Raw genomic sequence first — 279,901 nt, forward strand, 5'->3', positions numbered from 1 at the left:
TCGAACAAGATCACAATGTCATCTGCGAATTCCAGACAATCTACCCGTACTCCTTTATTCTTACAGCCTAACCGTATTCCACCCAGTCCTTTCATTCCTTGTCGCCACTCTCTGATCACCTTAAAGAGCAAAGGAGAGAGTCCGTCTCCCCGTCTCACCCCGGTTTTGATCTTAAAGGCCTCAGACAGCTTTCCTCTGAACTTGACCTTGGATGTTGTGTTGCTTAGAGTCTGTTTAACCAGTTCACTGGATTTTCTATCCAAACTCATCTCCCCTAAAATTTGGAACAGTGTGTGTCTGTCTGCAGAGTCATAGGCTTTCTTGAAGTCTATGAAAGTAAGCACAAAGTTTTTGCTCCTGTGTTTTTGATAAGCGATTATCAGTTTTAGATTCAGGATCTGTTCTGCGCATGATCTCTCCTTTGGCTTTGTGGATTTTGTTGTTCTTCCACTCTATTCAGCAGTAGTTTTTTAGAATACCTTATAGGTCACGAGTATTAAAGAAATTCCTCTGTAGTTCCCAGGTTCCGTATTATCGCCTTAGGATGTGTTAGTGCCGATGTCCAATTGTTTTATTATTGGTACTCGTAAGAACGAAATATTTTACCGCAGTCAGTCGCTAAGTATATGGACCTAATCATGACTTTTATAGTGGCAACTTAATTTTCGCAAGAGGTTTTTATTCTGACCCCTTAATGCGGCAGTTCATCCGAGTCAGATTATAAAACTCACATACGTTTATGATGATCTGTAGCGCTCTGGGTTAGACGCAAAATAAGTACAAATATAATTAAAAAAAAAATGGTTCAAATGGCTCTGAGCACTATGGGACTCAACTGCTGAGGTCATTAGTCCCCTAGAACTTAGAACTAGGTAAACCTAACTAACCTAAGGACATCACAAACATCCATGCCCGAGGCAGGATTCGAACCTGCGACCGTAGCGGTCTTGCGGTTCCAGACTGCAGCGCCTTTAACCGCACGGCCACTTCGGCCGGCTATAATTTCAACCCTTTTTAAAAAATAAACAGGAACAAACAATTAACACTCGGCATTTTTACCGCAATAGGTGGCCACATAAAAAAAGGGTCAGGGAAAAGAACCATGTAAGTCACATTTCTTAGAAATTTGGTTATTACTGCAGCTCAATTCACACTGACCATACACATGCATTGAGAAGCTAAAACTGAATGAAAAAAAAGTAAGAAACCAGCAGGTCCAGAGATGTTGGCATTCAAAGTTTCACTGCAAAGGGAAAGAACGAGGTAAGTCAGTTTCTCAGGGGAAACAAATAGGCAAGTGAGTAGTGACTCATCCGGCCACGAGACCGCACAGCAAACATAATTATGATGTAACATCTCTCCCCTCCCCCCAATATCGGGTGATTCAAAAAGAAGGAACAGATATCAGTTATTTATTACAGACAAACTGTACAATACAGAAACACAGTGTGCATTTCACTGGACAGAGGAAGATTCAAAGTTTTGACACAGCTGTTGGTTGTAACTACGTGACGGCTACACCAGAAGAGAAATCATTTTGGGTGTTGGGATTTGCGCGAAGTCAACCCATTGTTAAAGTGCAACGTGCATCCCGCCTTCGATTTAACAAGAAGCCAATTCTGCACAAGCAGGTGCATGACTGCCATACAAAATTCTTGGAAGTTGGTCGCATATACGAAGGGAAGAGCGCTGGTTGGCCATGCATATCTGATGAAAACATCGAGCATATCCGACATGCGTTCATACGTTCACACGGAGCTCTCGAAAGTCCACAAGACGGTCGGGCCAGGAACTTCAACTTCCTCCAACAACGGTGTGCCGTGTTGTGAAACGTCGCCTGCGTGTGAAGCCTTATATGTTGCTGGTTTCCAGTAATTGGACGCCGGTGACCATAACAGGAGGTAAGAATTTTTCATTTGAATTCTCCAGGATATAGCAGAGGACACTTTTTCCGAGCGACTCATCTTTTCCGACGAATCGACGTTTTATCTATCGGGTGAAGCCCCCCAAACGCCGTAATCTAAGAATTTGGGGTTCACGAAATCCAGGCATCGTCGAACATAGAAGACCCAACGAAACGGAATGTGTTTTGTGCCGTTTCTGTTCATAAAGATTATGGACCTTACCAGGAAAATGTGACAGGGATGTCATACCTGGACAATGTACATGCTACAACATTTGTTGTTTCCTCAACTTCACCAAGATTTCAATGATTTCATTTTTGCGCGTTAGTGCTCCCCGCCTCACTTTTACCTTTAGTTGCGGTATTATCTTTACAACACCCTTTCAGAAGGTTGGATTGGAAGAGGGGACATCAAGATCTTGTTCATTGCTTTCGGCCTCCCAGATCACATCTTGCAACTTTTTTCTATGGGGGCTAAGAAAAGACAGAGTCTTTGTCCCACTTGTGACAGCTTCTCTTCAAGAGCTGACAAATCGAATGGTTGAAGCTATCGATTCAGTAAAAAGGGACCCGTTGATTCGTGTGTGGAATGAAATGGACCACCGTTTGCTCGTGTTGTATATGGTATAGTGTCTGTGTGAACATAAAACTTTGAAGCTTCCTCTGTCCAGTGGCATGCGCAATGAGTTTTTATATTTCATAGTTTATCTGCAGTAAACAATTGAAATCTGTTCTTCTTTCTCTGTATTAACATTTGTGTCGATCCTCATGTTTTTGCATGGGTAGTGTACCATGACTGACATTAGTAATTATGGTTTTAAGAACAGATGTTTGTGTCAGTGATCACAACGGAAAGAAACGGAAGGAAAGTGGACAGATGTTAAATATGAAACCAAACCGTTGGCCCTTTGTAATTGTAAGCGATGACTGCTACAGCATCATGAGTGAACGTGAGAGGAAAAATATATAACACGTTCAACGATTTAAAATCACATGATGAACAGAATTCATATTAGGGTTGTTTACAGTTATGCCTGTGACACTTGGAAGGCCACGGTAGAAAGAGTACGTCGCTAATTTTCGATGATAGCTAGGTTTAGAGAGTTCACATTGGTCGAATACTGGAGGTTGTTCAAGACATTGAGGTTTGTGCGAAAGAGTTTCGAGCAGAGCATGGAATCACCAAAAAGGAAGCTTTATTATCTGCAGAAAAATCCACAGAAAAGCGGATGTGTGCCTTTGGATAAAGAGGGTAAGCATTCTGCAAAATACATGCAACTCTGTAAGACCACCACGACCATGACTGAGAATCTAATAAGAAGCTTCAAGGATCGTCAGAGCCACTACTGCCTCAGAAACTCGAGGAACACCTACTTGCCTGAAAATCTAAAAATGAAGAAACTATGCAATTTTTTAATGAAATTCCTAGCACTTTTAAGCGTTATGGCACATACCGAATGATTTTCATCCCAAATTCAATATTTCGTTTGGATATCCTCTTGCAGAACTTGTGCTGAGTGCAGCATTAAAAGCAGAAAGGAAAACCTTAACAACTGAGAAATATAAGACGCACATTGTTTAGTTAGCGACTGTGAACGTTCTTCATAAGAAAAACGTTTTACTATTTCGAAAGCAGTGCCAAATTGGAGCCATGGAAAAACAAAAAGAAGGTAGCCGTTTGCCTAGACTTCCGTAAAAAAAAAAGCATACCTGCCAAATGTGGCACCCAACGACGTTTACCTTAAGCGTCAACTTTCGATGAACTCGTTCAAAATCCTTTTCTATGTTTATTCTGAAAGCATTACGAAAAAGGGCTCACATGAAGTGGCGTCTATCCTTTAGCACTTCTTCACTCACGCCTTAGATGAGGATATTGGAGGGCTTTACATTTTTTGAGGTGATGCTGGTGTTCAAAATAAGAACTTCACCGTGTTCCGCTTCATTCATTACGTAATTCTCAATTAAGTTAGTGATCTGAAGGGGATCAAAATTACATTGTCTGTGCGTTGCCATTCGTTCTAATGGTGCGATAAAATCGTTTATGGAATGGAAAGCCACTTAAGAAAACACCTGAAGCTTTCATGAAAGTAATCGAAGTATCCTGAGGTTAAGCCACCTCCTTTCACTGTCGTCAGTGTTAATAAAGGAATAGTGTTGCACTGGAAAGCACTGTTGAACCCAAAGTACGCTGCAAAACGCCCCTTTGGAACTCAGGGTACTACATATATCATCTGAATCCAGCCACCGCCGTGCGCTGAAATATCAAACAACTTATCACAGTGGAATGCAAACTGGCATTATAACGGCACCACGACAATGTCACCAAAGGAATGACCTGCTTGGTCTGCTGACACCTGCTTATAATTCTTTCTTCTTCAGAATTCCTCGCTTGTCTACTACGCTTTGCAGTTATGTTCTGTTCGCTGTAATCTCGCTTGAACAATTCCGTTCTTGATTCTGTAACTCCCTCTAATTTCCATGCTGAAAAAAGAAATTGCAAAGTCTGGCGAAATTTTGCCGTCCTTATGCTGAGAATTTCTCCAAACAACTACCTTATTGCTAAATATACGTGATATAAGTACTATTTCTGCATTATCACAACCAGAAATTCGTGTAGTCGTGATTATTATGGAATTGTCGGATCTGTTTCTCTTGACTTGCCGGTTTCTTTCCCCTTGAAGAATGACATTTGACCGCATTTTGGGAAATTACTCCATTCTGGGAACACATTAGATGCCAATGACGCTGTTTCCACATTATATGCACCCAAGATGTTTAATTTATGAAATCAAAATTACTGTATGTACTTATATATTGATGAGATCACAGTTCGAACATTAAAGTTTTTTTTTTTTTTTTAATTTCATAAAAACTGACTTACCTGGTTTTTCCCTTGACCCTACAAATAGCTGACAGAGTCACAGTGTGTTACCATTGTTCATTCTACAAGTTGCATTACAGAAACGATACGTCTTTGTTCACTAGTGTCTATTCAAGCCATTGTCAACTTAGTATATTATAGATGTGCTAGGAGAAGGAGAGTTAAAAGCGCCCTATATATCTTTGGGAAAACTTTCTCACCCCAGAACGATTGCCCCCCCGCGTCTTCAATAATAGAAACACACTCCTGCCACTGAGACCTGCTTGACGTAATCAGCATCGATTGACGACCTCCCGCATAGAATAACGCGGCGGATTCTGCCGCTCGATAAAACCCGAGTTCAAATCACTAGATGTTCACTGGAGAAGTGTACCGAAAATGTTCTTAGAACATGGAGAAGAACATAGCAAAGCGAATACATTGGATCATGGAGTAAATATATCCGCATTGCATTACTATTGTTAAGAACCTGTCTACGGTGCTAAAAAAAGTACCATTTTTGTACTCAAAATATACAAGACCCTATAACACGCACACATAAGAAGTGTCCTCAGAAAGTAACATAATTTTGTAATTTCTTGTGTTGTGCTAGACCGATTCGCGCGTTTTTTAGTTGCTGTTTTCTAAACTTTTATGTAAAGTAGCCGTACAGTGTTAGCGACATTGGATATTTAATCTGTCAGCAATCAAAAAGTTACATGTGGTTTGGTAGTATCGGTGATTATTTATTTGGTATAATGTTGGGTCAGGGAATACAATTTTGCTATAAAAATAGAATTAAGTGCAGCAAAGCTTTGGAAGCATTAAATGTTACTTTTTGTGAGTCTACTATGAGTAAAACAAGGGCCTACGAGTGATATAAGCGTATCTCAGTAGGGCATGAAGTCACTGAGGACAACGATCACCCTGGACATCTTCGCCCATCATCAACCGATGAAATAATGGAAAAAGTGAAAGAAATGATGGTGAAAGATCGCCGAATCGGAGCTAGACAAGTCACTTATTATGTTGACAAATTCGTTCGGATGTTTCGATATGAAACATGTGACAACAAAATTTGTATGAAAGTTTTTGAATTTCGAACATAAACGGTGATGAATGCAAGTTTCTCAGGAGTCACCATGCACTGTGCACCCTTTAGATACCACTAAATCGTAGGAGATATAGTGTATGAAGAGGCTATAACAGCACTGCAGTATGTAGGTGAAAAGCAACACTGGATAATGTAGCTCACTCTCGTAATACTACAATAAGTTGTACTGTCTTGCCTATACTCAACGATGTAATCTGTGTGACTTAAATTAATCGTCTGTACGAACACAACGACTCCACGTAAGATTTTATCTTCAGCTTCTCACGCTATAAATCACACTACAGCTCGCTACGACATCACGATGTACAAAAGGATGGATATAACAACACTTTTCGTGGTATAATGGGGTCAGTGGTAGCTATCTGGATATACGCGGCGTCTATCAGGGTTCACTAGGCTCGAAAGATAAACTAACACCAAAGCTAGTATCAATCACCAGGAAAATACTAGATGCGAGAGTTTACGGGGAGTAGGAATGATATATTTACTTTACCCATAACAGCAACCGGGTCTAGTTTAGCAGGGGATACAACTCGTCAGCTTTGACCAATGACGTCAGAATTGGCCAGAGAGCATGTATTACAAAGATGAACGAGCTGAGAAGAATGTTCAGAAACAAAGGAATGCAAGAGAGAAAAACTGTACTTCACATATGTAAGGGCCAGTAGCATTTTCACGTTAACGATATCGCGTGTATGTTTCTTAGTATTTCTCCGCAAAATACAATGGAAAGAAATGAATGAAATATATTACTAGCAAAGAATACATCACGTTACAAGTATGTCAGATGAAACTAATGCTCCGTCTTCTCAGTGGAAGCGTTCTGGATAGCCAAGCCCAATAGAAATCTCGACAATTACAGTCAAATGTGAAAGTTCGGCTGACAGTTGCATTCGATTTTAAAGGTTTATTGCACTGTGAGCTCTTACAAAATAATCTGAAGTTTAATAAGAAGTACTATGTCCAGGCACTTCGAAAAAAAGGTCGCACTTGTGGCGAAACAATTCATGATTTCTTATGAAGATAATGCACCTGCTCTCATTTCGTTACTTGTTCGTGAATTTATGGCCTAAATAAGGTACTTTAACGATGGCCCAGCCTCTATATTCACCAGACATGGCTCGATGTAACTTTTTATATGCACCCAGAAATAAGTCTTGAGGGACTGTCGTTCTAAAGCAGAGACCAGATTAAAACCGATGCACTGAGAGGCCAAAATTCTATCCCAAAAAACGAGTTCAAGAAGCTCTTCGCGGACTGGAAAGACAACTGGCCAAGTGTATATGAGGGATGTTCAAAAGAAAAGATACAAAACAACACTGTCGATATAATTGAAGTCTTTATTCAAAAGTAATCACCAGAAGCCTGGGCACAACTTTTTTTTTGTGTGAAATCTTGTGGGACTTAACTGCTAAGGTCATCAGTCCCTAAGCTTACACACTACTTAACCTAAATTATCCTAAGGACAAACACACACACCCATGCGCGAGGGAGGACTCGAACGTCCGCCGGGACCAGCCGCACAGTGCATGACTGCCGCGCACGAGACCGCTCGGCTAATCCCGCGCGGCCCTGGGCACAACTCTCCCACTGTTCCATAAGCCGAATGTTTCCCTGGTCCCAGAATTCCTGTGGCTATAACGGTAGCCAGTCCTCCGATGGGACTTTCAGTTCGTCGTCCGAGTTGAGACGCTTCCCTTTCAGATGTTTTTTAAGAGGACCATACACATGGAATCGCATGGCGACATGTCCATGGAGAAGGATGCATGCTCAAGCTGCTCCCACTTTGTGTGACCTTGCAGACCTGTGGATGTGTATTATTCGTTGAGCATAATCAATCCCTCCGTGAGCAGCCCAGACTGTTTGCTCTTGACAAACTTACGTAGGTTACGGAGTGTCTCACAGCACGTGTCAATGTTAACGGTCTTTCCGTGCTCGAGGAATTCGATGAGTTTCGGACCTCGGACGTCGAAAAAGACGGTGAGCATCATTTCGCCTGCTGGGGGCACAGCTTTGAATTTTGTTAGTGGGTGCTGAGAAATGCCATCAACCATTCAGGACACTACATACAATAATGTCTCCCTCCGTTATCCCAAAGGGAGATATGCAAATTTTAACCAGTTTGACTGTTATGACGTTTCGTACATTTTCATTTTAAGACTCCTTATAATATCTAATCGGGACAATTTTTAAGGGAGCAGCATTGAGGTAGTTCAATAAAACAAAAACAAAAACAAAAAATCACGATGTTTTTTCAACACACCTTGTAAGCTAACACATCTGGAATGTATACTCTGACGCAAATATTTTAACAGTGAACGACAAGGCTGAACTTACCGCTGATTACGAGGATTATTAAGGATGGAACACAATCTCGGATTCGATAAAGATAGAGCAGGAAACGGGCCATGGCTAGAGACATGCGGACATCCGATAACATTCGAAGTAACAATTTCTTTGTAGATAGGTGCGCCATGTATGCTGAGGTGACGATAGTCGTGGCATAGCGATATGCACTACCGTGTACACAATATATAAAAAGGCAATGCATTGTCGGAGCTGTCATTTGTACTCAGGGACTCATATAAAAATGTTTCCGACGTGATCCTGGCCTCACGACGGGAATTAACAGAGTTTGAACGCGGGATAGTAGTCGGTGCTAGATGAGTGGGACATTCCATTCGGAAATCGTTAGGGAATTCAATATTGCGAGATCCACAGTGTCAAGAATGTGCTGAGAGTACCAAATTTCAGGCCTTACCTCTCACCATAGACAACGCAGTGGCCGACGGGCTTCACTAACGACCGAGACCAGCTCTGTTTGTCTATAGTTGTCAATGCTAACAGACAGGCAACACGTCATGAAATAATCGCAGAAATTAATTAGGGTTGTACGACGAACGTATCCGTTAGGACAGTGGGGCGAAATTTAGCGTTAATGGGCTGCGTGAGCAGACGACCAACATGAGTGCCTATGACAGCAGCACGACACCGCCTGCTGCGCCTCTCCTGGGCTCGCGACCATGTCAGTTGGACCGTAGACAACTGGAAAACTGTGGCCTGGTCAGATGAGTCGCGATTTCATTTGATAAGAGCTGGGGGTAGGTTTCGAATACGGTGCGGTTTCCACGATACCATGGACCCAGGTTGTCAACAAGGCACTGTGCAAGCTGTTGGTGGCTCCATAATGATGTGGGCTGTGTTTACATGGACTGGGCTGCTTCCTCTGGGCCAACTCAACTGATCATTGACTGTAAGTGGTTATGTTCGGCTATTTGGAGACCATTTGCTGGCATTCCCAAACATGGCATGGAATTTTTATGGGCGACAATGGACCATGTAATCGCGCCACCATTGTTCACGATTGGTTTGAAGAACATTCTGGACTATTCCAGCAATGATTTGTTCACCCATATTGCCTGACATAAACCCCATTGTGCATTTAAGGGGTATAAATAAGAGATCAGTTCACGCACAAAATCCTGCACACCTAACACTTTCGCCATTGTGGAAGGCTATAGAGGCACGATGGCTCAGTTTTTCTGCATGGAACTTCCAACGACTTGCTGAGTCCATGCTGCACCGAGACGCTTTACTATGCTGGGTAAAAGGAGGTCCGATATGATATCAGGAAGCGTCCCATGACTTTCGTCACCTCAGCTTACATGTCTGTGGAGATCCACAGTAACAATTACTTTGTGGTTGAAAGTTAAAAGATAATGTAGATATTACGATTGTCGTCTATTTGGATTATATACAATGTACATTAATAATTATTATTGTTTTAAGTAAGAGAGAAAATACGAAAATGCAATAAATGTAGGAGACAAAATGAAACGTGGACGTCTAGAAAATGAGATTAACAGCAAGCGCAAACTGGAAAATAATTTTGAGACTGTAGAAGTATGCATGGTGAAGTGGCCTAAAACTGCAGCAGCACAGAAAACAGCCCAGAGCTGTAAAGAGGTCACAGCCGCAGTTAGTCTCCTGAACAACGTCCTCGCCGATATTGCAGTTCAGCAGATACCAACACTTCTGTTCTGCCGCGCTCGATGGCCAACGGGCTGGGCGTGGAACAGCTTTCAGGAAGCTGCGGCAGTTACAACAGCCGTGCCGGCCGTGATGGCCGAGCGATTCTAGGCGCTCCAGTCCGGAACCGCGCTGCTGCTACGGTCGCAGGTTCGAATCCTGCCTCGGGCATGGGTGTGTGGGATGTCCTTAGGTTTAAGTAGTTCTAAGTCTAGGGAACTGATGACCTCAGATGTTGAGTCCCATAGTGCTCAGAGCCATTTCTGAATAACAGCCGGACCCCATCATTGGCCTGCACTCCAGAAGCTTCCAGGACACACGTCTCTTTAACTCGACGCTGGGCCTCAGTATTTAAATACCCAGGTCCAGCCTGCCGTCATCGGCTGGGCCCTATTAGGTCGTACAGCCTATGTCAGTTCTCGCTGTGCTTATGACGCAACTATATTTGTCATTCCAAACCATCTAGCAGCGGCCTCCATTTGACTGCCTGAGCCTAGAACTGCCGCTGCCTCCATGATCCAGACTGATAGATTGATCCGCAAATTCCGGACAGCCCAGCAATGGGCGCCGCCCGTCGCCACTCACTAGTCTGGAGTTCCTTGTTCATAGCGCAGGTAGTTCTGCCAGGCTTAACTCCCTAGCACTGGCTACCACCTAGTTCGTCGCCGCCCCCCGTCTACTGTCTGCCTACTGCAGATGCACTGACCTGCGTTCATGTGTGGTTGTTAATAAGGACACAGTGAGGTGACAAAAATCATGGGATACCTCCTAATATCGTGTCGGACCTCCTTTTGTCTGGTGTAATGCAGCAACGTGACGTGGCATGGACTCAACATGTCGTTGGAAGTTCTCTGCAGAGCCATCCTGCCTCTACAGCCGTCCATAATTGCGAAACTATTGCCGGTGCAGCATTTTGTACATGAACTGGCCTCTTGAATATGTTCCATAAATGTTCGATAGGATTCATGTCGGGCCATCTGGGTGGCCAAATCATTCGCTCGAACTGTCCAGAATGTTCTTCAAACGAATCGCGAAAAACTGTAGCAAGGTGACATGGTGTATTGTCATCCATAAAAATTCCATAGTTGTTCAGGAACATGAAATCCATGAATGTCTACAAATGGCTTCCATCTAGCCGAACATAACCATTTGCTGTCAATGATCAGTTCAGTTGGGCCAGAGAACTCAGTCCATTCCATGTAAACACAGCTCACACCAGTTTGGAGCCACCACCAGCTTGCACAGTGCCTTGTTAACGACTTCGCGAAGTCTGCACTACAATCAAATTCTACCATCAGCTCTTACCAACTGACATCGGGACTTGTCTCAGCAGGCCACAGTTTTCAGTAGTATAGAGCCCAACCTACAGTGAAGAGCCAAAGAAACTGGTACACCTGCCTAATATCGTATAGGGCCCAAGTGAGCACACAGAAGTGCCGTAACATGACATGGCATGGACTCGACTAATGTCTGAAGTAGTGCTGGTGGGAACTGACACCATGAATCCTACAGAGCTGTCCATAAATATGTAAAAGTAAGAGGGGCTGGTGATCTCTCCTGTACAGCAAGATGGAACCCATCCCAGTTATGCTAAATAATGTTCATGTCTGGGGAGTTTGGTGGCCAGCGATAGAGTTTAAACTCAGAAGAATGTTCCTGGAGTCACTTCGTAGCATTTCTGGACGTGTGGGGTGTTGCATTGTCCTGCTGGAATTGCCCAAGTCCGTCGGAATGCACAATGGATATGAATGGATGCAGGTGATCAGACAAGATGCATATATACGTGTCACCTGTCAGAGTGGTATCTAGAACTATGAGGGGTCTCATATCACTCCAACTGCACACACCCCACACCATTACAGAGCCTCCACCAGCTTGAACAGTCCCCTGCTGACATGCACGGTCCTTAGATTCATGAGTTTGTCTCCATACCCGTACACGTCCATCCGCTCGATACAATTTGAAACGAGACTCGTCCGACCAAGCAACATGTTTCCAGTGATCAAGAGTCCAGTGTCGGTATTGACAGGCCCAGACGAGGCGTAAGGCTTTGTGTCGTGTAGTCACCAAAGGTACACGAGTGGACCTTCGCGTCCGAAAGCCGATAACGATGATGTTCCGTTGAATGGTTCGCACTCTGACACTCGTTGATGGTCCAGCATTGAAATCTGCAGCAATTGCGGAAGAGTTGCTCTTCTGTCATGTTGAACGACTCTCTTGACTTGTCGTTCGTCCCATTCTTGGAGGATCTTTCTCCAGCCGCAGCGATGACGCAGATTTGATGCTTTACCGAATTCTTGATATCCACGGTACACTCGTGAAATGGTCGTACCGAAAAATCGCCACTTGTGTCCCATCACTCGTGCGGCGACTGTAACACCACCTTCAAACTCACTTAAATCTTGATAACCTGTCGTTATAGCAGCAGTAACCGATCTAACAAATGCGCCAGTTATTTGTCTTACATAGGCGCTACCGACTGCAGCACCCTATTCTGCCTGTTTACATATCTCTGTATTTGAATACGGTTCCCTATACCTGTTTCTTTGGCGTTTCATTATCCTAACGGATACGTTCGTGTACGTTACACATCGATTTCTGTAGTTATTTCACACAGCGTTGCTTGTCTGTTAGTCCTGGCAACTCTATGCAAACGCCGCTGCTCTCAGTCGTTGAATGAAGCCCGTCGGACACTACGTTGTCTATGGCGACAGGTAATGCCTGAAATCTGGTTTTCTCGGCGCACTCTTGACACTATGGATCACGGAAAATTGAATTCCCTAACGATTTCCGAAATGGAATGTCCCATGCGTCCAGATGTAACTACCGTTCCGCGTTAAATGTCCGTAACCACGTGGAACACGTTTTTACATGACTCACCTGAGTACAAATGACGGCTCCGCCAATGCTCTGGTCTTTTATCCTTGTGTACGCGGTACTACTGGCATATGTGTATATGCATATCGCTATCCCATGACTTTCGTCACCCTAGTGTATTTGGTAACAGATTGACTGCCTGTACTGTCGGCACCTCCACCCACCTCCAGCAGAGAACCGTTCGCCCACACCTTCCAGCAGTAACAACCCAATACAATGGTTATAGGAAAGATAGATGTAGCGAATCGTAAAATGAAAGACACTTTGGAGAAAAGAGAAACAGCTATGTGAATAACAACAGCTCGGATGACAAGCATGTGCTGCTTGAAGAAGGGAAGGCTGGGTGGCAGAAAGAATATGCAAATGATCTGTATAAGAGAAATAAGCCTGAAGACAATATTGTAGAATGGGAAGAGGTAACTGATGAAGATGGGAGATACGGTACCGTGAGAAGAATTTGAAAGAGAAACGGAGGATCTAAACCGAGAAAAGGTCCATGTAGTAGACGCTATTCGCTCAGAATTATTGAGTTTCTTGCGAAGAAGTTTCTTGCAAGACTACTCCACCTGATGTGCAAGATATGTGAGAGAGGAGAAATACGCTGAGACTGCCGGCCGGAGTGGCCGTGCGGTTCTAGGCGCTACAGTCTGGAGCCGAGCGACCGCTACGGTCGGAGGTTCGAATCCTGCCTCGGGCATGGATGTGTGTGCTGTCCTTAGGTTAGTTAGGTTTAATTAGTTCTAAGTTCTAGGCGACTGATGACCTCAGAAGTTAAGTCGCATAGTGCTCAAAGCCATTTGAACGCTGAGACTTGGAGAAGCATAGAGTAACTCCAAATCCAAAGAAGGCAGGTCCTAAGAGATATTCGTATTATCTAACAATCTGATTAATGCCATTGTTGCAAAATACTAATATGAGTTTTTTACAGAAGAATGGAAAATATGGTGGACGCTGACATCAGGGAGATCAGTTTGGATTCCAGAGAAATATAGAAACGTGTGAGGCAGTACTGACCTTACAAATTATTATATGTGTAGCGGCACCACAGTTTAAGATAGAGAAGTTAGATTTGGTGCAATATTTCGGAGCGCACAAATTACAGCCAGGTGCAGGCTGAATTGCAATAAGTTACGCTGACTAGCAGTTGTGAAGTGGAATGGAGGCTACAGGGGCCATCGAACCGCTGAAAAGCGTAAACGTAGCGGTTCGCATGTCGCAAGCTATAGGCAGAAGGGGTCCACTGGCGCAACCGGAATGTGGGGTGCACGTGACTCGGAGCGATGCGTTAGCGAAACAGAGGCACGCAGCCGAGTATAAATAGGTGTGGTTTTCTAACGAGATTCATTCAAGTGTGGCAGCTCTCCTGGACGGCAGCGCGTGTCACACTGCCGGGCTACACGCAGCAACAGATGGGGCGACAGCGTCCCAGTCCACGGCGGGTCGTTGGTTCGACCCTCCAAGGCCGACATGGGGTCCGCAGCCAGCCAGGACGGGCCACTCTTCGGGTCGCTACCGCGGACAGTCGTGTCGGCTCCCGACACACGCCAGAGACTTAACAAGGCGAGGGCCGCAGGTTCGGACGCCGGAATGGGAGCGGTCATTGCCGCCGCATTCCCAGCTAAGCCAGCCGAGGAAGAAGCAGCAGCGCGGCTGGCCTGTGGCTCCCGGCGGAGCAGTGTGGAGTCAATGTGGATGGTGGCCGCTGAGTCGGCTGCTAGCACAGCCATCCTGACGTAATTCTCTGCAGCTGGCGTACAAGGCCGGCTCGACACAGAGTGTAGCACAGGCCGCTGGGGTGCTACCTCAGCAATGCGGGGCATGTGACATGGACCAAGGTCAACGAAGCTCTGTAGTGGAAAAAATAAATCATTTGAAAAACTCGGACGAGTTTTAATACGGCACCTCCTGGCACCCATCCAATAAATATAAGTTAAAGAAAGGCAAACGTATCTTTCTTAGATTTGTAGATTTAGGGATAGGTTTTGGCCATATTGATTGGCATTCATTCTTTGCAATTCTGAAGGTGGTAGGGATAAAAAACAGGGAGCGAAAGTTTATACTGTGATGTGCGCTTTGCTTCTGTTGAGCTGTGTCACTATTAACGACTGTGCCAGTATAGTTTTCTGAAAGTACTGCACAAATAAATTAACTTCAATTAAATAATTCTTATTTATTATATCTCACAAAATACCATGACATGAACTCTGGTACACAAATATCCCATACAGATAGGAATGTATCCCATGATAAATTTGACAAATTATGACTTCCAGTAGTAATGCCCTCCAGAGACTAACTTCGTACTGGCAGCATGGGTGCTGTAATTGTTCCACTAACAAGTCTGTTTACTAATACGATGTATTCCTGTGTGGCATATCTCAATACTCTACTGCACTTGCTGGCAACTTTGTAACTGTGATGGTCGAGTGTAGAACGCAACTGTTGACAGTAGAATGCAACTCTCAAAATGAAACTGCGACCTGCTCTGAAGTCCTCGGGTCGCAAGTTACAACACTATGGGGGGATGACTACATTGTATCCACGTTATTGGAGGTCGCTGCTGGCGGTAACAAGCTCACCACCCATTTGTTCTCCTGGCAGGATTGACGTCATCGTCATCAACTGAGATATTTACAGTTTCTCAGGTGCAGCGAACAAACCCATAATTTACATCTTGAATGATAGCAGTAGTAGTAAATTGCCAGTAACTTTTACACAGAATAATTACGGAGGAGCAGTGAACCAGACAACTTCCTCATAGAACGTATCATAGGACGACAGGAGAAAGAGATGCTTGTTAAATGTTAAGGATTACCTTCATCGCATAACAGTTGGGTGGCTTGCGCCGATTTACGATATGATGCACAAACGTCAAACAGCACAGCAGCATAGCATGCATGAGAGGAAACACGTCAGTAGAAGTAGTGATATTTTCTATAATCTGCCAATATAACTTTATATTCCTACATATAACTTCTGTGGACCTGGAACTAAGGTCGAGAAACGACTTGCACATGGTGACAAGGGGATCAGTTTTTTGGACGATACGTGCAGATGTCACGATAATGGATGCACAGCAAATAAGTATCTCCCAGGACGTCATACCGCAGATGGTATAATCAACCAAGCCAAGGAAATACGTTCAAGAAGGTATATCGACACAGGTCAGCGTATCGTCACACTTTTAGTAGATAAAGTAACGCATGAAAAACTTAAATTGGGTATGAGCTTAAACTTCAATCAGGTTTTGAACGGCGCTCATCGCCCACTGAAGAATAAGAAGAGGAAGGATAAGTCAGGGTCTTTAAAAAGTGCATTCAGTTATCATTAGCTACAGCTAAGAAAGCCTCAAAAACAAAACTGATTAAAATATCTAGAGTCTTATCACTGCCGAGCACATCAGGTGAATTCCCTCCCTTCTTAATTCCAGCACTGGCAGGGCTTTCAGCAGTTGGTTCCCTGGCCGGAGGTGTGGCAGCTACCACCAGAACAGTGATAAATGCGGAAAACAAACAGCATCAACTTGAGGAGGCCAAAAGGCATGATAGATTCATGGAATCTTTGGCTGTTGGGAAAGGACTATGTTTAAAACCCCGCAGGAAAGGGCCTGAAGTAGTCATAAAAAAAGGAAAACGATACTAGCTATACCATCCAACAGACCATTTACAAATGTCGATCTGCTGAAATTAGTCAAAAGGTACTCTATGACAAGAATTCGTGGAGTGTTCATGCAAAATACACTTCCCGAGTGTATGTGGAAATCTAATGAAAGACAAAATCTAAATTTAGACATTGTGGGAGTACCTGGAATTTACTGGGTGGCGTATGTTAGAAGAAGAACCCAAAGTAATGTTTACTACTTCAACCCTTTTGGTAATTCAAGACCTCCAGAAGAATTACGCATTTACTTTGCCGATAACCATACATTTTAAAACTTCCATTGCTGCTAAAAGTTCGAGACGTACCTCTGCAGACACATATGTCTCATTTTCACCCTCACAGCTACAAGGAAGATACAAAAACAGTAATCACATCACCAATTTTCAGATGAGCTTGAGAAATGATGACATACACGTTGACTTAAATGGACGAATGTTGATACTAAGCACGAATTACTTCCCCTCAACCAAACTAGGCAAATGAGGTTGGAGATTTGTGCGATAGGCTTAGAAACGTACAACCCAATTTCAAATATCACTGCATCAAACTGTAGCCTACATCTAGGAAGTACTAAAGTCCTGCAAGTACATCATGGCGCATACAACATTGATGGATTAAACGGATGTTTAAAAAAAGGCAGTACTAGGTTTCCAGTTATGCATGAACATCATCACACTGAAAACTGAAATAAGGACGACCGAGCACGTAATAGATTTTAAAAGGAAAGTTCAGTTGAATTGTTACTAGGTTTCTCACGGGATCAAATTCTGCAAAAGGAGAAAAAGATTTTACGAATCATTTCATTCAGTCGATATACTACCGGTTAGCACACTTCAAGTCAAGTGCAATGCTGCAACGAATTCATTTCTCAATGAGGGACTGATTCATAGCGTCTACGGGTTCTTCCCTATAGTAGGTCCAGGATATACACTCCTGGAAATTGAAATAAGAACACCGTGAATTCACTGTCCCAGGAAGGGGAAACTTTATTGACACATTCCTGGGGTCAGATACATCACATGATCACACTGACAGAACCACAGGCACATAGACACAGGCAACAGAGCATGCACAATGTCGGCACTAGTACAGTGTATATCCACCTTTCGCAGCAATGCAGGCTGCTATTCTCCCATGGAGACGATCGTAGAGATGCTGGATGTAGTCCTGTGGAACGGCTTGCCATGCCATTTCCACCTGGCGCCTCAGTTGGACCAGCGTTCGTGCTGGACGTGCAGACCGCGTGAGACGACGCTTCATCCAGTCCCAAACATGCTCAATGGGGGACAGATCCGGAGATCTTGCTGGCCAGGGTAGTTGACTTACACCTTCTAGAGCACGTTGGGTGGCACGGGATACATGCGGACGTGCATTGTCATGTTGGAACAGCAAGTTCCCTTGCCGGTCTAGGAATGGTAGAACGATGGGTTCGATGACGGTTTGGATGTACCGTGCACTATTCAGTGTCCCCTCGACGATCACCAGTGGTGTACGGCCAGTGTAGGACATCGCTCCCCACACCATGATGCCGGGTGTTGGCCCTGTGGGCCTCGATCGTATGCAGTCCTGATTGTGGCGCTCACCAGCACGGCACCAAACACGCATACGACCATCATTGGCACCAAGGCAGAAGCGACTCTCATCGCTGAAGACGACACGTCTCCATTCGTCCCTCCATTCACGTCTGTCGCGACACCACTGGAGGCGGGCTGCACGATGTTGGGGCGTGAGCGGAAGACGGCCTAACGGTGTGCGGGACCGTAGCCCAGCTTCATGGAGACGGTTGCGAATGGTCCTCGCCGATACCCCAGGAGCAACAGTGTCCCTAATTTGCTGGGAAGTGGCGGTGCGGTCCCCTACGGCACTGCGTAGGATCCTACGGTCTTGGCGTGCATCCGTGCGTCGCTGCGGTCCGGTCCCAGGTCGACGGGCACGTGCACCTTCCGCCGACCACTGGCGACAACATCGATGTACTGTGGAGACCTCACGCCCCACGTGTTGAGCAATTCGGCGGTACGTCCACCCGGCCTCCCGCATGCCCACTATACGCCCTCGCTCAAAGTCCGTCAACTGCACATACGGTTCACGTCCACGCTGTCGCGGCATGCTACCAGTGTTAAAGACTGCGATGGAGCTCCGTATGCCACGGCAAACTGGCTGACACTGACGGCGGCGGTGCACAAATGCTGCGCAGCTAGCGCCATTCGACGGCCAACACCGCGGTTCCTGGTGTGTCCGCTGTGCCGTGCGTGTGATCATTGCTTGTACAGCCCTCTCGCAGTGTCCGGAGCAAGTATGGTGGGTCTGACACACCGGTGTCAATGTGTTCTTTTTTCCATTTCCAGGAGTGTAGAAATGTGGAGACATCAAGTGACGCTATTTACCTCCCAGTGACGGTTCAGACCTCAGACCATCTTGAGCTGAGTGTGTATCAGAGCGACCCTCTCATCGATTTTTACTGTGAAGAGACCATGATGCGCCTTAATTTGAAGAAGGATGGATGTGCGATATCAAAACTACGCATAACAACCAGTAGCACTTAACAAACGAAATGCAGCGTGTTAACACCAAAAAACTGTCCATTACTTACATCATTAGGTTTGAAATGGCACAAGAACAATGTCATTACTTAACAAAGCCACTCCTGGCGAGTATGATGAACGAATTATCCGTCAAGGCTACTTCTCACACAAACCTTTTGCATCAGCAACATTCGAGAACAGTGATGAGTTCCGCATTGTGACCCAACACCAGGATGCTTTGACAATGTCACGTGGAACTTTATATACTCGGAAGATAAATTCACAATAAGGCTGGGACTCCCATAGCAGCATCTTATCTTACACGTAACACGTTCACATTCTTGTTTCAGGAAATACGATACAAGCTGAATGGTACAGAAAATGACTGATGTGGGAATGCACCTTAAAAACATACATTTCAGCGTCAAAATCGGATTTGGACAGGTTAAAAAATGCAGGGTGGTTTGTAGATGAAACACCATCAGCTAGTAAGTACAAACGATGTACAGTATGCATACCTCCCAAAATGCTTATGGGATACTTTGAGGGTATGAGGAAGATTCTAGTTCATATGAACTTATACTAGTAAGAAGAGTAACAGACGGTAATGCATATACCCACGATGTCAATGGAGACGATATCAGTACTGTGCTCAAGAAAATAACTGGGAAGGTGCCTCATCTCTGTAACTAAGGAGGAATGCTTGAAACTTTTAAAAATACTTGGATATGGGACTCAGATGCCTCTAAATTTCAAATCATGGGAGCTGTTTGAATATCCTCTTTTACTTACAAACTCATCCCGTCAATCATGGACCGTTAAGACATCAGTCCAGTTAGGAACACATCGATTTATCATTCGATTTCTCGTTCTCCCAACAATACTTAAATCCCGAATTTTATTCATATGACAACTTACAGTAAGATTGGTCTAATTATATGAACACCTGCTTTTTGATATGTACACTAGGTTCTGTCTTCCACACTATGAGAGCGAAGAGAATGAGGGATGCCTGCTCAGTTCAAAGGAATTTCAGGAGCTAGCTACAATCGTCGTTATAGACTGCTCCAAACAGAATGAATTGGTGAAGGGTGCTCCTACTAACATCCAAATTGGAAGCCTCTAAAAGCTTCCCAGAAAACATAGCAGCATTTGCATTAATATTACACGATCAGATCATCAATTACAGCCCACTCAGCGGAATTGTGCGGAGATTTGTATAAATTAACAGGTGTAGCATAACAACTAAACCATTTCATGATACCACCTTCAATGCAAGGCTTTCTTGACGAATATGGGCATCCTGTATTTAAAGACGTTGTATTTCTCGCCTTTGCGAACAAAGGGCGAGCTATCACAACATTTTCAACAACAGTTGCTCAAAGTAAATCTTTCAAAAAGATCAGTTGCCTCAAAGCGCTTAAAATTGTATCATACTTGAGCCGATATTATCGTGGCATCAACTGGGATGAAGACAAAATTATTTTGGAAGATCTAGTGACATTACTTCAAGGTTTAGAACGCACAGACTCGATTGGTTACAAGAAAGATAATGAAATATTTTTATGGATACATGATATTGACAAGAACCCCTCTGTTAGAGATCTACAATGATATGGATGTCATCGATTGCATCGCCTTAAGCTAAAGAAGAACAATTGTTATATGTTTGCAATGGATAATGTAAAAGTGCTCTTTAACTGGATTATAAATAATTATTTTAAAACTAGCTCTCATATCTTCTTATTTCACGCACATCCTTCCCCATTTGGAGCTGTTGTGGCTTACGCCCATTTCTGGTGAAAACTACAGGCCTTATTTTACTCCCACCGCCTCTCCAACACCAACCAAAAGTACATAATATGGCTCAGAAGGTGTACTTTCTCCTCAATCTGCTTCCAGAATATATTAGCGTCGTGTGTGCTTCTCTCTGGTAGCAGATTTCACCATCATCATGATGTCAGCCAGCAGAAGCAGCAGCCGCATCGCCATCAGTGTAGCAGCAGCAGCAGCCGAAACCGTCCTCATTTTGAGGGGGTTGTTTGTGGTGAGAACAGTGTCTGGTCGGACCTCTTTCGTGAAGAGGTGCTTGCTGCTTTAGTGTGGATGAAAATCTTGAATCTAAGTATCATTTCTATGTATGAGTGTGAGCGTCTGTCTGTATTTCCGACACTTATAAACTGTTATGTTTTTGTTTTAGGGCTAATAATTGATGCCAGTATAAGGGTCTCCCTATGATTATAGCTGATGGTGGTATGCCTGCTTCCTCTTTCTCTCCCTATACATATGGGAGTGTCTGTGTTTTCCACACATTTTACTTGATCACTATCGTACCTGCTGTCTTAGAGTCACAATGTGCAAGTTGCCGCATCATTGTCGACATCTGAAGGTTGGCATGACAACAACATTCCGTCACAGAGTGTTGATGATGATGACAATTCAGAACTGTTATGTAAGTATCTTTTTTACTTGTTTGTTTGTGTGTGTGTCTATAATTTTCTTTTCTGGTAATTGCCGGCCGCTGTGGCCGAGCGGTTCTAGGTGCTTCAGCCCGGAACCGCGCTGCTGCTACAGTCGCAGGTTCGAGTCCTGTGTTGTATTGTTTCACAGAAACGCTCAATGCAACTGATGCGTATCAGGTATTACCATTGCCTGTAACAGCCCCCATGAGATAACCTCCAGTTCCTGGTAATAATGAGCTCTTAAGGGACTGGAGCAGAGGCTCCATGGGAAACATGCAACCATAAGTCGTTTGGACGAGGCAAAATTCCTAAGTAAGTATCTGTATGTGTATATAAATTTTCAGGTATTCCAAAATTGCTTGACTGGGAAATTTAAATTTGTGGTAAGTTCCTATGGGACCAAACTGCTGAAGTCATCGGTTCCTGGGCTGCACACTACTTAATCTAACTTACGCTAAGGTCAATACACACACCCATGCCCGACGGAGGACTTGAACCTCCGACAGAGGGGGTGGGGGGGAGACGGATCTAACAGTGGCAAGCACCCCAGACCGCGCGGCTACTCTGCGCAGCTGATTGGGAACATGTGTAAATTTTTTTCTGATACTTATAGACAGTTGTTTTGTGATTTTTCAGAACTGCTCAATGACTTGGAGCTGCCGTCCCTGTCACTGGCATTGTCAGCGTCTCCATCACCACTGCCACGAGCAGCAGCCCTGAACACACGCAAACAGTCGGGCCCCGACCAGTGCTGCTCACGCCTATGCCGGCAGCTGGACTGTTGTGAGCAGCTGCACCAGCACCAACAGCTGGCCGTCATGAGAAGCAGCACCACCGTCACTGACACATGAGCCGTCAGGATGGGCTGATTGGGTTTCCATAGTAACAGTAACGATCAGCTATCGGCTAGTCGCGGCTCCTTTGCCCATTTTGACAGCGTCAATGAGGATGTTTAGGTGTGTCGCAGAGAATTATCATTTTCAGTGATTTGAGGTGCCCTTGGAGACAGGGTCTTGTTTACTCGTGGCAGTAACATGGTCAGGTGCCAAGATCCAAATTTTTTCGTAAATAGGTATCTGCCTGTTCTGGAAATGGAACTATTCAAGATGTTAAAGGATCTGCGGTATCCCAGCATTTAGCACTTTGCTATGCTGTGAGTTCACTCTTCCACATAAGGAGGATATTGAAGAACATAGTCATACGTAAGTGAGGTAATAATGGTGGTATGTCATAGGCTACTCAGTTGCTAAATGGTTTGATGATTTTACCCTAAAGGTGACAGAGGCCCAGGCCTCTCATTTCCAACAAAGAGAGTCAGGTAAATCTCTCCATACGGTTCTGTATTTGGACGTTCACTTACACGTGTGTGATCCAATATGTGGACGGTTTTGTAAACCCTCGTCGCCAGTTTTGTAAAGGCATCGTCGCTATTGCTGTGGAGGCAGAGTTGCCACTGTTATCATGATAGACCGAGTTTTTGAGTTCGTGAAACGGCTTCTGGAGCAGTACACCGCTAAGACAATTTCTCCTTGCCACTGTCACACGGCTATGCCCCGGGATCAGGTAACAGGATAGGAGAACAAAGGTTCTACAACAATCTAACAAATTAATAACAAAGTCACACAAATGAATTAAAAGGTTAAGCGTAAATAATCGTAGTCAAATTTCACACTACATAGCAAATGCAATTTACAACAAATGTCTGTTTACTTCTAAGTGAGCTCTAAACGACTTTCCCTGTCTAAGTCAGCCCTGGAAATGATATGTAACCAAGTGGGCGAGAGCTGCTCTTCTATCTTCCGAGTAGGCTTCTATCCGTTGTCGTCGGGCCATTAGTGGATTGTTTTCGGCCGGCAATTGGCCGAGGCGAAGTCAGTATCTTCATCCTCAGCGCCGCCCATGGCCCTGGTGGCAAATCCCTATGGCACTGGCACCGGGTCGCACTTTTGCGCCTGTTGTGTTCTTTCCCTGGCTATGTCTTGTTCGGACGACACAGCAGAGGATCCTCACATACCCGCCTTCCAAAGGATACAGTGATAAAAAAAGCTTTGTTAATATCCAAAATATCGACCAGTACTGTTTTCTTTAAGAAACACAAAAATTGTCCAGAACAGTATCATGTGAATATTAGTGGATGTTATAAACATGATGGTATTAAATGCCCCACGAGCCCTCAGGACGTCGGTAGATTGGAGAGGCATTAATAATATCAATATTTATATATGTATTTGGAGAGCGAGAGAGAGCGAGAGAGAGAGAGAGAGAGAGAGAGAGAGAGAGAGAGAGAGAGATTGATTTTTGATTGAGATTTTTACTTTAAGTCGTAACTGGTACCTGAATTTTGATTGCTGAAGTTATTGATCTTTAAGGTTTAAAATACGACTCTGTTAGTTACTTGGTCGTATTGTGGATAGCTTTGAGCCAAAGTTTTCGTAGCTTTTCATACCTAAGGGACCACTGTTGTAAGTAAATAAGGTCAAACAGCAATCTGCTTTTTGTGAGAAAAGGAGATTGCTTAGCACACAAATTTCCTTCAAACTACACGTCCTGCTGCATCAAAATTAGTCTGTGGCGTTCAGCACCATACTATTGATCCAATTACTGTAATTAAGAAATTCTGAGAGATTGTCACTTATTGAATGGAATCTATAGAGAATGCATTTCTTTTCTTGTATTTTAGTGTACTTTTTACACTTACAATTCTGTCGATTGATGGACGGCAACGACAATAAAGTTCACCTCCTTTTCCAAAAACAAGATATTTCTATTCTTCACTTCCAGAAAATTTGTATACGTAAATGTATGGCAATTCTTACCACATACTTCACTCGGTTTTATCACTAAAATATCAATTTTCGTTAAATGTATCAATACGTTCTGAGCGACGGCCTAGCAACACATCCTCTTTCCACAAGATATCTACGTCTACATCTACATTTATACTCCGCAAGCCACCCAACGGTGTGTGGCGGAGGCCACTTTATGTGCCACTGTCATTACCTCCCTTTTCTGTTCCAGTCGCGTATGGTTCGCGGGAAGAACGACTGTCTGAAAGCCTCCGTACGCGCTCGAATCTCTCTAGTTTTACATTCGTGATCTCCTCGGGAGGTATAAGTAGGGGGAAGCAATATATTCGATAGCTCATCCAGAAACGCACCCTCTCGAAACCTGGCGAGCAAGCTACACCGCGATGCAGAGCGCCTCTCTTGCAGTCTGCCACTAGAGTTTGCTAAACATCTCCGTAATGCTATCGCGGTTACCAAATAACCCTGTGACGAAACGCGCCGCTCTTCTTTGGATTTTCTCTATCTCCTCCGTCAACCCGATCTGGTACGGATCCCACACTGATGAGCAATACTCAAGTATAGGTCGAACGAGTGTTTTGTAAGCCACCTCCTTTGTTGATGGACTACATTCTCTAAGGACTCTCCCAATGAATCTCAACCTGGTACCCGCCTTACCAACAATTAATTTTATATGATCATTCCACTTCAAATCATTCCGTACGCATACTCCCAGATATTTTACAGAAGTAACTGCTACCAGTGTTTGTTCCCCTATCGTATAATCATACAATAAAGGATCCTTCTTTCTATGTATTCGCAATACATTACATTTGTCTATGTTAAGGGTCAGTTGCCACTTCCTGCACCAAGTGCCTATCCGCTGCAGATCTTCCTGCATTTCGCTACAATTTTCTAATGCTGCAACTTCTCTGTATACTACAGCATCATCCACGAAAAGCCGCATGGAACTTCCGACACTATCTACTAGGTCATTTATATATATTGTGAAAAGCAATGGTCCCATAACACTCCCCCGTGGCACGCCAGAGGTTACTTTAACGTCTGTAGACGTCTCTCCATTGATAACAACATGCTGTGTTCTGTTTGCTAAAAACTCTTCAATCCAGCCACACAGCTGGTCTGATATTCCGTAGGCTCTTACTTTGTTTATCAGGCGACAGTGCGGAACTGTGTCGAACGCCTTCCGGAAGTCAAGGAAAATTGCATCTACCTGGGAGCCTGTATCTAATATTTTCTGTGTCTCACGAACAAATAAAGCAAGTTGGGTCTCACACGATCGCTGTTTCCGGAATCCATGTTGATTCCTACAGAGTAGATTCTGGGTTTCCAAAAACGACATGATACGCGACCAAAAAACGTGTTCTAAAATTCTACAACAGATCGACGTCAGAGATATAGGTCAATAGTTTTGCACATCTGCTCGACTACCCTTCTTGAAGACTGGGACTACCTGTGCTCTTTTCCAATCATTTGGAACCTTCCGTTCCTCTAGAGACTTGCGGTACACGACTGTTAGAAGGGGGGCAAGTTCTCTCGCGTACTCTGTGTAGAATCGAATTGGTATCCCGTCAGGTTCAGTGGACTTTCCTCTGTTGAGTGATTCCAGTTGCTTTTCTATTCCTTGGACACTTATTTCGATGCCAGCCATTTTTTCGTTTGTGCGAGGATTTAGAGAAGGAACTGCAGCGCGGTCTTCCTCTGTGAAACAGCTTTGGAAAAAGGTGTTTAGTATTTCAGCTTTACGCGTGTCATCCTCTGTTTCAATGCCATCATCATCCCAGAGTGTCTGGATATGCTGTTTCGAGCCACTTACTGATTTAACGTAAGACCAGAACTTCCTAGGATTAACAGTCTTTTGTTTAATAAAATCAATTGCCTTTTTTTTTTTTTTTTTTTTTTTTTTTTTAGTCCATACTCAAAGATTCTCTAACACTGTCGTTGCGGGGATTGCGCGCTAAAGGGTTTCTTGTTGTCCAGCTGCACTTCACTTCACTTCAGGTACTTTTTGAATCACATTTACATTTACATTTACTGAGCTTCTCAGAATAAAATCAGACACAAGTTAGTTAAAAGAAAGCAGTGAGGCACACATCACATTATAACTTCTAGCTTGTAAAAGAAATTATAAAAAACATAAAAATTGTCCAAGTCAGTATCATGTGAATAATAGTGGATGTTATAAACATGATGGTATTAAATTCCCCACAAGCCCTCAGGACGTCGGTAGATTGGAGAGGCAGAATCCCCATATATCTATTCATGATGTTTGGTTTGTGGGACGCTCAAGTGCGCAGTCATCAGCGCCCGTACAAATTCCCCATCTTTTTCATAGTCCAATTTCTTACACAGTCCAATCTAGTCACTGTCACGAATGATGATGATGAAATGACGAGGACAGCACAAACACCTGTCCCCGGGCAGAGAAAATCCCCAACCCGGCCGGGAATCGATGCCGGTGCCCTATGATGCAGAGGCAGCAATGCTAGCCACTAGACCACAAGCTGCCGACATATATCTATTCATGTACAAATACTGAGGGAATGCAAATCAGATGATGGCGTTCTTGCACAAATGGTCCTTGGACTCTTTTTAGAAGTCCCTGATCGGTGTATGAAACATGCAAATCTGTTGTTAATCTCGGAGGGTGCGCGCCAACATTACTGCTGGATCAAAAGCAGGTACTGCCTTATATCCGCCAAAAGTCAAGGCATAAGGATACATGACATTTTTGCTCAATAACCTGAAATCGTTTGCTACAAGTGAGAGCATACATAGCATCAGGTAGAGTGCTCTACTAAGGGCCCAGTACATCTTGTAATTCCGACTGAGGAGAATAAAATCTGAAAGTTTAAGAATTTTCTCCACAAGAAGCGAGCACCATTTACCGTATACGCAACTTTGAATGTCATCTCACTCCTGTGGCGGTCTGTAAGGCGATTATACTGCCCATCATACCACTCTCACATAACGACACGTACGTTTTGCAGTTGCATGTCAAGTGCTGTGCTTGTACACTTCAAGTCTTAAACATTTTGCTTCATATGTTGAGGATAAACCTGCAGATTGTATGCTCTCTATAACTTTGGAAACTTGGAAGGAAAGTTGGTGATATTTATGACATCATTCCTGTGACCAAAATGCAAGAGAATAAATTCCTATACAAGAATGCAATTGATTGTTATATTTGTGACCAGCCTTTACAGAAAGATACAGAGACACCTCCTAGAGATCACTGCATCCTAATGGACAAATTCGTAGAGCTGCAGACAATGCATGCAACTTGAACTGTCAACTTGCAGGACACATACCCATTTTCATCCACAAATTTAAGTGGGTACGATGCTCACTTACTAGTTGAATCCTTGGTTGATTACAGAACGAGCAGAGGTCAGGTTAGTGTCCTATCAGGTATCACCATGAGAAAAAATTTCGTTTTCGAAGAGAATCGCCAAGAAAATTACGCTGAGGTTTCTTGACTCACTGAGATTCATGCAGGTACCACTATAGGAACTTGCTAAAACAATGCATTAGGTGGCTTCAGCTCTCATTCGAGCTGAATTTCCCAAGGATGTTTACTTTCAGCTAATAACTAAGAAGAGGGTTTTCCCATCTGAATATCTGGGTTCTTGGGAGAAAATGAATGAAACTACACTGCCCAACATAACCGCATTCTCCAGCAAACTTTTAGGCACTGCAGTATCAGATATGGAGTATGGGTGTGTGGCAAACGTATGGCAGGAATTCGACATACCTAATTTGACAGAATATCCAAAGAACACAGATGTACTCTTACTTGTCAATATTTTTGAACGATTCTGGAGTGTATGCATGGGTATATACAAGCTGGATCCTGCCTACTACTACACCACACCAGTGCTTCCGTGGGATACTATGTTCAGAAGTACAGGTGTCCACATTGAATTCTTGACCGATGTTGACATGTGTCCCTTAGCATCCCAAGGCAAATAATCCATGAATGCATGAACAGTTCAATGCATTTGGTGATTCAGGTTACATCACGTACTTAGATGTAAATAATTTATAGAGATAAGCCATGCAACAAACTCTACCTGTTGAAGGGTTTTGGTGACGGTCTGATAAGAAATGCACCAGACTGGGTAAATAAATCAAACATGTGTGAACAAATTCTGAAATGGGGTATGTTTTAGAGATAGATTTCGTGTACCCTATGCATAATGAGCACAGCGATGTGCCGCTGTGTCCATAGCACCAAGTCCTGGAGAATGGCTCCCACCCCAAGCTGATGACACAGCTGCAGGAGAAAACTAATTGAATAATACATTATTGTAATCTCCACCAATGTCTCAGGTTGGGTTTGCAACTAGATAGACATCTGTGCTATTTCCTTCAAGCAACATCCCTACCTGATGGAATACATTGACTAAACATTGAAAAGAGGGCTTTCATGATGTTTACATTTGAGAAAGACTTTTTTTACAAACTTATGAACAATCCAATTTTTCGGGCAAAACTATGCAAAACGTCAAAGAACATCGTGAAATTCATTTAATTACCCACTGGAAGGGACGTTTTGGCGCAGCAGGTTATTTCATGAGGATAAGTTTTCAACAGGCCACAATCTTCAACAAAGATTTCGTTGGTCTGGAGATAGCTATGGTTTTGATAGAGTTCACGAAACCTGCTTATGTGGGTAAGTGTTTATTAGACCCAATCAAACCCCACGTGTACTTGTTCCATTATAACTTTGCAAAAACTCATTTCACAAACCCAAAGTTACTTGTACAGGTACCGACAGCTTCATCTATTTGGTGATGAGTTGTGATTTGTATGAAGTAATAAGATGCCACCCCGATGTGTCAACACTTCTGGATATGTATCTGATAGCTGGCTGGAGTGGCTGTGCGGTTCTAGGCGCTACAGTCTGGAACCGAGCGACCGCTACGGTCGCAGGTTCGAGTCCTGCCTCGGACATGGATGTGTGTGATGTCCTGAGGTTGGTTAGGTTTAATTAGTTCTAAGTTCTAGGCGACTGATGGCCTCAGAAGTTAAGTCGCATAGTGCTCAGAGCCATTTGAACCATTTTTTTGTATCTGATAATCCTAACAGCATAACATCAGCCAGCAGGAGTGCTAGTTCTGCAAGGTTCGCTGGAGAGCTTCTGTAAAGTTTGGAAGGTAGGAGACGAGGTACTGGCAGGAGTGAAGCTGTGAGGATGGGCCGTGAGTTGTGCTTGGGTAGCTCAGTTGGTAGAGCACTTGCCCGCGAAAGGCAAAGATCCCGAGTTCGAGTCTCGGTCCGGCACACAGTTTTAATCTGCCAGGAAGTTTCATATCAGAGTACACTCCGCTGCAGAGTGAAAATCTCGTTCTGGTAACCTCCCTTAGGCTGTGGCTAAGCCATGTATCCGCAATATCCTTTCTTTCACGAGTGCTAGTTCTGCAAGATTCGCAGGAGAGCTTCTGTAAAATTTGGAAGGTAGGAGACGAGGTATAGGCAGAAGGAAAGCTGTGAGGACGGGGCGTGAGTCGCGCTTGAGTAGCTCAGTTGGTAGATCACTTGCGCGCGAAATGCAAAGGTCCCGAGTTCTAGTCTCGGTCCGGCACACAGTTTTTATCTGCCAGGAAGTTTCATGATGCTACTACTTTTAATGACCTCTTTCTTTATTTGAAGGTTTCTATGATGGTGAGTGTAGAAAGTTCGTATTTAAAGATGTTGCATATACTGAAGATACTGGAATAATAGAGACATTCTTAGCAAACATCGGATCACTAAGGTCGTTCAAGGACGTGAAGTGCGCTAAAACACAGAATAGTGCAAATTGGGTAACACATTTCTACCATGGAATTCACTAGGATGATCCAGGCGTACCCTATAAGGATATGGCGTCGTCACTTCGATTATTCGACCATCATCCACGTCAAAGGGAAGGAGAAGATGTCATGGACGCATCAAATCTTCAAGTTTGCTGCTATTCAAGACTTGGAATTCTATGGGTGCCCTCTTCTCGATCAATGCAAGAAGAAGAAGATGTGTGAAAATAGTGTTGCTGTTGTGTCTTATTATGAAAACGTAAAATTACTTTGTGAAATAAATGAATTTTTACCTCAAAACATGTGTATGATTTCTCTTCACTCTGTTCCCGTTTTCATAGTATACAGTTTCATCCAGATACCATGTCTGTGTTTATCCTAGATACAGTTTTAGATTTGCTCGCTACACGTTTTCGGAAGTGGATGCCGTCATGTGTCTCCTACTCCCATAACACAATATGTGCTGCCTGACAGGCGTAATCTATGCAGTCATTCTATATATTTTGTTATTCTCTGCCTTACACTTCACCTCCTTAATAGACTCATCTTCAGAAAAACTAATGTCATTTGTGTCCTGCACAGCCTTTATATATACATACATAATGCAATAGGTGATAGGTTATTTTTTGTAATTAACAACAAATATTATGGAAAAGAATTTTTTCATTTATTCGGTTCACACAGGTTCAATTCAGTTCTTGAGATTACAATTCAGTTTTTGAGGTACAATATAGTTCTTGAGGTACAATTTGACTCTGCTATTCCAATGCAGACACACTTTTAACTTACACACTACAATAGTAACACTGGTTAAGAAATTATTTTTTTCTCAGTAGCACTGGATGAGAATGTTCACAATTTTTCCAGATATATAAATCTACACTAAAAACTAATGCGTAGATAGTTTTTTTACTGCTACAACTAAATTCCACTGTCCCTGTGGCATAGCCTTCACAATAATTTTGATGGATTGTGTACACTTAGAAACTAATTTCCACTGCCTCTTTGCAAAGCATTTTATAATATAATTCTGATGGACTGTATTAACTTAAAAAAACTAATCTGACTTGAATGGCTAGTAGCAGATGGAAACTTAAAAACTGTTCTATTTACAAGACACACATGGTGTATATATATATATATATATATATATATATATATATATATATATATATATATATATATATATATATATAAAAATGAATAAATAAAAGTACAAATATTTCTTGTTTACGCTTTTGTAATACATACATATATACATTTTTCCTTTATCTTTTATCCTAAATAAATAAATATTTATACCATACACAATTACTTACACCAAGATAAAAGGCCATACTGCTACTCTGCAGACACTCTCTCTCTCTGTCCCTCTCTCAGTCACTCATTCTCTCCCTCTCACTTATGGTTCAAATGGCTCTGAGCACTATGCGACTAAACTTCTGATGTCATCAGTCCCCTAGAACTCAGAACTACTTAAACCTAACTAACCTAAGGACATCACACACATCCATGCCCGAGGCAGGATTCGAACCTGCGACCATAGCAGTTGCTCGGCTCCAGATTGTAGAGCCCAGAACCGCACGGCCACTCCGGCCGGTGCCCCTCTCACTTAATCTGAGTCCTCTACCCCTTCCCTCGCTACAAGTGAGTAGTGTGACTATGGGAGGGTTTCATCACAAATTATGCTTTTATCATAAAGAGGTGACAGGCCGATTTTAGACTGCAGCACAGTGTACAGTTCACGTCCTCTTCGATCCAGTCCTCGTTTGCCATACCATGTGCGGCAGCTGTGATGCACCAAAGCAAACACTGCTCTACAGGCACCGCAAATAGTCTTCGACAAAGAGGGTTCTTGATGCCATACAATGGATACCCTTAGCCCGCCTCTTGGTGGCCCCTTCCTATGAGCAATATACATACATTTTTGATCACACACTTACAAACTGCACAATTGGAATCCCTTTCACTTTGTCTTTCACTATGCCAATAACCTTCTCGTTCTGTGGGACAATATGGTAAGGATTATCGGTCATGTATGAGGGTGTGTGGAACTCATTACTGTGATACATCATTACTTCATATGTGTTGCAGTTCTTCACCCAATAGATGAAGCTATCTTTATCCGTATAAAATAATTGAAGATCTGCAAAATGAGTTTCCACAAATTCATAATGAAAGCAGTATATGTGGAGTTTTGATAGGTCTAGTATGCATGTCCCCACATAAGTAGATTTCGTAACCTTTACTGCAGTCTTCTCCATCTCCATAGCAACAAAGCTCTCATTGAATATGGTGACCTGCTTAATCTTTGATATGGCAATGCCTTTTCTTATGCCATAACCCTCATCCCATTTGTTCTAATCAAAATTTTATGTTGTTCCCTCAAATTCTCCATTGTTTTGCCAAAAATTGAATTATTCATTAATTTATGAAAATATTTCTCAAAGTCAAAGTCAGGCAAGCTCTCTGTCTTGTATTCAAATCTGTATACTCCCTCAACCAGGGATACTTCTGAAGGAGATAGCCTGGGTGATTCTAAGCAGGCCCTCCCCAAGTTCAGACGCTGCTGGAAATTATGATAACAAATAATGTATATCCACTTATTTCCCAGCATTGTTATCAGTTTTGGGGTGGAGTCTCCTCGTAGAACTAATTGCTCTGGACACAGTCGCAGATTGGTGTGCGCATCATGCAAACTAATAGGGTATGTGAGTTCTGCCTCCACCACATACCCAACATCAGAATCAGTCATCTTACCCCCATCATTTTTTCAACTAATCCCTTGTAATTGTCTTCAGGCAACCATTGAAACTCACGAATCGGCAGTGATTGTTGCATGACATACCTGTATAAGTTACTTACATCCAAGTACATTACATCACTCAAATCAAGGAATGTGTTGAACCTGTCAGCCATCCATGGGTTATTTGACTTGGCATGCCTATAGACACATTGGCAAAGTCTCCCTCAGATCGCTTGCTCAAAGAGAACAAGCATGTCAGCATCGGTCAATAATGGGATGCTGCACTTCGTTTTCTTGAGCATAGCATCTCAAGACAACCTAGGTGCCATGTAACCAAAGGCAGGATCCAGAGAATATGTGGTCATGCTTTGACTCCGGAATTTCTCAAAAACGTGTGCAAGTAAGCACACGTCTGTGTCCATGTAAAGCCATGTGTACTCTCCTAAAGTAGAAGTGTTAAATTCCCCCGAGACATTCATGACATGTTCAAGCTCTGCATCCTTTATGGAACCGCCTGTAAGGTTGCTGGAGAATACAGTTATGTTGGGTAGCCTAGTTTCGTTGAGTTTCGAGGTACTATCCTCATACTCATATGGGAAAACCCCCTTCCTAGTCACAATTTGAGACTTTTTCTCATCGAAAATGCAGCTCGAGTGAAATGCATATCCCCCCGAAGTAGAGTTTCAACGAGTTTTTCGAGTGGCACCTGCATGAAACATAGAGTGTCATGGAAGCGGAGCGTAATTCTTGGCATCATTCACTTGGAGAATGAAATGTATTTCTCAGTGCTCTCAGGTAGGACACTGACATGATTTTTCTCCCAACCGAAATCGGCCGAGTGCTTAACAAGAAAGTGAGCGTCATACCCATTTAAATTATGGAAGAGAACAGATATGTGCCTTGGTAACTGGTACTTCACATTGCACATATTGTGAGCTGTGCCACAGATCTTCCCCGCAAGACGACAGTGGCTCCTACAAGGAGTTTCCACTTTTCTATCTAACGGTAGCCTACAAATATGACAGTCAACCACATTATTGTACAAATCTTCATTCTCCTTCGATTTGGTCATGGGAACGTTGTTACTGTTAAGTTTATCAACCTCGTGTGAAAGATTTTCAAGTTCAGTGAGCAGGCAAACCGCCAGATTATCCCCAACATGAGATTTGTTGTGGTTAAGACTTTAATCACAGGAAGATACAATGTGGTACTCTGTCTCATATGGTACATGTATTTCTATAAAGGTGGTGTGTGAGGCTGTTCGGTCACCTTCACAGTGGGTCACAGGAGCGAGGAGGCATTAGAAGTAGGCATACACAACAAATGGGCATCGCTTCTGGTGGTGAGCTTTTTTAAACTTTATGAATTTGTCTTCCTCAGTAGGCATAACGAGATATACCAGGTCCTTGGAAGTGTAACCTACTAGATGCTCTGCTAATAAATTGTCTGAGGAAAACTAATTCAGGCACCTTAAGCAAATATGCTTTTTATGTTCATGTTTACTCAACTGAGAGGAGTTGGTACATCCCTTTGATCAAAAGATAATGATAATTCTCACCTTCAGAGAAGAGCAGCATATTTACATGTATTTTACGCTAACCAAAAAATTTAGAGAAACGAAGGGGACGACGACAGTACACCTGTCTAGCTCATCTGGCTTGCTTTTCTTCTCCAGGCCACATACATGAACCGATATTTCAGTTCAAATGGTTAAAATGGCTCTGAGCACTATGGGACTTAACATCTGAGGTCATCAGTCCCCTAGAACTTAGAACTATTTAAACCTAACTAACCTAAGGACATCACACACATCCATGCCCGAGGCAGGATTCGAACCTACGACCGTAGCGGTCGCGCGGTTCCAGACTGAAGTGCCTAGAACCGCTCGGCCACCATCGGCCGGCGATATTTCAGTATTATGAGCCTCAAATTTTGGTATGTCATGGATCTTGATGACCATGGAAAACAAGTCTGATCCTTCGTATTTTCGACATTAGTGCACGTCCTCTTATCAGCTATATCTTTAGGTAGCTTGGTATAGCTGGACTCTCCATTTACCGGATCAAGGATATGTGTGAGGTTGTCCATATGTGGTATTCGGCTGAGTGCTTTAGCTGACACTCTTACTTCCATCTTGGAAAACCAGTCCGTTATAGCACTCAAGGGGGATTCACGAAACCACCCAGTGAGATGTGCCTCGCGTTATCACGCCATTTCCTCCCCAAAATAACGAAGAATTGTCTCTTCAGTGCCAGAATCAACTTTGGGATTGTGTGACAGTTTGACACAGAGTACTGCACTGCATTTAATGGCGGGATACAATGGATCATTGTCTTCCTTGAGGAGCTCCATTTCCACGACAGGAAGGCACGCCCTTAGAAACCCGATAGGACTGCAGTGTCATCCTGCATTTGGATGCTGTGTGATTCGAGTACGGGATACATTTCCTCATTCAAGATATATTCTGGCGCTGGACAGCCTTTAGCAAAAACAGTGATGGAACTATTGACACTTTCTGATGGAAAGTGGCTTCACCTCTGCATGGATAATTATTAGAACAGTGTAGAACTTGCGCCGGCTGGAGTGACCGTGCGGTTCTAGGCGCTTCAGTCTAGAACCGCTACGGTCGCAGGTTCGAATCCTGCCTCGGGCATGGATGTGTGTGACGTCCTTAGGTAAGTTAAGTTTAAGTAGTTCTAAGTCTAGGGGACTGATGACCTCAGATGTTAAGTCCCATGGTGCTCAGAGCCATTTTGTTGTTGTTGTAGAACTTGCAGAGAAGTTACTTGAAAAGAAAATTCGAGTTTGTGGAACGATACGGCAAAACAGAGGATTTCCGGAAAATTAAAGCGCGCAAAAGTCAATGTGTTTGAAGCTTGTCATCAACGGAAAGGTGACAAGCGGCCAGCGACAAGCCAAGTAATTCGACGTAGCGCTGCCGGCGCCAAGCGAATAAATTTGTACTAGACGCGTGGACCGCAAAGTGTTATGAATATCCTCGCGTTTTCCTTGTTGCACTATCGACTGTGATGTTGATTGCAAAACACCAACCCATATTGGTGATGTCCTTCCAACCCTTCCATCTGCAGGAGTGCTGTTGATTATCACATAGCACAAGAGGCCTGTACTAAAAAAAAAAAAAATAATAAAAAAAAAATAAAAAAAAAAGTTCAAATGTCTGTGAAATCTTATGGGACTTAACTGCTAAGGTCATCAGTCCCCAAGCCTACACACGACTTAACCTAAATTATCCTAAGGACAAACACGCACACCCATGCCCGAGGGAGGACTCGAACCTCTGCTGGCACCAGCCACACAGTCCATGACTGCAGCACCTTAGACCACTCGCGTACTTTTCCAACCACGTTTTTGAGAGAGTCTTGGCAGAATGTAGTACCTTCTGGAAGTGCTGACTGGAAGACTTAAACATTAGAAAATATCCTGGGACCGAGGAGAATCGAGACACTCAGCCAATGTGAGTGTGGGCATACCATAATATTTTCAGGGGGCTCTACACATATAAACGATAACTGCACTGCTTGTCTGAAATGTATATATGTTGCAGTGTAACGTTACTGTGGCTTACGTTCTGGCATGTGCAGAGGAAATGACTGTCCTGTTGTGAGAGTTGTAGAGATTCAACACATCGATAGCCGTAAGGGTATGAGAGAGATTTTATGTGGAAAATTATGTACTCTATACATATAGAAATTTCAGCATGAGATTCTTTCCAGAACCACAGACATCAAGAGGAGACATTTTCAGAACATCATTTAGTGTCAGGCTGCGGTAGCAATCGTAATATTTAATTGTAGTTACACTGATAATATATGCGCCTGGTTCCCAATATTCTTGTGTGTTTGGAGATGGCCATAGGAAGCATAGCAGTAAGCAAGCAGGTCAGGGCTGGAAACAGTATCTTAGCAGACATCTTTGTCCCGGGCTGGGGATTGCCCATGCTTTGTACACCAGTTCTGAGAGTCTGAGAAAGCTTCCAGTCTACTGTGGCTTATGATGGTTTGGGTTGCAGCTACACTGGATGGGCGAATAGTGTACTAATAGCTAGTCTGTGTTGAGTCGCCTATGGGATCGCATGTATTGCAATTATACTGTATGGAAATTTGAGAACATGCAATATGACAAGTGTTTGCACTGGGAGTACTGATAGCGTTTGAGGCCCTACCACTCAGGTCCTCCTGGGGTGGTGACCCTCCACAGCTGGCAGGCATCTCTCTGGGGACTGTGCGGCTGGACCCGGTGGAGGCTCGAGTCCTCCCTCGGGCATGGGTGTGTGTGTGTTTGTCCTTAGGATAATTTAGGTTAAGTAGATTGTAAGCTTAGGGACTGATGACCTTAGCAGTTAAGTCCCATACGATTTCACACACATCTCTCTGGCTGATACGCACTTCCGTGGCCGTGGTCATGAGCAGCGTTTGTGGCGGTAGTTTCCTCTCATCTCTGAGTGTTGGAGCTGTACTACAGCACCAGTGCACTGCACGTGTACGTCCGGAAGGTGAGTAAATGGGATGTAAGAGAATTTTCAACGATCTCAGGCATCTAGCCGTGAAAAGATCATGTTTCTCAATACATCACAGTGGTATTTGCTGTTGTTGCTATCCTGTCACACAGTAGACCCTTTACTTTCTCCTTCTGAATGTAGCTGAGAGAACCAGTCAACTTAGGAATTCTATAGTACTTTCAGAAAAGAAAATACGCATAGCCGACCTGTAGTCGTCGGGAACTCTATAACCGTGACAGTATATATTCACATCAAAATTTGAAATTCCAACTATCATTTCATACATCATCGTTTCCAATCCTGACATCAAATACTAATAGGTCTGGATTATTTAATGAAATTTCTTGTCAAAAACATAACACTGTTGTTTACGCACACAAACTGCTGTGCAGTTTCGACATTTTTTTATTTGGAATAGTTTTAAACTGTATGAAGCAAATTGTTTAAACGCCATATTAACAATTTAATTAATATTTCCTGTGACATGTGTTCTGAAGCAATATTTTGACATCTTCAAGATGTGATATTCCACACCAGATTTAACAACTCCTCAAACAGTTGGTGAAATGCACCACAAGAAAGAGTGCCAGGAAGGCTGGGGCAGTTTAGAGTCCATGGTGGAATGAAATATCCCATGCTAGTTCCAATGTCACCTGCAGAGCAAACTACAGGTCTCTCTCTCTCTCTCTCTCTCTCTCTCTCTCTCTCTCTCTCTCTCTCTCTTTGTGTGCAATGATCTTTTTTTAAAAGTGTATTTTGAATCAGCCTGCTACTAGCTACATGACATTGTCAATTTGTGCGTGTGAAATAGCTAATGAGTCTGCCTCATATCCCCTACATCACGCTCATTGGATCGGAAATTAATTATTTACTAACTTCAGCAGTATTTATTGATCGATCCCCTGCCAGCTATTTGTTTTGGAAGGAAGGTGTCTCTTGTATGACTGGTGTCTGACACACTGGTTCTTGCATACAGACCACTTGAGGTGGTGGAGGGACAGCGACAGGAATTTCTCAGGTATCAATATCAAAGGGTTGCCGCCAGCTGACGTCTTTGTTCAGGTTTTAGCGCAGTACTTTACGTAACTGTAGAGCTGCCGACGGCCGTCGTGGGCCCTGGGGTGTGCGGCTGGGGCAGCCTGCACAGGTGGCAAGGTGTTATAAAGTTTTTCAGGTATATTTAAGCTGTCTGTGACAGTGTAATTACTTGTTTCCTTATGCGATAGCAATGAAAAAAGCGCCGCAACTTTTTAAAAATTCCACAAACAGTGATCGATTTCCTGACAAATACTTTAAATAAATTAAATTGAATACACCATCTTGCATCCCATTAATTTTTTAAAATAAACAATATTCCACCCATCGTCTAAATTGTTTAAACAATGTTCCATACCATACAATCGATTAATCAATATTTCCAGAAGGGGGAGGGGGCAAGGAAAACTTAAGTATATCGATTTATTTAATTAATTATTAATTAGTCACTCAAATTATTAGAGTGGTTGTGGGGGGAGCCATTCGAAATACTTGAAACAGCTTGTGAATAAAAAAAGTGACACAATTGAGCTATTTACCACCAATTTTTTAAATCAAATTAATTAATTAATCAGTTTTATATCAGAAGTGGTGACAGGTTTCCAAGAGAGTGGGAGGAGGGGAGGTGTCACGGAAAACCACTTAACCAGACAATAGGTTAAGGATGTTTTATGATCAGGGGGTCATAACCCTCTTAGCAGAACAATAGGTTAAGGGTCTGTCAATCAAGAGAGAACAATATGTTTGTCCCTGAATATATACATGGCCCTGATGTAGGCAACCTGCACTGACAATCTGCACTGATGCTGCCGTTGCCCTACTACAAAGCGGGTGGTGTATTTCGGATTACTGGTAAAATATTGAGTATGTGCCATCAATCTACAAAGGGAACTGATTACAAAGCACTTATGCAACTGGTGGAGCCATACCAGATAGGACTAAGAGGAGATATTGAACGCATACAGAGAATGGCAGCACATATGGTCGCAGGTTTGTTTAATACATGAGAGAGTGTCACAGAGATACTGAAAGAACTGAACTGGAAGACTCTTGAAGATAGACGTAAACTATCCCAAGAAAACCTGTTAACAAAGTTTCAAGAACCAGCTTTAAATGATAAGTCTAGGAGTATACTACAACCTCCTATGTGTCGCTCACATAGGGACCGTGAAGATAAGATTAGAATAATTACTGCAAGCACAGAGACACTTGAACAATCATTCTTCCTGTGTTCCATACGTGAACGGAACAGGAAGAAACCCTAATAACTGATACAATGGGATGCACTCTCTTCCATGCACCTCATAGTGGTGTGAAGAGAATAGATGTAGATGCATACGACTTTGTCCCAAGGGCCAAGACAGTTGAATCACCAGTGTCCTATGGGACCTGTAAGTTACAAATGGAATGTGTGTTCTGAGAGGGATCTGCTTCTCCTACAAACCCCTCCTCTTCAGACGAATGTTTGAAAATACCTGATTGGTGATTGGCAGGAGAGAGTCCTACAGTTTGATGTTACATGTCTTATGACGAGAATATATTAGGGCGATTTTCTATACTAATGGGAATCTCCAAACATTTTACGAAAAAATACGGAAAACAGAACGGATTCTTCTTAGATCTTTTCTGTTTCCCCTACTTCCTCAAAATGAGCTTGTGGATGTTTTATAATATCTATTTCTGACTTTTGTTTGTGTATAAACTTTTACACCTTATTTTCTGTTTACTATAGAGGACAGCATTTTCTACATGGACTATCAGAAATTTATTTGTTCAACACAATGGCGATTTCACCTCATTCTGTCATTTTCAACTTGGCTCTCGTTGAAAGGGCGTCAACGTATCGTTCCTTCTAAGAGGACACTATCCCTGTGTCATTCATGTTGAAAAATTCTCTGTGAATGTGATTTATATAAAAGAACGTAGCACTTCATGTAGTAATTGCTATCCATTATACGTATTCGATATAAAGTGTTACGTTCTTTTATATAAATGACAAGGACTCCTGCATTATTGTACGCATTGAATACATAAACATGAATGACGCAAGGACAGTGCGCTCTTAAAAGGGACAATACACTGACCCACTTAAAAGTAAGCTATCACTCAAAAACCAAACTTTCCACATTTTTTTCTTTACTTCAACTGTGAAACCTTGCTTCCTGCCAAATTTAATGATTGTAGGTCAAAGGGAAACATCCTAAAGGTTTTGATGAGTCATTTTACGAATATAAAAATACGGGACATACACTATGTGATCAAAAGTATTCGGACACCTGGCTGAATTTGACTTACAAGTTCGTGCCTCCCTCCATCGACAATGCTGGAATTCAATATGGTGTTGTCCCAGCCTTAACCTTGATGACGGCTTCCACTCTGGCAGGCATACATCCAATGAGGTGCTGGAAGGTTTCTTGGGGAATGACAGCCCATTCTTCACGGTTTGGTACACTGAGGAGAGGTATCGATGTCTGTCGGTGAGGACTGTCACGAAGTCGGCGTTCCAAAACATCCCAAAGTGTTCTACGGGATTCAGGTCAGGACTCTGTGCAGACCAGTCCATTACAGGGATGTTATTGTCGTGTAACCACTCCGCCGAAGGCTGTGCATTATGAACAGGTACTCAATCGTGTTGAAAGATGCAATCGCCAACCCCGAATTGCTCTTCAACAGTGGGCAGCAAGAAGGCGCTTAAAACATCAATGTAGGCCACTAATGTGACAGTGCCGTGCAAAACAACAAGGGGTGCAAGCCCCCTCCATGAAAAACACGACCACATCATAACACCACCGCCTCCAAATTTTGCTGTTGGCACTACACATGCTGGCACACCCAGCCATCGGATCGCCACATTGTGTACCATGATTCGTCACTCCACACAATGTCTTTCCAATGTTTACGCTCCTTACACCAAGCCGCATCGTGTGGCATTTACCGCCGTGTTGTGAGGCTTATGAGCAGCCGCTTGACCATGAAATCCAAGTTTTTTCACCTCCCGCCTAACTGTCATAGTAATTGCAGCGGATCCTGACGCAGTTTGGAATTCATGTTTGATGATCTGTTGATGTCTGCCCATTTCAAATTACGACTCTCATCAACTGTCGGCGGTCTCTGTCAGTCAACAGACGAAGTCGGCCTGTTCGCATTTGTTCTGTACGTGTCCCTTCAAAATGGTTCAAATGGCTCTGACCACTATGGAACTGAACATCTGAGGTTATCAGTCCCCTAGAACTTAGAACTACTTAAACCTAACTACCGTAAGGACATCACACACATCCATGTCCGAGGCAGGATTCGAACCTGCGACCGTAGCGGTCACGCCGTTCCAGAGTGAAGCGCCTAGAACCACTCGGCGGCACAGGCCGGCACGTGTCCCCTCACGTTTCCACTTCACTATCACATCGGAAACAGTGCGCCTAGGGATGTTTAGGAGTGTGCAAATCTCGCGTACAGATGTGTTACACAAGTGACACCCAATCACCTGACCACGTTCGAAGTCCGTGACTTCCGCGGTGAACCCCATTCTGCTCTCTCACGATGACTAATGACTACTGAGGTCGCTGATATCGAGCAGGTGGCAGCACAATGAAACTAACAGGAAAAACGTATGTTTTGGGGGGTCTCCGGATATTTTTGATCACATAGTGTACATGGGAGTATCTTTTGACTGCACTGACTTAGAAGGTTACGTTTTTTTTACAGCACCAAGAGACCTTAGGCCTTAGTATGTGAGATAAAATTCAACTTGAAACGTCCCCCCGTTCCTGAGAAAAAGGGGTCTTATCAGATGGACAGACCAACCAGCAGTCGGACAACAAATGAGAAACTTCCTGACAGATTAAAACTGTGTGCCGGACCGAGATTCGAACTAGGGACCTTTGCCTTTCGCGGGCAAGTGCTCTACCATCTGAGCTACCCAAGCACGACTCACACCCCGTCCTCACAGCTTTACTTCTGCCAGTACCTCGTCTCCTACCTTCCAAACTTTACAGAAGCTCTCCTGTGAACCTGGCAGAAGTAAAGCTGTGAGGACGGGGTGTGAGTCGTGCTTGGGTAGCTCAGATGGCAGAGCACTTGCCCGCGAAAGGCAAAGGTCCCGAGTTCGAGCCTCGGTCCGCCACACAGTTTCAATCTGTCAGGAAGTTTCATATCAGCGCACACTCCGCTGCAGAGTGAAAATCTCATTCTGGACAACAAATGACATTATAAATATTTTTTCGTGTTCTTTAGTCATAAATTAACGAGTTTTGGATTTTTTTTCCTTTACATGTACTATTAAATTTTGCTTCTTGACAAATTTCATGGTTCTAGGTCAAATGAAAGTACCATATAGGTTTTGGTGAGTGAGTTTGCGAGTATCAAAATATGTGACATAAATGGCCGTATGTTTTTATTGTATGGACTTAAAATCTTAACTTTTTGACGCAGCCAAGTGACCATAGATCTTAGTATATGGTGCTGCATTTCAACTTGGCACGTCCACCCGTTCCTAAAGAATAGAGTTTTTAACATTCGGGCAGACAGAGACACAGACAGACGGACAACAAAGTGATCCGTTTTTATCGCCTGAAGTAGGAAACCATAAAAATGGCATAATTAATCGAAATCGCGATCGTGGTGGACAAGTAAATTTTTAATAGGGGTCGCAGAAATTGCTGACCTTTCTTTTATACCTTGTTTTTAACAAACCTTTGCATCTTACATATACGTGATCTACTATTGTATACGCCAAATAAGATAAAATAAAATGTCCCCTTGGGCTATGGACCAATGTACGGTAGGGATGACCATTATCGCTGAAACAATCTATTTTTGGTTATATCGTTTTTTATGTTAATTTAATGTGACTGTTAAAACCACACAAAATAACCAGTTTCTCAAATACCTGATTTTCGGGGTTTTTATTCCTATTATTTCCTGTATCGTAGAAATCGAACGGAGATTAAAAACTTTTGACTCAGTTTCAAGATATATAGAATTGAAATATTAAATTAAGTAGGCAAATAAAAGAAAATTTAATCCGCCATTGTTCGCTGCTTTTCTCGAAAATTGATAAGTGGTTGATTATTACATAAAATCACCCGTATTCTTCTAGTTACTCCAGTTTTTTGAAACTACTCAAAAATCATCTTGTAATCGGATATCATACCACTGTTTGGGATTATTTCATAGATTTGGCACACAAATTTTTAATTTTTTAAAGCAGTTGAAGCGTTGTACTTTATTACTACGTCACTCCACAAAAATATCGGTGCCATTCTGCAATACAACGCATGTCCAGCGGCGGCAGGAGAGTGCTGTGTAGACCAGGCGAAGACGTTTCGCTCGTTGCACGTACGCGCGTTACCTTAAGCCACGGTTCACGGCAACAGGGGCACTATTGTCTCAGCAATACTCTACCAATTTTCACGCCATGTGTTTGTTGCTCTTTTCTGCCGCTATTGTTATTAAAGTAGCATTTATCACTAGGACTGTGCAAATGATACTCGTCTTTGAACGGGCTCGAGATTTTTTCCAACAATCACGTAACATTTTACTCGCGCGGCTCGAGTGCATGGAAGGATGCGCAAGAAACTACGAACTAGTCACAAAAATAAGCTTATTTGACAATTTCATGGAACAGTGAAGAAAACAGCATTAAATTCTACCAGTGGACAAACTCCTACAATGTTTGAACCAATTTATAATAAGAATTCTCATACAGTGCTGGTATGTATGGACATATAATTACAAACATTTATGCTGCTTTTTAAGACAAAGACAAAAATGTTGTTCAAATGGCTCTGAGCACTATGGGACTCAACATCTGAGGTCATCAGTCCCCTAAAACTTAGAACTACTTAAACCTAACTAACCTAAGGGCATCACACACTTCCATGTCCGAGGCAGGATTCGAACCTGCGACAGCAGCAGTCGCGCGGTTCCAGACTGAAGCGCCTAGAACCGCTCGGCCACACCGGCCGGCAAAAATGTTGTCCTCCAAAAAAACGTTACTTGACTAAACCCAGTATAATATTTTATTTGTTTATGAGAAGCGGCAACGATTTACCAAGTTGGTCCCAAATAAGCAATTCAGCCCCTGCTCACATATTATAATTAAAGATAAAAACGTTACCGTATTTTAGTCTGTTTGAGAACAAGACGGCAACATGGAGATAAAGCAATGAAGACAATTTATCAAGAATTACATGGCGAACAAATGAAATATATCGTGATAAAGTAACTAATTTTATCGCGAGAATGAATTACAGCGGCAAGATCCGTCATGGAGATCGTAGCGTCAGACGTCGCTCGATCGAACAACAAGCTGCTGCACAATTGGACAGAATCACGATTCAACTTTTTATTTATTTATTTATTTATTTATTAGTTGCTGGTTTTACGTCTGACCTGCACCGTTGAAGATATTCCAGTCCGTGTTTCCGTTATTTTTGTTATTAAAATCCTGAGTACATTAAAAAAGATGAAACAGGTAGTTGTGACAGCACCAGCAAGTCACTAGATCGTAGGCCGATCGAAAGATCGAATAGAGCCCGAGATTTCCCAAACTGTGACGTAAACTGTTCGAATCGCGTTCAAACACATCCCTACTGATCGCTTTTACCATTTTCTATAAACTTAATATTTCAAACCAATACACATTTTAGGTGTAAAAATTGTTTTTTTAAATAGTTTATATATAAACAAAAAATCTAGCGCTACTGTCATGACTAGTAGTTAAGTTAGCAATAAATAAATAAATAAAAAGCACCTTTACAGCCGAGCCAAAACAAATACCGGTTCCGCAAGTCACACCAATACTGAAGAAAGGTAGCAGGAGTAATGCTCTAAGTTACAGGCCCGCATCATTGACGTCGATATGTAGCAGGATTGTGGAGCATTTATTGGGTTCGAACATTATGAATTACCTCGAAGGGACCGGGCTATTGACGCACAGTCAACAAGGATTTAGAAAACATCGTTCTTGTGAAACACAACTAGCTCTGTAAACACAGGAAGTGTTGAGTGCTGTTGACAGGGGATTTCAGATTGATTCCAGAAGGCTTTTGACAATGTGCCACACAAGTGGCTTCTAGTGAAACTGCGTGGTTTTGGAATATCGTCTCAATTACGTGACTGGATTCGTGATTTCTTGTCGGAGACGTCACAGTTCGTAGTAATTGGCGGAAAGTAATCGAATAAAATAGAAGTTATTTCTGGCGTTGCCCAAGGTAGTGTTACAGGCGCTCTGCTGTTCCTTATCCATATAAACTACTCAGGAGACAATCTGAGCCCGCCGCGGTGGTCTAGCGCTTCTAGGCGCTCAGTCCGGAACCGCGCGACTGCTACGGTCGCAGGTTCGAATCCTGCCTCGGGCATGGATGTGTGTGATGTCCTTAGGTTAGTTAGGTTTAAGTAGTTCTAAGTTCTAGGGGACTGATGACCATAGATGTTAAGTCCCATAGTGCTCAGAACCATTTGAACCATTTAGACAATCTGAGGAGGCGTCTTAGGTTGTATGCAGATGGTGCTGTCGTTTATCGTCTAGTAAAGTCGTTAGTAGATCAAGATAAACAGCAAAACGATTTAGAAAAGATATCTGTACGGTGTGAAAATTGGCAATTGACCCTAAGTAATGAGAAGTGTGAGGTCATCCCCAAGAGAGTTAAAAGGAATCCGTTAAACTTCGGATACACGATAAATCAGTCAAATGTAAAGGTCATAAATTCAACTAAATAACTAGCCATTACAGTAAGGAACAACTTAAATCTGAAAGAACACACAGAAAATGTTGTGGGGAAGGCAAACCAAAGACTGCGCTTTATTGTCAGAATACTTAGAAAATGAAACAGATCTACTGAAGAGACTGCCTGTACTACGCTTGTCCGTCCTCTTTCGGAGTACTGCTGCCTGGTGTGAGATACTTACCAGCTATGATTAACGGAATACATCGAGAAAGTTCGAAGAAGAGCATCAGGCTTTGTATTATCGCGAAGTACGGGATAGAGTGTCGCTCACATGATACAGGATTTGGGGTGGACATCAATTTTAATAAACATTTTTGGAACAGCGATCAAAAAAATTTAAAAAAACTTTTCTTTTTAAAATTCAGTCTTGATCGCACCACGTATGCTACAAAATATTACTATGATCGTTTCCCCCCATGTAGGTCGGCGTCAACAAAATATTTTCGCATTCGGAGGAGAAAATTGATGATTGAAATTTCGTGAGAAGACTACGCCGCAACGAAAAAGTCTTTAAAAAAATTTTTCTTTTAAAAATTCAGTCTTGATCGCACCACGTATGCTACAAAATATTACTATGATCGTTTCCCCGTATGTAGGTCGGCGTCAACAAAATATTTTCGCATTCGGAGGAGAAAATTGATGATTGAAATTTCGTGACAAGACTACGCCGCAACGAAAGTCTTTAAAACATTTTTCTTTTTAAAATTCAGTCTTGATCGGACCACGTATGTTACAAGAACATGGGTGACCGGTTTCGGTCATATCACATGTCCATCATCAGACCTGTAATTTAGAAAGTAATAGAAACCTTTTCTATTACTTTCTAAACTAAATTACAGGCATCAATTTTCTCCTCCGAATGCGAAAATATTTTGTTGACGCCGACCGACATAGGGGGAAACGATCATAGTAATAAAATAAGGGAAATCAGAGCTCGCACGAAGAGATACAGGTCTTCGAGATTGGAATAACAGAAAATTATTGTGAAGGTAGTTCGATTAACCCACTGCCAGGCACTTAAGCGCGATTTGCGCAGTATCCAGTTAGATGTAGATGTAGCAGGTATTCGGAACTAAAATACCGATATCCGTTTTGAACGGTCGGTTTTTGACATCCCTAATGTACGGGTCGGCCGGAGGAAGCGAGTCCCCGCGTGCGGCCGGCCCGCATATAGGTCGGGCGTACGCCAGCGGCTGGGCGTGTAGCCGTACATAGCCACAGCGGGCAGCCGGCAGCCGGGCGGCGTACCGGGGAGTATCGATCGCGCGGGCGCGTCGCCCGGGAGGACGCAGCGCCCGCCACGCCCACGTGCCGGCGCCGCGCTGCAGCCGTGACATTCGTTCCGGACAGGCGGCGCTGCGCCCTGGGCCTCTGCCTGCGTGGGTGGGTGGGGGCTGCGGGAGACGCCCACCTGTTCCTCTCGCATGGACCCGGCCGACCCAAACACTACCGCCGGTCACTTTGGTCAACCGGCGGAGGGGGTTTAGCATTTAGATCGCCTCCCAGCAAGACCTAACCGCAGGCGAGAATCCAAGGTTCGGTTCTGGGCTCCATCTCTCTCTCTCTCTCTCTCTCTCTCATACACACACACACACACACACACACACACACACGACGTGCCACAAGCGCCTTCGATTTTAATATTGACAACAATAAAATACGTAAAATCTTACAACGTAACACAGATTATTGATGGGAAAAACCGATCAGTTAAGGGGGGTAGGACGTCAAACGGGCCGTCTTGGAGCAGGAGAGACACCACAGCACATTTTAATTTCCACTGTCTATAGTTTTACGAATAAATTCATAAAACTACGTCAACATGACCAGGAAGGATTCAGGATTCACAATCATAGCAGTGGAAGTTAAAAAAAAATTACAATATAATTTTTTTACATGTTAAAGTTCATCATTTTTTCACTTCTATTGGCTGCGTTTATTGCAATAGGTACAAGTTTCTTCGTAAGTAAGAGAGATTCTTCGATGAATTTTGCACAGCATACAAACCATACTTACAGGTGTATGAAACTCTAGAAATTATTCAATTTATAAAAAAAAATGAATGTGCTGTTACATTTTAAACTTCATGATTAGAAAAAACTCAAATTTTATAGTTAATTATCTCAATTTTTATCACAGTTTTTAATAGACTTCGAAAATTCTAGAGTTTCATACACCTGTAAGTATGGTTTGTATGCTGTGCAAAATTCATCGAAGAATCTCCCTTACTTGTGAAGAAAAGTGTACCTATAGCAACAAACGCCGACAATGGTAAGTGAAAAAAAGGTGAAATTCAAATGTAAAAAAATAAATTGTTTTCTTATATTTTTGAACTTCCACCACTATAAGTGTAAATCTTGAATCCTTCCTGGTCATTCTGACAAAGTTTTATGAATTTATTTTTAAAAGTATAGACAGTGGAAATTAAAAATTCCTGTGGTGTCTCTCCTGCTCTAAGTCGTCCCGTTTGACGTCCTACCCCCCTTAAAACCGATACCGGTATTTTAGTTCTGAATAACCGGTATTTTTCGGTATTTGTTTGGCCTCACGTGTTTATTATTATTTACTAACAACCGGGTAAGAGACCGAAATGTCAATTAGCCACAGCAGCAGTGCTAAAATTTTTGTTTTTACATATACCTTTCTTTAAAAAACGACTAATTTCATTCGTAAAATTTTCATCGCTTTGAAATATTGCGTTGTAACAGACAATGGGATAAGCTATCAGTGCTATTTTAAAAACAATGCCGACAGAAAGGAACAACTAACACGTGGCACAAGAATTGGTACAGCTTTGCTGAGACATTACTGGCACTGTTAACAATGTTGCGAGGCGTATTAGATGGTACGCATGTAGAGTGAGGCCAAAAAGTCTTCGTCTAGTTGTAATTTTTTTAAGAAACTATATATTGTCACGTGAAAGGAAGGGAACATAAAATGCAAACATCCAGTCATATGTAACGAACCTTGGTAAGTCACTTTTATTGATGGGCAAGGAAATAAATACATCCATAGCGATAACAAATTTGACAAAATGGAGAATTTATTCAAGGGCTACTTCAAAAAGTATTCGTCCACTCATATTGTTACAATCTGAAAATATGATTTCAATTGCAAAAACTAACATTTAGTGTGGTTTCCCTTTGCAGCCATTACTGCTTGTACTCGTCTGGGCATCGGCTCGACCAAGTTTGCCGTCAGAGAGGGTGGAATTTTGTCCCATTGAAGTGCTTGTTTTAGGTCTCTCTTGTCAGGAATGTGTCTTCTTCTGATGCTGTCTTCCAGTACTGTCCAAAGGTGTTCAATAGTATTAATGTCGAGGGTCTGAGGAGCGGTGTTGTTTTGGGTTGTACAGGGGCCACAACCTTGTATTTAGTGCCATATGCTTTGGGCCGTTATCTTGTTTAAAAATGTAATTTCCTTGCAGATCTACTTTTTCGGCGCTAGAATTCATATTGTCCTTTAAAATGTTGATATACATATGGCGATCCATTGTACCTTCTATGAAATGTAATTTTCCAACACCTGCAGCACTCATGCAGCCCCACACCATCAGGGAGCCAACACTGTGTTTAACCGTTGGCACAAGTTTGAGTGGCAGCATCTCCGCATTCTTCTTACGCCACACCATTCGCCTGCATTCCGACCCGAATACGTTCTATGATACCCATACGTTTTGAAGGTATTTCTGATTGTGTTGGCACATACCTTCTTTCCCCTAGACTCTAACTCCCCAGCCAACTTAGGAGCGCTGATTTTAGGTTTCTTCTTCATTTCCCTATTGATAAATCTCACGCCTGCAACAGTTAAAGTGCGAGTGCGTCCGGTACGAGGTTGGTTTCTTAATGATTTTGTTGCGCAAAATCGATCTATTATCAACTGAACCGTCGATCTAAGTCTACCGACTACTTTAGCAACTTCGCAAGAAGATTTGCACTCATTATGTAAACGCAGAATAAGTTTCCCTTCGATCAGCGTCGTCTCACTACCCTTACGGCCCAAGGCGCTAATTGCAGTGTATCGGCTCCATTCAGAACCACAACAGGCGATAGAGTGGGGCCGGGCGCGGTTGACTCTATTGTGTGCCGTGGATCAGCGTTATAGTTTAATCACTGCGCGCAGAATTTCGGCATGTCCAGATGGTGGACGAATACTTTATGAAGTAGCTCTTGTATTACGTTTTCTATTTCGTTAACCTTGCTGTCGATCTGGATGTGTTTCTTTCCTTGCTTTTCAACAAAAATGACTTACCGAGGTACTTCTTACATGGCTGGCTCTTTAGATTTTGTAAACGTGTCTTTTCATGTTACACAAACTTTGTTTTCTGAAAAATATGCAGCTAGACGAATACTTTTTGGGCTCACTGTACGTACAACCAGTGTGCAAGATTTGCCCCATTTGGTCAGTATGGTAGTTTCTCGCTGTCGTCGTTCGACACCAGTTGCATTACAGAATTGCACCATCCCTAGTCTGGAAGCATTTTACGAAGTGCGATAGTAATGAAGTACAATGCTCCATTTGCTTTAAAAGACTAAAAACGGTCGTAGCCACAACAAACTTGCGACTTCTTATGAGGAGAAAACTTTACACTTAACAATTCATTCATAATTTACGATAAACACAGAAAGTAGTTGATATACTTCCTATGTCTACATAATATGTCTTTACCTGCTCTTGTAGCTCCTGAAAACAGACAAATTAACACGAAAAATAGAGTACTTCAACGTCAGTTTTCATCCGTTACCAAATACCGCCTGATCTTAATCGCTTAAACAATGGCTGAAGCCATAACGGATAGATCATGTTTGTACGTGATTGTCCGGCAGCACTTTTTGCCTGTGATGTCATCGCACAAATGGACCTGCTTAGCTTTGCGCCTTTTCTGTTTGTTGTGCCTTTGCCCCGCATCCGCGCAGTGTCGGCATGGTGATGAACGGTTTTTCGCACGGTTAATTTAAGGAGTGGCCAGATGGCTCCGTTACGCACCCCCACCCCCCTGTCCTTCTGCCGAGGAAGGAATGTGTAAGTCCCAACCGTATCCGTGTAGTGTTATTCATGGTGGTAGTGTTAGAAAGTTTTCTAAATATCTGCGAAAGGTGTTAAGTGATGCGGTATTTGGGTACCAACCGGGCATTCACCAAGTTGGATGTGGGAATCCGCTCGAAAACTTACGTCCAGGCTGGCCGGGATACCGACCCTCGTGGATAATCTGGAGGGTCGACTCGATCCGAGGCCGCCGCACCTTCCCCAACACGGAGACGGCGCTTTAACACACTGTTATCAGGACGGCTTCGTCATAGCTTTGTGTAAATTCATGAATTGCTGCAGTATAGAAACTCGTTTAGCAATGACACTGATTAGGTGTCATTTTCAAGAGCTTACAGAGTCCCACTGCGTCCAGAAGTCAGACAATAAAAATATTCACCACAAATGGTTCAAATGGCTCTGAGCACTATGGGACTTAACTTCTGAGGTCATCAGTCCCCTAGAACTTAGAACTACTTAAACCTAACTAACCTAAGTACATCACACACATCCATGCCCGAGGCAGGATTCGAACCTGCGACCGTAGCGGTCGCGCGGTTCCACACTGTAACGCCTAGAATCGCTCGGCCACCCCGGCCGGCTATTCACCACAAATAGGCGAAAATCGCTATTATACTGAAAATTACAAAAGAATAAACGATGATGTCTCATATGACTCGAATATGTGCTCGGAATTATAGAAAACGCAAAGTCACAGGGAAGTTCGCGTTTAAAGGAATGCAAAAGGCCTAAAACGTCCAGAGCGAATGCGAGAGCCACGGCAGCGTCGGAATTGAAATGACAAACCGGTGCAAAGCGATCACGTTGCTGAACCATCGGGCGTAACACCGCCCTGTATTACATCGATCCCACTGACGCGCATGTCATGTATGCCTGTGATCTGCTTCAGACCGTTGTCTGTTTCATGGAAGATGCTACTGCCGGTCATGCTGACCTCTCGATGATGATACTACGCACACCGCTATACATCCCTGGATATACTTGTTCAACTTCACGAGTCCATAGAACCTTGCTGCATGCGATCAGCTTGTGATTTATCTACTCTGAACCGCCGTACTAATCTGTATAAACAATGCAGCAAAGAGATGGCAAATTAGTTTACTTATTAATACGAGACACTTATTACAATCTTATCCCGACGTACTCACGAAAAATCCACGTCACACACAGACGATTTTGTTTATGTCAGTGAATATACACTGACTTCGTATAATGTCAAAGAAATTGTAATTCAGAGAAATATTTCATCTGAAAAATATTCGTCCGAGGTCCGAAAATGTGAAAAGTACATGCGTCATTCAACTGATTACGAACTGTAACAGTAACAATATCTTGTAACTTTGACAGTGTCATTATTTATCCAGTATAAAACGGAAGTGTGTGTTCGCCATTATTATTTTTATTTCAGATATGGATGCAGACTATGGCTATGCGAGCGTATAAATGGAGTCTATTTCAGCTCTTTCCGTTCTTGAAGTCTGCCTTCTTACTACGTATATTGTTTTCTTCATAGTGCAGGTTCTCTCACCCTTTATCTTCCCCCTTAGACCCGTATTACGCTCTAAAAGGACTTTGTCAAAAATGTTTTGTAAAAGAGGGTTTATGAAATCTTTCGCGGTGTACCAGAGTACTTAATTACACATTCTATAAAATTTAGAGCATTGTCCTAGCTTTTATAAAAGATTTGTCAAAGTACGAGGGCGTGCTGAAGAGTAATGACTCCGAATTTTTAATGTGAAATCTCTTAAAGCCTTTTAATTAAAACAGATGTTATTAAGGTTTTACATCTATATTCTTCATGTCTATGTATTTGCAGCCCTGTACCGCTACAGGGTTCTGAATTGTAGCGTATAACATGACGGTGTGCAACATAACTATGTCGTTGCCGGAGAAGCAGCGTGCTATAATCAATTTTCGAATTCGAAAGAGTTCGTCCTCACATGGAACACACTCCAGCAAGGCAATGCCAGATCTCACGCGGGCGCTGCAACAATCCGACGCCTTCGGTTCACTGCCATCGATCATCCGCCAGGTATCTCTTGGGGTAAATGTGTTCGCCGGCGAGTGCGTATGTTGAGAAATAAGTATGTAGAAACGGACAATAAAGATATAGAATGTTGAAAACGTTTTGTTTTATTTAAAAATCTTTAAGAGTACTCACATAAAAATCGGAGGCATTATTTTCAGCACGTCCTCGAAGACTGACAATTTCGTGAAACAAATGTTTCTTGCATCGGCTGTTTCTCATGCCCATTTTACTTTCATTTTGTGTACTACGATGTTTTCGCTGTGTAGTCATTCTCGGGTTTATGGTTTAACCTGTTAACTACTTACGTTTTGGGTTACAGTCATATAATTTCATGGGAAATCCGTGGTTCGTCGGACTTGAGAGCAATAGGCATGATATTCTGGTAAATATTACAGTAATAGTAGCAAACAGTAAAGCCGTTAACAAGAGTGGCGGAGCACTAAACTATGTACAGGGAACTTATCCCTTTCCAGAACCTTATCAGGGCTGTGGATCCTGTTGCAACAGAATTACCTTGACAATATACTATGAATCTTACTCTCTGTGGTTTGTCCGCTATACCTTTGGCTCACGAATTGCGTCGGATTTGTTGTTGACAGGTTTGGTCAGCCTGTGAAGATGCGCCTTTACCTGGCTGGTATGTTATTGATCGGACCGCAAACCCGCCCACGTGGGCAAATCTTGAAACAAGCACTAGGAAGGTATCCTGTGGTAAACGTAGCTCGGATTGTAGAATTCTTTGCCATTTTAGAGGCTTAGTTTTCGTGCTAGTTTGCTTTCCGAACGTTAGCTGCTAAATGTGAAAATTGACATGTGTAAAACTGTAACCGCTTTTGCTACAATGAATTTTTTCTTGCCACGCCACCCCCCTCCCCTTTAGCAGGTAGGGTGCGACAGCGACAGTTGCTGTTTTTTCACAAGCACCTGTTACATATCTCTCTCTCTCTCTCTCTCTCTCTCTCTCTCTCTCTCTCTCTCTCTCTCCCTTCCTTTCTTCCCCATAGCTTAGATACGGATGAACGAAAAACTGATATGACTTATGAAGAAATGTTTCCCGCTCATCAGAGATTTTTGTTATTATTACTGATCGAGTAAGCTACCAACAGGTGACTTAGTTTTTTTTCTGGCTTTCAATATCACAAGCGAAGCACAACGGGATGCTCCATTTACAAGAATGCTATTTTCTGCCACGGAACATACGCACTAGATCCACCTTAATAAGTCCCAGCAATTACTGTTTATTTTTTAATTCCGACAGCAAGGAACACCTACAAATTGATTTTGTCCCCTTCCAGCCAGTATTGATTCGTAAGGACTACACAAAAGGGCTCCTCCCATTCTTACGATGGGTAAATTAGCATGAAATTACTGCGTCATATCGATTAACTATTCTCTTTTATTTGTTTCTTATGTTTACGGAGCGTTTTGTAGTGTACGGAGGCAGCGCTACGACACCATAGTCAACATGAAGTATTACCGGCGTCATTTATTATTTTCGTTTTTTATACAAGCCATGGAGCTGCAAGTTTGCAAATCAACATAGAATCGGAATTTGTAGTGCTGCAGCCACATTTCATGGTATCGGCACAGTGCGTGATTTGTGTTGACGCTTTGTCAAATGCTGAAGACTGGGATTAATTCTTATATTTATGGAGGCAAATTATGTATCTCTCATTTTATTAACATGCCCACTGCCTTCTGGTTCAAATGTGTTTCGCCGTCGGGAAATTCCTAGCTATATTATGGCCTTTTAGTGAGTTATGAATATGCTAATTCGCCGGCCGCTGAGGCCGAACGGTTCTAAGCGCTTCAGTCTGGAACCGCGCGACCACTACGGTTGCAGGTTCGAATCCTGCCTCGGGCATGGATGTGTGTGAAGTCCTTAGGTTAATTAGGTTTAAGTAGTTCTAAGTCTAGGGGACTGATGACCTCAGATGTTAAGTCCCATAGTGCTCAGAGCCATTTGAACATGTTAATTTGTATCTAAGCAACGTCCCTGCAGGCTCTCCTGGAAGGGCATTACTAGGTTGCTTATGTACTTGTACATAAATGTTATCAACAATAAAATGCCATTATCAACACCGACTGCAAAGTATCATATGGTCATTTATCCAAGCACTCTATAACACAGACAGGGATTTATTTTTCAGTATCTAGCCTGTCACTGTCAATTTGTGTGTGTGTAGAGTATCTAAACAGCAGATATCTCTTTAAGACTGAAAGGTACAGGTCTCCAAATTTCAGAATAGGTCATCTACTAACCAGGGTTACACCTACAGACCAAGCAAATCTTAACATTTGAATTCAAAGAGACTGCGAAAAAAGGATTATTGTTGTGAATGGTGGAACTACTCAGTTTCCAATCTCATCTGAATTCATTCCCACATATGTAATTCACCTGGACCTTTTCTAAACCAAAAGCAACCTACCTTAATGTCCACCATTTCAGAGATAGTCAGCTCCACACTTCAGCCTGTCAGATTCATAAATAAACAATACTTTCACTTTAGCATTTGGCATCCTTTACATGTGAAATGGTCTTTCCAGTTGTGATGTATGGATGTGAGACCTGGACCATTAGAAAGGCTGAACGGCGAAGAATCGACTCCTTCGAATTGTGGTGTTGGAGGAAACTTCTTAGAGTTCCATGGAGTGCAAAGAGAACCAACAGATCAATTTTGGAGCAAATTAAACCAGATTTCTCCCTGGAAGGTCTAATCTTAAAACAAAAGCTGACCTACTTTGGACACACAATGCGAAGGCATGCCTCGCTGGAAAAAACATTAATGCTGGGGAAGATTGAAGGAACTAGAAGAAGAGGACGTCAGAGGATGAGATGGATCGATGGCATCACAGAAGCAATGTGTTCCAACCTGGAAGGTCTACGGGAGAAAGTGCAAGACAGGAAAAAGTGGCGTGATTTGGTTCATGGGGTCACGAAGAGTCGGAACCGACTAAACGAATAGAGGGAGACATGTGAAATATCCTTCATGCACAGCCTTGGTCTCTATGATTAACATATCCATTCAAATACTGTGTTGGCATATGAAAACATTGCTACATGTTCTCACAGTTAGTCTGTAAGACTCATTTACAAACAGATCCTTGAAAATATGACTCAATTAAAAAGTTAGAAAAAAAGGAGTTTAATGAGAAAAAGGATGTCGTCTCTCACCACATACAATTTTATGAAACTGCTCTGAAATAAGACCACTGAAACCAGTTTTTCTTCCATTTAACCCCAATAAAGAATGTTGAAGATTAGATGGGTAGATTGTAGAAATAATGAAACGGTCCAAGTCAAATAGGGGAGAAAGGAATTTCTGACAGATTGACTAACAGTAGAGGACACATCTTGAGCTATCAAGGAATCATTAATTTGTAATGGAGAGTAGTGTGTGGGGTAAAAATTGTACAGGAAACCAAGGCTCGACTACAGTAATAAAATATAAAATGCACACACAGTATAAATCATAACAATTTCCTTCCTTTTTCAATAAAATTCATGCTTGTGTTCACCTCCCACCACCACACACTACCATTCAGACTGTACCCACCTGTAAGGAATACCAAATAGAAAGCTGAAGTATTGACTCAAATTAGTGTGGCTGGCTGATTTCTTACTAAAATATTTGATGAGCCAGCTAATATGAAAACACACCAGAACCTTCTCATTGGAAATTTAGCAGCACAGTTCATGCAAGGTTAAATGTCATAACACATTAATCTCATTCTCTATTAAAATCGTTTGCAGATCAAATAAACTAGTGTCTGCCATCTTGTCTGCATGCACAATAAATGTGGCATACTGACATCTGAGACAAGCATTGCATGCTGGAAGGCTCTCTGAACAGAGCATTAAGCCTTTTGCAACCACACTGTGTCTACTGCATCCTACATTCTGAATTGGTGATCCTCCGATGCCTCAGAATGTATCCTATCAACCATTCCCTTCTTTTAGTAAAGCTGCGAACAAATTTCTTGTCACCCAAATTCTATTCAGTACCTCCTCATTAATTATGTGATCCCCCCCACCTAATCTTTAGCATTATTCTGTAGCACCACATTTCAAAAGCTTCTATTCTCTTCTTATCTAAACCATTAACCATCCATGTTTCATTTCAATACACGGCTCTAGAAAGCTTCAGGAAAGACTACTTAACACTTAGTCTCTGTATGTCCATCTTTTCAGATATCGTTGTGAGACTTGGCTGTTCAATACAGGATGTCAAATTAAACACCTCTCAGCCAACTAGTTTCCAAACTTATTTATTTGGCTACCAGTTTTGGCTATTTACTACACCATCTTCAGGCCCCTGACCAACGTGTAGGATCGGCAGTTAATGGTTGAAGATATCGCTATACCAAGTATAAATCTAATAATACCAGTATTGCTGGCCCCTGTTTTGATCAGAACTGAGGTGGAATCTTCCAATATGTTGGTCAGAGGCCTGAAGATGGTGTAGCAAATCGCCAAAACTGATAGCCAAATAAAATGAGTTTGGAAACTAGACAGCTGAAAGGCATTTAATTTGACATCCTTTTAACTCTGAAGTCTCTATTCAATGTTAATACATTTCTCTTCTTTAGAAATACTTTCCTTGCCACTGTCAGTCTACATTTAATATCATCTCTATGACACCCATAAATTATTTTGCTGCCCAAAAAGTCTGATGTATATCACCTGTATCTTAATCTTGCACACCAGATGGAAGAGTTTTTATTTGACTGGCTCTCCCACGGCACTCAGTAGATCTGATGGAATGTTGTCAGTTCTCAGGGACTTGTTTAGACTTGGATCTCTCAGCACTCTATCAAATTCTTCTCAAAGTATCAATCTCCCATCTCATTTTCATCTACATTCTCTTCCATTTTTACAATATTGCCTTCACGTTCATCTCCCGTGTACAGACCCTCTACATACTCCTTCCACCTTTAAGCTTTCCCTTCTTTGCTTAGGACCGGTTTTACATTTGAGCTCTTAATATTCATACCACTGCTTCCCCAAAGGCCTCTTTAACTTTCCTGCAGATAGTATCTATCTTTCCTCTAGCTCATTGGTACCAGGTGACCAACCCTACCTTACTTATTTCTTTGAACATTGAGAAGGGCATCGTGCAGGCTCTAGACCAGAGATAGTCAACCTGGTTTACTGTCCACTAGTGAGCATTCCAGCTGTCAAGGTGGGCGGTAGGTGTTTTAAAAATATTTTCATAAATTTTGACGTAAAGAATGTGATAAAGAATTATTATTATAAAAAGTCTGTTCAAAAAATGCCGCAATGTTGTCCACAAAATTTTTCTGTGTTTATCATTTACTTATCGTGCATGGTCTCCTTCGAAATACTCTCCTCCACAATTGATACAGCGCTCCCAGCACCGTTTACACTTCCGGGCACAGTCTTGGTACGCCTCTTGTCTGGAGAGTATGGGGGATGAGGCAGTACACTAATTTCATTTTTTGTGCAACAGTCATGCAGCAACAGGGATGAATGTGCAGGTACATTATCGTGATGTATGAGCCATGAGTTGTCTGACACATTTCAGGCCATTTCCTTCCCATATTTTCTCGCAGGCATTGCAACATACCCCAATAGTACCATCGCTTAACAGCCTGTCTCTGTGGCATGAATTCATGATGAACTAATCCTTCAGAGTCAAAGAAAACTATCAGCATGGCTCTGACATTTGACCTGAAGAGCTTTTTTGTCTTGTAGAATCTTTCCCGACCCATTGTAGAGATTGAACCTTGGTCTCAACATCATAACCATAGACCCATGTCTCACCACCAGTTGTTATTCTCTTAAGGAACACCTCATTCTCATTTGTGTGATTCAAAAGCTCTTAGAAGATTGTGAGGTGAAGGTCTTTCCGGTCTTGACTCTTGAGCCGTGGGACAAACTTGGCGGCAACATGACCCATTTCAAGAAAATGTGTAAGGATTTCATGACATGATCCAACTGGAATGTTACATCATTCTGCAATCTCTTTGACAGTCAGTCCTTGATTGGCAAACACAATTTCGTTGACATTACTGTCATGAGCATCATCAGTAGACATCAAAGGGAGTCCTGAACAAGTGTCATCTTTAACATCTATCCAGCCATTTTAACCTGTGCAAACCATTCGTAACACAGAATAAGGCTTAAGCACTCATCACTGCAGACTACCTAAATCATTTAGTGTGTGTCTGTGAAGTTTTTTTGAATTTTACACAAAATTTAATGCAGAGGTATTGCTCTGCTAACTCTGCTATTTCGAAGTTCACAAACTGTGCGACAACGTTGTACTCAATACAACACTGCACAATAACTAACAGACATACAATAATGAAACTTTCCGCAGTTACACATTAAACACAGGTGTGTGTAGGGATGCAAACCACACTTCTCTCCAATACACCACTGGTGTAAAATCACAAATGTCTGGAATTTTTCCTACAGACATCGTATGTTGTATCTTGTTGTAACTATGCTTTATAAATTTTGTAAAGTGACTTTTCCCTACATTGTAACTCATCATTACCAGTGGCGTAGCTTGGTTGTAAAGATTGGGTTGGTTGGTTTGGGGGAAGAGACCAAACAGCGAGGTCATCGGTCTCATCGGGTTAGGGAAGGACGGAGAAGGAAGTCGGCCGTGCCCTTTCAAAGGAACCATCCCGGCATTTGCCTGGATGATTTAGGGAAATCACGGAAAACCTAAATCAGGATGGCAGGACGCAGGATTGAACCGTCATCCTCCCGAATGCGAGTCCAGTGTGCTAGCCACTGTGCCACCTCGCTCGGTGTAAAGGTTGGGGAGACTCTACAGTTATTATAGGGAGACAAAATAGTACAATAAACAATAATTTAAACAAATGAAACAAAATGTATCAAATAAAACTACTACTACTACTACTACTACCACTACCACTACCACCACTACCACTACCACTACCACCGCCACTAATAATAATAATATTAATAATAATAATAATAATAATAATAACTAATTTGTTCAAGAAAGGATGACAAATTTCTAGAACTCCAGCAGCAAGAGAAGAAGCATTCATATTTTCTTGTACACAAGTGCAATGCGCCTGTCTTTGCTTTACACGAATAAGTCTAACTCGGTGTACAAAGATCTGATCACTGGATAGCTCTCCAAGTAGTGTCCTTTCTATTGCTAACGTGCTCAAACACGACGACCGGGTGTTGGATATTGAAGTCCTTAAATAATTCTTCACTCATTTAAGAGTACTCATGCTTCGTTCTATGCTTGCTATAATTGCGGGTAGGGTCAAAACCAAAAGCAGGAACTTTATTGTTTCTTCATAAACAGAGTTTAAATCATCGTTGACAATGTACTTTAAGAGGATTCTTGGAGATAAAGTGTTTTTTCTCATCAGCGTATATGTTACTCAGTTCATGCTCAGGTTGTTCTTGTTCGTAAAAAGGATACTGTTCTAATAACTGAAGCAGTTTCAACTTTGGGAATTCTTTTTGATAGTTTGGGAAACACTTTTTGTTCAGAAGTTCAACAAACTGAATTTGGGATGCTCTCTTTAAATCTTCTTTCCATCTGAACAATTTGCAAATCCATTATCTCGTAAGTTAATGCCCTGAGAGGTGTCGTTTGACTGTCACAGAATGATAAGTTGCCATTCAAACAGAAGCTGCATTTAATGCATTCATCAACGAATGTTTTCATTCTTAATTGTCATAAGTTTCTAAAAACAGTTCTTATTTCGTCATGGCAAGCAATTATACTGACAGATTTTGACTGAAGAACATTAAAGAGATGATCGACATAAACAAAGCACCCTCAGTAGATGCAAAGCAAGTAGACAAATGTAGGATCATCCATTCATCGTTTCATTCCCGCAGCACAGCTCAAAGATTCTGGGTCCCATTGAGAGTCTGTATCATCAATTATATAATTAAAAGCACCACATAACTCTGAGAAGTGACTAGATATTGTTGAAACTGCTCTGGAACGAAAGTTTCAGCGAGTGCTGCTCGCGTCTGGCAGTTTAAATCCTTTCTCAGTTAGCAATACAGTTCATTTTGATGATTTGATGAAAAACGAATGGAATGTAGTATTTTCACTTACAAACATGCGTACTTGTCATATGATTTTGGAGGCATGTAACAGTACCAAATTCAGGTGGTGTGCTTAATAATGAATAAACAGCGCATGGAGACAGAACTGCTTCACCAATTGCTGTAGTCTTCTTTCTCTGCCCTCCATTACTGAAGCGCCATCATCTGTTTGACTAACCACTTTTCCTTCCACATTCCATTCTTTCAATACTGCATGAATAATGTTTGGAAAACCTACAGCAGTTTAATCTCAAGAAACATCGTAAAATCCAATGAATCTTTCCTCAATTTTGTCTGCAATACAGTATCTGAATATTATAATCATTTGACTCTTGCATGCCGTGTCTAATGTTTCATCATCCTGAATCGAAATGAAATTGCAGTTCGGAATTTCAGATTTTATTTTCTCATTAACTGCCAAAGTTATCATTTCTATTACATCATTCTGTATATCTGGAGAAGTTCCTTTGAAGGTTGATGATGACAGATGGTCTCTGATTAACTGCTCTCCTTCAGCTAGTAAATCCAACAATTCCAGATAGTTACCGTAGTTGCTAGAGGATTTGTCTTCTCGATGGCCACAAAAGGCTAGTTCTTGTTTACAAATAAATACAATTGCCTGAATAAGACGAGCCAATACTCTCCTGTCGGATACAACTTGTTCATTTTTTTATTGCCGTCAGACGAGCGGCTTCAGAAAGGGCGTACTCAAGTCTCCTTTTGCCCAATAACTGAAATGATTCTTTGTTCTGCGGGTGATGTTTTGATATCTGATGCTTTTGTGCTTTCCTGTGAAAGTTCTTTATTGTACAAATGCCCTCACTGCACCATTCCTTTTCACCACCGAACAGAAGACATGTATAACAATATAATCTGTTATTAACTAGATTCGCAGTCAGCCAAGTATACTTTTCGTACCAGGCTGTCTGAAAAGTGCGTTTTTGTTTGGCTTCACTTAAACTACTTTGAGTATAGGAATAGGTCGTTTGTCCATCAATTTGCACTTTTATCGTTCGTTAATGTAGAAAAAGGTGTTTTTAATAAAAATTCTAAAAGGTGTTCAGATGCTGGCTCACTCATGTTGGCGACACAATGAAAATATGTGCTAAAATCACACAAGAATGACTATGAACAAAAACCGCGTGACTGTTCACTTCCGTGTTAAAAGCCAGCATAGAAGCGACTAGTCTCGATACCTGCTAGCAAGTGCAGCGCACCAGCCTTCGTGGAAGAGGGAAAGTGGAGGGGAGCCGTGAAAGCCACTAAAGCGCAGGCGCACACAGCCAGGTAAGGGAAGGGAGGCAGAGACTGGGAGCAGTCGAGTCTCAAGCAGGCAGATACACATATACTCAGGGTGCGGCGTGGGCTACAAAAACTGATGTCTTCACACATTTAGAGCTCTTAGCAGAAAGTTATTTATATTTTTGTTATGAATTACTATTGCATCTTTTTTAAGCAGGAATACAGGGGAGACTGAGAGTCTCCCCTCACGCTAAGCCTCTGATAATTACTGAGTAATTAGTAAACAGAAAATTTTACTGCTAACATGGATGCAAAAGTCCTGTAAAAAAGGATGACTACCTCTGCTCTAGACTATTCTGTCTGCTCAGAACAAACTGTCTCCTCTGCAGTGGCACCCTCATGACTGTATGTAACTCTGTATAAAATATCATTTAATTGGTTAAATGTGTCTAAAAGACTTATTAATGGAAACATGTGGAGTATCTAAGAAAGCCCGCCCCCACTCCCCCCTTAAAGTCAAATGTAAATACTGTGGTACAATTACATGACACATTTAAAATCTCAACATTTTACAGTTAAGATATTCTCAGGAGTGCAGTCCCTCTTGTATTTTACTAAATACTGGACAGATAAAACATCTACTCAACAACTGACAGCAGGAGAACAACACTTATATACAGTTTTAAATTTGCATGCTTTCAGAGCCAGTGGCTCCTTCTAGCAGAAGGGTTGAAGGGGAAGGAAGACGGATGAAGAAAAAAGCCTCACAACGTTAAGCGAATGAGGATAGTTTGGAAATGCCACCCAAAACCCAAGGTCAGGCTTTCCTGCACATCCTGTCTGATAAGCCTCCCCTGGTCCGTGGTTCTGCGTAACTTCTCAAAACTGTGCCCCATTTGCTAAACTTTGTCAGTCCTTTTCATTTCTCTTCCTTCCACTCAACCATTGTCAGAAGAAGGGGACACTGACTCCAAAAGCTTGCAAATCTCCTTAACCTTATACGGGGGTGTTCTCCTGCTGTTGCTTGGTGAATAGATTTTTTTATCTATCCAGTCACATTACAGTTTAAAAATTGAGAATAGATTATTATTGTTGAAATGTTACTTAACACAAAAGAATTCTTGGCGTCTTTAGTAACTGAGATGCTGGGCACCTCTGAAGCTGGGACAGGGTTGGTATTTTCCCCACACCAAGTATTACAACCTCATGCTTTGTGTAGATCCCACTTGACTGTATTGTTCTCAGGTGATTTCCAAAAATCAGTTACATGTGAAGGAAAGCAACTGTTTGGTATGTTGCTGATCCTGGAACAATAGAGTACTTGTCATGCTGAGGGTGCGAAGCAGTCACTTCTCATCCATTTGTGGTTCCTTTTGGAGGATCAGATGTATCATGGCCAGTTCATAGCCTTCACAAATGTAGATCCATTTTATATGAGCCTTTTATATATGCAGCTTTGTCAACATCCACTGCTTGTAGCATATCAGTCTGTAAATCAGACTCCAACCAACCATGACACACATACGCTGGTGACAACAATGTTCAATTGATTGCAGCATATGTGTAATTTTAAAAATATAATGTATGTGAAAGATAGTACAGGCACATAAATGGCACTGTCTATCCACATCTGTATCAATTTTCTTTCCCTTCAGCAATTTGTTAATCACCAGAAGACTGATGCTGTTTGAATTACAGTGTTCACCTAGTAGGTCTTCTTAGATAATTTTTTAATGAATTTTCTCCAGTTACTGGTACAATTACAACAGACTTTTAATGTTTTGTACTTTGCAAAAATGAAATGAAATGATCATGTAGCATTATTGGTTGGGAAACTCCAACTGGGATTGTTCAGCCACCTGGTACAAGTTTAATGCCACATCAGTGAACTGTGTGTTGAAGATAAAATGATGATGAGAACAACACAACACCCAGTCCCTGAGTGAATAAAGTCTCCCACCCGGCTGGCAATTGAACCCAGTCCTCCAACATGGCAGTCAGCCATGCTGACCTCTCAGCTACGAAATGGCTCTGAGCACTATGGGACGTAACATCCGAGGTCATCAGTCCCCTAGAACTTAGAACAACTTAAACCTAACTAACCTAAGGACATCACACACATCCATGCCTGAAGCAGGATTCGAACCTGTGACCGTAGTGGTCGCGCGGTTCTAGACTGAAGTGCCTAGAACTGCTTGGCTACACTGGCTGGCTCTCAGCTACGAAAGTAGACATTTTACAGAAATGGAACAGTCAATGTCTTACCAGTGATGATCAGTGCATATTGTATAAGGAAAAAAAATACAGAAGACTAAAATACAAATACAGAAAACTTAAAGTATTACAATAAAGTAATTTTGTGCAATCTCCAGCATTGCTAGTGCTCCTTACGGTACAGATGCTTAAACATGTAGAAAACTGTCATTAAAATGTTGTGTAGATTCTAGTGTGTCAGGATATAGAGGATGAAGAAAAAGCTAACAAAGTTTCGTGGAACATGCAAACCAATAGCTGAGAACAGTAGGCCCTAAGCAGCGATTTTGTGCAGCCCAAAAGTGTGGTAGATTCCACATGTATGTTCTCAGCAAGTCTGGATTCAGTAGTGTTCTCTGGTCCCAAATTATTAAGCAATGCATTATGTACAGTATTAACTTTCTGATGTCTTTTTCTGTCTCTGTTGTACTCGTTTCTGTGCAGTACAGTGGCAGCTACATCTCTACTGCTATTATAAAATGCATATGCTTAGATTGTCAGGAAGAAAAAAGCACAAACAAATGTGAATCATGAAAAGGATTATTCATAATAAAATATTTCATTAAGTTACCAACTTAACAAGCAGCTCCAAGCATCAAAATATGTGTGCCAAATTGAACAGCAAACAGCACTCAGCAGGCAAGCAGTTTTGTCACTGGAGTTTAAACACAAATAATCAATCGCACCACGCAAGTCTCATGACAGAAATAATTTACCATGGCAGCAACAGCAACTTTACCTACCATGATTACTTCAATTGACAAAATAAAAGTATGCACATGAGTACTGTATCAATCTTGGAGCGGGTCAATGGTACATGAGAAAACATAAGAGAGAGAGGCCAGTACAGTGGCCACCACATTCTCCTGACTTCACTCCTATGGCTTTCTTGTAATAATAGTGTGGTGTACAAAACATCGATGGACAGTCCAGAATGGATGAAATTTTCACCAACATCTGTAGCATCAAAACTTTCATGGACACCTAGTGTGAAAATGGAGCATCTGTGACATTGAGTCACACAAAATGTATCTTTCATTTCCTCTAACTACTCTAAACTTTTGTGTGTATCGATTTTTACAGACCGTCTGTACAACACCATTGTGTGGCAAAGTGCCTGGGAGATCAGTTGACTGGAATGGCTAATGTATTGCAAAAAAGGTTATGCAATGAACATCAATGAAAATGAAACAAGGGTAATAGAGTGTAATCAAATCAGGTGATGGTGAGGGAATTTGACTACGAAACGAGGCACTAAAATAGAGAAATGAATTTAGCTGTTCAGCATAAAAATTGACAATGGTTCAGTAAAGAGCTTACAAAATGCAGACTGGCAATCGAAACAAAAGTGTTGGACAAAGAGAAATTCTAATAGAAATATTGTTACAAAACATTTTGTGAAGTTATCTGTCTAGAGTGTTGCCTTGTATGGAACTGAAATACATGAGGCGTGTTTTTTTATGTATGATCCGTTTGAACGTAAGTACACAACTAAAGGTTATTTCAAAAAAGTAAATTTATTTTCAGAAAGTGCATACTTCACTCTATTTTTTGACACAGGTGCCAAGTTTGTTGAAACACATATCATACCTCTCAACCAATTTTAAAATACTCTCTTCATAAAAACTTGCCACCTGTTCTGATAACAGAAAGTTCACTGCCGTTTCCACGTCATCGTCATTGTAACGGTTATCACTGAGGTGTTGTTTGAGATGGAGAAACAGATGGTAATCGCTCGGCGCAAGATCAGGACTGTAGGGTGGGTGGTCTAAAACTTCCCAGCCAAAACTGTCCAATAAATCATGGGTCTGACCTGCAGTTTGAGGTCTTGCATTGTCATGGAGAAGGACAATTCCCTTTATCAGCATGACACGTCTTTTGCTTTGAATCGCTCTGCGTAGCTTTCTCAGTGTTTGGCAGTATGCTTGTGCATCGCTAGTGGTTCCTGGTTCCTTGTTGCATGAAGTCGACCAGCAAAACACCATGCCTATCCCAAAACACTGACGCCATGATTTTGTGCTGGTACAGAGTCTGTTTGGCCTTCACCTTTACAGGCGAGCGCGTGTGTCTCCATTCCATGTCTGTTGCTTCGATTCGGGCATGATATGCGAAACCCATGTTTCGTCTCCAGTTACGATCTGACCCAAGAAGCCATCACCTTCTTTGTGATAACGAGTCAAGAACTTCATCACACACTCAAATCTTTGGTTTCTGTGGTCCTCTGTTAGGAGTTTCACGACGCAATGGGAGCACAGTTTCCTAAACTTTAGGTGTTCGGAAACAATGTTGTAAAGCACTGATCTCGACATGTCAGGAAATTCTTTTGAGAGACCTGGTATTGTGAAGCACCTGTTCTCATGAATCCTCGCTTCAACTGAAGCCACCAAATCGTCTGTAATCAAAGAAGGGTGACCAGAGCAGTCCTCATCATGGACGTTGTCATGGCCAACTTTGAATTCTCGTACCCACTTATGCACTTTGCTTTCACTCATAACAGTATCACCGTACATTTCACAAATCTCACACGTGGCAGGCGAGTGGACAGTCTTAAACATTTTGAAGCACAGAACAGAACCATACAGGTTAGCTACAGAGCTGAAATTGAGCACAGTTGTTCCCGAGGCATGCCGGTACACAGCGCAGGCGCTCGTTGTGGTATACGCACGAACTACTAGTGTCTACTACAAAACGGACCTTACTTAAAACACACACCTCGTAGATAATAAACAGGACAGACAAGTAAAATCAGAAGCTTTTGAAATGTAGTGTCCAAGGAGAATAATAAAGACTAGAGGGATACATCAAGTAACTAACAGAGGTTTTGCATTTTATGTCAAAGCGGTAGGTGGAACAAAACAAAATGTCCAGACACTCTGTGACCAAAATGGTACTGAAACAGAGGATGACAGACTAAAGGCCAAAATACTAAATGTCTTTTTCCAAAGCTGTTTCACAGAGGAAGACTGCACTGTAGTTCCTTCTCTAGATTGTCGTACAGATGACAAAATGGTAGACATCGAAATAGACAACAGAGGGATAGAGATACAATTAAAATCGCTCAAAAGAGGAAAGGCCGCTGGACCTGATGGGATACCAGTTCGATTTTACACAGAGTACGCGAAGGAACTTGCCCCCCTTCTTGCAGCGGTGTAACGCAGGTCTCTAGAAGAGAGTAGCGTTCTAAAGGATTGGAAAAGGGCACAGGTAATCCCCGTTTTCAAGGAGGGACATCGAACAGATGTGCAGAACTATAGACCTTATATCTCTAATGTCTATCAGTTGTAGAATTTTGGAACACGTATTATCTTCGAGTATAATGACTTTTCTGGAGACTAGAAACCTACTCTGTAGGTTTCGAAAAAGACGATCGTGTGAAACTCAACTCGCGCTATTCATCCACGAGACTCAGAGGGCCATAGACACGGATTCACAGGTAGATGCGTGTTTCTTGACTCCCGCAAGGCGTTCGATACAGTTCCCCACAGTCGTTTAATGAACAAAGTAAGAGCATATGGACTATCAGACCAATTGTGTGATTGGATTGAAGAGTTCCTAGATAACAGAACGCAGCATGTCATTCTCAATGGAGAGAAGTCTTCCGAAGTAAGAGTGATTTCAGGTGTGCCGCAGGGGAGTGTCATAGGACTGTTGCTATTCACAATATACATAAATGACCTAGGGGATGACATAGGAAGTTCACTGAGGCTTTTTTGCAGATGATGCTGTGGTTTATCGAGAGGTTGTAACAATGGAAAATTGTACTGAAATGCAGTAGGATCTGCAGCGAATAGACGCATGGCGCAGGGAATGGCAATTGAATCTCAATGTAGACAAGTGTAATGTGCTGCGAATACATAGAAAGATAGTTCCCTTATCATTTAGCTACAAAATAGCAGGTCAGCAACTGGAAGCAGTTAATTCCATAAATTATCTGGGAGTACGCATTAGGAGTGATTTAAAATGGAATGATCATATAAAGTTGATCGTCGGTAAAGCAGATGCCAGACAGATTCATTGGAAAAATCCTAAGGAAATGCAATCTGAAAACAAAGGAAGCAGGTTACAGTACGCTTGTTCGCCCACTGCTTGAATGCTGCTCAGCAGTGTGGGATCCGTACCAGATAGGGTTGATAGAAGAGATAGAGAAGATCCAACGGAGAGCAGCGCGCTTCGTTACAGGATCATTTAGTAATCGCGAAAGCATTACGGAGATGATAGATAAACTCCAGTGGAAGACTCTGCAGGAGAGACGCTGAGTAGCTCGGTACGGGCTTTTGTTAAAGTTTCGAGAACATACCTTCACCGAAGAGTCAAGCAGTATATTGCTCCCTCCTACGTATATCTCGCGAAGAGACCACGAGGATAAAATCAGAGAGATTAGAGCCCACACAGAAGCATACCGAAAATCCTTCTTTCCACGAGCAATACGTGACTGGAATAGGGTGGAGAACCAATAGAGGTACTCAGGGTACCCTCCGCCACACGCCATCAGGTGGCTTGCGGAGTATGGATGTAGATGTAGATGTAGATGTAGAATTGGCAAGAAGGAAGCTTCATGATGCAACTTCACTAAAAGGTGAAATAAGTTGACAGGATATTCATTAGACGTCAAGTAATAGCTGATTTGGTAATGGGAAGGTGTCATGGGAAGTTGTCCAGGTGTGTGTGTGTGTGTGTGTGTGTGTGTGTGTGTGTGTGTGTGTGTGTGCGTGCGTGTGTGCGTGCGTGTGCGTGTGCGTGTGCGTGTGCGTGTGGGAGAGAGGAGGGTTGGTTGCAGTAGTTATGCAGATATGAAAAGACTTGCACGGGACAAACTTAAAGACTAGTGTAGAGAGCTGTATCAAACCCATTTTCAGACTGAAGATTACAGTAACATCTATGTCACAGTAAATATTAGAACAAAATATTAAGTGCTAGAAAAATAAGGAACAACAAATACATAGGCTCAACAGGGGCACTGTAACTGATATTGCAGTGAAGTATTCATTTGGTTCTGTAGCTGACACAGATTATCACTTTTGCCAAAATCCTCGTGATTATACACCGAGGGTCACCATACTCAGTTTAAAGGGCCTAAATATCTCCGTTATCAGTCCACCATTTCACTGGAAATTCACATAATGCAATATAAGAAAGAGAGAACTGTCAGGTCCAGAGTATGTGACTTTGTTGTCAAGATTGGAAATGTGCATAACAATAGTTTAAAATAGATAATTAGAAATGAGACAAAACTGAGGCAGCTAAAAACTACAATTGTTCACTGAAGGATACCCCATGAAGGGTCACCAGAGTCAGAATGATTACACTGAGGTGACAAAAGTCATGAGATGCCTCATAATATCACATCAGACCACTTTTTGCCTGGCGTAGCACAGCAACTCTAAGTTGTTAGAAGTCCCTACAGAAATACTGAGCCATGCTGCATCTAAAGCCATCCATAAATACTAAAGTGTTGCACATGAAGGAGTTTTTGCATGAACTGACCTCTTAATTATGTCCCATAAATGTTCTATAGGATTCATGTAAGATGATCTGTGTGGCCAAATCATTCACTCGCAATGTCCAGCATGTGCTTCAAATCATTCATGTACAACGGTGGCCTGGTGACGCATTGTCATCCATAAAATTCCACTGTCATTTGGGAATATGAAGTCCATTAATGGCTGCAAATAGCCGAACATAACCACGATCCAGTCCGTTCATGTAAACACAGCCCACACCATTAAGGAGCCACCAGCAATTTGCACAATACCTTTGTGGCAGCTTGCGTACATGGCTTCAAGGGGTCTGAGGCCACACTCTGACCCTACCATCAGCTCTTACCAAATGAAACTGTGATTCATCTGACCATGACACAGTTTTCCAGTCATCTAGGGTTAAACCGATATGCTCATGAGCCCAGTAGAGTTACTGCAGCTGATGTCATGCAGTTAGCTGAAGCATTCGTGTCATCTGCTGCAACAGCCCATTAACACCAAATTCCACCACTCAGTCCTAACACACACATTTTTTGTACATCCCATGCTGATTTCCAACGTTATTTCACACAGTGTTGCTTCTCCGTTGACACTGACAAATGCCGCTGCTCTTGGTTGTTTAGTAAAGGCTACTGGCCACTGCATTGTCCATAGTGAGAAGTAATGCCTGAAATTTAGTGTTCACAGTACACTCTTGACCACTGTGGATGTCGCAATATTGAATTCCTAAACCATTTCCGAAATGGAATGTCCCATGCATCTAGCGCCAAATAACAGTTGGCATTCAGAGTCTGTTAATTCCCTTCGTGTGGCCATAGTCACGTCTGAAACCTTTTTATGTGAATCACCCGAGTACAAATGACTGCTCTGCCAATGCACTGCCCTTTAATATCTTGTGTATGTAATACTACCACCACCTTTATCGTGCATATCACTACCCCACGACTTGTCACTACAGTGTAAAATGGCATGAGAAATGAAGACCACTCAGAGTAGAGAGCTAATTAGGCTAAAGCGCTGGATGAATAAAATACATATGTAAAGATTTTAAAATGCCTGACAATGCAGAGGCGGACGGTAGCTTGAGGCAAACTGGGGCACATGCCGCTCCACATATACCCTTGACACCAAATGTTGAGGTGTATTATATTTTGTTATAAAATCTGGTTTCCCCTCAGGAAACCAGACTTTGTTAACTGCTATCCCAATGTCCCTAATTATCTGGGGTAGGGAGGCATGCAGGTTGATGGCTTTTGTCTCTCTTCAGCCAACAAGGCACACATTGTGAGAATATGGGCTACCATGGGATGGTTAGTGCAACTGCACTGATACAGTTTTCTTGATGTAAAAGGAACTTGTGGTTAAGTCTGGTGTGGCAGATATGTAGCTGTCAGAATACAATGGCTTTTGAGAGGCTTGGACAGAAGTATACCATGCCTTGGTGGTTCCCTTAATTGTCCTCTACTTGTTGAGGATTGTGCTGACCTGCCATTCCATATCACAGGTTTCAAATTTTGATCCCACAGTTGCAATTTTAGGGCTGTTCTCAGCCTGTGCCCATTACTCTGAGTTCAATTTTGACTCCTGTGGTAGCTTCTTTGGCTAATTGGTCAGCAAGTTCATTTCCTGGAACACCTGCATGGCTCAGTATCCAGATGAATGTCAAAACCCCTCTGGCATCTGTCATATGAAGAGCACGGAACCAACAGAGAAGGAAAATGTGAATGGATAATACACTCACAATGAATGAAAAATTTAATTTCTAAAAAAGTTAACTTTTATTTTCCATAGTGAATTGGAATATATCACAAATCACAGTAATGTTGGAAATATTGCCGCATAATATATGTAAATACTATGTATAAATATTTAATATACTATAAAATAACATACATACACACACAGCAACACTATTATCCTACTAATGAAGTCACTAGTTCTGCTACATCTTCACTAGTTGATCTTACTGTCAGCTGCATTGTGACACCTTCAGCAAGTGCTAATTTCGCTCGGACCAGCATATCATGACCTCCGCGAAACACCCCTGTACAGGAAATAGAAAGGATTCAAGTTGGTTATATGAGTAAAAATACTACTGGTATGAAAACAAATGTATACATTCACTGGCACGTAAGGCTGAAGATGGAATCCAAGTTTCTTAATTCAACAAAGGGAATTCTTCAAGAATGGTGTCGCTTACACTTTTCTTTCTCACTGAAACTTGTCCTTTCTATATCAATCACATTAGCACTTAAAAAACTGCTTTTGATGCCAAATAATTCTAAATCTTACACCTTCTTTTCAACGCCTTTCATCCCAATGACTTCAGGCCACTAGTTGATCTTATATAAAACAGAATCTTATTTAAATAATACTGTGTTTTGGCAATAATTAAAACCAGCTTAAATTTTCTTGCATAGTTCTTTAGTTGCCATCTCACTTTATTTAAAAAGAAACTTTATACTATGTTAAACACCCATTTCCTGAGTTCTTGTAATTCGAGACTCGTAGCATTTCCATGATTGCAGACTAGAATTTAAAAATGCCAAATTTTTTTTTGAAGAACTCTTCCTGTAGCTGTTAGGTTTTATCACCTATTCTTAATCATAATTTCTGAAAGAATAATCTGATCTGTTGCTCTGCCATCCAAGATAGATTCTACCTCTTTATTCTTCAGTGGACTGTGGTTCTGGTTTTACTTTTTTTAAATTAATTTTAGTCTGGTTTGATTTGCTTGCAAGTTGTTTAAGCCCCCACTGCAGCTTGCTGCTTCGTCCGCAGCTTTCTACAATTGATACGAAGCCAGGATAGATTTTTCTCATCTATCTTAAATGGGTTGTTGAATGAGATTCCTAAAATTAAATTACATATTGTTCTACCAGTTTTATCAAGAGCTGAAAGTTTAGGAAAAAAAAACTTACAAATACATTCTCTATTCAATTTCCTCAGGCACTCCCATTCTTATTTTGCTTTTGTTCCTGATATCTTCATGCCATAAATTTTCATATTCAACATGCAAGAAATAATTATGCTAAACTCATAAAAATTAGAGATGTATGTGCTACTGTACACTACACACTTTACCTGCCAGAAACAATGTGTGTGCCGACTTTCCTTCAGGTACTCTGTCTGACCTCTCAGCTGGCTGCATGCCAAGGAAGTTGATAATGGATTTTACAGCCTCTTCCAGTGTATTCATGCTTGATAGTGCATAAATATCCTCCATTTCACAATATGCTTCTGCTGCTTCATCCCACGAAGCACCAAAATTTACTTTGCTAACCTTCTGGATTTGGTCACTGAGAGTTACTTCAACATCCTCCAACTGCAAACACAATTGCAAGAATGAGAATTGAGAAAATAAAATAACTCAGTTATTCTACCTATGAACAACAAATTTATTTAACAAGTTGACTGCCATGAGACCAGTGGCAGCGTAAGCAGACCCACTTGCTGTGCCCGCGCCACAGCCCCTTGGCAGTCAACGTTTTAGATTCCTGTCTTATTATGAAAAAGTGAATGAGTATTTCAATATTCAGGTTGTGGTCTTCAGTCCAGAGACTGGTTTCAAGCAGCTTTCCATGCTACTCTATCCTGTGCAAGCTTCTTCATCTCCGAGCAACTACTGCAACCTACATCCTGAATCTGCTTAGTGTATTCGTCTCTTGGTCCCCCTATATGATTTTTACCCTCCATGCTTCCCTCCAATACTAAATTGGTGATCCCTTGATGCCTCAGAATATGCCCTACCAGCTGATCCCTTCTTCTAGTCAAGTTGTGCCAGAAATTTCTCTTCTCTCCAATTCTATTCAATACCTCCTCCTAGTTATGTGATCTACCCCTCTACTCTTCAGCATTCTTCTGCAGCACCATATTTTGAAAGCTTCTATTCTCTTCTTGTCTAAACTATTTATCGTCCATGCTTCACTTGCATACATAGCTACACTGCATAAAAATACTTTCAGAAACAACTTCCTGACACTTAAATCTATACTCGATGTTAACAAATTTCTCTTCTTGAGAAACATTTTCCTTGCCATTGCCAGTCTACATTTTATATCCTCTCTACTTCGACCATTATCAGTTATTTTGCTCCCCAAATAGCAAAACTCCTTTACTACTTTAAGTGTCTCATTTCCTAATCTAATTCCCGCAGCATCACCCAATTTAATCCGATTACATTCCATTATCCTCGTTTTGCTTTTGTTGATGTTCATCTTATACCCTCCTTTCAAGACACTGTCCATTCCGTTTAACAGCTCTTCCAGGTCCTTTGCTGTCTCTGGGAGAATTACAATGTCATTGGCAAACCTCAGTTTTCATTCCTTCTCCATGAATTTTAATTCATACTCCAAATTTTTCTTTTGTTTTCTTTACTGCTTGCTCAATATACAGATTGAATAACAGTGGGGATAGGCTACAACCCTGTCTCACTCCCTTCCCAGCCACTGCTTCCCTTTCATGTCCCTCGACTCTTTATACCTGCCATCTGGTTTCCGTACAAATTGTAAATAGCCTTTCAATCCCTGTATTTTATCCCTGCCACTTTCAGCATTTGAAAGAGAGTATTCCACTCAATGTTGTCAAAAGCTTTCTACAAATGTACAAATGCTAGAAACGTAGGTTTGCCTTTCCTTAATCTATTTTATAAGGTAAGTTGTAGGGTGAGTATTGCTTAGCATGTTCCAAGATTTCTACGGAATCCAAACTGATATTCCCCAAGGTTGGCTTGTACCAGTTTTTCCATTTTTCTGTAAAGAATTCGTGTTAGTATTTTGCAGCCATGACTTATTAAACTGATAGGTTGGTAATTTTCACACCTGTCGACACCTGCTTTCTTTGGGATTGGAATTATTTATTCTTCTTGAAGCCTAAGGGTATTTGTATTTCAATGCAGTAAGTTAAATAACATAAATAAGACAATTTTATAATTCTCAACTTATATCAGAAACTCAACAAATACCCAAAATATTACGGATTTTGTTCTAAAAGAAAAAACCACCAGAAATAATAAAAACTGGGAAAGGAAGATTAGATTTTAATGTCTCTCTTACCATGAAGTTATTAGTTAAAGGCTCAAAGACTGACACGACGAAAGAGTAGCAAAATGGGTGTGACATCTTCAAAGCAGACATCTTAGCTGTTGCCTTAATTCGCAGAAACTTTGGTAAACCTAGATTTATTGTCCAGACAGGGTTTGAACCCAGTTTCTCTTATGAAGCAGTCTAGTGGCTTAGTCATTATGCCACCAGCTCTACATCTGCATCTATTCTCCGCAAACCATCTGACTGTGTGGCAGAAGGTACTTCTGGCACCATTACAGAATCCCACCATTCCCTGTTCCATTCACAAATAGTGCAAGGGAAAATTGATTCGTGGTGAACCTCCACATTACCTGTAATTTCTCGAATTTTCTCATTGTTGTCATTTTAGGAGTTGTATGTGGGAGGAAGTAATTTTTGACAGACTTTTCCCAGAACATACTCTTTCATAATTTCAAGAACAAACCTCTCCACGATGCCCAACATGTCCCTCGTAGCATCTGCCACTAGAGTTTGTCGAGTGTCTCCATAATGTTTTCATGCCAACTAACAGATGAAGCAATGAAAAATGCTGCTCTTCATTGGATCTTGTCTCAGTCTTCGATCAAACCTTATTGCTAGTATTAGTAATTTATTTGTCTAAGGAGGATTCTACAATCCCTTTCCACCTTCAATTTACATATAATACAATTTGTCAAGGTAATATAAAGAAGAACATATGTCACATACGTAGACATATAAATATATGATTGAATATAATAGAGGGAAACATTCCACATGGGAAAAATATATCTAAAAACACAGATAATGTGACTTACCGAACGAAAGTGTCTGTGTATGTGCGGATGGATATGTGTGTGTGTGTGTGCGCGCGAGTGTATACCTGTCCTTTTTTCCTTTTTTCCCCCCTAAGGTAAGTCTTTCCACTCCTGGGATTGGAATGACTCCTTGCCCTCTCCCTTAAAACCCACATCCTTTCGTCTTTCCCTCTCCTTCCCTCTTTCCTGATGAGGCAACAGTTTGTTGCGAAAGCTTGAATTTTGTGTGTATGTTTGTGCTTGTCTATCGACCTGCCAGCACTTTCGTTCGGTAAGTCACATCATCTGTGTTTTTAGACATATAAATATATATACACATGTTAATAACTTGAACGCTCAGTATTAATATTCCACAATAATATTTATTTAATAATTCATTATGAACCAGCTTTCAGCTTCTTAGTAATCAGATAGCCCACACAACTCCAGCGATAATTCATAACTTTACAATGATGTGCAAAATTTTATAACTATATCGATACAAAACACAAGCGCAATGTAATACCTAAAGAGGCTCTGAACAAATAAATCTGATATTACAGTAAATTCAAAAGTTAAAGCTGTATGAATGTATAAGCCAAATATGTTGTACAGGTGAATAACAGAACAGGCTACAAGTCGTATGGACAACCTGTCAATGTGATGAACAGGCCAAAAAAGGAGGAGGAGGAGGAGGAGAAAGAAGTCTATGTAATGTGGGTGCGGAACGGTTACAACAAGCCTATTATCCAATGGTGAGAGAAACAATAACTGTCTGCTGATACCTTAGTAAGGTTGAGTAATGTGAACTGCATTCAGTCATTAAGGGCCAGGTCAGGATTCTTTGATTGGTGTTTATTAATGACCAGAGTGTCAAATGTTAGTTTTCTGCTATTAGTTCCTCTATCGCGAACATGTTTCACATCATATGAATGACATTCATTCAGAGCATATTCAGCAAAGGTGTAATCTTTCTTTTTCAGTTCCCAGCATCTTTCATAATCAGTCAATCTAGTAGTTATAGTGCTACCTGGCTGACCTACATATAACTTGCCACACAGGTTGCAGGAAATTCTATAAATTCTGAAGGTGGAATCTTACCTTTACAGTTGAACAGAAGGTGGACAACAGTATTCCTAGAACCAAAAGCTGGAGTATGTTCCCTTCCACCTTTGCTAAACATGCTCTGAAAGAATGTCATTCATACGATGTGGAATGTGATGTTCTCCGTAGAGGAACTGAAGGCAGAAAACTAACGTAATTCAAAAGTCCGGCCATTAATAAACATCAATCAAAGAACACTGACCTGGCCCTTAACGACCAAATATTGTTATATTACCTACCCTTACTAAAGTAACAGCAGCCAGTTATTTCCCTCACCACTAGATAATAAGCTTGTTATAGCTGTTCCACATCAACATTACACAGAATTCTCTCCCCCCCCCCCCCCCTCCAACCCCTTTTTCAGTTTCTTGTTGTTGTTGTTGTTGTTGTTGTTGTAGTCTTCAGTCCTGAGACTGGTTTGATGCAGCTCTCCATGCTACCCTATCCTCTGCAAGTTTCTTCATCTCCCAGTACCTACTGCAACCTACATCCTTCTGAATCTCCTTAGTGTATTCATCTCTTGGTCTCCCTCTACGATTTTTACCCTCCACGCTGCCCTCCAATGCTAAATTTGTGGACCCTTGATGCCTCAGAACATGTCCTACCAACCGGTCCCTTCTTCTCGTCAAGCTGTGCCTCAAACTCCTCTTCTCCCCAATTCTATTCAATACCTCCTCATTAGTTATGTGATCTACCCATCTAATCTTCAGCATTCTTCTGTAGCACCACATTTTGAAAGCTTCTATTCTCCTCCTGTCCGAACTATTTATCGTCCATGTTTCACTTCCATACATGGCTACAATCCATACAAATACTTTCAGAAACGACTTTCTGACACAAATTTATACTCCATGTTAACAAATTTCTCTTCTTCAGAAACGATTTCCTTGCCATTGCCAGTCTACATTTTATATCTTCTCTACTTCGACCATCATCAGTTATTTTGCGCCCCAAATAGCAAAACTCCTTTACTACGTTAAGTGTCTCATTTCCTAATCTAATTCCCTCAGCATCACCCGACTTAATTCAACTACATTCCATTATCCTCGTTTTGCTTTTGTTGATGTTCATCTTATACCCTCCTTTCAAGAGCCTGTCCATTCCGTTCAACTGTTCTTCCAAGTCTTTTGCTGTCTCTGACAGAATTACAATGTCATCGGCGAACCTCAAAGTTTTTATTTCTTTTCCATGGATTTTAATACCTACTCAGAATTTTTCTTTTGTTTCCTTTACTGCTTGCTCAATATACAGATTGAATAACATCGGGGATAGGCTACAACTCTGTCTCACTCCCTTCCCAACCACTGCTTCCCTTTCATGCCCCTCGACTCTTATAACTGCTATCTGGTTTCTGTACAAATTGTAAATAGCCTTTTGTTCCCTGTATTTTACCCCTGCCACCTTTAGAATTTGGAAGAGAGTATTCCAGTCAACATTGTCAAAAGCTTTCCCTAAGTCTACAAGTGCTAGAAACATAGGTTTGCCTTTCCTTAATCTTTCTTCTAAGATAAGTCGTAAGGTCAGTATTGCCTCACGTGTTCTAACATTTCTACGGAATCCAAACTGATCTTCCCCGATGTCGGCTTCTACCAGTTTTTCCACTCGTCTGTAAAGAATTCGCGTTAGTATTTTGCAGCTGCGACTTATTAAACTGATAGTTCGGTAATTTTCACATCTGTCAACACCTGCTTTCTTTGGGATTGGAATTATTATATTCTTCTTGACATCTGAGGGTATTTCGCCTGTCTCATACATCTTGCACACCAGATGGTAGAGTTTTGTCAGGGCTGGCTCTCCCAAGGCTGTCAGTAGTTCTAATGGAATGTTGTCTACTCCCGGGGCCTTGTTTCGACTCAGGTCTTTCAGTGCTCTGTCAAACTCTTACGCAGTATCATATCTCCCATTTCATCTTCATCTACATCCTCTTCAATTTCCATAATATTGTCCTCAAGAACATTGCCCCTGTATAGACCCTCTATATACTCCTTCCACCTTTCTACTTTTCCTTCTTTGCTTAGAACTGGGTTTCCATCTGAGCTCTTGATATTCATGCAAGTGGTTCTCATTTCGCCAAAGGTCTCTTTAATTTTCATGTAGGCAGTATCTATCTTACCCCTAGTGAGATAAGCCTGTACATCCTTACATTTGTCCTCTAGCCATCCCTGCTTAGCCATTTTGCACTTCCTGTCGATCTCATTTTTGAGACGTTTGTATTCCTTTTTGCCTGCTTCATTTAGTGCATTTTTATATTTTCTCCTTTCATCAATTAAATTCAATATTTCTTCTGTTACCCAAGGATTTCTACCAACCCTCGTCTTTTACCTACTTGATCCACTGCTGCCTTCACTATTTCATTCCTCAAAGCTACCCATTCTTCTTCTACTGTATTTCTTTCCCCCATTCCTGTCAATTGTTCCCTTATGCTCTCCCTGAAACTCTGTACAACCTCTGGTTCTTTCAGTTTATCCAGGTCCCATCTCCTTAAATCCCCACCTTTTTGCAGTTTCTTCAATTTTAATCTGCAGTTCATAACCAATAGATTGTGGTCAGAGTCCACATCTGCCCCTGGAAATGTCTTACAATTTAAAACCGGGTTCCTAAATCTCTGTCTTACCATTATATAATCTATCTGATACCTTTTAGTATCTCCGGGATTCTTCAATGTATACAACCTTCTTTTATTCAACACATTCACCAATCTGTCGATGTGACATAGTAGCCTGCGCCATTACTCTCACTTGTACAACATATGTGGCTTATCTATTGATATGGTTTTAATATTTGAATATAGTATAAGATTTATTTGTTGAGAGTCTGTTTAGGTATGATATACTTATTTTTTTCTATTGATATAGTCATAAATGTCACATATCTCTGTACAGCTATATGTCACTGAATTTGTGTGGACTATCTGTTTAGTATCAAGTTATCTTACAATGGCCTCAGAAGCCAAAAGCCAGTTCATAACCACCTATTAAATAGATATTATTGTGGAACATTAATAATGTGTATTCAAGTTGTTAATATGCGTATATTCCTCCAAGAAATGACAGAATATTTCACAAATATATATACATGTGCTTAAATAGGGGAGGGCAGGTGATTAACCATGAACTTGTTAAAGGAAATGTTTCAATATTTGCCTGAATTGATTTGGGGAAGCCACATAAAACCTAAACCAGGCTGATCAGACAGAGAATGTTTGAACATTAGAATGTAATCCTTTTGAAATGTAGTGCCACAATATTCTAGCCCTGTTTTTCTGCTTCAAAAAATTTGAAGTTTTACAAGAGTAACATGATAGTTTATATTACTGAAAAAACTGCCAATATTTCTAAAAAAACCGCCAATATTTCCAAAAACCACAAAAATTGGCAAAAAATAACCTTGAATTTAATAAAAAATCAAATCAAATTTGGCAATGACAGCAGCAAAAAATAAAACTGAATTTTATTGAAAAATCCACTGAATTTGGTGAAGAGCACTGAAACTGGCAAAAAATAAACCGGATTCAATGAAAAATATCAAATTTGATAAAAACAACACAACTGGCAAAAAAAACAGTACAAACATTGGGGAAAATAACACCAAAATACGAAAAAAATAACATGGAAAAGTAGAAAAAAGTATCACTGAAATAGGGAAAAAATAAACCAGATTAAGAAAAAAAATTATCGAGTTTAGCAGAATATGTAGCAACATTGGAAAAAACTAACACCAAATTTGGCAAAATCATCATATTTGCAAAAAATTATACTGAATTTGGCAAAAAATAACACCAAATTAGGCCATAAAATAAATGATTTTTTCCTGTCTCTACCGGTTCACCACTGTCCAAAAAATGGACTGCTGGAACACGCACCACATTAAAAACGCGGCTGCAGTACACCTGCTCGACACCCGCCCTAATATACACAAGAACAGCCCCATTGCCTGCTGCATATCTTAATGTCGACAGCAAGTTTCACATTTGACCCATTAAGGCTTGTTGAGACTGCATCATGCTTTACTAGCTAGAGCAAATGTAGTAGAGTATGTGGAACAATGTCATGCTTCACCTTATGTGTATTCACGTGAACACCTGTGGGCCCAAGTGCAGAAAAAATGGCAATTTGTGCACTGTAAAAGAGGGAAAAAATGGTGAAACATCAAGGTCAATATCTACATCTACGTGGATACTCTGCAAATCACATTTAAGTGCCTGGCAGAGTGTTTATCGAACCACCTTCACAATAATTCTCTATTATTCCAATCTCGTAAAGTCACGGAAAAAATGAACACCTTTATCCTTCTGTGCGAGGTCTGATTTCCCTTTATTATTATGGTAATCATTTCTCCCTTTATATGTCAACATCAACAAAATATGTTAGCATCCGAAGGAGAAAGTTGGTGATTGAAATTTCATGAGACATTCCGCCACGATGACGAACACATTTGTTTTAATGACTTCCAACCCAAATACTGTATCACTTCAGTGACACTCTCTCTCCTATTTCACGACAATACAAAACATGCTGCCCTCCTCTGAACTTTCTTGATGTACTCTGTCAATCCTATCTGCTAAGGATCCCACACCGTGCAACAGTATTCTAAAACAGGACGGACAAGCATAGCGTAGGCAGTTTCTCTAGCAGGTCTGTTACATTTTCTAAGTGTGCTGCCAATAAAATTCAGTCTTTGGTTAACCTTCCCCACAACATTTTCTATGTGTTCGTTCCTATTTAAGTTGTTCGCAATTGTAATTCCTAAGCATTTAGTTGAATGTAAGGTCTTTAGATTTGACTCATTTATTGTGTAACTGAAGTTTAACAGATTCCTTCATGCATTCATATGGATGACTTCACACTTTTTGTTATTTTGGGTCAATTGCCAAATTTTGCGCCATACAGATTTCTTTTCTAAATCATTTTGCAATTTGTTTTGATCTTCTTATGACTTTACTAGTCGATAAATGACAGTGTCATCCGCAAACAACCTATGACAGCTGTTCAGATTGACTCCCAAGTCATTTATATAGATAAGGAACAGCAAATATCCTTTAACACTATCTTGGGGAACGCCAGATTAAGGTGTTTGGACCTTCTTAAAATAAACAGTTCTTGAACACTGTGACATCTAGCAATAGAGTTATGAGTTCTGTAGTCCAGTTGCCATGGCCACACAATACCATACCAAAAAAGGGAGACAGGGACTATTTTGGTACAGACCTAGGATGTTAAGAGTTGCTCAAACTAACCACTATTAATAATATGAAATGAAGTAGTTAGGATATACTGCTGAAATATGGTTACCTTTAAGGTGTAACAGTAATCTAGCTTTATAAAATATTGAATGGAGAACTTCCTGTCAAATTTATTTCTTGGGGAACAACACATTATCAAACTTAGCTAATCAACTATAATGAAAATAGCACTTTCTGAGTCTTGCCCCCTCTTGTATTAATTTCTGGGGGCACTCACGCAGTCAGTGATCACTAAGCTATAACCATGTCATCTCAACATTCAGTCAATAGCACAAAAACATTCTGTGCTGCACTACCCTGATATACAGTCACCCATACTGAACAGCTACTGAGTATGGACACTGCAATATTGCCACTTGTTCGTGTAATTTCAACCCACCATAGTCTCTGTGAGTTTACTGATGTGTATTATTACAATGTGAAGTTTGATATAAAAGCTGATCCTCTTCAAAAAGGACAGTGAAAAGAAATGTGCATAAACTAGGAAATCTATTTCAATGGTGTTGTGTAAAGTTACTTAAAGTCAACTTATGAGTCATCCATTCAGCTGGGTCAGTAAATTTGCAACTGGAGATTCGTGACACTGGAAACAGAGAAACGACAGTTTTGATTAATGAAGAGTGACTAAACTGGAAACAGATTTTGAAATAGATGATTCAGAGTTTACTGATGAAGACCGTGCAGTTGAAGACAACAAATTGAGTAATGTTAGTGGTAAATGGCTGAGGATTGTATTTACTGGCCAGGACAAATAAAGTTTTAATAGTGGGTATCTTACAAAAAGAATATTTTGGAAATACAAAATTTATTTCACATATATTTGTTCAGGAAATAATTTGATTGAAACTAAGGGAAATTCTGTACAGCTTTTGGATGACAACTGCATCTACCCCAGGCAAATTAGTAAGAAAATCAGCAAATGGAGTTCAATGATAAGAAACAGAAAAGTTCCCCTTTGTAGGAGGGGTGCGTCCCCCTTTTTTCCCGTCCAGAGGTAGATTTGTACCATATTTTTAATTTACATGCAAAAAGGCTCATTTTTCAAACAGAGCTCTGATTAGTAAATACACTCCTGGAAATTGAAATAAGAACACCGTGAATTCATTGTCCCAGGAAGGGGAAACTTTATTGACACATTCCTGGGGTCAGATACATCACATGATCACACTGACAGAACCACAGGCACATAGACACAGGCAACAGAGCATGCACAATGTCGGCACTAGTACAGTGTATATCCACCTTTCGCAGCAATGCAGGCTGCTATTCTCCCATGGAGACGATCGTAGAGATGCTGGATGTAGTCCTGTGGAACGGCTTGCCATGCCATTTCCACCTGGCGCCTCAGTTGGACCAGCGTTCGTGCTGGACGTGCAGACCGCGAGAGACGACGCTTCATCCAGTCCCAAACATGCTCAATGGGGGACAGATCCGGACATCTTGCTGGCCAGGGTAGTTGACTTACACCTTCTAGAGCACGTTGGGTGGCACGGGATACATGCGGACGTGCATTGTCCTGTTGGAACAGCAAGTTCCCTTGCCGGTCTAGGAATGGTAGAACGATGGGTTCGATGACGGTTTGGATGTACCGTGCACTATTCAGTGTCCCCTCGACGATCACCAGTGGTGTACGGCCAGTGTAGGAGATCGCTCCCCACACCATGATGCCGGGTGTGCCTCGGTCGTATGCAGTCCTGATTGTGGCGCTCACCTGCACGGCGCCAAACACGCATACGACCATCATTGGCACCAAGGCAGAAGCAACTCTCATCGCTGAAGACGACACGTCTCCATTCGTCCCTCCATTCACGCCTGTCGCGACACCACTGGAGGCGGGCTGCACGATGTTGGGGCGTGAGCGGAAGACGGCCTAACGGTGTGCGGGACCGTAGCCCAGCTTCATGGAGACGGTTGCGAATGGTCCTCGCCGATACCCCAGGAGCAACAGTGTCCCTAATTTGCTGGGAAGTGGCGGTGCGGTCCCCTACGGCACTGCGTAGGATCCTACGGTCTTGGCGTGCATCCGTGCGTCGCTGCGGTCCGGTCCCAGGTCGACGGGCACGTGCACCTTCCGCCGACCACTGGCGACAACATCGATGTACTGTGAGGACCTCACGCCCCACGTGTTGAGCAATTCGGCGGTACGTCCACCCGGCCTCCCGCATGCCCACTATACGCCCTCGCTCAAAGTCCGTCAACTGCACATACGGTTCACGTCCACGCTGTCGCGGCATGCTACCAGTGTTAAAGACTGCGATGGAGCTCCGTATGCCACGGCAAACTGGCTGACACTGACGGCGGCGGTGCACAAATGCTGCGCAGCTAGCGCCATTCGACGGCCAACACCGCGGTTCCTGGTGTGTCCGCTGTGCCGTGCGTGTAATCATTGCTTGCACAGCCCTCTCGCAGTGTCCGGAGCAAGTATGGTGGGTCTGACACACCGGTGTCAATGTGTTCTTTTTTCCATTTCCAGGAGTGTATATTCCTTGCAAAATTGTACACGAAAAAGATCTTGTGCATCTTTTCATTTATACGAATGGTATTTGAGGTATAAGAAGTGGTACAGAATTCTATAAACGTGATGGTTTGCACTTTTCGTTTCTTAGCAAAGTATTTAAATAAAAAGCGTAAATAAGTGTACATTTTGTAGCCTATATATTCTACTTTATGATATTTTTTTTTGCGATCAGTGTTGTTGAAATCAGGAGTATGTGCCAACAATGAAAACATCAAGTTCCCCTTCCCATTCACTTAGCGATCCCCTACCACTATTGTCAATGCCATTTCTTCCTACCCACTGTCCAGTTCCATTGAGTTAATGTTGTGAACTGTCAAAGTAGTGTCAGAGAGTTGTTTCTGTGATAGTATTCATCAGTTTGTGGTTTTATGAAGTGCTTCTCCTTAGTCTCATTTCTTTTGTCTGAACTGAGGAAGCAATACTGCTGGACCCTACTATCTGTTTTATTTGTGGTAAATCTGTTTCAGAAGAAGAGACATCAATAGTGACGAAGGGCTTGGAAACTCTGATACACGTCAGCAAGGAATGGAAGGATTGGCTCATAATCCTCTACAGAACGCTGGACTGACTGAAGTGCATAAGGTATGTCGACCTGAATTAGTAGTATAAAAAAAATGGCTCTGAGCACTATGGGACTCAACTGCTGTGGTCATAAGTCCCCTAGAACTGAGAACTACTTAAACCTAACTAACCTAAGGACAGCACACAACACCCAGCCATCACGAGGCAGAGAAAATCCCTGACCCCGCCGGGAATCGAACCCGGGAACCCGGGCGTGGGAAGCGAGAACGCTACCGCACGACCACGAGATGCGGGCTAGTAGTATAAGGAAACTAACCAACCAGAATATTGCACAAGCAGATGATAAAAGTTCGAGATCCTCTTACTCTTATTCATTCCGTTTCAAAAAAGACTGTTTCATACGCGCTGAAACATGTGACACAGAAGCGGAAACAAAAAAAACCACTCCACAAATGCTGTGGAGTGTTTGATGTTTGCTCTTTAACTGTGAAATATATGTTGCTTGAGAAAGCAGAGAAATACAATGATTATTTTGGTAGAAAGGCTGCTGAATGCATCAAGAGTGTTATGTATTTAGTAGCTGCAAAAGCCAATTATCATCAAGATTGCTATGCTAAATTAATGTCGAACCCATCCTCTGTCTGAAAAAGAGGCCACCCTCAAGATACCAAGTTTGATGCTGCTTTTCAAGAATTATATAAATTTAGATAGTTCAGAGGAACGTCAAATTTTACTGTTCCATGTTTGGCAGAAAGTTAATGAATGTCTCCCAGAAGGAGAGACAATGACTATAAAAACTCTGAAAAATAAACTGACTGAACACTTCGGTGATGGGGTCTTGTTTGCCACAATGCCAAAAAATCCCCTAGTTGTATGTTTTCGTGGCAGGGGCCACAAACTATTGAATCAATGGTACAATGAACTACCTGTTAGTGAAAAAGATGAGAGAAAGAGAATAGTAGAAGCAGCAGCAGCAGCAGCTATCATCCGTGAAGATGTAAGAATGACTCCTTACAGTATTGCTGATTATCCAGATATCAATGACTTGACAGAGAATGCTGAAGTTATGGTTGCTGAAACTTTACATGAATTTGTGAAGGGTGTGGTTTTGTCAAAGCAGAAAGGTAGTAAACAGTTCCCTTTAAAAAAATGTACAGCTATATCCCATGCGATTGTGTCAGCTACCAGTACTTTTTCATTTATCTCCCCACTGCAACCTGGTGTATCTCGAATATGGGTTTGTGCTTTTCATATAGCACTATGGCTTTATTTGCGGCTTCTGCCGTTCAGTTCTGGAAACCAAATTTTCCAAATGATTTGTTCACACAGTTCGTTTTTGATACTGCTGACTTCAATATAGCAACAATGATAGGCAAAGGTACATTCCATGCTATGGATGGAATCAAACGTGTGACTCCAGGGAGAGCAACAGAACATCAGAAAGTAACTAAACACTCTGTCATGCGGAGCTTGACTGAAACACGAGGCGCCCAAAAAATTAATCTGCTAACATTCTGAAGGCAGAATAGAATTGGAATTAAAGAAATTGTTCTGCAAAATGTCTACTCAGAACAATCATTCACTAAAGCAACAGCGCCTACAAAGCACGATTTTACTTTGACAATGGGAAAGGTTTTATGGCTTTCTATTTCTGCATGGCTATGTTTTATGGAGAGAATCACAACTGGAGAACCTTATACATAATCAAATGTATTAGTGCTTCCACTCATCAACAACCTCCCCACAGATTATAGCACTATTTTAACTGCAGGTTGGCGCAGTGGTTAGCACACTGTACTTGCATTCGGGAGGACGATGGTTCAAACCTGTCTCCGGCCATACTGATTTAGGTTTTCTGCGATTTCCCTAAATTGTTTCACGCAAATGCCGGGATGGTTCCTTTGAAAGGGCATGGCCTATTTCCTTCCCAATACTTGCCCCATCTCAGCTTGTGCTCCTTCTCTAATGACCTCATTGTTGATGGGACGTTAAACACTTATCTCCTCCTCCTCCTCCTCAATTGCCATCATGGAGAATAAGACCACAAAGCAAACATGTATTGTGACGTCTGATCAACCACTGTACATGAAAGCTAAAGATATAGTTGCAGTGGAGGCTAATGGAGGGAATGAGCTGTTCACTAGCGCAGTTATTCGATTAGGAGGCTTTCACTTGATAATATTTTTCCTGGGAGCAATAGGATTCTTAATTAGAGACAGTGGACTCTCTCAACTTTTGGAGACTTTATATGCTGCAGCTTCTGTTCCCCATATACTTTCTGGTCGTATACACAAGGGCAATTCAAGCTTACTCTGCAGTCATGTGTGCTCTTTCCACCATAATACTGAAGGAAATGGCAGTCATTGAGGAGGAGAAGCAACATATTGAAGACTGTATTTCTGAAAGAGTGGAAATGGCGCATCTTTCAGTGATTTGGAAACAGATCAAGTGATTGAAAAGTTGAAAAACAAATTTGCCAACACAATGGATTCTATTAGGCGAAGAGGGAAAACTTCCCAATTGTGGATACAATACATTCAGCTTGTCATCTTGGCATTGCATTTCATCCAAGCAGAGCATATGGGGAATTGGGAGCTCCATACTTTCTCTATGCTAAGGTGTGTCATTTGCACCTCCAGGACATGGATAAATTGAAAGAAACTATGAAACCCATGAAGTTCGACAAATTCTCCAAGGACAGTTTCTTCATGGTTCGAAACTCTGGTAAGTACTGGTGTGGAGTATGGAGTGACATGACAATAGAACAAACGCTTATGAAAAACCTGAAGAGTGTTGGAGGTGTTTCACACCGAAGAGATTTCAGCGATAGTGTGTTGAACCAACAGATTTGCAGTATACCAATAGCCAATCACTAATGTGAAGCTATGGAACAGTTCTGCAATTTACATTCGGTTACGAGTGATCAGAGTGTTGAACTGAGGAGTGGGAGAATTCACAGAAGATTTCAACTGTGGTTGCAACAACACACTCCATTTGCTTATAAGGAGCAATTGTATCCATTAGCATCTGAATTGGTAGCTTCTCTGGAAGTAAACTGCAACAAAGGTGTGTGTGTTGGTGAAGAAGCTCTTTGAAGAATAGTTACTGTATCGTCAAAATTTGGTTCTCTGAAGCTTAAGCGATGCAGCATGGTTAGGACAACATGTGTGTCAATTGTTAGGATTAAAAACAAATATAACTGAAGTAGATACAAATCAAGTTATTTTAGAGAATACTGTGCATGTTTCATTCACCTGATGATTTAAAGGATTGCTTCCCATACGAATTGTCGAGTGTACCAATGTCTCTGTTGGACTGATGAGGAAAACAAAAAGTTGTCATTGTGCAATCTTTTTGATCAAGTACCTAAAAGGAATATTGACAATAATGAATTGAAGTTCATTGCTATAGATGCAGGGTTTCTTATCCTCCACATCGTGTGGCCCGAGAATGGAACTTTTGGTGACATTTATAAAACCTTAACAGCCCATATTCAGAGACATTATAAAGATGCTGCTGCTGTTGTATTTGACGGATATTCAGAAAGCTCTCTGAACCCAAAGACTACTGAATGACAAAGGTGAATGATGGAATGGATCTCATGAGAAATTTTCTTTGATGACGAAACATTATGCGTTGAATTACAGTTTGCCTTACTTAATAACCTCAGCAATAAGGAAATGTTTATTACACAGCTTGTGCAAAAACTAGACAGTTTTGGTATTGAAACCGGATTGTGGATGACGATGCAGATGTTGAAACTGTTGCAAAAGCAATAAATGCCTAAAAATTTTACCAGCAAGTGATTATAGTGGGTCAAGATGTAGATCATCTTGTGCTACTTGTCGATCTCGTTCCAAATGACACAGACATAATTCTAATGGAGGAAGGTAAAGAAAGGTAGCATCAGGACAAGGTGTTACACTTCCAAAGATATACGTAACTCCTCACTCATTCATGAATGCTAGAATTCAATACTGTTTCTTTAAGTAGTAAGTGGTTGTGACAGCACATTCGACCGGTATCCCCAACTTCATAATATTCCACAGATATTTAACGCTCCTGTTTGCTCTCCTGATACCACTGCAAAAGCAGGAGAGATATTTATACTCTCTCTCTACACAAAAACAGTCCTGATGAAACTTAAATGCCATCGATTTAAATGTTTGTACTTGTGGGTCAGGCAAACAACGCTGTCATACTCTCTCATTTGCCACCCACTACTGATGCAGGACACCTCCAGTCTCACCGAATTTACCTACAAGTCCAGCTATGGCTGGGGAACAACTTGGGCTGGAGGCAATCAAACTCATCCCTCTCCCCGATTCACATGAAACAACCACCTTCTCCAGAGAGAATACTGCTACTGATTTCATGCGGCTGCACTCAAGGCTGTGAAAGAAAGTGCAGATGTGTGAAGACTGACCTACATTGCACAAAAGTGTGCAAAAACTGTAGTGGACAAAGCTGCACTAATGTGCCTCACAGAGATTAGACAGATGAGTTGGATGATGGTTTTATGAATTTATTTGTTTGATAGATATTGTGGTATTTTCAATGTCTAAATGCTGTAATAGGACTGTAAATATATTACAACAAAAGTAATTTTTGATTAGTTTTACAGTAATTCTTAATTTTCATGAAAAATGACTTTCATTCCAATAATTAAAGTTGCATACTTCTAACGTAAACTACTATAAAGCAAAATTGTTCTGTATAGAAAGAAGTCTGTTTCAAAAGAAATTTCACTTTCTTTCCTACAAACTTTAGCACTCAAACTAATTACCTTGCTTAAACATGCACCTGACCTCCTCCAAGTAGAATTTCACCAGAAATATTTTCTGTCATATACATAACTTCGTTAAATGAACGGTTTTCTGTGAAGTTTGGAAGAAGGAAAATAAATTAAATTAAGGGGTTGGGGAGGGGGAAACTACCCCAATAGGGGAGGAAACTTTTTTGTTTTTTACTACTTCATTCCCTAAGAGTGTTTTCCCAAAGTTTCAAAACTTTATAAATTTTTCCCCTCATTTTTCCTAATTTTCCTGGACTAATCAGTTCAGAGGGCAGGTAAGATGGTGGAAAGCTATCCATCCCTGCCACTCCTTTAAGTACAGATGATGTTCTGTAGCTGTTGATAACATGTTTATTGAAATCAAATGCCTTTTTTCTTTTTTTAAGTCATTAGTCTTCTAACCATTGCGATGTGGCCTATCAAGAATTTCTCTCTTGCGCTAACCTCTTCATCTCAGAGTAGTGCTGTGCCCTGAAATAGTTTGGTGTGAAAACAATAAATTTTTAAATTTTAATTCCAGTTGCGGCCAGGTAGCAAAGGCCCCGTTGTGGAACGTGCTAACCAAGTAAGCCACTGTGCAGTATTATCGACATCACACCAAAACATTTCTGCCAGACAAGGTTGCTACACTGGTCACAGCCGAGGTGCATAGAATCGTGAACATCACAACACAGTGAGACCATGAGTTAAGTAACATTTTGTAACTAAGAGTACTTGTATGCTTCCAAGGAACTCACACATTGCAAATTTAGCCCAGCCTAGCAACCTGTACTCAGGATGTGCAAGCTTGGAAAAGCTGACACAGCAAGTCTATGGCAAACCTACTACTTCCTCAGGCAGGACTATGTCAGAAATGTAGCTGTAAGCCTGGCTCAAGTCATTTAGCCATGCAGTCATTCTGTCGGTGTCTTGAACCAGAGAGAATGACAGGGTTTTGAGTTTCTGAGAAGCCACAGCTACCATTGGATGACGAAGATTAGCTGGAGACCTGTCCACTGATAGCTCATCAAGTTAAGGCAAGAAGTGTACCTACCATACCCATGGTGTGTCAGCTGCACGACTTTGAGAAATCTCACTGATGTGGGGAACAGATGCCTGGCCAGCCTCTGCCACTCTGAGGGACTATGGCCGACGGACTGCAAGCTGTTTACAATCTGGCTTGGAGGCGCACCTTCATGGCCTCCTAACCACTTAGGTATCATTGGCCAACATCCCGGTCTACCGCTGTGGGGCGACCAGGACACTGCCGCTTGGCATCAGGAAACTATCGCAACCAAGTGCACGACATGGGGACAATAAGTGTGTGTGGCGGCAACTAGCTGACACTACTTCAGAGGGCTTGGATGGGCCACACTTGTCTTCATCTGCTGGCGACCCACAGAGCACCATGGCAGCTGTGGCCTGTGACCCAAGACAATGGACGCAGCCAGCGTGATCGGGATGTCAGCGCATTCCATAATGCGCTTTGTTTGCTAGCATGCAGTGTGGAGCTGAGGTGGGCTGGAGTGTTTTATAAAGCTGCTTGAATGAACAACTGTCAATACTATGACTTTTTAACTGAATGTTCTGGCATTAATCTGTGCTTACCATTTTTCTCGCACATCCTCATGCACAGCAGCCCAGAATAGACCAGGCCATCACAGTAGATTCGCACCCTATATCCTTTATAATTTGTTGGATTTATTCCAACCTCCTCCTTTCTTTACAGTTTTGGCCTCCACAGCTCCACTAGTATTATGGAAGTTATTTTCTGATGCCTTGGCAAATGTCAACGTTTTCTTTTCTCTGCCACTTCTGCTGAGAACCACCACATTACTTATCAGTAATCGCACTTTTCAACGTTTTTCCTACATCATATCCTAAATTTTTTTTTTTTTCATCTACATCTATACTCCGCGAGCCACCTTATGGTGTGTGGCGGAGGGTACTTATTGTACCACTATCTGATCCCCCCTTCCCTGTTCCATTCACGAATTGTGCGTGGGAAGAACGACTGCTTGTAAGTCTCCGTATTTGCTCTAATTTCTCGGATCTTTTCGTTGTGATCATTACGCGAGATATATGTGGGCGGTAGTAATATGTTGCCCATCTCTTCCCGGAATGTGCTCTCTCGTAATTTTGATAATAAACCTCTCCGTATTGCGTAACGCCTTTCTTGAAGTGTCCGCCACTGGAGCTTGTTCAGCATCTCCGTAACGCTCTCGCGCTGACTAAATGTCCCCATGACGAATCGCACTGCTTTTCGCTGGATCATGTCTATCTCTTCTATTAATCCAACTTGGTAAGGGTCCCATACTGATGAGCAATACTCAAGAATCGGACGAACAAGCGTTTTGTAAGCTACTTCTTTCGTCGATGAGTCACATTTTCTTAGAATTCTTCCTATGAATCTCAACCTGGCGCCTGCTTTTCCCACTATTTGTTTTATGTGATCATTCCACTTCAGATCGCTCCGGATAGTAACTCCTAAGTATTTTACGGTCGTTACCGCTTCCAATGATTTACCACCTATGGCATAATCGTACTGGAATGGATTTCTGCCCCTATGTATGCGCATTATATTACATTTATCTACGTTTAGGGAAAGCTGCCAGCTGTCGCACCATGCATTAATCCTCTGCAGGTCCTCCTGGACTACGTACGAGTCTTCTGATGTTGCTACTTTCTTGTAGACAACCGTGTCATCTGCAAATAGCCTCACGGAGCTACCGATGTTGTCAACTAAGTCATTTATGTATATTGTAAGCAATAAAGGTCCTATCACGCTTCCCTGCGGTACTCCCGAAATTACCTCTACATCTGCAGATTTTGAACCGTTAAGAATGACATGTTGTGTTCTTTCTTCTAGGAAATCCTGAATCCAATCACAAACCTGGCCCGATATTCCGTAAGCTCGTATTTTTTTCACTAAACGTAAGTGCGAAACCGTATCAAATGCCTTCTTTGATTCCCTTCTGCTCTGATTTCCCCACAGTCTATGCTTCATTACCATACATGCTGTGCTCCATACACACATCCACACAGTTTTATTTCTCAGTCCTATGTTTGCTACTTGTATACTTCTTTTGGCCAGGAATACCATCTTCACCAGTGATAGTCTGCTTTTTATGTTGCTTGGTGTCTTGTGTTATTTTGCTTCCTCGTTTCCAAGGTAGCAGAATACCTTCCTTTCTTGTACTTCCTGGTCCCCAATTTTTATGGTAAATCACTCAATAATCTCATTTTTGCCACTCTTTATTATTTTTATCATTCTTCAGCTTACTCTCAATCCATTTTCTATGCTCTGAAGACTGTAAATTCAATTCAGTATGACCCGTAATTCTTCCAACTTTCACTGAGGGTAATAGTGACGTTAGAAAATCTTACCATTGATGTCTTTTCACCCTGAATTTTAATCCCAATCTTGAACCTTTCTTCAATTACCATCATTGCTCCTCAATATAGACAAGATTACATCCCTATCATACACCCTTTTTAATGCAAGCACTTGATTCTTGGTCTTCCATTCTTATTGTTCTTTGTTGATACTTACACACAAAGTATTACTCTTCTTTCCCTACAGCTTATAACAATTTCTCAGAATTTCAAACATCTTGCACAATTTTACACTGTTGTACACTTTTTTTAGGCCAACAAATCCTGTGAATGTTCTTGACTTTGCTTAAATAATGCTTCCATTAACAAGCGCAATGTCAAAACTGCTTTGTCTCATACTGTTACCTTCCCAAAAACCAAACTGATCGTTACCTAACACAGCCTCAATTTTATTTTCCATTCTTATGTATATTATTCTTGTGATACAATCATTAATAATATTGTAGTTTTGTTCAGACACTGGCTGAGAATCATTCTCAAGTGTGCAGGGAGTTTATGCAAAGGATAGCACAAACATATAATATAACATATAAATTCAGTTGAAATGCTCATTGTGTACTGGAACAAAAACTGCACTGCCAATGATGTATTCCATCTGAATTTATACAGTTTTTTGGCAAATTTTGTACTCAAAACAGCATTTTTTCCAATGTTTCCACTTTCAAAATGCAACCTTTAGCAATGACTAATCAACCTGGTGAATTTCCTACACCGTTTATGAAATGTGATACACCCAGAAAAAATGAAAACATTCCTTCATGCCCCTTAAGCTACCCATTATTTGCGAGTAACAAAAACATTTTCCTGGTTGAATGAAGAGGGTAGCATGTTATACTTCTTGAATTTCATTTATGCCGACAAAGGGAAGTCAAACTCATCTGTAAAAGGATACATGAATGGTAATAAAACAATATAAAACTTTTTATTTCCTTACCATGTACTCATCATCATAACCTTCTTCAGAATCTGGTTGACCAGTTGTAGGATCACAATCTTTGACTACAAACTTAAGAGTAGCACTGAAAGTACCTATAGAAGAAAAACAAAGAGAAAAATGAATATAAAAAATCACTTCCATAGACCACATAAAAAACAGACTTCAATTGGAAAGTGCTACGAACATTGTAGACCTATTGGAGCAAGAACCAAAAGGTCACTACCTAGTAAAATAGTGATGTGATATTGATGGCAAAAAGTTCTGAATCCTTTGAGCATATTTTAGTCAACATTTCTTACAAAAAACACTGAGGCTTCTAGTAATTTATCATTCAGTGTTTCTTGGTTGATAAATATCAAAGGGCATTGCATTAAATGACAATCTTAATTCTCAAGTAGAACAGTAAATTGTGACTGGAAAATTTAAATGAACTCTGCCAATTTTATTCATCATAGTGAATACTCATCAAAAATAAGGGACAAAATTTATAAAATAGCTTTAAGGCTAATCCTAGTGTATGGTAGTGAACTCTGGGTGTAAAAAAAAAACACTCATGAACAGAAACTCCGTACAACAGAAATGTGCATGTTACAATAGATGAAAGCAGTAACACTGAAAGATGAATTACACAATGAATTAATGGGTGATGTGTTTAAGGTTGTCTCCATACATGAAAAAACTCATAATCCACGATGAGATTGTGTGCTAACGTAACACTAAGACCTGATGTCCATGCCCTGGAAAAGGGCCTTTACAAAGTACAAAAATGAGATGGAGATAAGAGACCTCACCCAGCTGGTTAAGGAATATCCACGGTGATATGAAGAGATTACGCCTTAGTGAAGATGATGCCTACCAGCGGGATAGGTGGTGCCTCATGGTTAGGGAAGTCAAACTCTTCAATGGGAAAGGTGAGGACGAGAAAGAATGCATAATCTGGAAACTAAATAAAAATTAAATTAAATTGTAGTTAATACTTTACAAAAATTGATCGAATATTTGTGTGTGAACTGAAAATAACAGTGTAATAAATTATCTGTAGGGGGAATCCGTATGAAAATTCAGAGTAGTAATTACAAGTTATAAACACATTTAACAGTTTTCTCATTACATTTACTATTAATTCAATGTAAGCAAAAATGGAAGGCAACTGCAGCTGTTCACTCCTTTCTCTATCAATTATTTCAATAATGCTCCAATAATAATTTAATAATAATATACTCCCTCTTGAGTTTTACAAGACCCCCCCCCCCCCCCCCCCACACACACACACCATCATCATCTCCCCTCTCCACCCATAGACAGCACTATTCAATTTTAGAGAAGTGCTGATTGTAAATAGTGTTCCTATATTTTTAGCCAAATTCAGGACATTTTCAAAATAATGCACAAAAATTAAGGACAACATGGTAAAATTCAGGACATGTTAGAATTACCATCAATACAGGCTTAATAATATACAATTTTCACATAATTAGCCGTAACACTGGTGAGGCGTTAATAGCAGTATTGCATATACATTTAGGCTGTAAATATAAACAGAAATTTCACACATTTTGCATTACGCAATGGTACAAACTCACTGGTACTTGAATAGTACATTTTTTGGTATGTATTTCCTCCAAAAGTTTATTTTTATTCTGTTTACAATTTTGGAGCCCACACAAAGAAGGCTAACAAATGTGGTTTCTGTCAGTGTCAGAGCTTTTATTGTTTTTAAGTTGAGTGTTTTTTCATCTGTACACATACTTTAATACTGAGAACACACTTTTTTTAGAAGCATTAAAACATGGAATAGCTAGGAAAATTCAACCAAATTACTAATATGTTCTGGGACAGGGGCAGCCAAGAATTCAGTTTGAGAGCTGTGGCCTGGCTTACACACACACACACACACACACACACACACACACTGATTGAATTATTGTAGCACTTTCGCAATCTCACTGTGGAGATGTCAAAATGCTCCCTGAGGAAAACAATGTAGACATCCTGGACAGTTGTAACATAAGGGATTTTTTCTTTAAAACAGGAACTAGACCGCAGATCAATAAGTTACAACTGTACATGCAATGGGACGCTTTCAAATGAAATGGCAAATGATCTCGAAAACAGATGTATGGCTGGCACTGTCCTCTAAACGTTTAGAAAACTATCCTCGTGATTCTTTCAAGGCCACAATGAATTCTTCACACTTCATGTTTTCTTTGGTGCTACTGAGCTTAGGGCTGTGTTTGTCAGAATTTGTCCCATCTATAATACAATTTTCTTTTTAAGGACATCCCCATCAAATCAGAAATAAGATGTTTCTCATCTTGCACTGTCTTACTATGGGCAGTGTACAGTGAAGTCCATTTCAAATGTTAGGTCAGCAATTCTTTCCAGATGTTCTTATTTTAGTGCCTGCACTCCTCTTTCATTCATAAATTCAAAAATAGCTAGCTCTCTTGAAAACTGTTGCAACTGACAGTGGAATAATGTGCGAGACTTCAGAAATTTTACTATTCATACTACCAATTTATTCACGTGCTCCATGCCTGCAATATTGCCACAAAGTGCTAGTTGATGTACAGAACAATGAATCTCTTGTCAATTGTATTTTTTTGCTCTTTCATTGTCAACTAAATCTTGAAATTCTTTCTGTATGGTGCTTTAATGCTGTTTCATAGCAAATTTGTGATACCAGTCAATTACGGGAAGGTAAGATCTTTCTCATCCTTCTCCTCTGCAATTTCCATTCATTTTTAAAGGCCTGCGATGATCAATTGCTAGACTGGCTCTTTCTGTACCAAAAGCTACTCAACCTGTGAACTTCTTGTTCGCCATGAACAAATAGCGAAGTAAACAGTATCGACTACACGATTCTGCCGAATGGAGTAGAATCATGCTAACTGAAAATGCCACACTGCAATACTAAATGAAACGCCACTCTGTACCAGGTACTTCCGAAGAGGGCTGAGCAAACCTGAGACAGGTGAAACCTTGGCCTACACATCCAGCTCACATGCGTTTTATCAAGCTGTGGCTAGCCCTATTCTAGGCGCACTCACTCCTTATGTAAATGAGTAAAAATTTGCTGTCATTTTTCAATGATATTACAATTTGCTGGACTGATTGAGGAGGGTTATGGGACTAAATAGCGAGCTGGTCAGCCCTGCAATCCAAAATTTAAATGCGTAAGACAGAGGCATCTGCAAAAAATGGGTGGATCCAGCCACATGGGTCACACTATAAACACACACAGTGGAAGCTGTAAAATGGTAACTCAAATACAAAAGCTGGAAAAACAGAGGGATAAAAGAGCGGTCTTCATACGGGGAGTGGTCATGGGTCCCAGACCCAGAAAAGAGTAGAAGCCCCAACCACAACTGCCCTGCCCCTGCTCCAGGAAGAAAGCAAAACCTTGTAAATGAAAATAAAGACCACTTTCAGAAGGAAACTGAGGACCAGTCAAGTCATCTGTGAATTGTCCGCTAATACTAAAGGACAAGGAATTTGGGAAGCCATAATTAGTATGAAGGGTCAAAAGAAGGGGACATTCCACTGAAATATGGGATACCATCAGTCTGGCTCTATAATCACATTGTGGGGGTGGCTCGTTACGCAAGAGTAAAAAATTGGGTGAGCCTGGTATGACCGATGCTTACACAACATAAGACAGTGGACTACTACTGAGAGGAGTGGAAGGAAGAGCGTGAAACTGTAGTAGTTTCCTTGATTGTGTGAAGTTTATTACTGAGAGCAGAAGCACACCAGATGTCATTTACCTTTTGGGCAAAAAGCGATTTGATGTGAATCTGCATACCTGCAACTGGAATCATCAAAAGGGAATTTGGGGGGGGGGGGGGAAGTATCTGGCTCTCTAGCCAAACAGTCAGCCAGTTCATTCCCTGGGATGCCCTCATGACTTGCGACCCAGAGAAAGGCAATTGAGCAGGCAGTATGGCTAAGGGCAGAGAGAAGGTCATGGATAGCAGAGACCAAAGGGTGATGACAGTAGCATCAGTCTACAGCGTGCAGACTGCTCACTGAGTCAGTACATATAAAAACACTGTGAAGGGAGGCCAAGTAACAAAATGGAGGGGCCTGCATTAATGGCTAGCAGTTCTGTTATGAACACACTAGATGATACCGGCAATAAATGGTGTTCCATGCCAGCAGGACACACAAAAGTGTATATTGACTTATCTGTCATTTTAGATACATCAGTGTAAAAGATGGCAGCATCTTGGAACTCTTCAAGGATGGAACGTACAAGATGCTGATATATCATAGGGGCGACAGAGACCTTAGGACCCTGGAATAGGTCAGTCCTAATCTGTGGTCGAGGCACAATCCAAGCGGGGGGCCTGGGGGGAGCGGGGAAGGGGGGGTGCTGAGCTGCAGAAGGAAATAGGAAATACGTGATACATGAGGCCCTCTCCAGTAACCAGAGATGGAGATCCCAATAGATGGAAGTGAGACACATTCCAACCAGCAATCCCACCCAAGGGCAGATAGCAGGTGAAAGACACCTCTTGTTTGTAAAGAGGACGGGGTACAAGGGATTATTATTATTATTATTATTATTTTTTTTTTTTTTTTTGTGGGGTTTAAGGGCGCTCAACTACTGAGGTCATTAGCGCCCAGTCACAATTGTTAGAGCACATGGAATCTAGTAAAACTCAAGGGGAGGGGGGGACACCAGAAAGTCCTTACAAAGATGCAGATAAAATAAGTAAAAAAGTTAGATGTCTTTGGACAAGCCAGTCAAAGTTATAAAACGCAGAACACGAGCAGCTGCTCGAGCGTCATCAGCTAAAATATCCGGTAAAGTAGATGGCAGGGACAGGACAACACGAGATTGACTAAAGCGGGGACACGACAATAAAACATGGCGCACTGTTAATGCTTGACCACAAGGGCACTGCGAGGCTGGGTCACCGGAGAGCAGGTAGCGGTGGCTAAACCGGCAATGCCCAATCCGCAACCTGGTCAGAAGGACCTCTTCTCGCCGAGATGGTTGGGAGGAGGTCATCCAAGCAGTTGGGAGCGGTTTTACTGCCCGGAGCTTGTTTCCTTGGAGGGATGACCAACCATCCCACCACAACGACACAAGCCTCTTACAAACAACCCCACGAACGTCAGATGACGGGACACAATGGGAGGCTGGCCGAGGCAGGAGGACTGCAGCCTTGGCTGCAGCACCAGCAGCCTCATTCCCAGGCACTCCTACATGTCCGGGAACCCACAGAAAGCTGACAGGAGAACCATTATCAGCGAAAGAATGGAGGGACTGCTGGATCCGTTGTACCAAGGGATGGACCGGATAGGGAGCTCCAAGGCTCTGAAGAGCACTGAGTGAATCAGAGCAGAGTACATACGATGAATGGCGGTGACGGCGGGCATACTGAACGGCCTGATGGAGAGCAAAAAGCTCGGCCGTAAAGCTGGATCATTGGTCGAGGAGCCAGTATTTAAAGGTGACGGCCCCGACGACAAAGGCACAGCCGACACCATCGTCAGTTTTGGAGCCATCGGTGTAAATAAAGGTGTGACCGGCAAGTCGAGCACGAAGTTCGACAAACCGTGAGCAATACACTGCAGCCGGAGTACGCTCCTTCAGGAGTGAGCTGAGGTCGAGATAAATATGAACCGGAGCCTGGAGCCAAGGTGGTGTCGGGCTCTCACCCTCTCCAAAGGTGGTAGGGAGGGGAAAATCCAATTGTCGAAGCAGGCGACGGAAGCGGACTCCAGGGGGCAACAGGGCAGACACATACAACCCGTACTGATGGTCGAGAGAATCGGCGAAGAAGGACTGATAAGAGGGGTGGTCGGGCATCGACAAGAGCCGGCAGGCATACCGACACAGCAGTATGTCGCGTCCGGAGGTCAATGGTAATTCGGCAGCTTCAGCATAAAGAGACTCGACGGGACTAGTGTAGAAGGCTCCGGTCGCAAGACGTAACCCCCCGATGGTGGATGGAGTTGAGACGGCGTAAGAGGGATGGCCGAGCAGACGAGGCTCCCATAATCCAGCTTCGATCGGACTATGGACCGATACAAGCGAAGCAGGACAGTGCGATCCGCTCCCCAAGATGAACCACTAAGAACTCGGAGGACATTAAGGGAACGTGTACAACGGGCCGCCAAATAAGAGACGTGCGGAGACCAACAAAGTTTCCTGTCCAATGTCAGCCCTAGAAACTTAGTTGTTTCCACGAATGGGAGAACAACGGGACCGAGATGTAAGGATGGCGGAAGGAACGCTCTATATCGCCAAAAGTTGATACAAACCGTCTTCTCTTCAGAGAACTGGAAGCCATTTGCCACGCTCCATGAGTATAGGCTGTCTTGACAATGCTGAAGGCAGCGCTCCAGGAGGCATGTTCTCTGGGCACTGCAGTAGATCGCGAAGTCATCGACAAAAAGAGAGCCTGAGACATTAGATGGAATGCAATCCATAATTGGATTGATCGCGATGGCAAAAAGGGCTACGTTCAAGACTGAGCCCTGAGGCACTCCATTCTCCTGGAGGAAGACGTTGGACAATACAGAACCCACACGTACCCTAAACTTTCGATCCGTTAAAAAGGAATCAATAAAAAGGGGCACGCGACCGCGTAGGCCTCACCTGTGCATAGTGCGGAGGATACCTCCTCTCCAACAGGTATTATAAGCCTTCTCCAAATCGAAGAACACGGCTACCGTTTGGCGCCTTCGCAAAAAGTTGTTCATGATGAATGTCGATAAGGTCACAAGGTGGTCAACAGCGGAGCGGCGGCGACGAAAGCCGCATTGGACATTGGTAAGTAGCCGTCGAGATTCAAGAATCCAGACTAACCGAGCATTAACCATGCGCTCCATCACCTTACAGACACAGCTTGTAAGAGAAATGGGGCGGTAACTAGAATGAAGGTGTCTATCCTTCCCGGGTTTGGGTATAGGAACAACGGCGGCATCACGCCAACGCATGGGGACCTGACCTTCGGTCCAGACGCGATTGTAGGTACGAAGAAGGAAGCTTTTGCCCGCCAGAGAAAGGTGTGCCAGCATCTGAACGTGAATGACATCTGGCCCCAGAGCAGAGGACCGGGACAGTGCAAGCGCACGTTCGAGTTCCCGCATAGTAAAGGGGGCATTATAAGTTTCCAGATTCAGCGAGTGGAAGGGAGGTCGCCGAGCCTCTTCTGCCTCTTTCCTGGGAAGGAAGGCAGGGTGGTAATGGGCGGAGCTTGAAACCTCCGCGAAAAAGCGGCCGACGGCGTTGGAGACAGCCACAGGATCAACAAGGACCTCATTACCTGAGGTCAGGCCAGGTACCGAGAAGTGGGCCTTAATGCCCAACAGCCGGAGCAGGCCACCCCAAACGACAGAAGAGGGAGTGAAACTGTTAACGGAGCTGGTGAAAGAGGCCCAATAAGCTTTTTTGCTGTCTTTGATGACTCTACGGCATTGCGCTCGGAGTCGTTTGTATCCAATACAATTCACCAACGTAGGATGGCGGCGAAAGGTGCGTAAAGCACACCGTTGAGCACGGATAGCATCTCTACAAGCCTCATTCCATCAGGGGACGGAAATGCGACGTGAAGAAGAGGTAGTATGAGGAATGGAACGTTCAGCAGCATTGATGATAACAGCCGTGAGGTATTCGACCTGACTGTCACAACTGAGAAAATCGTGGTCCGGAAAGGTCGCCAGGGAGGAGTAAAGTCCACAGTCAGCTTTCGGTATGTTACAGCTCGAATGACGTGGGGGTGGGGTGTGGCGCAGCAGACGAACGACACAGGGGAAGTGGTCGCTCGAATAGGTGTCAGAAAGGACATACCGCTCGAACCGATGGGCAAGAGTGGTAGAACAGATCGAAAGGTCCAAGTGGGAGTAGGTATGAATAGAGTCCGAGAGGAAAGTCGGGGCGCCAGTATTGAGGCAGACAAGATTGAGATGGTTGAAGACATCTGCCAAGAGGGAGCCTCTTTGACAGGATGCAGGAGAGCCCCAAAGGGGATGATGGGCATTGAAGTTGCCAAACAATAAAAACAGTGGAGGAAGCTGAACAATCAGGTGCATCATGTCAGCCCAACTAACTGCGGATGACGATGGAGTGTAGATGGTACAAACTGAAAAAATAAAAGCAGAAAGAGTAATACGGACAGCTATTGCTTGGAGTGGGGTGGTCAATGGGATGGGATGGTGATAGACATCATCCTGAACGAGGAACATGACCCCACCATGAGCTGGGATACCGTCCACAGGGGTGAGGTCATACCGCTCCGAGGTATAGTGGGTAAAGGCAATACGGTCAGTTGCGCGCAACTTGGTTTCCTGGAGACCAAGGACGAGCGGACAGTGCAGGCGGAGGAGCAGTTGTAATTCCTCCCGATTAGATCGAATACCTCTTATGTTCCAATGCAACAAGGCCATCGCTAGTCAAAAAAAAGGGGGAACGAGACGGGGGTAGAGCTGGTCACCTCGATGGCCGCGGAGGGCCAGGTTTCGAGGGAACAACGCTACAACCGGCACGAGGCGGATCCTGTTCCATCGAGTTGTCACCAGCTGCGGCTGCTGTCCTGGGTTGCGTAGGAGGGGCAGCATCATTTGCCAACGAGAGGCCAGCTGAGCGCCTGGCAGCAGAGCGTCCCGGCGAAACCTAGGACGGCCGGGAGCAGCGACTCACGGATGGAGCGTCAGATGAAACGTGCCAGGGTGGAGAGGGGGATAGAGACTTCTTCTTGGAGGCCTTCTTGGAAGTCCGAGGAGGCACAGGGATGGTGGGCTGGACCCGAAGAAGGTCCTCACGCGCGGGGTCCGTTTTGGAACGCCGGACCTCGGAAGCCGGGGTCCAGAACGTTTCCCTGATGGACGCCTGAGAAGAGGATCGCTTCTCTGGCGGCGGGGGGGCGGGGGGGGGGGGGAGGAGGAGGAAGGGTGGCCCCTGGGGCAGAGGGGGCAGGGGCCGCGGGGCAGGAGGATTTGGAGGAGAGGGATTTGGGAGGCGGAGGCATAGACCCCGGGTGGGGGGAGGAGGTGGAGGGGGGACAGGATAGGGGTGAGGATACTGTGGAAGGAGTGGACACGACTGAGGCAAACGAAGTGGTCAACATCATGGGATGGAGGCGGTCATACTTCTTCCTGGCCTCAGAATAAGAGAGGATCCAAAGTTTTGAGTTCTTGAATCTTCTTCTTCTTCTGATACGTGGGGCAGTCTAAGGATCTAGGCGAGTGTATGCCAGGACAATTAACGCACCAAGGTGGTGGGGTGCATATATGTTCCTCACGAAGAGGATGCCCACAATCGCCACAAAGGGGCTCAGCCTCACACTGTGACGACATGTGCCCAAAGCGCAAACACCGAAAACAGCGCATAGGAGGTGGGACGTAAGGTCGCACGTCGCACTGGTAGCACATCACCTTTACCTTCTCCGGGAGAATGTCCCCCTCGAAGGCGAGGATAAAGGCCCTGGTGTCGATGCGACGGTCTTTGGGGCCGCGCTGGACTCGCCGGACGAAATGCACGCCTCGGCGCTCCAGGTTGGCCCTGAGCTCCTCATCAGATTGCAGCAGGAGGTCCCAATGAAAAATAACCCCCTGCGTCCTATTCAGTGCCACATGCGGGACAATGGACACTGGAATGTCCCATAGTCGGTCGAACGCCTGGAGCGCCACCGACTGTGTGGCGGAGGTGGTCTTTATAAGAACGGACCCCAAACGCATTTTACTGAGAGCCTCGATTTCCCCGAAGATGTTCTCGATGTGCTGAACAAAGAACATGGGCTTGGAGGTGGCGAACGTCCCCCAATTGGTTCGAGAACAGACCAAATAGCGGGGGAAGTACTTCGCCCCAAGCCGGCGGGCCTGTCCTTCCTCCCAGGGAGTGGCCAAGGGGGAAAGGGCAGGAGAACCAGAACCAGAGACAGTACCTTTCTTTTTAAAAGACTCGGCCGCAGAGCGACCTGATACATGTTGACATTTCATCTGCGAAACGTCCGCCCCGATACCACCCACTCCGACCAGGGGCTCTCCCCACGGGTGCCACCCAGCCTCAGCAAGGGCCACCTGGCAGGATGACCGTTGCTGGGAGTCCTGATGCCCCAAGGAGACGGGCATCTACTCCTTGGCCGACGTGGGGAGGGTGCAGCTCAGGTATCGGCAGTACGATCCCTGTGTTGTCAGGGGGCTACAACCTAGAGGGTACACGACGACCCCACCACAACGGGCTGGCTACCGTGCTGGATTTCGGGTGCCATGGAAAGTCCATCATGATCGTAGGTGCAGATGGGGATGCACTATGGGCATAACTTGTACAACCCATCAGGCGTTTAGGCCCAAGTTGAGGAATAGTGGGTATGGTTACAACGCCGTCACAATGCTGAGTGCCAAGGTCTTAGTGCACTGAGGACCAGTGGTACACCACGTAAGGCGTCCTTCCCCAAAAGGCTCGTACTTCTGTAGAATTTTGAAAAATGGAGGTCAAACCCCAAGGGGGACCATCACATGGAAGGCCGAAACGGTTGAAACTCCTTTTAGTCACCTCTTACGACAGGCAGGAAGACCTCGGGCCTATTCTTACCCCGGACCCGTAGGGGGAGGTACAAGGGATGGTCAGGGTATTGTCGATTGGCGATTGCATTAAAAACCAGGAGTAGGCTCCATCGTATTTGTAGAGGGGGAATTCCTGCTTCTGTGAGGACGCTGTCGACGGAACTAGTGCGAAAGGCATTGATAGCTAGACACATCCCATAATGATGAACAGAGTCAAGTATTATCAGAGTGGACGGGGCTGCTGAACCATAAACCTGACAGCTGTAATCTAGTCTGGACAAAACCAGAGCATAGTAAAGGTGGAGAAGAATAGCACGGTCTGCACCCCAAGATGTGCGCGCCAGGAGGTGGAGAGCATTAAGCTTCTGCATACATGTAGTCTTCAGGTGACAAATATGGGGCACCCATATCAGCTTTTTATCAAAAAGAAGGTCCAAGAAACAGAGCTCCACTACAAAATCTAGGTGCTGGTTGCCTAAATAAAGTTATGGATTGGGGTTTACTGCTCTACGGCAAAACCACACAACCCACATTTTGATTCAGAGAACTAGAAGCCATGGGAAAAGGCCCATGCTGAGGCCCATCAGATGACATATTGGAGCTGGCATTCCGCAGGTGCTACTGAGTGGGATGTGCACCAGATGCAAAAATCATTGACATGCAGTGCCGGGGTAACCAGAGGCCTAACAGAAGGTACAAGTCCATTGATAGTGATGAGGAAGAGTGTGACACTTAACAAAACCCTGTGGGATACCATTCTCCTCAGTCCGAGGGTGCCGAGTGAGGTGCCAACTCAAACCTGGAAGAGCCTGTGGGATAAAAACTTGCAGATAAAAATCGGAATGGGGCCTGTGGATGCCACAGTCATGGAGGGTAAATAAAATGTGACGGCGACAAGCTGTGTTGTGTGCCTTTTGTAGGCGAGGTGTAGGTGGTTAGTAAAAGCCTGTTGGATTGCTGTTTCCAATCTGAGTTAATGGTCAGTTGTAGATCATCCTTCCCGGAAGCTTCACTGATATGGGGACAAAATCCCTGAGATTCGAGCACCCAACATAATCAGAAGCTAAACATCCCCTTGAGCAGTTTACAACGTGCACTGGTCAGGCTAATCAGCCATAGCTTCCGAGTGTCACAGTTCCTCCCGGGTTTAATGATGGAGATACAGGACGTATACGTGGACAAGGAAAAAAAGTTCCCGCATTTTTCCTGGATGTCCCAGTTAAAAATGGCACTTTTTCCACGTAAAGTGATAGAATGCTTTCTCTCGGTACCATAAAACTTATCAACCCTTTGAACGGTGAAGGTTTTATACACTGGCGTAGAACTTCCCAGTGCTTCAGAAAATGAACATCCCCTCCCAGAAAAAAGGAAGACATATTTTGGAAAGATATTTCATGGGCTGCAGCATGTAGCACATATGATCTCGCCAGCCGACGATAGCAGATACTCAGAGCATAGGAATGTGACGTAGTCAGTCAATAGCAACCAACATCGCTGTTCAGTAGTGCAAACACACATGAAACGTTAATGGTTTAAATTAAAGCACATAGTGCAGCTACTAGAAAAGCTAAACTTTCACATGTAATACTGGTCTATTTTGCAAGTGTTACACTTTAATATACATCACACAAATGTGTTAGTAACATTTTAAATAATACGTAAACGTGTGGGCTCGAAATTCTGCTAAGTGGTTGGCCCTCACAGTGTTAAGCTTTAAATGAGAATCAAATGATCTGTGATTCAAAAAATTCAAAGCACATTTGCACATGTAACATAATTCATCCTGTGTAAAATGAAATTTACTTATTCCCGCGACCTGTTGGAATTCGTTTCAGCAACTGTCAGTGAGCACCAGAAAACGGCTTTACTGCGAATGCACAGCTACGATGACATAGAAAGCTCACATGTTTGTACCTATATAACGTTAAGAGATCTAACGTTATGTCATAAACGAAATAGAACATCAGAGGGTACTCAAAGAGCATTGGAATTTCGTAGCCCAGACTTAAATGCATAATTCGGCTGAAAGTGCACATTCGTATGTCCATATTCACAAAGAAGTAGGCCCCAACATGATACGAGGGTTGGAACTTAAATAGTGGCAACTATTTATTCACGACTGATACAAAAGAGTTACATATTTACACCCGTTACTGTCCTTCAAAGCAGTCACCAGCATTGTGTAGAACCCATTGCCAGTGATGTGGAAGGCGTAGAATACCATTAGCGGAGCCGGTTCTATCTAAAGTTATGGTGATTCTCGTGTACGACTGTGATGGTGTTATCCTAATGCATTACATTCCTCCATGGCAGACCATCAATGCACAGTATTACTGTTCATTTTTGGAGCACCACCTGCGACCAGCTTTGGGAAAGAAGCGGCGACACTTTCTGCGCAACCCACCCATGATTTTGCACGACAATGCGCGGGCATATACAGTTCGAGCTGTGGCTGCTCTGTTCGGTCGATGAGACTGGGAAGTACTATACCATCCACCATACTCCCCAGACTTAAGTCCTTGTGACTTTGATTTGATTCCAAAGATAAAGGAACCATTTCGTGGCATTCGCTTCAGAACTGTTCCAGGGATTCGGCAGGCAGCAGACCGCTCCATTCGCACCATCAACAGGAAAGACTCTGCTAATGGTATACCACGCATTCCACATCTCTGGCAACGGGTTCTATAGAACGCTGGTGATTACTCCCGAACAACAGTAACAGGTGCAAACATGTAACTCTTTTGTATTGGTCGTGAATAAATAGTTGTCACTATTTAAGTTCCAACCCTCATATTAAGCTTTCCAGTGTGGTTATTGGGCTGCAAATCTTCTTGGAGTACCAGTACTGTATCATCTCATCTTTGGTTCTTTATTATGGCATAATGCCATATGCACCAGGGGATAAAAACGGACACTTCTAATTCAGCAAGCAGTTGACACTAGCTAATACCATGGAACAGAGCACTTCATTTCAAATCAATGAAATGCCTCTGTGAAAAAGATTAATAAAAGCCAAATTTCTTAGCAAGTTGACAAAAGTAACTTCAGTGTTCAGCAATGCAATTAACGCTCGACTGCCAAAAATCTGGAAATAAAATAAACTCAAGAGACTAAAACTAATAACATATCTTAGCCTTCCGTAAATACATGAATGTATTTCAATTCACTTAACTGCTCTCAGACACAGAAATGTGTTTCGTTTTCATTTGACAGGAGAGTTGCAAACAAAGAAGAAAAGCAAAATCACTAAACCTAAGCACTGGTCACGTGGAGACTATCACCCTCTCTGCTGCAACTTAGACTGCTCTACGCATGCGCCAATCTGGCAGCCTCGGCTAGCCAGAAGAATTTTTGTGCTAGTGTCTGGCTGCTTGTTGCTACTGCTGCTACAGCTAACAGCCGTACTTCAAGTAGCCATAAGCGGGAGGGAGCAGGTACTGCTCATACGCGACCCAACTGCAAATGCGCATGAGCCCGCTGGCAACTTCTCAAATGAACCTAATGTAAACTGTCATGATGTCACTGTTTGTTGTTATGAAGTATTGCATAGTCTTCGTCCTAAAGTCTTCGACACATTTTTGTGTTGACGGGCACTTGTGTGTGCACTGTGTTTTGTTGTTGGAAATGGTGCACTTCCTTTGGAACTTGGTTTATTTCGGTTTTCTTTCTCTCATTTATGTTTTATTGCTGCATTATTATTCTGCAGTAGCGGGCTAGAGTAAAATTCTTTGTTAAAGTCTATCAGTTCTTACCAATCAAAACTACGAAAGTTTAACTGAAAACTAAAACAATGAAAAATACCTGAAATACCGGATTTATCCCGGTTTTCTCCCAGATGAAAAAATTTCCGGGTTTTTCCCGAATTTCCTGGGGTGTATACATCCTGAGATAACTATGCTGATTCGGCATTGGAAGGGAAAGGCACCTGTAAGCCAAATGCGGTTGAAGACCTTGAGTAGATGTTGCCTCTGGGTAATGTCCAAGTGTTGGATCACTTGGTTGTGGATGGAATCCTGACCTAGGGCCATGTCATGTGAAGAGGTAAGAGCCTGCACGAACTCCCATTCAGTGAAGGGTTCATTATAGGCTGCAACTTTGTGGGGGTTGGAAACAGAGGAATGTTTCTGCCTGAGAAAGGTAGCAGGATAGGAAAAAGACGTCGATGCTGTCGCAAAGTGTGTCATGAGGTGTTCAGCAAGGGCTGATGGTTCAGTAAACAGAGCACCCTGTAAGATATGACAGTGGACAGTTGATTGTCACTGGTAGTCCAGAAGGCATAAAAAGCTTGGACCAAACCTGTGATGAAGAGGAATATGTCCCCAGGGAGGAAACACAGTGCTCCCAGCATTCCTCTTTACTCTGCTTAATAAGGTAGCAGACCTTAGCATGGATATGCTTAAAAGCAATAAAGTTGGTCTGGGAAGAGAGTCGTTTAATTCTTTGCAATGCCCATCAGCAGTCCTTTTTCCACCATGGCACTGGTCCACGATGACAGAGATCTGTGAATAGGGGGATAGTAGTGCCAGCGGCATGAAGGATAGTGTCAGAGATGTGTTGCTTGACCACACAATGCAATCCAAAAGAGGTGTTGAAGTGCACAGATGTATATGAAGGCAAATTGGCTCTGCAGAATGCCCAACATGTGGGGCTGTTTGCCTGGTGGCAGCATAGGATTGATTGAATCACCAGAAAGTGGTCACTGTCACAAAGATAATCATGGGGTGACCAATGTAGAGAAGCCACGAGAGCACAGGAGGAGATTGTGAGATCGACAGCAGAAAAGGGACCATGAGCGCCACTTAGGTGGGCAGAGGAACCGTCACTGACGAGACACAAATCAAAGTCTATAATAAGTTGGTCAATTAGAAGCCCTCCTACCTGTCGAGGCGGCAGGAGATGCTGTATTAAGGTAGACAGTTCAACATAAGAAAGCGACCTATCTGGAGGGAGGTAGACATTGCAAATAGTGATTGCTGAGGATGTTCGCACTCTTATTGCTATTGCTTTCAGGTTGGTACGAAGGGGGATTCAGTCATTAATGATATCAGTGCAAACCAAAGAGCAGACCACTCCAGATACTATCCTGGGACCAGGATGATTCCAACAGAATGCCAATAACCATGAAATGTTGAAGAGTGGTCATCACAGAAGTGTGTTTCATGAAAAGCAAGAGAGAACTCAGAATAATAGGAAAAAAAGTGTTTTATTTCCAGTGGGTGACAATAACATCTGTTGCAGTTCCACTGGATTAGCTTGTGACGAAAGTCCAGGTGAGACAAAGAAACCAAGGGAAGATCACAACCATCAGTGATCATCACAGATGAGGACGGCATGTCATGCATAAATAAGAGGTTAGACTCAGGTTGTGAAGGGGGCGATGGTACCTCCTCTGGGGGGCACCGGGAGGGGCCTTGCTCTGGGACTCAAGTTTTTTCTTCTTTTCCTTCAGAGGACGAAGAGGGCACGGCAAAGAGGGAGAGCTGGCTTCTGCAAGATCCAGGGCCGAACGAGAGTGAGTGACCTTGGAACATACAGACAGTGTGTCTGGGAGCACGGATCTCCAGTGTGTGTGTGTGTGTGTGTGTGTTTGGGGGGGGGGGGGGGGGTGGCAGTCTCCAGGTGGGAGGTTTCTCTAGGGGGGGGGGGGCCTTCATCACTGGTGGTTGCTGAAAAAGGGGGGCACTTCTTTGGTCGAGGAGGTGTAGTGGCACCCTGGAGGGGAGGGTGTGGGAACTGCAGTGTAGGAGGTGGGGGAGAGGGGGACTGAGCTGGGATGAGGAAGAGGGAAGTGGGGGAAAGGACGTAACAGAGGCGAAAGTTGAAGAAAGTGACGCTAGATGGAGTTGGTCATATTTCTGGTGAGCTCCAGCGTAAGATAGGTGATCCAAGGACTTGTACTCTAGGATCTTCTTTTCTACCTTGTATACTGGGCAATCTGAAAGTGTGGAGAGTGGCAGTCTTAACTATTTACACATACAGATGGCAGAACACAGGGGCTTCCCTAATGGACTGTATGTCCATAGTCACCACACAGAGGGCCCGCAACACATCAAGAGAACATATGCCCAATATGCATGCACCGAAAGCACCTCATGGGTGGTGGGACATAGAGCTTCACATGACATCTTTAACACATGACCTTGACCTCCTCTGGTAGGGTATCTCCCTCAAAAGCGAAATCTGGTTTCATGTTCCAGTCCAATAGTTTACCTTTACAATATTTACCTACACAGCAGTCAAACAGCTTGTCAAACAGTTCTCCTTGACTCACAGTAAAGTTCATGGAAGTATATTTCACAAAACATTACAAATCTTGAATCCAGCTGACAGTTTTCTTCAGGGCAGCTGTTTAGATTGACTAAAGAGGCATCATAAATGGTTCGCATCAATCACAAATACATCCAACGCAAGTATCATAGAAATCTGTGGTGATATCATTAAACTGATCAAGTGTCACTAGCGAATCACTTTTCAACTCTCATTACTGCTGTTTTACGACAGACGAAACATATGGAGAGTGGGTTTTTGAAAAAATTCTTCAAGATTGTAAGTCACTTATCAAGGGACAAGAAGAAGGGCTTTAATACTTACAACATCAGCGACTATTCAGACAGCTGGTAGAAGAGAGAACCATCTAATAGTTTGTTGCATTCTACTTCAGTAAATTCACAGACCGATTTTACTTTTTCACTACATGCAACATAGATACCTAAATACTCATAGATTTTACCAATTATGAACTATATATTAATGGGCAAGCAATGTGCATTTGTTTGGAAAGAACTGCACAATTTGAGGACATCATCATCTTACGCCAGTTAAATTATTTTCATTCTTTTCTTGCAACTTAAAGATTTTTGTATCTCTTCCCCATAACTGGTATTTTTGTTGTCCGCTTAAACTGCTAGAAACTTTTTCTGAAGACCGAATTTGTATTCACCTCTGAGACCTACAAACTCAAATGGTCTGCACTTTCAGCAAGAGAGCTCTCCAGCTCCAACATTCTGACCATGATCCCTCAGTGGTAAAATCAAACCATTAAATGAAACGGCTTGAAGTTGTGTGGCTTGAAGAACCTATCAATGAAATAAACTACTACTTTCAGTTCCATCATTATTTCTTCCATAGCAAATGGCACAATCATGTTTGCAATAATTGAGTTGGTCTTTGTATGCAAGCACAAGTGCTTTTTGTTTATCTATGATTTAATGATGCCAGTGGTGCAGTCCATGCACTTTGAACTCTGGTTGTGCATCACTGTATGGTATGTCAGTGTGGCTTCTTGTGCCAAAAGTTGTTTATCCGTGTCTGAAACTACCACCTTTACCAAAAAATAGTTGTCAATTTTTGATCTTTAGTAGTTAACCTGGGGGCACAGTTTTGTTTTTGTTGGTCTTCCTGTGAGTTACTATGTCAGAGCCTCCTGTATGTCCAATGCAAAATTTCACAGCACAAATTGTACAGACAGCATTCTCACTGTGACCTTTCATAAACATGAATTATTGCTGTGTCTTATTGTTTAGTTTGCACTTACATTATCCCATGATTAATACAGTTAATATTAAGATAATGTTTATTGAAGTCCCTGCCGTGATCACTGGAAATGTTGAACTACTCTACAACAGTGCAACACACCGATGTTACAATACACGCACTTGTTTACAAGATCACAGTACTGTCATGTTTCTGAAAGAATTTATATATTATATCGAACTTGACAACCAAATAGTTTAATTTTTTCATGTGAATGAAGTGTCATGCCAATATTACAAAACTTCAGGCAAACAAAGCATTTTATCGGCACAGGTTAAGTGATTAGAACAAAAAGGAAAAAGTTGGCTTCCTAAGATGAAAATCAAGAAAATTTCACTCAGCCCAAAGAGGTGTTGGAGACACTGGGACAGGTTTTTAAGAATTGGGACTGTCCCAGAAAAATCAAGACAAATAGAAACACTGTGCGTAATATATCAAGCCCCAATAATATAACTTCTGTCGCATCACATCAAAAATGAACCCCATCTCCCTACCCTATGGCTCCTATCCCTGTGACAGTCTCTGGTGTAAGACTAACCATATGCACCCACTGACTACCACCTACATTAGCCCTGAAACTGGGGAAATACATACTATCAAAAGATGAGCCACCTGTGAAAGATACCAGCTGTTATGTAAACCCTGTTTGGGCTTTCACTTCGGCACGACTACCACCAAATTACCAGTTAGGATGAATGGGCATAGGCAGAGTGTGTACACTGGCAACATGCAATATCCTGTTGCAGAACATGCTCTACAACATGACAGCTGTGACTTCGATGCCTGTTTCACCACATTCCCACAGACATCAGTTTCTGAGAACTTCACAGGTGGGAACTGGCACTACAACATGTCCTTGGTTCTCACCACCTACCGTGCCTTAATTTACATTAATTTTTTCTGTTTCAGCATTTCTTCACAGTATCTATTCCTTTCTTCATTCCCTTTTAGTTGTCTACATCTTTCATTTTCTGACCTGTCTATTTTTCACTGCCCCTCTTCCACCTCTATCACATAGCTTTTCACTCTTATTATTAAGATCACTAAATAATTCATGATTATATGAAATGATAGTGGTTGTGATTAATGTATTTAGCAGAAGCACTTGTGATTAATGTATGTGACAGCAGCAGTTATTTTCATGCTACAGCAGAAAAATCACCATCAAGCCAACTTACCAACAGATGATGACAAGTCCTTTGGGAATTTCAGGATTACATATGCTGTGCCTGTTTCATTATAAGGCAAGCGACGACAAGGTATCTCCTTCAATATTTCATACCCTTCAGCAGGTTCAAGCTGCACACGCACATTTTCCAGGAGTTGATCATCGAGAGTATTCAGGCAGTCAAACTGAGAGGTGAGAAAGTCATGAGAGGAACATGTCCTTCAATAATCCAAAAAACTGTGAAGCAACATGTCATCTGAGATAAGCACAAAAAGTGGAGCTACTCACCTGAAGTACAAGATGTTGGGGAAATATGTGCTTCACACACCTTACAACATATTCAGTTTCTGATTCTGTAAGCTCCACCGGCTCAGAACTGCGGAACAACGAAGCACATAGGGGTGCCAGTTCAGGAACAGAACGTAATTTCTCGAGGTATGCCTCCTCACGACTGACAGCAACTGTGGCTGCTGCTGTTGCTGCCGCTGTTGGAGCTTTTACACCTGTGTGCATTAAGGAATTTCATCTATTTTAAGCATAATGGTGAAGCTTTTTTAATTTATTGTCTGCAAAAATGGCAATATGAGTAATACCTAGATACTTTTTATTGAAAGTTCAGTCATTTTTAACAAAACAACTTTACACACAGAAAATATACAGAGCAGCAAATAAATGTACAATCACAGCTTTACAAGTGGTGGTGACAACAAATTTAGTATAAAAATAAAGTGGTACCTACACAAAATTATTGTCACATCAGTAAAACTGCCTGGTTCACTTTCTTCAGTAATGATTATGATGATTTCCTATAGCCCTCCAATGTCATAATACTGACATCAATTAATTTAAATTCTACTGCTGTTTTTTCAACCTAAAATTGTCAACAACAATGACATAGGAAAGACTGCAACTCACCACACAGAAGAGAGACTGATTGGCAGTGGGCATATTTAAGCTGCAAGTCCAACTCAAATACACATCTACCCTATTTCATTGCTGTTATTCCATCCAACATTTTCCAGTGTTTAATTTTAAAAATTGTGTGCAATTGAATGTTTCAAGAAACCAGAAACTATTAGTGTTGAAATAGCATTAATAAAGAAAGTAGGTGTCATACAGAGCTTGAAAATACAGTTGACCCTTCCCATCAAAGAAACTTCTACATTGCACCTGCCAACAAGTCTTACAACATATGTAATTTTCTACTTTTCTGCACAGAGTATATTTAGGATGTGACTGGAAACCAAGCTTAATACTGGACTACATGAATATGGAAAATTACCTTCAGTCAAAACAGTAGCATACAAAATGCGAGTTCAGTGGACAATGCAACACAAAATCTGAATCTGCTTCATCATCCACTCTCAAAAGTAAATGACACGGGGTTACACTATCATGAACATCACAGGTTGAAAACACTAAATTACAGAGAATATGCATTTAACATCCATATTTGTCGAACATTTCTCTCACTGGTAGGGTCATTTCGAAAGTTCTGCAACCTATAACATAGTATTGAAGAAAATAATTTATTTTGCAAAATACCTTTACAGGCTTCAATATAATCTCCATTCCACCTTATGACAACTTCCCAACATTACGTACACTTTAGTGTTCTGGATGGGGAACCTTCACTGTTGAGCTGTCCAACTACTCACTGGATGCTTTATCAATTGTATCAAAATATTTTTCACGGAGTTGTTCCTTCAATTTGGGAACAAATCAAAGTCTGGCAGACTCATATCATGTTTGTGTGGTGAGTGCAGAAATATTTCCCATCCACATTTGTTGGGCATTTCTCTCACTGGTGGGGCAACATGCAGTCTTGCATTATCATGTAGAATAATTTATGATTCTGTACACTGAAGTGACAGACACTCTTGTCTCATATGCAATTTCCTTATGTTTTTCATGGATCCTTTCTGAAAATGTCATTGACAATAACTTGAGAGGTGTAGTCCGTTGCAGTTGGCGGCCTTCCACTATTTGGGTTATTCTCAATGCTAACTCTATCTTCACGGAAATGAGCAGACCACCAAGATACTATGCTGCAAGTCCATTACACTATTCCCACACACCTCTCTCAAAGCTTTGTAAATTTCCATTGGGTTTTTTCCACAAAGGGAGTCATTTCTGACATCTGAATGCTGGTTACTACATATAATTCAACCTGATTTTGTTTCAGCTTCCATTTTAAAACTGAACTGCTCACGAAACAGCCATGCCAACCAGCAAACACATATACAACTATAGGGTGCACAAAAATATCCACTACAGTCACAATAAAAGGTTATTTATTTGTCACACGACCGGTTTCGGCTTGCGCCCATCCTCAGGTGTTTATACATTCATGTACATGTTTATACCGTTGGAGATCAATAAAGATGAAGCACCATTATTATAGTTACACTGTGGTGACATTTTTGCCACTTAATTACACAGTTATCATTTTCACGTCCGTAAGTGTATAACTAAGTGGCAAAACTGTCACCACAGTGTAACTATAATAATGGTGCTTCATCTTTATTGATCTCCAGCGGTATAAACATGTACATGAATGTATAAACACCTGAGGATGGGCACAAGCCCGAAACCGGTCATGTGAAAATAAATAACCTTTTATTGTGACTGGTAGCGAATATTTTTCTACACCCTATAAAGGAACAGTCACGGAGTTCGACAGCATCCACTACGAATGAAATTCACATATACAACTATCATACCTAAAGTCTCGCTCACAACTGACATGAAATTCAATTTGACCATACTACCATAATGGTTGCGCACATGCAGTGTGCAGGATTTTTTAATTTACCCTTTTATGATCACTATATGGGGCCAAACAGCGTTTGGATCACAATAGTTCCAATAACAGAAAGTCGAGGGTGGACTGTAACAATATAATGAAAAGGATAGTTGCTATTCACCATATAGCAGAGATGCTGAGTTGCAGAAAGGCACAACGAAAAGACTGTCACACAACTAGCTTTTGCCAACAAGGCCTTTGTCAAAATTAGACAACAGACACACATGCACGCAAGTCTCTGGCAGCTGGAGTCATCATTATGGGAGAGGCAACTGGGTGGGGGCCAGTAGGAGGCTTGGGTGGGGATGGCACAGTGAGAGATAGCAGGGTAGGGGTGGGGGACTGTAAAGTGCTGATGGGAGTGTGCAGGGATGAGGTGGACAGTGGGGCAGCTAGATGCAGTTGGGAGGTTAGACAGGGGCAGGTGAGGCAAAAGGTGGGTTAGCAAAACAGGATAGAAGTGAAAAGACTGTGTGCATTGGTGGAATAGAGTGTAGTGCTGGAATGAAAACAGGGACTAAAGAAGGTCGAGACCAGGACGGTTACGGGAACACAGGATACATAATATATTGCAATATACCCTGTGTTCCTGTAATTCTCCTGATCTCAACCTTTGTTAGTCCTTGTTCTGACCCATTTAGCCCCTTTCCTATTCGAATTCCAATACTACACAGCCCTCTATTCCATCGATGCACCCAGTCTGTTTACTTCTCTCCTTAGACGGTCTAACCTCCAGACTGTACCTAGCTACCCCACTCTCCATCTCGTCCCTGCACGCTACCTGAAGCACTTTACAGTCCCCCACCCCTACCCTGCTATCTCTTCCCCTACCCGGCCCTGCTTCCTCCTTACTCCCACCATATTGTCTCTCTCATAATGCCCTGCTGCTCGCAGCCTAGCTCCAGCTGCCAGAGATTGTGGTCATGTGTGAGTGAGTTGCATTTGCACGAGTGTGTGCGTGTGTGTATGATGTCTAATTTTGACAAAGGCCTTGTTGGCCGAAAGCTAACTGTGTGACAGTCTTTTTGTTGTGCCTTTCTGCGACTCAGCATCTCCATCATATGGTGAGTAGCAACTATCCATTTCATCATATTGTTATAGTAAAATAGTTATCTGCAGATAACAATCAAAATTGGACTTACGTTTCATGCAAATATCACATAAAATCTTACTAGTCTGCCCAGCAGACAAAAATCTAAATAGCCCATTATAAAATATGTAAGAAATGTTACTCAACTTTCATACAATTGAAAAATGAACTGTACCACCATATTTCCTTTTATTACCTGGTAAGCCTGGTGTTATAAGCATGCCATCAGGTGCAGCACCTCCTTTAGCAGCTAGATCGTCAGCAGATGGAGTGGGAGCTAGAGGAACTGACTTCATGTCAAACGGTGAATCAGTGGGATTGAGATTATATTGATGTAAGGCACGTTCCAAGCCAGGAATTGAAACCTGTAAAAGAATGAAACACGGAAGTACCAATGTACAACTCTGTAACTTTCATCTTATTGATCAGCCATGTTTACAGCAAAAATTACATTTCTAAGTTACCTCGCTAAGCACAGTTATTTGTCTTAGTAGGGCTAGAAGCTTCCTTAGCACTATAAGTTTCTAATTTTGTATTCAGACTTCAGGATAAACTACATAATTAAAGAAACCAAAACAATTAATGCATTACATAACAACAATGTCAGGATGAAAACAGCATTATCTGGACATGACAAATCAATACATTTTAACACTTTTGTTGCTGAGTGTGAGTACAAACGTCCTGTCAAACAGTTCCCCTTGTGTTTTGGGCAGGTATATGTGCGCTGATTGGATTTTCCTACAGTGCTATGGACATCTGAATGCATCCTGAGCCACCTATCTTTCACTGCTACAGACATGTTACCTCCATATATCACTGAATAAAAAAAAGTTTCCTTTATTTATCATACAACATTTGTTCCTCACTATGTGCTATCACTTGCAGAGAACTCCGTTTCGACATCTTAAATCATTTATGAGATATGATAATTGTTATGATCACACCATTCGCAATAGCCAAGGAAGTGAATGGGTGTGTCGCATACAACCATCCTTCACCTCTCTTCTGGGGCACGCTTCCTTGATGAATCATTGTCTGTGCGGGTGGAGAGGCTTGCGTATCTGTGGGAAGCTGAGGGCTATGCTGAACGTAGAGGACCTACTGCCGGAAAGGCCTCAGCCGATGGATCAGACTAAGAGTGTCCCACAATGTCCCATCTTCCCTACCCACTTCTAGTCCTACCCAATTCCCTAACCCAACCCAAGGTGTGATGCGGTCCGTGCTGAGCGATGTGTTGCACATGGGAAGATGTGCTGCAAACGTAGCCTCACGGATACTGGGCAACCTCCCTGAGCAATTAGCCTTACACCGCGCGGGGTATTCGTGGTGTGGACCTTCTAGATCCCCAAATCTCGTGGGACCAATATGGACACGATTAAAGAAAATAAAGAAAAACAAACTGAGGGGGAAAACTGAGATCTCACATACCCAAACACCAGGGTCAGAACTGATGGAAGGCATTCCCACTACTGAATCAGGGTCTAGACCTGAGCCAGAAGTGGGAACTGTAACCAAGAAGTTAAACCAGATTAAGCAGATTAAGATCAAAGCCTTGTCTGGGGCCCAGAGGAGGAAGCTACTTAGAGAACAGAGGAAAAAGGAAGGGAAAGAATGGATTCCTAAAGACAAGTGGAAGGAATTAAAGGGACTAGAACCTAAGACCTCCAGGAAGAAACTGTCTCAGGTTGAAGGGGATATGCAGACCACCATGTCAAAGACAGGTAGTAAGCGGATAAGGGGGGAATCAAAGACTCCCTTCTCCCTGGATAAGTGAGTCCAGAAAAAAAACCGAGGCAAGAAATAGGGAAACAGACCTACAGTACTGTAGTCTTAGTTTTTAGGATGGCAGTTATCCAGGAAGGTTACCCACTGGTGGCCATCACCTTGCAGCAGGAGGAACTGGTACAGGTAGCCGTCTTTGAAAAATTGGGGGGGATGCTGGCCCAGGACCCAACTTCAGGAGGGTCTATTTAGATCATGGTGACCTCATATTTGTCTGTGAGAGGGTGCACACGGTGGAATGGCTCAAGGACAAGTTGCCCATCATATCCCCGTGGCAAGATGCGAAGCTGCTGGTTAAGATGGCAGCGGAGCTTCTTAAGACCGCAAAGACATTATTATGGGTACCTAAGATCCTTATGGAAGTCTCTTCTAAGACTCTGTTCGGGAAAATAGGGGGCCAGAACCCAAAAATCTCGACAGAAGACTGGAGAGTGATTAACCAGAAGGTTGCTCCGGAAGGACGAACCCTGGTGGTGGAGGTTGCAGAGAAGTCCCTGAAGGCAAAGCGGGAGCAGGATCTAAATCTGCTTTTGGGGTTCTCGCAGGACACCGTCAGGGTTTTCAAGGATCTCAAAGATGGCAGCAAGATGGGGCCTAGAGGTGCTGCAGATTAATGTGCAGCACAGTAAAGGAGCCTCCGCTGCCCTGAGTTGCTGCCTGGGGAGACCAAACCTTGATAAGGAATCCAGTAGAATTTGAGGAAGTAGCAGAGACAGTTACCTCTGCCATAGTGACCTCATATCAGGACAACTGCACAATCTCCAGGAAGTTCACAAATAGGGGGTGTTCCTTGGTGGAATAACAAACTGGAAATTCAAAGAAAACAGGTACGGAGACTGTTTAATATTGTGAGACATAAAGGACAATGGGCTAAATATCGTGAGCCCCTTCTTAATTACAATCTTGCAATCAGACAAGCACAGGAGGCATCCTGGAAGCATTCTGTGAGGAAGTGGAGGGCACAGCTGCACAAGCCAGACTTCACAAGATTCTCACTAGAGTACTATCCAAACCAGGAGGTACGTTGAGGAAGGAGGATGGGGAATATATGAAGACAGCACATGAGACGCTGGAATTGCTCCTCAAAACTCACTTTCCTCAATATGCTCTGCTGGGCAACACAGACCAGTATGTGACCCCAGAGAGAGAACGGGTCTCAGGCACTCGAAGAGAGCACTGGGAATCAGCCAAGGAGTGTGTGAACTTCAATAAAATCCACTGGGTGGTGGGAACATTCCAACCATTCTAGTCACCTGGCCCAGATGATATTTTTCCAGCTCTCCTGCAACAGGCTGGAGGAAAGCTCTTAAGAGTCCTTTGCAGGCTATTCATGGTTAGCCTAGCAGTACGAATCATTCCCAATGCTTGGAGGGCAGTGAAGGTTGTCTTCATTCCAAAGCCAGCGAGAACTCACCATACCAAGGCCAATGATATGAGACCAACCAGTCTGTCCTCCTCCATCCTCAAAACATTGGAAAAACTGGTTAATGGATATGTTGGGGAGAGGAGGCTAAGTAGGGTCCCTCTACAATCGAACCAACACGCATACCAACCAGGTAAATCATGTGAGACGCTCTCCACCAACTTGTTGGTAAGGTGGAAAAAGCACTTCACTTCCAAGACATCGCCCTCTGCATCTTCCTGGATATCGAGGGGGCCTTCAGTAACATGACCTTCGATTCCATGGTAAGGGCAGCAGAGGTGCATAACCTAGGGATCACTATATGTAGGTGGACCAGGGGAATGCTCAGTGGAAGGAAGGTAGAGGCTACCATGATGAATGTAAAGATGGTAATTAACACCACTAGAGGCTGCACACAATGAGGAGTTTTGTCTCCTCTACTGTGGACTCTAGTGGTGAATGACCTCATTGAGGAACTAAATTCTAGACAATGCTTCTGCTCCAGCCGTTGTGTCCGAGTCGTTCTAGGCGACTCAGTCTGGAACCGTGCGACCGCTACGGTCGCAGGTTCGAATCCTGCCTCGGGCATGGGTGTGTGTGATGTCCTTAGGCTTAAGTAGTTCTAAGTTCTAAGGGACTGATGACCTCAGATGTTAAGTCCCATAGTGCTCAGAGCCATTTGAACCAATGCTTCTGCAAAGGATATGGAGATGACCTTGTCATAGTAATATTTGGCAAATTCACTGACACAGTTAGGAATATGGCACAAGGAGGATTGGACATTGTGCAGTAAACAGGATCTGAGAGTTAATCCTAAGAGGACTGTTGTGGTGCCATTTACGAAGAGACACATTCAACACTCAAGTTGGAATCTAAAGCTCTTTGACGAAACTCTACCTGTGAAGGGGATAGTGAAATATCTAGGGGTAACCTTGGATGAGAAGCTAACTTGGACCCCTCACATTAAGAGCATCTGCTCCTAGGCAAAATGTACTCTAGTGAGTACTAGGAGGGCTTGTGGCAAAAACTGGGGCCTAAGACCCAGGGGTATGCACTGGATATACACCACAGTGGTTAGACCTAGGACTTCCTATGGGGCCGTAGTGTGGTGGAAGAAGGTAGAACAGCGGGTTGCTGCTAAGGAGCTTGCTAAGGTGCAGAGATTGGCCTGTTTAGCCATAACGGGCGGAATTAGTAGCACACCAAGTGCTGTAATGGAAGCCATGCTGGATATGCCTCCACCTTTGGGTCAAGATGGAGGCAGCAGCTGGCAAAAACTGGGTCTCATTTGCTTATCCAGAATCACACACTAACAAAGTAAGTGAGGTAAATATAGTAATGGCTGGGGAAATGCCTGCCGACTGTATAGTAACTCCCAACTGCTTCGACAAGCCTTACAACATATTAATTGGAAGTAGGGAGCAGTGGGAAAAAACAGTTCGACACCGTATGGGGGACACTGTTTGGTTCACTGATGGGTTGAAAACAGACCAAGGTGTTGAAGTAGAGGGTGTACGGGGTCCAGCCAAGACTGGAGAGCATCATCTCTCTAGGAAAACTGGCCTCTGTATTCTAAGCTGAAATTACTGCAATCAGGGCATGTGTGGAGGAGAATATGCGTAGATGCTGCAATGACCGTAGCATCTACAGCTATTCAGACAGCCAAGCAGCCCTGAAATCATTGGCCACTCCTGCAACAAGATCTAACATTGTTGCAGATTGCCACAGGGCTCTGATGGAGCTAGGGGGAAGCAATAGGGTAAACCTAGTGTGGGTCCCTGGCCACTCAGGGATCTGTGGCAATGAACAAGCTGATAGACTGGCTAGTATGGGGACAACAACAAAAAATGGTTCTGAGCACTATGGGACTCAACTGCTGAGGTCATAAGTCCCCTAGAACTTAGAACTAGTTAAACCTAACTAACCTAAGGACATCACACACATCCATGCCCGAGGCAGGATTCGAACCTGCGACCGTAGCGGTCGTGCGGATGGGGACAACAACTCCATTTATTGGACCGGAACCTGTCTTGACACTCACCAAGCCTATGATCAAATTAGAAATACGGAAACAGCATGTAGGATATTGGACCAAGGTCCATAAACAAAAACATGGTAAGGTAATGATGCCCAAGCCATGTTTTAAAAGAAGCTCTGTAATCCTGGGATTGAACAGGAAGGAGATCAAACTCATGACTGGACTGATGACTGGCCATGGGAATTTCAAAAAACACCTACACACAACGGGTATTGCGGAAGAGGACCCTAAATGTAGGATCTGTAATGAGGGCAAAGAAACTGCATCACACCTAATCTTCGAAGGCATGGCACTGGAGAGTAAAAGATACAGAATCTTCGGGACAACTAGACCTGAAGAAATAGTGTCTAATAAAAAACTGATAGAGGGACTCCTTACACTACTAAAGGGTACCGGTTGGCTTTACTACATATACAGAGAGTGATACCGCACAATAAACCTAGTTTTGGTGCAGGCAGTGGCGGGTCAGACCTAAGCTGTTTTAGCTTCCCTATTAAAATCAATCAACCAACCATCCTTCAGATATAAAACCCAATAACTCGAGAATGAAATGTGATATCCTTTTGCTCTCAGTTTCATATACAATTTTGATATCTTATCTACACTTTGTGGACTGCTATGTATGAGCTAAAATCAACCACATGATAAGTTTACGCAATGTGTTTTTACCTACGTAAGATCTTCAACATTTTGTCCATGTTTTACTTAATTTGATGCAGTACAGTAACTATGGCATATAACAAAAAGAAAATCAGTCCTTTAGCAAGTGAAGATACCTAGCTGTAAGATGGCCAAAAATCAAATTTTTGCACCCAATTGTTTTTGAAAAACTGGATAAGTATTTCATATCCACCAGAATACCATCTCTCAGCACAGGTCATGAACAGTACTGCCATAACAGCAGCAGCCTCAGCACAGAACGCGAAGAGCTCATTTGCAGCAGCTAAAGGATTAACTAGGTGTTCTGAGTAGTAAGTCAGTGAACACAGGATACAATGGAGTAACCACCTAACCCACATCTCACTGAACTAGTTTCGTCTCAGTGACTGAAGATGAAAAACTACTGACAGAACAGCCACAACGACATCAAAGAAACAGCAGGCACAGAAAAGATTATTTAGCTTAACCATTAAAAAACCAAGATCATCATGATGAAGTGATAAAAAGAAAGAACTGATTACAACATCTGCTGGTGATGTTCTTCAAATAAGTTGTATCTTTCAGACTTCAGTATCTGTTATAAATGGACAGGCAGTACAGGATTTGAAAAGGGGCAACAGAAGAGAATGTTTTCACTTATACCTTCCAAACCAGCTGCAGTGTACAGGTCACTGCTCACCACAGCACTGTTCTTCCCCACACTAATGAGAATGTGAAAGTGCAGCTTTGCATGTATGTTTTATGACCTGCATCAATCAATTATTTCCAAAAACAGTAATAAGTGAAGAGTAACTAACAATAAAACAATTTTTATGAGACACCACACAGGCAAGAAAAGGTAAGCAATAGATTGCGAAGGGTCAAATGAGTGAATTTCATCACTGTTCTTGATTGTTACCAACTATCAGGACCATAATATGAGCGAAGTAATACTAATACCATGTACACACATGATCACTATCTCTGGCCACTACTCTGGCAACAGCAAGAACAGAAAGTATCATGTGTTCACAATTAAAAAAGTCTCATCTTCAAAGTTACAAGTAAAAGACAATTTCAATAACACATTTCATTGTAATATTAGTAGAAGATTACAGCAAAAATGCAGTCTTTCATAGCCCCAGCTACGTAATTAAAATAAAAATGATTAAAAAATCCGAAGCCACAAACAGCAGTTTTCCACATTCCTTTATGAATAAACCAACATAAAAGCAATTTATCATAGAAACAGAACTGAAGTTATTAATTCCATATTCTTTACAAAGAATAGCTACAACTGAAACCCCCCTGCCCCCCCCCCCCCTCCCTCTCATGTAGAAATATAGCAATTTCACTGACATTTTGAGTCAAGGTATTGTTGTAGTAAAAAGATGTATAAATTTATTTCATACTGTACCTGAAGGCCTTCAATGATGTACTGATTTGCCAGTGAGCGGTCTTGTTTCTCAAGAATACTGTGGTAGTATGTAGCACGATCTCGCACCTCATCATCGGAATCCATTTGACATCGAGCCAGTAAAACCTGGATGTTAGGCAATAGATCAGGGCAGGCAGCTCCAAACTGTGCCATTGCTGCAACAGCTGCTGCTCGGACCATGGCATTTTCCAATATTACACGATTATAAATAAATCTTATGTACCTAAAAGGGAATCCAAAAAATAACATGTGCATTGGAATTAAATAAAGGTTCAGACTGGAAAAACAAATGGACAACATGGGAAAGAGACATTTTATAATAATGTAATTAACGATTTAAGAATATTATTTCAGAAATATAACTCAGTACATTCACACACAGCACATCTACATCTTCCTACTTCCAATAAATGATTATTCTAGCCATAAAATGGGGTAAATTATTGCCATATCTTTCAGATTATAAACAATATTACGTAGAAAATTGTTGTGATCAATCACTGATAAATTGCACTAAGTGATTGGTGTGTGCTGATGAATGTTAAAGTCAAACATATGGCTATCACAGCAAAAATTGAGCTAGTGATAATTTGCCCCAAACAACTCACGTCCAGTCAAAAAATATCATTATTGGCTTTGCGCAATCAAATATGAAAACAAGTGAATTATCACTATTAGCATAAAGCAAGGGAAAACTCGTTTTTTAACACAAACTCCATGGCAGATTCATTAAAGAAGCACACTCACATTACATGCAATTTCATTCTCTTGTAAACAGTTTTACCTCTATCAAACACATTAGACAGAAGAAATTTTGGTATGAAGGGCCAGTGGTGAACTTCACTAAAGTTTTGGACAAATTAACATTGTTTTTTTCTTTTGCACTGAATCTTACCAGAGTAAACTGTTGTCATTCCGAAAGCTGCTTAAACGAATGAGCCTATTGGACATGATATGTCCTTACTTTCCTCTGACCTAAGAACTGGCACACCTTACCCCTCTGAAAGCAACCCACAGCAAGATTTAATCTGAACAATGTTGTACCCCACTGTGCTATGTGGCTGCTGGATTCTTGTCTTACAGAGTTCAACCACATATTGGAATGGAGAAGTCTCACCAACACTGATCATGAAATGGCCTTCTGACAATGTTTCTGTGAGTATGTACTAACTCAGGAAGTGAGCACAGGAAGATGGTTCTTCGAAAAGCCCAAACATTTGTTCTTTGAAAATCCCAAACATTTGTTCTGACAATGTCACTGTCAACAAGCAATGAGTTAAACTGGTTCCTAGCATTTTGTCAGTTTTCTCTCTGTTGTTAGTGGGCGATTTGCCATCTTAACTGATGAAATGTGATTTTTTACACAATCTGAGTTTTTTGGCTTCTTCATAATAATTGTTCACAATAATTTTTTTAATCAGTGCTTCTTCCCACTTCCTTTTGAAGACTTTTCCGAATAGTTTTGTTTACACCAATGCATCTCGATTAGAAAAATGTGGTTTAAACTATTGTAACACACGGAAGACAAGGCAGGAACTTGTGTTGAGTATACCTTACATTCTAGCAACTGCGATGGAATATAGAGGCTTTAACAACAAATAAAAATAGTGTAATCCATTTTAAAGTTGTGATAAATATTTATGTTAATAGGGCCCCTGTATTTTGTCATCTGTTGCTGATCTTTGATGTGGTGAGGAACAAAGGTAATGCATTCTGTGTAAATTCCTTTGTTCTGTGGCTGTCTCTTGAGCTCTATTTAAAACCATTGTCATATTTTTGTTTCCTTGTACTGGAAGGTTTCACTGATCATGGCTACCCGTGTAGCTTCACATTTCAGTGACGTTATCTGATGCAACCACCTGTACCATTCAGTATTTCAGTGAAGTAACCTGATGTGAGTCTTTACATGTGATCACCGCCATTGTCTTACATGTGCATAAACATTATGTAAATTTGTCATCATCATTTTTCTGCGAAGTTTTGTGTTTTAGGAAGTAGTCAGTGATACACAGAAAGTTTCAAAGTCGTTTCTCATGCCTTTTCAGAAAATGTTGAAGATTCTGACAGCTGATGAAACTGTGTCAAAGCTGCTACAAAATGATGTTGGAAACAGTCTCTGTCTGAAGAAAGTTTGGAAAATTGAGAAGAGAACATTGAAATATGTGAGCATGACATGGATTCATATGTGGCTATATTTTCAGGTGGTGAACCTCCAAATTCAAGTGTTACTGATGAGTAAAGATCAGCAGACTAAATGGCACATGAAACAAATTAGTCACAGAGGAAGATTCAAAAGCCACACTGTCATTTTTTCTCATAAGCCAGGCACCCTATGGCAAAGTAGCAGCATCCAACTGAAATCTTTTCTCTCTATTTTGATGATACATTGATGGGTGGCACCGTTGTGTGCACTAAAAATTATATGATTAACAATTGCGCACAGTTTGACATATATTTATACACAAGATAGAGACTACACGAAGCTGAATGCGTTTCTGTATCTCTTGCTATGCACAGGGACTTGCAATGCTTCCAATCAACATTTCAAAGTGTCTTGGGATATGGATGGAGCCAATACATTTGCAGTTATTATGTCGTACAGAAGATTCTTGTTTTTACTTTGCTGTATTCACTTCGATGACACGGACACTGGAGGTGAGAGTAAAAAGACTGACAAGTCAACTGGTTTGCTTGAACATATCATATCATTGCAAGGTAAGTATTTGATGTTATGTACCACTGGAAGACATGTGTCAACTGATGAGCAACTAATTCCATTTTGAGGACAATTTTTGCTTCCAAAGTATCTGCCATAAAGCCACAGAAATACAGCATAACAGTTTTTTGCTTTGTTAGACTCCAGAACACACTATCGTATGAACTTTGAAATATATTTAAGGACACCAGTTGGAACAACCAACATGGAGCTACAGAAGAAAAGGGATCTGTTAAACACCAAGTTCAAACTATTCAAGTTGCCCACTCCACGGAACCTGTTTTTGGAGTAGGAGGAGGAACAGGAGGAGGAGGAGGAGGAGGAGGAGGAGGAGAATGTGAATATTTCATGTATCTCAGTAATGTTGTGGCAAACGAGGGGAGTGATAATCATTATGTTCCGAATGGTGTAACCAAAGGGTTCCAGAATATTCCATTTAATATGAAGTCTTGCATGGGTTAACAGAACTTCTCTAAGAACTAAACAGACTCTATTCAAAACTTGCCTTCTACTTATCATGTCATAGCCTGGAGATCTGTGTCATAACCAACATCACTTAAGTCAACTGCAGACTTGTGAAATGAAATTCCTCAAGTTCTCTCTACAAACTACAAGGAGAGGAAACATAAAAAATGAACACATAAAGAGAGACCTGCAAGTGGAAGTGATCATGGAGATGTACAGTGTAACTGAAGTGCTTTGGCCATGTGAAATGGATGCAACCTAAAACTTCCCTGGCAATATTTGGAAAGGAAATGCCATCACGAAAACCAGTTTGAGGACCAACAAAGAGGCAGCTGGGTCAAATTTGTAGACGATCTTGAAAGAAAGGGAAAAAATGTGAGATGCTGTGAAGAAGAAAATCCATCAATGGGGGCAAATCATTTGTAAACATTCTGCTGGAAGGACTCAAAAAATATCCTACCTAGCTAACTGGAAGGACCCCATGGTGGTGATGGTGATAAAAAAAAAGATGCCAACGCTCACAAGGAGAGGCGACCAGCGATGGGATCAACTTTTTGAAACAATCTAGACAGTGATGTAGGTTAGGGTCCAAGGAATCACACCCTGCAGCCACTCACCCTCGTGGGCCCTCGTTTGTGAGTAATCAAATAGAAAAATTTCAAAATTACGTGTGATGCTATATAGCTTTAAAAATGGTAGTTAAATTTACAAACTGGTTCCGCAGTGTAACGGTTAAGGTACTGACTTTGCATGCAAAAGACTTTGAGTAGAATGTAGTTGGGTTCTTTGAATTTTTTTATTTTTTAAATATTTATTAAAATAACTGATCATTATTGGTTTAAATGTAACTTTTTTCCTATTCTTTTGTCAAGTCATATTACTCCTCATAGTGTAGCGATTCAAGAATTTCTGTGTAAATTCTAGAACCACTCAGCCTTCTATCATCTTGAACACACGATATTCTAGATACGAGTGTGGGATAGTAAAATCCTGCCTACTGCATGTCACATGTTTGTGTGTGCAGGTTTAAAGTCAGGTGCGAGAAGAACGTAGACACGGCGGTCGAACGCCACCGACAAGTACTTGTCGGGCAATCCATATATGTTTTAGAGGAAGAACCATGGAGTTTTATGCAGCGCTGTTCCTGTTGTGTCATTGACTATTGTTATGTGAAAGAAGAACAGTTGAAAAAGTAATCTTGTAAACTCTAAATCCAGCCTTGTTAGAGGCAAGACCTATTTTATGATTCATGTGAAGTAGAGTCATGGTTATTAAGCCAACTCTTTCATAAATGTACTTAAATTTGTTTCTAATGTTGGATGGAGCGAGTAACTTATTGGAAGTCGTATATGTATGTGGAAAGTGATAATTTTATTCTGTATGAAGTTGAAATATACCGTTGGTTGATGAAAAGCGAAGTTCACATATCTACTTATTTCACAAGTAGAGAGAGAGGCTTAAATATTCCCGTACCTAGCATCATTTTACGGAGATGAAGGCAAGAGTGTTTTCCAGTAGCCAGCTACTAGCCAGCAAACAAGATCGGCTGTGAATCTCAAGTAAGTAACCTCGTATAAAGGGAGTGGGAAGGTTGTACGTCTATTTCTCGCTTTAAATCGCTGTCAAAAACATTAGAACATGGCGACCTGTGTGAAAGGACCCGAGAAAATGGGTAATTTAAGTCAAAAACTAGATAAGAAGTTGTTACATGTTGCCCTAACAACCAAACATAACACGACAAGGAATTTACTCTAAGACATTGGAATACATTCAAGTATCCAATGAAGCAAAATTTTAATGAAAAATGGTGAAGACATGGAAAATTCGTAACTATAAAACAGCAAATAAGATTTTGATGCATTTGTCTAAGAAGAAATATGCGTAAAGCACTTCAAGCAAGAAGATCTCACACACATTGCAGGGACTCAGACGCGGAAACCAACCTACATCTGACGCTGCCGGCACCAGCTGCTGTTCACCAGTGCTGACCTGCCTCTACATCCACACACCTACGCAACAAGACTTCTACGCCGGGTGAGCATGAAACAAAACTTCATTACTTTAGTACTAAGTGGTACATACTGTTGAGTGAACGTTTTTGGTTTAATTATAGTATTTAAAATTAGTTTTGGGGCTAAAGCATATAAAAGCATGGACACTATACATCAAATTGAGGACACTCATGAACCAGCTATGGCTATGAGAGTTAGCAAAGAAACACTTGACCGAGCTGAGTTGGTAAATTTAATCAAAGCTCAGAGTGTGACTCTAAGTTTGGTACATTCTCAATTAAATGCTCTGAGTCTTAAGTTAAACTCATTAGATTCATAATTAAATACCCAGAGTGCAGTTTTGAATGCACAGAGTGATACTCCGAATAATCAAGTGACAAATCTAGGTTTGCTAAATGCCAAAGTCGACTCGCAAAGCAAAGAAATAGTAATCTATGCGAAGGCATGGGTGCTCTTAAGACTGAATTTGATGCCTTAAATAGTAGCGTAGAGAATTTAAAAATAAGTTTAAAGAATGAATTGACTAATTCCTTGACCATTCACGTAAATCAAATGTGTACTGACCTTAGTCAGAAACAGAATGACAATTTCCAAGATTTATCAAAAAAGTTAGAATTTAACATTGAGGACAGATGTAATAATGTGGAATCCGAAATTAATGAAAAGTTAGGATCCTTTGAAAATGTGTGCAATGTTAAGTTTAATGCTGTACAGCAGGACTGAATACTTCGAAAGAGAGTGTAGATAAGAATAATGAATTAATACCGATTATTCAATCGCAAATTACAGTTGTCAGTACACGAGTAGATAATGTAGAAAGAAATTTCAAAGAGAAAATAACGAACTCTGATATCATAAATGGAAGTAGTTTGGAGGAACAATTTGAAGAAATTTTAGATCGAAAAGTTAATGAGAGAATAACACCCGGGAATGTGTCACCTATTCCTTCTTCCGAACTTAATGATACCAGGAAGGGTATAGAATACCTATGAAGAAATTTAAGTGTATTCAAGACAAGTAGGAAAAAGGGTAACTTCACCTAATGTGGTATTAACTTATGAAGCTATGACTCACTTACAATGGGGAGCTAATTCAGGGTTATCTAGACAATTCCCTAAATTTAAGCCGGACGGAGATGTACATCTGATCGATTTATTAAAAAGATTTAACCAAGCATTACCGAAAAATTCGGAAGAATCTAAGAATATCGAATTTGCTGTGGGGTACCTTCTAGGGAAAGCCTCAGAATGGGGCACAGTAAACATCGAGACGTTTTCATCTTGGGAAAACTTTCAAAATAAATTTAAAGAGAAATACTGGTCTGCCAGTGCTCAAGAAAACTTGATATCAGATCTATGGGACCCAAAATATTACAATACTACTTGGGGTACTATGAGGAAATATTTTAATTGGCATTTAACATGAGCAAAGTATTTAGATAAGCCAGTGGAAGAAGAAGGGTTAGTACGTATTTTAATTAGACGACTGCCTATCTATGCGAGAAAAGACATCTTATGTAGTGGTTGGAAAACAGCAGAAGAGTAGTTGTTGGTTGGTTGTTTGGGGAAGGAGACCAGACAGCGTGGTCATTGGTCTCACCGGATTAGGGAAGGATGGGGAAGGAAGTCGGCCGTGCCCTTTCAGTGGAGTGATTTAGGGAAATCATGGAAAACCTAAATCAGGATGACCGGACGTGGGATTGAACCGTCGTCCTCCCGAATGCGAGTCCAGTGTCCAACCACTGCGCCACCTCGCTCGGTCAGAGTTGTTATCTTTTGTTGATGCACCTGATGCACTAAATAAGGACCTTAATGAAACTTTACACTAAAGCGAAAATTCGAACTACAAAAAGAATAGCGGAAATAATTTTAAAAGGCACGTGGCAAACTTAGCAAAAGTACATTGGTACAATAAGAAAAGTTGTAACAATAATTATAAAAAGAAACATCCACATTCAAATTTAAATCCGGTAACTTCTCAACAATCTGTACCAAGTAACCTAAAAACACAAAATGGGAATGACATACCTTGTTACGGTAACCAACTCGTACTTAGTAGTAATGAAAAAAACGTTGTTCGAGCTGGATTCAGGGCAGGGTCCCAGGTCGTAGAGATACATTAGAAGGCCTTATTCCATGTAAGTATGTTAATTTTACATACAAAATACCCACAAAGGAATGGTTTCTGTTTGAAGAACCAAGCTTAAACACTAATAACCCACAGCCTGTAACAGCAGGGACAGTGGAAACTCAGAGGTTAACATATTTACAGATTCGGAAAGTGAGGTATCATTCATCTCAAACGCATTTTTTAACTCACTGCAGAATAAATAGCACTTACCATTATTGCCAGTGACTGGAGTATACATAATTGGGATAATGGGAACAAAAAGTAAACTTGTAAAATATTAAACTCCGGTGAACTGCAGTATTGAAAATATATTATTTCGTCAAACGCTATTGACAATAGAGAGCATTAATAGAGACGTACTGTTTGGTTTAGATTGGTTGTTAAGAGTTGAAAGTCATCTTTAACTTTGACGATCATCATCTTTGTTTTAGTAAAGGGGACAGTAGATGCTAGACATCTTTTGTGATAAATAGTCGCTTTGAGAAACAAACAAACGAGTGTCAGTGTCTGCGATTAACAGCTACAGCACAATTACCCTCAAAAATCGGTAATGTGGCCCACGGAAAACATCGAACTGATATACTAGACAAAGTTAATGAATCCCAGGTATTAACGGATCAACGGAGGCAAGATTTAAATAAAATTTTAATGGAGTATGAAGTAGTGTTTTCCGACTGTCCAGGTAGCATCAGTGACCATACCTGTAAGTTCAAAATCAAAGATGACACTCCATTCTCTTGCAAAACTGTATCCAATACCGATGAGTTTGGAGGAAGCAGTTTGGGATGAGATTAACAAAATGATTGATAATAATATTATAGAACGAAGTTCCAGTGTGATCAATAATCCTCTGGTCATGGTAAAGAAAGCTACAGGTGGTGTACTGTTAGTCTTAGACATTCGTACACTGAACTAACATAAAGAGACGGAGAGAGACCGAACGATTAATATCGATGAATTGTTGTCCAAATTTGAAAAGGCAAGATTCTTTAGCATGATGGATTTGACAGCGGAATATTGGCAGATAAAATTACATCTGGAATCAAAAAAATATACAGCCTTTTTATTTGATGGAAAATCATAGCATTTCAACATACTGCCATTTGGACTTATATCTCTGTGTCCATATTTATATCTGCGTTAGATGAAGCACTAGGGAGAGACTTATTGAAGGATTTGATAATATATATAGATGATATCCTAATAATATCAGCTACTTGGGAAGAACATTGTCTAACTTCGTGCAAGACTCTGAAAAACTTTAAAGAGAAAGGTATTACAATGAAGCTGTCAAAATCGTTATTTGTGTGTCATGAACTCAAGTTCAGAGGGAATTAGACCAAACACTGAACACATAAAAGCTATCAAAAAATGTCTGCACCCCAGAAATGTAAGACAATTAAAAGGAAAGATAGGTATGGCTGGATAATATCAACAGTACGTACGAGGGCAGGAGTTGAATGACCCGAGAATTTTACATTTATTAGAGAAAGGAGTACCGTGGACTTGTGATCAAGGTGCAAATGATGCATTTGAAAACATTAAAAGAGCATTTGTTAAGGCACCCATATTACATCATCCAGTTTGGGTGAACCGTTTAAAATTTCAACAGATACATCTGATTACGGTATTGCTGCCGAACTTTTCCAAGGAGAACGGGATCCGAATAAAGTAGAACACAGAACCATAGCTTTTGCTAGCCATAGCCTAAATAAGCACAAACTGAATTACACAGCTACCGAAAAGGAACTATTGGTGATTATGAGGAGTATTCAAAAGTTTCAAACATTAGTATGGGGATCAGAAATACATATTCATACAGATTAAGTTTTATCGTTTCTGATGAGTAGTCTATTACTACAGAGTAGGTTGATGCGAAGGATGCTTTTCCTACTTTTCCTACAGGAGTACAATATTAAAATACGATACGTAAGAAGGTTCCAAAAATACTGTCTCTGATGCTTTACCTAGGCTAGCCATAGGAATGGAAGAACTGAAACATATGGAAGGACCTGGCGTTATTTTTGCCGTTAATTTTATGTCAGCAGAATATCCGAACTTCAGGGTAAAGGAAATGGCTCAAAGAATAACAGATAACATCCATCATGATCCTTATTTCACAGAAATATTTTCTATGTGTATCCAGAACTCGTTACCTCCTAAGCAGTTAGGAAAATGGAAAATTATAGATCATAACCTGTTTTCGAGAGACAGTGTAACATCACAGCATTGGCGTTTATGTATTCCGAAGGTAATGGAAGACGAACTTGTATGGTATGTTCACACAGGGTATGGACACTGCAGAATCAAAAAATGTATATGCCATATGAATAAGTTTTATTATTTCAAGAAGCTAGCTCATGGAATAGCATCTTTGATTAGAACCTGTGAAATTTTCCACAGAGTAAGAGAGACTAATACTCATGTGAAATACGAAATGTATCCTACTATTCCTAAGTCATTACACGACCTCACAGCAGCAGACTTTTTGGACCAATCCCACAAGGAAAGGGAGTAGTATCATATTTTGGTCCTCATAGAATGCTGGTCAAAACATGTTAAACTATATCCCATCGAAAAAGCAAATACACAAACGGTTATACGCTGTTTACAACATTACTTCCTAGAAGTAGGCAAACCAAAACGGTTTCTAACGGATAATGGACCACAATTTGTGAGTAACGAATTTAGAGAATTCCTAGCATGGGAAGGTATTCGACGAGTGTTAATATCCAATTATAACCCATCATCAAACCAGTGTGAATGAATAATGAAGGAAATTGTAAAATTATGTCGTGCTTACTGCCACGAAAAACATACTTCGTGGGCAACAAAAATTAAAGACTTTGAACTTATCCTAAATGAGTTACCCCATTTATCAACTGGGTTGACACCTGTAGAAGTTATAGGCAAAACTTTAATAGGAGAACCTCTAAATAAATGTTTTAACAACTGCATATCAATTATGAAGTAAATCAGGAAATAGTTTCTAAGAATTTAGTTGAAAAAGCACAACAAAGATTAAGTAAGCATAACGAAAAAGCTGTAAAACCTCAGTACCTAGTCAATGACTTGGTCCATATAAAACAACAACTTCAAAGCTTGACTCTGAAGAAAGTGACCCCCCCCATTTTTTTCAAAAAATATGAGGGGCCATACTGGGTACAAATGGTAATCCATCCTAAGATGTTATTTTTGGTATATCCCACAACTGGATCAGAGAAGGGGAAATACAATATAGAAGATGTAAAATTGTATATTCCCCCCTGGGATGTTAACATTCTGAGTTAAAGGGTGGAGTGATGACCATCGGATCCCGAGTTGTTTTCAGGGTTTCTTCCAAAACAGTTTTCCTGCACCAAATTCCTTTAAAATCTTAAACTATTCTGTCATCTAGCCTTTAAAATCTAGAACTATCCTGGAGTCATATTGCGTAGAAAACCCAATATGACTATAAAATCGATAACAACTTAAGAAAATCCCCAAAAAGAAGTGATATGTACACAAAATAAGCCGAATAGATTATTATATTTATGGATAATATAATATGATGTGACTAGTTAAACAACTGTGATACCGAAATGTATAACTTTTCTATTTTGTATAGAGTATTTTTACCTTTTATGAGATGCGATATAGATGGGAGGGTTTGTATAAACTTTGAAAGAGGTGGGTACTGTTGATAAGAGCATGATTTACACGAACAGATAAATCATGACTAACACAAAACACACAGCACACCTTTCAAACAACCCTCACAAACAAGTGCCGTTTGCATAGGATTTCCTTCAGGGACTTCGACGGTGAAGGTGGGACAAGTCCGTTCTGTAGGAGACGATTTAATACCAAACCACCTCCGGTGTCTCACTCAAGTACCTGAGAGGTAGGGATCCTGGGGAACGGGGCTATTCGAAAATTTCTATGTAAATTCTAGAACCACTCAGTCTTCTACCATCTCAAACACACGATATTCTAGATACGAGTGTGGGATAGTAAAATCCTAGCTACTGCATGCCACGTTTGTGTGTGCAGGTTTAAAGTGAGTTGCGAGAAGACAGTAAATGTGGCAGTCGAATGACACTGACAGGTACTTGTCGGGCAATCCAGAGATGTGGGAGGAAGAAACATGGAGTCTTTATGCAGCTCTGCGCCTATTGTGTCATTGACTATTGTTATGTGAAAGAAAAACAGTTGAAAAAGTAATCCTGTAAACACTTAATCCAGTCTCGTTAGAGGCAAGACCTATTTTACGATTCATGTGAAGTAGTCATGGTTATTAAGCCAAATCTTTTATAAATGTAGTTAAATTTGTTTCTAATGTTGGACGGAGTGAGTGACATATTGGAAGTCATATATGTGTGTGGAAAGTGAGAATTTTATTCTGTACGGTGTTCAAATATACCGTTTGTTGACGAAAAGTAAAGTTCGCGTATCTACTTATTTCACAAGTAGAGAGAGAGAGAGAGAGAGAGAGAGAGAGAGAGAGAGAGAGAGAGACTTAAATATTCCCATACCTAGCATCATTCTACGAAGACGAAGTCAAGAGAGTTTTCCAGCACCCAGCAAAGAAGATCGGCTGTGAATCTCAAGTGAGTCACCTCGTATAAAAGAAGTGGGAAGGTTCTACGTTTACTTCTCGCTTTAAATCGCCATCAAAAACGTTAGAATATGAAATACATTATATTCTCTCATATTTCTTCCTATCAGGCATTTGAATTCTTGCTTACAGGATTTTGATTATCACTCTGTATTACCTTTGATTTAATTGCTTCCATTTTTTACTCTTACACTTTTGTCCTTGTTACTGCAGTCATTATTTTTATTTCTCATTTTCCTTGAATTTCTTTTTACTTATGATCCTAGCTTTTGTTGAAATCATCATTCACATTATTTTGTCCATAGTGCAATAAGAATTTATGTTTCAAATGTTTGTATGACAATTACCATCCAAAAAAATGTACATCTTGTAACAAAAAATACATTCTTGACAGCGCTGCACTGACAATACAAAGAGATTATTTCATCTTCTGTTTTTTAACCGACATATCAGCAATTTCAAATTTTTAAACATTGTGATGGTTAAATAAAAATAATAAAATGCTCATGCACAAAGAGACTAACTGGGAAAAAATGATAGGAAGAAAAAATAAGAGCAACTGGGGAAGCTGAAAGGTTGATTTAAACGGTGTGGCAAATAAAAAAAAAAATTGTGTGTAAACCAAATAATTGAATAAAAATAGTGATCCAAGTTATGTCAATGAAGATTTAAAAACAATAATAATTCAGCATATCTGATAAGATTCAAACTGACAACCTTTTGCATGTGAACTCAGTATCTTAACCATTACGCTACGGAACCAGCCTGAAGAAAAGCTACTACCTTGAAACCTAAAGAACGTCACACAAAATTCCGATTTTTGTTGTTAATTACTCAGAAATGAGCACCCACCAGGGTGAATGGTTGCAAGGTGTGATTCCTTGGACCTTAACCTACATCACCATACAGTGTGTTGATCCCATCACTGGGGACCTCTCCTTGTCAGTTGATAAATTGAAGTCAAGGAAACTTTTCTATTGCCACTACAACAGTAATCAACTGCACAGTATTTAAGTGAATCACAATCTTAGAGCATTCTCATATTCTGTTTCAAAGGAATCATAGCAATAATCTAAAACTGACTGGCACAAGATTTAACATTGACTCTGATTTGTCTACTTTGAGTGCATGTTACTAACACTAAAAATGGGGAGAAATTGAGGAAAGGAAAGATGCATGAGCATTTAAATTTGCATGGGGTTACTTTAACATAACTCATTGTTACAAGAACATAAGAACCATGAATATGGTATGGAAAGTTATGCCACAATGTAAATAATTTAGGAGTAAAAGTAATAACTTAACAAACAGTACAGGTGCCAAGTCATCAATAGGCATACAAACGAGACTGAAAATTACGGTAGTTTTAAGATAAAGCTTTTTTTGAGCTACAGTGCTCTGCCTCCCCCTCCCCACACATAGAATACAAAGCTGGGACCGCAGTTCTACAGGTCAACTGATGTGAGGGGTTGTGTTAGGTACAGTGTGCAAGGGGAGAAAGCAGGCAAGGAGAGGGAGGGAGGCAGCAGGTGTAGATGGGGGAGGGAGTTACAGGCAGGAGGTGCACGGGATACGAATGCTACACACTGGTGAGTTTGTGCAGCATACAGTGACACAGAAAAGTGGACTGGCAGGGGTGACAGAACAGAGGAATGAGAGACAGTGGACAGACAGAGGGTAAGGGTGCAGTGTGAGTAAAGTTAGTTTTCTGTGGCAAGGTGAAGGTGGGAGTGAGCAGGATGTTGCAGAAATTGAGGACAAGAGCATTACAAGAACAAAGGATGTGCTGTAGTTCAGAAAAGTTGGTGGAGGGGGAATCTACATAGTACAGGTTGCGAAGTAGCCACTGAAATTGAGCATGTTGTGCTTAGCAGCAAGCCTCCTGAATACTTCTCCCCAGCACAAGCTTTTCCAAATTAAGTAGATGGAATTTTTTCTTGCAACAAATTTTTCATTCTCATAACCCTCCTGGTGTCAATCACTGCTAACCTCTGCCTCACACCCATCAATATATCCATTCACCCTTCACCTGTACAATCCCTACAGCCTCCACTTCCTCTGTTCTGTCATCCCTACCCAATCTGCTCTACCACATTATCACCATGTACTGCACAAACTTATTGGTCCTGGTACCCTTGTGTCGCGTTCCTTTCCCAAGCATCTGCTGCCCACTGTCATTGACAGTCCTAGATCTCTGAACTATTAGCCACTCTTTCCCAACCATCTCAATCCAACCCCCTGCAACTCCTTTCCGCTCTTGCCCACCCACCTGGTACAAACCTTCACCCTAGTCTGCATGGGGAACTGCAGTCCCAGCACTGTGTACTCAGCCAGCAGAATGTAGCTGGTATGCATATATGTGTGTGTGTGTGTGTGTGTGTGTGTGTGTGTGTGTGTGTGTGTGTGTGTGTGTGTGTGGGTGGGTGGGGAGGGGGGGGGGGGGGGTTCGCACATGCTCGTCCTCTCACCTGAAGGCTAGTGAAGTTTTCAGTCGTCGATGACTCAGGACCTCTACTATTTGGTGAGTTGTTACCTTTACTTCTAAATTACTAATATAAGAATCAACAATAAAATACTAAACTGTCTGAAGAAATCTACCAAGAAGTCTAGGAAGAGGAGTGCAGGAATATTAAATAAGAAGTATGTAGGATGAAATATGCTGGAGAGTATAACAAATTCTCAGTCCCATTTAGTTCAGTCAGATAATGGGGCAGCTTCTGGACAAAGGCTGTGTTCAATTTCCTCCACTATTCTTTCCTAACTGAGTCAAGGGCACCTCTCATGATGAAAATACCAAGATTATGTACCAAAATTTATGTTCAATGCCAAGTTCTTTTCGCAACCATCTTGCAGTACAGTTTACAAACCTCAACAATATTGTGATATCTTTGAAGTTTCATACCATCTTTGAAAAAACAATACCACAAAACTGACTTTTCTAATTTTCTGGATTTTGGTCAACTGGCTTACATGACACATTACAAAAGCAATATCATGTAAATCAAACAAGGCAAAAATGGTTAACCCAGATAACCCTGACGTCCTTCTGGAAGAACGACGTAACTCACTGTTGAAATTATCTATTTTTGCGAATAACGCAATGTTGCAACAGACTGTGACACATTGTTATATGAAGTAGGCAGAGTCAGTTGCGCGCTGCGACAGTCAGTTTGACGCTGTCGTTCATAGTGAATGAGAAACTGTGTCTTGAAAATAGGGCCGATTTTACCATCGACGAACTGACTGACCTTGTCATCGATGGATATGTATATTTTCTTTCATACTGCGTCAATAATTCTGAAACTTGTCATATAATATCTTAAAGAATTAACCTATATTATTTATGGGCTCATATTATGACTGAAAGTTTTTGTCAGTTGTAATTCAATAATGTTTTCAAACGTCCTTCCAGAAGGACGTCAGGGTAAAATGTTGTCATTTTGTATTCACAGAAAACGATGTACACTTCTGGAACTTTTGGACATGTTAGAATCAAAATATGAGGAAATACCTAATACTGGTGTGAATGTAACATTACACCCTCCTCTAAATTCGACTGGTGACGTAACAGATGAAGATTCGGGTGCTGAAGAAAATCCAAGTGTAGACAAATTACCAGCAAGTCAGCTCAATGCTACTGCGCTACATGACCTAAAAGAGAGGGGCGTGGAAGCAACAGGAACAATAAGAGGAAACAGAGTTAAGAATTGTACTCTATCATTTGAAGGTAAAATGATAAAAGAAAATAGAGGATCATATGAAATTTGTTCTGACTCAGCATCCAGGATTTCCATTGTACGTTGGAATGACAACAATGTTGTTACTGTAGCCAACAACTTTGCCAGAGTGCAAACACTACACTCTGTAGCAAGATTTTCCAGGGAACAAAAGAAAAGGATTAGCATGCTTCAACCTAACTTGGGAGGCATAGATCGAACTGACCAAAATTAATCCCTATATAGATGCTTTATAAGAGGGAAAAATTGGTATTTCCCGTTAACTGCAGATTTTATAGACATCGCAGAGCAAAATGCCTGGGATCTTTACAAGCACAACGAATAACCACTAGATCATCCAACGTTTCATCGTCGAATTGTCACTGCAATTCTTGAAAGTAACAAAAGAGTCACTACCAGCAGAGGATGTCCTAGTAACAGGGCACAACTAGATTCTAGATTTGATGGAATAGAACATTATGTTGCTGAACTACCAACGGACGAGATAACAAAAAAGAAGAAGCAGCTGAAATGTCGAAGTTGCCACAAAAAAACTACTACTATGTGTGTAAAATGCGACGAACCACTTCATGTTTGTTGCTTTTTGTCTTATCATGTTGTTGTTGTGGTCTTCAGTCCTGAGACTGGTTTGATGCAGCTCTCCATGCTACTCTATCCTGTGCAAGCTTCTTCATCTCCCAGTACCTACTGCAACCTACATCCTTCTGAATCTGCTTAGTGTATTCATCTCTTGGTCTCCCTCTACGATTTTTACCCACCACGCTGCCCTCCAATACTAAATTGGTGATCCCTTGATGCCTCAGAACATGTCCTACCAACCGATCCCTTCTTCTGGTCAAGTTGTGCCACAAACTTCTCTTCTCCCCAATCCTATTCAATACTTCCTCATTAGTTATGTGATCTACCCATCTAATCTTCAGCATTCTTCTGTAGCACCACATTTTGAAATCTTCTGTTCTCTTCTTGTCCAAACTATTTATCGTCCATGTTTCACTTCCATACATGGCTACACTCCATACGAATACTTTCAGAAATGACTTCCTGAGACTTGAATCAATACTGGATGTTAACAAATTTCTCTTCTTCAGAAACGCTTTCCTTGCAATTGCCAGCCTACATTTTATATCCTCTCTACTTCGACCATCATCAGTTATTTTGCTCCCCAAATAGCAAAACTCCTTTACTACTTTAAGTGCCTCATTTCCTAATCTAATTCCCTCAGCATCACCCGACTTAATTCGACTACATTCCATTATCCTTGTTTTGCTTTTGTTGATGTTCATCTTATATCCTCCTTTCAAGACACTGTCCATTCCGTTTAACTGCTCTTCCAAGTCCTTTGCTGTCTCTGACAGAATTACAATGTCATCGGCGAACCTCAAAGTTTTTATTTCTTCTCCATGAATTTTAATACCTACTCCGAATTTTTCTTTTGTTTCCTTTACTGCTTGCTCAATATACAGATTGAACAACATCGGGGAGAGGCTACAACCCTGTCTTACTCCCTTCCCAACCACTGCTTCCCTTTCATGTCCCTCGACTCTTATAACTGCCATCTGGTTTCTGTACAAATTGTCTTATCATACTAGTGCATAAAATATGTGTATACGTTATTTTCTTTGTTTTTTTGTATTTATTAGCTGTTTTAGCCCATAATTCAAATTTATTTATGTTTATTTGAAAGTATAAAAACCAAATCAAGTTAATTGTGCAATATCATATACTTTAAAAACATGTTCCCTTATTGTCCTGACGTCCTTCTGGAAGGACGCCCATTTTTGGAAATACTAAATAAAAATAAATACTCTAAATTGTTTTTACTTTCTTCCTTACAACCTTGTGAATGAATGTAGATAAGATATAAATCAATTTTTGAAAAACAAATAATTCAGGACTATCTGGGTTAATATTCCACATAACTTCAAAAGAATTAGGTACTACATAAATGGAACGTCGTAAGGTTCCTGAGGTTATGTGGCTGTCTATAGAGAGCTTGCAATGCCAGAAGACTGTGGCTAAGTGCAGGAAAACCTATGAAGGATTGACAATTGGTGCAGTGGCTGGCAGCTGTTAATCACTCTCAAAAGCAAATCTCTACTTTCATGCACTACTTTCGAGGGAGCAAGAGTTTCTCTCTCTATGAAAAGATTGTTTTGTAAAAATTTAAAATAAGAAGCAATAACAAAGTTCTGTGCTTGCTTATGCATTTACAAGGTAAATCAATACAGTCAGTTATGCTCTGTTTTTTAAACAATACTGTGGGACACATTGTTGGTTATGGTGCACGCAAAATAGAAACAGACATACCTCGACGGCTGCTTTGTTCGAGGCCCTTCTTTACCCAACAAATGAAGAATACGAACAGCAAGACTTGTGTGTTCACAATCTTCTATGAATTCACAGAGATGAGCGAGACCTGTAAGCATTTGGTTGTTCTGTTAGTTGCACTCAATCTCAATGGTATGGCATCATACAGTTTGAATTCAGTATTATTAAGAGTTGACCAGACAATATAAATATCTGTTATCTAGGCAAAGACATTTCATTAAAATTCATATCACTACAGTACTCAGACAATGGAATGAACAGTGAGAACGACATAACAGAATTTCATCATAAAAATACCTGTTTCCTTTGCTTCAGGATTTTCTTCAATGATGGTGATAATTGTATCGGCAATTGAAGCTTTGTATTCCAATCCTCCCTCATCACGAAGCATGGCTGACAGGAAATTCATCAACACACTGTGTTTGCGAGGGAACTTCAGACACAGTGCTCGTATAGCCTGCAAAATTTTATGCAATGTTGTAAGTTTCCATCAGAAAAACACTGGTTATTTATGAACACAATCTGTCCAGCATTACTGGCCTCATAACTTAGGCAACAAAAAAAATCCACACACTGATGAACCTTGTGACATCCAGGGTTATTGAAACATTAAGGTTGCTACATAAATTTCTTTGCTGACTTAGTGAGAATGGTCAACCTCTACAGCAGTCCAAAAAAATGTGGGAGTTACAGGTCTTGGTTCACTGAAAAATTCATGTAACAACGTTGAACAATTTCATATTCACCCACCAAAGCCTCTTAACTATCATACTGAACACCAAATAAACTGTTAAGAAGTTACACAAAATTTAAACTAACTGATGCACAGTCTTGATGGATATGTTCATTAATGAGTAATACATACTTACCATAACCAAAAATAATTATAATTATTATTACTTTGAAAAATATAACAGATACTGAAAGTCAGTGAAGGCTGCTGCAAAGTGCTCAATCCAATTTAGGTAAAGCTGCTTAGCATCACTCGTCAAAACAAAAATAGACATATACGTTTTCATTAAAAATAAATTTGATTAAAGCTGTTCATTTGACACGTGTCCTTACCTGAACAACAACAATCTTGAATTCATCACTGATCTCACTCACAAAGCTAGCAATCTGCTTCATCAATCTATCAACAGAGGATTCTGCACCAGTCTTCAGCAACGTTGTAATGGCAAGTGTGGCGATTGATCGATTCGAATCAGTTATAAGACTTTCGAGATCCATATTGCAAGCTGTAACTGCTGTTGGATGAGTCATAGCCACCTGCAAATCATTGAACACATTGATTCACATTCACTGGAAAAAAACACAGATTTTAAAAGAATCAAATTCACACGATTATCCTGCTTTGCAACATGCAGCATAGCAAGAATAATGCTGCATCTTAAATACAGCTAAACAAACAGCAGAGTTAATGGGCCAGATGCACAAATACTTTTTACTACATATTATAACTATTTTAATTGTAGTACGAGTATGGAGCTGGTGAACTAGGTAGGCTGGTACAGGGCAATAGGGAGCACCAGTATCGACTTGGCACAGAGCAAATGCTGCTTTAGATGGATCAAGATTGAAGACTCATGGGCGAAACCCACCACAGTCTAGTTCTTTGGCCACGATACTGTGATATGGAAAGAAATGGAAGGACTAACACATTATTACATTTGCTGAATGTTGGAAGGCTGAGAATAATGATGCTATTTTTCAGATTAAAATGTTCATGATGTAAACTAATCCCCCATTCAGATGTCTGGCTGGTGAGTACTTCAGGGGATGTCATCAAAAGAAATGAACATTTTAATTTCACCATCGGGACACAAAAAGTAAGAACACTTCAAAGAGCAGGAAAAGTGGAAAATCTGAAGAAAGACAGGGACAAATGTGAAAGGAACATAAAGAGTTTAAATGGGGTTGGCAGACAATGGTGAAATAGTGTCAGGTAATTCCACAATCATTTATTCTTTGAACATGGTATAGCAGTAGTGATGGGAAATCAAAAGAGTGCAAATTGATACTAAAGCGATGTGCCACAATGATCATTTAATGTTTGTGAAAATAAATTCAGAAACAGATCAGGTGTGCATGACATCAGACCATGATGACAAAGAAGTGGAGAAAATATACAATGCAATAGAAGATGATATTCACTCTGAGGGCAGAGCGACAGTCAGCATCTTAATCATAGGAAAATGGTATAGGGTGGTTCGACAAGGTAGCGAAGCAAACAACATGGGACAATATGGATTAGGAAGAAAGAACGACAAATGGGAGATGCTAGTGGAGTACTGTCAGCAAAATAAATTGGTCACGATGAACATTTTGTTAAAGGAAACAAAGAGTAAATTTTACACATGTAAGAGCCCAGGAGACATTAACAGATATCACATAGACTACTTACTCATCATCAAACAGAGGCAAAGTGGTGGTGTGAAAGACACCAAGACTATGCTGGTTGCTGATATCGACTCTCATCACAATCTTTTGGTTGCAGACATCAGTACAAGTTGAAGAGGTGAGGAAACAACATGCCAAGAAATGTAGTGATCACAGAATAATTAGTCTGATCTCACACACAGTGAAGATCACTGCAAGCGTACTCAATAGATGGCTGGAACACAAAGTTGAAGAAATAACAGGAGAGGACCAGTTTGGATTTAGGAAAGTAAAGGAACCATAGGCATCATTAGCATAGTGAGGATTTTGTTGAAGAGAGTTTTGGGTTTTACAAAGAACTTGTAAGCTGGTTGTAGGTTGTGTTCCAAAAATGAATAGCATAGAGACAGAAGTGATGACACTTTCTGCAAGACCTGACCATTTTGCATGACAATGCTCAAGCACGCACAGTGCAAGCTGTTACTGATTTGTTTCACTAATGGGGCTGCAAAGTGCTATACCACCTACTGTACTCCCCTGGCTTAAGCCCTCTTAAGTTCAACCCAATTTCTTAACTGAAGGAAACACTTCACAGCATTCAATTCAGAACTGTACAAATTCATTGGACAATAGACTGGGATGCTTGAACTGTCAACATAACTGGCACTGCTAAGAGTATCCTATGACTTACACATCGCTGGCAACAATGCTGGTGACTATGTTGAAGGTCAGGAAAACTTTGAAACACGTATCTATTTTATACGAGCTGTAAATAAATAGTTGCCACTATTACAATTCCAACCCCTGTAAAAAGAAGTGAAGAAAGGAGTAGTTACAGTGAAACAACGCTGAGATGGAAAGAATTAAAGTAAATTAAGGCCAGGTGGTTGGTGAGAACCAAGGACATGTTGTGCTAGTTCCCACCAGCAGAATTCTGAGAAACTGGTGTCTGGGGGAAGAATTAGATGGTGCGTGTAGTGAAACAAGCACCGAGGTCATAACTGTCATGTTGTACAGCATACTCTGCAACAGAATATTGTGTGTTGCCTGTATACAACCTCTGCCTATGCCCTGACTGGTAACTGGGTGATAGTCATGCCGATGTAAAAGGCCGAATAGTGTTAACATTACAGCTGGCATATGACATGTCATTTCACAGGTGGCTCTTCATTTGATAGAATATACTTTGAAACTTCCTGGCAGATCAAAACTGTGTGCTGGACCAAAACCCTAACTCAGGACCTTGCCTTTCGTGGGCAAGTGCTCTACCAACTGAGTTACCCAAGCATTTCATTCTAGAAGTATATACTTTGTCAGTTACAGGGCTATTATAGGTGGTTGGAGGAGGGTGTGTACGGCAAGTCTTGCAGTGGGGACGGTCACAGGGGTAGGAGCCATAGGCTAAGGATATGGGTGCAGAAGAGCATATGGTCTGATAAGAATATTGTAGAGATCAGGAGGGTGATGAAAAGCTATTCTATGCGTGGTGGGCAAAATCTCAGACAGAATGGATTTCATTTCAGGGCATGATTTTAGAAAGTCATGGCCTTTAAGTAGCTGAGTGATACAGTCAAGAACAGGATAATACTGGGTGACATGTGGTGAGCTCTGAAGTTGTTTTTTGGATGGATCAGCAGTGCCAGAATTGGATCTGATGGCCCAGGAAATCCGGTTTTGAACTACGCTGTTGGGATAATTATGTCCAATGAAGGCTGAGGTGAGAGTTGTGGTGTATTGCTGTCAGTCTGTTTGTCTCGAATGCCAAGGCTGTATGGGAGGAAATGTTTGACATGGAAAGGATGGCAACTGTCAAAATGTAAGTACTGTTGTTTGTTAGTAGGTTTAATATGGACAGAAATGTGGAGCTGATCTTCAGTGAGGATGAGATCAACATCAAAGAAAATGGCATGGGATTCAGAATAGGACCATGTGAAATTTAATTAAGAGACAGTATAGAGATTCCAGGAATTTTAACAGGTCGGCCTCACCCTCAGACCATATGGCAAAGATGTCTTCTACGTATGTAAACTGTACCCGGGGCTGAAGGCTTACAGATCCCAGGAGAGCCCCCTCCAAGCGACCCATGAAAAGGTTGGCATATGAAGGAACCATCCCGATTCCCATGACTGTACCTCCAATCTGTTTGTACATCTGCCCCTCATAGGTGAAGTAATTGTTGATAAATACTACCCTCCAAAAAACAACTTCGAAGCATACAACTTGTCACCCAGTATTATCCTGGTCAGACATACAACCCGGGTTCTGGGTGACTTTTCTGAACTGTAACCCTTTCCCTAAACCTCTCCAGTCCTTTTCCTTCACCCCTCTTCCTTCCCCTTCAACTCTTCTGCCAGAAGGAACAGATCTGGCTCCAGAAGTTTGTGAACATTAAATCCTTTTGTGTGTTTTTTCCCTTGCCGCCACAAGGTAAATAGATTTTTTATCTGTCCATTTACATTTATATTATCAACAACTGATTATTTCTGTTGTTATTGTTGGCTGTTGCTGTTTGTGACAGTCAACTAGGGCAGCACTCTTGGAAGTTCTGGAGGAACTCATGCCTACCTCCTCAGAATTTCTCTGTCCTACCATTACCCTGTATCTGCCCAATGTTTCACATTTATTTACTTCTTGTCTAATTTGTTGCTTCCATTTTCTCATCCAGCCCACACTGTGACTGTGTTTCATTCTTTTCTGCAAGTTTCTCTCGACAACACAACACTTCTGCATTCTAGTTAGTAATCTCCTCTACTGTAATTGCTTCTCTAGAATTTATTCCTTTCTTTTTCTATTCTGGTCACCAATTTTATGACGTCTATACTTCTTTCTGCTGCCCTTCCCTTGCCTCACATAACGCGTGCAGGTTTTAAAAGCTTTCCTGTTTGAATTCTGATTTGCGTCATTTCTTATATCACTTTCTTAAATTAAACTTTTTTTGCATAGGCTGCTACATTATTTGAAACAACAGTTACTTCACAATTGGTCAATTTTGACATTGTTGTTATTTTCAGGTCACCTCTTTTTTTAGAGCTTGTTTACACATCACTGTGAATTGAACAGGAAGTGCACTCCACTACATGCATTATGTTGAGTATAGGGTACAGAAGCACTGCAAAATTCAGCTGTGAGTTAAATATACTAAATGATTTGGACATCTTAAACTACATATTACATATGATCTTTTAAGATACTACACAGGACTGTATGCACAAATATAGTATAGTGCACATTAAATGTCCAAATTGGTTAATTGTAAAGCAACTGTAACTTCAAATAAATTAGTTGCTTTTAAAGGCAAAGTTTTCATTCAATTAATTCATGATGACTGTGGATCCCAACAACAGAAAACTACATTATAAATGTCACTTCCTTCTCATCAGATGCATCGATCTCTGATTTTGGAAGTAGCATTAATGGAACCTTTTCAGCTTGTACCTGCACTTCTACCTGCAGCCACTTGGCACATTCAATTTCATAAATTAAAAAAGGAAAAAAGAAATGATCCTGGCACTGAACTGTAGTACCACTTTCAATTTGTCAGGTATTTTTAACTTTGACACGGGTCTTTGTCCTATGTACACTTTCTCTTATATCTTTACACACTTCATTGTCCACAATCTTGTCTAAACATGGTAATACTATTGCACACACACTGATCAGCCAGAACATTATAACCACCTACGTAATAGCTGATATCTCCACCTTTGGCATGGATAACAGTGGCGACATGTCATGGTTTGGAAGCAATGAGACATTGGTAGGTCGTTAGAGGGAGCTGGCGTCACATCTGCACACACAAGTCAGCTAATTTCTGTAAATGCTGGGAAGAAGGATATGAGCTCTGATACCATATTCAATCAAGTCTCAAATGTGTTCAATCAGGTTCAGATCTGGTGAGCTAGGGGCCAGCACACCAACTAGAACTCACCACTGTGTTCCCCAAACACTCCTGGCCTTGTGACATCGTGCGTTATCTTGTTGAAAAATGTCACTGCTATCAGGAAACATGATCATCTTGAAGGGGTATATGTGATCTCCAACCAGTGTACGATACTTGTCGGCCGTCACTGTGCGTTCCATAAGCTCCACTGGACCGATGGATACCAATGTGAATGCTCCCAATAATGGAGCAGCCACTAGCTTGTCTCTGTCCCCCCGTACAGATATCAAGGAGCTATTCCCTTGGAAGATGACTAATTCGCACCCTTCCATCGGCATGATGAAGAAGGCATCGGGACCCATCAGACCATGCAATGCTCTGCCACTGTGCCAACAACCAGTGTGATGGTCACGTGCCCATTTCAGTCATAGTTGCTGATCTTGTGGTGTTAACATTAACACATGCATGAGTCGTCGGCTGTGAAGGCCCATCATTAAGAGTGACTGATGAACTGTGTGTTCAAACACACTTGTACTCTGTCCAGCATTAAGTCTGATGTTAGTTCCACCACAGTTCCCCACCTGTCCTGTTTTACCTGCCTACCCAGCATATATCTGACATCTGTAACAAGTCGTACACTGTCCTAATTGCTCATGTTGAGCCTCCGAGCCATCACAATCTGATCTTGGTCAAACTCGTATAGATCATGTGCCTTCCCATCCTAAAGACGGACAACAAGCTCACTGATACTGCACGCACTGGGTGTATATGTGACTGGCAGCCATTCCTCACCACATGACACTGCTGTCACTTGGACAAGTTTATGTCAATAGTAGGTTGGTGGTCATAATGTTCTAACTGATTAGTGGCAATGGATGGTTAAAACTCTGTAACATTTAGTTTCATTTCCAAGAATGTTTAGAGACTCAAATGTTCATGTTCCAGAAGTATTATCTTATTATGGCCTAATTTTTCCCGAGGACATGCAGCTTTACTGTATGATTAAATGATGATGGCGTCCTCTTCGGTAAAATATTCCGGAGGTAAAATAGTCCCCCATTCGGATCTCCGGGCGGGGACTACTCAAGAGGACGTCGTTATCAGGAGAAAGAAAATTGGCATTCTACGGATCGGAGCGTGGAATGTCAGATCCCTTAATCGGGCAGGTAGGTTAGAAAATTTAAAAAGGGAAATGGATAGGTTAAAGTTAGATATAGTGGGAATTAGTGAAGTTCGGTGGCAGGAGGAACAAGACTTTTGGTCAGGTGATTACAGGGTTATAAATACAAAATCAAATAGGGGTAATGCAGGAGTAGGTTTAATAATGAATAAAAAAAATAGGAGTGCGGGTTAGCTACTACAAACAGCATAGTGAACGCATTATTGTGGCCAAGATAGACACAAAGCCCATGCCTACTACAGTAGTACAAGTTTATATGCCAACTAGCTCTGCAGATGATGAAGAAATTGATGAAATGTATGACAAGATAAAAGAAATTATTCAGGTAATGAAGGGAGACGAAAATTTAATAGTCATGGGTGACTGGAATTCGTCAGTAGAAAAAGGGAGAGAAGGAAACATAGTAGGTGAATATGGATTGGGGGGAAGAAATGAAAGAGGAAGCCGCCTTGTAGAATTTTGCACAGAGCATAACTTAATCATAGCTAACACTTGGTTCAAGAATCATGAAAGAAGGTTGTATACCTGGAAGAATCCTGGAGATACTAAAAGGTATCAGATAGATTACATAATGGTAAGACAGAGATTTGGGAACCAGGTTTTAAATTTTAAGACATTTCCAGGGGCAGATGTGGATTCTGACCACAATCTATTGGTTATGAACTGCAGATTGAAACTGAAGAAACTGCAAAAAGGCAAGAATTTAAGGAGATGGGACCTGGATAAACTGAAAGAACCAGAGGTTGTAGAGAGTTTCAGGGAGAGCATAAGGGAACAATTGACAGGAATGGGGGAAAGAAATACAGTAGAAGAAGAATGGGTAGCTTTGAGGGATGAAGTAGTGAAAGCAGCAGAGGATCAAGTAGGTAAAAAGACGAGGGCTAATAGAAATCCTTGGGTAACAGAAGAAATATTGAATTTAATTGATGAAAGGAGAAAATATAAAAATGCAGTAAATGAAGCAGGCAAAAAGGAATACAAACGTCTCAAAAATGAGATCGACAGGAAGTGCAAAATGGCTAAGCAGGGATGACTAGAGGACAAATGTAAGGATGTAGAGGCTTATCTCACTAGGGGTAAGATAGATACTGCCTACAGGAAAATTAAAGAGACCTTTGGAGAGAAGAGAACCACTTGTATGAATATCAAGAGCTCAGATGGAAACCCAGTTCTAAGCAAAGAAGGGAAGGCAGAAAGGTGGAAGGAGTATATAGAGGGTTTATACAAGGGCGATGTACTTGAGGACAATATTATGGAAATGGAAGAGGATGTAGATGAAGAAGAAATGGGAGATAAGATACTGCGTGAAGAGTTTGACAGAGCACTGAAAGACCTGAGTCGAAACAACGCCCCGGGAGTAGACAACATTCCATTAGAACTACTGATGGCCTTGGGAGAGCCAGTCATGACAAAACTCTACCATCTGGTGAGCAAGATGTATGAGACAGGCGAAATACCCACAGACTTCAAGAAGAATATAATAATTCCAATCCCCAAAGAAAGTAGGTGTTGACAGATGTGAAAATTACCGAACCATCGGTTTAATAAGTCACAGCTGCAAAGTATTAACGCGAATTCTTTACAGACGAATGGAAAAACTGGTAGAAGCGGACCTCGGGGAAGATCAGTTTGGATTCCATAGAAATGGTGGAACACGTGAGGCAATACTAACCTTACGACTTATCTTAGAAGAAAGATTAAGAAAAGGCAAACCTACGTTTCTAGCATTTGTACACTTAGAGAAAGCTTTTGACAACGTTAACTGGAATACTCTCTTTCAAACTCTGAAGGTGACAGGGGTAAAATACAGGGAGCGAATGGCTATTTACAATTTGTACAGAAACCAGATGGCAGTTATAAGACTTGAGGGGCATGAAAGGGAAGCAGTGGTTGGGAAGGGAGTGAGACAGGGTTGTAGCCTCTCCCCGATGTTATTCTATCTGTATATTGAGCAAGTAGTACAGGAAACAAAAGAAAAATTCGGAGTAGGTATTAAAATTAATGGAGAAGAAATAAAAACTTTGAGGTTCGCCGATGACATTGTAATTCTGTCAGAGACAGCAAAGGACTTGGAAGAACAGTTGAACGGAATGGACAGTGTCTTGAAAGGAGGAAATAAGATGAACATCAACAAAAGCAAAACGAGGATAATGGAATGTAGTCAAATTAAGTCGGGTGATGCCGAGGGGATTAGATTAGGAAATGAGACACTTAAAGTAGTAAAGGAGTTTTGCTATTTAGGGAGTAAAATAACTGATGATGGTCGAAGTAGAGAGGATATAAAATGTAGACTGGCGATGGCAAGGAAAGCGTTTCTGAAGAAGAGAAATTTGTTAACATCGAGTATAGATTTAAGTGTCAGGAAGTCGTTTCTGAAAGTATTTGTATGGAGTGTAGCCATGTATGGAAGTGAAACATGGACGATAACCAGTTTGGACAAGAAGAGAATAGAAGCTTTCGAAATGTGGTGCTACAGAAGAATGCTGAAGATAAGGTGGGTAGATCACGTAACTAATGAGGAGGTATTGAATAGGATTGGGGAGAAGAGAAGTTTGTGGCACAACTTGACTAGAAGAAGGGATCGGTTGGTAGGACATGTTTTGAGGCATCAAGGGATCACAAATTTAGCATTGGAGGGCAGCGTGGAGGGTAAAAATCGTAGAGGGAGACCAAGAGATCAATACACTAAGCAGATTCAGAAGGATGTAGGTTGCAGTAGGTACTGGGAGATGAAGAAGCTTGCACAGGATAGAGTAGCATGGAGAGCTGCATCAAACCAGTCTCAGGACTGAAGACAACAACAACAACAACAACAACGGCCTAAAAACACTTCACACCCAATGATTATGTATCAACCATCAAACACATTTTCACAATGGAAGTGTCAGTGTTCAAAAAGTTTGCTAAGAACAATAAGCATGACAGTGAAATGTGATAAAAGAATTTCCACAGAAAAAATAAATTCTACCTACAGCTAGCTGAAATGATTACAGAACTGGGAGCCAATACTGTCTTTTTTCCAGTGAAGTACTTACATAATTTAACTTTCTTGATAAACCTTCGACCAGAATGAGCCCAGACTTTGTTTATCTTGTCTGATTTCTAATAGTATCAACTGTCCTGAACAGAGAAAGCTACAAACTTATCATACCTTAGTATTGTCTCAAAGCTTAGCAACATTTCCAATCTTGTTTACATGCCTATCAACCACTCCACACCTTGTTATCTTTACTCCTTCCATTATTTGTAATACAAATTATTTACTCCATGAAATCATCTTGTGTCCAAATATTTACTGATTCTGATACAGTTCAAATATTTTAGAATACAAGGTGAAGATTATTGGCATAGGATACTACATTTACACACTCTGTAGACAAATTATCAATACAGTATAACATTTAATTCAATCAAGTGTTGACAAACAGTGGCCACAGGTTCGTATGAGGAGTGTCCCTTATTTTCCAATTCCAATATTGTCTGAATTACTCTATAACACACACACACACACACACACACACACACACACACACACACACACACACAGGATGGATATGTGTGTGTGTGCGCGCGCGAGTGTATACCCGTCCTTTTTCCCTTTTTCCCCCCCCTTAGGTAAGTCTTTCCGCTCCCGGGATTGGAATGCTCCTTACCCTCTCCCTTAAAACCCACATCCTTTCGTCTTTCCCTCTCCTTCCCTCTTTCCTGATGAGGCAACAGTTTGTTGCGAAAGCTTGAATTTTGTGTGTATGTTTGTGTTTGTATGTGTGTCTGTCGACCTGCCAGCACTTTCATTTGGTAAGTCACATCATCTTTGTTTTTCGATATATTTTTCCTACGTGGAATGTTTCCCTTTATTATAACCATATATTTATATATGTATACATATATATATACACAAAATTTTGTTGTGACCGAAGCACAGTAATATGTGCCGACTTGAGCATGAACTTACATAAAAAAACGTGATCTTTCACATTATACCCAGATATCATGGTGTTGTCACTTCAGTTTTTCAGTACTTGCATGTGCATATGCCATGCAGTTAGTTGTGTATTTGTTACGGATAGTGTCAGACATTTTTTAGTTGTTATCGAATATGTCATGTTAATACAAAACTCTTAAATATCTGTACCCAATAAACCATCAGACAGACACGTGCTGGAAGTTTTATTTTGAAACATACAGGAAGTCAAATCAACAGTTGATGTAAGTGACAACCTTGTGGTTCACGAGTGCACTATATTTAGCAAGAAAGCAAGAATTCTGACAAGAGCTACTGAAAATTATTCACAAAAAGTTACTAATGTGCACTCTAGTGAAGAAATTTCCAAAGGAGTGTCAAGGTGTGTTTCAGTGACGTGAAGACAGGTTTATAAATAATTTGGACAATTTATTTGGTATCACACATGCCAATGCTCTACAAACTATCAAACTGGAAATATACATGATATTTTTACTTTGACAGAGAGGGCCAGGTTGTAAAGGCTTACCTAGGCAGGAGTAGACCAAATACTTGTGGATGAAGAAGAAAGGGCAAAGCAGAGAAACAAAAGTTCTCAGCATCTATTTCTATGTCTACTGCGGTACTTCTATTTTCATCACCTGAAGAAACAGATAGGGCATTTTGAAATTCAAATGAAATTGACATTGTTGGGACTTTGGAACATACTTCTAAGAGTACTTCAATAGAGAATGCTCTAAGGTGGGGCACCAATGTCTGTATTGCTGAAAAATATGAAGTCACCTCGGACAGATGCCAGCATAGTGTAAGAGATTCTGTGTGTATTATACAGGCGATAACAGAGACACTAGGTCACAATACTGAAGAGCTATCTATCACTAAATTTTCTCTTCAGACAAAGGAGAAGAGAACTGTCTAATACAATAAAATGAGCTTTCAAAAATGTTACCTCTGCAGTTCTCAGTGTTCATTGGGATGGTAAACTTGCCAGCATCAAATGCCACAGATCCAAAAGAAGAAAGATTGAGGACAGCGAACAGCTTACTGGTGTTCTGGGATTACAGAATAGTTTTGGTAGAGAGCTAGCAACTGTTTTTCTGGAATGCAACAAAGTATTGGGGTATTGAAGACAACGTACAAATTCTCTGCAATGACAACTGCATCAGATAATGGCCATCTTAATGGGGCATGCAACTTATCCAATCACAAACTGGAATAGGAATTTTATTTCCCATGCCATTAACACATGGATGAACTTACTTTAAGAAATGTGCTTGAATGTACACTACATGGGGGTAAGAAGCAGTCCTGGAGCACCAGCTTTTAAAAAGCTGAAAGATAAATGAAAAAGTATCAATGTCAGTAGTTATTTAATGTGCAAAAAAAGATGGTCTATTTGGTTTTTAATGAGTCATAAACTAGGCCGGATGTTTGACTTTCAAGTTAATGAGGTGGTCCAACAGTGAGTTGTGATTACTGTAAACTGTTATACGTCTGTGTAATATTTCTGGGAGGAGACTTTTGAAAAAATCTGAAAAACACCCTCATGGAGGAGTGCATTAAGCAAGATTGAAGGCGAGAGCCAGTAATTGATTAAAAATGTTTCTGCTAAGATCACAACTTGAACTATATATTAAAAATAAATGTACCCTGAGATGTATCAATTTTATTGTAAATGTTTGTTTCAAACTTTTACTTCAGCTCAGTGGAGTTTTAAAAGTTCCTCACCTGGATTTGTGCCCCCAATCTGAAATCAAATGAAAAGGCAGATTCCACGATTTCTGAAACAACTATAAGGGAATTTAGTACTCATTTGTGGCATTTGTCAGAACAGTTTTCTCTCTTATCACTCTTTGATGGTGAAATAGACACACAAACCAAAATCTAAATGAGAGCAAATTTTGAGAGAAGAATCTAAAAATGGAAAATAGATACTGGAAAACATGATGGGCCATTATATGGTAAGATTAATATTACTCTGATTACCATTTACTATTGCTTTTATTTCATTAATTTGCATCTCTTAATTCACTCTTGTCTTTAGTCCAGAGAAAACATTAGCCGACTTCATGTTAAGCAAGAGCAGCTGAAGATTGTAGACACTACTTTTATGCCCTTTGAAATGAACGAGCAGCACTTCATATTAAGAAGCTAAACTGATATTTAAGGAATTAACAGCTGTCAATGACTCTTCCGAAATGCTTGTTAAATTAGTGCAAGATTTTCATGGAAAAATGTTCAAATGTGTATGTATTCCAAAGGGACCAAACTGCTGAGGTCAGTGGTCCCTAGATTTACACACTACTTAAACTAATTTACAATAAGAATACCACACACACCCATGCCCAAGGGAGGACTTTAATATCCAGTGGGAGGGACCAAGCAGTTCGTGACATGGCGCATCAAACCATGCAGCCACTACGCGAGGGATTTTCATGGACTATTGACAGTAGGTGAGGAGCAAAAGGAATTGTATGTGTTGTGCTCAAGATCAGTGCAGACTATACCTAGATTAAAAGAAACAAACACTGAAAGCAATACTCTTAAGAATATTAAACACACCCTAAAAAGCAAAAAGGTATTCAACTTTAATTTTATGCACTCATCAATAAATTTTACACAAAAGCTAACATTCCCAACATTTAAAATTTGTCACTCTAGTCAACATGGCTTAAGTCATTCTACTGACATGAAACTTTTCTCCAGAGGAAATCTAACCAAACAGAAAACATTTAAGGGGTGAGTGTAAAATTTTTTGAAAAAATAGACCGTATTTACTCGAATCTAAGCCGCACTTTTTTTTGGTGTTTTTAAAATCCAAAAAACCGCCTGCAGCTTAGAATCGAGTGCAAAGTAAGCGGAAGTTCTGAAAAATGTTGGTAGGTGCCACAGCTAACTTCTGCCATCGAATATATGTAGCACTGCACTGGCATGCTTTGCAGGCACAAAGATAAATACTGGTGCCAAAACCTCCGCGTCAGTAAATAAATAAATTAAAAAAATAGGTGGAAGATAAGCTTTCTTCTCCGCCCCGAGTTTCAACCACTGCATTTTATACATTATCCAACGAAGTAAATACAAATTCTGTATTGTTCATCTTCGAATGTAGCATCATTTCAATGTACTACAAAAATCCGACTGGCAAGACTGTTTGGGATGTTTGTCAATATGGCCAACTCTACGTTCTGAATTTTTTCCTACCTGTGAGAAGAGATGGTTGCTAATAGGAACTTTTATGAATTGTGAATCACATGCAGTATTCTCTTCGCCATAAGAATAATACAAATATAAACATTTTGCCATGTATTCTTTCGTGTTTGCTGCTATTTCATTTAAATCCTGTCTGCCTAATAAACTACGAAACCAGGGTGAGACAACAGCAAATGCGGAAGAATATAATATCATGTCATGTTTATATTCGTATTATTCTTATGCCTAATAGTGATACAGTCAGAAATGAAGCACGGCAACTGACTAGATTTTTAAATCTAAGATGACTCTAATTTCTATGCAGAATGTAATAGACTAAAGAGGCGCCTGCAAAGAATTTCAAATGGAGAAAAATTTTTGCTAAACTCTCGTTCAGAACGTCTTCTATCATAAGCAGTCTATTATTTGGTTCTTGTTGATCATTATCAAAGAAAGCAGCAGTATAAGTAACAACAAATAGCAGTCTCTTGCCATTGTTTTGCTAATGAGACAATTCCTCTCTTTTTTTATTGTAAGCTGCGGTAGCGCGCACAAAAGCAAGCCATGCTGCGAGCGGGGACAGGCCCTAAACACTCATTATCAGAATACGACAAACAATTCATGACACAGTACAGTAATGCATTTTCAGCTTAGAGTGACAAACACCTACAACAAAGAGAACGGCACTCACCAGGTCAAACAAAATAAGCAATCAATTCAAACCAGACGAAGCACGTGAAAAAGGAAAGGTACCCGTATAAATACGGACGGAGTGCATGACGCATAGCAATGGCTACTTAGTAAAGCGTAACTGCTAAATTTATGACTCGAACCGAACCTACTGTAGCTGTATTGTCATTCATTCGACCTAAATTGTGTCTCATATTACAATGGACCAACTTTGTTTCGATTTCGAGGTGTGGCCTAAAACTTCTCTCCCCCCTTGAATTTCGAGTCTCAAATTTCAGGTGCGGCTTAGATTCGGGAATTTATTATTTTTTTTCCCTTGATTTTGAGTCTCATTTTTCACGTGCAGCTTGGATTCGAGTAAACACGGTAAAATAAATAAATACATTCAGCCAAAATAAAGGACACCCTAACTGATACCGACTATACAAAAATGACTGATTTGAGTGGTATGTCAAGCACAATTTTTCCTGTTTTGTCCTTAATCCTGTGCTTGCATAAAGAGAGAAGGGAACAGAAAGGATGTAAAACAGGAAACAGTTTCTGTCTAATATATGCACATGTCTAATACATGCACACACTAAGAAGACTGCAATAAGGTGGCTAATGGGAGTAGCTGACTCAATACGAACTAAATAACCTGGATGGATATTGATCACCTTGCAGTTGTTATCAACTTTAGCTCACAGGTGACACTATGTTTAGGGCATGTAACACATCAATATGTATGATAATTTCAAACTCAGTTACATATAACATTTCAGCTTCATTAACTCAATTGTCATATCTTCGTAGGTGTAAACATAACGTATATAGTGTTGTCTACATGCTAAGGTACGCTGCATTCTGTACCAGATGATGTCATTCAGATTCTTTCAGTTCGGCAACTCCCATTATCTTATTGAGTGTCTTCTAACGTGTATAGTAGATTTAGATTACTGTCTGTCTATTATAGTCTCTGATTGTTGAAAGTAAAAATGTGGTATTTCACAATAACAGACTTTTACATACTCTTTATTCAACAATCAAGTGTTCAGTATGAACAACTATGATGATCAAAAAATTTCAAGATGATAAAATATGTTGAGACAATACTTACTTTGGTGGGTTTGTATATTGTGACAAACAGTATTGAAAAAACTCAATTCTTCAAAGACGCTATAGACATTATTGAAGTGATATCGCATACAGTTTGAACACTGTTCTGTGCTCTTAAATTATTTGTGTCCAGTGAGCTATGTTTAATCTTACATTACATGGAATTAAGAATTAAAATTTATAAAGTGAATTCATTTATCACAAGACAGTCTCACAACCTTTGTAATACTGAAAACAATTTTCCTAATCCAATGACTTGCACAACTTACCTTGTTGAGTGTTCTGACAGCTGCAAATCGGAGTGTTGGCTTTGGACTGGAACAAAAGAGCTGCAGCACACCTACAGCTGGTGCAAGTTCCCTGGAGGTTGTGCGACGGAGGTTGACAATGGCATGGGCTGCCTCATAAATTACCATTTCAGATTTATGTCGCAGGCATGAATCAATAAATTCAAGCAAAGGCGAATCTGAAGATCCACCACTGCCCACACTATCTTCTTCTTCCAACAATTTGCATGCAATACGTATCTGAAACAAAAGGTGGTTTAATAAAATAAAATTGTGTCGTCGTCTTCAGTAAGAAGACTGATTTAACTCAGCTGTTTATCCAGTTCATCTCTGCAAAACTACCACAATCTACATCTATTTGAACATGGTTATTGTATTCAAGTCTTTGTGTCCCTCTACAACCCCTCTCCCCCCAAACACACACACTTCCTTCCATGACAAAAACTGTAATTTCTTGCTCCCTCAGGAAGCATCCTATCACCTGATTCCTTCTTTTAGTCAAGCTATGTCATATATTTCTTTCTCCCAAGTACATTTAGTGCATCCTCATTTGTTGTTCTTTCTACCTATCTAATCTTCAGCGTTCTTACATAGCACCACATTTCAAAAACTTCTACTCTCTTCTTTGTCTGAACTGCCTCTCATTCATGTTTCACTTCCATACAAGGCAAATACAGTCACAGAAAATTTCCTAAAACTTAATTTTTTTTCAATGTTAACAAATTTCTCTTTTTTCAGGAATGCTTTCTTGCTGTTGCCAGTCTACTTTTCACATCCTCTCTACTTTGTCCATGATCAATTATTTTGCTGCTCAAATAGCAAAACTCATCAGCTATATTACGTGTCACATTTTCTAATCTAATTTCCTCAGCACCCTGCGATTTAATTTGATTACACTGCATAACAGATGTTTTGCTTTTGTTAATGTTCATGCTGTAATTCCAGTTAAACTGCTCTTCAAAGTAATTTGCCATCTATGACAGAATTACAATGTCACTCGCAAACCTCCACAGCTTGCTCAGTGTACAGACTGCAGAACATTAGGGATGGGTTACAATCCTGTCTCACTGCATTCTCAATCACTGCTTTCCTTCATGTCCTTCGACTCCTGTAACTGATGTCTGGTTTCTGTACAAATTTTAAATAATCTTTTGATCTCTCTATTTCATCCCTGCTACCTTCAGAATTTCAAAGTACAGTCAATAATGTCAAAACCTTTCTCTGAGTCCATAAATACTGTAAATGTAGGTTTGCTTTTTGTTAACCTACCTTCTAAGATTATTTGTAAGGTCAATATTGCTCTTACTTTTCTCCAAATCCATCCCTAACTATCTTCCCAAAGGTCACCTTCTAACAGGGTTTTTTTTTTTTTTTTTTTTTTTTTTTCCCTGTAAATAATTCATGTCAATATTTTACCACCATCACTTATTATACTGATGGTTCAGTAGTATTCACAACAATTGTCCACACCCACCTTCTTTGGAAATGGAAAATTACATTCTTCCTGAAGTCAGAGTGTTTTTATTCTGCCTCATGTATCTTGTGCACCAAATGAAATAACTGTGTCACGGCTGGCTCTCCCAAGGATCTCACTAATTTGGAGCATACGTTGTCTACTACAGAGGCCTTCCTGAACATTTCTTGGTATTCTGCTGGGTGGCATCGTCCAAAAGGCACGATATTTTGACAAGCCAACTTCTTGCCATCTTTAGGTGTACCCGCAGTCTCATTGATCTCTGATGGATGCTGACTATATATCGTCTGTCCACCTCCTGCAAACTCTGTCTCGGTGCCTCTGTGTGGTCTGTGGCTGGTGGCAGGGGAAGTGTGGTGCTCGGTGGTGGGGCAAGCATGGGGCAGGCCATGCCAGATCTCGAACCACAGTCCTTTCGCATTCGCAGCTGCATGCAGATCTCAGCTGCAGTGTTGACAATGTGTCTTCTTTAGATGTCTTAACGGCAGCGGATTTCCTTGTAGACTCCTGATGTGATTTCATCATACTCAAGGCTGGATCCTAGGTCCTACTTAGCTGAAAGTCACTGTCCTTATTTATTAGCTCATCATGCTGTCTGATCTCCACTGCCTCTTTGAGAACACAATCCCAGAGGGTATTCAACTGCTGCAACACCTTTATGCCATCGTAGCACATTTCATGTGCATGGAAGATGCAGTGTTCTGCCATGGCAGACATTGTCGGCTGTACATTGTCTGTGGGGTGTTTACGCTCAGTGCATCTCTCCTGTACTGTCCAGATGGCCTGACCTACATATATTTTCCCACACATGCAAGGGATGCGGTAAACACCTGGTTTCCAGAGACCTACATCATATTTTACTGATCCTAATAAGGTTTTAGTCTTGCATGGAGGGCGAAACACGCACCTGACATTGTGTTTTTGGAGTATTCTGCCAATCTCTGCCAATATGTTCCTGACGTGGTACAATCACTGATGCAGTCACTTTGTCTTTGTTCTCACCAGGCTGCTATCTCGGTTTCTTCGATCTAAGGGCACATGTTATCTGGCAGTTGTACTAACTGTTCGTGCGGAAGACTGCCTGTACGTGCTGCAATTCAGCTGCCAAGTTTTCACGATCTGAGGTTTTGCGTGCTCTGTGTACCAGTGTGTCTAGGAAACCTCACTGTGAAGGAGCACGACAGCTGGAGGCATGCAGGCACAAATCTGTATGTGTCAGTTTACGGTAGAAGCTGTTCTAGTGTGCCATCTGGTCTTAGCTTGACGAGCACACCCAGAAATAGAAGCTGGTTGTTTTCTTCTACTTCTATCGTGAACTTGATAGTGTAGTGAAGTGAATTCAAGTTCTGCAGAAAGTCTTGTAGGTGATGTCATCCGTGTGACCACATTGTATCGCCTACATCCTGGAAAAACAAGAGGGGTTGTAGACTGCTGACTCCAGATCTTGTTTCCACTTGGGGCCTTTCTACGCTTCATCAAATTCTTCTTATAGTATCGTCTCTCATATTCACATACTTCTTCTTTGTATAAAAATATAAAATTGTCCTCAAGTTTGTTTCCTTATGTAGGCCCTCTATATCCACCAATGAACCAAAACATTAAGACCACCTGTTTAATAGTGTGTTGGTCCACTTTTCAAACACAGTACAGCAGTGCTACTAATTGGCATGCGTTCTACAAGTCCTTGACTGGTTGCTAAAGAATGTGGCACCAGCTGTCTATTCACAGGTCACTAAATTCCCACAAATTACAGGATGGTTATTTGTGGGCACACAGCTGGTTCCCAATGAGTGACCGAGAGAGGTGGCGCAGTGGTTAGACACTGAACTCGCATTCGGGAGGACGACGATTCAATCCCGTGTCCGGCCATCCTGATTTAGGTTTTCCGTGATTTCCCTAAATCACTCCAGGCAAATGCCGGGATGGTTCCTCTGAAAGGGCACGGCCGACTTCCTTCCCCATTCTTCCCTAATCCGATGAGACCGATGACCACGCTGTCTGGTCTCCTTCCCCAAACCAACCAACCAACCAACCAACCAACCAACCAACCCAATGAGTGTTCCAGTGGATACAGATAAAGGGCATTTTTCTGGCTAAGACATCAATGAGACTTATGCTCCTCAAACCACTGCAGTACAATTCTGCCCTTGTGCCGTGGAGAGCCATGCTGCTGGAAGATGTCATTGCCAGTATAGAAGACTTCAGCTGTGAAGGAATGCAGGTATTTCTCGATAATCTTAATGTAATTCGCTGCTGTCATGGTGTCTGAGTACTACCGTAGGACCCATAGAAGTCCCAACAGAATGTACCCCCTAACTTAATTCTGCTCTCACCAGCCTGCATCTGTGGTGTGGTGCATGGATCAAGCAGCCATTCACCTGGAAGACAGTGTGTAAGGACCCAATCATTCAACAGGCAACATGTTTGTATCGATCCACGGTGAAAACTTGGTAGTGCTGGGCCTACTGCAATCATAACTAACAAAGTTGTTGGGTCAACACAGGTCATGTCATATGGAGTTCTATGTTCAACAATGGCCTTTGAATTGTGTGCTTTGAAACACTTGTGCCTGCACAGCATTGCCATCTGTCAACCTGGATTACACTGCAGGGGATCCTGTGACTGCTACATTTTGTGATGAGATGTGGACATACCAATACCATCAGTCTATTCAAATCTTCACCATCCTTCAACCACTTTCCATAGCTGCTCACGACAGTAGTACACAAACAGTAGTCCAGGTTCACCATTTCAAAGACTTTTGTTTCCAGTCTTGCCACAGCAATTTGCTTTGTCAAAACCACTTATATCAGTGGATTTCTTTATTGTAATGACTGCCCTCTTGCCTCTTTTCTGCTAACATTCTTTCCTCACTGTGCCTCATGCCTGCAACACCACAAGGAGGCACTGAACCCTGCGGTGGATAGTGGTCATAATGCTTTGGCTCGTCAGTGTATATGCCTTCTACCTTTCAGCTTTACCTTCTTTGCTTAGTACTGGCTTACCATTTGAGTTTTTAATAACCACACAGCTTATCTTTCCTTCGAAAGTTTCTTTAATTTTTCTATAGGCGGCATCAATCTTCCCCCTAGATGTGCACTCTTCCACAGCCTTGCATTTGTTTTCTAGCCATCCTTGCATTGCCATTTTGCAATTTCTGTTAATCGTATTTTTAGGGTTCTGTACCTTATTTGTAAAAACAGAACCATTATTGGATCACTTTGTTGCCTGTGTGTGTGTGTGTGTGTGTGTGTGTGTGTGTGTGTGTGTGTGTGTGTGTCCGTCCGTCCGATTGTTAAGAACTCTTTTTCTCAGGAACGTGCGGACGCACGGTTCCGTGGCAGTGTAAAAATTCTACGTCAATATGTTGAAAAGATTTGACCATTTATGTCACATTTTAAAACTTGTAAACTCATTCATCCAAACCTACAGGGCACTTCCCATTGACCTAGAATCATGAAATTTGGTACAAAGCAATGTTTCATGCTACAAGTAAAGGAAAACATCTGAAAATTGTTAATGTAATTATATCACACAAAAATATTCTTTTATCATTTTTTATCCATCTCCTTGTATGTCTGTCCATCTTTTAAGACCCCTTTTTCTCTGAAACAGGTTGGCATATCAAGTTCAAATTTAAGTCACCACTTTTGGTGGTGTAAGAAAATTAAGCTTATAATACAATGCAATCAAAAGATTTTGTCATTTATGTCACATATTTTGATACCAGCAAACTCACTCATGAAAACCCGTAGGATACTTCCCGTTGACCCAGAATCATGAAATTCGGCAAGATGCAAAGTTTCTTAGTACAAGTAAAGTAAGAAATCTGAAACTTACTGAACTGTAATTGTATCACATAAAAAATATCTTTTTGCCATTTGAACATATATGGAAATCACCATCCATCAAAAGCATAATATGTGAACATTACTGCATGTACACATAAAACATAAGCAGTTGTCATGCTTTAATAATTAAATAATAAATGTTTTAAATCATCTTTCTCTAAATATATAAATTGAGGTCCCAAGCTCCCCTCTTTTTGTATGTCCGAGATGGTTTGAGGAATTACCGTAGCGACTTCGATATAGTCTTGGAATTCTCTGGACCAATATCTTGTCAGCATTGATCTTGACAGCCAGCAAAAATTGTTCAGATTTTCGATTCCTAGGTTGGATGAACTGTACATATACATCATTAAATTTGTACAGAACCCTCAGTGTGCAAGTCCTACTTGCAATTGCCCAATTTTTCCATGTTTCCTTCCACCTGCTTCATTTGCTGCATTTTTATATTTCATTCTTTTACCAATTAAATTCAATATTTCCTATGTTATTTGGAGAATTATACTAAGTATTGTCTCTGGACCTTTGTGATCCCATGCTGTCTTCTTATTTCATCTCTATTTGTCTTTATTGTATTATCCCCCCCCCCCCCCCCCCCCGTCCCTCTCCCTCCCAGCTTCAGTCCAATGTTGCCTAATGTTCCCTCTGCAACATTTAACAACCTCTCTGTTCTTCAATTTATCAATGTCCCATCACCTTAATTTCCTACATTTTTTAAATTTCAGTTTTAATTTCCAATTCATAACCAACAAATTGTGGTCGGAGTACACATCTTGCCTTACAAATGTCTTAAAATCTGGTTTTAAAATCTCTGTATTACCATTATACAATCAATCTGAAACATTCCTGTGGCCCCACATATCTTCTTTCACGATTCTGAAATCAGTGTTAGTGATGATTAAATTATGCTCTATGCAAAATTCTACCACACAGAATCCTCTATCATTTCTTTCCCCCAGCTCATGTTCTCCTAATGTTTTTCATTCCCTTTGTTTTCTTACAGTAGACATCAACTCATCCGTCACAAATTTTCATCTCCCGTAACTACCTGAATAGTTTCAATCAATCTCTTCACCATCCGTGGGGCTAGTTGGTACATAAACTTTTACTAATGTGGTGGGTGTTGTCTTCATGTCTTTCTTGGCTATGATAATGCGTTCACGATGCTGCTCATGGTAGCTTCTCCACAGTCCTATTTTCTTATTCATTATTAATTTTCTTATTCATTATAAGACTTACTCCTGTAATACCTTTATTTGATTTTATGTTGTGGCCCGTTACTGATGTTTCCCGAAGTTCTGTCTTCCTGCTTCCTGGCACCGTACTACGTTAAATCTCCTACATTTAATTTCAACCTATCCATTTCCTTTTTAAATTCTCTTACCTATCTACAAAATTATGGGCCATCTCAGATTCTATGCTCTGACTCATGGCATGCCAGTTTTGTTTTTCCTGATGGCAATTCTATATTAATAGTAATTCTCATATGACGCACAATTGCTTTAATGAATCTTGGCACTCACTGTGACATGTACAGATAAATAAAATGTACATTGTGTAATACATTACACCAGCAAACTAAGAGAATACACTTGCAGATAATAATTGTGACCTACAAGAATGCATAACAATGAAATGACATCAGTGCCGAAAGATGATGAACAGCAAGCAAATTACACAGTTAAAAGTTTCACTCCAATATAATTAAATCACTGTCAATCATTATTTCTTAAGTGATGATGATGTGTGAAACCAGCTTCTACAAAGAGGAATTTGATAACCTGCCTGCTATATTATTTCTGTACATAGGAAGCCATTTGGGTCCAGTCTGTGCCAAACCCATTAAATGTGTAAATCAAGTAAGCACCTCATCCTATTATGTTGTAGAGAATACCAGGGCATTCTGTAAATAGTGTAACGAAAATCACAGCTTTGTCCTTTACAGTCCACTAGGTATATGTATAAATATCTATAATTTGTGACAACAGTAACACTTTTTGGTGATGTCTTCTTGTCATGACATCATGTTCACTGAGTTTGATGCTAAAAAAAACATGTTCGATAAAAAGGTTTCAGGGCCACTAGAAGCGGCCACTGATGTATGTAAGGACTTCAGAAAGTTTTATTTGTCGTCCATGAGGAGACCACTGCCGAACAAGAGTGGTGCATTGTCAAAAGAGAGTACATGTTCTCCATTTCCCGCAGACGTAGTTCTGCTGTGGCATTGAGAACAGGTGCATTACAGTGTTTATGTGTAATGGCATGGCAACTGGAAATGTACTCCAAAGTTGAAGTATGAGGGACAGTACTACTATTGTGACCAAAATGTCTAAATTCCACACACACTCACCAAAAAATTCTGGTGGTACATGGACCAAATTCAATTTCATGTCCGGCCACAGTGAGACGATGGCAACAATTCAGCCAAGGCGGCACAGAGATAGGTGAAGCTGATCGGGAAGTCCAGATCTTGCACCATGTGATTACCATCTTTTCAGCAGGCTGAAAGAACACTGGGAGGGAGTGGGCGGCAGGGTGGGAGATGTTCTCTTGATGAGGATGTTAAATGTTTTTTATTCCAGTCTTTGATAACAATATCAATTCTTTTGACGATGACCGGTTTCAGTCAGTAATGACTATCCTCAGATCTACAATATAAAAATATATTCACCTAGTGAGTAGTGTGTCTTTCAACACAATACAGCATTGTGTATCACAATATACTATCACACAACCAGGGAAATGTACAGATAAAATACGGTAAAACGTACCTTTTCTACACCATGTCTTAAAGTGATAAGGCCGTAATGGCATTGTCAAAACACATAAATATACTCAACCCAACATCGTCACATAGATATAAAATAAGGTGTAGAATAGGTCACATCGTCCATACTATCATTTTTGCAGCTTGCTACTGAAGCAAGTAGCTAGCAGACATATGTTTGCCTACATCCTACATAGATGTCGCTACTGCGGGCTTAGATGTAGTCATCACTTACGTAAGAAACATAATCTGATAAAACACATTAGGTAAAAGACATGTAGCAGACTTTTATATATTGATAACTATTATAGAAACCATGTGTGTTACAATAAAAGACGAATACAGTTACCCATATAAAATTATTAAAAGGAAATATATGAAGATAATAGGTCTGACACTTTTATAGTGAATTTACGGTCAAAAATTAATATATGTAATACATGCCTGCAGCACTTACAAATTACCTATGAAAGATAAAATGTCTACATGACAGCTGAAGAAAAGACAAATCAATGATCAGTGCCCTCTGTTGGGTCGGTCGCCAGAATTTTACATAGCTCTTTTTACATTAATAGGTCTACACTGTGGGGTAATCAAAGGAAAATTACCAAAAATTTCTAAAAGTGCCTCATAAGAGTTTATCTGGACACCACCAAAACCATACTTTTTCATATTAGGCGCATTGTGCTGCCACCTACTGCCAGGTTCTCAATATCAGCGACCTCAGTAGTCATTAGACATCCTGAGAGAGCAGAATAGGGCGCTCCACGGAACTCACCAACTGCGAACATGGTTAGGTGATTGGGTGTCACTTGTGTCATATGACTGTACACAAGATTTCCACATTCCTAAACATCCCTAGGGCCACTGTTTCCAATGTGATAGTGAAGTGGAAACGTGAGGGGACACATACAGCACAAAAGCATACAGGCTGACCTCGTCTGTTGACTGACAGAGACCACCGACAGTTGAAGAGGGTCATGTGTAATAGGCAGGCATCTATCCAGACCATCATACAGAAATTCCAAATTGCATCACGATCCATTGCAAGTACTATGACAGTTAGGCAGGAGGTGAGAAAACATGAATTTCAAGGTCAATTGGCTACTCATAGGCCACACATCACACCGGTAAACCCTAAACAATGCCTCACTTGGTGTAAGGAGTGTAAACAGTGGACAACTGAACAGTGGGAAAACATTGTATGGAGTGATGAATCATGGTACACAACATGGCGATCCGATGGCAGGGTGTGGATGTGGCGAATGCCCAGTGAATGGTGAATGTCATCTGCCAGTGTGTGTAGTGCCCACAGTAAAATTCTGAGGCAGTGGCACTATGACGTGGTCATGCGTTTCATGGAGGGGACTTGCACCCCTTGTTTCTTTTTGCGTGACACTATCACAGCACAGGCCTACATTGATGTTTTACACACATTCTCGCTTCCCACCGTTTAAGAGCAATTCGGGGATGGCGATTCATCTTTCAACACGATCTCGAGCAACTGTTCACAATGCACGGCCTGTGGTGGCGTGATTATATGACAATAACATTCCTTTAATGGACTGTTAATGGGCTGCCATTCCCCAAGAAATCTTCCAGCACCTGACTGAACGTATGCCTGTGAAAGTGGAAGCTGTCATCAAGGCTAAGGGTGGGCCAACACCCTATTGAATTCCAGAATTACCAATGGAGGGTGCCACGAACTTTTAAGTCATTTTCAGTCAGGTGTCCAGATACTTTTGATCATATAGTCTACCATAACATACAGAAGGGGGGGGGGGACACCTTTTGCCCCTTCAATTGGATTGAGTTACAAATTATTATACACTTTCCCGGATCAATAATATACATTAACCATGTTATATGTGCTAACACAAAACTAACATGTTTTCGTATGTTTTGTTGTAGACTGCAAAAACAACTAAATCACATGCACCCACGTCACGACTGTAGAAGAAGAAGACAACGAGAGGTGTTACAAATGACTATATGTTAATCCCAATTGATAGAAGAGAAGACGGCTAAAAACAGGAATAGGGAGAAAGGTCTATAAAATATGCCACAGAGAAATGAAGGTCCTGAACTAAAAATTAAATGGCCTTTGTCATAATGCCAGGATGGATAAAAAGTAAAATGCCGTCGACAGCCTGCGCATTGTTCGCTAAAATGGCCAATAAGTCGTACAGCAAACACAACTGAGAATATAAGTAGTTAAAAAAAGGACATTCCATCAGGAATTGGCGGACCATCAAAGGTTGAGCACAATAAGGAAGAAAAGAAAGCTTCCCATTGAGCATGAGCTCCAGGAATCTCGTAGTTTCAACGAATCGAAGAGCAGCAGGCCCAAGATGTAAAGACAGTGGAAGACACCAAACGTGGCACCAGAAATTCATACAAATTTTTTTGTCAGTGGAAAAACGAAAGCCATTGTTGATGCTCCATGAGTGATGATGATTGAGACATCGCTGAAGATGCCGCTTAATGAGACAAGTCCATGGAGAACTGCAATAGATGGCAAAATCGTCAACGAAAAGGGAGCTGGAGATGCCCGATGGAAGACAGTCCATTATAGGGATAATGGGGATAGTAAAGAGGATGATGTTCAGGACGGAACCCTGAGGCACACCGTTTTCCAGGATAAAGGTGTCCAATAAGGCAGAACCTATCGATACCTTGAAAACTCTGTCTTTTAAAAATTCCTGAAGGAAACGGGATGTGCGTGGCCATGGAAGCCAACTGTGTAGAGAGTACAGAGGATAACAGTTCTCCAGCAGGTGTCGTAGGCTTTCCCAAAATCGAAAAACATGGCCACGGTCTGGGATTTCCGCAGAAAACCATTCATGACACGGGTGGACAAAGTGATGAGATTGTCAACTGCAGAGTGGCATCCTCGAATTCACACTGTGCAGTGGTTAGTAAATTACTAGACTCAAGCCATCATACCAGCTGGGCATGAATCATACGTTCCATCATCTTGCAAACAGAGCTGGTGAGAGAAATGTGGCAATAGCTAGAAGGAAGGTGTTTATCCTAACCAAGCTTAGGTACGAGTATGAAAGTGGCTTCTTGACGGTGTCTGGGAAAAGTGTCCTCTGCCCAGATGCAGTTGTATGTATGAAGCAGAAAGTGCTTGCCCGCAAGAGAAAGGTGCTGCAACATCTAAATGTGAACATCATCTGGCCCTGGGATGGAAGATCGAGATGAAGTGAGAGGATGAGCTAGCTCCCTCTTAGTAAAGGTGGCATTGTAGCACTCACAATTCTGAGAAGAGAAGGGTATCACCTGAACCTCCTCCACTCATTTCCGATGGAGGAAGGCATGAGATAGTGGCAAGAGCTTGAAACGTTCGCAAAATGGCGGCCCAAGGTGTTTGAGATAGCAATAGGGTCCACTATGACATCATCTGCTACTGTCAGGCCGGAAATTGGGGAATCGTGCTTGGTACTGGAGAGCCTTAGGAGGTTGGCCCACATGATGGAAGAGGCAGTGGAACTGTTAAAACAACTAGTGAATGAAATTCAGCTAGCTTTTTTACTATCCCGAAGAATTTGACCACACTGCACACACAACTGTTTATAATGAATGCAGTTTGCCATCATAGGATGACAGTCAAAACTGCAGAGAGCACATCTCCACGCGTGAATTGTGCCGTGGCACACCTCAGTCCACTGAGGGACCAGGACACGGTGCAGTAAAGAGAAAATATGAGGAATGGAACGTTCTGCGGTGGTAAGAATAACATTTGTAAAATATTCCACCTGGTCATCACAACTGGGCCAGAGATGAGTAAAGCCTCCATAACTGCCATTTGGGTGTGCACGTAGGTGGGGTAGGAGTCGGCAAGTGGATAGCATACGGGGAATGCTCGCTAGAGTATGTGTCAGAGAGAATGGACCACTTGAGATAATGGGCAAGCTGGGTAGTGCAGAAGGGTGGGTCCAAGTGGTAATAGGTATGCATGGAGTCTGAAAGGAATGTGGGTGATTCTGTGTTAAAGCAGAGGAGGTTAAGTTGATTGAGGTCAGCCAAAAGGGTACCTCTCGTGCATGTTCTGGGAGGACTCCAAAGGGGATAGTGTGCATTAAAGCCACTAAGCAGCAGAAAGGGATGAGGTAGCTGCCAAATGAGCTGTAGGAAGCCTGCCCTGGCGACTTCAATGATGGAGGGGATGCAAACGGTATAAAGGAAAAAGGTCACGTGAGGAAGGAAAAGGCGAGCTGCAACAGCTAGAAGGTGGCAGTCAGGGAGATGGGATGACTATAACCATCATTCCATATGAACAGCATGAATCCACCCCAAGATGAAATGCCAACCTTGGCGGAAAATCAAAACGGATGGCTCTGAGCACTATGGGACTTAACTTCTGAGGTCATCAGTCCCATCAAAACGGACTGGGAAGAAATGGTGAGAGCTCAAAGCTGTCATGAGGATGCAATTTTGTTTCCTGAAAGCAGAGAATAAGTGGAGATGGCGATTCTAAGAACGACCATAAGTCCTTTTCATTTGATCGAAGGCCATGAACATTCCATTGAAGGAGAGTCACAACGAGGACAGGGAACGAGGGAAAAAATGAAGGGGTGTCACCTAGGCAGCTGCTGAGCATCAATCTTCAAAGACTCACTGCTACAGGGCACAGAGGCTGAAGGATCCTGCTCCATGAGATCGACAGAGGCGTCAGCATTCTCCCTCTGTCGATCTGCTGAGTCCACAGCAGAAAAATGATTGGCAGTGTGCACTGGCGACATAGAGGTCAGCCAGGAAAGGGTATCACGTCCCGACACCATCTAAGAGGATCTCTAAGTCAGCGAAGCAGAAGATCATTTGCCTTTGTTTGACTTCTTGGCTCCCTTCTAGTTGGCAGAGGAAGACTCAGATATTGTTGGGTGGAGCGACGTAGGAAGTCTTTGCACGAGTATTCCTTCTGTCATTTCTGGCCTGCTGGTTATGTAGCAGGTGACTTTATCCCAGGAGGCGAATGTCAGGTGGCTTTTTGCACAGCTGAATGAGGAGACAGTGATGCTATCAAGACACTGGGCGACTTAACTATCATAGTGCTGAATTTGAGGTCGCATGTCTGTGTGGCCACATCCTTCATGGAGAGAGATGAGATGTAGCAAGAACAGTAATGTCAGTAAGGCCAGATAGTAGAACACACAGTCTGCGACTAGACAATAACTTGTGAGCAACCGGGTAGGGCAGTTTTTTCTTTACCCAGATCTTCTGGACAGCTGGCTCATCGAAATACATTGGACATTCTTGAAAGGAGGCAGCATGGTTGCCATTGCAGTTGATACAACGGACAATCGCCCTCGTGCACATCTCTACCACAGGTTACACATTTGGTCGGCTATCAACAAGACACTTCACTGTGGTTGAAACGATGACACTGGTAGCAGTGCATTGGGTTCGGAATGTACAGTTGGACTGAGATAAATTACAGCCTGCTTTGATCTAGAATGGGAGCACCACTGTATCAAAGGTGAGAAAAAGTGTGTGTGTAGGCACTAAGGACACATCTACCTTTTTCATCACTTGATGGACAGCTATGACATGCTGCTCAGGGAGGTAAGATTGGATTTCAGCCTCGTTCAGACCATCAAGCAGCCTAGTGTAAGTAATACCACAGGAAGAATTCAGAGTTCTATGCGTCTCTACATGTACACGATGGTGTTGGAGAAGTGAAGCGGAAAGCAGTTGTGCTTGAGAATCAGAAGTAGTCTCCAAAACCAAAGAACCATTTCATAAACGAGAGCAAAATTTCACAACACCTTTCTGAATAAGAAACGGATTTTCCATAGCAAAGGACTGACCGCCTTCGGTACGTGAAACCACAAGGAACCGTGGTGCAGGAGGAGGGTCTTTGAAATTGGAGCTTCATTCTGTTTACATTTGGTAGACATGGACTGCGAAGATGATGACTGGCTCATTGTGAGAAAATCCCCTATGATTGTGAGCACCTCTGACTGCATGCTCCTTCTAACTGGGGCCCCCCTTTACAAGGGGGCGCACTCGTCTTAAGTGATTGTTCACACTTCCCGAACACCTGAAAGAGGTATCAATTGGAAATTTGGGAAGATAGCAGCTCTGGGAATCACCCCTCCCTTAGTCTGGCCTGTACCAGTAGGTACGTGCAAACCCTACCTGTCGACCCAGGGCTGGCTGCGAATTATGCATTACCCAGTCACCTGTTATGCGTCAGATGTATGGGCCGGCCTTCAGAAGTGCACAGGGAGGAAGAAAAAGAGGGGAACCTCAAATGCTGAAATGGAGGAAGGATAGGAGAAGGTGAACGAAGAAAGAAAAATGAAACAAAAAACAGTGGTGCGACTGTTCTGATGTCAACCACAGAAAATGCAGAACACATTCCGAAAAACACCCCAGACATGTCCCCCTTGGAAGGGGAGAAAGAACAGCAAGAGTGTAGGCATGCACCATGGAAGGGAAAAGATGCTGCAAAGATTGGGGCCCCAGGGTAGCCAAGCACAAACCCGCGAAAGTGCGGTGAGCCCCCTGGGGGTACAAAGCTGACATACAGAACAGTTATCAATATACAATTTTATCTGTGATGAACAATTAACAATCAGCATTTTAACTTCAGTTGATTTCACAATGACAATTATTATAAGTTTTTTGCTGCTCATAGGTTCCTCCAATAATGCACCATAAAAGGTCACCATTTTCCATGGCTTTCAACTCGGAGAGAGCTTTTGTTGAAGTCAAATTTTTGTAGCCTAGATTGTTAAACTTAGTACAAGTAAGTGAAAGCTACAGTCGTTCTTTCACTATGTGGCAGAGCACTCACTATAATGAAACTTCTCTATGGCTTTAAACTGTATTATAAACTAGAGTTGGAATATGAATCTGTCTTTCACAGAAATAAACCTCTGCAACTGAAACACCCTGTGTATGTTTTGCTATCAATTTTTCTCCTTTCTTTTCTTTCAGAACACCCTGAATTAAGTAAGGGAGGGTATAAGAACTCACCAACATGCAAACAGCATAAGGAGACTTCAGAGCCATACGTGTCAGCTTGGCCACTAGCTTGGTAACTGCGAGCCTGTCTGATTTTCTAATGTGGTACAGCACTCCAAGAGCGTGGTACTGGACCATAACACTGAAAAACAATGGTTACAGAAATTCAAGATGATTGCTCACTAATGGGTCGGGTGTGCATACATACATGTATTACAAGAAGTAACTGACTCTTGTCTATTCTATTCTTAAATTAACTCAATTTACTACACATACTATGGATGTTAAATAATTCCTAATATTTTTGCAAAAGAAACAAGCCTGTGTACATCACTTTTTTTAACTGAGTTATTAGTACCATCACAATCTACATGGCACTTCTCATTCATTGACAAAGTAGTGTACATCAAATACAACAGATGGCGAAGGAAGAACCATTTGAAAAACACCACCTAAGTTTGACAGTATGAAACATTATCTCCATGGAGTTGGTAGCACATGGTGAACTTCTGTTTCCATCAATTTATATCAATATATTATGTATTTTGTGCATGATGTATATTGCATTTACCTAGATGTTGTTATAAGTTTTGTGTATCTTAAGTCTAATTCCACTAAATACAAACTACAATGTGAAAAATAGTCATTTGTTTTAAGAGGCGGAGTTGTTGCTAGCCTTTCTGGTATTTTGTATGGATACTTGGGGAAGTCCTACAGATAGATGTTTAATGTAAGTATTTCGTTCATTTTTTCGACTTGTGAAATGATATTTACAGGTATGGTGTTCTGACTATAGCCATTTTACCTTTGCTTTTCATGATTCACAATAATTATATTTACCATATACAAGTATTGCAAGTTACACTATGGTATTATTTTTCAGTTTGTATTAAGTCTGGACAGGATGTAAGTGGAAGTTCTTGGCAAATTTAAGGGGAAGGCTTAATATGGTTGTAAGTGTTACATTTTATTAAACTGTTCTTTGCATTTCAGATAAAAATGGCAGATGAAAGTGAAGATGATGGCTTATTTGCAGTTGAAGAAGTCATGGCACAAATATGTTACAGCAAATTTCCTGCCAACAAAGCGGTAGTCAAAGACAAAATGGTTCAAATGGCTCTGAGCACTATGGGACTTAACTACTGAGGTCATCAGTCCCCTAGAACTTAGAACTACTTAAACCTAACTAACCTAAGGACATCACACACATCCATGCCCGAGGCAGGATTCGAACCTGCGACCGTAGCGGTCACGCGGTTCCAAACTGACGCGCTTAGAACCGCACGGCCACACCGGCCGGCAGTCAAAGACAAAAAGCCATCCTGCAGAAGGAGGTCTTGAATGATTCATATACTTTATTGTTAATAAATAATATTATGTAGCCTAGATATCAGCCCTCTTTTGCTACAGTAATACACATTGCACAAGGCCTATGCAAAAGCAGCTGGTAGAGTAAGTACAGAATATGAAATATAATTTTATTATTTCCTTATTCAAACATTTGTCAACAAAACTGAATTATTTCCTAAGATCATACTCCAGATTAATCTATATTAATAATAAAATTATTGTTGTTCTGCACAGGCTCACTGTGCCAGCAAACGAGGGTAAAATAACTTGACTTACAATTAGTAGCAGAAATTCGCCTCAATACGAAGAAACTGGAAAGAAATTCAAGCTATTGATACATCATTTATCAATTAAAAAACAGTACTGGGCAATTTGGACAGTTCTCTGATGAATGTAAGTGAAATGTGCATACTGAAGTATATATTTCTACAGGAAAAAATTAATTTAGGCATTCTCATATCAGCGAAGAACATTTTCATTTAATTTCAGATTCAGTAAACAATTTTATTATTTTCCCAGATAATTAATTCTTCAGTAATCCAATCAATATGGAAATGGGTAGCCAAGAAAATGTGGCACTCATTCTGCAGGCAAACTATACATAGCTCTGTGCAAGAAAAAATTGGTGTTCAGAAAGAGGACTCTTAAATCACTTACGAGAAATTCAGCCAGGTGCTAAGAAGATAAGAGGTAATCTCTTAGATGCCTCAGTTATATCAAAGAAAGTCAAATATCAAGACATTGAAGACAATTATGAAGAAGATGATACTGTTCAAATTCTAATTACAGTCTTTCAGAAAAACTGCATGACAAATTACACATCCAGGATCATGATTTTGTTCAAGGACATACCATGAATGAAAATCAAGATCCCCAACACACGGAAGAAGTTAGTAAAAGCACAAAGACAGCAGACACACCCCGGAGAAGGAGAAAACACTAAGAAAAAGGAATACTAGAGAGGAGTGGAAGAAAATTGATAATGAAAAGAAGACAGAACATGATGAAGCCTACCTAGTATATGAGCATGTTGGTCAAGGCAAAATAGGTCACAAAGTGCAAAGGCCTCACAAGCAACTGGGACCTTGATGAATCTCAGATCTTTGTAATAAATCAAAGATAAGGGCATACACTGATATAAGAGAAAAACAACAAGAAAAAATATTTTCCCGAAGGCATGAGTTGGGATCAGTGGAAGGTATCCAGGGAAAGAACGCAAGTATGTCGGAACACATTCCTCAATACATCAGGTATAAACAAATGGATAATTTGATATAGGTTGGATGGAGATGATAAAACTTCAGCTAATCATTCCAGCCAAACTAATAATTTTATACTATCAGCATTGCTCATGCACCCATCTACAAAGAGGTACAGCAAGGAAGAAGTTAACTTCCTTGCAGACACCTTCAGGAAAATTCCAAAATTTCCCTCACACTTTGGTAGGCTTTCGCCAGCTAAGTTGTGCTTCAAGCCTATACTCCATTCATTGACTGGACACACTGAATTTTATAAAGAAGATTGCCAAAAAGAAGAGAAGAAACCATTAAGCAGGCACTCATCCAATTCGGTGTTCACTGAAAAAAAAAGAACATGGCAATTTTTCAGTCACTAAAAGAGCAGTGTTAACATTTGTCACAGCTTTGAAGTAGGTAATGGAAAACTGTCTGAAGATTTGTACAAGGACCACATACAATATAAAGACAGAGCTAGGAAAGAGAAAACATGGACACTGATAAACCAAAATGTAACAAAGTATATGTTTTTTCGCAAGACACACAAGCTGTGACACTTGTTCCTTGTGTGAATGGAGTGGCAATGTACTACAACATTAACTTGAATGTACATAATTTCACTATCTACAACCATGCAAGTCATGATGCCATGAACTGTTGGTGGGATGAAACACAAGGACATCTACATTCTTCATCTTTTGCATCTTGTATTACTGGCAACCTAACAGAAATTCTCAGAGATGAATTAAAGCCAGTTACTCTATTGTCAGACAGTTGTGGCTACCAGAACAGAAACCATGTATTGTCTAATGCTCTTCTACACCTGTCAGTGGAAAAAGTTGTTAACAATAAAACAAAGGTTTCTAGTCAAGGGGCACATGCACATGGAGCACAGCAGTGTACATTCCACAATCATCATAATTCTGAGCCCGAAAAGAAGAACAAAAAACAACGAGACATTAAGGAATTTCCAGCCAAGTCAGTATGCCAAGTGGACAGAAGAAACCAGTAAAGGTCCATTCCACAACACTGCAGAATTTATCAACTACAACATTTTCAGAAGTTATTCTCTGAAAAAGCATCAGCTTACGATTCTATTAGAGTAGAGGGAAACTCCAGTGACAGTGTGGTCCATGATCTCAGAGCCGTGAAATACAACTGCAACAGGACTGTAGAATTCAAGACCAATTTTGACAAGTTTTTGCCATTACCAAGATGACACCAAAAATTATCAAAGTGGTGCCAGAATTCCCACATCTCCACTCAGTAAGGTTGAAAATAAAAGTCTATGTGAATGTATCTGCAAAAGTTGACAGAATACATTCCAGCTGATTGTCATCTATTTTATGATGACATTCCTGTGGAAAATGACTAGAACAAACAAAAAATTCAGGAAATTCAATCAGCACATATCTGACCTATGATTTAACATTTTTACAGGAATATATATTAAACTTTAGTGACAATATTTCATTACTAGTTTTGTCTACATATACTTTTATAAACAAAGCTAGAGTACTGTTTGGTAACTAAGCTATGAATGTTAAGCAAACCACATAACTGACTATTATTTTTGTCTAGTTCTTACTGTAAACAAGTAAAGTTAGTTTAATTTGGAAATTGAGTGATTCACTGTAAACACTACCTATCCCTCCCTAAATTGTATAGTGAACGGTAACAACACTGACCATGTCCCATAAAATTATAGTTTTACCTCATAATCTTAAATTTGTAATGCACTTCAACCAACACCAAAGAATAAAAATATGGAAACTAAAACCTATTCAAATTTTAACAGGCTTTATGGAGCTTTTTTTTTGTCTCTCCAGAAACTTATATAAATGTCATGAAGGTGGTGCTGTTTCTTAAGTGATTATATATATATACATAGAGAACATTTTCTCTCATTTTTACTGATAACTCATTTTGCAAATGTACCTGTCAGAATTAACAGCTTCTTGAGCTTCATTTACCCATCTTTTAATGACATCACCAGCTATTTTTGTGAGATGAAGACTACTCACAAGTGCAGCACTGCTGACAGCTGCATTTCTATCTACTATTGCTTGCTTCATGTACCGTTCTATGGCTTGCAGCATTGTAACCTAAAAAAAATCCAATTCACAAATCATACAGGAAAACAACACACTACAAATGCTGTAAGTATGCATTCAGCACATAAAGCATAAAATAATTACTTCTATACAGAAAACAGATTTCTTTAAGAAAGGAACCTACAAGTCTCAGTGAATATTATAATCAAGAATTGGGAAATTAGACAACTTGAGAAAAACTTAAAGTAAATTCAATTATTTAATGTGATTTATACTTACGAAAAAACAGAAGACAAATAATACTCTTTTTCCTGTACAATATGTATCATTCCACTTAGGTTACATTCATGCTGGTAGATGGCTGATTATGTGCACAACGATGGAAAGAGTGTGTGTCTTTATTAATGTGGGCCTTCTTATTTCTTCAAGAGATAGGTACCTGCCTCTTGTGTCCTGATGTTCATTGTTCTGAGGTCTGTGGTTAATTGCTATTTGATTTGTACATCTCTTTTTGGTCTCAGTCTATTGACCTTTGCCCTACTGGTTGATAATCCATTCTTATTTTAGGCACTGTATTTTTACTGCAACTTGTGACAGGATCTCTAAATTTATTTCTATACTTAAAGTAATGGGAAGACAACCACTTATCTACAGCAGATCGAATGCATGGAGTACACAGAAACATGTAACATAACAGCATTCATACTAGCTTCTGAGCAACAGTTCTTTTTCTAGCAAAAGTACACATATTCACACAAACAAGCACAAAGACACCTGAGCACTTGTTCAAGTACTGTATGATTGTGAGCACGAATGTGTGTACTATGCAACAAAAAGAGCTATTACTGAAAAGGATGCTGATTTCCGTTAAGTGTTCCTGTGTTCAGTGCATTCGACCTCCTATAGGTGAGATGTTACTACTCTTTTATTGAATGTAATGCTCTACTTAGGAATCCCATTATTGTTATTTATTCCTATACTTCTTGATCTGCTTATTTGTGCTTTTCACTCCTAGTTCTTGTCTCATTGGTTTAAACCATATCATCTTCTAAAAAACCTCATTTCCACGTTTCATTTGAGCTAGTGTTGTCTCACACCCATTAAGTACAGATGGTATTACCATTATTTTGTACAACTTTATTAAGATTTCTTTCTTCACCATTTTGTTCAATGTTTTGTATGTGGTTCCATTAACATAATGGCATCTTTCACATTTTTCCAATATGTCTTTTTCATTTGTGAAGGGGCAGGTACTTCCCAAGAAGTTGAATTCATTGACTAGTTTCTGGTTATCTGTTACAATTTAGCTTGGGACTGGCTATTGACTTTTAGAAGCCATGACTTTTGTTTCTTTGGTCAAAATTGTTAAGTTATAGCTTTTGGCAATAGTATTTAATTTATACAAGGCTTTTTTGAAGGGTGTCTTTGCTCTCAGCTATAAGAAGTTAGTCATCAGCGAAGAATGTTATCATTTAATTCTGTTGGCAAGAGGAGGAGGAGATGAGCGTGTAATGTCCCGTCAAAGGGATGGAGAAGGAAAGTGGTCATGCCCTTTCGAAGGAACCACCCTTGCATTTGCCTTAAGCAATTTAGGGAAGTCACAGAAATCAGAATGGTCAGACACGTGTTTGAACCATCATCCTCACAGTGCAAGTCCAGTGTGCTAACTACTGTGGTACCCCACTCAGTTCTGTTAGCTAAAGGTGTGGGTGTAAGACCATTTCAACCTATCATCAATATAGATATTAAAAACTATCAAAGAAAAACATCATCCTTGCTGTAAATCTAAATGTTTTGTTAATAGAGGGAAACATTCCACATGGGAAAAATATATCTAAAAACAAAGGTGATGTGACTTACCAAACTAAAGCACTGGCACGTCGATAGACACACAAACAAACACAAACATACACACAAAATTCAAGCTTTCGCAACAAACTGTTGCCTCATCAGGAAAGAGGGAAGGAGAGGGAAAGACGAAAGGAAGTGGGTTTTAAGGGAGAGGGTAAGGAGTCATTCCAATCTCAGGAGCGGAAAGACTTACCTTAGGGGGAAAAAAGGACGGGTATACACTCGCGCACACACACACATATCCATCCACACATATACAGACACAAGCAGACATCTGCTTGTGTCTGTATATGTGTGGATGGATGTGTGTGTGTGTGTGTGTGGGTCGACAGAAGTGTCCGATCCCACGCGTCGGCTTTGACCCGTGACGTAAGGGTGTTGTGTGTGACGTCACGACGGCGCGGAGTTTGGTTTGAGTGTGGCTGTCTCCAGTTCTGTTTTATCTTATTTTATTTACTTTTCTGGTCTGTTCGTTCTATCTCGTGAGATTTTTTTTTAATTTAAAAACACTTATTACTTATTTTAATTATCTGTTTCCTCGAATTTCTGTTTTAGTCTATTATATTTACCTTTCTGATCTGTTCGTTCTATCCCATGAGAATTTTTTTTAAAAGGCAAAAAACACTAATCAGCTACTGAAGCATCTTTATCTTCTATGGGTTGCAGGGATTACGACCCCTGGGGAGGTGGGTGGGTATTCATGCATGGCTGTCTTCACTTACACGTTGTAGCTACGCAAGGCATCTAAATTTGTTTATATTTAGTTTGCCCCCCACCCAAAACACCCCATTTCCCGCGCTTGTCCCGTTAGTGTCATTAGGCTTCTTGTGGAAAGTGTGTGTGTTTGTTTTTGTTTCCGCCATATTTGTGACGTCATGGGTCAAAGCAGACGGGTGGGATCGGACGCTTCCGTATTTCCGTGTGTGTGTGTGTGTGTGTGTGTGTGTGTGTGTGTGTGTGTGTGTGTGTGTGTGCACGCGCGCGAGAGAGAGAGTGTATACCCGTCCTTTTTTCCCCCTAAGGTAAGTCTTTCCGCTCCCAGGATTGGAATGACTCCTTACTCCTTACCCTCTCCCTTAAAACCCACTTCCTTTCGTCTTTCCCTCTCCTTCCCTCTTTCCTGATGAGGCAACAGTTTGTTGCGAAAGCTTGAATTTTGTGTGTATGTTTGTGTTTGTTTGTGTGTCTATCGACGTGTCAGCGCTTTTGTTTGGTAAGTCACATCATCTTTGTTTTTAGATATAAATGTTTTGTTACTTTGACATTCTCTTTTCTGGCAGTGGCAGTACTGCAATGTTGTTACAATTGCTGGACGAATCTTAAAAGTGTTTTAGGATATCTCTCCTGTCTACACTGTGAAAGGCTTTCACTTAGCCAATAAAGAAAAGATGTTTTCACAATCACACTGTATATGTCTTTAGAAACTATATAAGAATAGGTATGAAATGAAACTATAAAATAAATATTTGGGAAGGTGAATGGAATACTTAGATTTGTTGGAAGGGCTCTGGGGAAAATGCAGTACATCTGTAAATGAAATCACATATGCAACACTAGTGTGGTGAATTGCGAAGTACCATTTTGGTATTTGGTATCCTTATCAAGTAGACACGACAACAAACACTGAACAAAAATGCTGAGTGATCTTAAAATGAGAATCTTTGGAAGGACAATGATGTAGTTGTCACGAAATCCTATTAGGTATATTTAGATAGCCTGTATTCAAAGAAGACTGACAGTTACGCTGCCACTACTGAATATCTCACTTAGCGAGCAAGAGAATAGGACAGAGATTATGGTATGCACAGAGGCATTTAGACAGTACTGCCTCACTAAATACACAAATTGCTAAGGACACTGATAACACTGGTATGAAGTACCCTCCACCAGTCAACAAACAGTGGCCCACAGATTATATATGCAGGTGTGCCAGACTAAATGCCCCATAAGGTCTGAACCAAGGATTTTGTTCTGTTGCTTACCACTTCTTTCATCACTGCTAATTGTATGTTAATGTGAAAAATGTCAAAATGCGCCATAGTTCAGAATTCAGGTTAAACTGTAGGTTCACCTATAACTAACTAGATAAGTCAGCTAGAAGGTCAGAGGAAGGCAAATCCACACCACCTACAACAGGCACATGTCTATTACAGCACTGTGCTGTTCAAACCAATTTTGGTTAAAGGACAGCTTCACTCATTATGGTTACAGAAAATCATGATCATTGTTGAAAATGATAATCTGTTGAATTCCATGTACAGTCAAATAATAAAGAGTAAAGATACATAAACTCAATCAAAATCAATTTTACCGCAGCTTTCCTTCAGATATGTAATGCTCGAATTACAAAGCTCCATCCAACTCTCATACCACTGATTGATATCCATGAAATTCAAGCTGAGATGGAAGTGAAGTAAAGGTACAGTAAAAATGAAGGCCACAATCAAGAATGAGTAAATCATTTTAACCAAGATTCATTCAAAGAAATGAAATACCACTAGACTAGATTTGGCAAACGAATCCCACTGCCCACTTTTCACAAGTGATGAGGTATTTGAGTAAATGGAATCAGCAAAGTAGGTCAACGTACTATTATTCTAACCCACAAAATAATTAGTATAGCTCTTCTGATGAATGTTTCCATCAAGCGGGAAGGATGCTGGTGTTTGCTAACACACAAATGGAACAACCAGTGAGGCACACTAGAGTGCTAGGTACATCATGTTTAAAACAATTTTTTCCGCTGGCTGAAATTGTCCCAAAAACCTCCAATAAATACTAATTATGTAGTAAGCTGTAATTTCAGAATCCGAAGTTTGAAACTTTAACAGTAGCTTTATTTACGATTTATGCCAAGTAGATACACGTTTCAAATTTTTACTATCATTCAGAGTAGTTACAGTAATCGTGTATAACCCATTGCCAGTGATAAAGTCCTAGGACACCCTTAACAGTGCCAGTTATGTTGATAGTTGAAGTGGGTTGATCTATTGCCCAACAAATCTCTGAAACAATTCTGAAGCAAATGGCATGAAGTGCTTTCATCATCGCAGAAAGCAAGCTGAAGCCACAAGGGCTTAGGCCCGGGGAGAGTGATGGGTGCACCCAAACACTGTCCCGCAAAATGACTGGCAGGTTTTACAGAAAGTGTCACCACTTCTTTCTCTAAGGTATTAATTTTTGAAACATAGCCTGCCACCAATTTCAAGAAAGTAGCCCAGAGCTTAGCTCTTGTGACTTCAACTTGATTCCAAAACTGAAGGAAGCACTTCATGGCATTCGCTTCAGAACTGTGACAGATTCATTGGGCACTAGACTGCTCCCATTGAACAATCAACACGACTGGCACTTCTGAGGGTATCCTATGAATTCTACTTCACTGGTAACAAGTTATACACAATGCTGGTGACTACTTTGAAGAACACTGCAACTTTGTAAAATGTATCTGTCTTGTATAATGTGTAAATAAATAGTTGCCACTCAAAGTTCTAACCATTGTAGATGACATATGAGATGTTTCTGTTTGTATGTTTCAGTTGCAGTTGTTGATTATACATTTTGTTTACAATAGGTCACTTACTTCATGTGAATGGTGGAACAAGTAAGTCTGAAGGGAACAATGTTTTGTACTGTGTTATATACTAGACCAAATGAGTTGTAGATTTTTTTCTTTTGTGACAGATTGGTTGAGAACTTCGGAAGCCAACAAATGTGTCGTGACAAAAAAGGTATTTCTCTTAAACAAAGTATGCAGTGACAAACCAATTTGCAGTATGGCCTGAGACCTAGGTGAGGTTGGAATGTGATGGTTGGTGAAGCTGACAATTTTTTAAAATATACAATGTATAATCCCATACTTTTAATTAAGTCCTTGATATTAATCCTTATTTTCCTAATGTGATCTAACATTTCCAAGTTTTTAATAGTTTAAAGGAGTTAATACCATGAATATTCACAACCCAAAACTCCTTATTTCCATTGAGTTCCCATTAGTTTTTCGTGTCATATTTTGATAATATTTTGTGCCACTGGCAACATAAACCTCCAGTTGTTTTTTAATGCTCATATCTCCCCCTTCTTAATAATATCACCAGTACATCACTGTGGTATCGTGATGTTAATTAACTCCAATTCTTGAATAACTTTTTTTAAGAGTCATACTGTGGAGTCCCACTAACGAGTTTGAAAGGATGCATTGGTGCGTACAACTGAAAGACTGTTTTCTGTTTGCATACCCAAAGAATCACTGAATCATTTTCTTAACACAGGTATTGAAATATTATCCTCTGAGAAGTTGTACGAACCTTGATATGCAATCACTGAACATGATTTCACTTAAAGTAAGTAACAACTGCAAATCATCCAGTTACATTGGAAATGTGTGTCATTGTCTACAGTCATAAAAGTAAAGTATGCCACAGAGGAAGTGGAATCACGAACTGTGTATCAAAGTCTCCACTATCAGCTGTGTACCACAGTTCGCTGGAGAAGTGAAGTGCTCCAGCTATTAGAAAAATGTGCACATTATCCCCATTTAAACAAAGCTTGCTCAACCAATGCACGAAATTATGGCCTATATTGCTGCCATTTGTGTGTTTTAGAATTCTGGAATAAGGACTTACTTGCATATAGAACAGAGCACTTCTTTCTTAACGGAGAAAACCTTTGGACATAAAACTAACTGTGGCCGTATGCCAAAAGAGTGACGTAAGACAGGCACTTAACAATATGTATGGATAATCTAGTAAACAATATCAAACATTCCATGAGACTTTTCACAGATGATGCAATTATTTACAATGAAACAATACTAGCAAAAAATTGCAGAATAATCTGCAGAGAATCAACACACAGTGCAGGGTTATGCAACTGACCACCAAAATTAACAAATCCAATGTATTGTGCATAAATAGGCAGAAACACTCCTTATTGTGTGATTACATTAATGTAAATAAATCCTGGAAGCAATCATGCCCACTGAATATCTATGGGTCTGTGTACAGACTGATTTAAAGTGGAATGACCACATACAACTAGCTGCAGGTAAGACAGATGCTAAACAGAATCATTGGAAGGATCCTATAACCCATCCAAGGAAGAGACAGTTCACATAACCCCAGTTTGATCAATACTTGGCTATTGTTCATTGTTCAGTAACTTGGTATCCATACCATATAGAACTGATAGAACAAACAGAGAGGGTTCAAAGGAGAGCAGTGTGCTTTGTCACTGTTTATTAAGTTTGAAAGCATTATGGTGATGCTCATCCACCTCCAGTGACAGATGCTGTAAGAGAAGCATCATGCATTATTGTGTGGTTTACAGTTAAAATTCCTAGAGGAGTGAACAAATATATTGCTTCCTCCTACACAAGTCTCACAAAAAATCATGAAGGTAAGATCATAAGAGTCAACCTCATGCAGATGCTTACTATCAGGAAAGGAGGAAAAGTGATTGGGGCACGTGAAGTGCCACCTGCCACACACCTTAAGGTGGCTTATGGAGTAGAGACTTAGGTCTTAAAAAAAGGTGGAAGAGGGGGGTGAGAGAAGAGGGGGGGGGGGGGGGGAGAGTCTTGTGAACAATACAGCAGGTAATTGAGAATCACAGTGATTATCTACAATATGTCACACAAAATGAAAGAACTAATGCTTACAATATTAACTGAATACCCAACCCCCAACCTCACTTCCAAAATACAAAACATCCTCTCTCAATATTAATGCAGAAAACATGTGGACGACCGTACATTTATGGGAAACAACAAGATTCATGGTGCACTCAGCATAAACAGTCACACTTTCCATAACCTGAAACACTATTAGAAATGCTATGACATGCACAATGTCCATAATAGATTTTTTATTTCTGGGTCACCAGTTTGCCGATTGGTTTGAGGTAGGCCCCTCAAATTCCTCACCTGTGCCAAACTCTTTATCTCACAGCAGCATGTGCACCTAATGTCTGTAAATACTTGCTGGAAATACCTAAATCTCTGCCTGCCACTAAAGTGGTTACCCTCGACACTCCCTTAAAGTACTAACAAAGTAATTTTTTGATGTCTTAATACTTCCTAGCATCCTGTCCCTTCTTCTTTCAATCTTTTCCATATTATTCTCCCTGTCAATTCTGCTGAGGACCTCTTCATTTCTTATCTTACCACTGCACCTAGTCTTCAGCACCCTTCTATAGCACTACATTCCAGACACCTAGATTCTCTTCGTATCTGGTTTTCCCAATGTCTTCCTTAGCCAAATTGGTGGTGATCTATGATACTTGTAAATTTCTTTTGACCAGGAATACCCTCACAGTATTTTTAATGAGGACTACTGGTAGAAGGAAGTGAGCCCTATCTCAGATATAGAGGCCACCAGGAAAGGATTTGTGCACATAGAACGTACCTACTTCCCTCTGGTTTATGGACCAGGAACAGCGGAGCAAACAAATTGTCCTCCAATTGATATTAGGATCCTACTCTATAAAATACTGTTCTTTATTTACATCAACAGTGGCCAGAAACAAGTTCCTCTATGTCTACACATTCCTCTGCTCACAGTAACTAACACTAAATCACTAAAGTTACAGAGCAAACACATACATTATTGAGACACATTACGTCATACAAATAAAGGTGCAACTTCCACCATAATGAAGATTTTCATTTTCTGCAGGCCACATAACAGAAAATGAAGTACACAGCATATGGCAGCCAATGACCACTTATGACAATTACTATGCATAAACTTCTCTAAACTGTGATATGTCTAAAGAATGATTAATTCACAATGCAGCAGAGTGTACACAGTCTTGCAACTTTCTGACAGATTAATACTATTTCCACATCAGGATTAAACTGAAACCTTGCTTCTTGTACACAGTGCTCTTACCGACATAAGCTCTTCATCCCTGACTAACAATCTACCCTGAAGTCTCTATTTGGCCAGTACTTCTCTTTCTCTGCTACTTTAAATACTTCACAGAAATTTGCCAGTTTACTTTGCTTGGCAAGCACTCCCTGACCAGAGCATTTTGCAAAGAAGTGGATTAGCCACAGCCTACAACTTCTGTTACATTGGAAAGCAAGGTAGGTAAGGTGTTGGCAGTATTGGATATCTGACGGCAGGTTGTGCTCTGTGTATGGAAAGCCTAGCCTGTTAGAACACTGCTCCCAAATGGCAAGAATACAGGCACCAGTCAGGCACACAGATTTAATCCATCAGGAAGTTTAAGGATACAGTACTTTCTATAATCTCTCCGGGCACCATATGAATACTGAAAACAGACGCAAAAACAGTAGGCATCAATTAATTCTCTACGTACTTCGATTAAGGCAAGCTGAATGATAACTACAAAATGACACTACCTTCCGAGTGTAAAATAAGCCATTTATCTGAGGGACAAACATCTAAGTTAAATTCAAATCTCTTAACCAGTACAACGCTCTTCATAGACTCACGTCCGTGATGCTGCACAGTGCTCTTATAGCAGCCGCTCTGTATAAATCTTCTTTTCCAGTCATATCCTTAGTCAGACTTGAGGTCACAATAATGACGTCCTCTGCGATGGATGAGAGCTCCTTTATACCTAAATATACCATTCGACGTAAAATAACGTCACGAGATTGGAATAATTTGGTCATCGCAAAAAATGTTTCGGTGGCCTCTGTTGTGCCCAGCTGCTCGCCCTGGACAACAAGAAAAGTAAGAAACATGATTGCGTTTATTCAGAGTCGTAAAACATATCCAGAGTCGTAAAACACCTCAACTTTAACACTGTTTCCCACCTGGTTGAGCAGATAAAGTATCTTTGTAAGTATGTGTGTACATTTTCTTGGGTTCACCGGCGTGTCATTGAACGTTCGGGCTTCTTGCAGAACTGTGGTCTTCTCAATATTCTGAAATGGGTTTCCGCCACCTACAACATAATATTTGTTTCACGACGACACAAACATTAACCTAAAATATAGAAGTTGATAATCTATGAGCGCTAACGTATACGTAAAGGTTTGTGGAGGCTGTGAATACCTTCCTCTTCTTCTTTTTTCTCTCTCTTAAATGAATTCATATCTACCTTACAATATACACAACTCAATAGCTTTTACACGCTCTTTCACACATCTACTATCTTTGACTTACACGTCAACTTCTTTCTCGCCATTCGAAAACACTACTTGCCACAACAGACGATACCAACAACAGTGTGACCAACGTCACTCGAAGCATCAAAATCGAAAAGTTAGAATATCGTTGACCGTAATTTCGCAAGAAAACAAATCATCCCAATGAAACTGTATAGACTTACTATCGACTTGACAGTACGGAAGGAACATCAAAATATACCACAATGCATTTCAAATGGTAGCAGTAACACAAGACGTCACAAGTAGGCATAATCCAAACATAAAGGCAGAAATTCCAATAAGTGAAACAATAATGTACTTACAGCCAGTAACAACCACAGAACTGCAAACTGCTATCAGTAAACTAAAGTGCAAAAGGTCCTGTGGATTTCGTAATATCCAAGACAACGTTGTTAACTGTAATACTGATAACACAGGCGGTGACTCTTACGCTCCAGGAATGTTTTCTAGCAGCTATGTTAGTGCCCGTGTGTAAAAGTGGTGATAAGTTTGACATTAGATATTACAGACCACTGTCACTATTAACCATATTTTCAAAACTAGTTGAATGAATAATGTATGACAGATTACTAGAGACTTGAAACAAAAAGTAAGTTATTGTTAATGCAAAGAATGGTTTAAAAAAGAGAAAGTCGGCAGAAAACAACTCTATTCAGCTTCCTGAAACATTTTATAGGAAGCTATAGAGGATAATCAACCACAGTGTGACTTGTCTTTGACGTTTTGCAAAGACACTGACCGTGTAAATCACGATTTACTACTTTTAAAACTGTGCAACTATTGTGTCTGTCGTGTTGCGAATGGTTCAAGTCATATTCATCTGATTGGAAACAAAAAGCGGAAATTTTGTCAAGAAGGTTAACTGTACCATTCTAAATACAAACAAGTTAATTGTGAGGTGCCCCAGGGTTCAGTATTGAGTCCCCTGTTATTCTTGGTTTTTTAATTAGCACCTACCACAACATTTTCTGGCAGAAGCTACTGTTTTATTCGCAGATATACCAGATTCTTTGTGACATGGAATGGTGATTTTGAGTTGCAGCAGAAGAGTGAAAAAAGACACTAAAACTAACAGAAGAAAAGCTTAAAGACAAATGACAAACACATAAATGTCGAATTGTTAATGACAAGAAAATTGTATGTATGAATTTCAACTACATACGAAATGAAGATAGAACTAATGTACAGGTTGCATTTGGGAGCAGCGAAATTCACTAAAAAAATCATATAAAATCGCGTCATGTTTAGTAGGCTGTATTTTGCCAATAGTGAACATTGTCTACAGTATATATATATAATAAATAGTGATTAAAAATTACATTTCATTGTGAATAAGTTAGTTAACAGATACTGCAGTTAAGTGATTGATGAGTTCTAGTTTCCAGTGGAAATAATTGACTTCTTACATTACATCATACACCTGAAACACTAGCCCATAGGTATGAGTTTTGACGCTCATAAATAAGGAAAACTCGTATAGTGTAAAGAAAGTTAAGTGATTTAACTCTATATTTAAGTGTTTAATCTGTGTTGCAATCAATGATAAGTCTGGACTTTGCTGTAGGGTAGTCAGATAAGGAGTGGTATGTGACTTGGAATTCCACTAGGATGACTTCGGTAGGGGATTGAATGGGGAACTCAATGAGGCTCCCCCATGGAACTGTACCCTCTGCAAAAAATAAAAAGAGTTTCGCTGAACAGGTGGCAAAGGTTTATGCCCTGCAGAATGAATTAAGTTAACTGAAATTTGAACTAAAGAGGTTGAATGGGGAAAAAGATCACGCTAACTGGGTAACGATAGCGAGTGAGGGGCAAAAAGGGAACAGCTCTTCAACTTTGGGTTGTTGCCTGAAGTAGGGCAGAAAGAGCCTCATCCAGTGCAGCTCACAGAAGGGTGCAACAGACTTCTAGCAAAGTTACTAATTGTAGGTACCAAAAGAGAGAAGAAAGAAATGTATCTTGCTACTGGGTAATAGCTATGGCAGGGGTGTAGGCAAGATGGTACAGGACAAATTAGGAATGGGGTGCAAGGTCACAGGTATTGTGGAGCAATAGGGAATTTGTGTAAATATTTTGACAAAGAGTATTAGGTTATCAAGTAGATGGAACAGGGAATAGTCTGGCTATAGACGGAAATTGTATTATTAGGGATGAAACAGATGAAATAGGAGTGGCAATTCCATACACAATTATGAATTCTATGGGATCCTATGGTGCCATGACCGTCCCTGGATTAACACTACACTGAGATGTGTGAAATCTGACAAAGGAACATTCCCAAGTGTCAATAAATGATCTTGATGAAACTTGACCGGCGTTTATAAGGGGAAAATACTGTAAAATGTTTCTTTTTGTTTGGGGGAAATTTCAATTTTAAGAGTTAAAACAGATCCCTAGAGGTAATTAGGCGTACTAGGTTTTAAGACAATACCTTTGAAACGATGATATATAAGAAATGTTGCTCATTTGCAAGTTGATAAGTAATTAACATTGTTGTAAACTGTATACCAGAATCCTGTAATAATCTGAATATTGTCAAAGTACTCCACTACCACAAATTAATTTAAAAAAAATGAAACTTTTGTTATGATACAAATTAAAGAAGCTTTCAAACTACATACATATTTGAAAAATAAACATTACAGAATGTCTGTCAGAGTATTTTCAACATAACTAAATAAAATATCTAAACATTTATGATTAGTCTACTTATTTAGTTTCCTTGAATTTGTTTTATGTTTAAAATGTTACTTTAAGCCTTACATTATTTTCTTGTTTTTTAGGTTACCATTTCACATGTGCATATTTCCTTAATTCAGAATAATAAGGAACACATTATTATGATACAAAGTCATGATACAACGACAGCCTTTAATAAATGCTTAAAACATAACTTTTTCTTGGATCTTGAACATAAAATGAACGAAATTTCTTCATATAATATACACAACAGAGAACACAACATAAAACAAAATTCAGCAGGATTTCAAATTGTTGCAGGTGATTCTCTAAATACCCTGATTTGTATCAGCCATATTTCAGTATATTGGTAATCCATGGTGAGAAGAATTGATTATCCACTAGTGACTGCAGCATAATTATATTGTTTCCCAAGTGGAGACTGACATCAAAATAATTCAGCCGAACTAGATTTGAAAAAACTACTCACAAATGTTCTTCCAAGATCGAAAGGCATATACCTATCGCATCTGTACCTGTGCTGACAACAGATGAACAAGTTCCTTGTCTTCAGGTATTATGCTCCATGTGGTTCTTTCACTGCCATAAGAATCAAACAATAGTAAAGGTTTTTCTCCCTTACTAGGAAATATAAACTCCTTCAAATATCTTTTGACCTGGTCATACATTTGTTTTCTAAATTTCGATGCTGTCACAGGGACATTTGAGGCTTCAAGAAGAGATTCTCGAATTCTTGGTCCAAATTTATCATTAGTTGCTTTCAAAACCACGAAGTGGTTAGTGTGAGAAAACCGTTTTGACCATCATACTCGATGACATGAAACTTATTTATCTGGTGATACCAGAGGGTTCAACAGCACTGGTACTGACATGGTAGGTATATGGCTTTCGATGTTGGAAGAGTTTAGTGAGAAGATTTTCCAGATCTAGTTCTGATGAATGACTTTGATGTCAATTTCCACTTGAGAAACAATATAATTAAGGTGCAATCACTAGTAGATAATCATTCTTTTCCCCACACCTTACCATGTCTGAAATATGACTTATACGCATAATGGTATTTAAGAAGAACAATTTGAAATTCTGCTGAATTTTGTTTCATTTTGTATTCTCTGTCATGTATACTACGTGAAGAAATTTCGTTGATTTTATGTTCATGGTGTAAGAAAATGTTATGTTTGAAGCATTTATTGTAAAGTTTTTGTATCATAATAATGGATTACTTATTATTTTCAGTTAACAAAATACACATATATGAAATGTTAAACCTAAACCTAAGAAAGATAAAGAAAATGTAAGAAGTAAAATAACAATTTAAAACATAAAACAAATACAGGGAAAATAAATAACTACGCTAATAATGAATGTTGAGCTATTTAAATTATGTATGTTAAAAATTCTCTTATAGACATTGTGTAAAGCTTGTTTTCCAAATATGATTTTCCAGAAATCAACTTTATTACGCATGGATGTATGTAGTTTGAAAGCTTCTTTTTACATACATACATACAAACATTTATCCTTGTTCCATAGATCATAAATACGATATTTCGTAATGAGTTGGAATGCATCACTTCAACATAAGTTTTCTTTACAGAAAATAATTAATTAATTAATTTTTTTACAGTTGCTACTTCATATCTAAGAATTCATCTATTGAATAGAAGGAGTTGTCATTCAGAAATTATTTTAATTCACTTTTAAATGTTGGTTGGCTATCTGTCAGGTTTTAATACTATTTGGCAAATGACCAAAGATTTTTGTGACAGCTTAATTCACTCCTTTCTGTGCCAGTGTGAGAGTTAATCAAGAATAGTGAATATCATCCTTTCTTCTAGTGTTGTAGCTGTGCACTTCGCTGTTATTTTTGAATTAGGATGGGTTATTAACGACAAATTTCATAAGATAATATATGTATTGCGAAGGTACTGTGAATATCCCGAGTTCCATAAATGTCTGCAAGGTGATCTAGGGTGGGGTCAAACTATTATTCTGATCACACGCTTTTATGCAGTGGATATTTTCTTTCTTAATGACAAATTGCCCCAAAATATGATGCCATATGGAAGCAGTGAATGAAAATAGATGTTGTAGGCTAATTTACTGATATGTTTATCAGCAAAATTTTCAATAACTCTAATAGCGTAAGTAGCTCAACCTAACCATTTCAGCAGATTATCGATGTGTTTCTTGCAATTCAATTTCTCATCAGTTCACACACTCAGAAATTTTGAACATTCTGCCTTAACAACAGACTTCCGTTCATAGTCTATATTTATCAATGGTGTTATGCCATTTACAGTACAAAATTGTATAAACTGTGTTTTCTCAAAATTTGGTGAGAGTCCATTTGCAGAGAACTACTTATTAATTTTCTGAAAGTCATTATTTGCAATTTCCTCAGCTGATTCTTGCTTTTCGGGTTTGATTACTACACTTGTATCCTCAGCAAAAAGAACTAGTTTTGCATCTTCATGAATATAGAGTGGCAAGTCGTTAATACATATTAATAACAACATGGGACCCAAAACTGAATCCTGTGGGACACCATTCTTGATACCTCCCCAGTTAGAGGACTTGTCTGGTTTTTGCAGACTATCTGTACCGTTAATTTCAACCTTCAGCATTCTTCCAGTTAAGTATGCATTAAACCATTTGTGCACTGTCCCACTCATACCACAATACTTAAGCTTATCTAGAAGAACTGCATGACTCACACAATCAAAAGCCTTTGAGAGATCACAACGTATCCCAGTGTGTGATGTTTGGCTATTCTGTGCATTTAATATTTGATCAGTGAAAGCATATATAACATTTTCTGTTGAAAAGCCTTTTTGAAAACCAATTTGAGACTTTGTTAGTACTTCATTTTTACAAATATGTGATGCTACACTTGATTACATCACTTTTTCAAGAATTTTGGATAAAGCTGACAGAAATGAGATTGGGTAGTAGTTGTTAGCTTCAGATCCATCCTCTTTTTTATGCAATGGTTTAACAATAGCACATTTCAGTCTATCTGGAAAAAAGCCCTGTGTCACATATGTGGCTCAGAATCCTACTTACTTTTTGGGAACAAGCTTTTAGTATTCTGTTAGAAATGCCATCAATTCCATGTGAGATTTTACTTTTGAGTGAATTTATTATATTCCTAATTTCAGTAGGAGAGGTGGGTTGAATTTCAGTTTTATCAAATTGCAGAAGTACTGCCTCTCCAATACTGCCTTGCATTTTCTAATGAATAACCGGATTCTATTTTCTCTAAAACACTTAAAATGAATATTAAAAATGTTTTCTACTTCTGACTTTTTGTTAACAAACTTTCTATCGTGTTTGATAGAAATACAGTCTTCATGTGCTCTTGGTTGCCCTGTTTCCCTTTTCACAATATTCCAAATTGTTTTAATTTTATTATCAGATGTGCTAATCTCAGACATAATGCACATACTTCTGGACTTTTTAATAACTTTTTTAATACAGTGCAGTAATTTTTATGATGTTTCACTGTTTTGGGATCATTACTCCTCCTAGCTATAAGATGCATTTCCCTTTTCTGTTTACAAGATATTTTTATCCCTTTAGTAAGCCATGGCTTTTTACGTGGTTACTTACAATTATATTTCACTGTTTTCTTAGGGAAACTGTTTTCAAATATACCCACAAAGGTATTATGAAATAGGTTAAATTTTAAATTAGCATCATGTTCCCTGTACAACTCATTCCAGTCTAACTGTTGCAGGCTTTACCTAAAATTTTGAATAATTAAATCGTTAATGGAATGCACTATTTTAGAGGACTGTTCTGCTTTACTGTATGGAGCTATATCATATGCAGTAATTAGCTGTGCATCATGATCAGACTGACCATTCTTCACAGGAAAAGTTTTTAATTGATTAAATTTATCTTGTTCTATGAAAGCGTTATGTATCAGTGTGTTGCTTTCCTGTACCACCATAGTAGGAAAATCAATAACGGATGTCAAATTGAAAGAACCAAATAATACTTCAAGGTCAAGCTTTTTATCGGACTCTTTCAGAAAATATAAGTTGAAATCCTCAGAAACAATAATTTGCTTTCCTTTTCTCACAGGTAGCACAACAAAGAATCCAAGTTTTTCAAAAATAGTTGAAAATTTCCCAATGGGGACCTATTCATAGCTACAATTATAAAAGTGCCATTATTTAGTTTAAACTCACGTGCACATGATTCAATATGTTGCTCTATGCAAAAGTTTTAGTTTCCAAATTTTTCACACTATGACTGATTTTAACATATATAGCAACTCCTCCTCTCTCCTTAGCGTCTCTACTTACATGTGCTGACAGCTTATGTCCACCTACATTTACCATTTCCATACCTGTGACTATATGATGTTCAGACAGCCATAGTACATCTAGTCCACCCTCAGTTTTTAAATCTTCTAAACAAACAAGAAACTCATCTACTTTGTTTTTTAATCCCCTGATATTCTGATGCAATATATTAACATTATTTTTCAATGTGCTGTTACGTGAATCTTGTGACATACTAACATTATTTTTCACTGTACCGTTACGAGAATCTTGTGATAGTTTCAGATATCTAGTACCTGCCTGTCTGAACTCATCATTAAGCTTAATTTCAATAAATGTAGGATGACTGGACACTGATCTTAGCCTAAAAAAGTGCTCCAATGACATTCAGTGCTCCCCCCTTAAAAATTTCACTATCATCCCAGCCAGTTTCCCCTTCCCTTTCCTACTGAGATGCAGACTGTGTCTTGTGAAGTCCCATCTACTAATACCATCAACAGGAACCAAACCTATGCCTGACAAAGTAGCCACCTGAAGAAGCTGATCTAGCTCCATATTGACCTTCCTGACAGAGCTGTTCAATTGGGGCCAGTCATGCTGCATGAAAGCAGGAACCAAGCCAACATTTGTAAAGTTCGATGCAGATGCTATTTTTACCAGGTCACACTCAATATTGTAGCCCTGATCCCTATCAATACTGTTTACTGCTCCACCCACTAGCACAATATGATCCTTTAATTTATATTTTAACAAAAGTTTCATTTTTCAAGATTATTTAACGATGGTGGAATACTTTGAAACATATCAGATTATTACAAAATTCAATTACACAGTTTTCAAGAACATTAATTACTTATTAATTTGTAAATGTGCAACATTTCTTATATATCACGTTTCAGAGGTATTCTCTTCAAACCTAGTATGCCTAATTACCTTTTGGGATGTGTTTTACCTCATAAAATTGAAATTGGGCTCAAACAAAAAAGTATGTTTAACATTATTTTACCCCCTGTACATACCTGTAAAGTTTCATCAAGATCGTTTATTGACATTTGCGAACGTTCCCTTGTGAGTTGATGACTGAAATGAAATCCCATATGAGTCCAGTGCCTGTTGCAATAATTGGGAGGTGGGAATATAGTAGATATGGCCTAAACCATATTAAGAGATGTACTGTCTCTAATGAACTTGATGTCGAAGTGGTTTAAACTGAATCTTCCTTCCTTTTTTCAGTAAGTGGTGTTAAACTGAAACTTCCTTCCTTTTTTCAGTAAGTGAAGATAGGTTGGCTGAGTTTCTTGCAGAAAATTTGTGGCCACCCAATTCATCAGAATATTAGAGGCTGCAGTAATAACATAGATCTTATTGTCTGTATAGAAGCTTTAGAGACCTCTGAAAATATATATTAGTACATTCTGTGCCTATATGAGTACAACATAACCACATGGTTAGAAATTTCAGACACAATTTTCATCTGTGATTTAATTTTAAGAGTTCAATTAATATTTTCTTTAATAATAAAAAAGAGACTTGCATAATATGTAAGCTCAGAATGTTTATAGATCTGGAAATATTTACCATTTTTGTCTTACCGCATTCTCTCTTCTCTTTGTGCATGATCGCTCATCCTACCCTCTATTTCTACAGATCTGTGTAATTATGGAAGTTATCATTTTAGAAAATAAAAATAAATATGACTATTTAGACTTATTGTGTTGTGGTTATTTACTTCTCTGTCACTAATGGTATATTTGTATTTTAACATGTCAAAGAGTTTGTTTCATGATTAGAATTAGTCAGCCTAGTCATAATGTATTTAGCCTTTGTAATGGTTATCCCAATGAGATAACTAATGATTCAGAAATTATGTAGAACCTGCTTATTGTTTCTTTAGTTATGAAGTCGAACACAACAGTGCAAAAATGACTGGTGCAAATAACATATTTAAAATTCATGGTTGCAGGATAATTACCAAACCAGCTATTTCTAAAACACAGTATTTTGTGATTTCATTTAATACTTGGTCTGAGACATCAATGTAACATTTACATTAGAAAATGTTACATATAAAAGATTAGACTCAAGCATCTTACTCATGTAGAAATAATATAAGAAAAGTAGTTGTTACATTTATTAAGGCAAAATAGAAGAAGTAGAATTGAGAGAAGTAGATTCTGTGGTGATAAGCACATGGAAGGATGTTCTTGTAAATTAATACTGAAAAAATAGTTCATTTTTATAGGTGTAGATGATGCATATGATCTGCACAGGCATCTGCCAGGTGTCATTACAAATCTCGCTTCAATGGGCATTGATAATGTGTCCAGTTTAGTGCACAGGCTATGACTTCTAGTAGTCTAGGAACTGAATGGATTACCACGTGTGTCTGCTAGATACTGCTTCTCATACAATTGAGAGCTCATTCCCTCTTGTACCTCTTTCTCAGCTAAAAGTTGATCTTTGTATCAATATAGCATGGCTTTTCTAGTACCAGTGTGCTACAAAAGTCAGAAGACCGACATCTCGCCCATTCCCACACCTAAAGAAAAACGAACTGAACCTAACGATAGGCAGCAATGGACGCAGCTCCTCCCTCTCCAACTTCTTCCCCTATCATCCACACCTTAATCCTCTCCAACTCTGTCTCAAACCCAAATCCCTCATCCTCAAAATCAAGAAATACCTACCAAGCTTCCACATTCAACACATCATTCCAAGAAAATACTCTGTCCTACTAAAGTCTCTGAAGTCCATCATCCACATTGACCTCCTGTCGAAAATTCCTCATATTACCTTTGGTCCCAAAGCCTCCTGAACATCTCTGACAACCACAGCTGGGACCAAACAATCCCAGCCTCCTCACCATCCTCCCACTCTCAATGGAGTGATGACAGAGGTCTACCTTGGGTTCACAGATGAGGAAATGACATCTCAATCGAACAACCATACAGATTTAGAAAACCATAGTCTCCTGTCCTAATCCATCCAATTGATAAACCTGCTCACCCAATGATTCAATCCATCTAACTCCCACTGCTAAAGACATTATTGAATTCATTACCACCACCCTCCAAAACATTCATCCATTCCAACGCCCACAAGCATACCCTATCCCAACACAGCATCCATACGTTAATCCTTAATGAAACGTTCCTCCAACCCCATCACATGTCCAAACTCGTCCCTATTTCCTTCACTGCACAGATAATCCCCTTCCCCTTGGCTAGAGGCAGAGTGACAACTGGCCACCACAAGAACATCCCTTTTCAGCCACAACCCTTACACAGCACTCCCACTGAGCACCATATACTTATCCTCTTTTTCCAAACCCTAACCATTACATGTGCCATCATCTATGTCCAGCCTAATCACCCCATCCCCTATGACCTCCTTACCAGCATAGTTCATACATGTTCTATTTACATTATTGCTGCTGACTTCAACACCCACAGTAGCTACCCCACAGAGTCCAGTGGTGGCGCCAGTTTATCCACTCCCTGCAAGACGACATTATTCCCATCCTACACCATACCTGTCCTAGCATATAACAACCTCCTTGGACGCCTCAGTGCGGAGATCCTCAGTCTAGCTCGAAGTGACCACCTACCTGTACTCCTCACCACCTCATACACAGAACCTCACTCCATGCTCCCTATTCCAATCTCCTTCCAAGAGTTATCCAAGATTTCTCCTGTGCCAACTATAATGCCTACTGGGAATGAATAGAAACCCAGATTGGAAGCCACCCCCTAACTTTCCAGCAATCTGGCGATTCAATAATGCCACATTCATTCTTGCCCTAGATCATGAAAAAGGTGGGATTTCTCCACAGAACTGTAGATGTGACAAAAAATGTTGAGACTGGCTTAAACGTTAAAACGGCTATAAACTGTCAAATATCTAAGAAAATCAGATATAGAGAGGCATCCCCCAAGATAGCCCGCTGTCTACGTTTTTAATTTCCTTAGAGCCCGTTTTATGACTGTTCACGCTAACTTAACAACCACGACATTATCTGGCCACAAAGCTGTGATAAGAACTTATGCTGATGATGTGGGAGTGGTTATAAGAAATTATGAGAACCTAGTTCAGCTGAAACAAGTCCTTCAAAAGTTCTGCAGCGTATTTGGACCTCACTTCAATGCTAACAAAGGTAAAATATTATACCTAATTGGTTTCGAATAGCAATAGATTGGGCAACGTTGGGTACTAGACACAAAACCATTGGGACAATCCTGACGCTCTGCCAAATGAAGATGATAAATGTCAACTGGGAAGACACTTTAGGGGAAATTCAGGGAGCAGTAATAGAGAATTCTCAACGATTTATGGATCAGGTTCAACGAATTAAATTCATCAATACTTGCATCCTCTCCAAGGTCTTCTATCTTGCACAAGCACTTCCCTTGCTTAAGATGACAGAAAAAAAATTATGACGGTAGTTGCAAACTATTTGAGTAAGGGGAAGTCTTCCGAGTGGGTCTTAAAACAGCTGCACTAGCTTCTGACAGTGGAGGTCTAGGTCTTGTTGTTATACGCCATAAAGGATCTGCGCTCTTTCTAAAAAGGTTTATAACCATATTTAAAATCTATGCAGACAGTATTACAACCAAACTTTCGGTGTGACTAAAGCAGCATAAAATGCCAACTATTGGGTTATGGGGAAGTATGTAAATTACGTTTTCAATAACTTGTGTCCCGATGAAGAGATCGATTTTCACATATGAATGAAACTGGAATATGAGAGAGTTAAAAAGCTTTCAGGTCACAAGCGAAAATATGGAAATATATTGAAAATCTTATTGGAAAGAGATGGTATTGGTCGGGGCTGCGGTTAACAATAATAGTGGTGGATTAAATCGCTGGCCATCTGATTTACAAATCTAAAAAATAAAAAAAACAACAGGATCATGAAATTTAATGGTCACAGAGACAACCTCACAATTTTCTACATTCAGCTGCCGCTTATCTGAAGAAGCACCATTTTTCTGTGGTTAATTCTACGATTTTGGCAAAAGACAAGAACCTCCTTCCATTGCAACGAGTGTATAACTTACACAAACAAGTGTGCATTTCAGTTTCTGTCAGAACGGTAATTTTTAGTATTTTTACGCTGATAAAAAAAAGGCACCCGTCTTTTCGAAAGCGTACGTTCTAATCCCGCCGCTGTCAGGAGCGTGGAGTTCTGCTGTGACCACGTTGACCTTTCGCTTTATCGTTAAGTGTAGCCTCCATGACACTTACATACGAGTGTAACGTAGAACACCCTAGCTCCGGCCGCCATGTACAGCGATGATGGTGTAGTTGTTAGGGCATGACCCAGCTTCGAATCCTGGCCACGATACGGAATCATTTCTTTATGCATTCTCCTTCACCATCACAGCTGTGGTGGTACTATCACATGGCGGTCACGGCGATTTTTTAGTTATTGCCAGGCTCCCGGGCAACTTGCAAATGAAACACTTTCATTGTTCCACTTGTTACAAAAACAAAGGCAAGCCGTGAGCCGTTTCTTAATGGAACTTGAATCAGCTGCTGGCGAGCGACTCCGCACCCAGGCGCCAATCTTTACTCAGGCACATCCTCATTCGTGATAAAAATTGTGAAGCTCTTTCAGATATTTTACAGATTGTACCACAAATTTCAACAGTCACTGATCGCCGCCATCTTAATGACCCTTTTACAGCAGAGCATGTATCTGGTGTCCTCAAGACATGTTCAAAAAGTAAGTCATCAGGGGCAGATGGATTGCTACCGGAATTTTATCTTCGGTTTTGGCATTTACTTGGTGCAACGCTGATTGATACTTTTAATGAAATTTTAAACAGAGTGCCGGTTTCTGCGCCGTTTCTTGAAGCGATTATTACCCTCACACCGAAAACCAGAGTGAACAGTAGGATGCAAAATCGTTTCCCCATTAATGTACGCAAGGTAGATCACAAACTTTTCACGAAATGTGTTGCAACACGGTTAAAAGTCGTAATATCAAAGATCATGAGTGACTTTCAGAATTTAGCGGTGCCGTATAGGACAATTTATGAACCTGTCAACTTATAGTGATATCATTGCTTACGCCATAGTGCAGAAAATCCCATTTGGAAATTTATCTATTGATCTCGCTAAGGCGTTTGATCGGGTCAGCGATGCTTATCTTCGGCGAATTTTACAAAAATTTGGCTTGGGCATGCAATTTATGACAATGATTTGTAACTAATTTAAAGCCTCAACATATCGAGTCTGCATTAATGGACTTTTATCGGACAGTATTGACATTAAATGTTCAGTTAAACAAAGGTGCCCAATGTCCATGGCGTTTTTCGCAATTTCGTTGGATCCAATTTTACGAAAATTGGACAGAATCTGCATGGGACTACGCAGTGGAAGAAACAAGCGGGTTTGTCGGGCCTATGGCGATGGCCTTGGCCTCTTGGTGTCCTCGCCCGCCGATGTGACATAATACAACAATTCTCACGTTCGACGAGCGGGCTTCAGGGGCGGTAGCAAAGACCCGCAAAACCGTTTTCCTGCTACGAAGGCAGTTCAATAAGTAATGCAACACATTTTTTTTCTCGGCCAATTTTGGTTGAAAAAACCGGAAATTTCTTGTGGAATATTTTCAAACATTCCCGCTTCGTCTCGTATAGTTTCATTGACTTCCGACAGGTGGCAGCGCTGTACGGAGCAGTTAAAATGGCGTCTGTAACGGATGTGCGTTGCAAACAACGGGCAGTGATCGAGTTTCTTTTGGCGGAAAACCAGGGCATCTCAGATATTCATAGGCGCTTGCAGAATGTCTACGGTGATCTGGCAGTGGACAAAAGCACGGTGAGTCGTTGGGCAAAGCGTGTGTCATCATCGCCGCAAGGTCAAGCAAGACTGTCTGATCTCCCGCGTGCGGGCCGGCCGAGCACAGCTGTGACTCCTGCAATGGCGGAGCGTGCGAACACACTCGTTCGAGATGATCGACGGATCACCATCAAACAACTCAGTGCTCAACTTGACATCTCTGTTGGTAGTGCTGTCACAATTGTTCACCAGTTGGGATATTCAAAGGTTTGTTCCCGCTGGGTCCCTCGTTGTCTAACCGAACACCATAAAGAGCAAAGGAGAACCATCTGTGCGGAATTGCTTGCTCGTCATGTGGCTGAGGGTGACAATTTCTTGTCAAAGATTGTTACAGGCGATGAAACATGGGTTCATCACTTCGAACCTGAAACAAAACGGCAATCAATGGAGTGGCGCCACACCCACTCCCCTACCAAGAAAAAGTTTAAAGCCATACCCTCAGCCGGTAAAGTCACGGTTACAGTCTTCTGGGACGCTGAAGGGGTTACTCTGTTCGATGTCCTTCCCCATGGTCAAACGATCAACTCTGAAGTGTATTGTGCTACTCTTCAGAAATTGAAGAAACGACTTCAGCGTGTTCGTAGGCACAAAAATCTGAACGAACTTCTCCTTCTTCCTGACAACGCAAGACCTCACACAAGTCTTCGCACCCGAGAGGAGCTCACAAAACTTCAGTGGACTGTTCTTCCTCATGCACCCTACAGCCCCGATCTCGCACCGTCGGATTTCCATATGTTTGGCCCAATGAAGGACGCAATCCGTGGAAGGCACTACGCGGATGATGAAGAAGTTATTGATGCAGTACGACGTTGTCTCCGACATCGACCAGTGGAATGGTGCCGTGCTGGCATACAGGTCCTCATTTCAAGGTGGCGTAAGGCTGTAGCATTGAATGGAGATTACGTTGAAAAATAGTGTTGTGTAGCTAAAAGATTGGGGAATAACCTGGTGTATTTCAATGCTGAATAAAGCAACCCCTGTTTCAGGAAAAAAATGTGTTGCATTACTTATTGAACTGCCCTCGTAATTTATAATGCAGTTCGTGGTTTTGCGCGGCCTTAGTTTACTGTCAAACAGGAACATAAGATTCTAGGCGTCCGTTTTCAAGCAAACATTTTGAAAACCGCTGTTTCCAGTTGGGGTCTCACATTATGTGGAATAAGAGGAATGACTCATTTGAACGCAACCGGAAGCCTAACGTTGAAACATGTGTTATTCTAATAAATTCCTTCGACCTTAGCAAAGCTTGACACCTCGCCTAGATTTTTAAATTACCAAAGGAATTGGTTAGAGTAATTACACTGACTGTGTACTGGCTCCCGCGGAGGGCAATATTTTGGAAGTGTCCCACGCAACGTGTACTCTATCGCGGCAAAAAGGACTTGGACTGATCCACTTTACTACGAAAGCTGCAGCACTACTGATCATTAGTACATGTCGCACGATTGAGGTATATTCCACAAGTCCTACAGCTATCGTGTTCAGCATCTGCCGCTCCCCATCAGAGACAGCTCCGATTAACCGGACTACGATTCCGTATCGGCTGAGGTATCTTCGGGAATTTTTCATCCAGAGGAGTTACCTCAACGCTAACGATCTGGACCCTCGATCGCGAACTGCAGAAACGGTATACCAAAGTTTGAGGGGGCAACCAGCTGGAAATAAAATGGCGGCTCGTTACCAGACGTCTACGTGGAAGGTGCTATGAGCGAATATTCGAGCTCCGTATCTTTCATGAAAAGTGAGCAGCCTTTGGTACAAGGTGGTCAGCCGTGTTCTTCCTAGCAATGCCAAGATGAATTAAATACATATAAAGCCATACAGCTCGTGTGACAGATGTCAATAAGAAAACACACTGGGGCATCGATTCACTTGTGAGTGCTCTACGTCGTTTTGACACGTTGCTTTATGGATTCTCGCCCTGGTAAGCAGGACTAACGTAGACTGCCCTCATCCCTGACTTCAGTCTATTCGCTACAACAACAGCAGCTGTCACTACCTGGTTTATGGCACATACAATTTATGCCATACGTCAATTGCAAATTATGGACGCTCGTATTTATTTAGTTTATTCGTGTGCAGAACGTAACACGAAGTCGAAGAAAAACTATCATCCAACGTTCGCCAATTATCTTCATGTCGTCTTAGCATATGCATTTGACAAGCTGCTCTAACAGAGGACTCCCTACTCATTTCAAATTTCTGGCAATTATCATCAAATTTACATTGTGTTACTGAACGTAAGCCGCGCGGGATTAGCCGAGCGGTATAAGGCGCTGCAGCCACGGACTGTGCGGCTTATCCCGGTGGAGGCTCGAGTCCTCCCTCGGGCATGAGTGTGTGTGTTTGTCCTTAGGACATCGAAATAAGTGTCCAAGGAATAGAAAAGCAACTGGAATCACTCAATAGAGGAAAGTCCACTGGACCTGACGGGATACCAATTCGATTCTACACAGAGTACGCGAAAGAACTTGCCCCCCTTCTAACAGCCGTGTACCGCAAGTCTCTAGAGGAACGGAGGGTTCCAAATGATTGGAAAAGAGCACAGATAGTCCCAGTCTTCAAGAAGGGTCGTCGAGCAGATGCGCAAAACTATAGACCTATATCTCTTACGTCGATCTCTTGTAGAATTTTAGAACATGTTTTTTGCTCGCGTATCATGTCATTTCTGGAAACCCAGAATCTACTATGTAGGAATCAACATGGATTCCGGAAACAGCGATCGTGTGAGACCCAACTCGCCTTATTTGTTCATGAGACCCAGAAAATATTAGATACAGGCTCCCAGGTAGATGCTATTTTTCTTGACTTCCGGAAGGCGTTCGATACAGTTCCGCACTGTCGCCTGATAAGCAAAGTAAGAGCCTACGGAATATCAGACCAGCTGTGTGGCTGGATTGAGGAGTTTTTGGCAAACAGAACACAGCATGTTGTTATCAATGGAGAGACGTCTACAGACGTTAAAGTAACCTCTGGCGTGCCACAGGGGAGTGTTATGGGACCATTGCTTTTCACAATATATATAAATGACCTAGTAGATAGTGTCGGAAGTTCCATGCGGCTTTTCGCGGATGATGCTGTAGTATACAGAGAAGTTGCTGCATTAGAAAATTGTAGCGAAATACAGGAAGATCTGCAGCGGATAGGCACTTGGTGCAGGGAGTGGCAACTGACCCTTAACATAGACAAATGTAATGTATTGCGAATACATAGAAAGAAGGATCCTTTATTGTATGATTATATGATAGCGGAACAAACACTGGTAGCAGTTACTTCAGTAAAATATCTGGGAGTATGCGTACGGAACGATTTGAAGTGGAATGATCATATAAAACTAATTGTTGGTAAGGCGGGTACCAGGTTGAGATTCATTGGGAGAGTGCTTAGAAAATGTAGTCCATCAACAAAGGAGGTGGCTTACAAAACACTCGTTCGACCTATACTTGAGTATTGCTCATCAGTGTGGGATCCGTACCAGATCGGTCTGACGGAGGAGATAGAGAAGATCCAAAGAAGAGCGGCGCGTTTCGTCACTGGGTTATTTGGTAACCGTGATAGCGTTACGGAGATGTTTAATAAACTCAAGTGGCAGACTCTGCAAGAGAGGCGCTCTGCATCGCGGTGTAGCTTGCTCGCCAGGTTTCGAGAGGATGCGTTTCTGGATGAGGTATCGAATATATTGCTTCCCCCTACTTATACTTCCCGAGGAGATCACGAATGTAAAATTAGAGAGATTAGAGCGCGCACGGAGGCTTTCAGACAGTCGTTCTTCCCGCGAACCATACGCGACTGGAACAGGAAAGGGAGGTAATGACAGTGGCACGTAAGGTGCCCTCCGCCACACACCGTTGGGTGGCTTGCGGAGTATCAATGTAGATGTAGATGTAGATGTAGATGTAGTGTGTAAGCTTAGGGACTGATGACCTTAGCAGTTAAGTCCCATAAGATTTCACCCACATTTGAACATTTGAACGGAACATAAATATTGAATGAGACGCAAACTGTAAAATTAAAGGAAGAGATATTTCTTCATTGGATGGGAACGATACTTATCACGAAACTTTAACTTTCTTTTATTCTTTACGGTTCTATTTTTGTGATGGAGATATCTTGCAGATGCGTTTGTACCTCCTCCCCCTCCCCCAACGACTGACAATTAAATAGATGTCGTTTACATTGGTTTTGGAGGAGGACTCTCTTTTTAGAATAATAATTAACATGACAGTTCCTATACGTTAGTCATTTGTCGGGATCGCATAGGCTGTGGAGTTATTTGTGTTCTTCTTTCACAGTCACCGGAAGCCAGTTTAGGTTTACAATTTCAGAATTAAGTTGGCTTATTCTTAAGACGCTTTTGCTATATATCCCTGACGTATGATTATGAATAAGCTGACGGGCGTCATTTAGGTAGAGCGTATTTTCTTTATCAAACACGCCACTGGTTGAAAATTTTTTATTTTTAGTGTATCATCGTTTTTGTAATTTGAGATGAACTTACATTACATTTCATTTCGTTTCATGGAAGCCACCGAGTGGACGATGGTTCTTTCACCTCAGAGACCACATTTTATTTCCAGCAGTTATCCTGCTGATCAAATGTTTTCTCGAGACTTACAGTGAGAGGCCATTTGCTTTACGGAGTAAATATTTTATTTACCGCTGAAACAAAATGATGTCCTTTTACCGTGGCTACTACTGCGACTAGTATTGCTGGAATCTCAAGAGGATTTTTGTCAAAACAATTTTTTCTTTTGTACATCCCAAAAGGCCCATTTCCGTGGTTTGCTGATCTTTGTCACCCCTTTAGGTACAATCATGGTAGTATTACTACGTGTTTCAACATGCGGACGTTTTCATTTTCTTTCCCCACACTGGAAGCTTCAAGCAGCGTATAAATTTTTGATCAACGGTATTGAAAGCCACTGAATAGGATGAGAATCTACTTTCCCTTTTGGAGGAAGCCGACAGCACAATTTAAAACCAGCGAAGCTCTCCGAAGAAGACATTCATTGGGGGATGTAAGGAAGGGCTGTGAGGAGAGAAGGGAGGTCCTAAGAAAAAAGAAATTCTACTAGGAGACTGCTGTTTTGCTGCAACCACTTTGCCCTCTAGCTCACGAAATCGTACCTAGATGCTATCTCTTTGACCATCACAGTCACAGGCATGTTGTGGCGCTACCATGCGGTCGACACAGCATTTTCTAGTTGTGGATGCTTAAAGAGATGCTTCCCTTGAGAGAGCAGGGGAAATACATGGTACGGCGAATGCCAAGTGTGGCCGAGCCCCTTCGAGTTGCAGCCAAGGTGCGGGACGGACGTGTGGCGTCCCAGCCGGGCGTGTCGTCGTCAGCAAGGCTGTTTACCTGCGAGCGACGTTAGTCGCTGCTGCAAGCGCATATTCTTGTTTATGCATTCATTTTAAACGAAAAAAAGAGTCCATCAACTCTGCAGAGGAAAGACACGATTAAATTTACGTTTGATCGAACCTTCGTGCGACGGAGAGCTGTAGAAATCAAATCGTGGTTTATGGAAACAGTTAAGATTGTTGGTGTACATTTGTCTTTCGTGACGAATTCTGTGTATGTTAAACTGCACAGTGCTGATTTATGTGCTTCAATTATTGACAAGTGTGAGGGCATCATGAAGTTTAATTATTCCGATGGCACTGTTAGTGACGTAATTGTGTCTCTTGCTGGTATGGGTATCAGAACAGTCAGAGCTTTTGAACTCCCCTTTGACATACCGGCTGAGGAAATTAACAGCGTCCTTAGGCCTTATGCTAGGATTTTATCAAACGTCGCGGAAAAATGGTCGGAGGCCTACATGTTCCCTGTACTTAATGGAGTCCGCCATATGAAAATAGAGCTTAACAGGCACATTCCATCTTTTGTCAATGTCTGTGGGTATCGGGCCTTGGTGATGTATGACGGTCAGCCGAGGACGTGTGCTTTGTGCAGTTCAACAGAGCGCATTCGAGCTGAATGCAGCAGAAGGAAGGTTCCACAGTTATCACGTGATGAAGGTACCAATGCAGGGCCGTTTGTTCAAATGAAAGTCACTTGTGCAACTGTCGCTTCTCCTGCTCGACCTACTGCTCAAAATCTGGCAGTGCTGAGGGATGCTTCTTCGTTCCAGGGAGTTGCTCCCAGCAATTCGGCACTAACTCAGACTGTTGTTAGCCAAAGTCCGACTCTCACGGAGGCAGATGCGATCCCGACAAATGTACGTCATGCAGACGACAACACAGTTCATGCTCTTTCCCATTCACGCGTTGATGGAGAAGCTACCACATCAAATGTGGGGAGCACTCAGCTGTCAGCTGAGAGTGAACAGCGTGCCGTCACTCCAATACTTCCGGCAAATGCTTGAGTTCATGAATGTGGAGAAGACGAACATGTGATACGTGCCGCTGATCCTGTCGCCAAATTGTATCTGCCCACAATGGAACATGGACATGGACACAACGCCAGGATTGGCAGGAGGGAGGAGAAAAGAACCTCTTCTCCCACATCAGCTACTTCCGAGCACGGACCGAACCCCAGGCAAGAACTGGCAAGCGACAATCGCCGTTCTCCTAGACAAGAACAAACATCTGATTTGACGACTCCATCGCCAGAATTATCTGAGAAGTCACCGGATTCGTCTCCAGAGCGGTCGAGGTCGCTCAGAGAATCCCGCAAACGTAACAAAAAGATGAGGATGGCACATCACGCTGCAGAAATCTTGGCTCCAGCCGTCAGGGAGAAGCTAAGGAATATGCAAGAAGAGGCGAAGGTGAAAGAACAAGAAGTGATGGAACGGGCTGATGGAAACTTGCATATGAGTGTCCCCAAGTCTACTTCTGACGATACGAGGAGCAAAGGACCGGCAGACCTTGATGCCACGGACAGGAAAGAAGACCATGAATCTCAAAACCGACACACTGCTCAAGACAGAGGTTTCGATTGTGCAGACGACGAAGATACCGACAATCTCCCAATGAAAGAGACACATGACATGGAATATTGACATGTGCAAAGGTGACGGTCAACGACAGGTCTTCGAAACGGCAAGATTAAACTGTCTTGAATTCTCCCTCGACGTTCTTCTCATTACTGGAATAGACCCTTAAAGTAGACCAAACATACAATGTCACTACCCTCAATATCAATAAGATACAGAGCGAGAGAAAAACTGCCGCTCTTAAAGACTTTCTTTATCAGTCTGAGACGGATATTGCATTATTGCAAGAGGTCCGCTTTCAGAGCCTACATATTGCGGGATACAAAGATATTTTAAATGTGGTCCCAGAATGAGCTTGTGGCGCTGCGATCCTCGTCAAAGATGGCATAGAGATCACAGATGTGAGTTTTTTTAGAGTCCGGGAGGGGCATCAGGTGCAAACTTCCAAGTGTTGATGTTGTAAACGTTTACGTCCCTTTTGGCAGCAATGCTCGCCAGGATAGGGCCAACTTTTTCATGTTTTTACTCAAATACAACTCTGCAGAAGCTATCATTGGCGGAGACTGGAACTGCGTCATACACAGGAAAGACCAATACCCAAATTTTATACCGTGCTCCACAATATACACCTTTCTCTGTTCAGGAACTGCTGCGAACCAGCGGTGTAGACAACACTGTCACCGAACAACAAAACAGGGGCCTCCATAGTGAAATACTGTCCGCTGACGTTTTAGATATAATGAAATGCGCGGCGCTTCAAAAGTCACCAGGTCCCGATGGTTTAGCCTTAGAATTTTATCTAAAGTTTTGGACCATAATAGGTAATCAGTTTACAGAGGTCATTAACGAATCTTAATTACATTTACACTTTCCTGCTTAAAACTGTGACGTGATAGTGAGAGAATTCGTCTTGCGATGAACGTATATTCAGTACCAGATACGAAAAATGTAACGTAAACGGGAGACATTTCTCCCTTGAGACTTGCCTCGTTATGCGAGGATTTTTTTTGTTTTACCTTTCTTAATTTTTTCATTGTTTCCCACTCGGCCATGTACTGGTTTGGGATCGTGATGCCGAGGAGAGGCGTTGCATGAAAGTGTTCCCTTATTTTTTATGTGGACATTTCTTAGTGTTTCATCGATTTTACTTCAGTTAGGATTGCTGGTGTGTTTCTCCTTATTGAATTGCATTATTTTCCTTTTCTTTCTCGTTTCTTCGGAGTGATCACCGCTCCACTTCTCTCCACGGTGTACGTCCGTGTTTAATAATTTCTCCATTGCTGGATGGCGTTTTGCTTTGTGTGCTGACTGGTCTTTTCTTTGACTCCTTCCAGAAGGTTATATATATTTGTTCTTTATGTTTTCCCACTTCACGAAGCCTTCATACGATTACCCTGAATCTGTGAAGATGCATACATTTCTGTTTTCCCTTCACACAAGGTATGCCTCAGAGGAAGGAGGCTTACTTTGCAACCTTCTTTGGTCAACGTTCGTTTTCGTTTCAGTTACATCTGGCACCAGCACTAACTATCGCAGAGAAGCTCGCCGACGAAGGCATTATTTGGAGAGTGAAAGGACGGGCTATAAGGGGAGATGGGAGGCCCAAAAAAGAAAAAAGAAAAAAAAAGGAAAAAAAACGTTACCAATTTTTACGTCTCATTTTTGTGCCGCTGCGGTGTGTTCTCGTGGGGTAGGACGCAGCTCTTGTGACGCGCGTGTTGCGTAGGTAGCGTGGCCGAGCGGTCTAAGGCGCTGGTTTCAGGCACCAGTCTCTTCGGAGGCGTGGGTTCGAATCCCACAGCTGCCAAACGTGTAATGTTTCCTGTGTCGAAGACGGTTGCACTTCTTGTCTGCAAAGAAAACAGCTTCTGCTTCGTGAATTGCCGTAGAACAGTGCGTGGTGCAATGACAGGATTTGTAGGCGCCTTTTGCTCTCATCATTGCTGGCGTTCGTCTCCACGAAATGCGTCGGAAGCACGCCGTTCTATAACGTGAGAGAGTGGATTTTTTACAGTTGTCGTCAGTTAACCGTGCGTGGTTGCTGCGTTCGCTGGAAGAGCACTGCCGTCGTTATCCGGTGTGGTCTAGTGGCTCAGTCTGGCTTTAGCTGTCGCAGCGGTCGCACGCTCCTCAAGTTTGCTCCGTGAACGTTCAGTGTTTACGCCAGTGTTTTCGAGTTTCCTGCTCGTTTATTGACGTTTTGCACGTGAATTAAGCGTTATCATTTGAGCATTTTGTCTTCGTCGTGTCATCTTTCTACGTAGTGCTGTTGGGATTTCGGCGTTGTCCGAGATTTCTTCGCTGCAGAACACCATGGCAAACTCCGTGAGAAAAAACACCGTGAATTTCACCTTCGACAAGTACACCCGTCGAGTACAGCCCCCTGCACTTGAAATACACGACTGGATTACCGAGATAATTGGCCTTCATTCTGAATCTGTTCATACCATGCAGCTAGACTCTGATGAATACTGCATTTTTGTAAAGTTTAACGATTCCGTGAGTGTATACCGCTTTCTGGCAAAATTTGGTTATGAAACGGAATTTATACACCGTGATGGTACTAAAAGTACTGTAAAACTCCGGAATTCCGAGTCTGTAATTAGGAATGTTAGGGTTTTGAATATTCCCATAGAAGTAGACAACTCGAAAATAAAAGATGTCCTTTCAAAATATGGGGTTGTCAGGCAAATAGTCAACGAAAGGTGGGCTTCGCATTTCAAGCTGCAGTGCTTTAACGGCATTCGCTCCGTGGAGATGGAAGTGAAGGCAAACATTCCCTCCCACATCTTTGTTGACGGGAACAAGGCGCATGTTATGTACTCAGGGCAAACCCCTATATGTCATGTATGTAACGAGTCTGGTCACCTCCGTCCGGACTGCCCTCGCCGTGCTTTTGTGCTAACAAATAACCTTACGCAACGCCGGAAATTAACACTCAACGATTTGTTGCCAGCCAGTAATACAACAGAGCCGGCGGCTGTCGTGGATCCTGTTACTACCTCTGAAAATGTTGCACTTAATGTTAATGACTTTCCGCCTTTAAAACCTGCATTAACTGCTGAAATTCCGTCCCGTGACAGCGAGATTCCCACTAAAAAGCGTCCTCTAGAGGACACTGAAAAAAATGTTGATGAGGACTCTTCCTGTGAAACACCCGTTGCCAGGAGGCCGAAGCCCAGTCCTGAAGATCTGTTGGAAGTGGAAAAAGGAGATGGAATGCAGGTCGATGTGGCTCCCACTTCCGCACAAGGACTTATACCGCCACGAACAAATAGTGACGTAGCTGGTAGTTACCTTCCACAGAAATGTGACCCTGAGATCACAGCTGCAATAACCGCATCAAGTGCACAGCCCGTACAGTGCGAACAGTACGAGGAAGTACCAAGTAAACAACCTGCTGACTCCGAAGCGCAACACCGCGCCGAAGGAGGAAATAAACAAGCATCACCGCCTCGCCAGCAAGACAGCACAACAGACACCACGCCGGAACCAAATATTGACGACTCGCAAGCCACGGCCGTTGCCCCATTAAGCCACCGCCGGCGGCAGCGACCGACACCGGGTCTTGCTGTCACGCGTCATCAAGCGAAAGCCACACCAGAGAAGAAAGACATCAAGAAAAAGAATATTAAACATGAAGTCATCAGGGCCAACACTGACGAGGAGAAAGAGAATGGCCACAGTGACTTATAGCAATGCATTGTCGGGATTTCAGGATACTTTTCTTCTCAAGCTCTTTGTTTAAAAGCAGTGCAAATTTTTCTAGGAAGTTAGTACATGTAATGGGCACACAGCTTGTAAAGATCGTGCCTTGTGGGGAAGCACGTTGATGCTATAATCATACCGATCCTCATCCCAAATAGCTTCTTATGGTGTGTCTCTGATGCAAGCTTATAGCATTACTACTATTAACATTAATAAAATACAGTCACCCTTGAAATTGGCAGCACTAGAAGAATTGTTGTACCAGTCCGGGACAGATATCGCGTTGCTACAAGAAGTTGCGATAACGGAATTTCGGATCCCAGGCTTTTCTGAAATTGTTAATGTTTCTACGGAAGCCAATATCGGTACAGCCATTCTTATAAGAGAAGGCATTCCGGTGACTGAAATCGAACGACTAGAATCAGGAAGAGCCATAGGCATAAAAATATTTGATGTGACAGTGCTTAACCTTTACGCCCCATCAGGAAATTCCCACAAACTGGATCGTGCGAAGTTTTTTCAAGATGAACTGATTTATTTATTGAGGAAAAATCCGTGTTCTCTTATACTAGGTGGAGATTTTAACTGTTTTTTAAACCTGAAAGATCAACAACCCAACTTCAACTACTCGCCACAGTTAAAAAAGTTAGTAAGTGATCTACACCTTAAGGATGTGTGGGAACTTCAGCACCCGACATCAGTCGGATTCACGTATATAACCAGCCACTCCCGCAGCAGACTAGATAGAATTTACGTGTCACCAAATTTGAAAAATTATTTATTAAACGTTGAAACTATTCCCGTGTATTTTAGCGATCACAGTACACTTCTAACTTGCTTTAATTTAAGTGTACAGCCAACCCGACGATTCAGAGGCCAATGGAATTTAAATATCTCTGTTTTAACTGACGAAGAACTGGAACAGGAAATAAGGGTAGCGTGGACTATGTGCCTCCGCACAGTAGACAAGCACCCAACAGTCATTTACTGGTAGACTAGGAGGGCTAAACCAAGGCTGCGGAAAGTTGTCATGCAGTATAGTGCAGCGAGGCACAGGGAGTTGAGGAATACAATGGAATTTTATTATAAAGTTTTAAGAGACTTATATCAACAGGCCCATGATGACGTAATTCGTCTGAATGATATCAAAAAAATAAAAGCCAAGTTATTAAGCATTAAACGGCAACAGATGGAGGGACTAAAAATTAAATCGAAAGCCACATCAGTCGTAGCAGATGAAACAGCTTCTCTGTATCACTTGGTGCGGCATGCTAAAAACAGACGTCTAACTTTTATTGATGAAGTCCAGACGCATACTGGTACGAGGCTCACATGCCAGAAAGAAATACTGGACGAAGTCCACAGGTACTATGAAACCTTATATGCCCCTACCACAGTGGAAGATGCAGCTCTCGAGGACTTTCTCACTATTTTAGGTCCACAATTGTCGGGAACAGACAATGCTGACATCCTGTCACCTATTACTAAAGATGAAGTGCATGAGGCAGTGCGTAACTCACCTCTCAAAAAATCTGCGGGACTTGATGGCCTCCCTGTGGAGTTTTATGTCCGCTACTGGTCTATAATTGGGGACAAGATCACTTCCATGGCAAATGAGGTTCTGAACGGAAAACCGGTCCCTGCAGAGTTTAAGGAAAGTAAAATAGTACCGATTCCTAAGAGTAAAGGCAAAACCAACTTAAACAATTTTCGGCCTCTTTCGCTACTAAATTCTGATTACAAAATAATTTCGCGTATTATCAACAAAAGACTCTCTGCTTTTTCCAACAAAATATTGAGTCATCATCAATCTTGTTCTCCGACCAGAACGATATTCGAAAGTCTATCTGCATACAGAGACGTCATTGCAATTACCTCAGTGACAAGTATAAAATGTGCGTTAATCTTTATAGATTTCAACAAAGCTTTTGACCGCGTTAGTCATAGATACCTCTTTGCGACGCTGTCAAGAATGGCTTTCCACCCCCAGATTGTGAACATGCTAAGAAATATTGCAACAGGTATAAATGCGAAAATAGCAATCAATGGCCAAAAATCAAACCCATACAGAAACGACGAGGGGTTCCATAGGGCAGTCCCTTATCTATGTTTTTATTTTCTGTATCTTTAAAGCCCTTCCTCCGCACTGTCCACGCAAGATTAACAGGCATAACATTGAGTGGTGAGAAAACTGTCATACGAGCTTATGCTGATGACGTGGGCGTTGTAATAAGAAATAAGGAGGAGACAGTTACACTGGAAAGAGAAATCCAAAGGTATTGTCTAGCGTCGGGAGCGACAGCAAATGAAAACAAAAGTAAAATATTGAATACACGGGGCCTAGATCACCTTCGACTGGCATGGGCAAAACAAGACAACAAACATAAAACTTTGGGAATAACCTTAATGGCATGTCCGAGGAGGATGGCTGCTTTTAACTGGACGGAAACTAGGAGGAAAGTTCATGGTGCTGTAATGGAGAACATCCATCGAACTATGGACCTGGTGCAAAAAGTCAGATTCATCAACTCCTGCGTTTTGTCTAAAGCGTATTTCACTGCGCAGGAATTTCCAATCCCTAAACTAGTAGCGAAAGGGATCATGTCCACTGTTACAAATTATTTATGGCGAGGAGACATATTCAGGGTTGGTGCGACTACCGTTATACTGAATGTCAGAAACGGGGGCCTCGGTTTGGTGGATATTCGCAATAAAGCGTCTGCTCTGTTCCTCAAACGGACTTTCCATATACTCAGAGAACTTCCACAATGTATAATCGCAAAGCTCTTTGAGGCTGCGACACCCCATAGCCTGCAAGCACCGATTGATGTGCGAAGGATTAATGCCCGTCTGCAGTATGTGAGGAACTTTTTCCTCGAAGCAAGTTATCTTAGTGACGAAATGAGAAGCAACACACGTATCACAGCGCGCGACATCATACTTGAAAGGAAGTTAAATGAGGGTAGAAACAAAATTGAAACGAAATTCCCAAATTGTGACTGGAAAGCTGTATGGCGAAACATCAACTATGCCGGGCTATCTACAGACGCAATTTCCGCATAAAACAGTTAATAATGTCATCAGCTCCAACGAGAGACTATATGGGATCGGTTTAAACCAGACACACCTTTGTGGAAAATGCAATCTGGTGTATACACTCAGTCACAGATTCACCTGTGGTGGCAATGTGCATAACTGGAATTGGATCAGGCAACAAATCGCTTTTCTCACCAGATCCTCTACGGAATATATAACGCCATCGCTCCTCCTGAGACCAGACGTGACATACTTTCCGAAATTAAAAACCAACGCCATTAGCTGGTTACTGGGAAAATATGTTAGTTATGTCATCCACACACTTGGGTCGGACAATGAGATAGAATTCCGCGTTTACATGAAGTGTGAATATGCAAAAATCAGCACGTATCGCAACCACAAGAAGCACTACGGCAACATGCTGAAGATCATTTTTGAAAGAATGGGTGTTGGTTAAATATGTGGAACCACTACAACACCTTGAACGAGAACGAACAGAAGAAAATTAAAAGTCACTTGGTTTCTTATTATTATTTAATATTACCTTGCTTCCGGAACATTTTTTTTTTTTTCAAAACATTTTGTTCAAAATTCAAAATTACTCGTGTTCGACTTCCAAAGTATCTGCATGATTCGAGAAGAATTGTTAAGTTTTTTTTTATTAGTGTTCAGTTTCTACTCAGAGAAGAGTTTTCTTTGTCTATCTTACATCGGAGAGCCGGCCGTGGTGGTCTCGCGGTTCTAGGCGCGCAGTCCGGAACCGTGCGACTGCTACGGTCGCAGGTTCGAATCCTGACTCGGGCATGGATGTGTGTGATGTCCTTAGGTTAGTTAGGTTTAAGTAGTTCTAAGTTCTAGGGGACTGAAGACCACAGCAGTTGAGTCCCATAGTGCTCAGAGCCATTTGAACCATTACATCGGAGAATGGAAATATTGTGTTGATCTCTGCACACTTAGTGCTATGACCCAACAGGGAACATGAAAAAGGGGTGGGAGGGGTTTGGGCCTCGACGCACTGGCAGTGCCGTGAACAGACCCCACTGCTAGTGCGGCGTGTACCACGCCCTGACCATCCTAAAAATACAAAAAATAAATAAATAAATAAATAAAAGAAAAATAAATAAAAAAGAAAAAGAAAATAAAAGTGGTTAGTAAAAATTGGATTGCTGGGGAAAAAGGAAGGATAAAAAAATGGATAGAAAAAAAAACAAAAAGATGGGAAAAAGTGAAAAAAATAGTAAAAAGAGTGGCTAGGATACCTGGCTCTCACCCTGGAGGCCCGGGTTCGATTCCCGGTACCGGAAATCCGCTTTTTTGTTGCTTCTCTTATCGACTTGGCTAGGATACCTGGCACTCACCCAGGGGGCCCGGGTTCGATTCCCGGTACCGGAAATCCGCTTTTTTGTTGCTCCTCTTATCGACTTTGCTCGACTGACGCTACGCTGACGCGTGCAGAAAGCTACGTTAAGTATGATGCACGGCAACACCTGACGGCGAGAGAGATGAAGCGTCTATCCACTTGTTTATCCACTAGTTTAAAGCACTTACATTTCGGAGTGATCTTTGTACTACAAAGGAAACGTTTTGCCGCTCGTGGTCCGACGGTAACGTGGCCGAGCGGTCTAAGGCGCTGGTTTTAGGCACCAGTCTCTTCGGAGTCGTGGGCCCGAACACATCGCGCGCTCGCTCCGGCGTGTCGGGCGGTGTTTACGTGTGCTTCGCGGTCGGCGGCGGTTGGTCGGCGGTGCCTGTTTCTTCGCTGCTGTAGTCAGCTGAACTGTAAGTTAGGATGGATTCTGAAGACCGAGAAAATAATATCCAATGCGAATTTGATAGAAACGCAACCCGACCGTCTGCTTTCGAAATTCATTCGTGGATGAAAAATGACTTGAAAATTCCTGAAAGTGAAGTGCTAGGCTTGCAATTAGACGCGTTCCTGAACTCTTTGTTTGTAAAATTGAAATGTCCGGAATTGTGCGATGCCCTTGTCAGTGAAAACGGTGGCGTACGTAAATTCAAACACTCTGATGGGACAATTAGCAATGTGACTCTGTCGAATGCTGGATTTGGTATTCGAAATGTTCGGGTATTCAATCTGCCGTTTGAGACTAGGAATGAGACAATAGCTCGTAGCCTTATGCCTTATGGCACAGTTTTGTCGATTACGAAAGAAAAGTGGTCGTCCGCTTATATATATCAGGTTGAGAACGGTATCCGTAGTGTAAAGATGATTGTGAGGAAGCACGTTCCTTCGTTTTTGGTTATGGCCGGCCACCGGGCTTTTATTTCGTATAGTGGTCAGCCCAAAACCTGCTCCTATTGTAATGCCACAGACCATTTTCGGCAAAATTGTCCTCGGCGTAGGCGCCCTGTGCAGCTGCCGCCCCGTGGGCAAGATGACGACGCTTCGTACGCGGCCGTGTTGTTAGGTGTCCCCCGTTCACAGGCACGTTCCGCGGAAACGGAAACGCCGTTAGTTGATGCGGTCGCGATGGATGTCGATGCCACTGCAACTGGACTTGATTCTGTTCAAAACATGTCCGTACCTTCTCAGTCAGTTCCCGTCGCTACTGTATTGCTTCTGCCTCCGGCTGGGCCTGAAGTTCCGGAACGGACCGGATCAGAACCCGTTCAGGTGGTTACCCCCCCCTGATGCTGTAGTGGATTCGTCACCATCTCATTCCGTACCTCACGGTGTACCGGACGGGGCTCCTGCCTCACAGGAACCAAAGCCGAGGCGTGAAAGTGTTTCGGACAGGCGTGGCAATACTGACCGCTTCCGCAGTGCCAGTAGCTCGCGGATTTTAGACACACGGTCTTTTTCTCGTGGAGAACGCAGCCCGTCTCCGGAATGGAAGCAGGTTCCCCGTCCGAAGTCAAAACAAAAGCAAAAATCTGTGCAAAAGCCGGCGCACAAACCCTTGCCCCGCCCCGTAGTCGAATCACGGCCGTCGGTTGCGGCGGGGCGTCGTCCACAGCGTCCTGTGGCGAGCAGTCAGCCAGCGCCTACGACAAGTGTGTCGGCAGACAGGCGGGAACAGGTTGTACAGCAGTTAAAGGAAATGTTGCACCACTCTGATGTAAATCTAGCAATGGACACTACGTCGTCTCAGGCAACGAACCCGGCACAACTTTCGGTTAAGCGTAAGGCGGAAGACGCCCCCCAGCGTCGCACGCGTCCCCCTTCGCAGGATTCCGCGTCTGCACCTCCCGCACAAGAACCGCCTACTTCAGCTGCACCGTCTGCACGTTGTGACTGGGCAGGCGATATGGAGGAGGAGGGTGGGTCCACTCCCGCCGTCTAATTTGTTTTAATTGTTTTTTCCTATAGTATATGGTAGCACGCCCACCATCTGTAATTGCTACTATCAATCTTAATAAATTGGAGTCTCCTGTGAAGTTTTGCAAGTTTTGTGGTTTTTTAAATTACATTGCTGCTGACGTAGTGTTTTTGCAGAAGGTTGTGATAGATCTACTACACTCCATTCCGGGCTATCAAGTATCTTGAACTTTGATATCGAGTGTAATTGTGGTACTGCTATTTTAATTCGGGTTGATAATGATTATAGTAATGTCGTTACCGTTCCTAACGGTCGAGGTGTGGCTTGCACGATCAACAACGTACGATATATTAACGTGTACGCCCCTTCTGGAGCCGACGGGCAGCCGCGTCGCCGTGTGTTTTATAGTAGTGACATTTGTCACCTGTTACGGGGCCCCCACCTGCCTGTAGTCATGGGCGGCGATTTTAACTGCGTGCTGGAAGATAGAGATCAGGAGCCACGGCCGTATAAGTGCCTAGAATTACAGACGCTCGTTACGGAGATGAATTTAATTGACTCGTGGTGTTATTTACACCCGCGGGACGTGGGATTTACTTTCTTTCTACCCCACGGGTAGGAGTCGGCTCACTAGAATTTATGTTTATCGTGATAAACAGCACTGTCTTACGGAATCCTCTGTTCACCCCGTGATTTTTTGCGATCATTGTGCGTATGTCTGCTGCTTTCATTCTCTGTTGGCGATTAAACCCCGCGCAAGTCGATTATGGAAGTTTAATGTGCGACATCTCTCACACCCACATTTTGCGCCGGTTATCGTGCGTGTGTGGCAAAGGGTGCTGAAATATCGCGGTCTATATGCCTCCACTTTGTCATGGTGGGTAGAATCTGTTAAGCCGGCATTACGCAAGACTATCCTGGAGTTCAGTTAGGATGTTGCTCACTGGGAGCGATCAACATCGCGATTTTACGAGAGCTGTTTAAATGATGCCATCCACCTGCACACAAATAATCCCGCTCTTCGAATGGCGACAATTCGGCGTATAAAACACCGTCTTCTGGACTTGAAAAGGGAATCGTTGCGCGGATCTGTCGTACGCAGCCGGGTCCCCGGGACGCTTGTTGGTGAAGCGCCTTCCGTATTTCATCAGCTGCGCGAACGTCGGCGCGCAAAGCGACGTTACGTCACAGAGCTGGAATCAGCTGACGGTGCGCGGCTTCATAGCCAGGCGGCAATTCTTGCCGAGGCCCACCGTCACTTCGTCGAACTTTTCAGTGCGAAATACACGGATGCTGGCGCGATTTCCGAGCTTCTCCACGACGTTCCATACGTCTTATCCGTAGTGGATCGCCGTCGCCTCACAGAAAACTTTACCGTGGAGGAAGTGGGTGATGTCCTACAACTGTGTTCCCAGAATAAATCACCGGGCGCTGATGGGTTGCCACCGAAATTTTATCTTCATTTTTGGCACTTGTTTGGCTCGGCCCCGATTGATGTTTTTAATGAAATTTTAAATGGCGTGAACGCCCCTGCGTCCTTCCTGTAAGGTATCGTGGTATTGGTTCCAAAGGTTACAAACACCAGGAAACTGTGCAATCTTCGGCCAATCACCCTTCTTAATGGCGATTATAAACTCCTTACCAAATGTGTATCCTCCCGCTTGCAGCTGGTCATGAGAAAATTAATTAGTCCATTTCAATACTGTGCAGTGCCGAAACGCACTATCTATGGTGCTGTCTCGACGTACCGAGATGCCATTGCCTATGCTTCGAGGAATAGGATTCCTTTTGGCATTTTATCCATCGATTTTGCAATGTCTTTTGACAGAGTTAGCCACCTATATCTCCGCCGAGTGCTTCAGAAATTTGGTTTCGGTGTAAAGTATATAACTATGATTTTTAGCCTTTTCAAAAATTCCACCTCACGGATTAGCATCAATGGATTTTTGTCGGAACCTTTTCCGCTCCGTTGTTCTGTCAAACAAGGGTGCCCTCTGTCAATGGCGCTTTACTCAATTTCCTTAGATCCTTTGTTGCGTAAATTGCACAGTGTTTGTAGGGGAATACGTATTGGTGATGAGAAGCACGTTTGTCGCGCTTATGCCGATGACCTTGGCCTCTTGGTGTCCTCGGCCACCGACTTTGACACCATCCGTGCAGTCCTCACCCAGTATGAACGTGCATCCGGTGCGAGCATCAATACCCATAAGACGGTTTTTCTGCCCATTTATGCTGCGACACGGGGCTTCCATCGCCCGTGGTTTACAGTGAAACAGGAACACAAAATTTTGGGTGTTCATTTTCAAGCCAATCTGCTACAGACTGCGTCCTACAACTGGCGTATTGTCTTAAATGGCATCCGAGCTCTGGCTAGTCTGTCTGCTACTCGCACCCTAGCATTAACACAGCGGGTGCTTTTAATAAATGTTTTCTTGCTGAGTAAGGCCTGGTATCTCGCTCAGTTATTTCCGGTACCTAAAAATTTGGGCAGAGCCATCACACATGCAGTCTATTGGCTATTGTGGCGGGGACATATTTTCAAGGTGTCTTACGAAACATGTACTTTACCGCTCGAACAGGGTGGACTCGGCCTCATTCATTTTGCTATGAAAGCCGCAGCGTTGCTCCTTCATCGGACGAGCGACACCATTGAACAGGATCCGTCGAGCCCCACAGCTGTTCTGTTCGCTATTCATCGTCCTCTATCTGAAGCAGCACCTCTCGACCCGACTACAATACCGTTCCAACTGCGTTATGTTCGAGAATACTTCATTCAGAAAAGTTATCTCGCCGCCGACGTCCTCGACCATCGAACACGGACTGTGAAAGGTGTCTACCAGGGACTAAGAGGACGGCCAGTCGGTAATAAGATGGAGGCGCGCTACCCGCGATCTGCGTGGAGGACGGCGTGGGCTCACGTTCACGCTCCCTTCCTGTCAGCGGACGTCAGCAGCTTTTGGTACCAAGTGGTTAACAGAATTCTCCCCACCAACGAAAAGCTGAGCCGCATCCACTTATCTCCGTCGAGCGTGTGAAGACTGTCGACAAGACGACACCTTAGAACATCGTTTCGTGTGTCTGAGGTCACAGTCGACTTGGAACATTGCCGCCAGGATGCTCGCACTTATCAACCGGACCAGAGCTGCCATTTTTTCTGCGGACACGGCTTTGATCCCAGACTTCAACCCATATCCACATACGAAGCGTGCCGCCACTGCATGGATCGTGGCTCACACTGTGTTCGCCATCCTGCAATTGCGACTTACGGGCGACTATGCCTATTTGGTTTATTTGTCTACGCAACATGACCTTACCAAAACCAGGAAGGATTCTCACCAACTCTTTGCCAATTCTCTGCAAATTACACTCGCATTTGTCCACGACAAACTGCTGTAATATACACTTCACTGCTGCAATCTTTATTTCCTTCTGTGTGTTGAATTGTCTCCAGCTACGGAAACATGGTTAATGCACATTGAATGCTATCGGCAGAGTGAATATTGAACAAGTACGATGCTACCGCTTGTGCAGGTCTGCAACGTGGAAATTACGATTTCTTTATGTTTTTATTCATTTTTTTCAACGTCTGGTTCCTCCGTCATCGGCGTACAATCACGGATGCGTTGCGCACGGCGCTGCCACGGAGATTGTTTGGTTTTCAAGAAAGGAGGATTTTTACATTCTTTTTCTAACACGTCGGAGAGAATTGTGTTTTCCTTCTCTTTATCCGCCAGACAGTTCGGAATGTTCGGGAGTATACTCATTCCTTTGACATGTGTCGATGTTTTTATTTTTTGTAACTTTTTTTCGTTACTTATTTTACTGGCCGCCACGAAGCATTTTGGACATAATATCATGGGACGTGTGAAGGGTGTTCCTTCCCTGTAACTGAGAGGACTAACCCAGGCAGTATTTGAATTTTTATTCTTTTTTTTCAAATTTTATTCCTTCTTTTATTGAGTTTTAGGTGAAAAGCGCCTTATGCGCTGTTACTATTACATTTTTATTTTATGGCGTGTAGGCGCAAAGCGACTGCTTCGCTGTCATTATAGGCACGCACTTTCACTTCAAGAGGATTCTTTACAGTTGTCGTCAGTTAACCGTGGGTGGCTGCTGCGTTCGCTGGAAAGAGCACTGCCGTCGTTATCCGGTGTGGTCTAGTGGCTAGGATACCTGGCTCTCACCCAGGAGGCCCGGGTTCGATTCCCGGTACCGGAATAGCGCGTTTTTGTTGCTCCTCTTATGCGACTTGTCTCGACTTTGCTCGACTGACGCTACGCTGACGCGTGCACAAAGCTACGTTAAGTATGATTCACGGCAACACCTGACGGCGAGAGAGATGAAGCGTCTATCCACTTGTTATCCAGCCATATACCTGTAGTCAAGAGGCTTGGGGGACTGCAAGACATTGCCACGGAGGTGAATGCAGCTAACCACTGTAGTTAGTGTCCTGACAGCGCAGGCACGTTCATTTGCTCGTATACATGTGATGGAGACCGTGTCTCACACTGCTGTGGCGTACACCTTGGCCTAGGCTCTGCTGTGTATCGCCACTTGCATTACAGGCAGCTGCTTTCGCGGGCGCGTCCGTGGCCGTGATCGTCTAGTGGTTAGGACATTGCGTTGTGGCCGCAATAACCCAGGTTCGAATCCTGGTCACGGCAATTTTGAAAGTTTTGCCTTGCTGCCGTTGCAATGACGAGTACTCGAAATGACAGTACTCTCTTGACTTTTTCGGTCGTGTTCCGCAGGCCGCAGTTTGCCCTACCACTTCATCCCCAACACGTAATGTCGCCTCCCAGAGCGCAGACGTCCGCTGCTCTCTGTAGTCGAAAAGGGCAGTTGTTTGAAGTGCGATGGATGAGCAGCCAGTCCCAGCAGAACAGGAAGCTGTGGCGTGCACTGTTTGTACAAATGCTAGGAACACTTGGCGCACCAAGCAGCGCATGTAGCGTGGCCGAGTGCTTTAAGGCGCTGGTTTCAGGCACCAGTCTCTCTGTAGGCGCGGTTTCGAGTCCCGTAGCTGCCGGGGGCTTTGCTGTGATCGCGTTAACCTGCCGCTTTTTCTTCAAGTGTAACCTCCTTGAGCTCACATATGTTTGATACATGGAGCACTCTAGCTCCGCCTGACAGTTACAGCTACGATACTTTAGTGGTTACGGAAAGCCCAGGTTCGAAACCTGGTCACGGCACGAAAACGTCTCTTGACGCTGTCTCCTTAACTGCGACAGCTACAGACAAGTGGCGTCGCTGCCATACGGCGGGCACGGCTTTTTCTTGCTGTGGATGGCCTAAAGAGACGCTTCCAGTGGGAGAGCAGTGGAAATACATGGCACGGCGATTGCCAAGATACTTCCATTTCGAAGTGATCTTTGTAGTACAAAGGAAACGTTTTGCGGCTGCTGCTCCAACGGTAACGTGGCCGAGCGGTCTAAGGCGCTGGTTTTAGGCACCAGTCTCTTCGGAGGCGTGGGTTCGAATCCCACCGTTGCCACTTTTTACATCTCATTTTTGTGCCGTTGCGGTGTGTTCTCGTGGGGTAGGACGCAGCTCTTGTGACGCGCGTGTTGTGTAGGTAGCGTGGCCGAGCGGTCTAAGGCGCTGGTTTCAGGCACCATTCTCTTCGGAGGCGTGGGTTCCAATCCCACAGCTGCCAAACGTGTAATGTTTCCTGTGTCGAAGGCAGATGCACTCATTGCCCGCAAAGGAAACAACACAACAAGGCGTGAGCGTCTGCTTGGTGAATTGTCGTAGAACAGTGCGTGGTGCAACGACAGGATTTGTAGGCACCTTTTGCTCTCATCATTGCTGGCGTCCGTCTCCACGAAATGCGTCCGGAGCACGCCGTTCTATAACGCGAGAGAGTGGATTTTTTACAGTTGTCGTCAGTTAACCGTGGGTGGCTGCTGCGTTCGCTGGAAAGAGCACTGCCGTCGTTATCCGGTGTGGTCTAGTGGCTAGGATACCTGGCTCTCACCCAGGAGGCCCGGGTTCGATTCCCGGTACCGGAATCGCGCGTTTTTGTTGCTCCTCTTATGCGACTTGTCTCGACTTTGCTACGCTGACGCGTGCAGAAAGCTACGTTAAGTATGATTCACGGCAACACCTGACGGCGAGAGAGATGAAGCGTCTATCCACTTGTTATCCAGCCACATACCTGTAGTCAAGAGGCTTGGGGGACTGCAAGACATTGCCACGGAGGTGAATGCAGCTAACCACTGTAGTTAGTGTCCTGACAGCGCAGGCACGTTCATTTGCTCGTATACATGTGATGGAGACCGTGTCTCACACTGCTGTGGCGTACACCTTGGCCTAGGCTCTGCTGTGTATCGCCACTTGCATTACAGGCAGCTGCTTTCGCGGGCGCGTCCGTGGCCGTGATCGTCTAGTGGTTAGGACATTGCGTTGTGGCCGCAATAACCCAGGTTCGAATCCTGGTCACGGCAATTTTGAAAGTTTTGCCTTGCTGCCGTTGCAATGACGAGTACTCGAAATGACAGTACTCTCTTGACTTTTTCGGTCGTGTTCCGCAGGCCGCAGTTTGCCCTACCACTTCATCCCCAACACGTAATGTCGCCTCCCAGAGCGCAGACGTCCGCTGCTCTCTGTAGTCGAAAAGGGCAGTTGTTTGAAGTGCGATGGATGAGCAGCCAGTCCCAGCAGAACAGGAAGCTGTGGCGTGCACTGTTTGTACAAATGCTAGGAACACTTGGCGCACCAAGCAGCGCATGTAGCGTGGCCGAGTGCTTTAAGGCGCTGGTTTCAGGCACCAGTCTCTCTGTAGGCGCGGTTTCGAGTCCCGTAGCTGCCGGGGGCTTTGCTGTGATCGCGTTAACCTGCCGCTTTTTCTTCAAGTGTAACCTCCTTGAGCTCACATATGTTTGATACATGGAGCACTCTAGCTCCGCCTGACAGTTACAGCTACGATACTTTAGTGGTTACGGAAAGCCCAGGTTCGAAACCTGGTCACGGCACGAAAACGTCTCTTGACGCTGTCTCCTTAACTGCGACAGCTACAGACAAGTGGCGTCGCTGCCATACGGCGGGCACGGCTTTTTCTTGCTGTGGATGGCCTAAAGAGACGCTTCCAGTGGGAGAGCAGTGGAAATACATGGCACGGCGATTGCCAAGATACTTCCATTTCGAAGTGATCTTTGTAGTACAAAGGAAACGTTTTGCGGCTGCTGCTCCAACGGTAACGTGGCCGAGCGGTCTAAGGCGCTGGTTTTAGGCACCAGTCTCTTCGGAGGCGTGGGTTCGAATCCCACCGTTGCCACTTTTTACATCTCATTTTTGTGCCGTTGCGGTGTGTTCTCGTGGGGTAGGACGCAGCTCTTGTGACGCGCGTGTTGTGTAGGTAGCGTGGCCGAGCGGTCTAAGGCGCTGGTTTCAGGCACCATTCTCTTCGGAGGCGTGGGTTCCAATCCCACAGCTGCCAAACGTGTAATGTTTCCTGTGTCGAAGGCAGATGCACTCATTGCCCGCAAAGGAAACAACACAACAAGGCGTGAGCGTCTGCTTGGTGAATTGTCGTAGAACAGTGCGTGGTGCAACGACAGGATTTGTAGGCACCTTTTGCTCTCATCATTGCTGGCGTCCGTCTCCACGAAATGCGTCCGGAGCACGCCGTTCTATAACGCGAGAGAGTGGATTTTTTACAGTTGTCGTCAGTTAACCGTGGGTGGCTGCTGCGTTCGCTGGAAAGAGCACTGCCGTCGTTATCCGGTGTGGTCTAGTGGCTAGGATACCTGGCTCTCACCCAGGAGGCCCGGGTTCGATTCCCGGTACCGGAATCGCGCGTTTTTGTTGCTCCTCTTATGCGACTTGTCTCGACTTTGCTACGCTGACGCGTGCAGAAAGCTACGTTAAGTATGATTCACGGCAACACCTGACGGCGAGAGAGATGAAGCGTCTATCCACTTGTTATCCAGCCACATACCTGTAGTCAAGAGGCTTGGGGGACTGCAAGACATTGCCACGGAGGTGAATGCAGCTAACCACTGTAGTTAGTGTCCTGACAGCGCAGGCACGTTCATTTGCTCGTATACATGTGATGGAGACCGTGTCTCACACTGCTGTGGCGTACACCTTGGCCTAGGCTCTGCTGTGTATCGCCACTTGCATTACAGGCAGCTGCTTTCGCGGGCGCGTCCGTGGCCGTGATCGTCTAGTGGTTAGGACATTGCGTTGTGGCCGCAATAACCCAGGTTCGAATCCTGGTCACGGCAATTTTGAAAGTTTTGCCTTGCTGCCGTTGCAATGACGAGTACTCGAAATGACAGTACTCTCTTGACTTTTTCGGTCGTGTTCCGCAGGCCGCAGTTTGCCCTACCACTTCATCCCCAACACGTAATGTCGCCTCCCAGAGCGCAGACGTCCGCTGCTCTCTGTAGTCGAAAAGGGCAGTTGTTTGAAGTGCGATGGATGAGCAGCCAGTCCCAGCAGAACAGGAAGCTGTGGCGTGCACTGTTTGTACAAATGCTAGGAACACTGGCGCACCAAGCAGCGCATGTAGCGTGGCCGAGCGCTTTAAAGCGCTGGTTTAAGGCACCAGTGTCTCTGTAGGCGCGGTTTCGAATCCCGTAGCTGCCGGGGGCTTTGCTGTGATCGCGTTAACCTGCCGCTTTTTCTTCAAGTGTAACCTCCTTGAGCTCACATATGTTTGATACATGGAGCACTCTAGCTCCGCCTGACAGTTACGGCTACGATACTTTAGTGGTTACGGAAAGCCCAGGTTCGAAACCTGGTCACGGCACGAAAACGTCTCTTGACGCTGTCTCCTTAACTGCGACAGCTACAGACAAGTGGCGTCGCTGCCATACGGCGGGCACGGCTTTTTCTTGCTGTGGATGGCCTAAAGAGACGCTTCCAGTGGGAGAGCAGTGGAAATACATGGCACGGCGATTGCCAAGATACTTCCATTTCGAAGTGATCTTTGTAGTACAAAGGAAACGTTTTGCGGCTGCTGCTCCAACGGTAACGTGGCCGAGCGGTCTAAGGCGCTGGTTTTAGGCACCAGTCTCTTCGGAGGCGTGGGTTCGAATCCCACCGTTGCCACTTTTTACATCTCATTTTTGTGCCGTTGCGGTGTGTTCTCGTGGGGTAGGACGCAGCTCTTGTGACGCGCGTGTTGTGTAGGTAGCGTGGCCGAGCGGTCTAAGGCGCTGGTTTCAGGCACCATTCTCTTCGGAGGCGTGGGTTCCAATCCCACAGCTGCCAAACGTGTAATGTTTCCTGTGTCGAAGGCAGATGCACTCATTGCCCGCAAAGGAAACAGCACAACAAGGCGTGAGCGTCTGCTTGGTGAATTGTCGTAGAACAGTGCGTGGTGCAACGACAGGATTTTCAGGCACCTTTTGCTCTCATCATTGCTGGCGTCCGTCTCCACGAAATGCGTCCGGAGCACGCCGTTCTATAACGCGAGAGAGTGGATTTTTTACAGTTGTCGTCAGTTAACCGTGGGTGGCTGCTGCGTTCGCTGGAAAGAGCACTGCCGTCGTTATCCGGTGTGGTCTAGTGGATAGTCGGGCTTGAGAAGCCGTGCGGCGCGGACGTGCTGTTTACGTCCCAGCCGCGACCAGCAGCTTAGCTGAGGCGGTGAGTGTTGTGATAGCAGCGCAGCGTCCATCGTATAGGCAACGTTCACATGGCTCATACTATACGAAAGTCGACTGTCAAGTTCACGTTTGAGAACCGCTTTGCCCGACCCAAAGCGCTTGAAGTTGAACGTTTTTTGAGAGAGGTAGTGAAATTAGATCCAAACGAACTATTTGGTATTCATCTTTCGATAGTGGCAAGTGTTGTGTATGTGAAACTTATCAATGACGATTGCTGTGACCGACTGATTCGGACGTCGGGAGGCTCTTATAAGTTCCTTCACTCCGATGGCAATGTAGGGACAGTCCTTGTGGAACCAGCGGGCATTGGAATCCGAACGGTACGTGTCTTTGAACTACCATTTGAGGTGACTGCCCACCAAGTAATCTCGGCCCTGCAAAATTATGGGACGGTCCTCGCCCACACAGAGGAGAAGTGGTTGAGCTTTGAGACGTACCCTGTTCTTAATGGTGTCCGTCAAGTGATAATCGACCTTCAGAAACATATCCCCTCCTACGTATACATTTGTGGCTGCAGAGCGATCGTCATGTATGATGGACAACCTCGTACATGCTCTGGTTGTGGCAAAGAAGGTCACGTACGATCGGACTGTCTACAACGACGAATTGCACAATTGCCTGTGGGCGAGAACCTCGATCCGCAGCGGTCCCAAGCTATGCCACTTACGTATGTCGCGGCTGCGCGAGGAGCTGCGGTGCCATTCCCCGCTGTTACCGATCCTCCCGCTGCATCACAGGAGCAGGCCATGCTGCAGGATGCCCCGGTGGTCGACCACTCTGTGCGGCCGGCTTCAGACGCCCCCAGTCCGGATGTCTCCGCGCATGTGGACCCTCCGCGGACGGAAGTGATGGACGTGGTCTCTGACGTGACGCCCGAGACGGGAGCGGACTCCGAAACACCTAGTGCGGGACAGTCTCAACCTTCAGACGCGGAGGAAGCCCATACTTCTCGGCACCAACAAAAGAAGCGCAAGAAACAACGTATCGCTCCCCCAGATGCTGGCGAAGAAGCTCGCCCATATCGTGAAAAAGCCACACGGATTGCGCAAACGCAGCGCGGCACTCCGGCGACGTGTTCTGCGACAGACCGGGCCCCTACGCAGCGAGAGGCCAGCCCCCCTGGTCGCGGTGGCGTTGACGCCTGCAGTGCGACCCCTATGGATGTGAGTACGACGCGACCCCTTGAACCATGTGATGAGCCGGATCGCAACCTTCCGAACTTGCTCCGCCCCGCCCCTGTGCATAATGAAGTAAATTGGGCTGATGATGTTGAGCTTGACGCTCAGGATTCCGGACCGACGGATAAACCACTGGCCGTGGACGACACCCATGGTACCATGGGTAACGCATTCCGACCAGGATCAAGTGAGCCGATCGACGGCTCGGAGAAAGCACAGCGAACCTAAAAGCAGAAGGTGCCGCGGCGATGTGTCCAATGAACCCTCAACAGGCGTATCGCATAGCGACAATCAACATTAATAAAATCAGCAGTGCTCGTAAACTGCAGCTTCTCAGTGACATGTTACGAGCGGCGGAAGTCGATATCGCCCTGTTACAGGAGGTCAGGGAGTCGGATCTCCAGTCCTTGCGCACATATACCGCTCATGTCCATCCTGGTACCGCACACGAATTGGGCACTGCCATTTTAACCAAAGAGGGTCTCGAAGTTACGGACGTCGCTTTTCTACCTTCGGCGAGAGGTACAGCGCTTACGCTCGCTGGCGTCCGCATCATTAATGTCTACGCTCCATCTGGCTCAAGTAATAGAGGCGCCCGCTCGGAATTCTATAGGACTGACATAATGCCCCTGTTCGCGGGCAGGTATGATCACGTCGTTTTCGGAGGTGACTTCAACTGCGTGCTGTCACCCCGCGACCAGACGCCGAACTACAACACATGCCCGGAGCTCTCTGCCATTATACGTGACATGGCCTTGCTGGACACATGGACCTGCCTTCATGGAGACGCGCCGGGGTTCACGTACTTCACGGCTACGTCAGCGAGCCGCCTGGACCGCATATATACGTCGCGCGGGCTTCGTCTCAGTCTTCAGCAGTCGGAACTCTGGCCGACGATCTTTTCAGATCATTTGGCGTATATCTGCACCATCACTCTGGCGCGCCAGGCAACCTATCGCGGCAGAGGATTGTGGAAATTGAATGTCGCTGTTCTGCAGGATCGTGATTGCCGTGTACAAGTCACCGAAACCTGGACGAACTGCTTACGTCGCACACACGCCTATCAGTCGGTGCTCCTCTGGTGGCTACATTGCGCCAAACCGGCCTTGAGGAGGACACTAATGAACTACTCCCGCGAGAGGATGCAATGGTACAATGCGACGGTGGAATTTTACTTTAGTGTTCTCCGTGACATGTACAACCGTCCCGCACAACGACCGGTTAGTCTTGTGGAAATCAACCGCGTCAAAGCCAAACTGTTGCATCTCATGCGCCACAAGATGGATGGAACCGTCATTCGAGCACGACTGGGATATGAGGTCGCGCACGAACGACCCTCATTGCACCACGTGGTAGGGGAAAAGCGGCAGTATACACGCAAACTCATCACGGCACTTCGGACGGTGGACGGCCGGCGGTTAACCACACAGGCCGAGATCAAAAAAGGGTTCGTGGAGTACTATGCCAGTCTGTACTCGCAGAAGACGCCAGATCGAGAGGCACTTAATGACATACTCACGGCCCTGCCGCGCCGACTCGATCGCGCCACTGTTGATGCACTGCAGGAAGATGTGACAGAAGAGGAAGTGGCGACGGCTTTGGCCAAGGGTTGCAAGAATAAAGCCCCTGGGCCCGATGGACTGCCTATAGAATTCTACAGAGAATTTCAAAGTATCCTCACGCCGATGTTGAGACAGATGTGCCAGGAGCTACTCAATCCTGAGGTGGCAGTCCCTCGCGAATTTACGCAGGGACTAATCATTCCAGTCCCGAAGACATCTTCCGGATACTCTGTGCATCAATTCCGGCCGATAACACTGCTTAACAGTGATTACAAACTCTTTGCACGACTCCTGGCCCTTCGCTTCCGACCGGCCCTTACACTGTTAACGGGAAAAGACCAGACTGGAGTCGGTGACAATCGCGCTATTCATATGGCGTTGTGTGACTACCGTGATCTGATAGCCATCGCAGATGCGTGTAGAATGCAAGGTGCCATGCTTGCTGTCGACTTAGAAAAAGCCTTTGATGCAGTCGGCCATGACTTTCTCAGCGAAACAATGACGGCGATGAGTGTTCCACAACGGCTCATTGCGTCTGTCTTGCGGCTTCTTCATGGATCAGAGTCAATGATCTTAGTAAACGGACTTTTAGCAGGACCCGTACAGATACACTGCTCTGTCAGACAGGGGTGTCCCCTCTCCATGAGCTTGTTTGCCCTCGCGATTGAGCCGCTGTTGGTTCAACTCCACACAACGCTACGGGGCGTCACTATGCGAGAAGATAAATTTGTGTACCGGGCTTACGCGGATGATGTCGTCATCTTAGTACGTTCGAACGCAGAGGTTGATATGGCAATAGCTCTGATTGAGAGATACGGCAAAGCGGCTGGTGCACAGCTCAACAGGCGGAAATCGGGAATTATGCACATTGGACGCGGGTTACCCGCGCAACCAGAAACCCGCATTAAGGTGCTTACAGAGATGAAATGTTTGGGAGTAACGTACACTAAGAATATGCGCCGCACGATCGCTCTCAACTACAAACGCCTCTTGCACAATATCCGCGCCAGTATCCGACTACACACCTTACGGTCCCTCGATGCGCTGCAGAAGGTCGAATTCGTTAACGCCTACCTGGTGTCGAAGATTATATATATAGCGCGAATATTTCCCATGCCGCGGGCGACAGCGGACAGACTCCAGGCAGTCTTCGGCCATTACGTGAACCACGGACATCTCTTTAAAGTAAGTCACGCGACGCTCACTCTCCCGCTGATAGCTGGCGGCCTCGGACTCATCAATGTCTACGTCAAGGCCTTGGCGTTGTTCGTGCGACTGACGCTATGGCATTGGAAACGCGACCATAACCGTCTGATCTCCTTCCTCCTGACGGAAATCGTGCCCCCCAACCTGGACCCGCCGATCGATATTCACCACATCCCAACGGCCTTGTGCCACTGCCGGACTTTTCTGCTGGACTACAGTTACTTGCGGAAGATGCTGCCTATTGACGACCTGCCCGCAGTCCGCAGTGTGTACGGCACCCTCATGTTGCGACAGCGCCGGAACGTGGTCGAAAGCAAATATCCTCGGTACGACTGGACTGCGGTCTGGTGCAATATCCACCCCCCTAACTTACCGACGGCGGCGCGGGCCACATGGTACTATTACGTGAATCGTAAATACCCGACGCAGTCACGTCTGAACCAGATTCATCTCGCGGCGTCGCCGCTTTGCCCGACGTGCCAACTGCACGATACGGACCTCCACCGGCTAGTTTGCGGGGCTGCAAAGGACGTGTGCCAACTGCTTTGTCGCCTATTGGCCTTCATCCAACGCACGGCGCCGCACGCCATTTCAATGATGTCCCTACTCTGCCCTGATGATAACCCGTACCCGCGAACGAAGAGACACGCAGTACATTGGTTAATGGGGATAACTGTGTACTACCTATTCAGCACGTCGGAGCATGACGTGGGCGAGTACAGATCATTCTTGGAGACCCAACACTGGATACTGAAGCGAACACAGACATACCGCAAACATTATGCCCATTTTCTTATGAAGGTGTTTGAAGACTTTCTGGCGAACCGTTGACGATAGGCATGAGCAGTTAGTCTATATATCGCTGTATGGCGATGCTGGTATCTACACAGGTAACAATTGTGTAACGATACACGAAGAATCCATGCATCAATTAAAAAAAAAAAAAAAAAAAAAAAAAAACCTCTCCGAATTCACCGGTTATAAATTAGCATCGAGAAGACGGCCTAGCGTCCGGAAAGTCTATCTCCCTACTGTCCCCAGCGGACATGCGTTCCGGAAGGGAACTATATGATTTTGGCCCAGGAGGGGCTTCTTCATTTTCATGTTGTAATGTATAAAAAAAAAAAAAAAAAAAGTGGTTAAGGCTTCTTAAAAAGAAAGTTGGTAGAGCGGTGGAAAAAAAAACAAAAAAAAAAAAAAAACAAAAAGTGGCTAGGATACCTGGCTCTCACCCAGGAGGCCCGGGTTCGATTCCCGGTACCGGAATCGCGCGTTTTTGTTGCTCCTCTTATGCGACTTGTCTCGACTTTGCTACGCTGACGCGTGCAGAAAGCTACGTTAAGTATGATTCACGGCAACACCTGACGGCGAGAGAGATGAAGCGTCTATCCACTTGTTATCCAGCCACATACCTGTAGTCAAGAGGCTTGGGGGACTGCAAGACATTGCCACGGAGGTGAATGCAGCTAACCACTGTAGTTAGTGTCCTGACAGCGCAGGCACGTTCATTTGCTCGTATACATGTGATGGAGACCGTGTCTCACACTGCTGTGGCGTACACCTTGGCCTAGGCTCTGCTGTGTATCGCCACTTGCATTACAGGCAGCTGCTTTCGCGGGCGCGTCCGTGGCCGTGATCGTCTAGTGGTTAGGACATTGCGTTGTGGCCGCAATAACCCAGGTTCGAATCCTGGTCACGGCAATTTTGAAAGTTTTGCCTTGCTGCCGTTGCAATGACGAGTACTCGAAATGACAGTACTCTCTTGACTTTTTCGGTCGTGTTCCGCAGGCCGCAGTTTGCCCTACCACTTCATCCCCAACACGTAATGTCGCCTCCCAGAGCGCAGACGTCCGCTGCTCTCTGTAGTCGAAAAGGGCAGTTGTTTGAAGTGCGATGGATGAGCAGCCAGTCCCAGCAGAACAGGAAGCTGTGGCGTGCACTGTTTGTACAAATGCTAGGAACACTTGGCGCACCAAGCAGCGCATGTAGCGTGGCCGAGTGCTTTAAGGCGCTGGTTTCAGGCACCAGTCTCTCTGTAGGCGCGGTTTCGAGTCCCGAAGCTGCCGGGGGCTTTGCTGTGATCGCGTTAACCTGCCGCTTTTTCTTCAAGTGTAACCTCCTTGAGCTCACATATGTTTGATACATGGAGCACTCTAGCTCCGCCTGACAGTTACAGCTACGATACTTTAGTGGTTACGGAAAGCCCAGGTTCGAAACCTGGTCACGGCACTGGAAGAACGTAAAGTACCTAGCGACTGGAAGAAAGCGCAGGTCGTTCCCATTTTCAAGAAGGGTCATAAATCAGATGCGAATAATTATAGGCCTATTTCGCTTACGTCAATCTGTTGTAGAATAATGGAACATGTTTTGTGTTCTCGTATTATGACGTTCTTAGATAATACAAATCTCCTTCATCATAACCAACATGGATTCCGCAAACAGAGATCATGTGAAACTCAGCTCGCCCTATTTGCCCAAGAAATTCACAGTGCCGTAGACACTGGCGAGCAGATTGATGCCGTATTCCTGGACTTCAGGAAGGCATTTGATACGGTTCCGCACTTACGTTTAGTGAAAAAAATACGAGCTTACGGAATATCGGACCAGGTTTGTGATTGGATTCAGGATTTCCTAGAAGAAAGAACACAACATGTCATTCTTAACGGTTCAAAATCTGCAGATGTAGAGGTAATTTCGGGAGTACCGCAGGGAAGCGTGATAGGACCTTTATTGTTTACAATATACATAAATGACTTAGTTGACAACATCGGTAGCTCCGTGAGGCTATTTGCAGATGACACGGTTGTCTACAAGAAAGTAGCAACATCAGAAGACTCGTACGTACTCCAGGAGGACCTGCAGAGGATTAATGCATGGTGCGACAGCTGGCAGCTTTCCCTAAACGTAGATAAATGTAATATAATGCGCATACATAGGGGCAGAAATCCATTCCAGTACGATTATGCCATAGGTGGTAAATCATTGGAAGCGGTAACGACCGTAAAATACTTAGGAGTTACTATCCGGAGCGATCTGAAGTGGAATGATCACATAAAACAAATAGTGGGAAAAGCAGGCGCCAGGTTGAGATTCATAGGAAGAATTCTAAGAAAATGTGACTCATCGACGAAAGAAGTAGCTTACAAAACGCTTGTTCGTCCGATTCTTGAGTATTGCTCATCAGTATGGGACCCTTACCAGGTTGGATTAATAGAAGAGATAGACATGATCCAGCGAAAAGCAGCGCGATTCGTCATGGGGACATTTAGTCAGCGCGAGAGCGTTACGGAGATGCTGAACAAGCTCCAGTGGCGGACACTTCAAGAAAGGCGTTACGCAATACGGAGAGGTTTATTATCGAAATTACGAGAGAGCACATTCCGGGAAGAGATGGGCAACATATTACTACCGCCCACATATATCTCGCGTAATGATCACAACGAAAAGATCCGAGAAATTAGAGCAAATACGGAGACTTACAAGCAGTCGTTCTTCCCACGCGCAATTCGTGAATGGAACAGGGAAGGGGGGATCAGATAGTGGTACAATAAGTACCCTCCGCCACACACCGTAAGGTGGCTCGCGGAGTATAGATGTAGATGTAGATGTAAAACGTCTCTTGACGCTGTCTCCTTAACTGCGACAGCTACAGACAAGTGGCGTCGCTGCCATACGGCGGGCACGGCTTTTTCTTGCTGTGGATGGCCTAAAGAGACGCTTCCAGTGGGAGAGCAGTGGAAATACATGGCACGGCGATTGCCAAGATACTTCCATTTCGAAGTGATCTTTGTAGTACAAAGGAAACGTTTTGCGGCTGCTGCTCCAACGGTAACGTGGCCGAGTATTCTGGCTCTAGCTGCCGACGCGTACGGACGTGCCGCCGTTTGCTGCGCGTAGTCAGTGCTTCGCCAGTGTTTACATTTGCGTTTCGGTGTCCTTGTTTTTTGTGATTTTTCTTCGTGTGTAACTTGTGATTATTCTGCCTACTGTGTTCTGTTGTGTGTTTTCTACCGACGTTCATTTATCGTTTGTGGAGTTTTCGGTAATTACCGGAATCTCCCCTTGATTTCTGCATACCATGGCTACAACTGTGAGGAAGAATACGCTGGTTTTTGCGTTCGCCAAGGACACACGACGTGTTCAGCCGACTGCTCTGGAAATTCATGATTGGCTTGATCAGGTACTTGGCATTAATTCTGATATGGTGCATACCACTCAGCTAGACACTGACAACTACTGTGTTTTCGTAAAATTTTTGAGCCCCGTTTCGGTAGATAAGATTATTGGAAAATTCGGGTATCATGTAGAATTTTTGCATAGAGACGGCACTACAAGTAAAGTAGCTATTAGGAGAGCTGATGCTCTTTATAGATCTGTGCGGGTGTTAAATTTGCCTATCGAGATAGATAATGAGAAAATCAAGGTTGCCCTGTCTCAATATGGTGAGGTTAAGGATATAGTTAACGAACGGTGGTCGAAGCAATTTAAAATTCAGAGCTTCAATGGTATTCGTTCGGTAGAGATGGAAGTAAAGTCGAATATCCCATCTCATATAACTGTTGACGGGCATAAAGCCCACGTGATTTATACTGGTCAAACCCCTACGTGCCATATATGCAATGAATCGGGTCATTTAAGGCAGGACTGTCCTCGTTGTGTTTTTGTACTAAAAACGAATTTAGTCCAACGGCGCAAGATGACCTTGAGCGAAGTTTTGGCAACTGATAATATAGCCAAACAGGGTGCGGGTTCGGATCCTGTACCTAATTCTGGAAATATTGCTGTTGATGGTAGTGATTTTCCACCCCTGGTACCACGCTTGAATTGTGATTCTTCAGGCCGAGAGTTGGACGTACTAAATAAGAAACGACCACTTGAACATACAGATGATCATTCCGATGATGAAACCTCCCGACAATCTCCTGCTGTACGTAAACAGAAAGCTAGCGATGAAACTCTGCCTGTGCCCCAAGACGAAATGCAAGTGGATTTAATCACAGTTTCTGATACGTCTCGCTCATTGCCAGAAAATGAAACGGCCGCTGCCGATAGCGATAAAGTAGAAGTCCCCGAGGCAGTGACAACTTGCCCAGCTGTAAACAGCGATAATCAGCTGTTTACAGACGGGAAGTTCGCGGAAGCGGTAGAACAACAACACCGCGACACCGCAACAGCACAACAACCGGCATCAGAGTGTAAACAAGAGGAAGTGTTTACTCCTGAACCGGAAAATAAGCAAACACCGTCGCAAGCATCACAACAAACGGAGGTAGCATGTAAACAGCAGGCAGTGTTTACAAACCAGATCTCTCGAGACACTGTTGCTGAAGCGGCCACGCCGAGTGCTGCCACAAAAAAATCAGGTCAGAGTTTTCAGGGCGTCCACCGCCGTACGCTCAAACCACAACCGAATCTTACTGTTTCACGCACCCAACCCAAACAAAAAGCCGACAAGTCAGATGTAAAATCGCAGAAAAATATACGATATGACATTGTCAGAGAAGGTGCTCCAGATGAGCCTCCTGATACATTCAATGTCGAACAGCCCCTCAGTACTAAGGTACGGGATGACAATGGAAGACAAGCTAACGTTTAGCAACCGTGTTACGAGGAATAATGAAGAATTCTAAACGACTGTAGTTCTAAAACGGATTTCTGCATACCAAAAGTATAACAGTTTTTGACCAAGGTTGTAGGTGGCCAATAGCCAGTTACAGATGCAAGCATACACTATCACAACGATAAATATAAATAAAATTCGAACCTCATTAAAGCTAGCTGCTCTCAAGGAATTTTTGTATGACTCTGGAACCGATATCGCGTTGCTACAGGAGGTTGTAACGACGTCTCTTGCAATCCCAGGATACACCGCCATTGTAAACGTATCTTGTGAAACACATACAGGAACAGCGTTTCTGCTCAGGGACGGAATTCCCGTGTCTCAAGTAGAGCGTTTGGAATCTGGAAGGGCCATTAGTATAAACGTTTTAGGTACCACTTTGATTAACTTATATGCGCCCTCAGGAAATAGTAATAGACAGGACAGGGCAGCATTTTATAAAGAGGAAATTATATATTTATTACGTCGAAACCCAAACAGTTTTATAATGGGCGGTGATTTTAACTGTGTGTTAAATCGTAAGGATCAACAACCACACTTTAACGGTTCGTTGGAACTTAAACGCCTAGTAACCGACTTAAAACTTAAGGACGCATGGGAACTCAAATATCCAACGAATGTTGAATATACGTATATAACACAGACTTCGCGCAGTAGAATAGACAGAATTTATGTTTCCCAAAACTTAGAACGATGTCTACTTAATACAGAAATCGTACCTGTTTATTTTAGTGACCACTGCAGTATGAAGGCGTGCATTAATTTAGCTCCACAGCCGATTAAGATTTTTAGGAACCAGTGGCATCTAAATGTCTCTCTCTTAAAAGAGCAAGATTTGGCAGACGCAGTATCAGAAGCGTGGACCTTATGTCTGCGATCGATCGACAGGCACCCCACAGTATTAGATTGGTGGATTAAGGTTGCAAAACCGAGACTGAGAAAAGTGTGTATCCGATACAGCAGAGAAAGAGCGCGGGAGTTAAAAAACAGTATGGAATTTTATTACAGATTGTTGCGGGACCTCTATGAACAGGCAAACGTGTCAACCATTAGATTACGCGACATCAAACACACCAAAGCGAAATTACTCGCCTTTAAAAGACAGCAGATGGAAGGCTTAAAACTGAAGTCAAAGGCGAAGTCGGTGGTAGATGATGAAACAACATCTTTATATCATCTGCTTCGGCATGCAAAGAATAGGCGACGAACTGTCATTAGTGAAATTAAAACATCCAATGGGACAACACTAACGTCTCAGAAGGAGATTCTCAATGCAGTATACCAATACTACCACGCATTATATTCTTCCAGCCCACCTCATGAGGGGTCTCTGCACGAGGTTCTCAGTGTTTTATCCCCACAATTGACGAGTTCTGAAAACGACGAAATCCTTTCTGAAGTCAGTAACGAAGAGGTTCGTGAGATAATAACCAAGTCCCCGTTAAATAAATCTGCTGGACCCGACGGACTGCCTGTAGAATTTTACTTACAATTCTGGTTTTTAATTGGTGACACTTTTACATGCATTGTCAATGAGATTTTTAACGAGCAGACGGTACCTGAAGATTTTAAAGATAGCAAAATTGTACTTATACCGAAAAACAAAGGAACGAAAAGTTTAAACAATTACCGCCCTATTTCACTTTTAAACTCTGACTACAAAATAGTATGCAGGATTTTAAAAAAGAGACTTTCCCCTCTGACTGACAAATTAATTAGTCAACATCAGTCATGTGCAGCAAATAGAAGTATTTTTAATACAATTTCTGAATATAGAGACATCATCGCCTTAGCATCAGTTTCCAATATCAAATGTGCTCTACTCTTTATAGATTTTAATAAGGCCTTCGACTCGGTGAATCACTGTTTCCTGTTTGAGGTACTGACAAAAATGGGTTTCGTCCACAAAACTGTTAATGTTTTAAAAAACATTGCTACTGGTCTGCACGCTAAATTAGCCGTCAACTGTCAGCTGTCGCGGCAAATTCCAATAAACCGCGGCATTCCACAGGGAAGTCCCTTATCTATGTTTTTGTTTGTTGTGTCGTTAGAGCCCTTTTTACGAAGTGTTCATGAAAGGTTAAAGGGCATAACTATAACTGGTAGGAAAACTGTAGTGCGAGCCTATGCTGACGATGTTGGTGTCGTCATAAGAGGGCAAGATGATGTAATTCGACTAGGGGTAATTCTTCAAACTTACTGCCGCGCATCGGGTGCGACAAAGAACGACAATAAAAGTACAATCTTGGGAATGCGGGGTCTTGACCGGATACACATCGATTGGGCGAAGTCAGTTACCACCCACAAAACCCTGGGGACAATCCTGACGGCATGTCCCATGAGGATGACGGCCCTCAACTGGAAGGAGGTTTCCACAAAGATTCAAGGCGGCCTCATTGAGAACACACAACGACTTATGAACCAGGTTCAGAGGGTCAAGTTCATTAACTTATGCATTCTCTCAAAGGCATTCTATATGGCACAAGTTTTTCCCTTGCCGAAGTTGATAGCTCAGAAAATAATGTCGAGAGTGGCAAATTTCTTATGGAAGGGGGAAATCTACAGGGTTAACCTAAAAACTGCGACCTTACATCCTAGAAATGGAGGCCTCGGACTGGTGGACATACGTAATAAAGCTTCTGCGCTTTTCATAAAACGGTCTTTAAGCATATTTCACGCCAACCCAGGCAGTATTACTACACAATTGTTTCAATGTGTCCAACCAGAAAGCCTTCAGCCACCGGCAGACGTACAAAAGATTAATCCCCGACTGCGATACATTAGAATCTTGTACACAGAACTGAGCTATGTTAGCGAGAAACTCAGAACTTCACTGCACATTGCAGCCCGAGATATCATGGGAGAAAGACAACAATACGAAGGCAAAAATAAAATTGCCACGAAATATATGAATTACAACTGGGATGCAATTTGGGAGAATATTAGTTTTAACGGGCTCACTTCACATGTGGTAACGGCATGGTACAAAGCCGTCAATGATATTGTCAGCACCAACGAACGGCTTTATAAAATTGGGAAAGCTGAAACCCCCTTATGTCGGACATGTAAACTGGTTGACACCGTGATTCATAGATTCACGTGTGGTGGAAATTTCAACAACTGGATTTGGCTCAGGAAAAGTCTTGCACTACTGCAACGAACGTCACCCAATTCTATTACTCCTATGATGCTTCTCAGACCTGAAATTAAGTATTACCCCAAAACCAAAAATAATGCAATACACTGGTTAATGGGACAGTTTGTCCATTACATTCTCAATAAAATAGGTGGTGACGATGAAACGGAATTCAAGCTTTTTCTGAAAATGGAGTACAGTAAAGTTAAGCACTATGCAGACCACAGGAAAATGTATGGAAACATGTTGATCATTTTATTCGAAAGAATAGGTGTTGGTTAAAAAAGCACAGTCCAACGATAAAGTTACTATTTTAGGGGTACTGCAGGTATGAAGTATGAGATCTATGTTCAAGATGAAGGAAATGCCTCTTCTTTTATCCATTTCTGTTATGTCGGTCCCCCCAATATGTGTCTCATAAACGCTGGAGGTATATTGAGGTAAAATAACATATTTCCTACTCGAATGACTGTTGAATGTTCACTCGAATGACAGCCTTCCCATGAGATCTCCACCCAGACGTCGTACAAACAGTGATCCGCACCATAATAAAAAGAGCAGGCAAAGACCACACACGACTACAACCGCTTTTCTATAACATGTAAAATGTACTGAAGGAGCCATTCGGAGGGAGTAATGGCGGGGGCATCGTGGCCAGGCCTCGAGTTCTTTGACCCCTGCCCTCTTTGTCCCCGTCATGCGCCTACTGATGGCTTCCAAAAAGACACAAAAACAAAACAAGCGGTCTCTGGCAAAAAACGGGATAAAATTAAATAAAAAAAAAAAAAAAAAAAAGTGGCTAGGATACCTGCCTTTCACCCAGGAGGCCCGGGTTCGATTCCCGGCACCGGTAAAAAAAAAAAAAAAAAAAAATGGAAAAAAAAAAGGTAGTATAGTGGTTAGTATCCCCGCCTGTCACGAGGGAGACCGGGGTTCGATTCCCCGCCGGGGAGATGCGAAAAAAAAAAAAAAAAAAAAAAAAAGTGGTTAAGGCGTCTGACTCGAAATCAGATTCCCTCTGGGAGCGTAGGTTCGAATCCTACCGGCTGCGTGCGATTTTGCGTACAGAGGAGCAAATATTTTCGCACACATGTGACATGCGTGGGCGAATGCGGGTGCAAACCAGTGACGCCATTTAAAAAAAAAAAAAAAAGCGGTCTAAGGCGCTGGTTTTAGGCACCAGTCTCTTCGGAGGCGTGGGTTCGAATCCCACCGTTGCCACTTTTTACATCTCATTTTTGTGCCGTTGCGGTGTGTTCTCGTGGGGTAGGACGCAGCTCTTGTGACGCGCGTGTTGTGTAGGTAGCGTGGCCGAGCGGTCTAAGGCGCTGGTTTCAGGCACCATTCTCTTCGGAGGCGTGGGTTCGAATCCCACAGCTGCCAAACGTGTAATGTTTCCTGTGTCGAAGGCAGATGCACTCATTGCCCGCAAAGGAAACAGCACAACAAGGCGTGAGCGTCTGCTTGGTGAATTGTCGTAGAACAGTGCGTGGTGCAACGACAGGATTTGTAGGCACCTTTTGCTCTCATCATTGCTGGCGTCCGTCTCCACGAAATGCGTCCGGAGCACGCCGTTCTATAACGCGAGAGAGTGGATTTTTTACAGTTGTCGTCAGTTAACCGTGGGTGGCTGCTGCGTTCGCTGGAAAGAGCACTGCCGTCGTTATCCGGTGTGGTCTAATGGCTAGGATACCTGGCTCTCACCCAGGAGGCCCGGGTTCGATTCCCGGTACCGGAATCGCGCGTTTTTGTTGCTCCTCTTATGCGACTTGTCTCGACTTTGCTACGCTGACGCGTGCAGAAAGCTACGTTAAGTATGATTCACGGCAACACCCGACGGCGAGAGAGATGAAGCGTCTATCCACTTGTTATCCAGCCACATACCTGTAGTCAAGAGGCTTGGGGGACTGCAAGACATTGCCACGGAGGTGAATGCAGCTAACCACTGTAGTTAGTGTCCTGACAGCGCAGGCACGTTCATTTGCTCGTATACATGTGATGGAGACCGTGTCTCACACTGCTGTGGCGTACACCTTGGCCTAGGCTCTGCTGTGTATCGCCACTTGCATTACAGGCAGCTGCTTTCGCGGGCGCGTCCGTGGCCGTGATCGTCTAGTGGTTAGGACATTGCGTTGTGGCCGCAATAACCCAGGTTCGAATCCTGGTCACGGCAATTTTAGTTCCGCTTTAGACGCCGTGCAGTGTGGACGTGCCTAGTCTTCCGCTCCGCCGTAGCGTTACGTATAGTGGACTATCGTTTTTGTTTACGTGTTGTGTTGCAACGTCTGTGAGTGTTTCTCTGTCGTTGTTTCGTACCTTGTGTTACTTTCTGTCCTTATTTCAGTGTTTTTTGTGTAGCGGTTTCGACCGCGTATTTTGAAAATGTCGTCCCAGGTTATTCCTCGTCAGGCTACAGTTAGTTTTGCTTTTGACAAGTCAACCCGCCATGTGCAACCTAGTTCTCTTGAGATTCATGATTGGTTGGTAGATACTTTTGGTGTTCATTCGGATCAGGTGCACACAGCTTATTTTGATACCGAACTGTATGTTTTCTTTGTTAAGTTTCTGGACCCACTTCAGGTTGATAAAATTCTTTCTAAATACGGTCATCAAGTTCTCTTTCGGCATCGGGATGATTCTGTAAGTACCGTGCTGCTTTCCAATGCTTCCATTACGTACACCAGTGTTCGTGTTTACAACCTTCCACCGGAGGTGGATAATGTCTATCTTAAGGAGGGTCTACAGAAGTATGGTGATGTAAAGAGAATTCGCCTTGAACGCTGGTCAAGCCAACATCGCCTGCAATGTTACAGTGGTATTCGTTCAGTCGAAATGCACGTTAAGCAGAATATTCCATCTCACCTGCAGATCGGTGGATATCGTGTCCATGTAACATATAGTGGTCAGGTTGGCACCTGTTTTTTGTGCAATGAAAGTGGTCACGTGCGTACCGACTGTCCGCGGAGAGTTTTTGTTTTAAAAAATTCTCTCGAACAGCGTCGCAAGTTAACGGTCGCTGACCTCGTTGCAGGTGGTTCTGCTCTTGGTGTAGCACAGTCCAGTGGTAGTAGCGCCCCGCCACAGGTTTTGCGCACCCCTGACACAGAATTTCCTCCTTTGCGTGCTAAATCTGATGTTGTTCCGTCTGTCCCTCAGGTGGGTGTGCCACTTTTGAATAATAAGAGGCGTCGCCCACACGATGGAAATAGTACGGATGAGGATCTCCCTGAGATGCCCCAGTCCGAGCGACCGGCATCCTCCGAGCCACTGTGTACTGTAGCTGCTCCCTGCCCTCCTGAGGTAGCGGTTCCGGTGGCGGCTGCTGGCGCCCCTCCGGCCTCCGACGCAGCTTCTCTCGAGTCGGGTCGTCGGTCGGGCCTGTTGGCGCCGTCTTCCGAACCGACTTCGATGTCACAACAAGTGGAGCCGCGACAACTTCCTGCTTCGCTGCCCCATACCTCTGCCAGCGGAGCTGCTCCGCTTCCTTCCAACTCTGCGGCCTCGGACCTTCCTGCTCACGTTTCGCCTCCGTGCAGTCCATGTTTGCCGGAAGCTAGTGCAGGTGTTGACCATTCCGTTTTGTCGGATGTTTCCCCCGCGACCCCGGATGCCGCATGTGGACCGGCGCGGGTGGTGTCGGATACAGAACTTGACCCTCCTACGTCACCGGCGGCTGAAGTTTCCTTGCCCGTCAGCCGACGCAAGTTACGCGTTCAGCCGAACGTTAATGCTGTTCGTAAAAAACCGAAACGTAAGGGATCCACGGAACGGGGTAGCAGTCCCCCTCCCTCGGATGCCTCCGTCACCCCTGCTATGGACTGTGACGCTGGTGCGTCGGTGTAGGTGATTTGTTTTCTCGCTTTTCTCTCTATGGTTCAAGCATACACCTTTCTTACCTTAAATGTTAACCGTATTGAGTCCGACGTTCGCATTGCCTCTTTGCGGCAGTTTATTTACGACGCCTGTGCGGACGTAGTGTTTTTGCAGGAAGTGTTGTTTTCTGATCTCTCTCTACCTGGATTTCAAACTGTTTTTAATGTCGCGCCGGAATATTCAACAGGAACTGCTCTTTTCTTTCGAGAGGGCATTCCTATTACTGACGTTGAATTCCTTGACTCTGGCCGTGGGATTGGTTGTCGTCTTTTTGATCTCCGCCTCATTGTTTTGTATGCCCCCTCTGGTTCGGGTCACACTGTGGCTCGATCGCGCTTTTATAAAGAAGAGCTTATTTATCTTTTGCGCCAGAGTCCTCGGAGTCTCCTGCTCGGAGGCGATTTTAATTGTGTTTTACGCCCTGCAGACCAGTCCCCCAATTTTAATTATTGCCGTGATTTACATGACTTAGTTCGTACGATGCATCTGCGTGATGTTTGGGAACACAAATATCCAACCCTGGTGAAATATACGTTTTTTACCGCGTCCTCATGCAGTAGACTCGACAGATTCTATTTATCTGATTTTTTATGTGATAAAATTCTTTCTGTCGATGTTATTCCTACTAGTTTTTCTGACCATTGTGCTTTTACTGCCACTGTAAATCTTAGTCACCAACCTGCAAAACTTTATCGTTCCCAGTGGATGTTAAATGTTTCCCACCTTGCCGACAGTGCTATGGATGATGTTATAAGTGGCGTGTGGGAGCGATGTCTTCGCTCTGTCCCGCGATACCCCTCCTTGCTGGTTTGGTGGACTGCGTTTGCCAAGCCCAAGATTCGTCAGACTTTGATTTTCTACTGTGCTGCTAGGGCGCGTGATTTTAAGAACACGTATGAATATTACTACTCTGTCCTGCGTGAACTATATGACGCGGCGGGTACCTCTCCTCTGCGGATCCATGATGTTCGTCGTATTAAAGCCAAGCTCTTGAGCCTTAAACGACGACAGATGGATGGTCTGCGAGTCAAGTCGAAACCTCACTCTCTTGTTGAAGGTGAGCTGACATCCTTGTACCACCTGCTACGGCATCACACTCGTCGTCGTCGCTCCTTCATCTCTTCTCTTACGGTGGATGATGGACGACAGCTTATTGCACAGGAGGAAATGGTTCGTGCTCTTCATCAGTATTACACTAGTCTATATTCTGCCGATGATTCTGGTGAGTCTCTTTCGGATGATGTCTTTGGGGATCTAACTGCGACGATCGCGCCTGACGCGAACGGCGAATTTCTCCGGGAGTTCCAGGTAGATGAGGTTTTCGATTTTATTGCTCGCTCTCCGTCCAGTAAATCGCCGGGTCCAGACGGCCTGCCTAAAGAATTTTATCTCCGTTTTTGGCCTCTTTTGGGTGGCATTTTTACGCAGATTTTAAATGAGATTGTCAGGAGGATGGATGTGCCTGCCGATTTTAAAGTAGGGAAAATTGTTTTAATTCCGAAGTCTTCTGGTCGTTTATCTGCTGCCAATCTTCGTCCGCTCACATTGCTGAATTTTGACTACAAGACAGCTGCTAGAGCGCTCAATAGCCGGTTGTCCTCTCTGCTTCGGGGTATGATTGGTGCACATCAATGTTGTTTTCATGATAGATCTATTCTGACACCAGTAGCCGAATATCGGGATGTTGTCTCGGTTGCGGCGGTTACAAACGTACATTGTGCCTTTGCCTTCCTTGATTTTCATAAGGCTTTTGATCACGTCAGTCATGTGTTTTTAGATCGTGTTTTAGGTACAATAGGTTTTAACGCTTCATCACGTGGTGTTCTTGGCAATTTGTATAGGGGAATAACAGCTCGGGTGTCAGTCAATGGGCAGCTGACGCCGCCCATTGCTATCCGCCGCGGAGTGCCTCAGGGTAGTCCGCTCTCTATGTCTTTATTCGTATTGTCCCTGGAACCGCTGCTTCGGACTATTGCTCTCAAGCTTCAGAGTATGTCCCTCTCTGGTGGGAAGCTCTCGGTTAAGGCATATGCGGATGATGTCGTTGTTCTCCTCCGTCAACGTGATGATATCCCGTTGTTGAAAGGGGCAGTTGATGCATACTGTCGTGTCTCTGGAGCGCGTCTCAATCAGGGTAAATGTAAGTTCCTTGATATTCGAGGATTTCGCGATGCTGACGTCCCTTGGGCCACTGTTGTCGATCGCCATACGTCCTTGGGGATTATCATTGATCGGTGTCCTCTAAAAATGGCGGCTCTCAATTGGAAATCTGTCACCGAGAAGATACAGGGGGCTCTGATGGTCCATGAGCAGCGCTCTGCTACCATTTTGCAAAAAGTCAGAATTTTAGACACCTACGTTCTATGTAAAGCTTATTACGTTGCTCAGCTGTTCCCACTTCCCATGATGGTGGCGAAAAGGTTGCGCCAATTGTCTAGCAGGTTTATATGGAAGGGCCATCTATTCAAGTTACGTTACGAGGTAATGACGAAACCGCGTATCTCCGGAGGCTTGGGCCTCTCTGACATTACTCGCAAGGCGTCTGCTTTGTACGTCCGCCGAACGACTCTAATTGTTACGCAAGAAGTGACTTCGATTACATCCAGGCTTTTTACTGTTGTGCGTCCGGCGAGCCTTGCTCCACCTGTCGATGTCGGACGCCTAAATTTTAAGTTGAAACACATTCGGCAATTTTACATTGCGGTGAGTTACCTCGGTGACGTCTTCTTGCGGCGACCGGTGCCAACGACCAAGGGCTTGATTGCCCGCTGGGAGGGGCTGGCCGGTCCCAATCCAATAGAACTGGCGTCTCCATCTGTGTCCTGGAGGAACGTCTGGAAGAATGTTAGTCTGCCGATCCACTCTATGGCCGTGGCGTCCACGTGGTATAGGGTAATAAATAATTTGGTTCCCACCAATGTACGACTGCACCGTATTGGTCTTTCTGACACGGACACCTGTACTCGGTGTGGTCTCGTGGATACCCTTGAACATCGATTCACCTGCTGTGGGCACCTTGCTAATTGGCGTTGGCTCAGGAAACAACTTGCCTTTGTCACTAGGTCTGCTGAAGCCGCTTATACTATTGACATCATCGTCCGGCCCGATTCTTCCTTTTTTCCGCGAACGAAGCTCCATACCGTCATGTGGTTGATTGGCCATTTCGTACATTTTGTCAACAGTTGTCATGAAGAGGATGGACACCTAGCGTTTCGGCAGTACATGCTTACTGCTTACTGGCAGCGCTTGCGATTGCCAGGCCTCCGAGATGATTTTGCCAATATGCTTAGCCTGACATTTGAAAGAGAGGGTGTTGGCTAAGGTCACCTGTGTGAGCCATTTTCTTTTATACTGTTTCTGGATTTGCCGCCTTTATGTATGTTTCTTCTCTACACCAGGACTGAAGTTTCCGTGTTTTTTTTTTTGTTTTTTTTTTTTTTTAATCTTTATTTCACAAAGCAGTCTACATTATATAGTCATGTTTTAGGATTTTAATTTCAGTAGTGTACTTCTTTTGAAGTGGCTGTGTTGTGGATGTTCCTTAATATTTTTTTTTTTTCAATAGACATATTTGTTAGAGGAATAATAATTACGCTTTCATTTGCTCATAATGAGCTGAGACTGAATTGCAGGCATTTATAAAAAAAAAAAAAAAAAAGTCGTAGAGCATTCGAAAAAAAAAAAAAAAAAAAGTGGTTAGGACATTGCGTTGTGGCCGCAATAACCCAGGTTCGAATCCTGGTCACGGCAATTTTGAAAGTTTTGCCTTGCTGCCGTTGCAATGACGAGTACTCGAAATGACAGTACTCTCTTGACTTTTTCGGTCGTGTTCCGCAGGCCGCAGTTTGCCCTACCACTTCATCCCCAACACGTAATGTCGCCTCCCAGAGCGCAGATGTCCGCTGCTCTCTGTAGTCGAAAAGGGCAGTTGTTTGAAGTGCGATGGATGAGCAGCCAGTCCCAGCAGAACAGGAAGCTGTGGCGTGCACTGTTTGTACAAATGCTAGGAACACTTGGCGCACCAAGCAGCGCATGTAGCGTGGCCGAGTGCTTTAAGGCGCTGGTTTCAGGCACCAGTCTCTCTGTAGGCGCGGTTTCGAGTCCCGTAGCTGCCGGGGGCTTTGCTGTGATCGCGTTAACCTGCCGCTTTTTCTTCAAGTGTAACCTCCTTGAGCTCACATATGTTTGATACATGGAGCACTCTAGCTCCGCCTGACAGTTACAGCTACGATACTTTAGTGGTTACGGAAAGCCCAGGTTCGAAACCTGGTCACGGCACGAAAACGTCTCTTGACGCTGTCTCCTTAACTGCGACAGCTACAGACAAGTGGCGTCGCTGCCATACGGCGGGCACGGCTTTTTCTTGTTGTGGATGGCCTAAAGAGACGCTTCCAGTGGGAGAGCAGTGGAAATACATGGCACGGCGATTGCCAAGATACTTCCATTTCGAAGTGATCTTTGTAGTACAAAGGAAACGTTTTGCGGCTGCTGCTCCAACGGTAACGTGGCCGAGCGGTCTAAGGCGCTGGTTTTAGGCACTAGTCTCTTCGGAGGCGTGGGTTCGAATCCCACCGTTGCCACTTTTTACATCTCATTTTTGTGCCGTTGCGGTGTGTTCTCGTGGGGTAGGACGCAGCTCTTGTGACGCGCGTGTTGTGTAGGTAGCGTGGCCGAGCGGTCTAAGGCGCTGGTTTCAGGCACCATTCTCTTCGGAGGCGTGGGTTCCAATCCCACAGCTGCCAAACGTGTAATGTTTCCTGTGTCGAAGGCAGATGCACTCATTGCCCGCAAAGGAAACAGCACAACAAGGCGTGAGCGTCTGCTTGGTGAATTGTCGTAGAACAGTGCGTGGTGCAACGACAGGATTTGTAGGCACCTTTTGCTCTCATCATTGCTGGCGTCCGTCTCCACGAAATGCGTCCGGAGCACGCCGTTCTATAACGCGAGAGAGTGGATTTTTTACAGTTGTCGTCAGTTAACCGTGGGTGGCTGCTGCGTTCGCTGGAAAGAGCACTGCCGTCGTTATCCGGTGTGGTCTAGTGGCTAGGATACCTGGCTCTCACCCAGGAGGCCCGGGTTCGATTCCCGGTACCGGAATCGCGCGTTTTTGTTGCTCCTCTTATGCGACTTGTCTCGACTTTGCTACGCTGACGCGTGCAGAAAGCTACGTTAAGTATGATTCACGGCAACACCTGACGGCGAGAGAGATGAAGCGTCTATCCACTTGTTATCCAGCCACATACCTGTAGTCAAGAGGCTTGGGGGACTGCAAGACATTGCCACGGAGGTGAATGCAGCTAACCACTGTAGTTAGTGTCCTGACAGCGCAGGCACGTTCATTTGCTCGTATACATGTGATGGAGACCGTGTCTCACACTGCTGTGGCGTACACCTTGGCCTAGGCTCTGCTGTGTATCGCCACTTGCATTACAGGCAGCTGCTTTCGCGGGCGCGTCCGTGGCCGTGATCGTCTAGTGGTTAGGACATTGCGTTGTGGCCGCAATAACCCAGGTTCGAATCCTGGTCACGGCAATTTTGAAAGTTTTGCCTTGCTGCCGTTGCAATGACGAGTACTCGAAATGACAGTACTCTCTTGACTTTTTCGGTCGTGTTCCGCAGGCCGCAGTTTGCCCTACCACTTCATCCCCAACACGTAATGTCGCCTCCCAGAGCGCAGATGTCCGCTGCTCTCTGTAGTCGAAAAGGGCAGTTGTTTGAAGTGCGATGGATGAGCAGCCAGTCCCAGCAGAACAGGAAGCTGTGGCGTGCACTGTTTGTACAAATGCTAGGAACACTTGGCGCACCAAGCAGCGCATGTAGCGTGGCCGAGTGCTTTAAGGCGCTGGTTTCAGGCACCAGTCTCTCTGTAGGCGCGGTTTCGAGTCCCGTAGCTGCCGGGGGCTTTGCTGTGATCGCGTTAACCTGCCGCTTTTTCTTCAAGTGTAACCTCCTTGAGCTCACATATGTTTGATACATGGAGCACTCTAGCTCCGCCTGACAGTTACAGCTACGATACTTTAGTGGTTACGGAAAGCCCAGGTTCGAAACCTGGTCACGGCACGAAAACGTCTCTTGACGCTGTCTCCTTAACTGCGACAGCTACAGACAAGTGGCGTCGCTGCCATACGGCGGGCACGGCTTTTTCTTGCTGTGGATGGCCTAAAGAGACGCTTCCAGTGGGAGAGCAGTGGAAATACATGGCACGGCGATTGCCAAGATACTTCCATTTCGAAGTGATCTTTGTAGTACAAAGGAAACGTTTTGCGGCTGCTGCTCCAACGGTAACGTGGCCGAGCGGTCTAAGGCGCTGGTTTTAGGCACCAGTCTCTTCGGAGGCGTGGGTTCGAATCCCACCGTTGCCACTTTTTACATCTCATTTTTGTGCCGTTGCGGTGTGTTCTCGTGGGGTAGGACGCAGCTCTTGTGACGCGCGTGTTGTGTAGGTAGCGTGGCCGAGCGGTCTAAGGCGCTGGTTTCAGGCACCATTCTCTTCGGAGGCGTGGGTTCCAATCCCACAGCTGCCAAACGTGTAATGTTTCCTGTGTCGAAGGCAGATGCACTCATTGCCCGCAAAGGAAACAGCACAACAAGGCGTGAGCGTCTGCTTGGTGAATTGTCGTAGAACAGTGCGTGGTGCAACGACAGGATTTGTAGGCACCTTTTGCTCTCATCATTGCTGGCGTCCGTCTCCACGAAATGCGTCCGGAGCACGCCGTTCTATAACGCGAGAGAGTGGATTTTTTACAGTTGTCGTCAGTTAACCGTGGGTGGCTGCTGCGTTCGCTGGAAAGAGCACTGCCGTCGTTATCCGGTGTGGTCTAGTGGCTAGGATACCTGGCTCTCACCCAGGAGGCCCGGGTTCGATTCCCGGTACCGGAATCGCGCGTTTTTGTTGCTCCTCTTATGCGACCTGTCTCGACTTTGCTACGCTGACGCGTGCAGAAAGCTACGTTAAGTATGATTCACGGCAACACCTGACGGCGAGAGAGATGAAGCGTCTATCCACTTGTTATCCAGCCACATACCTGTAGTCAAGAGGCTTGGGGGACTGCAAGACATTGCCACGGAGGTGAATGCAGCTAACCACTGTAGTTAGTGTCCTGACAGCGCAGGCACGTTCATTTGCTCGTATACATGTGATGGAGACCGTGTCTCACACTGCTGTGGCGTACACCTTGGCCTAGGCTCTGCTGTGTATCGCCACTTGCATTACAGGCAGCTGCTTTCGCGGGCGCGTCCGTGGCTGTGATCGTCTAGTGGTTAGGACATTGCGTTGTGGCCGCAATAACCCAAGTTCGAATCCTGGTCACGGCAATTTTGAAAGTTTTGCCTTGCTGCCGTTGCAATGACGAGTACTCGAAATGACAGTACTCTCTTGACTTTTTCGGTCGTGTTCCGCAGGCCGCAGTTTGCCCTACCACTTCATCCCCAACACGTAATGTCGCCTCCCAGAGCGCAGATGTCCGCTGCTCTCTGTAGTCGAAAAGGGCAGTTGTTTGAAGTGCGATGGATGAGCAGCCAGTCCCAGCAGAACAGGAAGCTGTGGCGTGCACTGTTTGTACAAATGCTAGGAACACTTGGCGCACCAAGCAGCGCATGTAGCGTGGCCGAGTGCTTTAAGGCGCTGGTTTCAGGCACCAGTCTCTCTGTAGGCGCGGTTTCGAGTCCCGTAGCTGCCGGGGGCTTTGCTGTGATCGCGTTAACCTGCCGCTTTTTCTTCAAGTGTAACCTCCTTGAGCTCACATATGTTTGATACATGGAGCACTCTAGCTCCGCCTGACAGTTACAGCTACGATACTTTAGTGGTTACGGAAAGCCCAGGTTCGAAACCTGGTCACGGCACGAAAACGTCTCTTGACGCTGTCTCCTTAACTGCGACAGCTACAGACAAGTGGCGTCGCTGCCATACGGCGGGCACGGCTTTTTCTTGTTGTGGATGGCCTAAAGAGACGCTTCCAGTGGGAGAGCAGTGGAAATACATGGCACGGCGATTGCCAAGATACTTCCATTTCGAAGTGATCTTTGTAGTACAAAGGAAACGTTTTGCGGCTGCTGCTCCAACGGTAACGTGGCCGAGCGGTCTAAGGCGCTGGTTTTAGGCACCAGTCTCTTCGGAGTCGTGGGCCCGAACACATCGCGCGCTCGCTCCGGCGTGTCGGGCGGTGTTTACGGGTGCTTCGTGGCGGCGGCGGCGGTTGCTTCGCGGCGCGGTTTTTCATCTGTGCTGTACTTTTGGTGAAGTGAGTACTATGGATCACGGTGATTCCGAGGATCGTCAGAATAACATTCAGTGCGCCTTTGATCGATCGGTAATTCGGCCGTCCGCTTTCGAAATTCATAAATGGCTTCGCGAGGATTTGAACTTAACGGACAGTGACGTTCTTGGTTTACAATTGGATTCCTTTTTGAACTCTTTGTTTTTGAAGTTGCCAACTCCCGAAATGTGTGACACTCTTGTATCGGCCAATGACGGTGTGCGACAATTTAAGCACTTTGATGGCAGAATTAGTAATGTTGTGTTGTCTAATGCTGGTTTCGGTATCCGGACAGTGCGTGTTTTCAATCTACCGTTTGAAATGAGGTACGAAACGATTTCGAGTGCTTTGACGCCTTATGGCACTGTTTTGTCGGTGTCAAAGGAAAAATGGTCAGCTGCTTATCTTTTTCAAGTGGAGAACGGTATCCGTAGTGTGAAAATGATAGTTAAGAAACATATTCCTTCTTTTGTTTATATTAAAGGACAACGTGCTTTCATAACGTACAGCGGTCAGCCCCAGACGTGTTCTTTTTGTAATAGTACTGGTCATTTCCGGCAGGACTGTCCTGCGCGTAGGCGGCCGGTACAGCTGCCACGTGGCAGTCGTCAGGACGAGATGACGTGGGCAGCAGTCGCCATTGGTCCCACCCCCCGCGACGCGCGACGCGCTGAGGCAACCGCCGTACCGGCGAACGCTACTGACATGGACACCTCACCCTCTTTGCCAATACATAGCGTTGTGTCGGAAGTGACTGTTAGTTCTCTTTCGGAAAATGTGACTGCGTCGCAGGACGTTTCCGTTAGCGCGCAACACACAGTGTCAGCACTCGTTCCAGAACGCGTGCCATTCACAGAATCTAGCCTCGTCAATGACGTTGCGTTCCGTACGGCTTCATTGTCTGCTCTGGCTGTTGAGACGCCATCAGTATTAGAATCCGCTACCTCAGTAAATTCTGTGGCAGTCTCGGAATCGGTCGCGGAAGATGTGACGCTGTCAGGATCAGAACCCGCCCCTGTGTTCCCCACGCGTGCTGCGTCCGCGAGTGTGGCTACTTCCGATCATGTTACTGGCCACCGCCACGAGAGTTTTTCGATTCCAGAGGCCCCCAAATCGCGACGCGAGCGAAATACTGCCGGCACTAGCAACCCTCAACGTTTGCGCTGTGCCAGTACTTCTGGTCGATTGGAATCAGGTTTCTTTTCCGGACGGGTTCGCAGCCCGTCGCCGGTCCGTCGGGCCGTCGTGCCGTCCCAGTCCCAACCGACACAGCAAGGTTCGCAGCGGACCCTGCAGGGTGTTGAAGTTGCGTCCCGGCCGGCGTTGACGTCGGGCCGTGGCCAGCAACGACACATTTCTCACAGTCAGCCGGCAAAGAAAACCACCCCTGCCGACAGTAAGCGTGACGTGGCTGTTCGCCGGCTTAAAGATATTTTGCGCACGCAGGGTTCCGAAACGGACGTTGACTTGGCCATGGACGCTGTGCCGTCTGCTCAAATGCCTGTCAAACGCAAATCTGGCGACCCACACCCTCGGCGCACTCATACGTCTGTGCGTGACCCTGGGTCGACACCTTCCTTAGCTTCCTCCCCCACGGTGGTGTCCGGATCTACAGCAGACGCGCCTATGGAGTTTGCGAGCGTGCCCGAGCCCCCTCCTCCCCGTGACCAGCTGGATTGGTCGGCGGATGTGGAGGAAACGGATGACGGGACTTCAACCCGTGCATAACCTGTCTATTCTGCGGCACACATTTTAACTGGTGATGCAGGTTTTCCTGTTGTTTGTTCGTTTCTTTTGTGTTTTTTTATCTCCGTATGGCGTCTGATCCACGTCAGTGGAATGTTGTTACTGTCAATGTAAACAAAATGCGTAGTCAGTACAAGGTGTCCGCCCTGCACGCCTTTTTACGTGCCAATAATTGTCATATAGCATTTCTACAAGAAGTTACGCGTGACGCCTTGTCGTTTTTTGCTACTTTTACAGATTTTATTGTTATTGATAACGTCGTGTCATTGGAAGGTACAGGCACGGTGATTTTAGTCCGTTCTGGTCATGACGTGCAAGGCATTGACTGTTTGCCGGATGGCCGTGCTATTGCGTGTACTGTTCATGGTTTTGTTTTTGTTAATGTTTATGCCCCTTCTGGTAGCACGCCTGCAAGGAATCGATTTTATTCTCAGGACTTCTGTTATTTTCTTCACCGAAATCGGGACAACTTAGTTGTTGGGGGAGATTTTAATGCTGTTATAGACGACAGGGACCAGGAGCCTAGACCCAATAGGTGTCCGGGACTTTCTGCTCTAGTTGATGGCCTCCGGCTCCGAGATACGTGGCGTGTGCTCCACCCTCACACAACGGAGTTTACCTATTTTTATCCCACGGGCCATAGTCGTCTTGACAGGATTTATGTGTCGTCCCCGCTTGTGACTAATGTTTTGGAGGCAGAAGTTCATCCAGTTCTTTTTTCTGATCACTGTGGTTATGTATGTCGACTCATTTTATCTCTTCCCCGTATTCCTCGTCGGAAGCCGTTGTGGAAGTTTAACTGCAGCCTTTTAAGTGATGTACATTTTAATCGAAAGTTTACCGTCATGTGGCGAAGCGTCTTGCAGACCAAGCCTGCAGCACGCAGCACTCTTGAGTGGTGGGTGAAGGTTGCTAAGCCGGCTATAAGGGCATTTTTAATTAATTTTAGCCGCGAAGCTGCACATTGGCGTCGTGAGACAGCGCGTTTTTATCAGAGTTGTCTGCGTGATCTCGCCCAGCGAGTTACAGCCCAGCCTGAACTTCTTCCTACTCTCAAGCAGTTTAAGGCCAAACTGTTCGACGAACTGAGGCAGAAATGTGACGGCCCGGTTATTCGAAGTCAGCCGGTAGGTGTCGTGGATGGGGAGGCCTTATCTGTGTACCATCTAAATAGAGAGAGAAGGAGGCGCGCGAAGTTACGCATTGATACTTGGATCACACGTGACGGTACGAAAACCTCTGACGTGGGCCGGATTGAACGGGAAATTTCTGAGCACTTTGCGTCTCTTTTCAACGATGTCGCTGTGATTCCTGGCGCGATGCGGTGGCTATTGCAACAGACGCCAAATGTTTTGAGCCGCACCGATAGGGCTCATCTTAACGCACCCTTTACTCTTGAGGAACTAAGGGAGGCTGTTCACGGCAGTCCGCGGGGGAAATCTCCCGGTGTAGATGGGATACCGGTAGAATTTTATCTCAAGTTTTTTAATGTTCTGAGCGATACTCTACTTGCAGTTGCCAATGACATTCAAAACGGCATTCCTATACCGGCAGAATTTGAAGAGGGCTGTATTGCCCTCGTTCCGAAAACCACAGCTGTGCCGAGCATTGACAATGTCCGACCTATAACTTTGTTAAACTCGGATTACAAAATTGTGGCACGGTGTGTCGCAATTAGGATGAAGCAAGTTCTGCCGAAAGTCCTCAGTGAAAATCAGACGTGCGCGGTAAGAGATCGAAATATCTTCGATGCTATTTTGGCATATAGAGACTGTATAGGATATGTCAAAAGCGCCAGGGTGCGGACTGCTGGGATTTTATTGGTAGATTTTAAAAATGCATTTGATCGAATAAGTCATTTTTATTTACAGAAAGTCATGACCAGAATGGGTTTCGGGCTGAAGTTTACACGGCTGATTCAAAATTTTTTGCGCAATGCCACGTCACGCGTTAGCATTAATGGCCATCTCAGTGATACAATACAAATAAGGCGTTCTGTGCGTCAAGGCTGCCCTCTATCGATGGGTCTGTATGCCTTAGCTTTAGACCCTCTCCTTCGTTCCATTTGCCATGAATGTCGGGGCATCAGAGTGGGTGACGAGCACCTAATCTGCAAAGCCTATGCTGATGATTTGGGGGTGTTTATTGAACAGCCGGGTGACATCGATAGGCTGTACAGTGCTCTGAAACAGTTTGAGGCAGCGACTGGGGCGGTCGTAAGTACTAACAAGACGGCTCTACTCCCCCTCACACCGCGCATGCGTGCTGTCCACCGTCACTGGTACTGTATTAAACAGCAGTACAAAGTTCTGGGCATTGTCCTGACGGACGACACCCAACGGATGGCGGCGCTAAACTGGCGCACGACGCTTCATCAGATTCGTGCACTGGCGAAAATCCACGCTGTCAGGAATCTGGCGCTTGGCGAAAAAGTATTCCTCATAAATACCTGTGTACTTGCCAAAGCGTGGTACTTGGCCCAGATTCTGCCACTGCCGAAAAAACTTGAACGTGCCATCAAACACGCAGTCTACTGGCTGTTGTGGAAAGGCAATATTTTTAAGGTGTCCATGGACACGTGCACTTTGAGCGTGACGGAGGGGGGGCTGGGTCTGGTTGATCTCCACGCCAAATGTGCGGCGTTGTTCTTTCGAAGGACTACTGCGGTGGTTGAAAAAGGGCCTCGTAGTGTGATGGCGGTTCTGTTTGCCAAATATCGACCACATTCGGTGGCTGCTCCAGTTTTTGTTTCTGATGTTCCTTATACGGTAAATTATGTGCGCCACTTCTACCTTTATGGTAGTTACGTTGTTAGCAGCGATGTCCGTGGACGCACGGTCAGTGATATCATACGAGCACTTCGCGGGAATCCATCGAAGAATAAATGGGAACGACGGCTGCCGCAGTACGACTGGAATACCGTGTGGAAAAACATTGCATCTAAGGTCGTCCCGGCGGAAGTACGTGCGACGTGGTACAAATTAGTGAACCGTACAATTTCGACGAACTCAAAATTACAGTCCATCCATCTTATCCAGTCTAGTGCTTGTGAAATGTGCGCTGAAGAGGACACTCTTGAACATCGCTTTGTGTGTCGCAAATTCAGAGTTGTTTGGGACACTGCACGTGATATGATACGCTTGATTAACAGAGTGGCTACGCATCATGTGACCGCGATAGACGCCATAGTGCCGCAGTGTAAGGCTTACCCTGTAGCCAAACGTAATGCCACGATTTGGATTATTGGACACACCATTCATTCTATGTTTTCTCTCGGATTGACTGATAAACTGGACTTCCTTACTTACCTTTGGACTGAACATAATACCGAACGCGTCCGTGCAACTTATCACGAGACTTTTTCCAATTTTTTGAATGCTGCTCTGTCTCATGTATTCAACACGAGTTTGACTTATTCTTGATTTTGATTGATTCCTTATATATAGTTTCCCTGTCCCGTCCATGACGTGAACAGATCTAGACAGGAACGTAACGTAACGAAAATATTAAATTGTATGTCTCCGTCATGTTGTGTATATGTTGCTCGACGAAATTTACTGTCGTGCGCACCTTGATGCTTTCGTCGTTCTCCGTCTTCCTTTCTTTTTTGTTTACTCATCGAGTGGCCGATGTTCTATTGCTTATTTATTTTTTTTCTTACAGCGGTGAACGCTTTTTGCTTTCCATTATTGTCTTTAGTGGCACGGACCTTTCTTGCAGCATTGTACTTTGTGTACTCTTCTGCAGTTTCCTGTCGGTCTGTGCCTTGACTAACCAATTGTTCCTTTTTTTGTGCTCTCGTTGTGTCTTTACATCCGCTTTTATTTTTACTGCTGTGTGGAAATGACCGAGGTGGTCAATCGGCGTTTTCAGTTTCAAGTTGGTTGATGTGGTGCTTTCCAGGTACGGCTTTCAATGACGCACGGGTCGAATTCCTTTAAATTTGAGGTTAAGTTTCTTGTTTTTACCAGTTTTTCTAGGGAAGTTTCTTCTTTTTTCTCTTTTCCCTTTTTTTTTACCCCCGTATGTGTGCTGTTCGCTGCATACCAATACATTCCGTTGCATTATCTTGGAGGGATTTATTCATTTTTCATTTCGCATGTATGTTTCCACGTGATGGACCATCCGGAGGAACTCCTTGCTCTTACGCAGGAATATCTGGATCAACGGGGGAACACTCACGTTCATTGTCATCGGGGGAGCTACATCAACTAATTGTACAGCCACAGAAGCTCGCCAACGACGGCAATTATGGAGAGCGCAAGGCCGGGCTATAAGGGGAGTTGGGAGGCAATATTATAAAAAAAAAAAAATAAATAAAAAAAAAATAAAAAAGAAAAAAAAAACCAAAAAAAAAAAAGTTGCCACTTTTTACATCTCATTTTTGTGCCGTTGCGGTGTGTTCTCGTGGGGTAGGACGCAGCTCTTGTGACGCGCGTGTTGTGTAGGTAGCGTGGCCGAGCGGTCTAAGGCGCTGGTTTCAGGCACCATTCTCTTCGGAGGCGTGGGTTCCAATCCCACAGCTGCCAAACGTGTAATGTTTCCTGTGTCGAAGGCAGATGCACTCATTGCCCGCAAAGGAAACAGCACAACAAGGCGTGAGCGTCTGCTTGGTGAATTGTCGTAGAACAGTGCGTGGTGCAACGACAGGATTTGTAGGCACCTTTTGCTCTCATCATTGCTGGCGTCCGTCTCCACGAAATGCGTCCGGAGCACGCCGTTCTATAACGCGAGAGAGTGGATTTTTTACAGTTGTCGTCAGTTAACCGTGGGTGGCTGCTGCGTTCGCTGGAAAGAGCACTGCCGTCGTTATCCGGTGTGGTCTAGTGGCTAGGATACCTGGCTCTCACCCAGGAGGCCCGGGTTCGATTCCCGGTACCGGAATCACGCGTTTTTGTTGCACCTCTTATGCGACTTGTCTCGACTTTGCTCGACTGACGCTACTCTGACGCGTGCAGAAAGCTACGTTAAGTATGACTCGCGGCAACACCTGACGGCGAGAGAGATGCGGCGTCTATCCACTTGTTATCGAGCCACATACCGGTACCTGTAGTCAAGAGGCTTGGAGGACTGCAAGACATTGCCACGGAGGTGAATGCAGCTAACCACTGTAGTTAGTGTCCTGACAGCGCAGGCACGTTCATTTGCTCGTATACATGTGATGGAGACCGTGTCTGACACTGCTGTGGCGTACACCTTGGCCTAGGCTTTGCTGGGTATCGCCACTTGCATTCGAGCCAGCTGCCTTCGCGTGCGCCTCCGTGGCCATGGCCGTGATCGTCTAGTGGTTAGGACATTGCGTTGTGGCCGCAATAACCCAGGTTCGAATCCTGGTCACGGCAATTTTGAAAGTTTTGCCTTGCTGCCGTTGCAATGACGAGTACTCGAAATGACAGTACTCTGTTGATTTTTTCACTCGTGTTCCGCAGGCCGCAGTTTGCACTACCACTTCATCCCCAACACGTAATGTCGCCTCCCAGAGCGCAGACGTCCGCTGCTCTCTGTAGTCGAAAAGGGCAGTTGTTTGAAGTGCGATGGATGAGCAGCCAGTCCCAGCAGAACAGGAAGCTGTGGCGTGCACTGTTTGTACAAATGCTAGGAACACTGGCGCACCAAGCAGCGCATGTAGCGTGGCCGAGCGCTTTAAGGCGCTGGTTTAAGGCACCAGTATCTCTGTAGGCGCGGTTTCGAATCCCGTAGCTGCCGGCGGTTTTGCTGTGATCGCGTTAACCTGGCGCTTTTTCTTCAAGTGTAACCTCCTTGAGCTCACATATGTTTGATACATGGAGCATTCTAGCTCCGCCTGACAGTTACAGCTACGATACTTTAGTGGTTACGGAAGGCCCAGGTTCGAAACCTGGTCACGGTACGAAAACGTCTCTTGACGCTGTCTCCTTAACTGCGACAGCTACAGACAAGTGGCGTCGCTACCATACGGCGGGCACGGCTTTTTCTTGCTGTGGATGGCCTAAAGAGACGCTTCCAGTGGGAGAGCAGTGGAAATACATGGCACGGCGATTGCCAAGATACTTCCATTTCGAAGTGATCTTTGTAGTACAAAGGAAACGTTTTGCCGCTGCTGCCCCAACGGTAACGTGGCCGAGCGGTCTAAGGCGCTGGTTTTAGGCACCAGTCTCTTCGGAGGCGTGGGTTCGAATCCCACCGTTGCCACTTTTTACGTCTCATTTTTGTGCCGTTGCGGTGTGTTCTCGTGGAGTGGGACGCAGCTCTTGTGACGCGCGTGTTGTGTAGGTAGCGTGGCCGAGCGGTCTAAGGCGCTGGTTTCAGGCACCATTCTCTTCGGAGGCGTGGGTTCGAATCCCACAGCTGCCAAACGTGTAATGTTTCCTGTGTCGAAGGCAGATGCACTCATTGCCCGCAAAGGAAACAGCACAACAAGGCGTGAGCGTCTGCTTGGTGAATTGTCGTAGAACAGTGCGTGGTGCAACGACAGGATTTTCAGGCACCTTTTGCTCTCATCATTGCTGGCGTTCGTCTCCACGAAATGCGTCCGGAGCACGCCGTTCTATAACGCGAGAGAGTGGATTTTTTACAGTTGTCGTCAGTCAACCGTGGGTGGCTGCTGCGTTCGCTGGAAAGAGCACTGCCGTCGTTATCCGGTGTGGTCTAGTGGCTAGGATACCTGGCTCTCACCCAGGAGGCCCGGGTTCGATTCCCGGTACCGGAATTGCGCGTTTTTATTGCTCCTCTTATGCGACTTGTCTCGACTTTGCTCGACTGACGCTACGCTGACGCGTGCAGAAAGCTACGTTAAGTATGACTCGCGGCAACACCTGACGGCGAGAGAGATGCGGCGTCTATCCACTTGTTATCGAGCCACATACCGGTACCTGTAGTCAAGAGGCTTGGAGGACTGCAAGACATTGCCACGGAGGTGAATGCAGCTAACCACTGTAGTTAGTGTCCTGACAGCGCAGGCACGTTCATTTGCTCGTATACATGTGATGGAGACCGTGTCTGACACTGCTGTGGCGTACACCTTGGCCTAGGCTTTGCTGGGTATCGCCACTTGCATTCGAGCCAGCTGCCTTCGCGTGCGCCTCCGTGGCCATGGCCGTGATCGTCTAGTGGTTAGGACATTGCGTTGTGGCCGCAATAACCCAGGTTCGAATCCTGGTCACGGCAATTTTGAAAGTTTTGCCTTGCTGCCGTTGCAATGACGAGTACTCGAAATGACAGTACTCTGTTGATTTTTTCACTCGTGTTCCGCAGGCCGCAGTTTGCACTACCACTTCATCCCCAACACGTAATGTCGCCTCCCAGAGCGCAGACGTCCGCTGCTCTCTGTAGTCGAAAAGGGCAGTTGTTTGAAGTGCGATGGATGAGCAGCCAGTCCCAGCAGAACAGGAAGCTGTGGCGTGCACTGTTTGTACAAATGCTAGGAACACTGGCGCACCAAGCAGCGCATGTAGCGTGGCCGAGCGCTTTAAGGCGCTGGTTTAAGGCACCAGTATCTCTGTAGGCGCGGTTTCGAATCCCGTAGCTGCCGGCGGTTTTGCTGTGATCGCGTTAACCTGGCGCTTTTTCTTCAAGTGTAACCTCCTTGAGCTCACATATGTTTGATACATGGAGCATTCTAGCTCCGCCTGACAGTTACAGCTACGATACTTTAGTGGTTACGGAAGGCCCAGGTTCGAAACCTGGTCACGGTACGAAAACGTCTCTTGACGCTGTCTCCTTAACTGCGACAGCTACAGACAAGTGGCGTCGCTACCATACGGCGGGCACGGCTTTTTCTTGCTGTGGATGGCCTAAAGAGACGCTTCCAGTGGGAGAGCAGTGGAAATACATGGCACGGCGATTGCCAAGATACTTCCATTTCGAAGTGATCTTTGTAGTACAAAGGAAACGTTTTGCCGCTGCTGCCCCAACGGTAACGTGGCCGAGCGGTCTAAGGCGCTGGTTTTAGGCACCAGTCTCTTCGGAGGCGTGGGTTCGAATCCCACCGTTGCCACTTTTTACGTCTCATTTTTGTGCCGTTGCGGTGTGTTCTCGTGGAGTGGGACGCAGCTCTTGTGACGCGCGTGTTGTGTAGGTAGCGTGGCCGAGCGGTCTAAGGCGCTGGTTTCAGGCACCATTCTCTTCGGAGGCGTGGGTTCGAATCCCACAGCTGCCAAACGTGTAATGTTTCCTGTGTCGAAGGCAGATGCACTCATTGCCCGCAAAGGAAACAGCACAACAAGGCGTGAGCGTCTGCTTGGTGAATTGTCGTAGAACAGTGCGTGGTGCAACGACAGGATTTTCAGGCACCTTTTGCTCTCATCATTGCTGGCGTTCGTCTCCACGAAATGCGTCCGGAGCACGCCGTTCTATAACGCGAGAGAGTGGATTTTTTACAGTTGTCGTCAGTCAACCGTGGGTGGCTGCTGCGTTCGCTGGAAAGAGCACTGCCGTCGTTATCCGGTGTGGTCTAGTGGCTAGGATACCTGGCTCTCACCCAGGAGGCCCGGGTTCGATTCCCGGTACCGGAATTGCGCGTTTTTATTGCTCCTCTTATGCGACTTGTCTCGACTTTGCTCGACTGACGCTACGCTGACGCGTGCAGAAAGCTACGTTAAGTATGACTCGCGGCAACACCTGACGGCGAGAGAGATGCGGCGTCTATCCACTTGTTATCGAGCCACATACCGGTACCTGTAGTCAAGAGGCTTGGAGGACTGCAAGACATTGCCACGGAGGTGAATGCAGCTAACCACTGTAGTTAGTGTCCTGACAGCGCAGGCACGTTCATTTGCTCGTATACATGTGATGGAGACCGTGTCTGACACTGCTGTGGCGTACACCTTGGCCTAGGCTTTGCTGGGTATCGCCACTTGCATTCGAGCCAGCTGCCTTCGCGTGCGCCTCCGTGGCCATGGCCGTGATCGTCTAGTGGTTAGGACATTGCGTTGTGGCCGCAATAACCCAGGTTCGAATCCTGGTCACGGCAATTTTGAAAGTTTTGCCTTGCTGCCGTTGCAATGACGAGTACTCGAAATGACAGTACTCTGTTGATTTTTTCACTCGTGTTCCGCAGGCCGCAGTTTGCACTACCACTTCATCCCCAACACGTAATGTCGCCTCCCAGAGCGCAGACGTCCGCTGCTCTCTGTAGTCGAAAAGGGCAGTTGTTTGAAGTGCGATGGATGAGCAGCCAGTCCCAGCAGAACAGGAAGCTGTGGCGTGCACTGTTTGTACAAATGCTAGGAACACTGGCGCACCAAGCAGCGCATGTAGCGTGGCCGAGCGCTTTAAGGCGCTGGTTTAAGGCACCAGTATCTCTGTAGGCGCGGTTTCGAATCCCGTAGCTGCCGGCGGTTTTGCTGTGATCGCGTTAACCTGGCGCTTTTTCTTCAAGTGTAACCTCCTTGAGCTCACATATGTTTGATACATGGAGCATTCTAGCTCCGCCTGACAGTTACAGCTACGATACTTTAGTGGTTACGGAAGGCCCAGGTTCGAAACCTGGTCACGGTACGAAAACGTCTCTTGACGCTGTCTCCTTAACTGCGACAGCTACAGACAAGTGGCGTCGCTACCATACGGCGGGCACGGCTTTTTCTTGCTGTGGATGGCCTAAAGAGACGCTTCCAGTGGGAGAGCAGTGGAAATACATGGCACGGCGATTGCCAAGATACTTCCATTTCGAAGTGATCTTTGTAGTACAAAGGAAACGTTTTGCCGCTGCTGCCCCAACGGTAACGTGGCCGAGCGGTCTAAGGCGCTGGTTTTAGGCACCAGTCTCTTCGGAGGCGTGGGTTCGAATCCCACCGTTGCCACTTTTTACGTCTCATTTTTGTGCCGTTGCGGTGTGTTCTCGTGGAGTGGGACGCAGCTCTTGTGACGCGCGTGTTGTGTAGGTAGCGTGGCCGAGCGGTCTAAGGCGCTGGTTTCAGGCACCATTCTCTTCGGAGGCGTGGGTTCGAATCCCACAGCTGCCAAACGTGTAATGTTTCCTGTGTCGAAGGCAGATGCACTCATTGCCCGCAAAGGAAACAGCACAACAAGGCGTGAGCGTCTGCTTGGTGAATTGTCGTAGAACAGTGCGTGGTGCAACGACAGGATTTTCAGGCACCTTTTGCTCTCATCATTGCTGGCGTTCGTCTCCACGAAATGCGTCCGGAGCACGCCGTTCTATAACGCGAGAGAGTGGATTTTTTACAGTTGTCGTCAGTCAACCGTGGGTGGCTGCTGCGTTCGCTGGAAAGAGCACTGCCGTCGTTATCCGGTGTGGTCTAGTGGCTAGGATACCTGGCTCTCACCCAGGAGGCCCGGGTTCGATTCCCGGTACCGGAATTGCGCGTTTTTATTGCTCCTCTTATGCGACTTGTCTCGACTTTGCTCGACTGACGCTACGCTGACGCGTGCAGAAAGCTACGTTAAGTATGACTCGCGGCAACACCTGACGGCGAGAGAGATGCGGCGTCTATCCACTTGTTATCGAGCCACATACCGGTACCTGTAGTCAAGAGGCTTGGAGGACTGCAAGACATTGCCACGGAGGTGAATGCAGCTAACCACTGTAGTTAGTGTCCTGACAGCGCAGGCACGTTCATTTGCTCGTATACATGTGATGGAGACCGTGTCTGACACTGCTGTGGCGTACACCTTGGCCTAGGCTTTGCTGGGTATCGCCACTTGCATTCGAGCCAGCTGCCTTCGCGTGCGCCTCCGTGGCCATGGCCGTGATCGTCTAGTGGTTAGGACATTGCGTTGTGGCCGCAATAACCCAGGTTCGAATCCTGGTCACGGCAATTTTGAAAGTTTTGCCTTGCTGCCGTTGCAATGACGAGTACTCGAAATGACAGTACTCTGTTGATTTTTTCACTCGTGTTCCGCAGGCCGCAGTTTGCACTACCACTTCATCCCCAACACGTAATGTCGCCTCCCAGAGCGCAGACGTCCGCTGCTCTCTGTAGTCGAAAAGGGCAGTTGTTTGAAGTGCGATGGATGAGCAGCCAGTCCCAGCAGAACAGGAAGCTGTGGCGTGCACTGTTTGTACAAATGCTAGGAACACTGGCGCACCAAGCAGCGCATGTAGCGTGGCCGAGCGCTTTAAGGCGCTGGTTTAAGGCACCAGTATCTCTGTAGGCGCGGTTTCGAATCCCGTAGCTGCCGGCGGTTTTGCTGTGATCGCGTTAACCTGGCGCTTTTTCTTCAAGTGTAACCTCCTTGAGCTCACATATGTTTGATACATGGAGCATTCTAGCTCCGCCTGACAGTTACAGCTACGATACTTTAGTGGTTACGGAAGGCCCAGGTTCGAAACCTGGTCACGGTACGAAAACGTCTCTTGACGCTGTCTCCTTAACTGCGACAGCTACAGACAAGTGGCGTCGCTACCATACGGCGGGCACGGCTTTTTCTTGCTGTGGATGGCCTAAAGAGACGCTTCCAGTGGGAGAGCAGTGGAAATACATGGCACGGCGATTGCCAAGATACTTCCATTTCGAAGTGATCTTTGTAGTACAAAGGAAACGTTTTGCCGCTGCTGCCCCAACGGTAACGTGGCCGAGCGGTCTAAGGCGCTGGTTTTAGGCACCAGTCTCTTCGGAGGCGTGGGTTCGAATCCCACCGTTGCCACTTTTTACGTCTCATTTTTGTGCCGTTGCGGTGTGTTCTCGTGGAGTGGGACGCAGCTCTTGTGACGCGCGTGTTGTGTAGGTAGCGTGGCCGAGCGGTCTAAGGCGCTGGTTTCAGGCACCATTCTCTTCGGAGGCGTGGGTTCGAATCCCACAGCTGCCAAACGTGTAATGTTTCCTGTGTCGAAGGCAGATGCACTCATTGCCCGCAAAGGAAACAGCACAACAAGGCGTGAGCGTCTGCTTGGTGAATTGTCGTAGAACAGTGCGTGGTGCAACGACAGGATTTTCAGGCACCTTTTGCTCTCATCATTGCTGGCGTTCGTCTCCACGAAATGCGTCCGGAGCACGCCGTTCTATAACGCGAGAGAGTGGATTTTTTACAGTTGTCGTCAGTCAACCGTGGGTGGCTGCTGCGTTCGCTGGAAAGAGCACTGCCGTCGTTATCCGGTGTGGTCTAGTGGCTAGGATACCTGGCTCTCACCCAGGAGGCCCGGGTTCGATTCCCGGTACCGGAATTGCGCGTTTTTATTGCTCCTCTTATGCGACTTGTCTCGACTTTGCTCGACTGACGCTACGCTGACGCGTGCAGAAAGCTACGTTAAGTATGACTCGCGGCAACACCTGACGGCGAGAGAGATGCGGCGTCTATCCACTTGTTATCGAGCCACATACCGGTACCTGTAGTCAAGAGGCTTGGAGGACTGCAAGACATTGCCACGGAGGTGAATGCAGCTAACCACTGTAGTTAGTGTCCTGACAGCGCAGGCACGTTCATTTGCTCGTATACATGTGATGGAGACCGTGTCTGACACTGCTGTGGCGTACACCTTGGCCTAGGCTTTGCTGGGTATCGCCACTTGCATTCGAGCCAGCTGCCTTCGCGTGCGCCTCCGTGGCCATGGCCGTGATCGTCTAGTGGTTAGGACATTGCGTTGTGGCCGCAATAACCCAGGTTCGAATCCTGGTCACGGCAATTTTGAAAGTTTTGCCTTGCTGCCGTTGCAATGACGAGTACTCGAAATGACAGTACTCTGTTGATTTTTTCACTCGTGTTCCGCAGGCCGCAGTTTGCACTACCACTTCATCCCCAACACGTAATGTCGCCTCCCAGAGCGCAGACGTCCGCTGCTCTCTGTAGTCGAAAAGGGCAGTTGTTTGAAGTGCGATGGATGAGCAGCCAGTCCCAGCAGAACAGGAAGCTGTGGCGTGCACTGTTTGTACAAATGCTAGGAACACTGGCGCACCAAGCAGCGCATGTAGCGTGGCCGAGCGCTTTAAGGCGCTGGTTTAAGGCACCAGTATCTCTGTAGGCGCGGTTTCGAATCCCGTAGCTGCCGGCGGTTTTGCTGTGATCGCGTTAACCTGGCGCTTTTTCTTCAAGTGTAACCTCCTTGAGCTCACATATGTTTGATACATGGAGCATTCTAGCTCCGCCTGACAGTTACAGCTACGATACTTTAGTGGTTACGGAAGGCCCAGGTTCGAAACCTGGTCACGGTACGAAAACGTCTCTTGACGCTGTCTCCTTAACTGCGACAGCTACAGACAAGTGGCGTCGCTACCATACGGCGGGCACGGCTTTTTCTTGCTGTGGATGGCCTAAAGAGACGCTTCCAGTGGGAGAGCAGTGGAAATACATGGCACGGCGATTGCCAAGATACTTCCATTTCGAAGTGATCTTTGTAGTACAAAGGAAACGTTTTGCCGCTGCTGCCCCAACGGTAACGTGGCCGAGCGGTCTAAGGCGCTGGTTTTAGGCACCAGTCTCTTCGGAGGCGTGGGTTCGAATCCCACCGTTGCCACTTTTTACGTCTCATTTTTGTGCCGTTGCGGTGTGTTCTCGTGGAGTGGGACGCAGCTCTTGTGACGCGCGTGTTGTGTAGGTAGCGTGGCCGAGCGGTCTAAGGCGCTGGTTTCAGGCACCATTCTCTTCGGAGGCGTGGGTTCGAATCCCACAGCTGCCAAACGTGTAATGTTTCCTGTGTCGAAGGCAGATGCACTCATTGCCCGCAAAGGAAACAGCACAACAAGGCGTGAGCGTCTGCTTGGTGAATTGTCGTAGAACAGTGCGTGGTGCAACGACAGGATTTTCAGGCACCTTTTGCTCTCATCATTGCTGGCGTTCGTCTCCACGAAATGCGTCCGGAGCACGCCGTTCTATAACGCGAGAGAGTGGATTTTTTACAGTTGTCGTCAGTCAACCGTGGGTGGCTGCTGCGTTCGCTGGAAAGAGCACTGCCGTCGTTATCCGGTGTGGTCTAGTGGCTAGGATACCTGGCTCTCACCCAGGAGGCCCGGGTTCGATTCCCGGTACCGGAATTGCGCGTTTTTATTGCTCCTCTTATGCGACTTGTCTCGACTTTGCTCGACTGACGCTACGCTGACGCGTGCAGAAAGCTACGTTAAGTATGACTCGCGGCAACACCTGACGGCGAGAGAGATGCGGCGTCTATCCACTTGTTATCGAGCCACATACCGGTACCTGTAGTCAAGAGGCTTGGAGGACTGCAAGACATTGCCACGGAGGTGAATGCAGCTAACCACTGTAGTTAGTGTCCTGACAGCGCAGGCACGTTCATTTGCTCGTATACATGTGATGGAGACCGTGTCTGACACTGCTGTGGCGTACACCTTGGCCTAGGCTTTGCTGGGTATCGCCACTTGCATTCGAGCCAGCTGCCTTCGCGTGCGCCTCCGTGGCCATGGCCGTGATCGTCTAGTGGTTAGGACATTGCGTTGTGGCCGCAATAACCCAGGTTCGAATCCTGGTCACGGCAATTTTGAAAGTTTTGCCTTGCTGCCGTTGCAATGACGAGTACTCGAAATGACAGTACTCTGTTGATTTTTTCACTCGTGTTCCGCAGGCCGCAGTTTGCACTACCACTTCATCCCCAACACGTAATGTCGCCTCCCAGAGCGCAGACGTCCGCTGCTCTCTGTAGTCGAAAAGGGCAGTTGTTTGAAGTGCGATGGATGAGCAGCCAGTCCCAGCAGAACAGGAAGCTGTGGCGTGCACTGTTTGTACAAATGCTAGGAACACTGGCGCACCAAGCAGCGCATGTAGCGTGGCCGAGCGCTTTAAGGCGCTGGTTTAAGGCACCAGTATCTCTGTAGGCGCGGTTTCGAATCCCGTAGCTGCCGGCGGTTTTGCTGTGATCGCGTTAACCTGGCGCTTTTTCTTCAAGTGTAACCTCCTTGAGCTCACATATGTTTGATACATGGAGCATTCTAGCTCCGCCTGACAGTTACAGCTACGATACTTTAGTGGTTACGGAAGGCCCAGGTTCGAAACCTGGTCACGGTACGAAAACGTCTCTTGACGCTGTCTCCTTAACTGCGACAGCTACAGACAAGTGGCGTCGCTACCATACGGCGGGCACGGCTTTTTCTTGCTGTGGATGGCCTAAAGAGACGCTTCCAGTGGGAGAGCAGTGGAAATACATGGCACGGCGATTGCCAAGATACTTCCATTTCGAAGTGATCTTTGTAGTACAAAGGAAACGTTTTGCCGCTGCTGCCCCAACGGTAACGTGGCCGAGCGGTCTAAGGCGCTGGTTTTAGGCACCAGTCTCTTCGGAGGCGTGGGTTCGAATCCCACCGTTGCCACTTTTTACGTCTCATTTTTGTGCCGTTGCGGTGTGTTCTCGTGGAGTGGGACGCAGCTCTTGTGACGCGCGTGTTGTGTAGGTAGCGTGGCCGAGCGGTCTAAGGCGCTGGTTTCAGGCACCATTCTCTTCGGAGGCGTGGGTTCGAATCCCACAGCTGCCAAACGTGTAATGTTTCCTGTGTCGAAGGCAGATGCACTCATTGCCCGCAAAGGAAACAGCACAACAAGGCGTGAGCGTCTGCTTGGTGAATTGTCGTAGAACAGTGCGTGGTGCAACGACAGGATTTTCAGGCACCTTTTGCTCTCATCATTGCTGGCGTTCGTCTCCACGAAATGCGTCCGGAGCACGCCGTTCTATAACGCGAGAGAGTGGATTTTTTACAGTTGTCGTCAGTCAACCGTGGGTGGCTGCTGCGTTCGCTGGAAAGAGCACTGCCGTCGTTATCCGGTGTGGTCTAGTGGCTAGGATACCTGGCTCTCACCCAGGAGGCCCGGGTTCGATTCCCGGTACCGGAATTGCGCGTTTTTATTGCTCCTCTTATGCGACTTGTCTCGACTTTGCTCGACTGACGCTACGCTGACGCGTGCAGAAAGCTACGTTAAGTATGACTCGCGGCAACACCTGACGGCGAGAGAGATGCGGCGTCTATCCACTTGTTATCGAGCCACATACCGGTACCTGTAGTCAAGAGGCTTGGAGGACTGCAAGACATTGCCACGGAGGTGAATGCAGCTAACCACTGTAGTTAGTGTCCTGACAGCGCAGGCACGTTCATTTGCTCGTATACATGTGATGGAGACCGTGTCTGACACTGCTGTGGCGTACACCTTGGCCTAGGCTTTGCTGGGTATCGCCACTTGCATTCGAGCCAGCTGCCTTCGCGTGCGCCTCCGTGGCCATGGCCGTGATCGTCTAGTGGTTAGGACATTGCGTTGTGGCCGCAATAACCCAGGTTCGAATCCTGGTCACGGCAATTTTGAAAGTTTTGCCTTGCTGCCGTTGCAATGACGAGTACTCGAAATGACAGTACTCTGTTGATTTTTTCACTCGTGTTCCGCAGGCCGCAGTTTGCACTACCACTTCATCCCCAACACGTAATGTCGCCTCCCAGAGCGCAGACGTCCGCTGCTCTCTGTAGTCGAAAAGGGCAGTTGTTTGAAGTGCGATGGATGAGCAGCCAGTCCCAGCAGAACAGGAAGCTGTGGCGTGCACTGTTTGTACAAATGCTAGGAACACTGGCGCACCAAGCAGCGCATGTAGCGTGGCCGAGCGCTTTAAGGCGCTGGTTTAAGGCACCAGTATCTCTGTAGGCGCGGTTTCGAATCCCGTAGCTGCCGGCGGTTTTGCTGTGATCGCGTTAACCTGGCGCTTTTTCTTCAAGTGTAACCTCCTTGAGCTCACATATGTTTGATACATGGAGCATTCTAGCTCCGCCTGACAGTTACAGCTACGATACTTTAGTGGTTACGGAAGGCCCAGGTTCGAAACCTGGTCACGGTACGAAAACGTCTCTTGACGCTGTCTCCTTAACTGCGACAGCTACAGACAAGTGGCGTCGCTACCATACGGCGGGCACGGCTTTTTCTTGCTGTGGATGGCCTAAAGAGACGCTTCCAGTGGGAGAGCAGTGGAAATACATGGCACGGCGATTGCCAAGATACTTCCATTTCGAAGTGATCTTTGTAGTACAAAGGAAACGTTTTGCCGCTGCTGCCCCAACGGTAACGTGGCCGAGCGGTCTAAGGCGCTGGTTTTAGGCACCAGTCTCTTCGGAGGCGTGGGTTCGAATCCCACCGTTGCCACTTTTTACGTCTCATTTTTGTGCCGTTGCGGTGTGTTCTCGTGGAGTGGGACGCAGCTCTTGTGACGCGCGTGTTGTGTAGGTAGCGTGGCCGAGCGGTCTAAGGCGCTGGTTTCAGGCACCATTCTCTTCGGAGGCGTGGGTTCGAATCCCACAGCTGCCAAACGTGTAATGTTTCCTGTGTCGAAGGCAGATGCACTCATTGCCCGCAAAGGAAACAGCACAACAAGGCGTGAGCGTCTGCTTGGTGAATTGTCGTAGAACAGTGCGTGGTGCAACGACAGGATTTTCAGGCACCTTTTGCTCTCATCATTGCTGGCGTTCGTCTCCACGAAATGCGTCCGGAGCACGCCGTTCTATAACGCGAGAGAGTGGATTTTTTACAGTTGTCGTCAGTCAACCGTGGGTGGCTGCTGCGTTCGCTGGAAAGAGCACTGCCGTCGTTATCCGGTGTGGTCTAGTGGCTAGGATACCTGGCTCTCACCCAGGAGGCCCGGGTTCGATTCCCGGTACCGGAATTGCGCGTTTTTATTGCTCCTCTTATGCGACTTGTCTCGACTTTGCTCGACTGACGCTACGCTGACGCGTGCAGAAAGCTACGTTAAGTATGACTCGCGGCAACACCTGACGGCGAGAGAGATGCGGCGTCTATCCACTTGTTATCGAGCCACATACCGGTACCTGTAGTCAAGAGGCTTGGAGGACTGCAAGACATTGCCACGGAGGTGAATGCAGCTAACCACTGTAGTTAGTGTCCTGACAGCGCAGGCACGTTCATTTGCTCGTATACATGTGATGGAGACCGTGTCTGACACTGCTGTGGCGTACACCTTGGCCTAGGCTTTGCTGGGTATCGCCACTTGCATTCGAGCCAGCTGCCTTCGCGTGCGCCTCCGTGGCCATGGCCGTGATCGTCTAGTGGTTAGGACATTGCGTTGTGGCCGCAATAACCCAGGTTCGAATCCTGGTCACGGCAATTTTGAAAGTTTTGCCTTGCTGCCGTTGCAATGACGAGTACTCGAAATGACAGTACTCTGTTGATTTTTTCACTCGTGTTCCGCAGGCCGCAGTTTGCACTACCACTTCATCCCCAACACGTAATGTCGCCTCCCAGAGCGCAGACGTCCGCTGCTCTCTGTAGTCGAAAAGGGCAGTTGTTTGAAGTGCGATGGATGAGCAGCCAGTCCCAGCAGAACAGGAAGCTGTGGCGTGCACTGTTTGTACAAATGCTAGGAACACTGGCGCACCAAGCAGCGCATGTAGCGTGGCCGAGCGCTTTAAGGCGCTGGTTTAAGGCACCAGTATCTCTGTAGGCGCGGTTTCGAATCCCGTAGCTGCCGGCGGTTTTGCTGTGATCGCGTTAACCTGGCGCTTTTTCTTCAAGTGTAACCTCCTTGAGCTCACATATGTTTGATACATGGAGCATTCTAGCTCCGCCTGACAGTTACAGCTACGATACTTTAGTGGTTACGGAAGGCCCAGGTTCGAAACCTGGTCACGGTACGAAAACGTCTCTTGACGCTGTCTCCTTAACTGCGACAGCTACAGACAAGTGGCGTCGCTACCATACGGCGGGCACGGCTTTTTCTTGCTGTGGATGGCCTAAAGAGACGCTTCCAGTGGGAGAGCAGTGGAAATACATGGCACGGCGATTGCCAAGATACTTCCATTTCGAAGTGATCTTTGTAGTACAAAGGAAACGTTTTGCCGCTGCTGCCCCAACGGTAACGTGGCCGAGCGGTCTAAGGCGCTGGTTTTAGGCACCAGTCTCTTCGGAGGCGTGGGTTCGAATCCCACCGTTGCCACTTTTTACGTCTCATTTTTGTGCCGTTGCGGTGTGTTCTCGTGGAGTGGGACGCAGCTCTTGTGACGCGCGTGTTGTGTAGGTAGCGTGGCCGAGCGGTCTAAGGCGCTGGTTTCAGGCACCATTCTCTTCGGAGGCGTGGGTTCGAATCCCACAGCTGCCAAACGTGTAATGTTTCCTGTGTCGAAGGCAGATGCACTCATTGCCCGCAAAGGAAACAGCACAACAAGGCGTGAGCGTCTGCTTGGTGAATTGTCGTAGAACAGTGCGTGGTGCAACGACAGGATTTTCAGGCACCTTTTGCTCTCATCATTGCTGGCGTTCGTCTCCACGAAATGCGTCCGGAGCACGCCGTTCTATAACGCGAGAGAGTGGATTTTTTACAGTTGTCGTCAGTCAACCGTGGGTGGCTGCTGCGTTCGCTGGAAAGAGCACTGCCGTCGTTATCCGGTGTGGTCTAGTGGCTAGGATACCTGGCTCTCACCCAGGAGGCCCGGGTTCGATTCCCGGTACCGGAATTGCGCGTTTTTATTGCTCCTCTTATGCGACTTGTCTCGACTTTGCTCGACTGACGCTACGCTGACGCGTGCAGAAAGCTACGTTAAGTATGACTCGCGGCAACACCTGACGGCGAGAGAGATGCGGCGTCTATCCACTTGTTATCGAGCCACATACCGGTACCTGTAGTCAAGAGGCTTGGAGGACTGCAAGACATTGCCACGGAGGTGAATGCAGCTAACCACTGTAGTTAGTGTCCTGACAGCGCAGGCACGTTCATTTGCTCGTATACATGTGATGGAGACCGTGTCTGACACTGCTGTGGCGTACACCTTGGCCTAGGCTTTGCTGGGTATCGCCACTTGCATTCGAGCCAGCTGCCTTCGCGTGCGCCTCCGTGGCCATGGCCGTGATCGTCTAGTGGTTAGGACATTGCGTTGTGGCCGCAATAACCCAGGTTCGAATCCTGGTCACGGCAATTTTGAAAGTTTTGCCTTGCTGCCGTTGCAATGACGAGTACTCGAAATGACAGTACTCTGTTGATTTTTTCACTCGTGTTCCGCAGGCCGCAGTTTGCACTACCACTTCATCCCCAACACGTAATGTCGCCTCCCAGAGCGCAGACGTCCGCTGCTCTCTGTAGTCGAAAAGGGCAGTTGTTTGAAGTGCGATGGATGAGCAGCCAGTCCCAGCAGAACAGGAAGCTGTGGCGTGCACTGTTTGTACAAATGCTAGGAACACTGGCGCACCAAGCAGCGCATGTAGCGTGGCCGAGCGCTTTAAGGCGCTGGTTTAAGGCACCAGTATCTCTGTAGGCGCGGTTTCGAATCCCGTAGCTGCCGGCGGTTTTGCTGTGATCGCGTTAACCTGGCGCTTTTTCTTCAAGTGTAACCTCCTTGAGCTCACATATGTTTGATACATGGAGCATTCTAGCTCCGCCTGACAGTTACAGCTACGATACTTTAGTGGTTACGGAAGGCCCAGGTTCGAAACCTGGTCACGGTACGAAAACGTCTCTTGACGCTGTCTCCTTAACTGCGACAGCTACAGACAAGTGGCGTCGCTACCATACGGCGGGCACGGCTTTTTCTTGCTGTGGATGGCCTAAAGAGACGCTTCCAGTGGGAGAGCAGTGGAAATACATGGCACGGCGATTGCCAAGATACTTCCATTTCGAAGTGATCTTTGTAGTACAAAGGAAACGTTTTGCCGCTGCTGCCCCAACGGTAACGTGGCCGAGCGGTCTAAGGCGCTGGTTTTAGGCACCAGTCTCTTCGGAGGCGTGGGTTCGAATCCCACCGTTGCCACTTTTTACGTCTCATTTTTGTGCCGTTGCGGTGTGTTCTCGTGGAGTGGGACGCAGCTCTTGTGACGCGCGTGTTGTGTAGGTAGCGTGGCCGAGCGGTCTAAGGCGCTGGTTTCAGGCACCATTCTCTTCGGAGGCGTGGGTTCGAATCCCACAGCTGCCAAACGTGTAATGTTTCCTGTGTCGAAGGCAGATGCACTCATTGCCCGCAAAGGAAACAGCACAACAAGGCGTGAGCGTCTGCTTGGTGAATTGTCGTAGAACAGTGCGTGGTGCAACGACAGGATTTTCAGGCACCTTTTGCTCTCATCATTGCTGGCGTTCGTCTCCACGAAATGCGTCCGGAGCACGCCGTTCTATAACGCGAGAGAGTGGATTTTTTACAGTTGTCGTCAGTCAACCGTGGGTGGCTGCTGCGTTCGCTGGAAAGAGCACTGCCGTCGTTATCCGGTGTGGTCTAGTGGCTAGGATACCTGGCTCTCACCCAGGAGGCCCGGGTTCGATTCCCGGTACCGGAATTGCGCGTTTTTATTGCTCCTCTTATGCGACTTGTCTCGACTTTGCTCGACTGACGCTACGCTGACGCGTGCAGAAAGCTACGTTAAGTATGACTCGCGGCAACACCTGACGGCGAGAGAGATGCGGCGTCTATCCACTTGTTATCGAGCCACATACCGGTACCTGTAGTCAAGAGGCTTGGAGGACTGCAAGACATTGCCACGGAGGTGAATGCAGCTAACCACTGTAGTTAGTGTCCTGACAGCGCAGGCACGTTCATTTGCTCGTATACATGTGATGGAGACCGTGTCTGACACTGCTGTGGCGTACACCTTGGCCTAGGCTTTGCTGGGTATCGCCACTTGCATTCGAGCCAGCTGCCTTCGCGTGCGCCTCCGTGGCCATGGCCGTGATCGTCTAGTGGTTAGGACATTGCGTTGTGGCCGCAATAACCCAGGTTCGAATCCTGGTCACGGCAATTTTGAAAGTTTTGCCTTGCTGCCGTTGCAATGACGAGTACTCGAAATGACAGTACTCTGTTGATTTTTTCACTCGTGTTCCGCAGGCCGCAGTTTGCACTACCACTTCATCCCCAACACGTAATGTCGCCTCCCAGAGCGCAGACGTCCGCTGCTCTCTGTAGTCGAAAAGGGCAGTTGTTTGAAGTGCGATGGATGAGCAGCCAGTCCCAGCAGAACAGGAAGCTGTGGCGTGCACTGTTTGTACAAATGCTAGGAACACTGGCGCACCAAGCAGCGCATGTAGCGTGGCCGAGCGCTTTAAGGCGCTGGTTTAAGGCACCAGTATCTCTGTAGGCGCGGTTTCGAATCCCGTAGCTGCCGGCGGTTTTGCTGTGATCGCGTTAACCTGGCGCTTTTTCTTCAAGTGTAACCTCCTTGAGCTCACATATGTTTGATACATGGAGCATTCTAGCTCCGCCTGACAGTTACAGCTACGATACTTTAGTGGTTACGGAAGGCCCAGGTTCGAAACCTGGTCACGGTACGAAAACGTCTCTTGACGCTGTCTCCTTAACTGCGACAGCTACAGACAAGTGGCGTCGCTACCATACGGCGGGCACGGCTTTTTCTTGCTGTGGATGGCCTAAAGAGACGCTTCCAGTGGGAGAGCAGTGGAAATACATGGCACGGCGATTGCCAAGATACTTCCATTTCGAAGTGATCTTTGTAGTACAAAGGAAACGTTTTGCCGCTGCTGCCCCAACGGTAACGTGGCCGAGCGGTCTAAGGCGCTGGTTTTAGGCACCAGTCTCTTCGGAGGCGTGGGTTCGAATCCCACCGTTGCCACTTTTTACGTCTCATTTTTGTGCCGTTGCGGTGTGTTCTCGTGGAGTGGGACGCAGCTCTTGTGACGCGCGTGTTGTGTAGGTAGCGTGGCCGAGCGGTCTAAGGCGCTGGTTTCAGGCACCATTCTCTTCGGAGGCGTGGGTTCGAATCCCACAGCTGCCAAACGTGTAATGTTTCCTGTGTCGAAGGCAGATGCACTCATTGCCCGCAAAGGAAACAGCACAACAAGGCGTGAGCGTCTGCTTGGTGAATTGTCGTAGAACAGTGCGTGGTGCAACGACAGGATTTTCAGGCACCTTTTGCTCTCATCATTGCTGGCGTTCGTCTCCACGAAATGCGTCCGGAGCACGCCGTTCTATAACGCGAGAGAGTGGATTTTTTACAGTTGTCGTCAGTCAACCGTGGGTGGCTGCTGCGTTCGCTGGAAAGAGCACTGCCGTCGTTATCCGGTGTGGTCTAGTGGCTAGGATACCTGGCTCTCACCCAGGAGGCCCGGGTTCGATTCCCGGTACCGGAATTGCGCGTTTTTATTGCTCCTCTTATGCGACTTGTCTCGACTTTGCTCGACTGACGCTACGCTGACGCGTGCAGAAAGCTACGTTAAGTATGACTCGCGGCAACACCTGACGGCGAGAGAGATGCGGCGTCTATCCACTTGTTATCGAGCCACATACCGGTACCTGTAGTCAAGAGGCTTGGAGGACTGCAAGACATTGCCACGGAGGTGAATGCAGCTAACCACTGTAGTTAGTGTCCTGACAGCGCAGGCACGTTCATTTGCTCGTATACATGTGATGGAGACCGTGTCTGACACTGCTGTGGCGTACACCTTGGCCTAGGCTTTGCTGGGTATCGCCACTTGCATTCGAGCCAGCTGCCTTCGCGTGCGCCTCCGTGGCCATGGCCGTGATCGTCTAGTGGTTAGGACATTGCGTTGTGGCCGCAATAACCCAGGTTCGAATCCTGGTCACGGCAATTTTGAAAGTTTTGCCTTGCTGCCGTTGCAATGACGAGTACTCGAAATGACAGTACTCTGTTGATTTTTTCACTCGTGTTCCGCAGGCCGCAGTTTGCACTACCACTTCATCCCCAACACGTAATGTCGCCTCCCAGAGCGCAGACGTCCGCTGCTCTCTGTAGTCGAAAAGGGCAGTTGTTTGAAGTGCGATGGATGAGCAGCCAGTCCCAGCAGAACAGGAAGCTGTGGCGTGCACTGTTTGTA

At 43.3% G+C, this 279,901-nt stretch overlaps 1 protein-coding gene and 62 non-coding genes across 64 annotated transcripts; 62 read left to right on the plus strand and 1 right to left on the minus strand.

Annotated features, from left to right (window-relative positions):
* Positions 1–71,939: 71,939 nt before the first annotated feature.
* LOC124604998 (coatomer subunit gamma) lies at positions 71,940–189,314 on the minus strand. 2 transcript variants are annotated; one of them, XM_047136526.1, is made up of 16 exons: positions 189,160–189,314; positions 188,919–189,049; positions 188,592–188,819; positions 179,169–179,335; positions 174,658–174,787; positions 159,564–159,821; positions 143,983–144,186; positions 143,215–143,374; positions 142,897–143,005; positions 124,912–125,155; positions 117,827–117,995; positions 114,023–114,237; positions 113,745–113,919; positions 94,510–94,604; positions 73,265–73,505; positions 71,940–72,224 (listed from the first exon to the last, which is right to left on the minus strand). In XM_047136526.1, the coding sequence occupies exons 1-16, from the start codon at positions 189,197–189,199 to the stop codon at positions 72,094–72,096; spliced, it is 2,697 nt and encodes an 898-aa protein (XP_046992482.1). In that variant the 5' UTR covers positions 189,200–189,314; the 3' UTR covers positions 71,940–72,093. The 2 variants fall into 2 exon arrangements, with proteins under 2 accessions (XP_046992482.1, XP_046992483.1); XM_047136527.1 differs by having other exon boundaries at positions 189,271–189,307.
* A 22,465-nt stretch (positions 189,315–211,779) lies between these two features.
* Positions 211,780–211,861, plus strand: Trnal-cag. The gene has a single exon. It is a non-coding gene; the product is annotated as a tRNA-Leu (tRNA).
* Positions 211,862–224,225: 12,364 nt separating this feature from the next.
* Trnae-cuc lies at positions 224,226–224,297 on the plus strand. Its single transcript has one exon. It is a non-coding gene; the product is annotated as a tRNA-Glu (tRNA).
* A 374-nt stretch (positions 224,298–224,671) lies between these two features.
* On the plus strand, positions 224,672–224,743 carry Trnah-gug. Its single transcript has one exon. It is a non-coding gene; the product is annotated as a tRNA-His (tRNA).
* Positions 224,744–225,491: 748 nt separating this feature from the next.
* Trnal-uag lies at positions 225,492–225,573 on the plus strand. The gene has a single exon. It is a non-coding gene; the product is annotated as a tRNA-Leu (tRNA).
* A 445-nt stretch (positions 225,574–226,018) lies between these two features.
* Trnae-cuc lies at positions 226,019–226,090 on the plus strand. The gene has a single exon. It is a non-coding gene; the product is annotated as a tRNA-Glu (tRNA).
* A 363-nt stretch (positions 226,091–226,453) lies between these two features.
* On the plus strand, positions 226,454–226,525 carry Trnah-gug. The gene has a single exon. It is a non-coding gene; the product is annotated as a tRNA-His (tRNA).
* Positions 226,526–227,273: 748 nt separating this feature from the next.
* Positions 227,274–227,355, plus strand: Trnal-uag. The gene has a single exon. It is a non-coding gene; the product is annotated as a tRNA-Leu (tRNA).
* Positions 227,356–227,800: 445 nt separating this feature from the next.
* Positions 227,801–227,872, plus strand: Trnae-cuc. Its single transcript has one exon. It is a non-coding gene; the product is annotated as a tRNA-Glu (tRNA).
* Positions 227,873–228,235: 363 nt separating this feature from the next.
* Positions 228,236–228,307, plus strand: Trnah-gug. Its single transcript has one exon. It is a non-coding gene; the product is annotated as a tRNA-His (tRNA).
* Positions 228,308–229,054: 747 nt separating this feature from the next.
* Trnal-uag lies at positions 229,055–229,136 on the plus strand. The gene has a single exon. It is a non-coding gene; the product is annotated as a tRNA-Leu (tRNA).
* Positions 229,137–235,271: 6,135 nt separating this feature from the next.
* On the plus strand, positions 235,272–235,343 carry Trnah-gug. The gene has a single exon. It is a non-coding gene; the product is annotated as a tRNA-His (tRNA).
* Positions 235,344–243,699: 8,356 nt separating this feature from the next.
* Trnal-cag lies at positions 243,700–243,781 on the plus strand. Its single transcript has one exon. It is a non-coding gene; the product is annotated as a tRNA-Leu (tRNA).
* Positions 243,782–244,064: 283 nt separating this feature from the next.
* Positions 244,065–244,136, plus strand: Trnae-cuc. Its single transcript has one exon. It is a non-coding gene; the product is annotated as a tRNA-Glu (tRNA).
* Positions 244,137–244,499: 363 nt separating this feature from the next.
* Positions 244,500–244,571, plus strand: Trnah-gug. Its single transcript has one exon. It is a non-coding gene; the product is annotated as a tRNA-His (tRNA).
* A 6,198-nt stretch (positions 244,572–250,769) lies between these two features.
* On the plus strand, positions 250,770–250,851 carry Trnal-uag. Its single transcript has one exon. It is a non-coding gene; the product is annotated as a tRNA-Leu (tRNA).
* A 445-nt stretch (positions 250,852–251,296) lies between these two features.
* Positions 251,297–251,368, plus strand: Trnae-cuc. The gene has a single exon. It is a non-coding gene; the product is annotated as a tRNA-Glu (tRNA).
* A 363-nt stretch (positions 251,369–251,731) lies between these two features.
* On the plus strand, positions 251,732–251,803 carry Trnah-gug. Its single transcript has one exon. It is a non-coding gene; the product is annotated as a tRNA-His (tRNA).
* Positions 251,804–252,551: 748 nt separating this feature from the next.
* Trnal-uag lies at positions 252,552–252,633 on the plus strand. The gene has a single exon. It is a non-coding gene; the product is annotated as a tRNA-Leu (tRNA).
* Positions 252,634–253,078: 445 nt separating this feature from the next.
* Positions 253,079–253,150, plus strand: Trnae-cuc. The gene has a single exon. It is a non-coding gene; the product is annotated as a tRNA-Glu (tRNA).
* Positions 253,151–253,513: 363 nt separating this feature from the next.
* Trnah-gug lies at positions 253,514–253,585 on the plus strand. The gene has a single exon. It is a non-coding gene; the product is annotated as a tRNA-His (tRNA).
* A 7,499-nt stretch (positions 253,586–261,084) lies between these two features.
* On the plus strand, positions 261,085–261,156 carry Trnae-cuc. Its single transcript has one exon. It is a non-coding gene; the product is annotated as a tRNA-Glu (tRNA).
* A 386-nt stretch (positions 261,157–261,542) lies between these two features.
* Trnah-gug lies at positions 261,543–261,614 on the plus strand. Its single transcript has one exon. It is a non-coding gene; the product is annotated as a tRNA-His (tRNA).
* A 747-nt stretch (positions 261,615–262,361) lies between these two features.
* On the plus strand, positions 262,362–262,443 carry Trnal-uag. The gene has a single exon. It is a non-coding gene; the product is annotated as a tRNA-Leu (tRNA).
* Positions 262,444–262,523: 80 nt separating this feature from the next.
* On the plus strand, positions 262,524–262,605 carry Trnal-cag. The gene has a single exon. It is a non-coding gene; the product is annotated as a tRNA-Leu (tRNA).
* A 283-nt stretch (positions 262,606–262,888) lies between these two features.
* On the plus strand, positions 262,889–262,960 carry Trnae-cuc. Its single transcript has one exon. It is a non-coding gene; the product is annotated as a tRNA-Glu (tRNA).
* A 386-nt stretch (positions 262,961–263,346) lies between these two features.
* On the plus strand, positions 263,347–263,418 carry Trnah-gug. The gene has a single exon. It is a non-coding gene; the product is annotated as a tRNA-His (tRNA).
* A 747-nt stretch (positions 263,419–264,165) lies between these two features.
* Trnal-uag lies at positions 264,166–264,247 on the plus strand. Its single transcript has one exon. It is a non-coding gene; the product is annotated as a tRNA-Leu (tRNA).
* An 80-nt stretch (positions 264,248–264,327) lies between these two features.
* On the plus strand, positions 264,328–264,409 carry Trnal-cag. The gene has a single exon. It is a non-coding gene; the product is annotated as a tRNA-Leu (tRNA).
* A 283-nt stretch (positions 264,410–264,692) lies between these two features.
* Positions 264,693–264,764, plus strand: Trnae-cuc. The gene has a single exon. It is a non-coding gene; the product is annotated as a tRNA-Glu (tRNA).
* A 386-nt stretch (positions 264,765–265,150) lies between these two features.
* Positions 265,151–265,222, plus strand: Trnah-gug. The gene has a single exon. It is a non-coding gene; the product is annotated as a tRNA-His (tRNA).
* Positions 265,223–265,969: 747 nt separating this feature from the next.
* Trnal-uag lies at positions 265,970–266,051 on the plus strand. Its single transcript has one exon. It is a non-coding gene; the product is annotated as a tRNA-Leu (tRNA).
* Positions 266,052–266,131: 80 nt separating this feature from the next.
* Trnal-cag lies at positions 266,132–266,213 on the plus strand. Its single transcript has one exon. It is a non-coding gene; the product is annotated as a tRNA-Leu (tRNA).
* A 283-nt stretch (positions 266,214–266,496) lies between these two features.
* Positions 266,497–266,568, plus strand: Trnae-cuc. Its single transcript has one exon. It is a non-coding gene; the product is annotated as a tRNA-Glu (tRNA).
* Positions 266,569–266,954: 386 nt separating this feature from the next.
* Trnah-gug lies at positions 266,955–267,026 on the plus strand. The gene has a single exon. It is a non-coding gene; the product is annotated as a tRNA-His (tRNA).
* A 747-nt stretch (positions 267,027–267,773) lies between these two features.
* Trnal-uag lies at positions 267,774–267,855 on the plus strand. Its single transcript has one exon. It is a non-coding gene; the product is annotated as a tRNA-Leu (tRNA).
* An 80-nt stretch (positions 267,856–267,935) lies between these two features.
* Positions 267,936–268,017, plus strand: Trnal-cag. The gene has a single exon. It is a non-coding gene; the product is annotated as a tRNA-Leu (tRNA).
* A 283-nt stretch (positions 268,018–268,300) lies between these two features.
* On the plus strand, positions 268,301–268,372 carry Trnae-cuc. Its single transcript has one exon. It is a non-coding gene; the product is annotated as a tRNA-Glu (tRNA).
* Positions 268,373–268,758: 386 nt separating this feature from the next.
* On the plus strand, positions 268,759–268,830 carry Trnah-gug. Its single transcript has one exon. It is a non-coding gene; the product is annotated as a tRNA-His (tRNA).
* Positions 268,831–269,577: 747 nt separating this feature from the next.
* Trnal-uag lies at positions 269,578–269,659 on the plus strand. The gene has a single exon. It is a non-coding gene; the product is annotated as a tRNA-Leu (tRNA).
* An 80-nt stretch (positions 269,660–269,739) lies between these two features.
* On the plus strand, positions 269,740–269,821 carry Trnal-cag. Its single transcript has one exon. It is a non-coding gene; the product is annotated as a tRNA-Leu (tRNA).
* A 283-nt stretch (positions 269,822–270,104) lies between these two features.
* Positions 270,105–270,176, plus strand: Trnae-cuc. Its single transcript has one exon. It is a non-coding gene; the product is annotated as a tRNA-Glu (tRNA).
* A 386-nt stretch (positions 270,177–270,562) lies between these two features.
* On the plus strand, positions 270,563–270,634 carry Trnah-gug. The gene has a single exon. It is a non-coding gene; the product is annotated as a tRNA-His (tRNA).
* A 747-nt stretch (positions 270,635–271,381) lies between these two features.
* Positions 271,382–271,463, plus strand: Trnal-uag. The gene has a single exon. It is a non-coding gene; the product is annotated as a tRNA-Leu (tRNA).
* Positions 271,464–271,543: 80 nt separating this feature from the next.
* On the plus strand, positions 271,544–271,625 carry Trnal-cag. The gene has a single exon. It is a non-coding gene; the product is annotated as a tRNA-Leu (tRNA).
* A 283-nt stretch (positions 271,626–271,908) lies between these two features.
* Positions 271,909–271,980, plus strand: Trnae-cuc. Its single transcript has one exon. It is a non-coding gene; the product is annotated as a tRNA-Glu (tRNA).
* Positions 271,981–272,366: 386 nt separating this feature from the next.
* On the plus strand, positions 272,367–272,438 carry Trnah-gug. Its single transcript has one exon. It is a non-coding gene; the product is annotated as a tRNA-His (tRNA).
* Positions 272,439–273,185: 747 nt separating this feature from the next.
* Trnal-uag lies at positions 273,186–273,267 on the plus strand. Its single transcript has one exon. It is a non-coding gene; the product is annotated as a tRNA-Leu (tRNA).
* An 80-nt stretch (positions 273,268–273,347) lies between these two features.
* Trnal-cag lies at positions 273,348–273,429 on the plus strand. Its single transcript has one exon. It is a non-coding gene; the product is annotated as a tRNA-Leu (tRNA).
* A 283-nt stretch (positions 273,430–273,712) lies between these two features.
* On the plus strand, positions 273,713–273,784 carry Trnae-cuc. The gene has a single exon. It is a non-coding gene; the product is annotated as a tRNA-Glu (tRNA).
* Positions 273,785–274,170: 386 nt separating this feature from the next.
* Trnah-gug lies at positions 274,171–274,242 on the plus strand. The gene has a single exon. It is a non-coding gene; the product is annotated as a tRNA-His (tRNA).
* Positions 274,243–274,989: 747 nt separating this feature from the next.
* Positions 274,990–275,071, plus strand: Trnal-uag. Its single transcript has one exon. It is a non-coding gene; the product is annotated as a tRNA-Leu (tRNA).
* Positions 275,072–275,151: 80 nt separating this feature from the next.
* Trnal-cag lies at positions 275,152–275,233 on the plus strand. Its single transcript has one exon. It is a non-coding gene; the product is annotated as a tRNA-Leu (tRNA).
* Positions 275,234–275,516: 283 nt separating this feature from the next.
* Positions 275,517–275,588, plus strand: Trnae-cuc. Its single transcript has one exon. It is a non-coding gene; the product is annotated as a tRNA-Glu (tRNA).
* A 386-nt stretch (positions 275,589–275,974) lies between these two features.
* Trnah-gug lies at positions 275,975–276,046 on the plus strand. Its single transcript has one exon. It is a non-coding gene; the product is annotated as a tRNA-His (tRNA).
* A 747-nt stretch (positions 276,047–276,793) lies between these two features.
* Positions 276,794–276,875, plus strand: Trnal-uag. Its single transcript has one exon. It is a non-coding gene; the product is annotated as a tRNA-Leu (tRNA).
* An 80-nt stretch (positions 276,876–276,955) lies between these two features.
* Positions 276,956–277,037, plus strand: Trnal-cag. Its single transcript has one exon. It is a non-coding gene; the product is annotated as a tRNA-Leu (tRNA).
* Positions 277,038–277,320: 283 nt separating this feature from the next.
* Trnae-cuc lies at positions 277,321–277,392 on the plus strand. The gene has a single exon. It is a non-coding gene; the product is annotated as a tRNA-Glu (tRNA).
* A 386-nt stretch (positions 277,393–277,778) lies between these two features.
* Trnah-gug lies at positions 277,779–277,850 on the plus strand. The gene has a single exon. It is a non-coding gene; the product is annotated as a tRNA-His (tRNA).
* A 747-nt stretch (positions 277,851–278,597) lies between these two features.
* On the plus strand, positions 278,598–278,679 carry Trnal-uag. Its single transcript has one exon. It is a non-coding gene; the product is annotated as a tRNA-Leu (tRNA).
* An 80-nt stretch (positions 278,680–278,759) lies between these two features.
* Positions 278,760–278,841, plus strand: Trnal-cag. The gene has a single exon. It is a non-coding gene; the product is annotated as a tRNA-Leu (tRNA).
* Positions 278,842–279,124: 283 nt separating this feature from the next.
* Trnae-cuc lies at positions 279,125–279,196 on the plus strand. Its single transcript has one exon. It is a non-coding gene; the product is annotated as a tRNA-Glu (tRNA).
* Positions 279,197–279,582: 386 nt separating this feature from the next.
* Positions 279,583–279,654, plus strand: Trnah-gug. Its single transcript has one exon. It is a non-coding gene; the product is annotated as a tRNA-His (tRNA).
* Positions 279,655–279,901: the final 247 nt, after the last annotated feature.

Source organism: Schistocerca americana, chromosome 1 (assembly GCF_021461395.2).
Source record: "Schistocerca americana isolate TAMUIC-IGC-003095 chromosome 1, iqSchAmer2.1, whole genome shotgun sequence".
Taxonomy (NCBI): domain Eukaryota; kingdom Metazoa; phylum Arthropoda; class Insecta; order Orthoptera; family Acrididae; genus Schistocerca; species Schistocerca americana.

What these genes read in the sequence shown, in the direction of transcription:
- LOC124604998 (XM_047136526.1), bottom strand. Translation starts at nt 189,199, where the DNA reads ATGAATTCATTTAAGAGAGAGAAAAAAGAAGAAGAGGAAG. An exon ending in GTTATGATGATGAGTACATG is followed by an intron (nt 73,506 to 94,509) that starts GTAAGGAAATAA and finishes TTGTGTTTGCAG; the next exon opens with TTGGAGGATGTTGAAGTAAC. An exon ending in ACACACATTGTTTCTGGCAG is followed by an intron (nt 72,225 to 73,264) that starts GTAAAGTGTGTA and finishes TTTCCTGTACAG; the next exon opens with GGGTGTTTCGCGGAGGTCAT.